Source organism: Microcaecilia unicolor, chromosome 3 (assembly GCF_901765095.1).
Source record: "Microcaecilia unicolor chromosome 3, aMicUni1.1, whole genome shotgun sequence".
NCBI classification, from domain to species: Eukaryota; Metazoa; Chordata; class Amphibia; order Gymnophiona; family Siphonopidae; genus Microcaecilia; species Microcaecilia unicolor.
The window spans coordinates 459,862,962-460,127,337 of NC_044033.1; the positions used below are offsets into that span (position 1 = coordinate 459,862,962).

A 264,376-nucleotide genomic window follows, 5' to 3' on the forward strand; every position below is an offset into this window, starting at 1 on the left:
AGGACACCAACCGGGCACCCTAGGGGGCACTGCAGTGGATTTCAGAAATTGGTCCCAGGTGCATAGCTCCCTTACCTTGGGTACTGAGCCCCCCAAATCCCCCCAAAACCCACTACCCACAACTGTACACCACACTACCATAGCCCTAAGGGATGAAGGGGGGCATCTACATGTGGGTACAGTGGGTTTTGGGGGGTTTGGAGGGCTCAACATTTACCACCACAAGTGTAACAAGTAGGAGGGGATGGGCCTGGGTCCGCCTGCCTGAAGTGAACTGCACCCACTAAAAACTGCTCCAGGGACCTGCATACTGCTGTGATGGAGCTGGGTATTACATTTGAGGCTGGCAAAAAAATGTGTTTAAAATTTTTTTTTTTGGGTGGGAGGGGATTGGTGACCACTGAGGGAGTAAGGGGAGGTCATCCCCAATTCCCTCCGGTGGTCATCTGGTCAGTTCGGGCACCTTTTTGAGGCTTGGTCGTGAACAAAAAGGGATCAAGTAAAGTCGGCCAAATGCTCGTCAGGGCCGGCCTTCTTTTTTCCAATATCGGCCGAGGCCGGCCATCTGTTAACCACGCCCCCGCCCTGCCTTCGATACACTGCCGACACGCCCCCTTGAACTTTGGCTGGCCCTGTGACGGAAAGCAGTTGAAGCCGGCCAAAATTGGCTTTTGATTATACCGATTTGGCCAGCTTTAGGAGAAGGCCGGCTATCTCCCGATTTGTGTCGGAAGATGGCCGGCCTTTTCCTTCAAAATAAGCAGGTTAGTGCCTAGTTAAGTGCCACTGAATAATGATGGTTGGCCCACTGATTATATTTTAAGAGGGCAGGAGTTGCTCCTGTCCACTGAAATCACTTTGAATATTGACCAGGTAGACTGTAAAAGAAAGAAGATGCCTATATTCCTTTATAGAATACTAGTGTAACTGGCTATATATGTATGTATGCTGTTAATTGTGAACACTTAGAGCAGCCATGAATCTGACGTAAGGGCTTATACCTAAATGCCTGACATACATGTGTAATTTATAGTGTTCTACAAGTTATAGATGTAAAAGCTCTACCCAGGCCTCACCCATGTGTACATGCTATGTAAGATATGCATTTAGGTGGAATTTTACGTGCCTATGGGCACACGTATATGCACAGATTATTCTAATCATATGTGCCTACTTTATAGAGTTATCCCCATATTGCATAAACATTGGTGCAATATTTTCCTAGACTCTTCTTTTATGTGTGCATATGCTGGATTAATTTTATAAGCACCTACTGTGTGAAATGCTGTTCTAATGCTCAAGTTACTTATAAAATTACTTCCAAAATACTGTGTTTTGATCTTCACAGTAAAACAGTTCCTTGATTAATGTAAAACTGTTCATACCCTTTGTATCCTGGACTTTGAACGTGCATGTTTATGATCTTTTAAACTTTTGTCCCTGTGGGATATTCGAAATTGGAATATTTCTAGATACAGCTGATTAGTGAATCTGGTCTGATTTTCTTGCTAATGGAAGAGTGAAATGGCATAGTGGAAAAAATAAAACTATGTTCTGTATCTGAAATGTTTTTGTGATCATCAAAAGTACACATTGTAGTTGGTTCTTTATGTTGTATCTGGTTAATGGTTAACCATGCAAGCTTTCAAAACAGCTAGTAAAATCCTACTGTGAATGCTTTATTTCATTCTCTCAGCCCTGGCTAAACAGATTTCACTAAATAAGTTACAGAATCACACCAATGAACAGGACCTAGGGATTGCTAAACTCCTGTCCCTGTACTCGGAATTTAGCTGAAACACAGAGAATGATGTTTAAAGACCAGCAGCAACTAGTTCTTTTCTATCTTGTCCTTACTGAGATTTTTCTGGCCAAACATTCATTTGCTGAATGGAATCTGACCCTGAATTTCTATTCTGCTGGGGAACAAATTGGTGTCAGAACCAAGAGAGCTGTGGGAGAAGGAAATTACTGCAGGGTAAGAGGCTGCTGTCCTAACAGAGACGATGATTGCAGCTTTCCTTACCTTGAGAAAAATGCAACCTGTTATTGTGATTTTTTCTGTGACAATGAACGATTTGGCAGTGTGGACTGCTGCCCTGACTTCTGGACTGTGTGCAACAGAGGAGACTCACCAAACCCCTATCCTGATGTAACAAAGCATCCCTTCCCTACAATGGTTACTTCTGTTTGGGATCCAGCAAGTAAGTAATGGGAATGTTATTTTATTCATGCACTGCCATGTTGTGGGAATAAGTGTCATAAAGATATTACCAGCTAAACTACAATATATACAATACCATTCCTTAATCCAAAATTCATTGCAGATTACAGCATAAAGAGGCCACTCAATCATTGGGAAATTACATTCATAACAGTGTACACTACAAAAAGAAGCATATTACTCAAAATTCCGATGGGCTTCCTTTCATTTGCCGCATGGGAATCACTAGTGCGGCTTAATAGAAGAAGTCCTTAGTTTTCCCAGACTTTGAAACATTGGAAAGCTTTCATTTTCTTGTGAAAAGCCATATACCCCCTAATTCTATGTGGAGGGGCATTTTCGATATAACGTCTAAATTCAACTTTGGATATTTTCTAGAAAATCGAACGAGACCATTTTCAAAACTGAAAAATGTATTTTTTCTTTAAAAATGGCCGTTTCTTAGACATTTTCTAGGTATTTTAGGGGAGATTCTTTATATGGCACCTGAAAAATCCACACAGAATAAAATTACATTTAGGCGCATTCACAACATTTTATAGAATGCGCCTAAATTTTATAGAATAGGCTTAAATTTCCACGCAGTATATAGAATACGCTGAGTGCCTCTCCACATGACCAAATTTAGTCATGGCTGTTTATGCCAAGTAAAACATGGTAAAAATGCCAGCGCCTAAATTATATGCAGAGCAGATATATTCTATAACCATCCACATAGTTTTTTTTGGAATGCCCATAACATGCCCATTTCCCCATGCATAGCCATGCCCCTTATTGGATGTGTGCATTAGAATTTAGGTGCAGTGAGTTACAAAATACGCTTACCGAGCTATGCACATAAATTCAAATTATTGCTAATTAGTGCTCATGATTGCTTGTTTAGCACTGTTATCAACGCTGATTGGCTTATTAAGCCAATTAGGTGACACACATTCTTATAGAATATGCTTGGATTTTGATGCAGAACGCTGGGCGCGCTATATAGAATCCAGAGGGTTTGTGCTTAATGTGTCCATCTTTTTTTGACAATTTCTGAAAAAAGAAAATCCAAGTGAAAAATGCACAAAATCAAGCCACACAGACATCCCAGCAGAGTAGAGGAACCCTAGGGTGTACTGCAGTGGACTTCACATAAAAGGACCTAGGTACACATCTCAATGTTAACCCCTTATATTGTAGGATGAGCCCTCCAAAACCCACCAATAACTTACTGTACTCAACTATACATCACTACAGTAACCCTTATGGCTGCAGGTGTCACCTATATGTGGGTACAGTAGGTTTTTGGTGGGCTGACACTTTCCACCACAATTGTAACAGTTAGACTGGATTATGGGCCTGGGTCCCCTTCGCCACAAAGCTCTGCACTGACCACTAGGCTACTCCAGGGGCCTGCTTACTCAGGGCCATGCCAACACGGTAAGCGAGGTAAGCACGGCAGGAGGGCGCCGTCCTCTGGGGGGCGCCCCGCCGCGCCATGCTTACCTCACCCTCCCACGTCCCAACTGCCCGCCCTCTTCTCCCCCCCCAAGATCCCCTTTAAATTTACCTCCGTCCGGCAGTGAAGGCGCGCCACAGCATCAGTGAAGGATGCGGTGCTCCCGACGTCTCTACTAGTCTTCCCCCTTCGCTCAGAGTTCCGCCTTCTTCTGATGTCAAGGAAATGACGTCAGAAGAAGGCGGGACATTGAGCGAAGGGGGAAGACTAGTAGAGAGGTCGAGAGCGCCGCCTCCTTCACTGACGCTGTGGCGCGCCTTCGCTGCCGGATGGAGGTAAATTTAAAAGGGATCTTGGGGGGGGGAGAAGAGGGTGGGCAGTTGGGACATGGGAGCGGGAGGGCAGCGATCATTTTCACGGAGGGGAGGGGGGCGCCAACTGTTCATCTGCGGGGGGGGGGGGGGGGGGGGGGGGGGGCGGGGGGCGCCAACTGATCTCCTGCAGGGGGGCGCCACAGACCCTTGGCACGGCCCTGTGCTTACTGCTCTAATAGGACTGGCCATAACATCTGAAGCTGTCATAGAGGCTGGTATGTACTGTTTCTTTCATATCTTAGGGGGGTGGGAGGGGGTCAGTGAGCACTGGGGGAGTAAGAGGGTCATTCCTTTATTCCTCCATTTGCCATCTGGTCATTTAGGGCACTATTTTGTGGCTTAGTTGGTATTAAAATAGGTGTAGACTAAAACATCCAACTTTTAGCCTTGGATGTTTTTGTTTTTTTCCATTATAGCAGAAAAACATTCAAGTTTTAGGAATGCTCAAATCCCACCCTTAACACCCCCACAAGTGCCCCCCTTGTAATTTGGATGCACTGCAGATGAACAGAATAGAAAAACGTCTAAAAAATGGGTTTTGAAAATAGTGATTTCGACGTTTTTCTATTTGAAAATGAGTCCCTTGGAGGGGCATTTTCGAAAGAAACGTCTAAGTTGGAATTTGGATGTCTTTGTAAAACATCCAAATTCGGAGGTGGAGAAAAGGTCATTTTTGAAAAAAGATGGACGTCCATCTTTCGTTTTGAAAATACCAAGGACGCCGTTAGATTTGGACGTCTTTGAATTTTGGCGATTTTCAAAACCAAAGATGTCCAAGTCTAAATCGTCCAAATGCAAGCCACTTGGACATGGGGGGAGCCACTGGTCTCCCTCACATGCCAGGACAGCAATCAGGCACCCTAGGGGGCTCTGCAGTGGACTTCATAAAATGCTCCCAGGTATATAGCTCCCTTACCTTGTGTGCTGAGCCCCCCAAACCTCCCAAAACCCACTACCCCCAACTGTACACCACTACCATAGCCCTTAGGGTACCCCACTGCTCTGCTGGGATGCCTGTGTGGCCAGTCTACTAAGAGAGCTGGCTCCTTCTACGTCCCAACGGCTTGAATTTGTGCATTTTGTACTTGGACATGTTTTTTTTAACGGTTATACTAATGGACATACTAAGGACAACAAAAAACAGAACAGCGAAGATGTCTCGTCTCTTTTATGTATTTATATTTTTAAATACATTTTTATATATTTTATTTTTATCATTTTTTAATTTTTTGATTTTGATTTTTTGTTTTTGTTTTTTGTTTGTCATCTTCGCTGTTCTGTTTTCTGTTTGATTTCTTGCGAAGACTGGTTTCTTCTGTTTTGATGCATACTAAGGATAACAACATCTAGGAAATGGTCATTTTCAAAGAAAAAGATAGACGTTTTTCTGGTTTGAAAATGGTCCTTTTCACTACTTGATTTTTGGACGTTTTCAGCAAAACATCCAAAGTCGGATTTAGACATATTGAAAATGCCTCTCCATCCTGCTTATAATCGAAAGAGAAAAACGCCTATATTGTGACCCAAATCGGGAGATAGACGTTTATCTCCCAAAAACGAATAAAGCAGTATAATCAAAAGCCGAATTTGGAAGTTTTCAACTGCACTCCGTCGCGGATGTGGACAACATTGATGGGGGCGTGTCGAAGGCGTGGTGAAGGCGGGACTGGGGCGTGGTTATCTGCCGATCAGAGATGGGCGCCTTTCGCCGATAATGGAAAAAAAATATGCGTTTTTAGCGAGAATTTAGGGCACTTTTCCTGGACCCTGTTTTCCACGAATAAGGCCCCAAAAAGTGCCCTAAATGACCAGATGACCACTGGAGGGAATCGGGGATGACCTCCCCTGACTCCCCCAGTGGTCACGAACCCCCTCCCACCACAAAATATGCCGTTTCACAACTTTTTATTTTCACCCTCAAATGTCATACCCACCTCCCTGGCAGCAGTATGCAGGTCACTGGAGCAGTGGACTTCAGGCAGGTGGACCCAGGCTCATCCCCCCCCCCACCTGTTACACTTGTGCTGGTAAATGGGAGCCCTCCAAACCGCCCCCCAAACCCACTGTACCCACGTGTAGGTGCCCCCCTTCACCCCTTAGGGCTATAGTAATGGTGTAGACTTGTGGGCAGTGGGTTTTGAGGGGGATTTTGGGGGCTCAACACCCAAGGGAAGGGTGCTATGCACCTGGGAGCTGTTTTACCTTTTTTGTTTTTTTGTAAAAGTGCCCCCTAGGGTGCCCGGTTGGTGTCCTGGCATGTGAGGTGGACCGGTGCAGTACGAATCCTGGCCCCTCCCACGAATAAATGTCTTGGAGTTATTCGTTTTTGAGCTGGGCGTTTTCGGTTTCCATTATCGCTGAAAAACAAAAACGCCCAGCTCAAAAAAAGATAAACGTCCATGTTTTTTCAAAAATACGATTCGGTCCGCCCCTTCACGGACCCGTTCTCGGAGATAAACGCCCATGGAGATAGGCGTTTCTGTTCGATTATGCCCCTCCATGTGTCCTTATAAAATGCTAGAACAAATCCTGCAGAGATCATAGGTAAAATAAAGCCACATACTTTTAACACCAGTTCAAGAGTAGACACATAAATGAACATGCATACAATACAAGTGATTTTACATATTTTAAAATGCACATGCAAATCATGACAGCAAAAGAAGAAAATAGATCACCAGGATTGAAGGTTAAAATATTTTAAATTTTCAATCCTGGTGATCTACTTTCTTCTTTTTGTATGTAAATCATGATTCTATCTCCATCTGTTCTCTATCCACTAGTATTATCCCTTTTCTTTTCCAAACTCAGGCCAAAAACACTAAGGGGTCCTTTTCCAAAGCAACACTTCTAATTAGCGTGCGCTGAATGCGAAGAACACCATTCAATTCCCATAGGCTTCTTCACATTTAGCGCATGGTAATTGGTAGTGCGGTTTGTAAAAGCCTAAGGGCCCTGTTTACTAAGCCATGCTAGAGATGCATTAGCGTTTTAGTATGCATTAAGCATTAGCGTGTGCTAAATGTGTACATGCCTATAATATTCCTATGGGCATCTACACGGTTAGCACATGCTAATTTTTAGCATGCGCTAAAAAAACTAGTGCACCTAAGTAAACAGGGCCCTAAATTTTCATACATATACACATGTTCATGTCATTGTGCATACTTGGCATGGATTAATTTATAAGAGGTGTTTTACAAATATTGGCATACATGCGCAAAATGCCTTTATAAAGTTACCAGCTGTATGTCTATTTTTGTTATTTATTTATTTTATTTATTGTATTTGTACCCCACATTATCCCACCTTTTTGCAGGCTCAATGTGGCTTACAGGGTGTTAATTTGGTATGATCATTACATAGTATTATCTACAGTCGGTAATAAATTGGAAGTAAGAGAGGAATTAATTAGAAGGTAATGGGTAAGGTCGTGTCGAAGTGTTTTAGAGCGTTTGGGTGATGAACTGAGTAGTGTGATTCATCAAGGATTGTTTTTGTATGCTATGATGGAGAGAAATGTCTTCAAAGCTTTGTGGTATGATTCATCGAGGATTATTTTTGTAGGCTTTGTTGAAGAGAAATGTCTTCAAAGATTTGCGAAAGTTGGTTAAGTTGTCCGTGGTTTTCAGGGTCTTGGGTAGTGCGTTCCATAGCTTTGTGCTTTTGTACGCAAAGGTAGTAGCGTATGCCTGTTTGTATTTGGTTCCTTTACAGCTGGGGAAGTTCAAGTTGAGGAACTTACGGGCTGATCTTCTGGCATTTCTGGGTGGTAAGTCTATTAGGTTCAGCATGTAGATAGGGGCCTCTGCGTGAATGATTTTGTATACGGTCGTGCAGATCTTGAACTCAATTCGTTCCTTGAGCGGGAGCCAGTGTAGCTTCTCTCTTAGGTGTTTTGCGCTTTCGTATTTGGGTTTTCCAAAAATAAGACGGGCTGCGGTGTTCTGGGCTGTTTGGATTTTTTTAATGGTTTGTTCTTTACAACCTACATACAGAGCATTGCAGTAGTCCAGGTGACTTATCACTAGTGATTGTACCAGGGTGCGGAAGACGTATCTAGGGAAGTGCTTTGTTTTGTAGTAAAATTAAAAAATACAGTGTTTGTTTTCATTCTAAAATGAAGTTGAAAACAAACAACAAAATTCATTTTTCCCTATTTCATTTTACCTCATTTTTAGTCTACATTATTTTCAAATGACAAGGGGGTCCTTTTAGTAAGCTGTGGTAAAAATAAGCCTATGGGTGCCCTTGCACATTTTTTTGTGATACTTTTTGGGCTTCTTTTACATAAGTACATAAGTATTGCCATACTGGGACAGATCGAAGGTCCATCAAGCCCAGCAACCTGTTTCCAACAGTGGCCAATCCAGGCCACAAGTACCTAGCAAGATCCCAAAACAGTACAATACATTTTATGCTGCTTATTCTAGAAATCAGCAAATAACTCCATAGGGCTTATGAGGACATTCACATACTTTCTTAAAATTTTTTCTACTGGATTTTGTATTATATATTCTAGAAATAAGCACTGGATTTTCTCCAAGTCCACTTTAATAATGGTCTATGGACTTTTTCTTTAGGAAGCCAGCAAACCTTTTTTAAACCCTGCTAAGCTAACTGCTTTTATTACATTCTCGGGCAACAAATTCCAGAGTTTAATTACATGTTGAGTAAAGAAATGACCTTACAGCTCTTGTGGTCCAATGGTGAACTGGGTCAGGAGTGACCCTCCTATGCTCCTGCCCATGCGATTCCATAATGAAAATGGCTGCCGCTGAAACTTGCAGCACCCATTTTCAGCACGGAGATTGTATGGGCAGGAGCATAGGAGGGTTGCTCCTGCCCCAGCTCACCACTGGACCACCAGATTTGGGTGTCCAGGTTTGTACCGCATACCAGCATATCATTTCTAGCTGGGAGGTAAGTAGAAGTTTTTCTCTATTATATTATGACACTTTTCCTTCTCAGGTACACTAATACACACACTTCTCTCTGCTTTTGGATTTATAGCACATATGAGCAAGCAATGCTTTGTTTTCATTTTGGTAGTCATTCTACCGTGGTCTTCCTTTACAATTGAGTCTTATGAATTATTTATGTGAACGAATGTCACTTGTTTTGGTGCCTTTTTATTTTAAAATGCTGGTCTGTATCCATGTCGGTCTCTTTATTTTCTGTCGTGGAAGGTGCTCATTGTTGCTGATTCAGCAATGGAAGTATTCCCATTCATTTTTATCATACACCATGAGGTATTTTAAATTGTCTTCACTGAATATTTTCACTTTATGTAGCACTTTTTTCACTTGGTCTCAGACGCAGTTTAAGCAGCACTGTTTGCGGACATACAGTATTTTGTTGGCACACTCTATAGTAGTTCCTTTCCAACTTGCTTGTGATGTTTCTTCAATATTTTCCACTCTTACTTGAATATATTTACACATAGACTGTTTTGTGTCACTGCAAGTATGGTTTCTATGCTCAGTTTGGTTTTGGTCACTCCATGCCTTCCCCGCATTTTCATATTTTTTCTTTCCTGTGCATCCCATTCTTTCTAGTCCTTTGACATCCTATTCCCTTTTCCATTTTCACCTCTGTTTCCTGTACCCATTTTTTCTCGTTCTTTTTTTCTCCATTTCTATTTTTCTATTCCCTTTTTCTTCACTCCGTCATTCTTTTTTCCCTTTGCCCTTTCTCTTCCTCCTCCCCTTTCCCTTCTCCCTCTTTTTTTTTCACCTTCCTTTCCATTCTTCTTTTTTTGCTTTTGTAGTTCCTTTTGGTTTTTATGGGCTTTTTTATTTTTACGTTTGAATTGTATCCATACTGATTTTTTAAACTGATGGACATCAGATCCCACAGAGGACTGAGGATTTTTGACCAGTGCTCACTCTTGCAAGCAACTTGCAGTAATTCTATTGTGAGTGTTCTGCCCCCATAATCATGGAGGCAGGGTATGTTGTGATGTATATTTAATAGGAGTATTATTTGTATTTAATTGCATTGTTTGTGTAATAAATAGCACTGCGTACTGCCCCTCCCCCTTCTATAGTTTGTAGCTCCCGTGATTGGCTCCTTGTGAGCTTTCCCTATTGGCTGTCAGCTCTGACTTAGGACCAGCCCTCTTTCTTTGCCCCATAGGCTGGGTATGAGAGGCTCAGTCTGTGCCTTGCATGACATGTGCTAGCAGCTTTTGTGAGAGCTGACCTTTCTTAGTTCCACTGTGGTTCCATCCAGGTTTTTTACTTTCTCTTTCTCTCCCTCTCTCTCTCTCCTTTAGGCACTTTCCTTAGAGCAAGTCCCTTCCCAAGGACAAGATGCACTAAAAAATCATTAAAGCCCTTTCCTTACCGATTCCCTTAGTGAATCAGTAAGGAACGGGCATGCATCAAGGAATAGGAATGCAAATGAGCTGCTCATTGTAGCTCACTTGCATTCTCTATTCCATCGTTAAACAGTCGGCTTGTCGAGCATGCGCAGAGCAGCCAAGCATTATGCTGGCTGCTCTGCGCATGCCAAGGACATCCTTTATGGACGTCCTTCACTATATATAAAAGATGAGCTGTGCTTATGGACGTCCTTCGCCCCCCCCCCCCCCGCATTGAAATGACAGCTTCCCGCAGCCACGGCCTCCCCGTCATCCTCCGCACCCTCGTGGCCCTGCCCCCGCTGCCCCCCCTGAGGTCGTCGCCGCCACCGCTCCCCTTCCACCCACCCACCTCCATCTGCCACCGGGCCAGGCCCTCACAGCGCCTCTCACCTCCGTGTGAAGGCGCTACAGCAAGCAACAGCTTATTGCTTCCCTTCGGACTTCCCTCCTTTCCTCCCTGGCCCGCCCTCGTCTGACGTAAGTTACTTACGTAAGTTACTTAAGTCAGATGAGGGCGGGCCAGTTCATTTAGCATTTTGCATATTCATGAGGTTTATGTGTTTTTGGTATTTATCTATTGAATTATTTATTGATTTTTAAGCATGTGGCATGATCATGCATTTTGTATCTCTGGTGTTTCTCATGAAATGTATTATTTTATACTGTTTTTGTAAGTAATTATTTATTTATTCTTTTTAATGCTTTTTTGCTGTCATAGAATTCACATGACCCCTGATGCAGGCACTTTCTGTGCTGAAATACAGCTGTGTTGGGTCTTCTTGCAGATATTATTTATTAAAAATATTCTCTGGTTCCACTATTGGATTGTGTGCTCCACTTTTGCTTTATCCTTCTTGATTCCATTCATGGAATGATTTTCCTTCTTTGATTTCTCACCTTCTTTACTTATTCTATACTTCATGAGGGTCTACCTGTGACTGTGTGTGAAAAAGGCCGAGTATTCTGTTAGCATCAAGTGTCTGTGTAGGACTGTTCTGTAGTAAACCATTTTCAGTTTGTTTTGTATTAATGTTGTTCTGCCCACTGTAATGTTCAGGTTGTGTTTTTTTTTTTTTTTTTTTTCCTAGGAAGGACCTTGTGTGACCCCCTGGAACATAGCTTGTAAATATACTAAATTCTGTGGTCCAACTTGTAGTGAAAATGTAGTTTTAAGAGATGTACTTTATTACTTTTACGTATTTTATTTGTATAAGACTTTTTACTTTTACTTAACTACTTTTGAAGCCAGTACTTTTACTTTTTACTTAAGTACTTTAAAAAAGTAACAACCCATCTCTGTTAAGAAACAAGTTATTTTGTTAAAAATCAATTAAAGACATCTGTCAGTCCCTGATTATTTTTCTGTACAGCCTGTGCCTTATCTTCCAAAACAGAAAGGAGAGCTGAATATCACAGGCATAGATGAATAAAGAAAACCTAAAGGATACAAATCAACAGAGATAAACAGGGCCCCAAGGAACCTCTTAGGGTAACATAAAAAGTTAAGTTAAAACCTTATTAATGTTTGGGACTCTGTCAGGCGCTTGTGACCTAGACTGACCATTATTGGAAATAGGATTACAGGCAAGAAAAAATGGCATGGAGGAGTAACCTAATAGTGCAGTGGGCTAATAACCTGGGGAGCTGGGTTCAATTCTTACTGTGGCTCTATTGCCCCAGGTGCAAAAAAACTTAATATGAGCCCACATAGGGACAGAGACACTACCTGTGTGTAATAATAAATTGTAAACCACTTTGGTTGTATCATAGAAAGGCAGTACATCAAATCCATGACCCTTTACTACTTGGTCTGACCCATTAGACAATTCTTATGTTTGTTTTTTTTATTTGAGATTTATCAATAAAAATGTTTCATAACAAAACAAGTAATTTTGTTCCTGTAGAAAAAGCAATTAACAATTCAAAGAATCAAATACAAGAAAATAATAAAGGTACTAGAAACATTCCAGGCCACATCAAGGGAGACTGCAGAAGTTATAGAAGAAAAAATCAATAAGAAAAAGAAACTCAAATGTTCTATGGAAGTCACTATTATGAAAGACCTTAGTCACTGAAGAACCTTCCTTTTGTATCCTACTGTCTCACAGCATTTCAACAAAAAACTCAAATCTACAGAATCAAAAGGTAAAGATAAAACTAGTAAAATGAAAAAAGACCTAATGTCCTGCGTCCACAAGACCTCATCCTACACAACAATCAAAATAGTTTCTGTGCAATATCCAGCTTATTATTATCTTCAACAAACTTAGTGGCCCTTTTACTGAGCAGCGTAGGCTCCTACACATGCCCAATGCACGTCAATTTTGAGTTACCGCCCGGTTACCATATGGCACTTGCAGTAATTTAATTTTTGACGCGCATCCGCTAAGTGCGCCAGAAAATATTTTCATTTTGTGTTGCGCTGGCGATAATCGGGCGGTAATTGGCATTTTACGCACGTGGACCATTACCGCCCGGTTACTGCGTGAGATCTTACCACTAGGTCAATGGCTGGCAGTAAGGTCTCAGACCCAAAATGGACGTGTGGCAATTTTCATTTTGCCGCACATCTATATTCAGCAAAAATTTTAAAAAGGCATTTTTTACAGGTGCGTTGAAAAATGATTCTGCGCGCTCCCAAAACACACGTCTACACTACTGCACGCCATTTTTCAGCACGCCTTTGTAAAAGAGCCCCTTATTTCACTGAAGAAATACCAAACATTCTGTAAAATAAACAAAAACATAATTTAAAACAAGTTTGACAAGACACATAACAGATTAAAGAAACACAGTTGAGCAACTGGGCTGACCAAGAACACAGTCAAACTGATTCCTGAAATAAAAGATGAAAAACTTCAGAAATCCACTTTCAGATTCACTGTTATTGTTTACCTGAGCTATAGGCAAACCTACCAACATCTAGTAAGCACATTTAAGGCAAGACCATTATTTAATGGTAGACTTTCAATGAGATTGAGCCATTCAAATACAGAACAACTGCTTAGTGCTTATAGAGAATGGCAGAACTTCAAATCAATAAATGGAATGGAATGAATAGAATAAAGTGAAAATTTCATCCAAGTGGATAAATATAGCCACCTAATTCCATTCATTTTGTGGACCTGCCAGAGGGAAGCAAGGTCACAGAAGCAAACTGAAATACCTATTTACTAAAAAAAAAAAAAAACACTCACATTTTCATGCTATTTTATAACAGAAAGATCACAATGTGAATCCCACAGCAATTTGCTTGGAGATGTAATGACCATGAATATTGCACATTCACAGCTGCAAATGGGTGTCAACTCAGCCCACTATAATTTAAAGGTGCGTAAGGTGCCAGTTCCTGAGGGTGGGGAGCGCTATGGTCTCCCCCTTTTCTGTACTCCCACCTAGACCGAAAATATGATGTTAAATATTTTCCTTAATGCATATAAGTGTGAAAACAGAGTCAAGAATTTGTAAGCATATATATCACTTTACTGGAGGAAAACGCTTCTAGAAGCACCTCACCATATTCATCTCCAGGTGAGGGCTAGGGCTTCATCATCATCGGCAGTTAAAAACCTCCTTATTTTTTAATGCTTTTAAATATTTTCAGTTTTAAAGCTGTCATGTAATCCTAGAAAATTACTTAGCTTAGAAAGATGCTCAGCCCACTTTATTCAAGACCGTGATCACCCTTGATGAGCAGTTCCAGAATATGCTCTGAGAGGAGCTGATGTAGTTGCTGCAGGGAGCTTCTGTTTTGACATTGAGGGTGCTTAAGCACTCAGTGGAACAGCCCCAGACCCTCTCTGAGGCTCCATTGATGCTGGTGCACAGAACATCAACACCAGTACCTCTCAGGGCATTGGAGCTGAGGTCTGAGCAGGCAGTACCCCTTCTGAGATCAGGGGAGGAAGCTTCCCCAGAGTCTGAGAGAAGGACTGCACCTCAATGCTCCTTGGAGCGTGGACGTCGTTCTACTAGATTGAGGCTGGTGCAAACTCAGTCCCCTGAGTCTCAAGAGGAAGAGGAGTTTGACTGGAACCACTCATGGATTTCAGATGAGGATCCATATTACTTCTTGGATGAGGAGGAGTTATATGCTATCCCATATGATGTCTCATCTCCTTAAGAGAGATGAAACTCTCCTCCAGAGCTACTCTCTTTTACTGGTTTTGTCATGGAGATGGAGGAGGAGCCCAGGGCAGAGATGCTATCTGTCTTGGGCTATACGTCTCCTCTTAAGGAAGGCATCACTGTGCCATTGCACCCTGTCCTTAAGGATGTACTGATGAGGAACTGGGAATCTCCCCTCTCAGTGTAGGTAGCACCCAAGAAGGTGGATACACAATATTGTATCCAGAAGGCTCCCGGATTTGAGCGGTCCCAGTTGCCTCACCACTCTTTGCTAGTTGAATCCACTCTCAAGCAAGGTAAGCACTCTTGGTCTTGTTTTTTGTAAAAGGGCCCCTGTGTTTATATCTGCCTATTTGATTTTACCCTCATTCTCCCTTTCTCTCACCTACTAGTCCTTAGTCTCCTTTTCACTCATCTACCTACCAGCTTTTCACATCTTCCTCTATCCTCTCTCCAGCACTTTCGTTGCCCTCTGTCTCTCTCCTTCCCCATCTTCTCTCACCCCTCCTTATCTTTAATTCACTCCCTATTCCCTCAATTCCATTTTTTGTCCTCACCTTCTCAGCTCTCATGTATCCCTCCACTGCCTCTCATCTTCTCACCAGTCCCAGCTCCATTCCTGTCTCTCATTCCTTCCCTTGCCTCCAGGCCATTCTTCTACCTCTTACCCTCTATCCCATTTCCAATTGCCTCTTTTTCACTGTCATTTTAACCCCATTTCCACTCACTCAACCCTTTGGATACCCATCTTCTTCCTCTCATACACTCTGTTCCCATTTCCCACCCTCTAGTCCAATCCATCTTGTGCTTTTTTCCCCTTCCCCCCACCCCTAGTTCCAACCATCTTGTGCTCTGTTCTCCCCCTGGAGTCCTCTCCATCTTCTGCGTTGTTTCCTTCTTTCCTGAGTGCCTTCCATCTTAAACTCTGTTCTGTTCCCCTTTGAGTGACATCCGTCTTCTGTTCTTCCCAGAGTCTTCTGTCCAGTTGATATTTTTCTCTCTCCATGTCCACCATCATTCCCTCTACGTCCTTATCTTTCCTGTCCTGTATCTGTCCTCAGTGTCCCTGTCCCTGTCTCCCTCCCCATTTTCCACAATTAGGAAAAAAAAATCCCACACTAGATTAAAGTACAAATGTAAACCCCAAATAAACCTGGCAGTGCTAGGCCACAATATAGTAGCAAAAGTTAGAATACTACAGTAAGAGTTAGCAGGATAAAGGAAAAGAAACAGTTTGAAAAGCCTATCCACTCTACTATCAGAGCTAGGCAAAAAGGGAGAGAAAGGTTTGTTTTGGGGGTTTTTTTTGGTCTTCTTTTGGAATCTGGGTTAGACAAAGAAGTGCGCCACAATACAGATTCACAGGACAAATTAATTAAGCAATAAGTAATAAAGTCTAGATAATAGATCTAAACCTGTAGCCAGAAAGTTGAGAAATTATGAATAAAATAATATAAAACACTTAGCAGTATTATACAGTAGTTCAGGTCCAGGTCTCTATGCAATAACTTATAGGAGGACATGCATAGGAGCAGGTAGGGCCTGAACAGTGCTTGACAGGACCCATTGTCTAGGGTTAACAGTGATTAGATATTAGAAGTAGAGCTAATGTTACGTGACACTCACTAAATTACACTATGCATTATCTACCTCAGACTCATGTTAACTTAATGACATGGAAACAAAAAAGCAACACTGGGCCTTCAGGATTGAGATGATCAAACTTAATGACATGCACATTTTCAGATTGTTCAGGTAAGTGCAAACAGGGGTCCTTAGAAATGAAGTAAATAAAGGAGATGACCCTGTATGCACGTGATAAAGAAATAAGAGTGAAAAAAGCTTAATTAAGCTTTTAAACTAGAACATGAGGGCAAGGTGACAGTCAACTAGGAATGCATGGTTTGGAGTAAAGCAGCTTTAAAAGATGCTGAGGTTAGAATATCCTAAAAGAAAGGTTGTAGTATCAGCTGAAGTAGTTCAGGTGCATTTATACACACAACATAAGAACATAAGAATAACCATACTGGGTCAGATCAATGGTTCATCTAGCCCAGTATTCTGCTTCCAGTAGTGGCCAGTACCTGGCAGAAACCCAATCAGTAGCAACATTTCATGCTACCAGTCCTGGGGCAAGCAGTGGCTTCCTCCATGTCCATCTCAATAACAAACTGTGACCTTTTCCTCCAGGAACTTGTCCAAACGTTTTTTAAACCCAGATGCATTAACCACTGTTACCACATCCTCCGGCAACAAGTTCCAGAGCTTAACTATTCTTTGAGTGAAATTATATTTCCTCCTATTTGTTTTCAAAGTATTTCCATATAATTTCATTGAATGTCCACAGGTCTTTGTACTTTTTGAAAGAGTGAAAAGTCAATTCACTTTTACCCATTCTACACCACACAGGATTTTGTAGACCTCAATCATATCCCCCCCCAGTCATCTTATTTCCTAGCAGAAGAGCACTAACCTCTTTAGCCTTTCCTAATGTGGGAGGAGTTCCATCCCTGTTATTATTTTTGTTACTCTTCTTTGAACATTTTCTAATTCTACTATATCTTTTTTGAGATACGGCGACCAGAATTGAATGTATTACTCAAGGTGAGGTTGCACCATGGAGTGATACAGAGGCATTATAATATTCTTGGTCTTATTTTGCATCCCTTTCACAATAATTCCTAGCATTCTGTTTGCTTTTTGGCCTCCACTGCACACTGGGCAGCAGATTTCTGCATATTGTCTACAATGACACCTAGACCTTTTTCTTAAGTACTGACTCCTAAGGTGGACCCTAGCATCAGGTAACTATGATTTGGACTATTCTTCCCAATGTGCATCACTTTGCATTTATCCACAGAAAGGATTGACATAAATGATTTCAACTTAACCCCATCAACAACTACACAGGTTGTGAATACAAATAAAAAACATACTTGAAATTTCCTGTATGCAAATGCTAAAAGTTTAAAAAATAATACTAGAGAGTTAGTGTGTTTGATACTAAATAAAGATGCTGATACCATAGGCATCTTAGAGACCCAGTAGAAGAAGGATAACCATGGGGCACTGTGATACCAGGTCAAAAATTGTCTCTAGGTTTAATTCAAGTCCCTGTGGTGTCCAGCATTTCCCCCCTCACCTTCCTTCTGTGGCTGACACATTGGAAAAAGAACCAGAGTCCCTCATTCAGCAGCATTCCTGAATCACCAGTCCATGGTGGTATGGTAACTCTCCCAGCTGCACTGGCAATACCATGGTCAGCTGGAGCAGATGCCTTGAACATTTGTGCATACTCAAGGCCTGCTGGATCTTATCTCTTAACTTCCTGTTTTGAAGGGGGCAGCAGTCAACAAGCCTTGAGCATGCACACATGCTCAAGGACTCTGCACAGGCCGACTGTAATGCTGTCACCCTCAGCTTGGAGAGTTACCACCCTGGACATGGTGATGCAGGGATGCCTCTAAAGGATAAACTCTGCTCCTCCTTTCCACAGCATCAGCTGCAAGAGGAAGGTAAGGGGGGAAATGCTTGACACGATGGGGAAGGGGGGAAAAAAGAGAAACATTTGAATATAACCCCCCTCCCCCATTTATATTAGAATTAAATTTTCCCCCTTTTTTGGAAGGAAATCTGTTATTTCAGTTTATGATTGGACAGATTTATATTCAGTATTTGATTTGATATATGGTATATCAAAATGAAAGTGTGATGCAAATAAGTGGAAGGGTGACGTAATGTATGGCATAGAGTCAAACAGGATGAAGCTCCTCCAGGAAGCAAAATGTAATGTGGGAATTTCTCATATGGTGAGGATATTCTACTGTCCATCTAGAAATAATGGGCAGACAGTTAAATGCTAATTAAGAAGATTAACAATCTAGATTTCAATTACACAAGACTGATTTAGGAAATGTCATGCAAGGGAGACAGTCCTGCTTATAATCGAACGAGAAAAACGCCCAAGTTCCGACCTAAATCGGGAGATGGACGTTTATCTCACAAAAACGAATAACGCGGTATAATCGAAAGCCGAACTTGGACGTTTTCAACTGCACTCCATCGTGGAAGCATACAAAGTTCACGGGGGCATGTCGTAGGCGTGGTGAAAGCGGGACTGGGGCATGGTTATCACCCGAACAGAGATGGGCGCCTTTCGCCGATAATGGAAAAAAAGTATGCGTTTTTAGCTAGAATTTAGGGCAATTTTCCTGGACCCTGTTTTTTCATGAATAAGGCCCCAAAAAGTGCCCTAAATGACCAGATTACCACCAGAGGGAATCGGGAACGACCTCCCCTGAATCCCCCAGTGGTCACTAACTGCCTCCCACCACAAAAAATGATGTTTCACAACTTTTTATTTTCACCCTCAAATGTCATACCCACCTCCCTGGCAGCAGTATGCAAGTACCTGGAGCAGTTGTTAGGGGGTGCAGTGGACTTCAGGCAGGTGGACCCAGGCCCATCCCCCCCTACCTGTTACAGTTGTGCTGCTTAATGCTTAGTCATCCAACCCCCCCAATCCCACTGTACCCACATGTAGGTGCCCCCCTTCACCCCTTAGCGCTATAGTAATGGTGTAGACTTGTGGGCAGTGGGTTTTGAGGGGGATTTGGGGGGCTCAACACACAAGGGAAGGGTGCTATGCACCTGGGAGCTCTTTAACCTTTTTTTTTGTTTTTGTAAAAGTGCCCCCTAGGGTGCCCGGTTGGTGTCCTGGCATGTGAGGGGGACCAGTGCACTACGAATCCTGGCCCCTCCCATGAACAAATGCCTTGGATTTATTCGTTTTTGAGCTGGGCGCTTTCATTTTCCATTATTGCTGAAAAACAAAAACGCCCAGCTCACAAATTGTCGAATAAAACATGGATGTCTATTTTTTTCGAAAATACGGTTCGGTCTGCCCCTTCACGGACCTGTTCTCGGAGATAAACGCCCATGGAGATAGACGTTTTCATTCGATTATGCCCCTCAGTGTCTCCATGAATCAAAAAGGGTCTGGTCCTTACTGGAATGTATACCTGGTACAATGGGTAATGGTCATGGGACCATTTATCAATAATGATTATAATGCAATCGAATTTATCATAACAACTGTAAGGACAAAATGTAAAACTAGTGCAGTAGAACTTTTAAAAAGTGGCACTATGATTAAATGATTTATTAGAAAAAAATATTAAAAGCAACATTTGCAAATTTTAAAAGCTTAATCTTGTTTTGGATGCTGTTTAAAAATAGTATCTTGAAAGCTCAGATTAGTTGTATTTCATGCATTAGTAAAGATCAAAGAAAGACTTAAATGAATACTGTCATGCTTAAAGAGTAAAGTGAAAGGGGCTATTAGAGCTTGAAAGGATGATGTTCTAAAAAGGAAAAGCCAAATCAATTGATGAAATAGAAAGTATAATTTGCCAAATTTGATGTAAAGTGATAATAAAGCAGGCCAAAAGAGAATATCAAAGAAAAAGGCATATAAAGAGATCAAGATGGTGTGTTGAGGTGGGCTCTTGGAGTCACCAATTTTTCAGTTTTCTCTGTGTACTCTGATCTTATCTGTTCTGGGTAGGAGTAAAGCAAAAACAAGAGGGGTAACCCGAAGCCAACAGTAAAGCTAGTAAGATAGACACCGATATTGCAGTTTGCTCAATGCTCGACATCTTCACTAACTGATTTTATTGCTGCAACAGTGGGTGGAAGAGTAATCCTGCTGCTTGAGTTTGACATAAAACTTTCCACACTTGTGGGCATGACACCCCTACTGCTGGCTTTGGCCTTTCTAAGTGGTAGCTCGATTCAGAAGTGAAAAAGTCAAGGAAGGAAAACACCACTCCACAGGTGAAAATAATATCGATAAAACAAAAATGGAGTACACAAAATACTGATGGAACTGAAAAAGCTTTATTATTAGCATCAAATAAGAAAAGACCTGACACAGCTATGTTTCAGCACACTATGTGCCCGCTTCAGGGGTCACAACAAATCTATAAAATCAAAATAGACAATAAAACTGATAAATAAGTAATGCACATAAGTAATGCCACACTGGGAAAAGACCAAGGGTCCATCGAGCCCAGCATCCTATCCACGACAGCGGTCAATCCAGGCCAAGGGCACCTGGCAAGCTTCCCAAACGTATAAACATTTTATACATGTTATTCCTGGAATTGTGGATTTTTCCCAAGTCCATTTAGTAGCGGTTTATGGACTTGTCCTTTAGGAAACCGTCTAACCCCTTTTTAAACTCTGCCGAGCTAACCACCTTCACCACGTTTTCCGGCAATATATGGGGATTATTGAGAGTGTGAGTCCTTGTTCAGAGTCATTGGAAGAAGTGACTGGGAAGTCCCTGAGTGAGAGGAGGACCCAGCCCATGGGGAGTAGTTTTGAAATAGAATGCAGATAGATACTGTCCTGGTGCTGAAGAATGATAGCGAGAGGAGTTGTGTGGATATAAAACTACAGTTGCCTGAACATATACTGCCATTGACCGGGAGAATAAGGCCTAGCCCGGGAGCAGGGGACTGGAGCCAGGGAGAAGTCAGCCCAGAATCAGGGTGGACCAAATGTGGGGTCACTGTTGGAGGAGGGTCAGATCAAGGGGGGTCTGAGCCCGCAAAAGTGAATCAGTGTTAAGAAGAGGAGTACAGCCTTTCGGGACAATATCTCTCTACAGGAGGGCATGGACAGGAGAAACTATAATTATGTAAATAGCCCTGAATGAAAATTCCCCTGTTCAGTGGGCACTGTAAGTTACACAAAGACACTCAACACTTCATTCATTGCTGCCAAACATGGCATCGCTATGCACTTTTCCAATTGTTTTATTTTCTGTTCACATCAATTTCTTTTATATTTCTGGTCATTGTTTATAGTCTGTCTTAATTTCCCCCCCCCCCCCCCCTCATTTTCATCCTTCTTCTCCTTCCTCCTTTCATTACTCTCATCTCCCTCTCTTTTCTTTTTCCCTCTTTTCTTTTGGTTTCTCTCCTTTTTTTCTTTCCTCCACCCTTTCCCTTCTTCCTTGTTTCTTACTCTTTTTGCTTTACTAAGAGGTCTGCATTATTTGACTCTTGGAATATTACATATACTTTAGCAACCTCTGGGCTCTCTTTACTAAGGTGTGCTAGTAGATTTTGCATGCGCTAAACGCTCAGATGCCCATTATATTCCTACGGGCATTTTAGTGTTTGGCGCACACTAAATCCACTAGCACAACTTAGTAAAAGGGCCCTTCTGTCTTTTCATATTGAAAATGGTACCTAAGGGTCGTATTAATGCAGACTATATGTGCTTTGTTGTGGTTTTGTACATGTTTTTCAGAATTTTTTTCTCTCAGTGTTTATGTTTTATGGGTGTTTTTTGGTATGCAGCAGATGAATTACTAGTGACCATTGAGGTTGGTTCTATATGGCCCATTCAATATGCACCTGAGTTAGATAATAATATAGGGGGTTTATTAGTGGTAGTAACTCCTGATGAGATATATATTAATATATGGCTCTCCCTCTCACTTACTCCTTGTTAGCAATGTATTATAGGCAGCCACACAAACCTTTTTGTGTACCCTTCAAGGTAATATGGTTCTGTAGGGATAAAAGCCGATGCCACAAGATAATGAGTGTACTATAGAGATTGACTGGACTATACCTGTGGTCCAACTGCTACAGATCACCAACTCTGAGTGCTCTGTGTTCCAATGCAAAGATATTTGCTATGATTCAAAACCTGCTGAGTCATGTTTACTCTAAAGAAAAACCTGTGATACTGGTTGATGCAAGGCAAAGGAAAGTGGGCAATGTGAAATTCTTGTTGACCCCAGTCTCCCAGAAGCCAGAATTCCTGGAAGAGCATTCTTAATGATGTCAAAAGACATTCATGTGATTTTTCAGGCATAACATAAAAGTCACAGCCAATTGCCTTCTGCGATGCTATCAGATCATTGGAGATATTGCTGGTATAAAAATGATATAAAAGAGCACCCATGGTGGCAAGAGAGGATCTACCTCTAGCTTATATATCATAACTTTCATCCTATCTCATTTTATCTGATCAGCTCATCATCATTAGAACACTCTAGAGCAAGCACTGTCTGTGACGTCCACCTGTTCTAGTCATTCCAGGAGTGAAAAAGACTTGTATAAGTCAAGCTCTGTAATTACTATCCTCTAGGATAGTGGTGCTCAACCCAGTCCTCGGGGCACACCCATCAAGTCAGGCTTTCAGGATATCCATAATGAATATGCATGAGATAAATTTGCATACTAAGGAAACAGTGCACACATATCTATCTGAAACATATTCATTGTGGATATCCTGAAAAATTGACTGGTTGGTTGTGCCCCAGGGAGTGCTACCACAAATTTAACCCGCCCCCCCCCCCCCCTTTTTACAAAGCTGCACGGCAATGCCAATAGTTGAATGCGCTGTTTTTGCTTTATAAGTGCTTTTCTTTTGAACTTTTATCCTAAGTTTATTCTGTTTATGTTATTCTGCTCAGGCTGGACTGTTCATTCTTGTTTATATTTCATTTCTGTAAATAAATATGTCATTGTGTTTTGGAGCTTATCCTTATATATTTAGGGGATTAAGGGTCAGCTGAATAGGAGACATGGGTTTTTATCATTATTCCAGAGTGTGTAACAGCTATTCATACATGTCTCTATCCTACCACACCTGGTGATGAATTACTGGTGCCACTTCTACAGTATTTTGAATTATATATATCTTAAAATATAACAATAACTGCCAAGTGTGGGAAATCATATTTTATACTGCTTATTGTTTCTCTTTTTTCTTTGTTTTTTAAAAATATATACACATATTAACATTGATGTTCATGTCCCTTGTTTTCCCCCGTTCATGATATGGACATTTCAGTTTGCATAATGGATGCTTATGCTGGACATCAGCAGCACAAGGATGTCCATTTCTCATTTAGTTTATAACAGGCTGTATGTCAGCAGATCCTGTTCTAAAATGCATGAGAAATGGACCTCCATATGTGATGTAATTCATATGTGATGTAAGCCACATTGAGCCTGCAAAGAGGTGGGAAAATGTGGAATACAAATGCAACAAATAAATAAATAAATGTACATACTTGAATATCCATATTCTCAGTTGGACATCCTTTCTAACATCTTCCTCCACCTGCCTATTACCCTTGTGGAGGGTTGCTGAATAAAAGGACGCCTATTAAAGATGCTGCTTATGGCACCTATCAGTAATGTAGCTACGAGTGGGACTGGGTGGGCACAGGCCCACCCATTCGTGGCTCATGCCCACCCAGTGGCAGCACCACACTGCTCTCTTCCCTCTTTCCTCCACAGCATCCCGGTATCTGCGCTTCTGTCTCTGAACCCCATACTTCCCCGTTGCACTATACAGGCATCTTCGGCACCTGCATCAATTCATTCTCGCTGCTTGCGCCAGATCCGCAGGCTTTCATCTGCTCCATCTCGTCAGACAGGAAACAGGCAATGACATCAATGAGGGCAGGACACAGGCACACGGCAGATGGAAGCCTGCAGGGCCGGTGTAAAAGCAGTGAGAATGAATCATTGCAGGTGCCAAGAATGCCTGTATGGTACACCGGGGAAGGGCGGGGTTCAGAGACAGAAACACAGATGCCGAGATGCTGCGGAAAAGAGGAGGGGAGAAGCAGGGTAGGTGAAAAAAATCTGTATTTAAAAAATATCTCTGGGAAGATATTGTGAGGGGGGTGGGAGGGTCCATCCAAAATGCTGAATCTGGCTACGCCTCTGGCACCTATGTCAATGTCACTCTATAAAGAAAAGTAAGCAACTATTTTTCTTTGTAGAATACTAGTTCAAGTGACCGAAAACATGCTTACTTTTAAGGCACAAGTACTTACACCAGCCCTAATGTTAGTGTAAATGCCCATATCTACTTGTGAGCTAGAATGCTCACAAATTATAGTATTCTTTAATTTATGTGCATGTCTGTGCACCCTGCCCACACTACCCTTAAACTCTGCCCATATGCACACCCATCACCAAATTAAGCACTATTGAATCATGGAGTGTACTATTCCTTTGGTCGGTATTCTATAATACGTAATTTATCCACAAATGGCCACTTACGTTTCATTGTAGATTACCACCAACTAGGAGGGCTCTTTATAGAATTACCCAGTGTTCCATGAATCATAGTCAAGAAATCAATGGTATTGAACATGTCAGCACTGTTGAGAAAACTATTTCACTTCTGCATGTATTGTATTGGCAGGTTGTTTCAGAGATGGCGAATTTTATAAAGAAGACTCAATCATTAAAGACAACTGCAATTACTGGTAATGGCCTTAAAAATGGCACTCTTATATCCTTAAGTGTTTTTCATTCTGAACTTGAACAGTTTCATTTGATAGAGCTTCTATAGACATTATTATTCTCACTCCTTTTTTTTTTGTCCTGAGCTTTACGTTTAGTATCTTTTTTCCTGAATGCAAGGCATGTTTGCACCCAATGGCATGCGCAGAGATTTAAAACTGTGTGTTAGTTCATTGTGGCTTTCAATTCTCCTTCTACCTCTGGGGGTAGCAATTTTTTAAAGCAATTAAGCAGGTAGAAATCAAATGCTTGAAAACTTCTTCCCTTTAATACAGCTAGAAGCCTGTGCGTTGTTCTATAACATATGTACTTTTGAGAAATTATGTTCTAAAAGGCCTGCCTAGGTTGGGGGAAGGGGGGCATGAATTTAGAATGAGCTTTCCAATCTTTACTTTACTTTTTCAGTAAAAATCTACCTGCAAAAGAGGCAAGTGTTGGTGACTACTCACATTGTACGTTCATCGAGTTTCAAAGCAAAAGAGTACACATATTTCACTTTGAAAATTGGTGCAAAGCCTGAAGGTCACCTTTGAATACAGGGATATATCACTGCAATACATAGCTGTGAATTCTTAACAGTGGCTGGCTTCATTATGAGATGGTGGAGTAGTAGGGAAAGAGTGAGTGGCGTGGGTTGAACATTTTCCTCCCTTTCCCATCCTCCCCTATTTGGTTCCCACTGCATGGTTATTAGGTGTGTGTGTGTGGGGTTATGGGCGTATTTTTTGGGGATGGGGATGGTCGGGGAGGTCGCAGCTTTGGTTATGGTAGAAGGAAGAGGTTTGAGACTGGATGTGGCCTGGGAAAAAGGGGAAATTTGAAAAAGTAAGAAGAATGTGATGATAATACTTGTGTGTGACACCACTACAGGTGGAGGCATGGCCCTACGTCACACATTGGCGTAGCCATGGGTGGGCCACGGCCCACCCTATTTGGACTCTGGCCCACCCAAAATTGTGCACTCTTGCTATGGCTTGCAGAGGTCCTCAAACCCCATCAGCTGAAGATTTCCTCCTTCTCAGGCAGCCAGTGCTCTTTCAAAGGGCAGCTGGCAGCACTTGCCTCAAGCTGAAACCAACACCAGCCCCTCTTCACATGCTTAGTTTTCATGCATGCACAGCCAGCTGGCCTTGGCATCAGCTCAAGGAAAGTGCTGCTGGCTTGTTTAGAAGAGTGATGACTGTCTGAGCAGGGGGAAATCTTCAACTGGCAGGGTTTGTAGATCCCCTCCTGCTCAGGTATTTAATATTGTGGGCTTGCAGGTGGAGGGAGGGATGAAAAGCAGAGCAGAGGGGGGCTAGGGACGGGGAGAGGGCATGAATTCCATGCCTACCCACCTTGGACTCAGGCCCACCCAAAATTGGCTGTCTGGCTACGCCCCTGCATCACCATGGTCTCTGCTGGGGTTGATGTTTCCATGTTTTGATTGTACTATGGTTGGAGAAGACTTACCAGCTTATTTTCGAAGGAGAAGGGCGGCCATCTTCCGACACAAATCGGGAGATGGGCGGCCTTCTCCTAAGGGTGGCCAAATCGGCATAATCGAAAGCCGATTTTGGCTGGCTTCAACTGTTTTCCATCGCAGGGATGGCCAAAGTTCAAGGGGGCGTGCTGGCAGTGTACTGAAGGCAGGACGGGGGCATGGTTAAGAGATGGCCGTCCTCGACCGATAATGGAAAAAAGAAGGGCGGCCCTGACAAGCATTTGGCCGACTTTACTTGGTCCCTTTTTGTTCATGACCAAGCCTTGAAAAGGTGTCTGAACTGACCAGATGAACACCCGAGGGAATCGGGGATCACCTCCCCTTACTCCCCCAGTGGTCACAAACACCCTCCCACCCAAAACATTTTTAAAAACATTTTTTTGCCAGCCTCTATGCCAGCCTTAAATGTCATACCCAGCTCCATCACAGCACTATGCAGGTCCCTGGAGAAGTTTTTAGTGGGTACTGCAGTGTACTTCAGGCAGGCGGACCCATGCCCACCCCCCCTTCCTGTTACACTTGTGGTGGTAAATGGGAGCCCTCCAAAACCCACCTGAAACCCAATGTACCCACATCTAGGTGCCCCCCGTTACCCTTTAAGGGCTATGGTAGTGTTGTACAGTTGTGGGGAGTGGGTTGGGGGGGTTGGGGGCTCAGCACACAAGGTAAGGGAGCTGTGCAGCTGGGAGCAATTTGTGAAGTCCACAGCAGTGCCCCCTAGGATGCCCGGTTGGTGTCCTGGCATGTCAGGGGGACCAGTGCACTACAAATGCTGGCTCCTCCCATGACCAAATGGCTTGGATTTGGCTGCTTTTGAAATGGCTGCCCTTAGTTTCCATTATAGGAGAAAACCAATGTCAGCCATCTCTAAGGGCGGCCATCTCTAAGGGCGGCCCAAATGTTGAGATTTGGCCGTCCCTGTCCGTATTATCGAAACAAAAGATGGCCACCCATCTTGTTTGGATAATACGGTCGGGTACGCTTCTTTACGGGGTTGTCCCTAGAGATGGCTGCTCTTATAGATGGGCGCCCCCATTCGATTATGCCCCTCTTAGCTATTTTTGCACTGATTTGCTATATAAGTAGGAAAAAAAGAGGTGGGGTTTTTGGAAAGTGTTAAGTACTAGATTCAATAAATAGAGCCTAAATGTAGGCACCAGGATGATCCATGCTAAGCTAGTATTCTGTAAAGGGTGCTTTGTGTGGAACATCCTTTATAGAATACTAGCTTAATGCACATTTCACGCCTAACTTTGGGCGTCACCATTTACACCTCCCAAAGGCTGGTATAAATGCTGGTGCCCAACTGATAGTTAGGCGCACAGATACAGGTGTTCTATAATATCACGCCTAATTCTGGGAATGCCCCTCCCATGGCCATGCCTCCTTTGAAGTTGTGCATGTTATAAAACAGGATGTAGGGCTTATCGGTGTGTTACTCCTAATTACTGCCAATTAAGTGCTTGTTAACTACCATAATTGTTAGTGTCTAATTGACTAATTAGTTTAAGCACAGATCTGAGATTCGCTTACAAATGTTTGGGCAACCTATACAGAATCCAGGGGTAAGTGTTTAAGAAATGGTGAGTTTTGGATTTGGATTCGTTATCAGTAAAGCTGTAGCCAAAATTGTTTTCTGCCACATTTCTGCAAGTGTTTTTTTATTTTGATGTGCATGAGTACTGTTGATTTGGTGCAAATGCTGATGTTAGGGTCAACAAACAATTTATTAGAATAAATTCATATACTGTATATGTGATAAATGTTCAAGAGTTATGTTTCTTCATCAAGTCAGGATAAGTCTTAAAAACTTATCCTGCATTAGTCTAATAAAATGGTATCAACTACAGTTAATCTTTTGATTCTTATTTCCACATATCCCAGAGAGGGCCTGTGAGGAGGTTTACTGTTCCCTGGGAGGTAGCTTTCACCCCACGAACAGAACCACACCCAGGTGGCATCCAGAGGGGACGGGGAGGGGATGGGGGAGAGAGAAGATGAGGTAAAGCTGTGAGGGATGTATTAATCATATTGTGGTGGTGTGTGCTGAGCAGAGGTGGGTGTGATAGTGTGTTCTTGGGAAGGGGATATGTGTGCTGGTGGGATGAGAGAATATGTGCTTTACTAAAAAATTTCTCTGAGTTTTTGTCTGACATGGACCCCCAGTTGATTTGGTCCCTGGTGAGCTCTGTGGGCAGGGAGGGGATTATCGTCCTCGTGATCTGGGTGGTGCTGCTGCTATGTGTACTCTGGCAGGAGCTGCCTTCTTCAGAGTGCTAAGTTGTGCAGCACGCAGCAGGCCATGAAGATCTTGGCAACCTTTTTTGGGCTGTAGAGGAGCTCCCTTCCGGAATGGTACAGACATCTAAATCTATTTTTGAGCTGGCCAAAAGTCTGTTCAGTGATGTTCTTATGGCTTTTATTGTATTCCTTCTCCACTTCATTTTAGGGGTGGACAAAGGGAGTCATGAGCCAGGTTCACTGGGGTAGCCTGTCACCTGTGGAGGGAGCATGACATCACAGACATGGGTGTTTATTGGCTGGTATGGGGACTTTTTGGAGGGCAGGTCATGGGTGTGGGTTCTGGGGGCATCTTGAGGAAGAGAGGGTGGTGATATAAAGGGGGAGTGGGTATGGGCATTAGAAATCTCTGTATAGGTATGGGCATTAGAAATCTCTGTACTGCTTACCTAGGAGCCAGCTTCCAGTGATTTCTCCGCAGTCAAACCTGCAGAAGATTCCTGAATGCTGGAGTATATAGACATCATGGGTGGACCCCAGGTAGCAAGCACATACATCCACAATCTCCCCCTGGGCATCACACATGACCTGCATGTTCATGGAGTGAAATGAATTTCTCTTCTTATAGGGGTCTTCATGTGCCCAGGGGCGGGAGCGGGGGGAAGGAGAGGGAGGTCTGAGTGTGATGTGTGTGCAGTTAATGATGTCTATGATGGAGGGGAAGTGGTCTATAGTGTAGAACTGAGCCCTGTTGTTCTGTAGGGCCTGGGTGGTAGTGTGGAAGGTAATGTACTGTGAGGTGTTGGAAATGGCGGGCTAGGTGACGCCTGCATTGACTGCTGGAACTGCTGAAAAATGTCAGTGGCAAGAAAGGCCAGGGAGACTGTGACCTTAAGGTGGACTGGCACTGGATTATTGTTTTGTGTCCTGGCCTGGAGGAGGGGTTTTAGATGGAAACCCTATCAAAAGCATTTCTGGTCAGTAAGGTCTAGGCAGTGGGTGCGGGGCTTTGGGACTCTCTGATAGGCATATCTCCTCTGGGACCTCCCCTCCAAACTCTCATCCACCTCCAGTAAGGCGTAAGCCACTCCAGCATTCATCACATCCATGATTGATGTGCAAGTGTCCCACCATCACAGCTGCAACCCACTAACCCCAGTAATACCATTGTGCACACCTCTACTTACTGCACCAAATGAGAGCACTAGCAAACAATTCTCACATAAACAGTAAGCAAACCAGAGGGAAACAGAAATACAAGGAATTGTGAGGCAATGAAAATAAAGAGGGCCATAGATGAAGCAACAAGCAAAGTAAACTTCAGAGGAAGAAGATTTATTACGGGGACCCAACACAACCTCAGCTATTGCCCACATCAGAGGTCATAAATGTGTCAGCTGATAAAAATTCTTGTGTCAATCCCACAGTCGCAATGGTGAATAATCCAAACATAAAATGATCCTTGGCCACTCGCACCAGCCTCTTTTTATTCCATTAAGGAATGGGAGCAAGGGTGCCTTAATTTTGCAAGAAGAGCTTTTTACATTCAGGTGACCTCAATGCAGACAGTTGCCAAATCTTGACCAAGCCCGGTCTTTCTTCAATAAATCTATTTACAACCATGGGTTGTTCCTGCTTCCTTGGACCACCTTTGCTCTTGGTGGTTTACTCTACTGCGTGCATGGACTTGTAGTTTTGATTGCCTCTTTAAGTTTCTCAAGAAAATTAAAACTACAAATTCATGACTCCACTAGGGAAAAAACAGGACTGAATTAGCCAGATACTTATGAAGTGGAATTAAGTGGCAATCTTAAATGGTTTCCCTTTGAAATATTTGGCTGAGGAAGTCAAAATAACTGTGTGTTTGCTAAATAGAGACTGCAAGAGAGGGAATCCAAAGCATACCTAAAAGAGCAGAAAACCACAAAAAGTACAAGGAGCCTTCAAGAGCTGGGGCATCAACTCAATGTTTTATTGATCAGACCCAACACAGTCCGTGTTTTGGTGAAACCGCCTGTGTCAGGGGTCTTGTAGTGGTCACAAACTTCTAATATATCAGTCAAGCAACGTAAAAATATAATCTTGCTGAATCTCAAAACATAAAAGAAATGCCAACTAATGGTGCGGGAACACATATAGGGGTCCTTTTACTAAGGTGCACTGAAAAATGGCCTGCACTGGGGTAGACGCATGTATCAGATGCGCGCAGGTCCATTTTTCAGTGTGCCTGCAAAAAAGGCTTTTTTGTGAGTGAGGGGGGGGGGGGGGGGCTTTTTGAAGGTACCCAACTACTGTCAATCCCAGCACTCCCTAAAATTTATTTTGCTGAATTTTGGGTCTGCGCCTTTTTAGTAGCTGATCCTGAGAAGTGGAAAAAGCTGCCTATTTCTTTGATGCTACGATCAGATACTGCATTTAAAATAAATAACTGAAAACTTGTTTATTTGAGAAATGTTTATCTTAGAAGTAATGTAACCCTATGAGTTAAGAACATAAGAATAGCTATACTGGGTCAGACCAAAGATCCATCTAGCCCAGTATCACCTGGCAGTGATACTGCCAGTACCTGACAGAAACCCAAATAGTGGCAACATTACATGCTACCAATCCCAGGGCAAGCACTAGCTTCCCCATGTCTCTCTCAATAGAAAACTATGGACTTTTCCTCCAGGAACTTGTCCAAACCTTTTTTAAACCCAGATATACAAACCACTGTTACTGCATTTTCCAACAAAGAGTTCCAGAGCTTAACTATTCGTTGAGTAAAAAAATATTTCCTCCTATTTGTTTTCAAAGTATTTCTGTGTAACTTCCTTGAGTGTCCCCTAGTACTTGTATTTTTGGAAAGAGTAAAAAATCAATTCACTTCTTGTTCTATACCACTCAGGATTTTATAGACCTCAATGATATCTCCCCTCATCCGTCTCTTTTCCAAGCTGAAGAGCCCTAGCCTCTTTAGCCTGTCCTCATATGAGAGGAGTTCCAGCCCCTTTATCATTTTGATTGCTTTTCTTTGAACGTTTTCTAATTCTGCTATATCTTTTTTGAGATACGGTGACCAGGACTGAATGCAATACTCAAGGCAGTATGGGGTGTTTGGCTTTGTAAACAGGGAGCTGCAGGCATGGCTGTGCAGGTGGGGTCTGTGTCTGAGGCAGGAATGAGGTAGCTCTCAATATAGCTCATGCTGACATGAGAAGAAGTACAGGACTGAAAGAAGGTGTCAGGGAAGCACTGGAGGGCACCAAGATTGGGTCAAGGTCTGCTGCTATGCTGGGTTGATGGCTGGATGCTTGGACTCTGTTAGAAGTGTTTGCTGGTGGTGTCTAGCATCACTGCACTGATGCAGTAGTGACATCATTGCAGCTGCACTTGAATGGGGATGCTGGGCCTGAAGCCTTACTGAGAGCTCTGGAGTTTTGGGCAGAAGACCCAATGGGCTGATGGAGGAGCCAGGAACCAGGAAAAGGGAGTTTTGAGAATTCAGGGAAAATGCGGATCAGGATTTTTGTGTGCGCATGCGCACTAGACAGGAGCCAGTGACAGGAGATGGCGTGAGGAGGGTCTATGCTTGGAAGCTGGCTCATGGCAAAGCCAATTTAGAAGTCACATGCTGATTGTAAAAATGAGAAAATACTTTAATTTCAGGGGAAAGAGGCATATGGATGCAATGAATGAAAATATATCTTATTTAATTCAAAAGTGAAAATTTTGTGGTGAATCAAGGCTGTGTTTAGGTGGTGTATTTGGCTGCTGGGGTCTCATGGCTAGGCTTAAGACGGGGAGGTTTTAATGAAAGTTCTAAATGATCAGTAAGTTTGGTTGGGTGGGTATACTTGAGTGAAACAGATGTGTGATTGGGCATTGTGTAAAGGGTTCTGAATTTTGAATTAATCTTAAGAGATTATGGTGACTGTGTTTGGATTGTGGTTGGGTTAGTTAATTTGAAGCCCGCGGTGTTCTTTTGGCTTCAGGGCTGAGAGAGATTGTTAATGTGATAGAGAGTGGATTTGAAAATCCTTCTGCTTAAACTTTATACTTTGACATTGACATTTACCTGATACTTTTAAGAAAATTAAATGTCTGTTACTAATATTTGGGCAGCTAAGTGACAATATCTGTTTCCAAGGAAACAAGTGCTGCTGTTAAGAAAAAAAAGCTGAAAGAAGGAAAATGTTTAAGTCTGAAAAGTGGCAGAGTTAATATACTGAAGCTGCTTGATTTTAAAATAAATATAGTTTCTTTGAGTAATGAAACAAAACTTACTACTACTACTATTTGACATTTATAAAGCGCTACTAGGGTTACGCAGCGCTGTACAATTTAACATAGAAGGACAGTCCCTGCTCAAAGAGCTTACAATCTAAAGGACAAATGTACAGTCAGTCAAGTAGGGGTAGTCAAATTGGGGCAGTCTAGATTTTGTGAAAGGTATAAAGGTTAGGTGCCGAAAGCAACATTGAAGAGGTGGGCTTTGAGTAAGGATTTGAAGATGGGTAGCGAGGGGGCTTGGCGTAAGGGCTCAGGAAGTTTATTCCAAGCATAGGGAGAGGCGAGGCAGAATGGGCGGAGCCTGGAGTTAAGAGAAAGCAGCTGTAATGGGTTAAGACCTTAGCCACACCTGGGTTGGGAGCCTGGGAAGAAGGAAAAGTTCCTTCAGGTTAAGGGATTCTGGTTATTGTTGAAAAGGAATTCTTATATGAGCAAGTTCTGTTCATTTCTCCTGACAGAGCAGACAAATTATTTTAATATTAGATTGTCACTGTGTTTGAAACAAGGAGACTGAAGAGTGAGTGCTCTATGGTTGAGGGGAAGTTTTTGTGGCAGGGCCAGAATTATCTTTTATTTTTTCCCTATGTTAGTAATAGAGGCTTAAAAAATACCTACCTGAAGCAAGTATTTAGTTTAGTCAGGATTTTGCCTACATTGAGTTGATTGTAGTCAGGCAATAGGTACCATGCAGAGGATTCCAGAGAGCTATATGAACTCCAACATTAAAGAAAGGAGAAGATAGAGGAAAAACAAGAAACAGCAGTCAGCAGGAAAAAACTGACAGATACAGCAACACTAATACAAAGGAAAAGAAAAAGAGACAAATAGACATTGACCCTCATATTCTATATAGCACGCCTAGAGATCTGTGCCAAAATCCAAGCTAATGAGCACTGATAACAGCACATAACAAGCAATAATGAGCACTAATTGGCACTCATTACAATTTGCATGCACAACTCACCAAGCATATTCTGTAACAAAGTGTGCCAAACCTCTAACGCACACAGGCAAAAAGCGGCATGGTTATGAGTGGGGAAATGAGTGTTTTGTGGGCATTTTGAAATTTACCCACATAGTTTTAGGCACTGCGATATCAACTAAGCGTATTTTATAATTGGCGCCTAAATCTAGGTACCAATTATAGAATACGTTTAGTTCAGTGCCAGTTTTTTAGGGGCCATATATAGAATCTCCCCCTAAATGGTTTACTTACATGGATTGATGCTTTGTGTCAACCTTTCTTCTAGAGGAAAGATTAACACAAAGCATCAATCCATTACTGAGACTTGTTGCTGATTTTTCTTGTACTGTCAATTAGCTTGTACACTGGATCCAGTTTAGTGCTTTAGAGAAAAAGATAAAAAGACATTTTACTTATATTCTTATGTTTCTGAGTGTCATTCAAGTATCTATTCTTTTGTATTTTATTTATTTATTTGTAACATTTGTATCCCGCATTTTCCTACATATTAGCAGGCTCAATGTGGCTTACAAAATACCGTAATGGTGGACGCCAAGTACGGTAGGTTTTAAACAAATACAATTAGAAAAAGGGTCAGGTAAGGTGGGGGTAAATGGATACAATAAGGGACAAGGAAATAAGAAATAAAATATTCATTGTAATGTATGTATAGATGCATTGTAGAGTTGAGGCATTTAAGTAGAATCAATAGGGTAGGCCTTGCAAAACAGATAGGTCTTTAAAGTTCGCTTGAAGTTTTGATGGTCGTGCGCCGTTTTCACACTTGTTGGTAATGCATTTTAGTTGTTTCTCTTATCTGTTCCTGTTTTTTCCCCTTTATCCCTTCCTTCTGTAAGATCCAGTTTACCTGAGAGAGAGAGTTGTACCCGAGGTATCAGTCATTGACTTCATTGCAAGAGTAACAGTAGTGTGTGACTGGTTCTCAGAGGGGGGCTTACAATAAAGTGAAGTATTCTTCAAGTTTAGAAAGCAATGAACAGGATTTTAAGGCATCAGCCATGTGTTGTAAGGTCATAACAGTATATAATAATGAAATCTTGTGAAAGCTAGGCTACAATAGTATAATTAAGAGGAGTTATTATTTGTCTCTATGAGGCTGGCTTATTCTTTTGTGAAGTGAAAATTACCAATCATTTCTATAGCACTACTAGGTGTATGCAGTGATGTACGTGTTATATGCAGGTACTTTCTCTGTCCCTAGAGGGCTCACAATCTAAGGTTGTGTACCTGGGGCAATGGAGGGTTAAGTGACTTGCCCAAAGTCACAAGGAGCAGCAGTAGGACTTGAACCCAGGTCACCCGAATCAAGGCCTGCTGCACTAACCTGTAGGGAAGTGATCAAACGATGGCATTGAATCAAATGTCTTATTCATCTATTACATTTTTTGGCCAAGGAATAAAAGACTCAACTCGGCCGTGTTTCGGCAACAATGCCTGTGTTAAAAATCACAAAATTATATAAATAATAAAAATAAATAAAAGTGCATAAATTGCAAAAAAACTTGTATAAATACATAAATTGTAAATACTATCAAATAGAGGGCCCTGTTTACTAAGTCGCGCTATAGGCATGCTAACTTTATAGCGCACGCTAATTTTTAGCATGCGCTAATGGTAGAGACACCCATTATATTCCTATGGGTGTCTCTAGCATTAGCGCATGCTAATTTTTAGCGCACATTAAAAAGTTTGTGCGCCTACAGTATGCTTTAGTAAACAGGGCCCAGAATCAATTACAAACAATTTCATACAATCAAAAATAATTTCATACAATTATGTAAAAAATACATCAATAAATAAATAAATTATACACACACACACACACACACATATATATATATATATATATATATATATATATATATATATATAAACAGTAGTACATCAAATAAAACATGAACAATTTAATAACTAAAATTATAAATACTATAAAACATAACCAAAACTTTAAAGCACATATAGATAGAGAATGATGAATTCAAAATATAGAGAGGAGTGGTACTAAAACTGTGGTCTCTGCTCAGTCTTATACTACAAATGGATACAATTGTTTATAAATCTCCTAGCCGCTACTTATTGCCCTCCTTCTCCCCTGTTCCTCTTTACCGCTGTAATTCCCTTGCCCGTCTGTTTTACCTAGATTGTAAGCTCTTTGAGCAGGCGCTGCATCTGGTAGCGCTATATAAATGCTATTAATAGTAGTAAAACATAAAGTATATTTCAGACAACTGTGTATTCAGTTTGGCTCAGAGAATAAACTCTGGGGCCCTTTTACAAAGGCGCGTTTGGCACTACGCATGTGCAGCGTGTACCTAAATTAGAGTACCACCAGGCTACCGTGCCCCCTGGTGGTAATTTGAGATTTGGTGTGCACGAATAATGCCTGGATTATTTATTTATTTATTTCCTCCCACGCACGTTGTTTCCGATGGTAATTGGCAGTTGGCGCACACTAAGTGTTCACTGCATGTGTAGTGTGTGTGTGATCCCTTACTGCTTGATCAATGAGTGGTGTTAAGGGCTCAGGTTGGTTTGGATGTGCGCTGTTTTCAGTTTTACTGTATGCCCTTTTTCCGTCCAATTAAAAAAAGCTCTTTTTTGCAGATGCGGTAAAAACTGGCCAGGTGCGCACCCAATATATGTGCCTACACTACCACAGGGCATTTGTTACCGTGCCTTAGTAAAAGTACTCCTAACATAGTAACATAGTAGATGACAGCAGAAAAAGACCTGCAAGGTCCATCCAGTCTGCCCAACAAGACAAACTTATATGTGCTACTTTTTGTGTATACCTTATCCTGACTTGTATCTGCCATTTTCAGGGCATAGACCATAGAAGTCTTGTCCAGCACTAGCCCCGCCTCCCAACCACCATCCCCGCCTCCCCCCATCGACTCTGTCACCCAATCTCGGCTAAGCCTCTGAGGATCCATTTCTTCCAAACAGGATTCCTTTATGTTTATCCCACGCATGTTTCATCTCCTGTGAGATATATCATTGGCCTTGATGCAGGAGCATATTATAAATTAATATGTGTGTGGGAAGGGGGGCTAAAAGGGGAATTAATTTTGACTGGGTTTAATTAAAGTGGGAAGTCGGAAGTCGTTGATGTATTTTGGGGAATTATGATTATATATGTTTGGAATTAGTAGTGGTGTTCAATGTATAAATGAATTTGATGAGATATTGTTAAATGGGTGGAATTAAATTAAGACTAACAATTAATAAATAATTTATATGACTACAAAGGAAGTTAAAAACTTAATTTATATGAACAGAGATGGATTGTTGCTGGGTATAATTTCATTGGTGGTTTAGTTCAGGTTGGGAGGGGGTGAGGAGCAATTTTAACATTTGAAGTTTTGGCGGGATTATTTGTGAGATAGAACGGGAGGAAATGGTGGATTTAGGCACGAAGGAGGACAATTTTAAAGAGTTAATTTAATTTATGAGTTACCTCCTTTTGTCTTCCTGAATTTGGAGTTTTATATTATTGCGGTTCCGTTTGGGTCTTTGTCGCACTGTATTTTTAATTTCCTGCACTATGGCTAATTCAGGTGTCTGTGGAGGTGCTGGTTTAAATTTAATTGTCAGCTTGGTAGTTTTATAGAGAAGCTTGACAGCTGTTAGCAATTTAGACACGTTAAATACATTTTAGATGGCTCCTAGAAAATGGAGCTCTGGGGCTGTTTGAAGAGTCAGGCTCGGGATGAGCACATTCGGGAGAAAGGGAGGAAGGTGGCTGTGAAGGAGAATGTGGCACAGAAGAAAACAAAGTCTAGGCAAATAAGTGGAGAGAGGAAAGTTCAAAATAAAGGTACTAGACAAGTGGGTGAAATGAGCGGGCAGTCTCAAGAGAATCGGGAGCTGAGAACAACTTGTCAAAGAAGGGCTGTGGTTAGTGAACAGACTGAAGTTGATGATAATTTGCCTAGATCTTCTACTTTGTCTGGAAGAAGTGGTGAGTTATCAAGGGAATTTGCAAGTAGTACTTTGAACAGGGAGGAGGATTTGTTGGATCAACATAGAAAAGGGTCAAAGGCTGGAAAAGAAAAAGGGAAAAATTAAAAAAAAAGTGTTTAAAGGACAAAAAAAACCATGCACCAATTAGAACATGTGGCAAGCCATTTAGATATTGAGAAGAAAATGAGGAGACAAGGTTTGGTAGACCGATGGTGGTCTGGGAGCCTTCTGACTCTTGGGATTCATTGGTGTCATCTTCAGATTCATCTTCTGATGCTGAAATGGTTCCAGCTAGAATTTCTTGTAGGTGGTTGTGGTAATGTTGCTCAGGTTTCCCGTAGGGGACATACTTTAAATGCAATTGCCCCATTAGACTGTCAGATTTCAGTGAAGATATGTCAAAAGATATTGAGGGGTAAATATATTGACTTATTTTCTTAGAGAGAGAAGGTGATTTTGGGGACAGAAAGAAAAGTGATGAGTCAAAAAAGGAGAATATAAAGAAAAAAAAAGTTTTCCAGGACTATTTTCAATTGCTTCTGGGTTTTAATATTTAATCCAGTGTACTTGGTGAGGCAAAACCTTCTTTATTCCCTGGTTTATTGAAATATTCTATTATGATATTAAGGGCTTATAGGACATATGGGGCGTGGGGGTGGACTAATTATGATGACATTTTTTATATAGCTTAGCTAAAGATAGATTGTTGGAGTTGGTGTGATGATCTGTGGCTGGCTAAAATGACAGAGTCTGGTTCATCATTTTTTTCAGACAGGAGCCTCCTCAGGGGTTAATTTTTCCTTGGGAGGGGGCGAAGCATTGGTCACCAAAACATTGGAAAATTTAGTCAACAACAGGCAAGATTTGGGGGTTCAATTGGAGTTTCCAGTGTGTCTAGAAGCAGAGTGTAAGCTAGCCCTTGTTTCTAATTTAACACAGGACATTGTGAGAATATGGGTGCAAGTGTAGTCACCAATGCCGCGAGTGTAATGAGTCACATCCATCAATCCGTTGTTTTGTATCACGGGGAATGGGACAATCATGACGCTTTGCAGGGTCTTAGTCCTTTGGTATGCAGAACCAAGACACCCTCTCCCATTAAAGCTGAGGCTATGAGTTTTCATAGTGTGGCTGCTGATTTTGGGATTCCGTTAGCAATGAAAGACCTTCAGTCAATTTGGTGTTTTGGGGAATAGAACTGGACTTGTTGAGGATGGAGTTAAGATTGCCAGTAGTGAAGGTTCCAGGAATAGAGTAAACAATTATTTGGTTACGAAGAAGTTGTCTTTGATAGAGATTCTGTCTTTAGTTGGTAGATTTAATTTTGCTTCACAATTTATTCCAATGGGAAGAATTTTTTCTCAGTGTTTAGCAATGTTAACAAAAGGTTTGAAGAGAAAACATCATAAAGTTTGTTTGCCAAGAGGTATCCAAGAAGATTTGCAGTTGTGGAAGTTATTTTTATCACAATTCAATGGTCTTTGTGTTTGGCCTCAGCCTCCTGTGTCAGATAATAATTTACAGTTATTCACAGATGCTGCTGGTTAGTCAAGGATTATGGTATATACTTTCAAGGTTCATGGTGCGCTCAAGGATGGCCTGGATGGTGGAGAGAGTTGGGGTTATATGAAAATGTGGTTTTTCTTGGCGATTTTTCCTGTGTGTGTGGCTTTTATGCTATGGGGTGAACATTTATTTGATCGCAGAGTGATACAGAATTCTGGTCATATAGCTGTGGTGCAGGCTTTGAATAAGCAGAATGCTCACTGTCCTTATTTAGTTGCATTGTTGTGATTAGTACTTTGAGATATTTGCAGCTAAATTTAACTTTCGAGCTAGACATATGCCAGGTATTTATAATGAGATAACTGATGCTCTCTCTCGTTTTCAGTGGGCTCGTTTTCGAGCGTTGGCTCCCGGGGTGTACAGAATGCCTACCGAAATGCCAGAAGAGCTGTGGCAAAGTTTTCAGGAATCTTCACTCACCTCTTGGAGAAATCATTAACATCTGCTACTTGAAAGCTTATACAGCTGGTTGAAGGAGATTTCAGAATTTTATGGTGGACTTGAAGTACACACTTTCTTTCTCTATACCAGATCAGTGGGTGGTAGAGTTTACTCTGTATTGGAGAAGTAAACATTAGTCTGCTGCCTTGATGAGTCAGTCTTTAGCTGGGTTGGCCTTATTCTCAGAACTTTGGGGTTATGGAGACCATTCTACTTAATTTTTTGTTTATACATTGTTAGTTATGCTAAGGAAGTAGCCATGGTGACAATGAAGGTACATCTTCCTATTATGCATAACAATCTAATAGATATATTGAATGCTTTATCTTCTATTTGTTAGAAGATAAAGCATTCAATATATCTATTAGATTGTTCGTCTCCTTTTGAGGTTCTTCTTTTTCAATTGGCTTTTGTAGTTGCATTTTTTGGAGCATTAAGAGTCAGTGAGTTGATTGCTCTTTTAAAATATGCACAAGGAGATACAGGTTTGTTATTGAGGGATGTGATACTAAAAGAAGATAAGTTAATGTTATTTATTAGACGTTCAAAAACTGATCAAAATGGACATGGTGTTTGGTTATCTCTGCATAAATCAGTTATGTTGATTTCTTGTCCTGTTCAGTTGGCGAGATATTGCATGCATGGACATTTAAGTTTAGTTTGTTTTGGTTAATTTACAAAGATGGTAGTCCTTTGACACAATTTCAATTTGCTGTAGTTTTAAGTCAACTTTGAAGTTTGTAGGTTTGACTCCCTCCTTTTTTGGGACTCATTCATTTAGAATTTGGGCAGCTGTTCAAGGGAGATCACCATAGTTGATATGTTGGATTGGGAGGTGGGCTTCTAAGAGATATTTGGGTTATGTGAGAGACGGAAATAGTAATTGAGGTATTTGTTTTTCTATTTTCTTTTTCTTTATATTATTTTAGAGAATGTCTGTGTATGATTTTCTGGTCATTTTAATATATTTTGGGCTACTAAGGAGGCTGCAGAGTCATGTTGGGGAAAGAATCTTGGTTTGTCAGCTTATGGAATTAATATCCAGTGGTTGAATCTACACGGGATGTGATGGGACCAGCTGCTTCCTACTTTATTTGATGTGCAATGTTATTCTTATCCTAATTTGTTATTGATACATTTGGGGGGGGGGGGGTGGTCTATGTTATGTGAAGGGTATAGATTTGATTAGTTTGGCATGCCAGTTTCTTGATTGGTATAGTGTCATATAATTCCTCATTTGTTTTGGAGAGATGCTAAGTGGGTAAAAGGCACTGAGCATCTGTGTAAGCGTGTTAATGGGGAAATTTGGTTCAGAATGGTGGTGCTCACTGCTAGCAGTTGCCTTGTTGTCAGTCTGCCATATAAGGCCTCATCACTGCCCATATCCCTCTTGTATCTCAGTCCTTCCTGCACTAAAGAACTACCATGGGATTTTCATGGCTGGTTTAGTGTGTGGTACCCATTAGCACATGCCCACGATAATGGCTATCACCCATTAACTGTTTAGCAACGTTTAATAAACAGACTCATGGTTTAACAACACAATTATTTTTAGTCACATTTGGGGGTGGGGGCATTTCCAGGGTGGGGACTGGAAAAAACCCACAAATTTGTTTTTCCAAAAGTATGAGCATATTTTTAAGTCCAAGAAAGTACCCACACAACAAGGAACATACATATTTTCAGTTTGAAAATTAGTACAAAGCATGCCAGAAAACCTAGTTGCTTAATTTAATTTATAATAATTTATAGTCTGTCTTTTTCAACAAAATCATAATAAAGAGAATTGTAAACAAACAAACAAAAAACAATTAGAGGACAGGAACAAAAATAGGGAAAAAATTCTTACTGTACAGAGCTTACAAAAATATAAAACTATGATTCTCTATAATAAACCGCTGACTGTACACTCATGGGCCCTTTCAATAAAGCGCTGTAAATTTATGCATTTACTTTACCTTAACTGCAAAAGTTAATGTACAATAAGTGCAAATCCTGGGGTTTTTTTTTTTACAAAGGTGTACTTGCAGTTTTAAGGGTATATTTACTAAGGCACGTTAGCGTTTTTTAACGTGCCTTTAAACTTAAAGGTACGTTAAACGCTAACGCGGCAATACATTCTTATAGTGCATTACCATTTGATGTATGTTAGCCTTTAACATGCATTAAAAATGCTAACACGCTTATAGCACACCTTTGTAAACACAGGCATTGGTGCGCGCTAAACGCTAGAAATATATTGGCATCTCTTACATCTAGCATGTGCTTATTTTTAGTGCACACTAAAAATGCTAGCGTGCCTTTGTAAAAGGACCCCCTGTGTGGTAAGTGCTGAGGGCATCCCAGGTCATCAGGTAGATAGGAGTAGTCCCTCTCCTTTCTTGTCCTGGGTCTGCTGTGGTTCAAAATGGCAGAACTCAACCCTAGCAGTTGCCTTGCAGAGCTACTGCTGGGGTCAATCTGCCAAATAAGGAGTTATTTTACTTTTAAAGCCACCGTGACTAGAAACTATAAGCATGCACCGGGTGAACAGAATAATAAATGCGTTTTTGATAGATACATTTCTCCAATGGATTGCTGAATTTATTCTTTTATTTGTCTAGTGTCTGCATTGAAAAACAATGGAAATGCACAGAACATGTATGTCTTGTTAGGTCAGAATTAATTCAACATATCAACAGCAGAGATTACGGGTGAGTAAAATATATTCATTTGTAACACAGTGCCATCACTATTCTTTTTAAATGACTCACTTCTTTTAAAATATGCATTATTTAATTTGTGTTTTTAAATTAGGATTTACTGTATATATACCGTTTCTCTAATCTATTGGAAACAGCATGCAAAAACTGACAAGTTCAGATAATGGAGGTTATTTTCGAAGCATCTCCAGGTGTAATAACGGCATTCACATGTGTAGATTGCAAACACATGCAAGCAGTAATTTCACAATGCCACTATTTTATATGTGGAGATCCACACCATGCAGAGATCACAAGAGATCATAATAGGGGCATTGTTTCGGCATGGCTTTGGAGATCAAAAATTACACCTCCAGTCTCTACTGTACAATGGGTAGAGAGGTGTGGTAGCCGTGTTAGTCCACTTTTAAAGGTAACAATAGAAATAAAACAAAATAAAACATGGAAAAGAAAATAAGATGATACCTTTTTTATTGGACATAAATTAATACATTTCTTGATTAGCTTTCGAAGATTGCCCTTCTTCGTCAGATCAGAAATAAGCAAATGTTGGTAGATGACTTTAGTTTGTACTTTGTTCCCTCTCTTTTGTTATATTCGGTAGATGACAGTATACCATCTACCGATCTGACGAAGATGGGCAGCCTTCGAAAGCTAATCTAGAAATGTATTAATTTATGTCCAATAAAAAAGGTATCATCTTATTTTCTTTTTCATGTTTTATTTTCTTTTATTTCTATTGATTACTTTACAATGGGAATACACATCCATGGGAACAAAAATTACCCAACGGGTTTTGCACGATCTTAGAGGTATGCTCAGGTTTTTTTTAAGTGTTCATTTTGGCCAGAGGGTTATATAAAGGATTATGGGAATAATTTTCTTTAGCCCTTCTTTTTATTTTCACCTCCAAAATAAAATAATAATAATTGTAATTGTAATTATGGCTTTATTACTTAACCCTTTAGTGTCCAATATTCCCAACAATCTGTTCCCATATGGCTTATTACGGGAACATTGGACACTAAAGGGTTAATTGATGAGACTAGGAAACCTTTTTTACAAAAGGGCAGTAGCAGTAGAAGTAGTGCCAGCATGGCACACGGTGATTTGGCCCTACTACCCGGTGGTAATTCCAATTCCCATCGCATGCCAATTCCAGTGCTAGAAAATATTTTTTAATTTTGTGGCACTAAATAGGAGACAGTAAGGGCTCCCCCAGGAAACGGCCATGCAGCAAGTGTTTAACTTACTGCATATCCATTTTCTTATTTAAAAAAAAAAAGGCCTTTTACTGGCGATAGTAAAAAGGGGTCTCGGTGCACGGCAAACCCATGCACAGATGCCACTGCAGATGCAGGGCCCCTTTTTACCACCATTTGGTAAAAAGGGCCCTAGATTTGTAAAATGTGATGGTTACAAGTGTAAGTGTTTTTTTCCCATGTGTATATTTGTTAAATGGCTATCCTGCTTATTTTCGAACAAGAAGGCCGGCCATCTTCTGACACAAATCGGGAGATGGCCAGCCATCTCCTGAAGCCGGCGAAATCGGTATAATCGAAAGCCGATTTTCGCCGGCTTCAACTGCTTTCCGTTGCAGGGCCAGCCAAAGTTCAAGGGGGCATTTCGGCAGGGTATGGAAGGTGGGATGGGGGCATGATTATGAGATGGCTGGTTTCGGCTCTGATGAGCACTTCACTGGCTTCACTTGGTCCATTTATTTTTAGGACCAAGCCTCAAAAAAGTGCCCCAACTGAGCAGATGACCACCGGAGGGAATTGGGGATCACCTCCCCTTACTCCCCCAGTGGTCACCAACCCCGTCCCACCCAAACAAAAACCAAAAAATCTTTTTTTTGCCAGCCTCTATGCCAGACTCAAAAGTCATACTCAGCTCCATGACAGCAGTATGCAGGTCCCTGGAGCAGTTTTTAGTGGGTGCAGAGCACTTCAGGCAGGTGGACCCAGGCCCATCCCCCCTACCTGTTACACTTGTGGTGGTAAATGTGAGCCCTCCAACCCCCCCCCCCCAAACCCACTGTACCCACATGTAGGTGCCCCCCTTCACCCCTTAGGGCTATGGTAGTGTTGTACAGTTGTGGGTAGTGGATTGGGGGGGGGGATTTGAGGGGCTCAGCACACAAGGTAAGGGAGGTATGTACCTGGGAGCAATTTGTGAAGTCCACTGCAGTGCCCCCTAGGGTGCCCAGTTGGTGTCCTGGCATGTGAGGTGGACCAGTGCACTACAAATGCTGGCTCCTCCCACGACCAAATGCTTTGGATTTGGCCGGGTTTGAGATAGCCGCCATTAGTTTCCATTATCGGCAAAAACCAATGGCGGCGATCTCTAACGCCGGCCATCTCTAACTCCGGCCCAAATGTTGAGATTTGGCCGTCCCCGACCATATTATCGAAACGAAAGATGACCGGCCATCTTGTTTTGATTATATGGTCGGGTATGCCGCTTTCCGGGGCCGGCCTTAGAGATGGCCACCCATATAGATGGCCGGCCCCGTTCGATTATAGCCTTCTATGTATGCTGGCAAATACATATGCACTTCTGCATGTTCTTATACATATTTTACAAAATGCTTCACATTCTGCAGATCCTTTTGTACAATACTTTGGAACTGAGCACATACCAAATTGGATGGCTCAATTCTGACCTCAACGTTCTATGTAAAATGGACCTTCACATCATTCAAAATGATGGGATAATAAACATATTTGTAAGGAAAATAGAAATGATAAAATATTATAGAATTCTGCATAGAGCACTGCAATAATAAGAGAGTTTGTTTTATAGAATTTGTAAAAAGAAAAGCACTGATATCTCATGAACTCTTTAAACGTTTGTGTTCCTGTGGTAGTTGGGAAGCTGATAACTACAGTCAGTTCTGGGGAATGACATTAGATGATGGCATTAAGTATCGCCTTGGCACATTACCTCCATCTCCTGCACTTCTCGGCATGAATGAAATGGCAGTAGGTATTCTGCATCATTGTCAATAACTTCTTTTCAAAACAATATAAGGGCCCTTTTACTAAGGCGTGTAGGCACCTATGTGCGCCCAATGTGCGTCAATTTTGAGTTACTACCTGGCTACCGTGTGGCTCTTGTGGTAATTTCATTTTCAGCGTGTGTCCGCTACGTGCATCCGAAAAATATTTTTTATTTTCTGGTGCACGTCAGCTACACGTGCCAAGTGTCATTTGATGCGCATAGGTCATTACCGCCTGTTTACTGCATGAGACTTTTCCACTAGGTCAATGGCAGGCAGTAAGGTCTGAGACCCAAAATGGACGCACGGCAATTTTCATTTTGCCGCACGTCCATTTTTGGCAAAAATAAAAAAAAGGCATTTTTTGCAGGTGTGCTGAAAAATGTTTTAGCGTGCGCCCAAAACACGTGTCTACACTACCACAGGCCATTTTTCAGTGCACCTTAGTAAAAGGACCCCTAAGTATCAGAACTAGTAGCATAGCAGTGAAATAGAATTACTACAAACTAATATGTCATATTATACACCTGCTAATATATTTTAGATTGACAATACAGAATGTAAATTGAAAAAGATGTTTATAAAAAAAAATATTTGGAGCAGACAAATCTTTCTAAAGGACCATTCAACAGCAGAAAGAACTGTCAATTCATTTAACCATACTGACTCAATATTCAACAAAAACTGCTCAAGGACAACTTCTACTAGTGGAAATACCCTCTAAGTTCTTGAAGGTCACCAGTGCCTGGAATTTGTTATACATAATTAGACAAGTTAAGCCATGTAGAAAGTGAAAAATAGGGGAAAGTATAATGGAAAAATATAATTTTCTGCAGCTTGAATGATAACTTTTCAGTAGTAGACCAAGTTTTTTTCAGGTGGTATGCGCCAGTACAGAGTAAAGGTACCTTTTTTACCGCCTGTCAAAAATACCTCACAGTCCCCTGTAACATAGTAGATGACAGCAGATAATGACCTGTACCGTTCAACCAGTCTGCCCAACAAGATAAGCCGATGTGTATACTTGATCTTGATTTGTCCTTGCTATTTTCAGAGCACAGACTGTAGAAGTCTGCCTGGAACTGGCCTTGTTCTGTAACTTCTGAAGTTATCATCAAAGCTTAGCTCCAGCCCATCCAAATTTGTTCAACCACGTTCGGGGCACAGATCATAGAAGTCTGCCCAGCACTGGCTTTGCTTCTCAATTACTGGTGCTGCCATCTAATCACTGCTAAGCGTGTTTGGTTCCATGCCTTTGACATGGCACGCTGCACACTATGGGGCTCTTTTACAAAGCAGCATTAAGCCCAATGTAGACTTACCGCTCACTAATCCAGAACTAATTCATGTAGCTCTGGCTGGAGCAGTTTAGTAAAAGGACCCTTAAATGCTACTGTCAGCTCTAGGCCTGTGGTGTCCCACCATAACAGGAAATTTGTGCCACAGGGGGTAGGATGTAGTGGGCCTTAAGCACTGACACATATTCAAAGATCCCACACCATACACACTGCATGTCAGTCCAAGCAGAAGTATGGTGACATGGTATGGGGAAGTAGGCCTGAGCATAAAAGAAGGGAACAGGCCCAGCAAGGAGAGGGAAGGGGAGATGCTGAACACAGGGATAGGGGTCATAAGTGGGAGGGAGGGGTTAGAAAGGGAAGGAGAAATGCTGATCACCTGGAAGGGGTAGAGAAGGGAAGATACAGGACATCTTCCCCCTAATTCTATATATGGCACTCAAAATATGCATACAAATTTGGGCATGCAACAATTAGCATATGCAATTTGATTGACAAATGAGTCAATTAGCGCTGATAATTGAGTGCTAATAATCAGTTATCTGCACTAATTGGCATTAATTTAAATTTACATGCTCATCTTTAGGTGCCAGGATCCATATGTAAATTTTACGTACAGATCTGAAAAGGGGACATGGCCATTGGAGGGGCTTGGGTGGATCAGGGACATTCCTTGAATTTGCGCACAGAGTTACAGAATAAAGGAGATTCACACCTAATGTAGGTACGAGAATTTACACCAAGTTTTGGTTGGTGTAAATCTTCTTGCCCAAAATTGGGTGCGGATCTTTGCACCAAATGTTATTCTGTAAACAGTGCCCAACTCTGCGTGCTGTTTATAGCATAATGCTTAGCACTAACTTTTATCAGCTCCATTTATAGAATTGAGTCATTGGATGGGATGGGGGTGAAATAGGGAGACCTAGATGCAATATATCTCAAAGGTTACGGGAAGGGAAGGAGAAATGCTGGACACCTGAAGGGGTGGGGAAGGGAAAGAGTTGTGCAGGACAGCTGAAAGGGGAATGTTAGGGAAGGGGAGGAGAGATACTGGACAACTGGAAAAGTAGGGAAGGGAAGAGAAGTGAAGAGAAGAGAAGATACTGGACACCTGGAAGAGTAAGGCAAGGGAAGTAGAGATACTGGAAACCTGGGTCAGAGGGGGGTAGGGAAGGGAAAGGAAGGGAAGGCAAAAGAAAATTCTAACTGCACAACCTGGAAAAGAAACATATTTTTAATGCTGACAAAATTGATTGTTCCTGATTTCTTTTTTACAAATCAGTGTGAAACTGTGATTATTCAACAGGGCAACAAATCATGCTCAGTCAAATCACAGAATAATCATGACTATAATGCTTCATCATAATTTTACTCTAGTTAACATTCATGTTTTTTTTCTGGGGATCATACTGTATGTCCCCAGATATTGGTTTAAGATGAATTTTTTTACATCCTTGCCATAATTTGCATATAGACAAGGGGTGCTCAATGTTGGTCCTCGAGGGTTTTCAGGATTTCTACAATGAATATGTATAGTAACATACTAACTTGTTAATGTGGAGGGGCATTTTCGAAAGGGACGTTCAAGTTGCAATTTGGACGTCTTTGCAAAACGGCAAAATCCAGGGGCCCCGTATTTCAAAATAAGATAGATGTCTATCTCTCGTTTCGAAAATACCATCAGAGACGTCCAAATCCTTAAATTTGGACGTCCCTAGATTTGGTCATCTTTAGACATGGACGTTTCTGAGTTTTGGCGATTTTCGAAACCAAAGACATCCATGTCAAAAACGGTCAAATGCAAGCCATTTGGTCTTGTGAGGAGTCAGCATTTGTAGTGTACTGGTCCCCCTGACATACCAGGACACCAACCGGGCACCCTAGGGGGCACTGCAGTGGGCTTCATAAATTGCTCCCAGGTACATAGCTCCCTTACCTTGTGTGCTGAGCCCCCCAAAACCCACTACCCACAAATGTACACCACTACCATAGCCCTTACAGGTGAAGGAGGGCACCTATATATGGGTACAGTGGGTTTGTGGTGGGTTTTGGAGAGCTCGCTGTTCCTTCCACAAATGTAACAGGTAGGGGGGGTATGAGCCTGGGTCAGACTGTCTGAAGTGCACTGCAGTACCCACTAAAACTGCTCCAGGGACCTGCATGCGCTGTCATGGACCTGAGTATGACATCTGAGGCTGGCATAGAGCCCGGCACAACATATTTTGAAAGATTTTTTTGAGGGTGGGAGGGGGTTAGTGACCACTGGGGGAGTAATGGGAGGTCATTTCCAATTCTCTCCGGTGGTCATCTGGTCATTTTGGGCACCTTTTTGTGCCTTAGTCGTAAGAAAAACAGGTCTGGGTGAAAATGTCCAAGTGTTCGTCAGGGATATCCTTGTTTTTTTCGATTATGGGTCAAGGACGTCCAAGTGTTAGGCATGCCCAAGTTCCACCTTCGCTACACCTCCAACAGGCCCCCTTGAACTTTAGCCATCCTTGCGACGGAGTGCAGTTGGAGACGTCCTAAATCGGGTTTCGATTATACCGATGTGGACGTCCCTGGGACAAGGACATCCATCTTCGAGATACTATCGGAGAACATCATCTCCCAAACGCTCAAAAGATTTGCCAAATCTCACTGCAAACTAGATATATGCCAAAACAGCCTAATGACATCTGCCCCTCAACAATTCATAAACGACATAACGAAACACCTGAATTACATGCTACAAAATGGACTCTTCCCAAAGGAAAAAGGAAACATTTTACTCACCCATACCCAAAGATGCAAAGAAAAGTGCTAGTGAACTAACTAACTACAGACCACTAGCATCCATTCCCTTAACAACCAAATTAATGGAAGGGTTGGTGACCAAGCAACTTACAAACTATCTAGATAAATTTTCAATACTTCACGATTCCCAGTCAGGGTTTCGGTCTAACCACAGTACCGAAACAGTATTAGTAACTCTCATGACTAAATTCAAACAAACGATTGCATCTGGTAAGAACATACAATTTGACATGTTAAGTGCTTTCGACATGGTTGACCACGGAATTTTACTACATATCCTTGAATACTTCGGAATCGGAGGCAATGTCCTCAATTGGTTCAAGGGATTCCTAACCACAAGATCATACCAAGTAACATCTAACTCGACTATATCAGCCGCATGGGTACCTGAATGCGGAGTACCACAAGGATCACCCCTCTCGCCGACTCTATTCAACTTAATGATGATACCCTTGGCAAAATTACTATCAAATCAAAACCTTAATCCATACATTTATGCAGATGACGTAACGATCTATATCCCATTCAAACAAGATCTAAAAGAAATTTCCAATGACATCAACCAAAGTCTAAATATCATGCATTCCTGGGCGGACGCATTTCGGCTGAAGCTCAATGCAGAAAAGACCCAGTGCCTAATACTCACCTCCCAACACAACAAGAAAGAATACACCGCCATTAACACACCAACTCTAAACCTTCCTATTTCAGAAACACTAAAAATTCTTGGAGTCACCATTGATCGACACCTAACACTAGAGAACCACGTGAAAAACACAACCAAGAAGATGTTCCACTCATTGTGGAAATTAAAAAGAATAAGACCTTTCTTCCCAAGGAATGTTTTCCGTCACCTGGTACAATCAATGGTGCTCAGTCATCTAGACTATTGCAACACATTATATGCCGGCTGCAAAGAACAAATAATCAAGAAACTCCAGACAGCCCAGAACACTACAGCTAGATTCATATTTGGCAAACCAAAATTTGAAAGTGTCAAGCCCTTACGAGAAAAATTACATGGCTCCCACTTAAGGAACGCATCACGTTCAAAATATGTTCACTAGTTCATAAAATTATCCATGGAGACGCATCAGCTTATATGCCTGACCTGATAGACCTACCACCTAGGAATGCCAAAAGATCATCCTGCACATTCCTTGATCTGCACTTTCCCAGCTGCAAAGGAATGAAATACAAACTAAGGCATGCGTCAAACTTTACCTACCTGAGCACACAGTTGTGGAACGCACTGCCGCACAGCTTGAAATCGATCTACGAAAGAATGAACTTCCGAATGTTACTGAAGACCCATCTCTTTAATAAAGCATACCACAAAGATCAACCAATGTGAATATGCACAACTTCCCATCTGTATTCAGAACTGTTTCACAATATCTGCTTGTATTCTATTACTTTGTTTTATTATCATCATGCTGACCAAGATCCTGCAATACTAACTGTTTATTTACTAACATTCTTCCACTACTCATGATGTATTGTAAGCCACTTTGAGCCTGCAAAGAGGTGGGATAAGGTGGGGTACAAATGCAACAAATAAATAAAAAATAAATAAATCTTCTGATTTATGTTGAAAGATGGACGTCCTTCTCTTTCGAAAATGAGCCCAATAGTAAATGATGGCAGTTAAAGACCTGAATGGTCCATCCAATCTGCCCAACATTCACACTCTTATCATCAGGATTAAACCAAAAATGGATGTGATATAAAATACTTGATCATTGTCTCTCTTTGGCATTTCTAGGACATGAACCATTGAAGTTTGCCCAGCCCTGCCCTTAGTTTCCAGAGATCTATTTGCATACAATGGAGGCTGTGCATACCAATAGATCTCTGGGGATAGCCTGAAAACCTGACTGTTTTGCGGATCTTGAGGACAGACATTGAGCACACTTAATCCAGAATATTGTAAAAAGGTTGGGAATCTGGTGGGCAGAGGGCAGATTGGGGCATGAAGACCCTGTGATTTTTAGGTACATTTTACTCAAACTGTGGTACCTGTTGAAGAGAGTCTCTCCACCTCTGTCTGTTTGTTTTCCATCCATCCATATGCATAAGTTTGCTCATGTGCAAACAAACTTGTATGTAGAGATAAAGGCAGGAAGCAGAAGGTTTTGGAAGCAGAAAGTAGCAGGATAGGGTAGTAGCAGACCCCGTCACCCAAAGATGGACAGGGGCAGAGACAAGAATTATCAGTGATGTGGATTTCCTAATCTCCACAGTAAAAAAAAAAAAGACGTGAAAACATTTACAGCAACACTGTACAATATGGTAAAGCGAATTTTAATTGTTTTGTTTTTTAATAAGGAACAAGAACCTTCAGAAGACGAGTTTCCTTTATTTTTCCAAGCATCATATAAGTGGCCTGACTGGATCCATGGTCCTCTAGATCAAAAAAACTGTGCTGCATCCTGGGCTTTTTCTACTGCAAGTAATGTTATATATTCAGTGTTATGCTTCTTGCTCATAATTAATCGTATCCCAAGAAATTGACAGGATGGTAATTTAAGAAAGGTTTTCTGTAGCAGAGGCAGTATTGTGGAATGCTCTGCCAGAATTCTTGATAGGTATGACTAATTTTTTACAGTTTTGGAAATCACTGAAGGCCTTTATGGTTACTCAGGCTTTTAATTGAAAATTAATGAACTAGATTGGCCACCACATTTGATGTCTGTTTTATTCTTTTATGTTTGTGATGATATGGGTATGATTTTAAAGGTTTTTTTAGCATTATATATGTTATGCTTGTACACCACCTAGTATGAAGGATAGAGCTGTTTATACATTATAAAATAAATAAAAGAAAAATATAATAATAATAAGCAAAGTACAAAGTGAAAGATGACAATATAAAAAGTGAAACACCAAAAAAAAAAAAAAAACAATTTTCAAAAGAACCCATCCCTTTCCTCCTCCCATTCTAATACCTCCACCAACCCAAACCCTCTCCCCCCATTCACCATCCCATCTCATGTTCCCCCTAAATCCCTTTGGAAAAAATGTAACATCACCCCAGTAGAGACACCGTGGCTCTTCAGTGCCTCTAGAAACAATCCCCCCACCTCCCCACTCCCAAAGAATCAGCTCTGTACTTCTTTAACCAAGTCCCAAAGGTGAGACCATTCTTCAGCAGCAGGATCATAATGCCCCTGTCATTTATCAGTAAGTATTTCCATCTCTCCAAGAACACTAAACTTCATCAGCCAGTCAGTAATGGTAGGCCCATCAACTTGTTTCCAGTGGACTGCAACAACACTTTTACTGCAGCAAGATACATATGCTTGAGTCGGCACTGCCATTTCAGGCCTCTGCAATTAACCAAACCCAATAAACATAGCTTAGGGTCCCTGGGAAAAATACAACCAGAGAATCAGAGATCCGCCTTGAGATAACTGTCCAAAACTCTTGAATCTTAGTACAAGTCCATCAAATATGGAAAAATGTTCCTCTGTCTGATTCACATCTCTGTCAAATATCAGAGGTTGAAGGAAAAATTAATTTCAATTTATCAGGGCTATAATACCATCATGTAAGAATCTTGTATGTATGTTCTTTCAATAAGACACATAAAGAAGCTTTCTTAACTTCATGAAGCACATTTTTCTACTCATTCTCATTCAATTCAACTCCTAAGTCCTGCTCCCAATGGCCCATAAAAGCATACTTATGAAGAACTTTATCCCAAATAAAGCAATAGAGAATGGAAATCTGGCAAGTAAGCTTTCCCAAAGCAACCCAAAGATTTTCAAAGTGCTATGAATTTTCAGGATCCCCCCCTCAACTAGCCACGCTGAGACACGTAGGGCTAGATTCTATATATCACATAAAAAAAATTGTCGCCAAAAAAAAATGCCTAGGTGTATTCTATAAACTACGCTTAAATCTAGGCATGGATTATAGAATACACCTAGTACCTGTCTGTGTGACTACATTTAAAACTTGGTGTAAATGCCTACACCTAAATTAGGTGTAGACAGGGTGTATTCTGTAACAACGGGTATAGTTTTTAGAAATGCCCATGATTCATAAGTACATAAGTACATAAGTAGTGCCATACTGGGAAAGACCAAAGGTCCATCTAGCCCAGCATCCTGTCACCGACAGTGGCCAATCCAGGTCAAGGGCACCTGGCACGCTCCCCAAACGTAAAAACATTCCAGACAAGTTATACCTAAAAATGCGGAATTTTTCCAAGTCCATTTAATAGCGGTCTATGGACTTGTCCTTTAGGAATCTATCTAACCCCTTTTTAAACTCCGTCAAGCTAACCGCCCGTACCACGTTCTCCGGCAACGAATTCCAGAGTCTAATTACACGTTGGGTGAAGAAAAATTTTCTCCGATTTGTTTTAAATTTACCACACCGTAGCTTCAACTCATGCCCTCTAGTCCTAGTATTTTTGGATAGCGTGAACAGTCGCTTCACATCCACCCGATCCATTCCACTCATTATTTTATACACTTCTATCATATCTCCCCTCAGCCGTCTCTTCTCCAAGCTGAAAAGCCCTAGCCTTCTCAGCCTCTCTTCATAGGAAAGTCGTCCCATCCCCACTATCATTTTCGTCGCCCTTCGCTGTACCTTTTCCAATTCTACTATATCTTTTTTGAGATACGGAGACCAGTACTGAACACAATACTCCAGGTGCGGTCGCACCATGGAGCGATACAACGGCATTATAACATCCGCACACCTGGACTCCATACCCTTCCTAATAACACCCAACATTCTATTCGCTTTCCTAGCCGCAGCAGCACACTGAGCAGAAGGTTTCAGCGTATCATCGACGACGACACCCAGATCCCTTTCTTGATCCGTAACTCCTAACGCGGAACCTTGCAAGACGTAGCTATAATTCGGGTTCCTCTTACCCACATGCATCACTTTGCACTTGTCAACATTGAACTTCATCTGCCACTTGCACGCCCATTCTCCCAGTCTCGCAAGGTCCTCCTGTAATCGTTCACATTCCTCCTGCGACTTGACGACCCTGAATAATTTTGTGTCATCGGCGAATTTAATTACCTCACTAGTTGTTCCCATCTCTAGGTCATTTATAAATACATTAAAAAGCAACGGACCCAGCACAGACCCCTGCGGGACCCCACTAACTACCCTCCTCCACTGAGAATACTGGCCACGCAATCCTACTCTCTGCTTCCTATCTTTCAACCAGTTCTTAATCCATAATAATACCCTACCTCCGATTCCATGACTCTGCAATTTCTTCAGGAGTCTTTCGTGCGGCACTTTGTCAAACGCCTTCTGAAAATCCAGATATACAATATCAACCGGCTCCCCATTGTCCACATGTTTGCTTACCCCCTCAAAAAAATGCATTAGATTGGTGAGGCAAGACTTCCCTTCACTAAATCCGTGCTGACTTTGTCTCATCAGTCCATGTTTTTGTATATGCTCTGCAATTTTATTCTTAATAATAGCCTCCACCATCTTGCCCGGCACCGACGTCAGACTCACCGGTCTATAATTTCCCGGATCTCCTCTGTGCATGTAAATTCTAATTAATGCCAATTAGTGTCAATAGTTGCTTGTTAATTAGCTGTTATCGGTGTAGATTAGATCATTAATCAATTACGTTGTGCGCAAATCTAGAATACAACCGGATTTGCATGTGAAACTTTAGTTGCACTATATAGAATCCTGGGGATAATGCTTAACTGGCAGATAAGTAAAAAAAATCCCTACCAGGGATCTCATATTGCTCCTGCAACTCCCCAAAAGTAAGCAAATCCCCCGTATCTAATAAATTCTGAAACCTTAACGATGCCTTCCTCCACCCATTATAGGTTCATAACATAAATAAGCTAAGGAAGGTACTCACTTAATACCACTGAGCCTATCCTTGAGAGAACTTCAAAGGGTAAGCAAATGTTGTACCATGGGATTATTAGATAGAGATCTATAATCATCTGGGGAGAGAGATGGCCAAAGAACCACCGCCAATTGGGTGCCTCAGGCAGCAGACTCCTCTATAAGAGTCACCACCGACCCTGGCCTCGCCTCCCAAATCGAGATAGCTTTAACAGGGATGCCCAGTAATACCAGAAGAGGTTAGGAACTCCCCAACCTCCAAGTTCCACTGCTTGTCACATCAAAGTTTTAGATAAACAGGGTGGTCTGCCCCCCAAATAAAAACCAATATGTCTGATTGCAGCACAATATGTCAGACCTTGGAACTAATCAAGGTAAATTTGAAATAAGGATAATAAATGTAGGAGGAGATTAGTCTTAACCACTGTTATATGACCCCTCCAGGAGAGCGAGACACCATTGATGCAAATCCCATCTACGCTCTGCAAAAAAAGTACATAATTCAGAGAGAACAACTGTGATGAACTTCTCATAACATGTAGCCCTAGATACTTAAAACTATGAGTAGCTCATTTAAAAGGAAATCCCTGTTGTAAAAAAGCATTCTCTCCTGGTGAGGTGGTAGCCCCTATCAAATCCGATTTATCCAAATTAACCCAAAACCCAGAGACCTTCCCATACACCCCCAATTCTTGTAACACAAATGGTAAAGTGAGTTGTGGAGCCCACACAAAAAAGAATGTTATCAGCAAAAAGAACCAATTTATGTTCAATACCAGCCACAGAAACCCCCTTAATATCCAATAGCATCCAAATCTTCTGCACCAACGGTTCTATAGACAACGCAAAAAGCAGTGGGGAGAGGGGATACCCCTGTTGAGTCCTACACTTAGAAAAGGGATGCATGAATCCTCCGTTAACCTTAATATGAGCCATCAGACCATCATAAAGGTGATGGACCCATTCTAGAAAACCCTGGCCAAAGCACATGGTATGAAAAACTTGCCACAAAAATCCCCACGTCTCCCTGTCAAAGGCCTTCTCCCAGAAGTGTAGCGAGGGCAGCTGACACCCGGGGCGGTTCGCCGCTCCGCTCCCCCCCCCCCCCCGGGTGCAGCATGGCGCACCCCCCCCCCCCCCGGAGCGCGAACGCACCCCCCTGGAGCACGAACGCACCCCCCTGGAGCGCACAACCCCCCCCCCCCCCGGAGTGCAGTCTTACCAAGGGGGCGGGCGTGAGGACCGCTCCGCCTCGAGTGCATTCGCTGGGAGCTGCGTCGGCTCCATTGGTTCCCCTGCTCTCTCTGCCCCGGAACAGGAAGTAACCTGTTCCGGGGCAGAGAGAGCAGTGAACAAGCGGAGATGACAGCCCCCCAGCGGTGTGCACCTGGGGCGGACCGCCCCACCGCACCCCCTTCCTACGCCACTGCCTTCTCCATATCAGTTCATAAAAAGGCAACCTTCACTGTTCTGCCTCCATATTCCATGTTTTGGAGGCTGCTATACCTATTGTTTGCAGTGTTCTGTTACTGACTCAAGAATGAAACAAAGGGAAAAAAAAGGATAGGGAGGGTGGGAAATGACTGGGGGGAGGGGGAGTCCTGGGTGGGAATTGTCTCCCTTAGGTGGAAATTGTCCCGGGGGGAATTGGTGGGTGGGAACTGTCTGGGTGGCTACTCGCCGGATGACAATTGGAACTGCACAGGGTGGGAATTGTCCCTGGGGGAATTGGGTGGGAATTGTCCAGTGGGAACTGTCCAGGTGTCTATTCACTGGATACCAATCTCTGGCCCTGCCTCCAAAACCTCTAGTTGCTGATGCTCTGTTGGGAAAAATATTGATGGAGCCGCAGCACAATGGTAGAATATTTGGTTAGTTTCCCTGCAAACTAACCAATTCTGTGAGTCCACAGTTTTTCACAAATCAAAATTTGTCCTATACATTTTCAATATAGGGATAAAAACCACAGTCACACTACTTCCATTCTGGGAGGGGGAGAAGGGTTGGGAGGAGGACATGCCAGAAGCAGAAGGCACTTCAGCTCATCATGTTAGAACTCTGCCACAAGCAGCCAAGGTCACCTATCCTTGCTTGTCTTATTAAAATCTTGTGGATGATCATGTCACAGCTGAACTGAAGAGACACAGATAAAATCAGCAGAGAAAACCATTTTGTCAGACTATTAGAGAGGAAGGGTCAGGTAGTGGCTCAAAATAGAATGGGAAGCAGTGAAAACAAATGCCAGGAAAGAAAAATTCTGTCACAGTCTACAGCTCAAGCACAGTGAGAAGCACAGAGTGTCTACATAGTGCCAAGCAAAAAAACAAAAAGGCACCCAACTGCTTTCAAAACAGTAGATATAAAACAACAAAGCAGAGTGGAATTAATGCATTTATTGGAACAATACCCGACGTGGCCACGTTTCGCCCTCAGGCTGCGTCAGGGGTACAAACTATGAAAACAAAATAAGAATATAAGAAACATATATAGCCATATATAATATCTATGTCATAACATGATCCAACAAATATAAAAACAATTATTAAAAAAATATTATTAAAAAATGCTCAAACATATATAGCCATACATGATGTCATTTTTTAAAATTTTTGTTACATTTGTACGCTGCGCTTTCCCACTCATGGCAGACTCAATGTGGCAATGGAGGGTTAAGTGACTTACCCAGAGTCACAAGGAGCTGCCTGTGTCTGAAGTGAGAATTGAACTCAATTCCTCAGGACCAAAGTCTACCACCCTAACCACTAGGCCACTCCTCTACAACCCAAATGATAATAATCATCATTGATATCACAACATATCACATACAAAATTTCCACATATAAAATTTAAAGTTACCACATATAAAATTTATAAACACATATTTATCTTTTAATAATGGAAAAATACAGTGTTAAAAACAAAACCATTAAAATATAAAAATCAAACAATACAATGAAGAGGGGAAGAGATTCTTTTATACATACCTATCAGAAGTGTATATAAATATGTCATACACACTTGTAGTGAGATAAAAACAATTGTTCCAGAAATCTAGTTCTATACAGATAAAAACAAAAAAATAAAAGATGCCATCAGGTGAAATACATAATTCTCTGTATTGAATATGTGTACTCTGTGTTAGTGACTGGGGATTTTGTATTGATCAAGCCTATCTAGCAGTTTGATGAGTTTGCTTTATGCTTTATATGTGGAAATTTTGTATGTGATGTTTTGTGATATCAATGATGATTATTAATATTTGGTTTGTAGATGACATCATGTATGGCTATATATGTTTGAACATTTTTTAATAATAATTTTTTAATAATTGTTTTTATATTTGTTGGATCATGTTATGACATAGATATTATGTATGGCTATATATGTTTCTTATATTCTTGTTTTGTTTTCATAGTTTGTACCCCTGACGCAGCCTGAGGGCGAAACGTGGCCACGTTGGGTATTGTTCCAATAAATGCATTGATTCCAATCTGCTTTGTTGTTTTATATCTACATAGCACCAAGCACATCTGAGAGAAAATTGTGCTGTCTGTGTTTTCAGGCTTGAGGTTATACTTGTTGACTACCAACGCCTAGTCTAGGAGAGAAAGAGTGCAGGCCCATTTGAATCGATTCGTTTCTTTTAAAAATCAATTTTTTAATAACTCACTATTAACCACTTCCTCTGCCACCAACCACCTTCCCGCCTTCCTCTGCATCTTCCGTCTTCTTCGCGCAGGATGCATGTCCCACCCCCTCCATGCTACCACGTTCCCACCTTCCCCTGCGGCGCCCCTCCTAAGAACCGGTGGCTTTCCATTCCCTGAGCCTAAAAGACACAATCTGCTGAAGGGAAGCAGGGAAGACTGCAGTTCCATCTTCTTCACGCAGGATGCGTGTCCCGCACCCCTCCATGCTGCCATGTTCCCACCTTCCCCTGCGGCGCCCCTCCTAAGAACCGGTGGCTCTCCATTCCCTGAGCCTAAAAGACACAATCTTCTGAAGGGAAGCAGGGAAGACTGCAGTTCCATCTTCTTCACGCAGGATGCGTGTCCCGCACCCCTCCATGCTGCCATGTTCCCACCTTCCCCTGCGGCGCCCCTCCTAAGAACCGGTGGCTCTCCATTCCCTGAGCCTAAAAGACACAATCTTCTGAAGGGAAGCAGGGAAGACTGCAGTTCCATCTTCTTCACGCAGGATGCGTGTCCCGCACCCCTCCATGCTGCCATGTTCCCACCTTCCCCTGCGGCGCCCCTCCTAAGAACCGGTGGCTCTCCATTCCCTGAGCCTAAAAGACACAATCTTCTGAAGGGAAGCAGGGAAGACTGCAGTTCCATCTTCTTCACGCAGGATGCGTGTCCCGCACCCCTCCATGCTGCCATGTTCCCACCTTCCCCTGCGGCGCCCCTCCTAAGAACCGGTGGCTCTCCATTCCCTGAGCCTAAAAGACACAATCTTCTGAAGGGAAGCAGGGAAGACTGCAGTTCCATCTTCTTCACGCAGGATGCGTGTCCCGCACCCCTCCATGCTGCCATGTTCCCACCTTCCCCTGCGGCGCCCCTCCTAAGAACCGGTGGCTCTCCATTCCCTGAGCCTAAAAGACACAATCTTCTGAAGGGAAGCAGGGAAGACTGCAGTTCCATCTTCTTCACGCAGGATGCGTGTCCCGCACCCCTCCATGCTGCCATGTTCCCACCTTCCCCTGCGGCGCCCCTCCTAAGAACCGGTGGCTCTCCATTCCCTGAGCCTAAAAGACACAATCTTCTGAAGGGAAGCAGGGAAGACTGCAGTTCCATCTTCTTCACGCAGGATGCGTGTCCCACACCCCTCCATGCTGCCATGTTCCCACCTTCCCCTGCGGCGCCCCTCCTAAGAACCGGTGGCTCTCCATTCCCTGAGCCTAAAAGACACAATCTTCTGAAGGGAAGCAGGGAAGACTGCAGTTCCATCTTCTTCACGCAGGATGCGTGTCCCGCACCCCTCCATGCTGCCATGTTCCCACCTTCCCCTGCGGCGCCCCTCCTAAGAACCGGTGGCTCTCCATTCCCTGAGCCTAAAAGACACAATCTTCTGAAGGGAAGCAGGGAAGACTGCAGTTCCATCTTCTTCACGCAGGATGCGTGTCCCGCACCCCTCCATGCTGCCATGTTCCCACCTTCCCCTGCGGCGCCCCTCCTAAGAACCGGTGGCTCTCCATTCCCTGAGCCTAAAAGACACAATCTTCTGAAGGGAAGCAGGGAAGACTGCAGTTCCATCTTCTTCACGCAGGATGCGTGTCCCGCACCCCTCCATGCTGCCATGTTCCCACCTTCCCCTGCGGCGCCCCTCCTAAGAACCGGTGGCTCTCCATTCCCTGAGCCTAAAAGACACAATCTTCTGAAGGGAAGCAGGGAAGACTGCAGTTCCATCTTCTTCACGCAGGATGCGTGTCCCGCACCCCTCCATGCTGCCATGTTCCCACCTTCCCCTGCGGCGCCCCTCCTAAGAACCGGTGGCTCTCCATTCCCTGAGCCTAAAAGACACAATCTTCTGAAGGGAAGCAGGGAAGACTGCAGTTCCATCTTCTTCACGCAGGATGCGTGTCCCGCACCCCTCCATGCTGCCATGTTCCCACCTTCCCCTGCGGCGCCCCTCCTAAGAACCGGTGGCTCTCCATTCCCTGAGCCTAAAAGACACAATCTTCTGAAGGGAAGCAGGGAAGACTGCAGTTCCATCTTCTTCACGCAGGATGCGTGTCCCGCACCCCTCCATGCTGCCATGTTCCCACCTTCCCCTGCGGCGCCCCTCCTAAGAACCGGTGGCTCTCCATTCCCTGAGCCTAAAAGACACAATCTTCTGAAGGGAAGCAGGGAAGACTGCAGTTCCATCTTCTTCACGCAGGATGCGTGTCCCGCACCCCTCCATGCTGCCATGTTCCCACCTTCCCCTGCGGCGCCCCTCCTAAGAACCGGTGGCTCTCCATTCCCTGAGCCTAAAAGACACAATCTTCTGAAGGGAAGCAGGGAAGACTGCAGTTCCATCTTCTTCACGCAGGATGCGTGTCCCGCACCCCTCCATGCTGCCATGTTCCCACCTTCCCCTGCGGCGCCCCTCCTAAGAACCGGTGGCTCTCCATTCCCTGAGCCTAAAAGACACAATCTTCTGAAGGGAAGCAGGGAAGACTGCAGTTCCATCTTCTTCACGCAGGATGCGTGTCCCGCACCCCTCCATGCTGCCATGTTCCCACCTTCCCCTGCGGCGCCCCTCCTAAGAACCGGTGGCTCTCCATTCCCTGAGCCTAAAAGACACAATCTTCTGAAGGGAAGCAGGGAAGACTGCAGTTCCATCTTCTTCACGCAGGATGCGTGTCCCGCACCCCTCCATGCTGCCATGTTCCCACCTTCCCCTGCGGCGCCCCTCCTAAGAACCGGTGGCTCTCCATTCCCTGAGCCTAAAAGACACAATCTTCTGAAGGGAAGCAGGGAAGACTGCAGTTCCATCTTCTTCACGCAGGATGCGTGTCCCGCACCCCTCCATGCTGCCATGTTCCCACCTTCCCCTGCGGCGCCCCTCCTAAGAACCGGTGGCTCTCCATTCCCTGAGCCTAAAAGACACAATCTTCTGAAGGGAAGCAGGGAAGACTGCAGTTCCATCTTCTTCACGCAGGATGCGTGTCCCGCACCCCTCCATGCTGCCATGTTCCCACCTTCCCCTGCGGCGCCCCTCCTAAGAACCGGTGGCTCTCCATTCCCTGAGCCTAAAAGACACAATCTTCTGAAGGGAAGCAGGGAAGACTGCAGTTCCATCTTCTTCACGCAGGATGCGTGTCCCGCACCCCTCCATGCTGCCATGTTCCCACCTTCCCCTGCGGCGCCCCTCCTAAGAACCGGTGGCTCTCCATTCCCTGAGCCTAAAAGACACAATCTTCTGAAGGGAAGCAGGGAAGACTGCAGTTCCATCTTCTTCACGCAGGATGCGTGTCCCGCACCCCTCCATGCTGCCATGTTCCCACCTTCCCCTGCGGCGCCCCTCCTAAGAACCGGTGGCTCTCCATTCCCTGAGCCTAAAAGACACAATCTTCTGAAGGGAAGCAGGGAAGACTGCAGTTCCATCTTCTTCACGCAGGATGCGTGTCCCGCACCCCTCCATGCTGCCATGTTCCCACCTTCCCCTGCGGCGCCCCTCCTAAGAACCGGTGGCTCTCCATTCCCTGAGCCTAAAAGACACAATCTTCTGAAGGGAAGCAGGGAAGACTGCAGTTCCATCTTCTTCACGCAGGATGCGTGTCCCGCACCCCTCCATGCTGCCATGTTCCCACCTTCCCCTGCGGCGCCCCTCCTAAGAACCGGTGGCTCTCCATTCCCTGAGCCTAAAAGACACAATCTTCTGAAGGGAAGCAGGGAAGACTGCAGTTCCATCTTCTTCACGCAGGATGCGTGTCCCGCACCCCTCCATGCTGCCATGTTCCCACCTTCCCCTGCGGCGCCCCTCCTAAGAACCGGTGGCTCTCCATTCCCTGAGCCTAAAAGACACAATCTTCTGAAGGGAAGCAGGGAAGACTGCAGTTCCATCTTCTTCACGCAGGATGCGTGTCCCACCCCCTCCATGCTGCCATGTTCCCACCTTCCCCTGCGGCGCCCCTCCTAAGAACCGGTGGCTCTCCATTCCCTGAGCCTAAAAGACACAATCTTCTGAAGGGAAGCAGGGAAGACTGCAGTTCCATCTTCTTCACGCAGGATGCGTGTCCCACCCCCTCCATGCTGCCATGTTCCCACCTTCCCCTGCGGCGCCCCTCCTAAGAACCGGTGGCTCTCCATTCCCTGAGCCTAAAAGACACAATCTTCTGAAGGGAAGCAGGGAAGACTGCAGTTCCATCTTCTTCACGCAGGATGCGTGTCCCGCACCCCTCCATGCTGCCATGTTCCCACCTTCCCCTGCGGCGCCCCTCCTAAGAACCGGTGGCTCTCCATTCCCTGAGCCTAAAAGACACAATCTTCTGAAGGGAAGCAGGGAAGACTGCAGTTCCATCTTCTTCACGCAGGATGCGTGTCCCGCACCCCTCCATGCTGCCATGTTCCCACCTTCCCCTGCGGCGCCCCTCCTAAGAACCGGTGGCTCTCCATTCCCTGAGCCTAAAAGACACAATCTTCTGAAGGGAAGCAGGGAAGACTGCAGTTCCATCTTCTTCACGCAGGATGCGTGTCCCACCCCCTCCATGCTGCCATGTTCCCACCTTCCCCTGCGGCGCCCCTCCTAAGAACCGGTGGCTCTCCATTCCCTGAGCCTAAAAGACACAATCTTCTGAAGGGAAGCAGGGAAGACTGCAGTTCCATCTTCTTCACGCAGGATGCGTGTCCCACCCCCTCCATGCTGCCATGTTCCCACCTTCCCCTGCGGCGCCCCTCCTAAGAACCGGTGGCTCTCCATTCCCTGAGCCTAAAAGACACAATCTTCTGAAGGGAAGCAGGGAAGACTGCAGTTCCATCTTCTTCACGCAGGATGCGTGTCCCGCACCCCTCCATGCTGCCATGTTCCCACCTTGCACCACAGTGCCCCTCCTTCATAGTCACTTCTTCAAAAAGCCTGCAAATCAATGAGGTTTTTTTTGCCAGATTATAGTCCCATTCCCCTAGCCTAAAAGACACACACCGCACTCAGCTCTCAGTGTGTGGCCAAGAGCAGCAGATTGAACTGCAAATCTTGAATACAGCTTCATCAGAAAGTCAGTTTAGCAGACAATGGATTTGACGGAGAAAGAGAAAAAAATCAAGCTCAGCATGCCCTGTTGGCCAGTGGCCACTAATATGGTATGTATTTGCACAGTTGGATGATGAAACCATACAGAGTGGAGAATTTGTGAAATGCATGCTTTGCAAAGTTAAAGTTAAACATAGCGGTGGCACCAGTAATTTTTACCAGCATGTTGAATGACATCATAAAGCAAAATTTGTTCATCTGCAAGTTGAAGACACTTCTAAGAAATCTGTTAAGTCTGACACTTTTGTGGTCACAAAGCCTAAAGCATGAGCAGTCTCTTCTCAAGCCCGGGTTTTATGCTTTTTCCATAAGTTACTTCCACCGGCATATAAGGAAAAAAAAAACCTGACAATGCCCTCATGTATTTTATTATTAAGGATAAGCAACCATTTAGTGTTGTTACAGATGAAGGTTTTTTGGCCTATTCTCAGTCGCTCAATGGATGTTATGCCATGCCATCACGTTAAACGTTTGGTAGAATGGTTGAAACTAAATATGATGATATATTCATCTACATTTTCAGTCAGCTTCAAAGTCTGAGATATGCAAGCATTACCACAGATCTTTGGACCAGCAGCACCATGGTGGCTTATATTACAATTACTGCACACGGCATAGAGGATGACTTTCATGCAATGAATATTATGCTGGATACACAGTACATGCCAGAGAGAGACATACAGGTGACAATACAGCAAATGCCATGGAAAGTGCAGGGAAGACATGGCAGCTAGAAGGCAAAGTTTTTGCAATTATTACCGATAATGCTGCATCAATGAAAAAAGTAGTAAGGAAATTTATTCAAAAAGGAATCTGTACCGTTCACTGTTGCTGCTTCGGACACACTCTGCAGTTATTTGTGGAAGATGGGCTGCAGTCTCATCCAGCAATCTCTGATTCTGTGATATCATCAGCACTTTCCATCACAATACTATACTTACAGAAAGCTTGAAAACTGCTCATGAAATGCTGGGAATGCCAGTGAAGAAATTGATTGGTGATGTGAAAACAATTGGAACAGTACTTGCATTATGTTGTGAAGTGCAGTTGAATTGAAGCAACCCATTGGTTTAGCTTTGAGCAGCAGCAATAAAATCACGAAGAAAGGTGCACCTGCCGAACGTGACTATGATCTTGCCAAAAACTCGATGTTTTGCAGGCTTTTGAGGAAGCCACAACAATTGCATCTGGAGAACAGTATGTTACTGTGTCTGTTGTTCATTCGCTGGTTGAACGCCTGATTAATTCAGGAGAGGCAGGAGAGGAAGTTGATATCGATGATGAAGATACAGAATCAGCAAACCTGAAAGAAAAGCTGAAGAAAAGTTTGCAGGTTTCAAGATATATTATTTGATCATTTATATCGATTAAGCAGCTTCCTGGATCCGAGATTCAAGTCAACCTATGGTGAGGTACCAGATGTCATTGCAGTTGCAGCTCAAGAGATCGTAAAAATGCAAACCACTGATGTACCATTGCCAGTCAGCAGCAGCAGCACAGCCAAGGAGATCACTCAGACATTACTAGCTATTCCAGAGTTTGGAACACATGATGTGGATATGCCTCGACAGAAACGCAGTTTCTGGGGAAACAGTGGAATATACACATATTTCAGGTAAGAAAGCCAGACTTCCATCACAATCAGACTATGACAGTGATATTCAAATCAGATGTGGTGCAGAACACGCTTGCTATAAACACAAAGATCCTTTGGAAACTGGCGGTGATGTTTCTGGCAGCAAAGTCAAATGAAATTGCCACTACGGAACTGGCTTGCACAGAAGTTTCTGTGTATGCCAGCCACCTCTGTGCCCTCAGAAAGAATTTTTTCTGCTGCTGGACAAATTATAGTTGCAAGATACAGTTGTCTGAAGCCAGCCAAAGTGGACAAAATGGGTTTTTTTTTGTAATAAAAACTGGAAGATGTAGGACCAAACTTCACTTTTCACATGATGTAACACTTCATGGCGTGCTCACACTAAAGTCTGCCTTTGTTCAATTGCTGTTGCCTGTTTTTTTTTGTACCCTGTGTGTTATACATATGGGCCTCACTATTTCAATCAAGTCAAATCAAATCAAATTGAAAATTTGTTGACTGAATCGGACAGCACTACTAGGCAGAGGCAGGGATTCAGAAAGGACAGGGGGCTAAGCCAGAGAAAGCTGTACTTACAGCTTGCTTATACTTGCTGCCACTGTTCCCTCTAAGTTAAACAGGAGTCTTCCAACTGTGGTGCTGCTGGTGAGGGGTGGTGTTTCAATATTGCTCTTTCAGTGGCTAGTGACAAGCAGGTTTCTTGAAGTCCTACAGAGCTTGCCTGTCCCTCTCTATTGAAAATGCAATAGTGAAACAGCACCACCCACTGACAGGATTGTAGATGGAGAACTCCCGCTCCGCTTTGAGGGAACAGTGTTTGCTGCTAGTGCACTGCTTAGTTTTCTGAGTTTGTCAGATTTGCTGGTGCAGGCAGTGGCGTAGCAAGGGTGGGGCGGTGGGGGCAGTCCGCCCTGGGTGCACACTGCTGGAGGGTGCAGAGAGCAGCCGCGTGCCTGTCGGCTCCGCTGGTTCCCTGCTCCCTCTGCCCCAGAACAGGTTACTTCCTGTTCCGGGGCAGAGGGAACAGGGAGCCAGTGGAGCCGACAGGTGCGCGGCTGCTCTCTGCACCTGCCAGCAGCCAAGAATGCACCCGGGGGGGGGGGGGCTTGATGCTCTGGGGGGGGGGTGTCATGCTGTACCCTGGGGGGACGGACGCTGCTGCACCCGGGGGAAGGGGGTGTCATTGCGCCGGGGGGGGGGCCTTGATGCGCCAGGGGAGGGGGTGTCATTGCGCCGGGGGGGTGTGTCGTGCTGCACCCTGGGAGGACAGACACCACTGCACCCGGGGAGGGTGCGCAGCGGTGATCCGCCCCAGGTGGCAGCCGACCTAGGATCGCCACTGGGGGCAGGCACTAAGGCCCTGATGTTCAAAAGTAAACATGGATGCTAGAGGCCATTAGTGTCTGACTAGCATCCATATTTACCTGCACAGAATGTTCAGAGGCCTGGAGCATGGGGACAAACGAGTATGCAGACAAACAGTGCATGTAGCACGCCTATGTAGTCAAGCTAATGAAAATGAGATCATTTTGTATTTCTCCCCAATGCTCAGAAAAGAACACTCAAAACAAAACTACCTTACCGCTGCAAAAAATAATGCCAGATGAGAGCAGGCATTAGGGTGTAGTAAGAGAAGATTTCTCATGATTGTTTTCCTTCAAAATTTGCCGGTTTTGATTGCTTTTGAAAGCCTTTAAGCCCTGGTTGTGAGAAACGAATATGCGCAAGTCACAGCAGACCCAAAAGTGAAAGTACATATTGGCATCTGTTCCCTGCGTTTAAATAAAAATGTCCAAGCTAAAAATAAAAGTTAAAATGCTTACATTTAGGCCACAGAAAACAGTCGCCATTGTGTGCTTCACGTTCAGGTTTTGCCAGGGGCATGCGCACGGGAGCTGATCTTACAGCGGAACTCCCTAATACTCCCACCGAACTCCCTAATACTCAACACTATGAGCATGTCCATATTTGCATCTCATTAGCGTTGAGCATTAGGGAATTGCTTTTCTGCGCTGTTCTGCTGGTATTTTTATGGCACTGTTTGGAACAGCGCCAGAGTTTTGAGCATCTGGGCCTCAGGATCTAGAGCATGATACGTGGGGGGCTGGGTGCACACAAAGGATTATATCACCATCCCTTTAATTCCATTGACTTGCATGATGTCTTTAAAAAGAGATAAAATCCGGTAACCGCTGTAAAACAGGATTTGCTGTTTTACAGCGTTTACCCGATCTTATCCCTTTCATTTGCACTTAGCATCTTTTTAAAGACAGTAAGTGCTCGATACTTTCAAGTCTACATATATTCTTTATCAAGGCCCCTGAGGCAGGCACTTTGCCGAAAGTGCCGTGTCGGGCATTATAAGAGTAAAGTTGTCATTACCACAGTTCTGTCTTTCTGTTGTCATTGAAAGTGCCCTGCTGGTCGCACTACTTATCTGTTTGGACTTTTTTTACGTAGTGGACCAAAGTCATCCCACTTCTGCGGTTTCCCCTTTCATATATTTGTAGAACAGGTTGTATGTCAGCAGATCCTTTTTAAAAAGGAAATAGACATCTATATCCGAGGTATAGACTTGGATGTTCATACTATGAGTTGGACATGTTTTCTAAAATGCCCTTCCACATGTAATTAGCTTGTGATTTTTGTTGAACATATTACTTGAACCAACTAGATATGCTATCTTAAAGGAAAGCATTGGAAAGAGGATATGATTGGGTTATATTCAATTTAGAAATAAAAACAACAGCAACACTGCTTGAATTTCTAACATTGGTTTTAATTATAGCATGCTTCTTGATGAACTCTACCATTTTGTAGTACTTCTCACCCCATAGTCTAGAAAAAAAACTTTCAGGACAGATTACACTGCTGTATTTTTTTTAACCATTTTCCAGAAGCACTGCACGCTGCCAAGATGAATTCACCTCAACAGGGACAAACACTGTTGTTTTGTAGCAGAGCTAATAACTTTCAACATTTGTTTAAAAAGTGATTTAACCAAAATGAATATGTATCAGAGAAATTTACATATATTGGGAACTGTATATATAGATGTATCTCATGCATATTCATTGTGGTTATTCTAGAAACCAAAGTGACTGTGTTGAGAACCACTGAAATAAAATATTCAGCACAAATGTTTAGTGACATGAATGCAGCATTGATACTGATTAATGCTGTTGTGTTTCCCTCCACCCTCTATAGCATCACAGACTAAAATATTTGCTCCAAAACACTCACAGCAAAATTAACACTATAGGCCCTGAAGCCTGAGCATCTTTGAACAGTTTAACAAGACACAAAGCTTGAAGATATATTCTTCAAATGCTTTTCCTCAGATAAAGGTACAGCACACTCTTCTATTTTCATTTCTTCCTACTGTGGGATCATCTCGCCTTCTGGCATTTCTGTTCCTATCTCCTCCTCTTCTCTCCCTCTTGCAGCTTTATTGTTGCTTCTCTCTGAAATAACTCAGCTCCAGCTGCTATGTGGCTGCTGAATTTACTCCTCTAATGCATTGTTCCTCAAGCAAGTCCTGGAGTATCCCTTAGCCAGTCTGGTTTTTAGGATATCCATAGTAAATATGCAGAAGATAGATTTGCATATAGTGGAGGAAATGTGTGCAAATCTGTCCTATGTATAGTCATTATCCTGAAAACTGGACTGGCTAGGGATACTCCAGGACTAGCTTCAGAAACAGTGCTGTAATGCATCTGGAGAGTGCAGGGCTCCATTGACCCCTACAGATCATTTGGAAAACCTCCCCTTCCTTCTGACAATAATTTTTTGCCTGTTCTTGCTCTGTGGGTACTCTTGGGGAAACGTAGTGTTTGCTATGCTGCTTCTACCATTTGCCTTCCTCTCTGGCTCCTTGTCTTGCACAACTACACCTAATTCTATAAACTTGGGTGGCCAACTTTATGCTTACCCTCGATTCTATATATGGCACCCAAATTTGGACACGCTGCCAAGATGCATGCACAACGTAATTGTGTAATGAGCTATTGACTATCATGTACCCCTGTGCCCCCTACACTTGTATTTATGTAGTATTTGGAATTTGCTCACACCTCTTTCAGTAGTAACTCAAAGTGAGTTATATTCCTGTACTCCAGGTATTTCCCTATCCCTGGATGGCTCACAGCTAATTTTGTACCAGAAGCACTGGAGGTTTAAGTGACTTGCCAAAGTCCACACAGAGCAGCAGTGAGATTTGAACTTGGCTTTCCTAGACAGCAAGCTGGGCTAACCACTAGGCTACTCCTCCACATATATATTTCTCTCTTTCATAGACATGCATATCCCCACAAACAACTTAACACATCCCCTTTACTCCATATAACCATACCTCACAGATTCCCACACATTTTCTCACCACATGCCACCCCCTGCCCCCAGACAGATCATTATTTCTAGAAGGATTTGAGTGTCATTTTGAACTGGGTTCTGGTGAGACAGGATCTTTTGCCTCCTCTCTAGCTACCTCAGAGACTCTCAGTAGGTGCCACAGGGATCAGAGGTAAGGTTTTGAGGAAGAGGCAACTGAGCATATGGGGCAGTCTGATCAGGGGTTTAGGAGGGTGGGAAGGTTTACAAACTACATCATCCCCTTTACCAGACTTCCTGAGAGCATGAAGCCTTATGTTAATGGGTCAGTGTTCTTGGGGAGGAAAGTTAATGCTATCTCAAAGCTCATATTATCTTTCTTTTTTTTTTTTAAATTGAAAATTTAAACATATTAATAGGAATTACTCCTTACAGAAATCACTTGGAAAGAACGGAAAAATACAAATAAAAATACATCAAACAATAAATAATCACTTACAACAATCTCAAGTCCACCATTTTGAGATTCCAAGAGCTCAATCTCAGAAATATGGTATTACCGAAAAGGTTATACCAAAAATAACAGGTAAATCCTAAAGAGAGGATACTCTTACTATATTCTTTTTTTTTATTTCTTTATTTCTACATTTCATATATACAGTGCCAAGAACACCTCTTGTACAACTTAGGAGAACTGTAAGTACATCTTTACACAGGAAACCACTACCCCCAACATACACTCCCGCCTCCCATATTAGTCCACAACAGAAGCTAATGACCAAGCCACTATTCTGTGAAAAAAATTTAAACTATAATACATTCCAACACAAAAGAGACTCTGAAGGGAGATGTGGAAGACAATTATAACTGAGGTGTAGGTGCAATCTCTGCTCCAGGTGACAGAGAAGGAGCCCCCCCCCCCCCCGCCCCCCAGGAGTCCAGGAACGCTTTCAGCTGCAAAGGTTCAAAAAACACATACTTTACAGCATTCAACTTCACCACACATTTACAGGGATAATTTAGCCAAAAAGGGCCCCCCCAACTGAAACACAGTGGGGCGCAGCTTAAGAAAAGCTTGTCGCCTCCTCTGCGTTACCTTGGTCACATCAGGATACATCCGTACTTGTACATTCAAAAATTTTTCTTTCCGAAATTTAAAAAATAACTTCAGAATCCTATCTCTATCTAACTGTGAAACAAATGTCACTATAAGAGTAACTCGCTCCCGCCGCTCCTCTTCGCCCTCCAACTCCCGAATAAAGTCCAAGGTGTCAAACCGCACAGCAGACTCCACAATATCAGCCTGCTCGCCTTGAGCCACTCACTTAAAAGGTTGCAAATAATAAATCTGCGAGATAGGCGGGCATGCCGGTTCAGACACCTTTAACACTTCAAAGAGATATTTTTTAAAAGTCAGAATCGGTGCAGTCAGCTGTTGTTTAGGAAAATTTATCACTCGCAGTGTTTGCCCTCTGCCGATTTTCAAGAGCCTCAATCTTCCTATGCAACCATTTATTTTCTTTAATCATGGTTGTTTGTACCGATTGAACTGACTTAATGGCCAAATCATGTGCCTCAGATCTTTCTCCCTCTTTTTTTAATTGCTGTCCCAATTGTGAAACAGTCTCCGTTGGAAGCTGTGAGGCCTGCGACAGTAATAACATTTTCTTGGACAATGAAGTTTCCAAAGTAAGCAAAGCATCCCATATAGTTTCCAAGGTAAAATTCGGAGGTTTAGGCAAAAGTGAAGACTTACTCAAAACTTCTGCACTCCTCTCAGACCCCAGGGAGAAACCGGTCCCCTCCTCCAGGTGTCGTCCCCCTGTAGCGCCGCCACCCTGCACGCTGGTAAACCCCCCTTCTGGGGTATGCTGCGCTCTCCTGTCCAAGTCAGGTCCTGTCACAGGGCCGTCCGCCCCCTCCTCGGAGGCCAGGAAGCCCTGTCCGCTCACATCTCGCACCGACGCAGGCATGGGAGGCGGTTCCCTCACCTCCGGGCTGAGTGCCGTCTCAGGCAGCAGGGACGCTTCACCTCTCTCCGCCCCTCCCGTCAGCAAGACTCCCGAACTCTGCTGGCTTCCTCCCACCACGACAAAGCGATCCATCGTGCCCAAAGCGGGTCCCGTGAGTGCCACAGGACCAGGCACCCGCTTGCCCTTCCGCTTCGGCATTCCTCAGGTAAACGGGACTCAGGAAAAACAAGCACCTCCGAGCAACCTCGCCGCCCTCCCTTCAGGCCACCATCTTGGCCACCCTCTTACTATATTCTTTATGTCAGACAGACCCTGACTGTGGCTCCCTCACTCTCATTATACAGGGTCTGAATGAGGAAAAGTTCCCATCTCAATCACTTTATTACTCAAAAATATCACTAACTGAGAAGGATCAAAAAAATATAGGTATTGTTGCCGTATTTGATCATAAACTTACAAGGAAATTTAAGCAGAAAGAATGTCCTTATATCTAAAACTCTAGGACATAACAGCAAAAACTGCTTACACTGTTGTTGAGTAACCTTCGCTACATCAGGAAACATTCTTACATTCAAAGAAAGAAAAGGAGAATTTCTATGTCTAAAATTGTCTCATTAGCCAGTCTCTGTCAGGATCCAGCGACAGGGTCACAATCAAAGTAATAGGTTTAACAAGCTCTTCTTTAGATGATTCCAGAAAAGCAGTTAAATCCAAACTGTCCTGAGAGATCAGAAACAAGACGATTAAGACCATCTACCCCTGCTTTCTTTTTAAAGGAGAGGAGATAGAAAAATTTTGTTACATGAGAGGAATTGCAAATGCTCAAGCATATATCTCTTAAACATTTCTTGAGGAGAAATGCCTGGTTTCTTAAGAAAGTTAATCGGACGGAGAATCTCCGTCTGACTGAATTTTCCAAATTCTCAAACTTAATAAGTTGGAATTATCCTTAGCACTACTACTAATACTAATCATTTCTATAGAGCTACTAGACATACACATTATATGCAAGTACTTTCTCTGTCCCTAGAGTTAAGTGACTTGCCCAAGGCCACAAGGAGCTGCAGTGGGAATTGAACCCAGGTTGCTAGGATCAAAGCCTGCTGCACCAACCATTAGTATAATGAAAAAATCCCAACAGGAGAGACAAAATAATGTTAAAGTTCAAAAATAGTCAATCCTATATAACAAAACAAAAATCAGATGTGTTGGAACTAACCATTAGGCCACTGTTATACAAAGAGTAGCAGCCTTAGAAAGCCCCGCTTCCAATTTCTGAACACAAGATTCCAAACCAGCTAAGCGTGACTCCTGAATATCAGTTCTTCCCTCCATCTGTGATATATGTGTCCCACTCAACGCCAGCTGCTTAGAGAGATTCTGGCCCTATGGCACAAACCACTGGTTTTACAGGATTAAATACCAAACTTTGATACAAAGCATCAACCTTCTTGTTTATTTTCCTTATTTCCTTAATAATTCCATATGCACCCTCTAGGATACTAAGATCTTTGCAAAATCACAGATTGGCTCTTGATAAGTGTGATATGAGCAAACAGTCAACTCGCGCAAAGACTTTTTTTTGTTTGTTTAAAGCTATCTAAATGGAACATTCTTCCAAAAGAAATATGTGCAGAGGGCACTGTTTAAACCATTTAACTGGCCAGGAACAGCTCCTTAACTGGCTATCAAACAATATTCAGCAGGAGATAGCAGGTTATCTCCCACTGAATAGTGTTCATTAGCACTTAGCAGATAGTCGGGAGGCTCTGAGTATGACATGTGTGCAATGGATGATGCCTATGTCCAAGGGGAAGAGGTCTATGGCATAGAACTGAGCCATGATTTTCTAAAATGCCCGTGTGGTGGTGGAGAAGGTAATAGAGGTGTGGGAGAGGAAGGCATCGAGGAACTGGGTAAGGCAGTTGGAGATGGTGGGCTTGGTGAAGCCTGCAATGACTGCTAGCACTGACTGGAAGCTGCTGGTGGCCAGAAAGACAAGGGAGGCAGTGAACTTCAGGTGGAATGGCACAGGATTATCCCTGTGTGTCCTGGGCTGGAGGAAGGGTTGTATCTGGTCACAGATATGTTGTATGGCAGTTCTTTCAAAGAGGAACCTAGTCAAGCATTCCTGTTCATTGAGGTCCAAGAAGTGGGTGCAGGGCCTGAAGACTCTCTGAAAGGGATATCTCCTCCGGGGCCTCCCTTCCAAACTCTCATCTACTTCTCATAAGGTGTGAGGCACCAAAGCATTGAGTGCATCCATGATTGGAATACAGGAGTCCCACTACCACAGGTGCAACCCACTGACCCCAGAAACACCACTGTGCACAACTCCACCTACTGCACCTTTTGAGACACAGCACCTGCCCCCATACCAGCTGCCCAAAATACTCTTTCTCCCAACAACAAACAATCCAGACATATATAGCTGCAGCACTAAGCACTCATTCTCCCAGCACCAGCAAACAGTCGTCACACACACAGCAGCAGCACAAAGCACTCACTCTCTCGGGAATGGCACACAGCCTTCAAACAAAAAGCAGCAGCACAGAGCACAGTAACAAACTGGAACTGGGCAAACAGAGGAACAATGAGAGATCTAATCTGGTTCTTATATACCGACTATTGTTCCAGTATGGATTCACAACAGTTTACATTGTAGTCTAACTTTGGGGAAGGAGGTTACAATGGTTATGAGGAGAAGGGTTAGATTGGTTGGGAGAGTGGTAGATGGCAGTAAATCCAAACATTGAGTCTGAGTGTGGATTAGCCATTGTATAAGTGGAGGAAGGGATGGGTGTGGCTGGGGAGCTAGCAGGTGTGGGAAAGGAGTTGAGGAGGTGAGACACAGTGGAAGCAAGGCAGGAAATATAAAGGTCAAAAGGTTCAGAATGGAGTAAACAGACAAAGGTAACAAAGCACTCGCCTCTATTTCTCATAAACGACCACTTCCACCTTTTCACTTTCCAACTCAACAAAATCACAAATGGGTCTAAAGACAGGTTTGGCCTTACCCTAGACGCTTTTAAAGCAGGTCTAATTTTGGATGTTTTTCTTCCCACACCTAGGAAGCTATTTTTTATCCGTTATGGGCAATAAATGTTCATCACATAACACCAGCCATGTCACATCCAATGCACCCTCTGTGAATATCTTCTTTTCGGCGGCTAGAAGACTTGGGTGTTTTTTGGGTTGGTTTATGTGCTCTAGACATTTTTCTCTGAGAAAAATATATATCTGCCTGCTATGCCATTTTTTGGATGTTCTTCTGTTTTGAAAATGAGCCCCTTTGTGTTCAAGGAGGCTGATTGCTGAGGTCTCATTTCCTCCTTTTTCTACTTTGTGTGAAGTGGTGTGGTAGCCATTTTAGTTCACTTTTAAAGGTAATAAATAGAAATAAAACAAAACAAAAAAAGAACAGAAAAGAAGATGATACCTTTTTATATTAACTAACAATACATTTTTTTGATTAGCTTTCTAAGTTAGGCCTTTTTCTACAGATCAGAAATGAGCAAATGTTTACAAATATCAGAATATATAAGTGAAACATAAATGCATTCCAATGATAGTCTCACAGGAAGAGAGTGGGGTGGGTTAGGTGAGAAACTGAGAAGCTAGGTGGGTGAGAGACAGGGAGAGATGGGTGATAAAAGGGTGACAAAGCAATATAGTTGTATGGTTTATAGTGGGATAAGAAATCAAGATCTTTGTTGAGTCCTGTCTGGTGGGTGTCAACATATTTCATCATTTTGACTTCAAAGGTCTTACGTTCCTGGATTGTCTAAACATTTCCTTTTAACTGACTTTTCCAGGGTCACTTAGTAGATACTGTTTTGAGTAACATTTATGATTTCAGATCTGTTTACATTGCTTTGTATTCAACCATTTTACCCAAAACAGACATTAACAGCATTAGCATGTGGTAACGTGATAGCCTTTAGTTTGTAAATCTGCCTCTGGCAATTATTAAGCAGAAACTCTTTAAGGTTTTAATTTGCTACTCATTTTCAAGACATTTATTTCAGCTCAATAGGAATTTAAACGATAAGTTAATTTTAAAAACAGCCCTGAACCTTAATGAAATTGGATACTGTAAAACAAGCTCAAGAGAATGATACTTGAAAATGTTAAGTACCAGATTTATTAAACGGTAGATAATATTTGCTTTTCATAAACCAATTTCTACTTTTGTTTTGATTCAGCTGTTGCAGCAGACCGCATAGCTATTCAATCCCAGGGTCACTTCAGAGCAAATCTATCCCCACAGAACCTGATCTCTTGTGCAATCAAAGACCAGCATGGGTGTGATGGAGGGAGCATCGATAGGGCTTGGTGGTACTTGAGAAAACGTGGGTAAATAACATGTCCTGCATCTTTGTTTCCTTCCTCCTCCCACCCCCCCCCCCTTCTTCATTAACTGAGAACAAATCCAGTTGTGGATATTAAATGGCATTTTATTTTGAAATCTACTTTTAGAATGATGGACATTCTAGAAATGAAATGTATTTCTAGTGATAATATTAAAATATTTATATTAGGTAATGAATTGTACACTCTTTTGGCTCAACCATTTTGTTCAGAAGATTATTCAAATGTTCTTTTGAGTGCTTCTGCTTTAGGGCCTTATCAAACCACAGTAGTAGTAGTTCCCGTGTGGCAATACTGATGGAGCCAAAGTGAATGGGTTTTGTCGGCATTACCACACTGGGAGCTGCTAGCATGGCTTGATAAAAGAGGCCCTTAGGGCCCTGTTTACAAAGGCATGCTAGCAATTTTATTCCTTTTGGGCATCTACACGGTTAGTACACACTAATTTTTAGCATGCACTAAAAACGCTAGCGTGCCTTTGTAACTAGGGCCCTAAGTTTGTAAATGAAAAGTACATATGATCTGTTTGTTAATTATATTTTACTGTCTTGTAATGAGCATATTTAAAAAGTACTTATATTAGGATAGTTTAAGTCCTGTGCTTTGCAGAATACTGACAAATATTTCCTAGATGATTATAATATGTAATAACTTCAGAATGAATTTTATTAAAACACCAGGCCAGTTCAACAATTGGCTATACTACATCAATAAAGATTCTCCCAGCTAACAGACACTCAGGGCCCGTTTACTAAAGTGCAGTACGTTTTTGCATCTACTTTACTTTAACAGCAAATCCTATATAATAAAACGCACCTCCAACATTCTGAAGCTGACTGCATGGCTGAGGCATTCCTGCTCTCTGTATCCATCTCCTGAATTGACATCACGTACTTCCAGGTCCGTCACAAGCAGAAGTGACCAACCACATGAGGTTTCTTGGCTTCAGAATGTTGGAGGTCCATTCTATTAAATAGGATTGGTCAGTTCCTTGAAGCACAGCCAGAGCTCAGCGTCCTGTACAGTAACGCTCAGACACCAGAGAGAGAGAGGGGGGGCCTGACACCAAAGGGGGGGGGGGGGAGGTATCTCTGTCACACACACACTCTCTCTCTCACACATTCTCTCTCTCTCACTCTCACACACTGTCTCTCACACACTTTATGTCTAACACTGTATCACATTCACTCTCTATGTGTCACACAGTCACTCACACACTTTCTTGGTCTCATATACTCAGTCTCACAGAGAGTCTGTGTCTCACACACACTCTCTCTCGCACACACTGTATCTGTGTGAAACACTCTCTCTCTCTCTCTCTCTCTCTCACACTGTGTCTCACATACGCACTTGCACACACTCTCATTCTCACACACACACACACACTCTCTCACAGGCACACTCGCAACCAGACTCACTCTCTCTCTCACACACACACACACTCGCACATTCACTCTCTCTCACACACACAGTCACTCTCACATACACTCTCTCAAACATACACACTCCGAGGAAAACCTTGCTAGTGACCGTTTGATTTGTGTCAGAAACGGGCCTTTTTTACTAGTATTAACATAAGTGTTGCCATACTGGGACAGACTGAAGGTCCATCAAGCCCAATATCCTGTTTCTAACAGTAGCCAATCCAGATCACAAGTACCTGGCAAGATCCCAGAACAGAACAGTTTTAGGCTGCTTATCCTAAAAATAAGCAGTGGATTTCCCAGTTACTGTTGGGGGCATTCCAAGCATTTCTTCTGCAATTATCACATTCTTTACCACACATTAAGACACATTAAGTACCTGTAATTAGTATATGTAAAGCTGCTTTGGTTGCACCAACAGAAAGGTGGTATACCCAGTGGCGTACCAAGGGCGGGGCGGTGGGAGCGGTGCACCTCGGGTGTCAGCAGGTGGGGGGTGCTCCGCTCCCGCTGCTCTCACCCTTTAAAAAAAACCTGTGAAGCGGCGTGGCAGGCAACGCCTCGCGTCTGCCCTGCTTGTAAAATAAGTAAATCTCCTCATCGTTGTTGGGCTTTCACTCACTGTGTCCCACCCTCCTCTGAGGTAACTTTCTATTTCCGCAAGGGCGGGACACAGTGAGTGAAGGCCCAACGACGACGAGGAGATTTATTTCTTTTACAAGCAGGGCAGATGCGAGGTGCAGCCTGCCACGCCGCTTCACAGGTTTTTTTTTAAAAGGCAGGGTGGTGGCAGGAGAAGAGGGCTGTCGTCTGTTGACGAAGCTGGTAGTCGGGTCGGGTCAGGGGGGTCTCAGATGGGAGAAGGGGACTGGGGGGGGGTTCAGGTGGGGATGGGGTTCTCAGATGGGAGAAGGGGAGGTGGGGTGGGGTTCTCTCTCAGATGGGAGAAAGGGGCTGGGGAGGGGGGTTCTCAGATGGGAGAAGGGGACTGGGGTGGGAGAAGGGGGCTGGAACTGGGGTCTGAGAAGGGGCCATGAGGGAAAATAGGGGCCATGAGGGAAAATGGGGGCCATGCCTGGGGCTAGTGAGAAAATGGGGCATGCCTGGGTCAGGTGGGAGAATGGGTCTGGGGCTGAAAAGGGGGGCCCTTATGCAAGCATGTAGATGAAGGGGGCTGGAACAGGGGGCTGAAAAGGAGGGTAGGTGGGATAAGGGGGCTAGGACTGGGGGCTGAAAAGGGGCAGAGGCTGAAACTGTGGGGACTGGGGGCTGAAAAGGGGACAGGGAGAAGTGGCTGGGGCTGAAGCTCAGGACTGGCGAGAGAAAAGGGCTGGGGTTGAAACTGGGGGCTGAAAAGGAGACAGGGAGAAGTGGCTGGGGCTGAAGCTCGGGACTGGTGAGAGAAAAAGGATGGGGTTGAAACTGGGGACTGGTGGGATAGTGGGGCTGAAACTGGGGGCAGGTGGGAGATGTGGACTGGGGCTAGAACTAGGGGCAGGTGGGATAAGGGGGCTGGAACTGGGGACTGAAAAAAAGGGGCAGAGAGAGGGGACAGATCCTGGATGGAAGGGGAGCGAGAGGGAGGGCAGACCCTGGATGGATGGGAGAGGGAGGGCAAATGGTGGATTGAAGGGGCAGAGAGAAAGGACAGACAGTGGATAGAAGGAATAGAAAGGGCAAACAGTAAATGGAAGGGGGGGGGGGATAGAGAGAGGGCAGACGGGCAGATGGTGGATGGAAGGGGCAGAGATAGAGGGCATGGGCAGGGAGAGAGGGCAGACATTGGATGGAGGGGACAGCAGAGAGGGCAGACACTGGATGGCAGAGAGGGTCCCGAAGACAGATGCTGGATGGAAGGAAGACAGTGAAAAGAAGATGAGGAAAGCAGAAACCAGAGACAACAAACTGTAAATAAAATATATATTTTTATTTTTTTGCTTTAGGATAAAGTAGTATTGTAGCTGTGTTAATAAATGTTTATAATAGAACATGTAAACAAGGTAATCTTTTTATTGGACTAATTTTAATACATTTTGACTAACGTTCGGCGAACAAAACCCCCTTCCTCAGGTCAGGATAGGATACTGTAACAGCACTATACTGTATTGACCTGAGGACGGAGGTTTTGGCCTCTGAAAGCTAAATGTATTAGTCCAATAAAATGGTATTATTTTATTTTCTATATTTGTTTTATTTCTATTTGTTAATTTGTAAAGTGGTGATTGGTACTCGTTAGCTTTTTCAAATTTACATCTGCTGTCTTTATATTTTGCACAGTACTAGGGGACATTTTCTGTTTCTGTGGTGTTGCATTGTATGCAGATTCTGGCATCTTGGGGGTTCAGTTTAATTTTTGTCTAAATAGAAAGTTTATTATTACTTATTCTATAGTGGATTAGGGTGTATCTGTGTTTGTGAAAAAGACATGGCTTTCAGTTGGCGTTGACTGTGCAGGATCGACGATCTGTATTATTCTCTCTGGTTTCGTTTTACAATAGGTGAATTGATGTTCTAGTGCTCACTGTAGTGTTTAAGATGCTTTCCTATATTTCCAATATCTAGCAGCCGATAATAACCGTGATGTTCAAATGTTACATGTCTTTTCTTCTAATAATAAAGATATTTTCAAAAAAAAAAAAAAAAAAAAGATGCTTTCCTTTTCCTTGTGTGACTCGTAGAAATGACTGCTTATGGTATGGTAGAATTGCTCTATAGGTCCTGAGTGTTTTGTATTCTCTGCATGCCTAGTACTGGATTTTGGAGGGGGGTGTTAAAAAATGACCAGCCCCAGGTGTCAACTACCCTAGGTACGCCACTGCACCCAAGCAAATATTCTTTAGGCTTTTCCCCCATCCAGTAAGAGAATACCTCTCTGTACCATATCTTTCTGAATAGATAGCTTATCCAGTCATCTTTAAATAGATATTTCACCAATAAAAACTGTTCACTGCATTGTGATGTCTTTGAAGTACTACAGTTAGCAAATAAATGAAAAGAAAAATGTAGCAACATATTATTATCAGGCAAAGTTTAGGTAAATGCGGTTATGCTGAGTGATTAAAAAACTTGGTAAGAGAAATCATAGCTTGCATGCTGATGTTGGTATTAGCAGATAGTCATTAAGATAATGTGATACAAAGTGTACAAGCATTAAAAAGAGTCTGCGATGTAGAAAATAGAGGACTTTCAGTGGATGGGCATTCTGCATGTTTAAATCTCTTATGCTAATCAGCCCAAAGTGAAAAGTTAAGTTCACAGAGGATCTACTCTCCCATTTCAATGAGAAAACAGAATGGCCCACACCAAACAATTCCCCACACCCCACCAAAAATTCAAAATGGCTACTACCTCATCAGTCTTTTTTCCCACTTCCTATAGGTAGCATTATCTTCTACTGTGAAGCATTTTTAGACTGTGCCATTTTGAACTGGCAGTAGCATTGGCAGGATATATCTGGATTCATCCTTCTGTAAAATATTGGGGACCAACCAATAGTGTTAATATGTATTTTGAGGTGTGGTAGGATGGGTGGTACCTGGAAGCCATTTCTATCTATCTATCTATCTATCTATCTATCTATCTATCTATCTATCTATCCATCATATAGATAAAGATACATAATTTAGCTTATGCCTTACAATTTAAGTTTATGCCCAAGGCAACGGAAAGTTAAGTGATTTGTGTAAGGTCACGAGGATCATCAGTAGGATTTGAAACCTTATTTTACTGATGTTCAGTCCATTGCACTAATCAGTAGGCTGTGCTTCCACTTTGTATTATTGTGAGAGTCGGGAGAAGGGAGCTGAATGGATGGAGACCCTGCATAAATTTTTTCTTGGGGGGAGAGAGGGGGTGAAAAAAAGGAGAGATGAATGGGTTCTGAGTGCCATTTTGATTAATTAGACATCTTTCCCTGTGGTAAACATTTATGTGCTAATATTTAATACCTACCCCTAAGCAAATGCTTAATTTTCAAGGACCTGAAGCCACAGTTAATTTAGCATGAGATTATAGGATGATAATCATTATTCCCTTAATTTCAGCTTTAATATTAGTTCATTTTATATTAGTTGATACATATCAGCTAATATAAAATCAACTAATTTATTGTCATGATTTTGTGTTTTATGTTGTTTTTGAAGGTTTTGGGGATTTTTTTTTTTTTCATGTATCGAACAGATTTAAACAGAAAAAGAGTGCACACACATAACCAATTGAGCAAATTTTTAAACTCGTGTTTACTAAGCTGCGCTATAGGCACGTTAGCATTTTTAATTAGCGTGTGCTAACACTAGAGGCAGCTGTAGGAATATATGGGTGTCTCTAGCGTACAGTAAAAATGCTAGTGCATCTTACTAAACAAGGCCCTAAGGAGATAATTCTATGAAGTGATAACTAACATTTACATACTGTTCTGTAAATGCATGCATATTTTACATAGTATATATTTGACAGATGGGTATACACTTAGATGAAGTCTGGCAGAATCACATACAATAGAAGCTGACTGAATTTCAATTTTGGTTTCTGTTTCACAGCTGAAACCAGCCCAAATCCACATTCAGCTTTGTATTGGTTTTGGCCAAAATGCTGGCGCATTTTCAGCCAAAACCAAAACTTTTTGTGCTATATCCCATGGCTCTCCTTCTTCCCCCACCATTCCCTCCATGAATCAAAGGACCTCCCAAAGTGGATTGCTCCTACCTTTGTGGGCTCCAATCTCAAATGGCTGCCATGATCTTCTGTGGCAATCTCATGAGATTGCCACTGGAATCACAGCAGCCGTTTTGTCTATAAATACAGCATGGGAAGGAACAAGTGGGGATTGTTCCTGCCCCAAGTATCCACTAGACCACTAGGGGATGTATGGTAGGCTTGGAGGGAGGAGGGGGACCTACAGATGGGTTTGGGAGGGGGCTCGTTCGGTTTGGGAAGAAGAAGGGAGGAAGTAGGTGCTCCTTCAGATTGAGGGAGGGAGGGAGTGGTGCTGTCCCCATTCATGGCACTGGGCCAGCTTTGACTTTGGCTGAAACTGAATGGTGAATTTTGGCTGCAGATTTGGTTTTGGCCGAAACACAAAAAAAGGTTTTCAGTTGCACTCTAATACATGAATAACTAAGGGGCCATTTTAATATGCTGTGGTAAAAGAATGCCTGTGTTAGTGTCAGCGCATGTTTTTGATGCGTGTTGAGGCCTCCTTTTACTGCAGCAGGTAAAAGGCTGTCTTTTTTTCCCCCCAAAAGAAATGGTCATGCGGTAAGTGAACTGCTTATCATGCGGCCATTTCAGGTGGAAAACTTACTGCCACCCATTGAGGTGGCAGTAAGGGCTCCTATGCTAACCTGGTGGTAAAAGGGCAGCAATTACCGCCAGGTAAGCACCGGCACTACAAAAATAGAAAATATTTTTGTAGCACCAGAAATGGTGCGCACTGGAGGAGGGAATTACCACCTGGCTCCTGTGGTAGCCCAGCGGTAATTCCAGAATGGTGAGTGGCAAGCCCATAATGGGCTTACCAACGCTTAGTAAAAGGACCCCCTATAGAATAATTTATGGGGCAAGGATCACACATGCATAACTTGTAGAATGCTATAAGTTAGAAGTCTATCTCCTGCATTTAAGTGTAAGCACCTACCCTAGCTGTATGGCTGACTTAAGTGCTTGTGCCCAACAGCATACTATGTTCCTTCCTAAATACAGACACATTGCAATAGAATTGTCTTAGAAGTGTCATTTTAGATAAGATTAGATTAGAAACAAATTAATGATATGGCTCAAGAAGGAGGTGCCATGGTACAGATATGGGCCTGGTGCAAGTGCATAAGTGTCCATTTCGCCATGTATATTAGCACAGGCTCTATGTTGGCAGATCCTGTTGTAAAATGTGAGACTTGAGACATCCCAGCCTGTACATATCAATTCTGATTTGTACATGCTTTCTAAATGGCCTCTTTAAGCAATACAAACAAATAGACATACAACCACTAAAATTAATTAAAAGCAGAAGTAAACAAAATAACCCTCAAGGCCTTTACAAAATGACACTAACGCTCCTGTTTACTAAGCCGCGTTAGCGGCTGTCCGGTGCTAATGCCAACAGAGCCCACTGAGCTCTGCTGGCATTAGCACCAGGACAGCTACTAGCGCGGCTTAGTAAACAGACCCCTAAGGGCCCCATTTACTAAGCCGCACTAGAGGCACGTTAGTGCTTTTAGCGCACACTAACCATCAGTGCACGCTAACTGTGTAGGCACCCACAATATTCCTATGGGCGCCTACACAGCGAGTGCTAATTTTGTGCATGTGCTAAAAACACTATTTCACCTTAATAAACAGGGCCCTAAATCCTGCTCGAGATGCAATGGTGTTGTTAAGATATTCCACAACAGCAACTGCTAGTATTTATCATCAGTCCCTTCAAGCTTGATTGAAGTAAACAAGAGGAATTAAGTTACATTAACAGAATATATGGGACTCTTTTACTAAAGGGCAGTAGGGGTACTGCATGGGCAGTGGGTAGAAAAACAGCAGTACCTCCAGGCATGCCCGGGTGTCCAGCGGTAATTTTGTTTTCAGCACACGCCGTTTCCCACACTCAGAAAATAAATTTTTATCTTCTAGCATGGGGGGGGGGGGGGGGGGGAGTGTGCCCAGCAGTAATGGGCAGTGCATGGCCATTACTGCACACTGCCTGATTACCGCATAAGTAACGTGTGATCCCTTATTTCCTACTAAAAAGGAGGTAGTAAGGACTCAGGCAGTAAAAGGCTGTATGTCAATTTTTTTAATTAGTGCACGACCATTTACTGCCTCCATTGAAAAAAGGGGGTTTTGTGGCTGAGCTAAAAAGTGGCCTCAGCACATGGGAAATCCATGTGCCCACACTACTGCTGGCCACTTTTTTCCGCAGCTTAGTAAAAGTCAACTTTAAAAAATCACAAAATGCACATTTAAAATGATACTGATCTTTGACAGGTAACTAATGTAAACTTAAAAGAATGGGAATTATGTCATATTTCCACACATCACTTATTAACTTTGTTGCTCATTTCGAGCTAATTGTAATGGTTTAATAGTTGAGTTGGGCAAATCAACTCACAATATGTTAAAGTTATTTAGCAATGGTAGAACCAAGGATTATACAACAAACCTTAAGCCCAACAATGAGTCTAAAAAGGCATGAAATGAAGCTTGCAAAACCCTGAACAGCTCTAACCACTTGTGGCCTAAAAGAAAGTCATAAGTGCAGAGTAACACCTAAGTATGAACCTACTCTTGAATTGGGATTGAGATACTATTGAACACTAAGTGGTCTGTTTACTAAGCTGTGCTAGCGACTTCCTTGTGGCATTGCCAACACAGCCCATTCAAAATGAATGGGCTGTGTCAGCACTAGCACACAGCCAGCCATGCTAGTGGTTTAGTAAACCTCAGCATCAGAAAGAATATAACTTGGGTCAATATTAACTATCATTTTCTTTCTTTTATTACAATTAATAATCAGGAAACTAAGATTCAATCTTATAAGATCATTTCAATGAAAAAAGATCAACTTGAATTGAAAAGGAGTTTAGGGGGTTAATAGTCAGCTGGCAGTCTTTTTTTAAATGCTGACTGTTACTGCAATAATTATGCCTGGATATTCACTGCTGGGCTACGTCCAGGTATCGGCATTAAATATCTAGCTATGAGTGGATGGCCAACACTAAATCTAGAGGTCTCAGCAGCTATTTTAAATGTCCTGAGATTCAAAGTGGGACTAAATGGATATTATTCCTGTCCTAGAAGACACCAGGGATTCCCAGTAAGCCCAGAGAGTGGGTCAGGGGTGGGGTGGGGGTTTGGCCTGGAGGGAGGCTACCACATGCTTGGTTGTTGCTGACATATGAGGCCTTCATCAGGTGGGGGGTGTAGTTCAAATGGGTGTGTGTCTGGGGGGGGGGGGGCAGTCTTCATTCCAGGGGGTTGTTTGTTCTGAGGGAGGCTGGATGGGGGGGGGGATGCCATTGGGGGTCTTGTTTGGGGCATACCAATTCTGGGATCAGGGCCCTCAACAGAAGGGGCAGGGTGTAAAAAGCTGTTCTCATGTCTGTGTGTGTGCTGTGTTTAAGGGGAGGGGGGCTCTACATAGGTTTTTCCCATGTGCAGCTTTCTACAATTCCTGCTCCTTCTTAATGTGGAGGGACTTTCATGTGCAGTCATGCACCTATATTACAAGTGGTTCCACATTTGGCAGAGCCTCTTGTAAAATAATTTGGGATTTCCCTATAACTGGACTTGGATATTTGAGTTCCTGACTCCACATTCTCTCTAACATCTGCCTGGTAGTGTATTTTGCCAATGTTATTGTTACTTATACTGTAATCATGATATAAGTCATGAAAAATAAGGTAAAAATAGTAAGAAATTAATTGCATTAAATGAGTAACAACATAATTATATATATATATGGTAACCCTTCAACTCACTTTTATTTTCATTAGGTTAGTTTCTTTTGCCTGCTACCCACTCCTTGTGGACCAATACAACGGTGATAGCAATTGTCAAATGTCAAGTGTTCCGGATGGTCGTGGAAAAAGACATGCAACTAGACCCTGTCCAAACAGTGTAGAAAAGTCTAATTACATTTATCAGTGTACACCTCCCTATAGAATATCTTCTAAAGTAAGTTCAATATGTTTAACACATCTAAAAAAAAGAAAATAATGTATGCAAATGACAGTAGGAGTGTGGACAGAATAAATATAGATTGTTTTATGAATTTCTATAAAATGTCATTAGTTTCTTTAAAAATATATAGATATTGTAAATGGAATTTACTGATATACATTTTTAAGTATGGACATGGGTTATGTGCCAGTCGGCATCTGCTCCCTAGTTCAAGAAATTGCTAAAAGACTGGCTATTTTCTAGGGCATTTGGCTGATGGGAGTTCTGCTTTTTTAGGGTTTGTGATTTGTAAGAATGTGTGTTGTTGTGTTTATTTAAAAGAATGTTTTATTGTACCTCACTTAGATGTTTTGATAGGTGGGTTATAAATGTAATAAATAAATAAACAATGTCAACAGAATATTATACTACAAAGACAATATTGGCAGGTTCTCTCTTTGTATATGTTTTTTTAATATGACTATTAGATTTACCTTCACTAGAAGATGCAAATTTTAGGATTATGATTCTGTATTCAGAAGAATATTATTCCATGACACAGACACATACTACTGTTTGTTTACAAACATGTATGTGCTACCTATTCAGTATGTCCAAATACTTTGGGTAAAAAGTGTTTCAACATACGTTTAGTAGTCAAACTTTCTTTTAAGTTCATGACTAATTGTCTTTCTTCATATGTAATGTAGAGGCAGACCAAATTTCAGTTCTGGTTTTGGCTTTGGTGCTAGTGTATCTTTAGCTGAAACCAAAACTTCTCTCAATCACAATCGGTGACCACTCTCTGCCCCAATCAAATGCACCACCAACTCACTGTCCATAGCCTCTCAACAGGCCTATCTTAGAAGCCCTGGTGGTTTAGTGGCCTAGTCAGGGCAGAAGTGATCCCCTGTTGCTGCTTCCCATGCCAGCTCCATATTCAAGATGGCTGCTATATCTTCTCGTGGTAGAATCGAAAGATTGCCACTGGAGACGTATGTGTTAGGCGGGGAGAGTCTGATAAGTACGGACAGGGAGAGGGATCTTGGGGTTATGGTATCTGAGCATTTGAAGGCGACGAAACAGTGTGACAAGGCGGTGGCCGTAGCTAGAAGGTTGTTAGGCTGTATAGAGAGAGGTGTGACCAGCAGAAGAAAGAGGGTGTTGATGCCCCTGTATAAATTGTTGGTGAGGCCCCACCTAGAGTATTGTGTTCAGTTTTGGAGGCCGTATCTTGCTAAGAATGTAAAAAGAATTGAAGCGGTGCAAAGAAAAGCTACGAGAATGGTATGGGATTTGCATTACAAGACGTATGAGGAGAGACTTGCTGACCTGAACATGTATACATGTATATGTTTAGTTGTTCTTATTCTGTTGAACATATTTCTTGCACCCTTGGCAATCTGTTTTTAGAATCTATGTCCAGTATTTAAGTAGGAAATAAAGACCTTCCCCCATTGCCCATGTTTGCTTCTGGGGCAGTGGAGATGGAGACTGTAGAAGACTGTGGGTCCTTGCTCCTCTTGCATGGCCCCCTCACATTCCCACAGAATGCTGGGAAGAGGACTCCCTTACCTGACTCAAAAACTACTTTGAAAACTACACCTGATAAGTGAGTAATGCCTGCTCTGAGCTGCCATTGGTTTGAGTGCAGCAGAGGTGCCCTTCGTCAGGGTGCTGTTTTCTGTGCACTGGGGGAGGGGTGTGTGAAACAACCTCATTTTAATCCTTTTGCCTACATTTACATCTTATTAGTGCTGATCACTGGTGAGCTCTGGTTTGCCACGGTAAGGGCCCTCTAAACATTATGCACTGGCAAACATGGGCACTAGTCTGGCACCAATGGCCTCTAGTGTCTGTGTTTGCTTCTGAGCATCGGGGGCATAAGTGCTACGTAAGATATATATTCCATTACTGAACAGCACTTAGGCAGCCTGCTGGCACTTTCATGGGTAAGTGTAAAGTTCTGCACAAAAGAGCTAGTATTCTACACTTTTACCCATGCAAGGGGTACATAAATGTGGGCATCTGAATTATAACATTGCCCTTCACCTCTTGCCACAATTTTGATATCATGAGAGGAAATGTGAATTTTGAGAAACAAATAATGAGAACATAAAAAGGGTTTCTGCAAACATTTTGAGATACATAAAGGGCCCTGTTTATGCGTGTGCACAAAATTAGCATGCGTTAACTGTGTAGGCGCCCATAGGAATATCGGGGTCCTTTTTCTAAGCCGTGTAAGCATCTACACGCATCCAATGCATGCCAAAATGGAGTTACCGCCCGACTACTGCGTGGCTCTTGTGGTAATTTCATTTTTGGCCTGCGAACGATACGCGCGTCTGAAAAATATTCTTTATGTTCAGGCACGCGTAACAGACACTCGCCAAGTAGCATTTGATGCGTGTAGGTCATTACCGCTCTGTTACCACGTGAATCTTTACCACTAGGTCAATGGCTGGCGGTAAGGTCTCAGACCCAAAATGGACATGCAGCAATTTTCAGCAAAAATTTTAAAAAGGCCTTTTTTACAGGTGCGCTAAAAAATGGATCTGTGCTTAAAAAAACCCGTGCCTACACTACCACAAGCCTTTTTTCAGCGCGCCTTTGTAAAAGGACCCCATTGTGGGTGCCTACACAATTAGCGCACACTAAACGCACTAAAAGCACTAACGCGCCTCTAGCGTGACTTAGTAAACGGGGCCCAAAGTTTCTGAGTCATGGGTTTCTAACATGTCTTTATTTTAATTGTGTGGTTACTCCATCAATGGTTAACATGGTTGTATTTATCTTTTAACTGATGAGCTTGGATGAATTGAGTTTTGTGTATATCTCTCAGGGATTACATTGCTGATCTAAAGCTGTTTTCTTTCTTTTAAGGAAAAAGAAATAATGAAGGAGATCATGGAAAATGGACCAGTGCAAGGTAAGCTTCTAAAACAAAACCTTTTATGATAACTGCAGAGACCTTATTATAATTACTGTTGCTCACCTTTTTAATACTGTATGTTATTGCAGAGCTTGGTTTAAGTTGATGGGTGTAACGGTGTTTACATCCCTTATCAGGACATCGCTAAATGTAGGTGAATGATTCCATATACAAAATAAAGGCCCTTAGAGTGGAAAAGGAAAACCACGGGGCCTTTCACTAAAGTGTGCTAAGATTTTGCAGTTACTATGAATTAAAAGGAAAAAGTAAAGCACAGTAAATGCAAAACCTGTGTGTTAAATGCAACGACCATGCTCAACATCTGCAGAGCCATCCAGTACCACAATACATGCAAGAGTGAATTCTATATATGGTGTAAAAAAAATCTGCGTTTTCAAGGCAGCATCAAATACAGTCGTCGGGCACCACGGACCCTGAGGCAGACATCGAAACTTGGGCCAAAGTCGGGCCGTGGATGGTGAAACGCGACTGCGTGGCTGGAGAGATAAGTGAACCTTAGAACCTTTAAGATTGATAGAGTATGGTTCAAGGTCTATACATTGAACATCAAGGAGGTTTTTGAGCCTATGATGAATGAAAGGGAGCTCCCTAAGGCTGTAAGATAAATCAACAACGGAGTATCCCCTTGGCATTTGAGGTTTTTCCTCTTTCCAACATATAGCACAGCACATTTATGTATATTGTTTGGATATCTTTCAATAGTTTATCCTAGACTGATATTCAGTGATATTTCAAGAGTTCTGATTTGTTATGTAGATTGACACAAGGAAAACACACAGGGTCAATGATGTGGTTCTTTATTGTATTTTTCTTCTTTGATTGTATGTTGTATGAATGCTTAGAAAAACCTATCTTTTTGATGGAGTTGTTTTCACTTTTTAATTTTATTGTATATTGCTTTGATTTACTTAGTAAAAAATAGCACTTTAATATGTGAAAATAAGCATAAACATAAACACAGTATTTGGAAGTCAGAACAGTTTCTTGTACAGTTATTGTTTACGCTGGCTGTTTAAAAAAATGTGTAGCCAGAATTATCTATAATCCAAGGTGGGTAAAAGCAAAACATATATAAATTCTGTACTCATATAAAACAATCAGAGGAACAAAACAGGACAAAAGACAGCTGCATACCACAGAAAAATATATGTGGTGCCATCATGAACGACCAGTGTTTAGAAGTCAGAATAGCTTTTTATAAAGTTATTGGCTATATCTAGCTGGAATTTGTATGGTGGTTCTACCAAGGAAGGACAACTGCTCTAATAGCAGATAAAGGTGCGTTCCCTGCAGAGTGGAATCAGTGATGAAAGCTAAGGCTGTGGAGTATTAAGACCCTTGATAAGTGGATTTTATGTGACAATGCGATTGGAACTGTCTATTACTTATCCAATTACTTGGATAGGATACATCAAAGGAACAGTGAGGCAACACAAAGATATGCTGGTGACTCATTACAAATTATTGATAACAGTCAAAGTGTCTCCTGTAAGTGTCATCTTTCAAATGAAATAAGATCTTTTCGACTCTGCAAATATTGCAGTTTCCATGGTACCTTATGAAAGTATAAAGATGATTATCTCTATCATTGTATAACTTGTAACACAGATTGGGTAATGCTGCAGTAAAAAGTGTCTTTTGTTTGTAATATGTATCATTTGTTAAATTCTATACAGGCAAACCAGACAACCAAGAAAAATAACCCTTCTGTGACTGGATTACAGACAACTGAGGTTGGAAATCCTAAAAGTGGTGCAAATAGACACACCTAAGTTAGGTGCAGATCCCCATTATTCCATAACAATGCATGTAAATTTTAGGAATGCCCCTGTTATGCCCATGACCTGTCCATTTCTGCATCCCTTTTTTCAGATCACACATAAATTTTAGGTGCAGATTCCATGCCTAAATTTACACATGTACACCCTAATTAAATATAATTAGTGCCGGTAATTGCTTGTTAAAAGCCAGTTATTGGTGCTAATTAAGGTATTATTCAATTGCAATTAAAATGCAATTAAATTGCATGCACAAATTGGGCACATGCCCAAAGTTGCACACACAATTTTTGGAAAATTTTAAAGAATTAGGGGGATAATGGAGAATATAGGAATACAATCTATCTCATGCATATTCATTGTGGATATCCTTAAAAAAACATACTGGCTGGTGATCCCCTAGGATAGATTTGAGAATAACCAAACTGGAGGGACTAGCTATAGGGCTGAATAATGAGGAAATAGGAATAACTCTTGCATTATGAAAATCAAAATGCTTGGGAATGTGGTAGGGTAACTTTTGACTATGGTGAGTCCATTAAGCTACTCAGAGCCTCCATCAGAACTGCTTTATTGCTCCTGGTAACGAATATATTTCCCAAGCCATGTTAAAACCTGCTGTTCTTAATACACTAAAACCTTTAGCTCAAAAACCTGACGTTCTAAAAGTGTAAACATTAACATCTTCATTTAGGGTCTGTTCTATGAAGCTTACACATAACGGGGAACAAAGCTTTAGTAAATCAAGACCTTAAACTTTTACAATAGGAGGGAATTCATCAAGTATCATTAGGGCCTTAAGGGAATTACTGCACACTAACCCCAAGATTCTATATAGCGTGCCTAGAGATCCACTCCGAAATCCAAGTGGATTCTATAACAACAGGTAAAACTTAACAAGCTTAACAAGCTAATGAGCACTTAACAAGCAATAATGAGCACTAATTGGCACTAATCAAAATTTACGTGCACAACTCACTAAGTGTATTCTGTAACAAAGTATGCAAACCTTCTAACATGTGCAGGCAAAAAGGGGCATGGTTATGGGCAGGGAAATGGGCGTTCTGAAATTTACATGTGTAGTAATAGAATATGGCCCTGTGCACCTAAATCTACACGCTGGGATTTACGCCACATTTTCATTGGTGTAAATGGATGTACATAGTTTTAGGCACTGGTATATCAACTAAGCATATTCTATATACCATGCCTAAATCTAGGCACTGCTTACAGCATTTAGTCAGCACTGATTTCCGTGTCAACTTTTTCAGCACCATATATGGAATCTCCCCCTAAATGCTAAAGTCTATTTTATACCTATGGGCTTTTAGCATTTAATGCCCCTTAAGTACCAATTTTAACACAGTACATAGGTTCCTATAGTTAGTAATTGTAAATAGATAAAATAATTTTATTTTAGAGTTGCATTTTCATATTGTTTCAAATAGATATGTAAGTTATCTGTTTAAAGTCATATGCTTATGTCAAATCCACATGTATCTGCTATTGAACATTCAGACTTGAACACATAAGCTATCCTTTCAGCTGCTGAATGCCTCTAACTCGCCTCTAGTAAAAGACTTAACTTCGAGCCATTTGGGGACCAGCTGTGCACCTTCATTTAGATATCCCAAGGCCACACAGTAGAAACCTAACCTATAATTGCGCCTGAGCACCCAGATTCCCTTATAGAATACTAGTGTAATCTGGTATTGGCATCCCTAACATTGACTGACAATGGCCAGCATTTTGTTAGGCTGTGTCAGGGTCAGTCAGTCAAAAATTTAAACTCCATGCAGTGATGACATCGGTCACAGTCTGGTATCTGGTTTAGCCGGAAGAAAAATACCATGCAGCTAAGTATTTAAAGCTGATATTTTTGCTAAACTTTGCTAAATTTACGATTTAATTAAATCTACAAGCCTGTAACAAGGATTGATTTGTATGAAAGACCTTTGCAGTTTGGAAAATGGAATGTGAGGTATTCTTATGTGCATAAGTGTTATTATAGATCATAAAAACATAGAACCATGACAGCAGATACGGGCCAAATAGCCTATCCAGTTTGCCCATCCTCGGTAACCACTAACTCCTCCTTTTCCTAAGAGATACCACATGCCTGTCCCATGCTTTCTTAAATTCTGACACAGTCCTTGTCTCCAAAGCCTTCACCAGGAGGCCATTCCATGCACCCATCACCCTTTCCGAGAAATAGTATTTTCTTATATTACTCCTAAGCCTATTTCCTCTTAGCTTCATCCTATGCTCTTTCATTTGAAAAAGGCTCACCTCCTGTACATTAATGCCACTGAAGTATTTAAATGTCTCTATCATATCCCCTCTCTCCTGCCTCTCTTCCAGTGTACACATGTTGAGATTCATAACCCTGTCCTTATATGTTTTATGGCAAAGACCACTGACCAATTTTGTAGTCACCCTCTGGACTGACTCCATCCTGTTTATATCTTTTTAAAGGTGCGGTCTCCAGAACTGCACGTGAAATGGGGCCTCACCAGAGACTTATACAAAGCACTATCACCTCTTTTTTTCTGCTGGTTATCCCTCTCCTTTTTCACCCAAGCATCCTTCTGGCTTTGGCTGTCACCTTTTTTTAACTGTTTGACCACCTAAAGACCATCAGACACAATCACCCCCAAGCCACGCTCTTCTTTTGTACACAGAAGCATTTCACTCCCCACACTGTACCATTCCCCTAGATCCCTGCAACCCAAGTGCATTACCCTGCATCTTTTAGCATTAAATCTTAGCTGCCAATTATTGGACCATTCCTCAAGTTTTGCTAGATCCTTCCTCATGCCATCCAGTCCCTCTGGGGTGTCCATCCTACTACAGAGTCTGGTATCATCCGCAAAGAGACAAACCTTACCAGACTGTCCTTCCGCAAGGTGGCCAAACAGGTAGAAAAGGCAACTTTAAAAGCTAGAAGGATGCTTGGGTGCATTGGTAAAGCAATGGCCAAAAGGGAAAAGGAGGTGATGATGCCCCATATAAGACTCAGGTGAGACCACATTTAGAATAATTGGAGTCCGCACCTTCAAAAAGATACAATCAGGCTGGAGTCATTCCAGAAGGCAGCTATTAAAATGTTCAGTGGTCTTTGTCATAAGCATATAGGGACAAACTTGATCTCAATAGGTATAATTTGAGACGAAGGGAAGGAGAGGGGAGATATGATAGAGACATTTAAATACCTTTGTAGCATAAACGCACAGGAGGTGAATCTTTCAATTGAAAGAAAGCTCTGGAACGAGGGGGTATAGGAAGAAAGTGAAAGGGGATGGACTCAGAAGTAAGCTGAGAAAATTCTTCTTCACAGAAAGGGTGTGAATTCAGGGAACAGCCTCCCGCTGGAAGTGGTGGAGATAAAAACAGTATCAGAATTCAAGGGAGCTTGGTATTAGTACAAAGAATATTTAAGGGAGTGATAGGAAGAGCAGATGGCATGGATGGGCAGACTGGATATATGGTCTTTATCTGTTTCTATATATCAGAAAAATGGTGCCACTCTGGAGCTTCCCTTTTATATCCCAAGTACATAATACATGTATACTCTACAGGTGTAGACATCGACATTCAGCATCTATACGTGTAGCCTCTACGTTTGGTCTGGATTATTCTCAACATTTATGCACACAAGAGGCACAAATATGGATTCCAAGATAACAGAAGTGCCCTTCATGTGACTTAAAAGTTATCCATTCCCTTAATTGTACTTTAGAAAAAGCCAATAATATATTCACCACCTGTTGCTGACTATGGGGTCCATTTACTAAGCTGTGGTAAAAAGTGGCCTTAGCCCTTAAGCAGGTCTTTCCCACACATTAAGTTCATTTTTGCTGCAGCTGTAAAATCGCCAATTTTCTATTTTTTTTTTTAGTAATGGCCATCTGCTAATGTTCTACTACAATCTGAAGAAATAAATATTCTTGCAACTTACAACTCCCATATATAGGAGGTCAAAACATAATTCTACTAAAAAAAAAAAAAGGGGATGAACGTAGGTACTAAGGTTCCTGTTTACCAGAATGCACTGTAGGCTCGCTAACTTTTTAGTGAGCGCTAATGCTAGAGACACGCATACATTCCTATGGGTGTCTCTAGCATTAGTGTGTGCTAATTTTTAGCATGCGCTAGAAAGTTAGCGCATGTACCGCCTGGCTTAGTAAACAGGACCCTAAGATTTTCTACTTGCTGCCATGGTCTGGACATTTGAGGTCTTTTTCCTCCTTTTTTTAAAATTTTTAGTAGAATAATGTTTTGACCGCCTGTATATGTGAGTTGTAAGTTGCAAGAACATATATTTCTTCAGCTTGTTGTAGAGCTTGTGAGTGAGATAATTTGCTGAAGTTTGCTGTGTGGATTTATCATATGCTTCCATTAGCATGTGTCCATTTTTAAAAATTACCACGTGAGCACTTACCGTCACTCATTTTGTAGGCAGAAAGGGTTCATACTGTAATCCTGCGCTAACCAGTTAGCATGCTCTAATGTAGATGTGATGTTTAGCACAGGAATGCCCACTCTCTAGCCCCTAAAAATATTTGTTTTAATGCACAGTTAGGGCCCTGTTTACTAAGCCATGCTGTAGGCACACTAGCATTTTTAGTGTGCGCTAAAGATTAGCACACGCTAATGCTAGAAACACACATATATTCCTATGGGTGTCTCTAGCATTAGCATGTGCTAAAAACGCTAGCACACCTTAGTAAACAGGGCCCTTAGTGAGTGCATATTTGGAAGATATTGCAAGACATCTGAATGCATCTCGTGGTATGCCATTTTAAGCTGTGTTAGACCCCTATATGTCCAGTGAAGATCCACCTGGGTGGAAGAATGTCAAAATCCCATGAAAGATACACTGCAGCAGAAAGGCAGTGGGAGGTGGGCCAAGAGACCAGGACAATGGTTTTGAGTGTCTTACTGATAATCTTTTTTTCAAGACCCAAGACTGTCGTCCTGGTCTCTTGAGTCTGTGGCCCATCTCCCACTGACCCCTATATGTGACATTGAATATTGACCTATTAATTTTTTGTTCTTTTTATTGAGTAACAAAATGTAAATAATCCCTTCAACACTTGCTGATTATACGGACTGCTTTTTTGAATCTTAGCCATAATGCAAGTGCATGAAGACTTCTTCCTTTACAAAACTGGAATCTATAAACATACCAATGCTGCAAAAGACAAACCAGAACAGTATAGAAGGAAAGGGACACATTCTGTTAAAATTACTGGGTAAGTGAATGCTTGTTTTTTCATTTTTTTTAAATAATTTATTTGGGGCCCAGTTCACTCAGATATGCAAATCTGCACATAGCTGTTTTTAATGTAGCAGAATTGAGCTGGTGTAAAATATTTGCTTTTATGGGTGAATCCTTAAAACTATGTACAACTTAGCAAGAAAAACATGCATATTAAAAAGAAAAAGAACAACCAAAACCCAAACTGTCTTTCTAAAATTAAGTCATCATACTGCCTCATTTTAATATGCTCAAAATACATATATGGTCCCAAATTTATTGGAAACAAGGATCAGTAATTGTAAGAAATCTTTCACTCATTATACATATCAGCACATTTTTATGAGTAGTTCCATCACCTAACCTGGAGTAACACTCTAGGCTGGGTTAGATACTCAACATTTTGGAGGCGGTATCACTGTTCCTATACTAGTATCATGCCCTAGGCATAAGCAAAATAAAGAAACATGCTAACACTGGAGGCCATTTTATAACAGAGTGGCTGGTTTAGGGGGGAAAGTAGGTACCTACTTAGGCACTATTTTATAAAGACATACAGACAGCAGTTGTGCCTATCTTGTGGACACATACAATGGCTCTTGATCAGGTGTAAATATCTGCACATGGATTATTTTTGCACGCAAGCAGATTAACATATTTTATAATCTATACACATACGTGCAAAGTCTGCCCACAGTGCCCAAATTCTGACCCTGTGCATACTGTGTGTACTTTTATGCTTGTTGGTATTTTATATTTTATATAAATTAGCTTTTTTAATTTCTTTTTAAATTTTTGAACGCACTCTCGGATCCCTGACAGATAATACACTTGTCTTACCACACCTGTCAAAAGCTCATTGGGAATCTGGTTTTTCTTTAGCTTTCTTCTACCTTGCTCCTGTCCTTTGGAACTCGCTTCCAAAAGAGTTGCGCCTTGAAAATCATACCCAGTTTTTTGCAAGTCCCTAAAAATTGTTGTGTTTTTTTTAAATTACCTTTTGACTACTGATGGTTTACTGGTTTGGCTTCTGTGATGGGGGTTTGGGAGGTAGAGGGTTTTCTTTTTTTAGTTTAAATTAAGTGGTTCATTGAACCATTCTTTTTAAGTCGTACCCTTTGGTGTGTTTTGTGGCTTCCCTATATCTTGGGATGCTTGGTTAGTTTGCATGTCTTGTTCTAAATGAATGATTACTTTCCTATTTTTATTGGCGTTCCTTTCCTTTCTAATACACTTTATTTATATGTAAACCATTTCGGTTTGTTCCAATGAGAAATGGTATATCAAGTTCAATAAATGATAAACGATTTTAACTTTTTACAACAAGAGTATCTTGCATCAGAAGTATAATGACACTCATTTGCAAGGGGGGAAAAACAGAAAATAAAATAAATACTTAACTTCAAAGAAAATAATCCTGAGCAAGTATCATAAACAAAGCCCACAATTCTTTTTTTAGATTTTTGCTCACACCTTTTCCAGTAGTAGCTTGAGGTGAGTTACATTCAAGTACACTGGGTATTTCTCTGTCCAGGAGGGCTCACAATCTGTTTGTACCTGAGGCAATGGAGGGTTTTAAGTGACTTGCCCAAGATCACAAGGAGCAGCAGTGGGATTTGAACTGACCACCTCTGGATTGCAAGACCAGTGCTATAACCACTAGGCTACTCCTCCACTCCACAATATTTAAAAGGGGGAGGCCAAATGGAAAAGAAGGAGATGATATTCACTTTCACATATAGGACCGAATTCTATAACTAGCACCGCTATGTGCTAAAAAAAAGCCCACAATAAACGCTTATCTATAAGAGGTGTTAAAAGTTAGGCACCATTTATAGAATAGCACTTAACACCAGGATTGGTGCCTAACTTTAAATGTAGGATTGGCTCCAAGTAAGGCCCTTATTCTATAACAGTGTGCATAAATTATAGGAATGCCCCCGATCTGCCCATGAATATCCCATGGCCATGCCCCTTTTTGGAGCTGTGTATAAAATTTACATACAGATCCCCGTGACTCAAAAGGCATGCATAAATTTTAAATAATACCAAATAACAACATTTCCTGTACACACCTGGGAAAAAAAGGGGATTTTTTTAATGTGCCAGAAACTGGACATGCAGCAAAATGAAAAATAGCACACATCCATTTTCGGCCTGAGACCTTAATGCCACCCATTGACTTAGCAGTAAGATCTCACACGTTAATTGGGCGGTAAGCGTGCAGCATGCACCAGCTGCTGATTACTGCTGGGTAAGGGCCCCACAGTAGAAAATAGAAAATATTTTCTATCCCATGTTTTGCTGAGCACCAAGAATGGAATTACTGCCTGGGGCATGCAGTAGCTGGGCAGTAGTACCAATTTGATGCATGTTGGACATGCATACATGCCTATGCGCCTTTGTAGAAGGGTTCCTTAATCATATAGGTCCTCTTTTATAAAGCTGCAGCAAAAGGGGGCCTATGCTGGTGTTGGCATGTGCTTTTGATGTGTGTCGAGGCCCACTTTGCCCGATTACACACCGGTGCTACAAAAAAAAAAAATTTGTAGCACTGGATATGATGCATGCTGGGGGTGGGGGTGGGAACGACCGCCAGGCTGCTGCGGTAGCCCAGTGGTACTTCCCTTTTAGTGAGCGGTAAGCCCACTGCTTTGTAAAAGGGTCCCATACCTAACAGGAACACACAAAAAGAACTAACCCCCCCCCCCCCATTCACAGGGACTGCACTTCTTGATGTAAAACAAGGGAACTTCTTTTTTCTTGTGTCTGCTTAGAGGTATCTGGAAATAATCAAACATGATGACCCACAAACTGAACAGGCTGTTTACGGAAATAGAATTGAGGAATCGAGTGCCCATCAGATTCAAAAACAGAAGAGACCAGAAGAGTAGCTTTCTCTTGAATACAGTCTAATAAGTGATGTAGTAAGGGAGGGCAGTGCCAGGGTGAAGGGGAAGGACAGTGCCCCCACCCCCTTAATATACCACTCTTTGCCTCCACTCTCCCTTCACCCTGAACTGGTGGGGTCCCCAGCGGAATTCCTCTTGCCTGTACAATGCACTGTCCACTAGCATCTCCACACAATGCTGGGTTTTTGTATAACCGAGCATGCACGAGGGAGGTCCACCCCCATGCATACATGAAACTGCACATGCGCAGGGGTGCAGGTCTCCCTTGTGCATGCTCACTTGTATAAAAACCCAGCATTGTATGGGGGGGGGGGGAGCAGATAGCGTGCGGGCTGGAGTACTTCAGCTGAAGAAGCTTGGAGACACTGGCCAGCCAGACTCTTCAATTTTGGGGGGACGGCTGGGGCACCCGCCATGCCCCTACCAAGATGGCACCCAGAGCAGTCTAATCAAGTTTCAAAAAAAGGTGTTAAATTCAGGCTTTCGGGAGATATTTTAGCCACTCCTTCAGGTCCTTGTTCATCTTTCTTCTTTTTTAATGGAAGATAAAAAATATCTTCAGAAAGGGAGGGAAGGCTTCCTCCATGCTCAGGGATTTTTTAAGGAACTTCTTTAAAAATTCTCTTAGTGACAATAATGGGGCACAGGGAACATTAAGTGCCTGTCTTATTTTCCAACATTTGAAATCTATTATGCTGTGTACCATCAAATCCTTAACAAATACTATTTTCACTGATTCCATAGATGTTAACATTTCTGAAATTTCTCTTATTTGAGTTCCCTTGGTTGGCACAATACATTGACCCAGAGAACATATAGACAGGGTTTTAAGAAATTTAAAACTGATTTGAAGAGAAGTAATTTGGTACTGACATAACAGATCTCAATTTTCTTAGTTGACAAAGAAATTAAAGAAAAGAAACGAGAAAGATATTGGTAAATTTTAATAAAAAAAAATCAATACATATCTCTGTGTTTCAGAGTTAGGCTCTGGATAAAAGCAGTTGACTGAAATTTTGATAATAATTTCTTTTAACACAGAAGTTCAGTTTTAAAAGAAGAGTAATTTTCCTCAATATGCTGAGTAATTGCTTGTGTGAGAGAGCCTGTTTGAATTCAAGCAGAGCTGCAGCTGAAGAGCATCCTGAAGAGAAAAAAAGAGAGGATAGAGAATTCAAATAAATTAGTATAGAAAGGATTTTAGTTACAGGAAATATTTATTTCTATTGAGTTTTTTTATTTAGGTAAAAAAACGTGCTGAAGCAACAAATAGAATCCCAACCGAATCTTCTCTCATATAATATGCAAAATGACTATCCTGCTTATAATCGAACGAGAAAAACGCCCAAGTTCCGACCTAAATCGGGAGATGGACGTTTATCTCACAAAAACGAATAAAGCGGTATAATCGAAAGCCGATTTTTGGACGTTTTCAACTGCACTCCGTCATGGATGCGGACAAAGTTGATGGGGGCGTGTCAGAGGTGTGGCGAAGGCGGAACTGGGGCGTGGTTATCTGCCGAACAGAGATGGGCGCATTTCACCGATAATGGGAAAAGAGTATGCGTTTTTAGCTAGAATTTAGGACACTTTTCCTGGACCCTGTTTTTTCATGAATAAGGCCCCAAAAAGTGCCCTAAATGACCAGATGACCACTGGAGGGAATCGGGGATGACCTCCCCTGACTCCCCCAGTGGTCACTAACCCCCTCCCACCACAAAAAATGAAGTTTCACAACTTTTTATTTTCACCCTCAAATGTCATACCCAGCTCCCTGACAGCAGTATGCAGGTCACTGGAGGAGTTGTTAGGGGGTGCAGTGGACTTCAGGCAGGTGGACCCAGGCCCATCCCCCCTACCTGTTACAATTGTGCTGCTTAATGCTTATTAGTCGTCCAACCCCCCCAAACCCACTGTACCCACATGTAGGTGCCCCCTTCACCCCTTAGGGCTATAGTAATGGTGTAGACTTGTGGGCAGTGGGTTTTGAGGGGGATTTGGGGGGCTCAACATACAAGGGAAGGGTGCTTTGCACCTGGGAGCTCTTTTACCTTTTTTTTTGGTTTTGTAAAAATGCCCCCTAGGGTGCCCGATTGATGTCCTGGCATGTGAGGGGGACCAGTGCACTACGAATCCTGGCCCCTCCCACGAACAAATGCCTTGGATTTATTCGTTTTTGAGCTGGGCGCTTTCATTTTCCATTATCGCTGAAAAACAAAAACGCCCAGCTCACACATTGTTGAATAAAACATGGGCGTCTATTTTTTCCCAAAATACGGTTCGGTCCACCCCTTCACGAACCCGTTCTTGGAGATAAACGCCCATGGAGATAGGCGTTTTCGTTCAATTATGCCCCTCTTTATATACTATATTCATCCTTATGGAGTACAAAACATATGAAAGGGATTTTTAAAAGGCATTTGACAAAGAACCTCATGAAAGACTCCTGAGGAAATTAGAAAGTTGTGGGATAGGAGGTACTGTCCTATTGTGGATTAAAAACTGGTTAAAAGATAGAAAACAGAGAGTAGAGTTAAATGGTCATATTCTCAATGGAGAAAGATAGATAATGGGGTTCCCCAGGGGTCTGTGCTAGGACCGCTGCTTTTTAACATATTTATAAATGATCCAGAGATGGGAATAACTAGTGAGGTAATTAAATTTCCTGATGATGCAAAGTTATTCAAAGTTGTTAAATCACAAGAGGATTGTGAAAAATTGCAGGAGGAACATTACGAGACTGGGAGACTGGGCATTCAAATAGCAGATGACTTTTAATGTGATCAAGTGCAAAGTGATGCATGTGGGAAAGAGGAACCCAAATCACAGTTATGTGATGCAAGGTTGCACATTAGGAGTCACTGACCAGGAAAGGGATCTAGGTGTCATCATTGATGATACATTGAAATCCTCTGCTCAATGTGCAGCAGCAGCTAAGAAAGCGAATAGAATGTTAGGAGTTATTAGGAAAGGAATGGAAAACAAAACTGAGAATGTTATAATGCCTTTGTATTGCTCCATGGTGCGACCACACCTCGAATACTGTATGCAGTTCTGGTCACCACATCTCAAAGTGGAATTAGAAAAGGTACAGAGAAGGGTGCTGAAAATGATAAAAAGGATGGGACGACTTCCCTATAAAGAAAGGCTAAAGCGGCTAGGGCTCTTCAGCTTGGAGAAGAGATGGTTGAGGGGAGTGGAACAGGTAGATGTGAATCACTTGTTTACTCTTTCCAAGAGTATTAGGACTAGAGGGCATGCAAAAAAGCTACTAAGTAGTAAATTTAAAATTAATCGGAGAAAATATTTCTTCACTCAATGAGTAATTAAACTCTGGAATGTGTTGCCAGAGAATGTGGTAAAAGCTGTTAGCTTAGCAGGGTTTAAAAAGGTTTGGATAATTTCCTAAAAGAAAAGTCCATAAGCCATTATTAAGATGGACTTGAGAAAATCCACTGCATATTCTAGGATAAGCAGCATAAAATTTGTTCTGCTGTTCTGGGATCTTGCCAAGTACTTGTGACCTGGATTGGCCACTTGGATACAGGATACTGGGCTTGATGGAGCTTTTGTCTATCCTAGTATGGCAGTGCTTATATTTTTATTTTCAGTTAATTTGATTTCCCTTTGGAATGACAACTTGATTTGTAAAGTGGACAGTAATTCTCAGGTTCCACCAGCCTATTTGTGTTTTTCCAGCTATAAGCTGACATGGCTATTCGTCTAAAAGTTTTCAACAAAACAAAGCCATATCCAACACACCGTTCCACCCATAGGCGTAGACTGGGGGGGGCGAGGGGGGGCAGTGCCCCCCCAAATGACGCGAGGCGCTGCCGCGCCATTAGTTAAAAAAAAAAAAAAGTTACAAAAAAAAAAAAACACATGCAGGCACGCGCTCCTCTCCGTCCGATTGGCTTCCCTGCCCTCTCTATCTGCGTCCCGCCTTCCTCTGACGTCATTTCCTTTCGGGCGGGACGCAGACAGAGAGGGCAGGGAAGCCAAGCGGACGGAGAGGAGCGTCTCCGTCTACTCCTCTCTCTTCCTCCCTCCCTCCGGCGCAGGCAGCAGTCTTTTCCAGCGTTCCTGGCAGCGGTAGCGTTGTACACGCTGCCTTTGGCTCTGCCCCGAAGCCTTCTCTTCAAGTTCCTGTTCCCGCATAGGTGGGAACAGGAACTTGAAGAGAAGGCTTCCGGGGCAGACCGAAGACAGCGTGTATATCGCTACAGCTGCCAGGAACGCTGGAAAAGACTGCTGCCTGCGCCGGAGGGAGGGAGGAAGAGAGGGGGTAAACGGAGTCACCATCTTGGACCTCGCGCGGGGGGGAGGGGTGGGGAGCAGAGGGAAGATGGATAGTACTGGGAGGGGTGGGGAGCAGAGGGAAGGAGCAGGAGATGGATGGGACTGGGAGGGTGGGAAGCAGTGGGAAGGAGCAGGAGATGGATGGGACTGGGAGGGTGGGAAGGAGCAGGAGATGGATGGGACTGGGAGGGTGGGAAGCAGTGGGAAGGAGCAGGAGATGGATGGGACTGGGAGGGTGGGAAGCAGTGGGAAGGAGCAGGAGATGGATGGGACTGGGAGGGGTGGGGAGCAGCGGGAAGGAGCAAGAGATGGTTGGGACTGGGAGGGGGGGGGAGCAGAGGGAAGGAGCAGGAGATGGATGGGACTGGGAGGGTGGGAAGCAGTGGGAAGGAGCAGGAGATGGATGGGACTGGGAGGGTGGGAAGCAGTGGGAAGGAGCAGGAGATGGATGGGACTGGGAGGGGTGGGGAGCAGCGGGAAGGAGCAAGAGATGGTTGGGACTGGGAGGGGTGGGGAGCAGAGGGAAGGAGCAAGAGATGGATGGGACTGCGAGGGGTGGGGAGCAGAGGGATGGACCAGGAGATGGATGGGATTTGGAGAGGTCAGGCACAGCAGAGGGAAGGAGCAAGAGATGGATGGGACGGAGGGATGGTGAGCAGAGGGAAGGAACAGAAGATGGATGGGACTGGGAGGGGTGGGGAGCAGAGGGAAGGAGCAAGAGATGGATGGGACTGGGAGGGTGGGGAGCAGAGGGAAGCCTACTGGAAAGAAGACACTGCATAAAACAGAAGACACTGGGATCAAAGCGAATAGAAAAACTACATGATCAGACAACAAAGGTAAATAAAAGTTTATTTTATTCATAATTTATTAATTGAAATGTCAGCTTTTTGAAATGTGCATCTGTGATATTTTGCCTGTAAATTTCATTTCCTTCCTCCATATTAGCATATTCATTTGCATATGTATATATGCAAATGTATGCTAATATGCTCCGCCCATTTTTTGCCCCCCCAAATGAAACAGTCAAACTACGCCTATGGTTCCACCCATGCTAACAGTTAAACAATGAAACAACAGGAACTGCAGTCACTAGAACTCCAGTTCATTTATAGCTACAGCATTTTAAAACATATACTAAAGTACTTCCAGATACACATCAGCGAGTCATAAAGCACTTTACCTAGTGGCATCTGATTGTCCTAGTTGGAATGTTTCAATTATCTTTTTAATCAGCAATTAACTTAATTTTGAATGTCCCCAGTGCTTCTCTCCTTGATAGTTCATCTGCAGTGTGATCTGTCTGTTGTTTAGGAAATTACTAATCTGTAGCAGAGGAACGGTTGGAATCAATAGCAAAAGAGAAGATAACTATAGTATCTTACAGATGGAAAAACAGCAGGAGCTCTGCAAAAATTCAATACAGATCAATCCTGTCTAACAAACTTTTTTTCCTTTCTTTTTGAAGAAAGTTTCAAAGAGTTTAGACAATAGGAAAATATTACCTTTTACTTTATACATCTTCATTTTGCACCCTGGAAGTGTATTGAAAAAGTTAGAAAGGGAATATATGATAAAATGTGCATGTCAAATAGCAGAAAAGCACACAGGAAATCTCTGAGAAATTTTCAAAAAGGAACTTACCTGATTGATATTCAGCCTTAGAAGTTAGCATTTTTTTTTTAAACACTGGCTTCGGCAGCTGAAATAAATCCAAATATTCAGTGCTAGTATCCAATAGCTTCGGTAGCCATGTGCTCCCTCCTCCATGCCTGCCCTTCATTAATCATACCAAACACTGTCCTAGTGTAACCCATGGTTTGTTTAAGAACATGATAGAGTGGGCCCCCGAGTGGCAGATCACTAGGGGGTGGCTGGAGGACCTGGGAGGAGCTCAGAGGATATATAAGGGAAGACCTGGGGAAAGGATCCTGTCTCTGGTTCTGCCTCTCGATAAATAACCAGCTCTGGATGTGGAAGTTGACTCACTGCAAGAGAAGAGGAAGTCCTGTAGCATTGTAACCAGTGGATAGATTACCTGGACAGTAAGCTGTTATATTGCTTCAACCAGTTGAGGAGTCTGAACTCGGTGGATTTGGGAGTCCGGCCGTAAATGGGGCTTGAGTGGAATTGCAGTCTACCCTGGTTGATAGTGAGACCTTCGGGGTGGCAGCTCGAAGGGAGTATGCAGTTACTGGAAGCCTGGCTCGGATGGTATTGGAGTACATCGGGAGTGTGTGAAATCCGCTCTGGGTTCTGACTGAGCTGCAGGACAGGCACGAGGGTTAGGCATGAGTATTAGCCCAGAAATGTATTATTGCTTATGATCTCCTGGCGAGCAATATGAATTACAATTGACTGTAAGAAGACCAATGCAGTGGAAACCATCTGTTAAGAGTTAATAAATGTTCCAGTTCTTTTAATCTGAGTGTCATGTGGTTCCTGAGTGGATGAGCTGATGGGACCAGAGTGAGTAAGTGACAATAACATGTAGTGCCCCTTGAGCTCTTTCTAATCCGGGATAGTAGGACTGGGTTACATCCTAATTTTTGGTGCCCAATGTGGGGCTTATGAGAGGCTGAAGAAAGAGGAACTGTAGAGAAGGTGACCCAGGCCCACAATCCACTCTATTACACTTGTGGTGGAAAGTGTCAGCCTCCCAAGACTCCCCCCGCCAGACCCTACTGTACCCAAATATAGGTGACACCTGCAGCCATAAGAGCTATTGCAGTAGTTTTTTGTGAGTTTTGAAGGGCTCACCTTTCATGGCTGACCTCTCCTCCCTTCCAAGATGTGTACCTGTGACATTTTAGGTGAAGTCCACTGCAGTGCCTATTAGGGTGCCCCACTGCTCTGCTGTGATGCCTGTGTAGCCAAAGCTGGCTCCTCCTACATCCCAATAGCTTGATTTTGTGCATTTTTCACTTGGACATTTTTCTTTTGAAAATAGTCCAAAAAGATAGATGCACTAAGCATAACGGCATCTAGGAAATGGCCATTTTCAAAGAAAATAGACACTTTTCTGGTCATTTTCACGAATCGGTTTTTGGACATTTTCAGCAAAACATCCAAAGTCAGACTTAGATGTCATATCAAAAATGTCCCTCTGTGTCTCTTAATCACTTAGACCCCTCGTATAGAAGGGTGAAAGGAAGGGGAGAACATAGCAGCTCCCTTAGATGCTAGTTGTTGACCGACTTTGCAAGCCATTTGGTCGTGGGAAGAGCCAGCATTTCTAGTGCACTGGTCCCCCTGACATGCCAGGACACCAACCGGGCACCCTAGGGGGCACTGCAGTGGACTTCATAAATTGCTCCCAGGTACATAGCTCCCTTACCTTGTGTGCTGAGCCCCCCAACACCCCCCCAAATCCCACTACCCACAACTGTACACCACTACCATAGCCCTTATGGGTGAAGGGGGGCACCTAGATGTGGGTACAGTGGGTTTGTGGTGGGTTTTGGAGTGCTCACTGTTTCCTCCACAAACGTAACAGGTGGTGATGGGGGGTGGGCCTGGGTCCACCTGCCTGAAGTGCACTGCACCCACTAAAATTGCTCCAGGGACCTGCATGCGCTGTCATGGACCTGAGTATGACATTTGAGGCTTGCATAGAGGCTGGCAATCAATATTTTGAAAGATATTTTTTGAGGGTAGTCGTATTGGATGTGTGCCAAGTGGCATTTGACACGCATAGGGCATTACTGGCTGGTTGCTGCATGAGACTTTACTGCTAGGTCAATGGCTGGTGGTAAGGTCTCAGACCCAAAATGGCAGTGCAACAATTTTCATTTGGCCGCATGTCCATTTTAGGCCCCCCAAAAAAGTCATTTTTTGCAGGTGCATTAAAAAATGATTCTGCGCATGCCCAAAACTCTTGCCTACACTACTACAGGCCATTTTTCAGTGCACCTTAGTAAAATGACCCCTAAGTCTGCTAGTCTATGCTTAGAAAAGCCAATTTGCAGAAGAATTGTGAATGTTAAACAATACGAAATATACGGCATGTTCCATAGTAGAAATGAGAAAGAACAGACATATGAAAGTAACAGTTAAATATCTTAATGGTATAAATAATGCCCAAGAAGAAAAACCTTACTAGTGGGCAGGTTATTCTAGATCAAGAGGTCACAATATGAATCTCTGAGAGAGTCAATTCAAGAGTAACATCAGCAAGTATTAATTCATGGTAGAGTGCAGGAGGCACGGAGTAACCTTCTTGAGGAACAGGCGGAGATAATAACAACAGTAGAATTTACAAAGGCATGGGATAAGCATAGAAGGTTCTTAGACTAGATAGAATCTATGCTCCTTTCTGTTTTATATTCTGTTGGTATCTTCTACTATATACTAATACGAGCTGAAGAGGATATCTTTATAACATACAATTTCAATGGTCCTCTTCTCAAATTATTAGGTTATACCAGTTGACGTCAGATGATATCTTTCATATCTAGCAATCCATCATCAGATGGAAAAAGGAAAAATGGAGGAAATTGGAGGAACAAGCCTCAAAAGAGCCCCCTCTTATTGTGGCACAGCCTACTTAATCTGGGAGCATTTACTCTCATCATCGGCAAACAACCTCCAGCCTCCTCATAATTTTTCTATATTTTCAATATACAATATACAATTGTTCTTTTTTTCTTTTTTTAAGTTGAACTTATCTGTTCATGATGCCCAGTGCTGTCCAAACGCCACGGTCGACTATGGCCAAAGTTTCGAACCTTCCTCAGGGTCTGTGATGGGTCTCGTTCTCTGTTCTGGTGTACGGTGTACCTTGCGGTAATTTCATTTTTGGTGTGCATCCGATATGCACGTACGTTTATTTTTGGATGCACGTATTGGGTGTGCGCCAAGTGGCATTTGACGCACATAGGTCATTACTGCCCGGTTACCACGTGAGACTTTACTGCTAGGTCAATGGTTGATGGTAAGGTCTCAGACCCAAAATGGATGAATGACCATTTTAATTTTGCTGCATGTCCATTTTCAGCAAAAATTTAAAAAAGGAATTTTTTACAGGTGTACTGAAAAATGATTCTGTATGCGCCCAAAACACGCGTCTACACAACCGCAGGCCATTTTTCAGCGCGCCTTTGTAAAAGGGCCCCTTAGGGTCCATAAACCAGGATCAAGTCCTGGTTTGTGGCACCAGTTAAGGACCAGTAGAAAGTGTAGAGAGGACCAAAGACAAAAAAGATAGTAAGATGGTAAGGAATGTAATGCAAGAGAAAACATCTCTGACTTGTTGTGAATTTCACCTGAAAGCACAAAGAAGCAGGAGGACACAGCAAGGTAAAAAAAAAATAATAATAATAATTATTATTGTTATTATTGCAGATGGGGTGAAGGTAAAGGTCACAATGGAAAGAAACAGAAATTCTGGGTAAGTATAAATGCATGCCTAAATCAGTTTGTCTTCTAAACCATTAAATAGCAGGGTGAGTCAGCAACATATGAAAAAAATGTACTCTATGGCTTTAGTCTTCTCTAGCAAAAGCATGCCCATTAGTTTTGAATTTTTGAAAGCCAGCATATGAAAACATCTTTGCATACTAGGTTTAGCAAAGTTGGTCTGGAAGCAAAATCTCTCATGCAAGTTTGCTGCCAAGCTCATATACATGCATGTAGAACAAACTTTCATTAGAGGAAGACCACTAACCTATGGGAAATCCCATGTCTTGGGCAGGGGCGTATCTGCGTGGAGCCACAGGGGCCTGGGCCTCCACAGATTTCGCCCTGGACCCCCCTACCGCCGTCAACCCTCCCCCGCCGTCACCTACCCCGCCGAGGTCTGCTTCCTCCTGCCTGTCGGTGCCTTTTACTTCAGCTGGTGGGGGACCCCAACCCCCGCCAGCCCAGCCGAGGTCTTGTTTAAGTTTTCTTCCTCGTGCTGTGCTGTGCTGTTAAAAGCTGCATCCCTTCCCTTCCAGTTTCGGATGGAGTCTGACGTCGCAGCATGTTGACGTCCTGCACGTACAACGTGCTGCGACGTCAGACTCCGTCCGAAACTGGAAGGGAAGGGATGCAGCTTTTAACAGCACAGCACAGCATGAGGAAGAAAACTTAAACAAGACCTCGGCTGGGCTGGTGGGGGTTGGGTCCCCCGCCAGCTGAAGTAAAAGGCACCGGCAGGCAGGAGGAAGCGGACCTCGGTGGGGGTAGGTGAAGGCGGGGGAGGGTTGACGGCGGGGGGGGGGGGGGGGGGTTGACTGCGGGGGGGGGGGGGGTCGTCGTCGGTGGCCAGGGGGGCTTTAATGTGTCCCCTCACTCTAGCCCCTGCCCCCCCCCCTACCGCTGAACCTCAGATACGCCCCTGGTTTTGGGTTATCACATCACTAACATATGAATAAAAAGATTATATAATGAATGGCTTGAATGTTATAACACACAGACATTTTGAATCTCTAATGTCAAGAATAATTAAATACTATGTGAGATAAACACTTGTTACAAACTAGAAATAGTACAACAGGGACCATAGATTACCGTACCAATTAATAGATCTCTGGGAATACTTAATCTGCAAAAAAATGATATTCAGACAGACTCATGGAGATATTCATCTTTATATCACAAACCTTTTATTCCTGTGCATATTTGAGTATTGTGTTCAGTTTCGGGTCATTCATGACACATTAGGAAATATTCGAATGACTGAGCCAAAACTCAGCTCATTCATATGTCTGAAGTACTGTTTCAATACCAAATTATGATCAGCCTCCAACACAAAAGTGACCACAAGAGTTGACTTCCCAGAAATAAGTTCTATAGATGTCTCCAGGAACTCGGTTAAATTCATATCTATTTAAGGAGAGTCAGCCTGTCTATTATTTCCCCCAGATCTCTGTCCTATACCGGGTCAGACTAATGGTCCATCTAGCCCAGTATCCTGTTTTCCAAACAGTGGCCAAGCCAGGTTACAAGTACCTGGCAGAAACCCAAATTGTGGCAACACTCCATACTACAAATCCCAGGGCAAGCAGTTGCTTCCCATGTCTTTATAAAATAGCGCTGGACACCATTTACAGAATATAAATATAAGTACTAGTATTCTATAACTTATGCACGCAATTGGCATCCAACTTTAGGCACTAGGGCCCTGATGCTCAAAAGTAAATGTTGGCGTAGGCCATTAGCGCCATACAAGTGCCCACATTTACCTGTGCAGAATGTTCAGATGGTTTTAGAACAGGAAACAATGAGTGTGCCAGGCATGAGTGCAGATAGCATGCAAATGTAGTCAAATTCATGTAAATGATGTTATTATGTATTCTTCCCCAATGCTCAAAAAAGAGCACATGTAACAAAAACTCCTTACCACTGTAAAAAAATAATGCCAAGTCGGAGCAGGCATTAGGGTGCTGGAAGAGCGGATTTCCCATGATTCTCATGCTTTTCTCAAGATTCTTTCTGAAAAATCTGCTGGCTTTGAATGATTTTGGAAGCATAAGGAAGCCCTTAGGCACTGCTGTCTGTTTCCTGCATCTTAAGTACATAAGTACATAAGTAGTGCCATACTGGGAAAGACCAAAGGTCCATCTAGCCCAGCATCCTGTCACCGACAGTGGCCAATCCAGGTCAAGGGCACCTGGCACGCTCCCCAAACGTAAAAACATTCCAGACAAGTTATACCTAAAAATGAGAAATTTTTCCAGTCCATTTAATAGCGGTCTATGGACTTGTCCTTTAGGAATCTATCTAACCCCTTTTTAAACTCCGTCAAGCTAACCGCCCGTACCACGTTCTCCGGCAATGAATTCCAGAGTCTAATTACACGTTGGGTGAAGAAAAATTTTCTCCGATTCGTTTTAAATTTACCACACTGTAGCTTCAACTCATGCCCTCTAGTCCTAGTATTTTTGGATAGCGTGAACAGTCGCTTCACATCCACCCGATCCATTCCACTCATTATTTTATACACTTCTATCATATCTCCCCTCAGCCGTCTCTTCTCCAAGCTGAAAAGCCCTAGCCTTCTCAGCCTCTCTTCATAGGAAAGTCGTCCCATCCCATCCCATCTAAATTTAAAGTGTCCATGCTAAAAAAATTAAAAATGCCCAGTGGAAGCACACATTAGCGTCTGTTTCCTGCATCTAAATATAAGCATCCAAGATTTTAAAAGTAAAACACATATTTAGGCGCAGAAAACAGACACCAACGTGTGCTTCACGTTCGGGTTTCACTAGGTGCATGCATACAGGAACTGAGCTTACCACAGAACTCTTCTGCACATGCATTAGCACAATTCTCCTGTGCCAAAGCACAATTCTCCCACCGAACTGCCTAATGCTCAACGCAATGAGTGCGCCTATATTTGTATCTCATTCGCGTTGAGCAATAGGGCGCTATTCTTCTGCACTGTTTAAGTGTTATTTTTATGGCACTATTCAGAACAGCGCTGGAGTTTTGAGCATCGGTGTAACCAGGTGATAGAATGAGGGGGATAATCCACACTATTTGCAAACAAGGCGCCTCTTTTGGAGAGATTGCACATTCCTTCCTGATAGTGCATATACGCCTCTGCATGCATGATGGTTGGCATACGTGAGCAGTATCAGGAAAGAGTACAATCTATTTCCAAAGAGTATGCACTATTCTCGGCAAATGAAAAAAAACCCCACACAAAATGTCATTTTTTTCTGCTCTTTTCATTTGTTAACTATACACAAATCCATGGGACATGTTATTGACATTGCCTGTGTTGCAAATGACAGCCTGTGCCAATTGTCAATATATGTTGCTCAAAGTAAGTGCATTTATAAAGGGTTTATAGATTATATGGATGGGAAGATTAGATAGATCATATGGGGCCCAATATTCAGTCCACTGCAGGCAGCCCGCATAAGTGCCACGATCAGCGCTGACCTCGGATATTCAATGCCAGTCACCATTTCTGCTGACTGGCATTGAATATCCTTTTTTTTTTGACCGACTCAAGCTTAACCAGTTAAAGGCCCATTTAATAAGACACGTAGGCACCTACACACATCTAACGTGTGCCAATTTGGAACTACCGCCCAGCAACCACATGGACTGGGCAGTAATTCCATTTTCTACGCGCATCTGATACGCATGCCAGAAAATAATTTTTATTGTCCAACATGTGGTGCTAACCGGGCGGTATTCAGCAGTGTATGCGTTCTGATGATTACCACCTGGTTAACATGTGAGACCTTACTGTTAAGTCAATGGGTGGCGGTAAGGTCTCAGACACAAAATGGACATGCACCGATTTTTACTTTGCCGCATGTCCATTTTCGGCCAATAAAAAGGCCTTTTTTACAGGCATGCTGAAAAATGGATCTGCACATGTGCAATACACACACCTACACTAGTGCATGTCATTTTTCAGCACACCTTAGTAAAAGGACCCCTAAGTGAATATTCAGCACTGTCCAATTGAGTTTATAGTGGCTAGTTAAATAGCGCTGAACATTGGGTGGATGGTCTATCTGTCTTTATTTTTCTCTATTTCTGCATTAAGGGATGTGCTGTTTTAAACTGTAATGGTCATTCTAGACTGAATAAAGTCAGTTATTTCTGTTTTATAAAATGATATGGCTCAGCAATATGACATTATATAATAACTTAGGGTCTTTAGGTGAAAATTCATGGTACACCATTGTATATTATTGTTGAGATGACCAAATATATATAACTAATCATTCTTTCTTATCTTTGCAGATTGCAGCAAATTCCTGGGGGAAGTCATGGGGTGAAAATGGTTATTTCAGAATTGTACGCGGAGAAAATGAATGTGATATTGAGAAGATGATTATAGCTGCTTGGGGTCATCTTACAAATGTAGACTGAGCCACATTTTGATGAAAATAAATATTTGCACTTGGCTTAAGCACATATAAACATTCCCTTTTGTATATGTATAATGCTTCCTGTTGAACAAAACAAAAAGGATAGCAAAATTCAAACACTAAATATGAAAAAAGAATTATTTGCTAAAAAATGTATTTAAATGTTAGAACCCAGCAAAAAACCAAGGGATCCTTTTACTAAGGCAGATAGGCGTCTACGTGTCCAATGTGTGTCAAATTGGCACTACCACTTGGCTACTGCATGCCCCGGGTGGTAATTCCATTTTTGGCATGTGCCCAAAACATGCAGTAGAAAATATTTTCTATTTTTTACCGTGGGGCGCTTACCCAGCGGTAATCGGCAGTTGGTGTGTGCTGGACACTTAAAGGTAAGGTCTCATGTGCTAACTGGGCACTAAGTCAATGAGTGGCATTATGGTCTCAGGCCAAAAATGGACACATGCTGGATTTCATTTTGCCGCATATCCGTTTCCAGAACAATAAAAAAATCCCTTTTTTACAGGCGCATTCAGGAAATGGACCAGTGCGCATCCAAAACACGCACCTACACCAGCGCAGGCCACATTTGGGCCCCCTAAAAGCATTAAGGGGTCCTTTAACTAAGGTGTGCTGAAAAATGGACTGCGGAAGTGTAGGCACGTATTTTGGTCGCGCGCAGAATTATTTTTCAGCACACTTACAAAAAAATGCCTTTTTTTGCTGAAAATGGACGTGCGGCAAAATGAAACTTTCTGCGCATCCATTTTGGGTCTGAGACCTTACTGCCAGCCATTAACCTAGAAGTAAAGAATCCGGGCGGTAATGACCTGGCAGTAAGGTCTCAGACCCAAAATGGATGCGCAGAAAGTTTCATTTTGCCGCACGTGCTCAATACACTTATCTTCACAGTTGTAGGACAAATGGAAGCATCTAAAATCACCACGGGGCTATTCCATATTCAATCATCAATCAGCTCGACTACAAAGCACAATGGATGCAAATCCTTGACAGGGAGACCCCGTTTTGTATTCTTCTTCAGGAGGTAGGGTTGAGCATTTTCACAACTTTGCTTCCTAATGTAATAACCCCCATTTGTGATTCTATTATCTACCCCTCATGTTTTTGTATTTATGTCTATTCTTATTTTCTACATCTATCTGTAATCAATAGAGACTGAAAAGAAAATCAGTTTTTTCAGTGCCCACAATTTATCTGCTTCTCATGGTGATCTCTATACCTGCTTTCTTCATCTATAAGAGGAGTGTGGTAGCCGTGTTAGTCCACTCTTAAGGTTATCAATAGAAATCAAACAAATGGATCTGACGAAGAAGGGCAACCTTCGAAAGCTAATCAAGAAATGTATTAAGTTATGTCCAATAAAAAAGGTATCATCTTATTTTCTTTTCCATGTTTTATTTTGTTTGATTTCTATTGATAACATTCATCTATAAGAAAAATACAACACTACATCCTAAAAAAACTGCACATGTCAAACGAGGCACAAGTGATCTGTGCTCAAAAGAAATCCCTTCTTTATGGTTCATTCCTGTGACTCTGGGCAAGTCACTTAAACCTCCATTGCCCCAGGTACAAATAAGTACCTGTATATACTATGCAAACCACTTTGAATGTAGTTGCAAAAGCCACAGAAAGGCGGAATACCAAGTATGTCCCTTTCCTCCCTTACCCTTAATACATATTGCAAGCAAAACTAAACTCTCACTGTCTTTGGGGATTTCAAGTTTATTAATAATTTAATATATCGCTTGTAAGAAAACTATCAAAGCGATTTACAATATCACAAAATGTAGAGAAGAAAAAAAGAGAATTGCATTAATGTAAAATACAAGAAGGTCATAAAGGAAAAGAAAAAGATATAGCCAGAGACCGACACTGCGCACATCAGAAACCCATGTCCCAAGCAGGCGGTGAGAGGCACCCAAAACCCAAATGCCTGACAAAACAAAATACGTCTTGAGCTTGGCTTTAAAATTGGAGCGAGCTGGTACTAAACGCAAATCCAATGGGATGGAATTCACAGGGTAATGCTTTATACAGACCTGTTGGTTTATGTTTTATTATTATCATTTACTATAAACTTCTTTGACTCCAAGGTTTCCTTGCTTCACTTTTTTGTTGGTCCTCCCCTACTTCTATTTCCCTTTCTAATTTTTTATAGGGGACTTTTTCTCCTTTTTTGGTGTAAGCAAGACTAAACAAGAAGTGGAATTACAGCCAACAGCATTCATACAATTCTTTTCAATGGGATTGGGTCTGTCATGTTTGTTTCTTACGCATTATTTCTCTAATATTAGACAAGGATCATTACAGTGCAGCTGAAGCTTCTTGGAAGAATTAATGTTAGCACTTTTGTCATCTAGTAGTCCTGAAGAAAAGAATATATAGCCGGAAAGAAAAGAAGATATGAAACTAGGCTACAGTTATTACGCTTTTAAGCTTATAAAACAAATGGCTTAGTTGTGATTTACATGGCTGCTGCCTACCAGAATGTCACATCTCAATGAAAGCTCAGAACAAATAGTTCTTTCATTATAAACAAATTTCCAGCTCCTTTCATACTTTTTTTTAAAACTGTGCAAATGGTTCCTTTAACCAATAGATGTACAAGCGATATTGCAAACAAGTTCAGACCACTTTTGCTCTTCTTTTTTGTACAATGGCAGTATCTTGCTAATGGATAATAAAAAGGAATGCCTTCCTTAAGAAAGCAGGAAATAAACTAATAGTGAAAAATTGTAAAAGTGATATTGATTGAAAGCAAAATGTTCCAAGAAACCCAATACACGCCATACTCTAAAGCTATATTTCATCACAAATTAATTGTATTAGAGGATAGAAATAAGGTTCTTGTTCTGTCTTACAAATACATGTCAATGGCCGACAACTACTGTAGAACACTTAAAAATATGTAGCAAACATACATGCATATGAAGCCCAAGAAAGAATACTTACTAACACCATATATATGCAGCATTCCAAATAAAAGCGACAAAGCAGGAAGTTCAATATTCTCTGCATACTTTAATGGTTTAGGCATTCCTGTTTTTAAAATACCAAGAAGAGAGTACAGAGGTAGACAGTTATTAAGAAAAGTCCATATTCATCTAGGAGGGTAGACCATATAATAAACATCCAGCATTGCTCTGACTGAAGTAGGTCAGTATTCAAATTACTGACTTCTGTAACACACAAAATCCCAATTAAAGGTGTAGATGTTTGGTCCTAATATTAATATACTGTTCAATGATCTCCTACACTAGCAAAGCCCATTTTTCAGCACACCTTAGTAAATGGACCCCATAATTTGTAATCCAACTTTATAGCAGATACATACTATAAATCCAGAGCCAAACAGGGATATGGTGCATCTTCTCAAGTGCAATTTATATTCCTACAGTATAAAATCATATTTAGGAGCATCGCTTCTAACTATATGATGCCATTAGACCACTAGGGACTTTCCAGGTAGGCCAGGGGATATGTGGGGGGAGGGGAGGTGCTCAAGCCCTGATGTGGGGGGAAGGAGGGGATCAGTACTAGGGGGTATCATAGGGACAGAGGCATCTGCATATACTTATGCAGGTCCTGGCCGATATTCAGCTCAGGCCGGCATAAGTGTCTATGTGGGTTCTGGCTGATTGGTCAGGACCTGCATAAGTTCCAGCAACCAATGCAGTTGCAATTAACCTTGGATATTCAGTGTCAGTCCCCACTGAATATCTGGAGCTCTAATGAATATGCTTGCCCAGTTATTATAAGTTTTTCCTCCTTTTGCATCATTTCATTCCACATTCCTTAACTTTCATTAAAATCAAAATTCAAATAAAATAATAAAACATAGCATGGAAAACACTAATTAACCACATTCTCAAGAAAACATTTCAGAATGAAAACATTACCATCAAAAAAGAACATATAAATCCAATTTATATTCTATACACAATTGGATGGTAAATATTATTTCTAACTTCAAACAATGAATTAAACTATCTCTAAGGTGCTGATATACACTTTTTTAATTTGAAAGAAAGGGGCTCAAAACAAACCTCTTCATGACTTTTTCATAAATAAATTATGAATGAGGTTATTTTTCATCACTGCCTTTTTCTTTTTTTATGCGATACAACCAAAAATACTTTCACAAAAAAAAGTGTTTTATTTATCTAAAATTAGCAAGTCCCTTCCATGTCAAAAGAGACAAAAGTTCTATGTTCAATTAGCAGAATATGAGTCCTTTCAATTCCACTGTAAATAATGTCCAAATAATGTCTGACTGCCGAGTTTGCCCAATTATAATTTCAGGCTTCTTTAGGGAATGGTGATGGTTAGGTAATGTGACATCATTTTGGAAGAAACCTTTTCGGGAGTTTATTCCACAATGACTGACACTTCTTCGGAAAGAAAGGATCAAATTTTGTCTTATAGCAATTACTTATCTCTGTTTATGTTGTTAATTTTCTTATACCCTATTCTGAGTACATTTTTAGTAATGTTGACAATAGGAATGCTTAAATAAGTAAATAAAATATCCAACAGCATAGGTAAATCAAAGAATAAACCATATAACCATATGGAAATGGGTTATTAAAAATAAAGCAAGCAATACATCAAAGGTATGCGCATCAAGAATGTTCCCCACAGAAACAAAATGAGGCACACAGGACCTTTCTTCCTGTTTAATGATTTTGCTCTTAAAAAGCCCATCTGTTTTCATAAAATATTCAAAAAAAGCTTCTACATTAAATCCAAGATTGATGAAAAAGGTTCCGATATAAGAGTGTTGTCTAAAAATGCAATTAAATTAAAAATGCAAACAATTTTACAGGTTGCTACCTGGAGTTTTTAGATTTTCTCACTAAAATGTATGGTGTATACTACACAGGTTTATTGCATCATACAGGCAAGATTTAACCCTAACTCAAAAGTCCCTTTACTAAGTGCTCAGAGGCTTTCAAACTACTTTAGTTCAAAAGATCCAATAACTGCTGAGCAGAACTGATGTTGCTCTTGCATTCCAACTGACTGAAAAATAACAAATGTCTTAGAAGTTCAATGCTTTTAATTTAGGTCAGAAATGGGGGTGTGGTCCAAAGTGGGCCATTAAAAATTTGTAGCATGTTTTACACAAGGATCTTTCTCCCCATTACACTTTTGCCTCCTGACTTCCATCCTCATTTTGAGGGGGGTTTGTCATAAAGGACTCAATATTTGGGGTTGAAATATTGTAGATTCAATATTTGGGGCTGAAAAAAATCAGCACTGATGGAAAACACATATATGTATATTCTATAAACCAAGCCCAAAGTTAGGCACAGTTTACAGAATACGCTTAAGCCCGCCCATGCTTCTAGAATTTAGATACAGGCAATTACGCCAGTGAAAACCTGGTATAAATGCCCATAACTAACTTTACCAAATGAAAATGTCCTAAACAGTGTTTAAATACACCAATGTTAGTCCCACAATAACACAGATACTGAAAACCTTTTTCTTTAGATCCTGAAAAACATAGTAAACATAGTAGATGATGGCAGAAAAAGACCTGTATAGTCCATCCAGTCTGCCCAAGAAGATAAATTCATATGTGCTACTTTTTTATTTGTACTGTCCTCTTCAGTGCACAGACCGTATAAGTCTGGCCAGCCCTATCCCCGCCTCCCAACCACCAACCCCGCCTCCCAACCACCAGCTCTGGCACAGACCCTATAAGTCTACCCAGCACTATCCCCGCCTCCCAACTACCAGTCCCGCCTCCCACCACCAGCTCTGGCACAGACAGTATAAGTCTGCCCAGCACTATCCCTGCCTCCCACCACCGGCTCTGGCAGAGACCGTATAAGTCAGCCCAGCACTATCCCCGCCGCACAACCACCAGCCCCGGCACAGACCGTATAAGTCTGCCCAGCACTAGCCCCGCCTCCCAACCACCAGCTCTGCCACCCATTCTAGGCTAAGCTCCTGAGGGTCCCTTCCTTCTACACAGGATTCCTTTAAGTTTATCCCACGCATGTTTGAATTCCGTTACCGTTTTCATCTCCACCACCACCCGCGGGAGGGCATTCCAAGCATCCACCACCCTCTCCGTGAAAAAATACTTCCTGACATTCTTCTTGAGTCTGCCCCCTTCAATCTCATTTCATGCCCTCTCATTCTACCGCCTTCCCATCTCCGGAAAAGGTTTGTTTGCGGATTAATACCTTTCAAATATTTGAATGTCTGTATCATTTCACCCCTGTTTCTTCTTTCCTCCAGGGTATACATGTTCAGGTCCGCAAGTCTCTCCTCAGACATCTTGCAACGCAAATCCCATACCATCCTTGTAGCTTTTCTTTGCACCGCTTCAATTCTTTTTACATCCTTAGCAAGATACTGCCTCCAAAACTTAACACAATACTCCAGGTGGGGCCTCACCAACGACTTGTACAGGGGCATCAACACCTCTTTTCTTCTGCTGGTCACACCTCTCTCTATACAGCCTGCTAATCTTCTAGCTACGGCCATCACCTTGTCACACTGTTTCATCGCCTTCAAATCCTCAGATACTATCACCCCAAGATCCCTATCCCCATCCATACCTAGCAGATTCTCGCCACCTAACACATACGCCTCTCTTGGATTTCTACTCCCTAAGTGCATCACTTGATCCTGAAAAACGAATGAAAAAGGCCTCACAGAGCTCATAGACCAAATAGATCTACTAGAGTTAACAAGATGACAATGATCTTCTCTTCATCATTGGCCAAAAAATTACTTCATTATACATACAATTTTTTAAGTAATTTTTACTGCTGTAGTATTTTCTTTATCACTAATTATGTGTTCAAAAAAGAACAAAACGGAACTACATTGATGCGCCAAGGTAGTATTGGCAGTAGTGTGCAGATACTTATCTCTCTTGTCGGCACTCTCTGTTGTCGGCACTGAGACAGGATTCTTTAATGAGTTTTTATAGAAAGGACAGCATGGAGAAGATGTCCTGAGACTGATCCTGGCCACCTCAAGAAAACTGGATTGTGGATCAAGCTAACTGATTCCTACATTAGAGACGTGGAGGGGCATAATCGAATGGAAATGCCTATCTCCATGGGCGTTTATCTCCAAGAACGAGTCCGTGAAGGGGCGGGCCGAACCATATTTTCGAAAAAATGGACGTTTTTGAGCTGGGCGCTTGTTTTTTTTAGCGATAATGGAAGCTAAAAATGCCCAGCTCAAAAACGTCCTAATCTGAGCCATTTGGTCGTGGGAGGGGCCAGGATTTGTAGTACACTGGCCCCCCTGATATGCCAGGACACCAACTGGGCACCCTAGGTCAGTGCGGTGGACTTCAGAAAAAGCTCCCACATGCATAGCTCCCTTACCACGGGTGCTGAGCACCCAACCCCCTCCCCCAAAACCCACTACCCACAAATGTATAACCCTACCATAGCTCTTAGGGGTGAAGGGGGCACCTACATGTGGGTACAGTGGGTTTTGGAGGTCTCCCATTTACCAGTACAAGTGTTACAGGTAGGGGGGGTTTGGGCCTGGGTCCACCTGGCTGAAGTGCACTGCGGTACCCACTAAAAGTGCTCCAGGGACCTGCATACACGCAGGCCTCTAGGACTTGTTGCTGCTATATAACATTGGCACACCAGTTGACACCTGAAGACTAATCTCTCCGAAAACGTCCTTTATTGGAATAAGCACGCGTACTCACAGTTAACTGCAGATCAGAGGTTGTGTCCCACTGGCAACGAGTCTCCCTGGTACCAGGGGCGTATCTGAACTGCGGCGGTAGGGGGGGCCAGGGCCAGAGTGAGGGGGCACATTATAGCCCCCCCCCCCGCTGCCGCCGCCATTGCTGATCCCCCTCCCCCCAGCCGCTGCCATTGCCAATCTCCCCCCGCCGTTGCTGTCGCCTACCTTCGCTGGCGGGGGACCCCAACCCCCGCCAGCCGAGGTCCGCATCCTCCTGCCGCTGCCGGCTGCCTGTAAAAGAATTCCGTCAGCTGGCGGGGGACCCCCAACCCCCGTCAGCCAAGCCGAGGTCCTTTCATTTCTTCTTCCACTAAAGCTGGCGCCGAAAGTTTCTTCTGAGTCTGACGTCGCTGCACGTTGTACGTGCAGGACGTCAGACTCAGAAACAGAATGAGCTTCATTCTGTTTCTGAGTCTGATGTCCTGCACGTACAACGTGCAGCGACGTCAGACTCAGAAGAAACTTTCGGCGCCAGCTTTAGTGGAAGAAATGAAAGGACCTCGGCTTGGCTGGCGGGGGTTGGGGGTCCCCCGCCAGCTGACGGAATTCTTTTAACGGCAGCCGGCAGCGGCAGGAGGACGCAGACCTCGGCTGGCGGGGGTTGGGGTCCCCCACCAGCGAAGGTAGGCGACAGCAACGGAGGGGGAGGGTTGGCAGTGGTAGGGGGGTCCAGGGCGAAATCTGCGGAGGCCCAGGCCCCTGAGGCCCCACGCAGATACGCCCCTGCCTGGTACTGAGATGAGCAGTAGGTCAGAGCTGGCAGAATGCTGTACAATGCCCTCTTTCAGCCACATTCAAGGGAAGAACTAAGTTGTCTAACGTGGCTAACACAGGAAAGGGAACTAAAACTGGCTTACAAAAATGGCCACTACCGCATGGACTACAACAGGAAACACAACAGGGCACACTCTGACCCAGTAGGCAGGGGGAAAAGCACTATGGGAGAAGAGCCTACCAACTACCAACATCGTGAGACTGTAACACAAGCTAATGAAATCACGGAACCCCAATACCCTACACCCACCACAATGCAATGCTGATGTGACCCTGTACTGCACCCGAGAGCCACATCTGACCCAGGGAAACGCTGTGAGAGGATCAAACACATTCTGTCATGGAGGTGGGTACGGCATTTGAGGCTGGCATACAGGCTGGAAAAAAAGTTTTTAAAGTGGGTTTTTTTTGGTGAGAGGGAGTTAGTGACCACTGGGGGAGTCCGGGGAGGTCATCCCCGATTCCCTCCAGTGGTCATCTGGGCAGTTGGAGCACTTTTTTGGGACTTGTTCGTGAAAAAAAAGGGTCCAAAAAAAGTGACCCAAAATCGCGGTAAAAACGCCTTTTTTTCGATTATCAGCTAAAGACGCCATCTCTCCTCGGCTGATAACCACGCCCCATTTCTGCCTCCACCACGCCTCCGACACGCCCCCGTCAACTTTATTCATTTCCGCGATGGAGTACAGTTGGAAACGCCGAAAATCGGCTTTCGATTATACCGATTTGGGCGCCTTTGCGAGACAAACGTCTATCTCCCGATTTAGGTCGCACTATAGGCGTTTTTCTCTTTTGAAAATAAGCTGGATAGTAACATACTACTACTACTACTACTTAGCATTTGTATAGCGCTGCCAGGGTTACGCAGCGCTGTACAAGTTTAAACATGGGGAAGGACAGTCCCTGCTCAAGAGAGCTTACAATCAAGTAGATGACGGCAGAAAAAGACCTGCACAGTCCATCCAGTCTGCCCAAGAAATGTGCCACTTTTTTATGTATACCTTACCTTGATTTGTACCTGTCTTTTTCAGGGCACAGACCGTACAAGTCTGCCCAGCACTATCCCCGCCTCCCACCATCGGCTCTGGCACAGACCATGTAAGTCTGCCCAGCACTATCCCCGCCTCCCAACCACCAGCCCCACCTCCCACTATGCCACTTTTTTGTGTATACCTTACCTTGATTTGTACCTGTCTTTTTCAGGGCACAGACCGTACAAGTCTGCCCAGCACTATCCCGCCTCCCACCATCGGCTCTGGCACAGACCGTATAAGTCTGCCCAGCACTATCCCCGCCTCCCAACCACTGAGATATAGAGAGAAACAAAAGGAAGAAAGATAGGGGGAAAAATTAAACTTACCTGATTCTGAACTTGTTCTTGCGGGTGGTCCTAATAAATAAAATTGTAACACAAAGAATCCTTGTGAGTAGAAAAAAGTTAATTTTTTGTAGTAATCTGTTAAATATAAGAAAGAGGTACTTATCTAATATTTTGGTAATATCCGAGCATGATATGTTGTTGATATGGTATAAGAACTCTGTAGAAGAGAAAGATGGGTGAATACTGCTGTTAACTTGTTTAATTGCTTGCAAATAAAACTTATATTTATTGTTAAACTCCCTGGTTGGCGTAGAGTTCATTTGGGAAACACCGTGACAGTTTTATTAACATCATTGCAATATCTTGCTCAGCCACCAAGGAGTGGAACACCAAAGAAAGCTAAAGGATACCGGAGAATGGGCTAAAAAAGTTCAGAGAAGTGCTGTCAAAATATCAAGAAAGTCTATGGGCCCTGTTTATTAAGCAACATTATAGGCATGTTAGTATCTTTAACACATGTTAACCATGTACTCGTGTTAACCATGTGCACACTTACAATATTCCTATAGGCGCCTACATGGTTAGTGTGCATGCTAATTGTAGGCACATTAAAAATGCTAAGGCGCCTTAGTAAACAGGGCCCTATGACCAGCAAGCATGTGGACAAATTCTGGAGCCTGGTGTATGGGTGCTGGCAAGGAGATGGGGTTTTCTGGGAAGACACAAAATTCAAAATGTTTGGGAGGAAGAACCATATGAGGTGGTGGAAAGTTTGGGAACCCATAATAATATATATAGAGAGAATCTGTGATATAACAGGAAAAATGAAAGTGTTGCACCGGAATCAGTTGAAAAGAGTTGATTGGGACCAGTGGTGTGCTGGAGCAGGCTCTCACAGGCTCGCAAGAGCTGGTTGTTAAGTTTTTAAGAATTTTGGGAGCCGGTTGTTAAAGTAGGACCCTCCATGGCTACTTTAACAACTGGCTCCTTAAATGTGGGCTTGGGCCCCCTGCTGAATTCTCTTTTACTTTGCTGGTGGGGATGCTGAGCCCTGCCAGCCAAGTAAATAGACTGCTGCTGCTCCCCGCTCCTTGTTTCCAGCTCTGAGCAGCAGGCTGGGACTTCTCCAGCATATGTGAGAAGTTTTTTTTTGTTTGTTACATTTGTACCCTGCACTTTCCCACTCATGGCAGGCTCAATGCTGCTCAGAGCAAGATGTTGGGAGTGGCAGTCCATTTATTGGCTGCCAGCAAAGGTATGCCTAGCGCGCCCGCATGAAGGGAGGGAGGAGAGAGAGGCAAGTGTTGCTCCCCCCCCCCCCACCCCAGTCACCCCTAGCCCTTCCAACGGCAGAGCTGGCTACATCCGGAGAAAGAGCCTGTTGTTAAAAATTTACCAGCACATCCCTGATTGGGACATTAGTGATGATGAGCCCCACAAGGATATAATATGTAATACAGATGAGCAGTTATCTAATTTAAGGTCTGAAGATAAACAGGAATTGCCTGAGACATTCTGGCTAATTTGCCAGAATGTCCCCTGTTGAAGCTGAAAATGAACCTTGTACATTACTTGAAGGAGAGAAAGATTTTAGGTAGTAATGTACAAGCTTCTAGTAGAGAAACAAAGGGAAAAATTCCCAGTTTTCTACAAAAACATTTCATTTTTAAGTAAATTTGGAAAATATTTGTTTAAATATTATACCATGGAAAGGGAATATAACATTGTAGAAAAAGTGAATGGTTTTTCTTTTTTCCTAAAAATAAATGTTTATTTTATGCCCCATTTTTTTTTGACCAGCCCGAGTATAACCCTAGGGGTTAAAGTTTTATCTACCTGAAGAGGCTGGGACAGTTGAAGAGAGATGGTTTGTGTTTAAAATATTTTTATTACACAAACTTTTAAATTTACTTAACTGTGGAAAAGTTTTGATTGTGCAGTAGAGCTGTGCTGGGACAAGCATGCATGTGCTGCTGTTGTTGTACCTGGTAGTTGGGAGGGAGAAAACTGGAAGGAACAGACCTGTGTGTGTAAGTGCCCATCTGTAGGAGCTTTAAAGTAGGAATTTTTGTGCTGAGAAGGAGTGTGTATGAAGCTCTGAGTGAGATAAGATAAATACTGAGCCTTGTGGTAAATTTAAGGCTCTAGGTTGTCTGAGGTGGGAGGAAACATTAATGGTCAGTGTAGGTATGTGTGAGTTGGTTTGTTGTGAGAGGGGCAACTATGTAATTTATGACACTATCAGGCTCATTTTTGAAAGAGAAGGACGTCCATCTTTCGACACAAATCGGATGATGGGCGTCCTTCTCCCAGGGTCGTCCAAATCAGTATAATCGAAAGCCGATTTTGGACGTCCCCAACTGCTTTCCGTCGCAGGGATGGCCAAAGTTCAAGGGGGTGTATCGGAGGCATAGCGAAGGTAGGACTTGGGCATGCCTAACACATGGACATCCTCGACCCATAATGGAAAAAAAAGAGCGTCCCTGACGAGCACTTGGACAAATTTACCTGGTCATGTTTTTCTTACGACCCAGCCACAAAAAGGTGGCCAAAATGACCAGATGACCACTGGAGAGTATTGGGGATGACCTCCCCTTACTCCCCCAGTGGTCAATAACCCCCTCCCACCCTCAAAAATATCTTTCAAAATATTTTTTGCCAGCCACTATGCCAGCCTCAGATGTCATACTCAGGTCCATCACAGCAGTATGCAGGTCCCTGAAGCAGTTTTAGTGGGTGCAGTGCACTTCAGGCAGACGGACCCAGGCCCAACCCCCCTACTGTTACGTTTGTGGAGGAAACAGTGAGCCCTCCAAAATCCACCACAAACCCACTGTACCCACATCTATGTGCCCCCCTTCACCCATAAGGGCTATGGTAGTGGTATACAGTTGTGGGTAGTGGGTTTTAGGGGGGTTTGGGTGGCTCAGCAGACTATGTAAGGGAGCATTTTATGAAGTCCACTGCAGTGCCCCCTAGGGTGCCCGGTTGGTGTCCTGGCATGTCAGGGGGACCAGTGCACTACAAATGCTGGCTCCTCCCACGACCAAAGGGCTTGCATTTGGTCGTTTCTGAGATGGCCATCCTTGGTTTCCATTATCGCCCAAAATCAGAAACGACCAAGTCTAGGGAGAACTATCTCTAAGGATGACCAAAATTTCTAGATTTGGGCGTCCCCAACCGTATTATCAAAACAAATGTTGGACGTCCATCTTGTTTTGATAATATGGGTTTCTTCGCCCCCCCCCCCCCAATCGGGACATTTTGCAAGGATGTCCTCAACAAAAACTTGGGTGTCCCTTTCGATTATGCCCCTCTATGTAAGGGAAAATGGTGAGTGAAAATGTGTGAGAGCTGATGTGTGAGCAGAACTTTTAGACTTCAAGAAGCTCTCAGGTGTGTGAGATAAGCAGTAAAAGGGAAATGTTTCCCTTAAATTGTGGTACAGCAATGGTGTTTTTGTGGAGAGGAAGCTCAAGCTGGTTTAAAGTTTTGACACTGGAATTGAAAGAGTGAATGCGATGTATTATTTTGTCTGAAAGGTGGCCAATAAATGAAACTTTTGAAGGCTAGTCTAGTTAGGAATAAAAAATGATTACCTGACTAATTTTGGGTAAATTAAAATACAATAGCACTGGAGTAGAAGAAAAAAAAACATTTAAAAGGGATTGTTTGTGGGTTTAGGAAGAGAGGATATTCTTTCCTTTCATTTGTTTAAAGCTAGAGTAATAGGTTTACTTGGTGACACTTAGAGAATTGTTGCTGGAGTTTGTCCTTGGAAGGAAAGACACCCACCGTACAAAAGAGCTGGAAGAAAGTTAAGTGAACACAACAAAAAGACTGAAACAAAATTTTGGTTGGTTGTCCTTGAGGGTGCACCTGGAAAACAAGATGTTAACACAAAGCATCACTTCTAGGGGAAGACGATAACTTTAAAAGTTCAGTTATTGTTCTAACCTGTTAGACATAAGGATAAAGAGATACTTATCTGTCAGTGCTGCTTATAATGTTTCTAGGTCCATGCTTGTTATTTTGTTGTCATCAATGAGCACTGTAAAAAGAACAGTGGGTAAATATTATTGTTTTCTGCATTTAAATGCTTAAAAAAATAAACTTATTTTTATTGAAAAAACTCAGTTTGGCATGGAGTATTTTGTGGAAACTGACAATTTTGTTAACATCATTGTAATACCTTGATCCGCCAGCAGGTGGCTTACAATAAAATACATTTCTGGCACCTTGTACCTACATTTCATTTACAGAAAGGTCCTTCAGAAAATAAATTGGACTATATAAAACTTTAGACAATATAAATTTCTATAAAACAGATTTGTTCTCTACTTTATTGGCATAGCTCCCAGAGGAAAAATGAACTATTGACTGCATCTGTGCCAAAAGTCCTTTGAAAGTGGGCTCTCCAAAGCCAAATCTGATCTAAATGGATATGTTATTGCTTTTTGTCACTCTTTGCTAATGGATTATCCTAATTGCCCTTTTGTTTTATTTAGTGTGGGAAAGGATACAAGAGAAATTCAAGTTCTATTCAATTTCATCACATTTCTTTACCTGCTCATTGCCAACACTTTGAGGGGCATTTTCGAAAGAAACGTCTAAGTTGGGATTTGGACGTCTTTGTAAAACGTCCAAATCCGGAGGCGGGGAAAAGCGTATTTTTGAAAAAATGTGGATGTCCATCTTTCGTTTTGAAAATACCAAGGACATCCTTGGATTTGGAGACCCTAGATATGGACGTCTTTGACTTTCGGCGATTTTCGAAACCAAAGATGTTCATGTCTAAAATGTCCAATTGCAAGCCATGTGGCTGGAGGAGCCAGCATTTCTAGTGCACTGGTCCCCCTGACATGCCAGGACACCAACCAGGCAACCTAGGGGGCACTGCAGTGGACTTCATAAAATCCAGGTACACAGCTCCCTTACCTTGTGTGCTGAGCCCCCCAACCCCCTCCAAACCCACTATGCCCAACTGTACACCACTACCATAGCCCTTATGAGTGAAGGGGGCACCTATAAATGGGTACAGAGGGTTTGTGGTGGGTTTTGGAGGGTTCACTGTCTCCTCCACAAATGTAATAGGTAGGGGGAGTATGGACCTGGGTCCACCTATCTGAAGTGCACTGCACCCACTAAAACTGCTCCAGGGACCTGCATGCACTGTCATGGACCTGAGTATGACATCTGAGGCTGGCACGTAATATTTTTAATGATGTTTTTTGAAGGTGGGAGGGGGTTAGTGACCACTGGGGGAGTAACGGGAGGTCATCCTCGATACCCTTTGGTGGTCATCTGGTCATTTCGGGCACCTTTTTGTGCCTTATTCGAAAGAAAAACACGTCCGGGTGAAAACATCCAAGTATTAGTCAAGGATGTCTCTGCTTTTTTCCATTATGGCTCAAAGACGTCCAAGTCTTAGGAACACCCAAGTCCCGCCTTCACCAAACCTCTGATACGCCCCTTTGAGATTTGAACGTCCTTGCGATGGACTTTCGCTAGAGACGTCCAAAATCAAGTTTTGATGATACCGATTTGGACGTTTCTGAGAGATGGAAGCCCAAGTGCCAATTTATGTCAAAAGAGGGATGTCCATCTCTTTCGAAAATGTGTCTATTTGTTTTGAAAGGAGATACAGAAACAGATCAAAACTAGTGCATATGAAGAGGAGAGCAGTGAAAAGAAAAAAGAAAAAATATATCTTTAAAATCAAATGAGGGATTAATCCTTAGTGGCATACTATATAAAGGAGCCCAGATTCTCATAAAGCCCTAAGAAAATTATTTTCTTAGAGTTACCCAAATATTTCTTCAATTGTATAGAATCAATGAATACATATGTTGTGGTACTTTGAAAAACAAATATCACACATTGGTAAGGAAATTTTTGAAAAAAGTTGCTCCCAATGACAAGAAAAATTATATAAGCTTTTTCAGATAATCATACACCCCACATCAACATTTCTATAGTAAAAAACAGTTCCAGATGGATACCCCCAGGCCCAATGGATCCACTTTGTTCAAAGAAAAATTGCCCTTTTGGAGAAAAAGCATAAACAACAATTTTATAATTTGTCCAGAGAAGAAGAAGCAGCAGCAGCAGCAGCAGAACAATCACTTGCCACCAATCGCTACTTTGTTATCAAGCCAGCAAATAAAGGTGGTGGGATTGTGGTACAAGGCAGGAAGTAACTTGTGAATCTTTGATAAAGTATGTATGGTGGGAATGACAGGGTGCTTAACCAGGAGAAAGTCCTTCTCTTTGGCTGTAAGAAAACCTCTGTGGGATGAAATTTGAATTGCCTCTTCAACATTTTTTTGGATAGATTCAGTGGGATCCGAGTCCAGAGCTGTATAATATTGCTGACCATTAAGTTGTCTCTCAATTTCTTTAACATAATCCTTCCTGCCTTGTACCACAATCTGACTGAAAGGAATTGTACTTAGTAGTGGAAACAAAAGAGAGGCCTTTCTGTAAAACTTATGTTTGGGTGTCAGAGAGAGGTATATCTGATAAGTTGAAGATTGGAGTCTCTACTTCCAGCTGTCTCGTCTTTGATACTGCCGATAACTGTTGTGGGAAACCTGCAATGTGCAGATCTGGAATTGGCTGTCCTTCTCCTCCTGCCTCTGAATGAAAAATATTGAGGATACAGCTGGTATGAGGGAAGTTGTTCTCTCCTTTGATATATCTCTGTTCGTTGCTTGTTCCAGATTTTCTCTAAAAAAGATTGTGATAATACAGGAAAGTGTGGAGGTGGTGATGTGACAGGAATGGCGTACGGTGAGGTGTTTGATTTACCTGAATCATTTCTTGCATGTTTCCTCCCTCTATCTGGGGATAAAACTGTGTTTGGAGCTGAAGGAGCAATAACGATACTAGATTGAGCAACTTTCTCCATTTTGTCTCACTCAGCACCTGCTTTTCTACATGTCATGTAAGACATGGCATTGCCTTAGAACCTCACTAATTTTTGACAGAACTGCCCTCCGGTAAGTAAACAAATCTTAGTAGTATAAGTTTATAGCTTTCATCAAATTTGACAAGTGCCACGTCCACTTCTGGTTTTCAGTCAATCAGAGGACATGCCCAAGCCACACCCACTCCCACCCTTTTTGATTACCTCACTACCCAAACCACACCCAATACATGCCCACTCCCTGCCTCTAGGGATGATGTCACCAGATACAATGTTTAGAGCTGCCCAAACCCCACCCATTTTGCATAATCACATCCCTTGTCCTGCCTTATTTGCATAGCCCCATCCCAAACCCTGCCCCTTTTACAGCCCCGTTCCAAACCCTGCCCCTTCTAGTAATGTCATAGAAAGTGACATCATAATCTTGGATTGGGTCACATAATAGGAAGTGATGTCAAAAAAATTATTTATTTGTTGCATTTGTGCCCCACATTTTCCCACCTTTTTGCAGGCTCAATGTGACTTACAGTATGCCGTAGTGGCGATCGCCATTTCCGGAATGAGAAATACAAAGTGGTATTGCATTAAGTACATAGATGGTAAATTATTGATTAAATTAGATAATCAGTTCATTTCAGCGTGAGAAATAAGGTGGTAGTGTGTTAACGTTTGTTAGTGATAGAGTTACTGAAGCAGTCAGGTATAGATAGTTCGGTTTTGTCCAATTCTGGAAGAGTTTTGTTGTCTGGTATTTGGGATGGATCATTGTGGTATGCCTTTTGAACAGGTTGGTTCCCAACACTGCCTCCTACAACCTTGGCGGCATTTAGTAGGGCATGCGCACCTTAATCTTTTTTTCTCACAGAAAAGAAAATAGATATTTTTTGTTTTCTTTTTATCATTTTTTTTTTAATTTCAAAAATGCTTGTGCTTACTTTTAAAACTGTTTTTACTGAATGACAGCCATTTTAGGTTTTAAAACAAAAAGAACAGACTGACCGTACTCCTCCTCTTTGCTTTTAGCTTACATAAGAATGCAAGAGCTGGCCCCCTTCCTGTTTTCAAGAGAGATCATACCCTAAAAGGCTGAAAAAAATGCAAGGTTTCTGCTTTTGTAAGAGCTGAACTGGTTTTATTTTATTTATTTATTTATTACATTTGTATCCCACATTTTCCCACCTATTTGCAGGTTCAATGTGGCTTACAACGTACCGGAGAGGTGTTTGCAGACTCCGGTGTTAACAAATACAAAGTGATGTTGTGGTAAGATAAAGTTCATGTGGCACAGTCGCATTAGGGAATCGTACAGCCATAGGTGCCCAGTATAAGAGGCATGGGGAGCCTCCCCAGCTGAAAGCCAACCCAAAATCCTCCGCTCGCTGCCTTCCCACGGTATCCGGAGCAGCATCAGCACAACAACAGAAAGAAGAGCGGCAACTTCCTACGGGACCTGACCTTCTGTTCTGCCCATTCGTGAGCGCGGTGAAAGACACCCCGCCCCCGACTCAAGCTACTGCCAGTAGTAGTCTCCACTAGTGATTACAGCAGGCCTGTCGACTCTGCCTTCACCAATGATGCGCTCTCCCTCCGTTTCCTGCTTCTGCGAAGGCGGGACATGTCACAGCCAGGGAAAAGTCCAAGTTCACAAGGCAGGGCTGCTGTAGTCTCTACAGTGCAGCACTGCACGCCACAGAAGAAAGACTAAGGCAAGTGTCCGATTACTTCTGAGGGGGAGGGGTACTAAGGGAGAGACTAGAACCAGGAGGGAGAGAAGGAAGGAGTGGGACTTAGAGGGAGGGACTGGAGAGAGCTTGCTTGCTGAATCTTTGTGGGGGGGAGGGGGGAGAGAGATGAGGCCTTCAGCTCTCTCACAAAGGTTCAGCTTGAACCTTTGGGAGAGAAAGAGAGCTGAAAGTGCTGCAGCAATGTGTTCTTTGATTGGGAGCCAGTGTAGTTTTTCACGGAGGGGTTTTCTGCTTTCGAATCACGTTTTTCCAAATATAAGCCTAGCTGCCGTGTTTTGAGCGGGCTGGAGTTTCTTTAAGGTTTGTTCTTTGCATCCCACATAAATTCTATTGCAGTAGTCTATGTGACTTATTACCATTGATTGTATCAAGTTACAAAATGTTTCCCTCGGGAAGAATTGTTTCACGCGTTTGAGTTTCCACATTGAGTAGAACATTTTCTTTGTTGTGGATGTCACTTGGCTCTCCAGTGTTAAGTTGCGGTCCAATGTAACGCCGAGGAAGGGTATGATCTGGGGTGTCGATACTTGTGGGGTTGTCCATGCTGTGTTGTGATCTGGGGTGTCGATACTTGTGGGGTTGTCCATGCTGTGTTGGGATGAGAGGATGAGACAGTGCGTTTTTTCTTTATTGAGTTTTAGTTGAAATGCATTTGCCCATGAGTCCATGATGTTCAAGCTCAGCTTGATTTTGTTGGTCATTTCTGTCAGTTTAGTTTTGTAAGGAATGTATATTGTGACATCGTCTGCGTAGATGAAAGGGTTAATGCCTTGGTTGGATAAGGACTTGGCTAGTGGGGTCATCATTAGGTTGAAGAGGATCGGTGATAGTGGTGATCCTTGTGGTACTCCACAGTCTGCTTTCCACGGTGATGATATGTTTGAGTTTGATTTTACTTGATATGTTCTTGTGGTTAGGAAGCCCTTGATCCAGCTAAGTATGTTTCCGCCAATCCTGAACTTATCTAGTAATCTTATTAGTATTTTATGGTTTACCATGTCGAATGCGCTGGACATGTCGAATTGGAGAAGAAGGATGTTTTTGCCTATTGCTATTTCCTGCTTGAATATGGCTAGGAGAGTGAGTAGAACTGTTTTGGTGCTGTGGAGGGGGCAAAATCCTGACTGTGATTTGTGTAATATTGAGAATTTGCTTATATAATCTGTAAATTGTTTGGTTACCATGCTTTCCATCAGTTTGACTGCCAACGGGATAGATGCTACTGGATGGTAGTTAGTGATTTCATTTGTTGTTTTCTTGGTATCTTTTGGTATGGAGGTGAGTAGCATATTGCCAATTTCCTTAGGGAATTTTCTCTGCAGACCCTTCAAAAGGCAGAACACCAGCTCAGGCTTAAGAAGAATGAACCTAAAAAGTTACAGACAAGCCAATGTGGAATGGCAGAATAAATGCTTTTTCTGTTTTGTCTCCCTTCCTCAGCAGTACAAAAGGAAAAAAAATCTGGTGTTTCCTTTTTTTCACACTGACTCTGTGAGATCAATTTACAGCCTAATCACAGCTCTGCCCTGAGCTAAAACAGAGAAAATCCCAGCCCTGTTTTAAAAAGGACAGCCCCCTCCTTCTCACTAGCCATCCTCTCTATCCACACAATGCACACACATACACCCTCCCTCTCTCTAGCCATCCACCCAAAGCATTGGGTTTCTTTCAAAAGGATATACTCTGAATGCTTTATTTTCCTTTTAGCACTCCCCCACCTTTTTCTCTATTAGCAAACCCTTTTATCACACAGTCACATGTATAAAAATGTAAAAACACATGGCAAAGTTAGGCATGGTCAAGTAAAAATATAATCAATACCCATAAGGCAATGTGTTAAAATTTTGAATCACAGATTGTAATCCAGACCTAGCTCCTTTAGACTGCAAAAATTTATTTTCTCGCTTTTTTCGCTGAGTGTGATATCTTTTACCTTCAGATGGGTCTCGTCGCTGGATAGCTTGTACCCATATGTTTTAGGACTGGCAGATACAAACTCTGTGATATGCTCACCTTTAGGGATCTCGCTCGTTAATTTGCCTAAATAGTCACACAAAGGAGGATCCCACTCAGCCTCCTTACCTACAAAAATCACAGAATCTGTATTGTGATAAAGGCACTGCTCTTCTAAAGTGTCAGGAACCCTGTAAAGCTGTAGCTGGGCACACACAGTTGTAAAAGAGGCTATGAAAATGTTAGTGTTACCCAGTGGTGCACAAAGTTCCATTGTGTGCTTTCAGGTGATGCATGCCGCATCATTATCTATAAGATCCCAAGATGACATGGAGGGGCATAATTGAACAAAAATGTCTATCTCCATGGGCGTTTATCTCCGAGAACGGGTCCGTGAAGGGGCGGACCGAACCGTATTTTCGAAAAAAAATAGACGTCCATGTTTTATTCGACAATTTGTGAGCTGGGTGTTTTTGTTTTTCAGTGATAATGGAAAATGAAAGCACCCAGCTCAAAAATGAATAAATCCAAGGCATTTGTTCATGGGAGGGGCCAGGAGTCGTAGTGCACTGGTCCCCCTCACATGCCAGGACACCAACCGGGCACCCTAGGGGGCACTTTTACAAAAACAAAAAAAAGGTAAAAGAGCTCCCAGGTGCACAGCACCCTTCCCTTGGGTGTTGAGCCCCCCAAATCCCCCTCAAAACCCACCGCCCACAAGTCTACACCATTACTATAGCCCTAAGGGGTGAAGGGGGGCACCTACATGTGGGTACAGTGGGTTTGGGGGCGGTTTGGAGGGCTCCCATTTACCAGCACAAGTGTAACAGGTGGGGGGGGGATGGGCCTGGGTCCACCTGCCTGAAGTCCACTGCACCCCCTAATAACTGCTCCAGTGACCTGCATACTGCTGCCAGGGAGGTGGGTATGACATTTGAGGGTGAAAATAAAAAGTTGTTAAACGGCATATTTTGTGGTGGGAGGGGGTTTGTGGCCACTGGGGGAGTCAGGGGAGGTCATCCCCGATTCCCTCCAGTGGTCATCTGGTCATTTAGGGCACTTTTTGGGGCCTTATTTGTGGAAAAACAGGGTCCAGGAAAAGTACCCTAAATTCTCGCTAAAAACGCATATTTTTCTTCCATTATCGGGGAAAGGCGCCCATCTCTGATCGCCCGATAACCACACCCCAGTTCCGCCTTCACCACGCCTTCAACACGCCCCCATCAACTTTGTCCGCATCCGCGACAGAGTGCAGTTGAAAACGTCCAAATTCGGCTTTTGATTATACCGCTTTATTCGTTCTTGTGAGATAAACGTCTATCTCCCGATTTGGGTCGCAATATAGGCATTTTTCTTTTTCAATTATAAGCTGGATGATGTATTTGGGGGAAAACAGGTAGGTATACAGCTCAACGGGGTCTCGTACGATGCTAACAGCAGGTAGATTTCTTCTTTGACCAAACTTCCCCCACAAAGAGTTTAAGAACAGTTTTGCAATTTGTCGTTTTGCAGGGTTCATAGTTATCTGATCAGCCTGTAAAAGCACACCAACTTTCTAGTAAAAATCATCTATGTACCTGTTTTATTGTTCAGCATTGGTACACCACTGAGGAAACCCCGATGCTTCCTGCTTTTGTCGTAGACGCATGTTTATATATTCTGTAAAGAGTTATGTAGATGTCTGTTCAAAATGCCAGACTTCGCAGATTTCCCCCACTCTGTACCCTTTAGAGATAGTCATTTCCAATTCTACGGTATAACACATCCCCACCAGGGCCATAGGCGCCGACTCCGTGGGTGCTGTGGGTGCTGGAGCACCCCCAATGTTTTCACCCGCCAAGGCAGGGGCGGGGGGCGCCGCTTACCCCTCCGACGTCGCAGCACCGTACCACCTACGCAGCGTCAGTGAAAGCGCTGCCCGCTAGTCTTCCCTTTGCTTCGCTCGTTCCCTGTCAGTGTCCCGCCCTCGCGGAAATGATGTCAGAAGAAGGCGGGACACTGACAGGGAACGAACGAACCAGCGAAGCGAAGGGAAGGCTAGGGGGCAGCACTTTCACTGACGCTGTGCAGGCTCAGCTGCTGCGACGGAGGTAAATTTAAAATATTTAGAGAAGAGGGGCGGGTAGGGTAGATGGACATGGGAGCAGGAGGGCAGGGGAGAGCGAAGCATTGATGGATGGATCTGGATGGGAGGAGAGGGCAGGGCCCAGGGAGAGCGGAGAAATTGCTGTACAGGGAGGGAAGGGAGGAGAATTGCTTGAGATGGATGGATGGAGGTGGGCAGGGGACAGAGGAGCACGGATGGACATGGATTGGAGGACAGGGCCCAGGGAGAGAGGAGAAATTGCTTGATATGGCTGGATGGAGGTGGGCAGGGGACAGAGGATCATGGATGGGAGGACAGGGCCCAGGGAGAGAGTAGAAATTGCTTGATATGGCTGGATGGAGGTGGGCAATGGACAGAGGAGCATGGATGGACATGGCTTGGAGGAGAGGGCCCAGGGAGAGAGGAGAAATTGCTTGATATGGCTGGATGGAGGTGGGCAGGGGACAGAGGAGCATGGATGGGAGGACAGGGCCCAGGGAGAGAGTAGAAATTGCTTGATATGGCTGGATGGAGGTGGGCAGGGGACAGAGGAGCACGGATGGACATGGATGGGAGGACAGGGCCCAGGGAGAGAGGAGAAATTGCTTGATGTGGAGAGGAGGGCAGGGGAGAGAGGAGAATTGCTGGATATGGATGGATGGAGGAGGACAAGGGAGAGAGGAGGACCCAGCTTTTACTTATGGATATAGAGCAAGAAATGAAGAAGAAAGGAGGAAAGTAAAGAAATAAAAGGAAATGAAGCCATGGAAACGGAGTTAAGAGGACAGATAGCAGCAGAATCAGATACTGGGCCAGCATAATCAGAAAAACAAAGTCACCAGACAAAGGTAGAAAAAATAATTTTATTTTCATTTTAGTGTTTGTAATATGTCCACTTTGAGAATTTACATCTGCTACATCTGCTGTCTTATTTTGCAATGTATAGCAATGTGTTTCTTTCTGTTTGTCTGGTATTGTGCTGCATGCAGGGTCTAACTTCTTAGGATTTCAGGTTAATTTTTGAAGAATTTGAAGAGGGGATAGCTCTGTTCTACATGTGTGACTGCAAGGCCAAGTGTCTGAATAGGGATCTGTTTGTTAGATTCTGAGATTTTGCTAACACATTGTTTTTCAGAGTTGGCAAGACTGTTCTCGTATGCTAATTTGGTTTGTGTCATTTAGAGTATAATGGAGCTGTAACAGCTTACAGAAACTGTTTATAATGAAAACAAAAAAGAAACAAGTTATTTTTCTTCTTTACTGGTGTAATATTTTCAATGACGCCATGGCTGGTAAAAGGGGTGTGACTACTGTGATCCCACCCCTGGATGGGTAGGGGCACTGACTAATAGGCTGCAAGAGGGTGCCAAAAATCCTAGGACCAGCTCTGCACCCGCCGGAAGTCGGAAGTTCCCTTCCCAGCCAGCCCACCTGCCCGGTGCCCGCCCTCTTCTCCTTCAGTTCTCTGCTGGTCCGTCCTCGCCCTGCTGCATGCCGCCCAGAATTTTAAAACTCATCTTACCTCGGGGTCCCAGCGGCAGCAGTGAAAGGCGAGCAGGCTCGGCGCTTCAGCCTTCCCTTCTCTCTCAGCTCTGGTCCCGCTCTCATTTTCTGTTTCCGCAAGGGCGTGACCAGAGCTGAGAGAGAAGGGAAGGCTGAAGCACCGAGCCTGCTCGCCTTTCACTGCTGCCGCGGGGACCCCAAGGTAAGATGAGTTTTAAAATTCTGGGTGGCATGCAGGAAGGCGAGGATGGACTGGCGGAGGACTGTTGTGGGAGAAAAGATTAGGCTGGGGTTGGGACTGGCATTCGGAGGAGGGGGGCCTGGAACTTGGGGGAGGGGGGCAGCGAGGGGGAGGGAGGGGCGGGGGAATGCGCCACCTGTTAAAAAAAATTCAGCACCCCCAATCATTTTGAAAAGTTGGCTCCTATGACCAGGGCTCTTTCGCCATCATCGTGGGCACATTTCTTCTGCTGACTCATTACGGCGCAGGTGCGACACAACGGGAAAATGATTTACTGCATACCCTAAAGGGCAGTATGGGGAAAAAGAATCCATGCAGGGGGAACACCTTGACTTTCACAAGCCCAAAATAATTGGAGAGGGAGCCGAAATTATCATAGATGATTTTGGGGTGTCTGATCGGATATTCTTTAGTTTATTCTTTAGTGTATTTTCTCATCCTGTTTAACCTGATAGTACAGACACACGGCATTTGTTCTGCCTCCAAAAAGGTTCGGGTAACGTGGCTCTGCTCAGAAAGGACTCACATTCCCTATCCGTTTTAACCAAACCGTCAATCTCATGATCCAAATACTGATGACCTTAAACCCTTTCTCTTTTAGGTAATCTGCCTTGCACTGTGTTATGTAGTTAGAGATAAGAACATAAGCGTTGCCATACTGGGAGAGATCGAAAGTCCATCAAGCCCAGTATCCTGTTTTCATCAGTGGCCAATCCAGGTCACAATTACCTGGCAAGTTTTTATGCTGCTTATTGTATAAATAAGCAATGGATTTTCCCAAGTCTGTCTTAATAATGGCTTATGGACTTTTGTTTAACAAAATTATTCAAACCTTTTTTAAACCCTGCTAAGCTAACTGTTTTTTACCACGTTCTCTGGCAATGAATTCTAGAGTGTAATTACACACTGAGTGTAAATAAACTCTGATTTGTTTTAAATTTACTACTTAGTAGCTTGTTTTTGTGTCTCCAATCCTAATATTTTTGGAAAGAGTAAACAAGCGATTCAGATCTACCCATTCCACTCCACTCATAATTTTATAGATCTCTATCATTTCTCCCCTCAGTCATCTTTTCTCGAAGAGCCCTTGCCACTTTAGCCTTTCCTTATAGGGAAGTCGTCCCATCCCCTTTATCATTTTTGCTGTCCTTCTCTGTGATTTTGTTTGAAAAAAATGTTTAAAGTGGTGAACACCAGAAGGTTACGTTTTGGGGTATTTTGACGGTCTGGTATATCCATTTTTAATACATTCAATGGAATGTGTTCATGAAAGTGTGCTTCAATTGTCTATAAAGTTTTAGGGAAAATTGGGATTTTAAATTGAATTTAAATGAGAAAAATTAAATTACGCTGTTTAAATATAGGAAATTTAAAATCTAAAAACATAGCCTTGGGGGGAAGGATGTGCTTGGAGCACATGAAAAATTTGGTTTTATTTGGTTAAGTTTTATTGGTAAAAAATTGGAAGAATCTAATTTTTACGTTATTTTCTATGGGATGCCTGTTAAACAAAATGAAGATTAGAATCTTGTTCAGAAGTTCTTTAATTGACAGGTGAGATGAACATAAGTTTTTAAAACCGTTTGGTTGCCGCAGACCAGGTGATCAAGCTGAGTGGGGGTTTCCTTGGTAACGCTTACTGTAACAGTTGCTCAGAGGAGCCCTGGCAGCTGAGAAGCGTGGATGTCTGAAAGGTGTGCTGTGAGATCAGAGATTTAGAGAGGCCTTGTGTATGGTTTTGATTGAGAGTCTAGATAATTAAATGAAATAAATGATTGAGTGTGAATAATTGCAGTGTTGGAAAGTAAATGTGTTAATATATGTGTTTTGAGTAAGTTGAGGGAAGTGTTTTGTTTTTTTTTATCCTGCGCTTTCCCACTCATGGCAGACTCAATGTGGCTTAGGTCCTTATTTGTACCTAGGGCAATGGAGGGTTAAGTGACTTGCCCAGAGTCACAAGGAGCTGCCTGTGCCTGCAGTGGGAATCGAACCCAGTTCCCCAGGACCAAAGTCCACTACTCTAACTACTAGGCCACTCCTAGTGTTTGCACAATAGTCACTGGTGAGCTTTGTTGAGAACTGGTGAATGAATACAGGATATATGTTTGGTGCAATAAAGAAAAGAGTGTGAAAGGCCTGAAAAGTGGAACTGATGACAGCCACAAAAAGAAGAGATAACAAGAAGTCCTCCCTAGTGTTAGGGAAAGTGAAACAGTGAAGGTTTTAAAAGGATAGGGTTTTATATTTAGTCCCCCCCCACCAGTTAGTGTGGCCACAGTAATTTTAAGAGCAAATAACTCCCCTTCAGGTATCCAGACATAAGGGAAGACAGGGTTTTTTTTCCCCATTATTTTTTATTAAGGTTAAGTGAGGAAAGTATGTTCTACAGAAGAAGACATTCAATCTACCCTGTCACATCACAGTCCATGGGCCCCAACGATCAAGAAAGACCAAAGTGCCATCAAAGAGAGTCCAGCTAAGTACACAGCACATCACATGAAACCATAGTAATAATCCTACATTAATTAAATGAGATTTAACCATAAATACTTACCGGTCCATACTACTACTACTACTACTACTACTACTACTACTATTTAGCATTTCTATAGCGCTACAAGGCGTATGCAGCACTGCACAAACATAGAAGAAAGACAGTCCCTGCTCAAAGAGCTTACAATCTAATAGACAAAAAATAAAGTAAGCAAATCAAATCAATTAATGTGTACAGGAAGGAGGAGAGGAGGGTAGGTGGAGACGAGTGGTTACAAGTGGTTATGAGTCAAAAGCAATCACTTGTAACCACTCGCCCCCACCTACCCTCCTCTCCTTCTTCCTGTACACATTAATTGAACTGAGAATCTCAGGTACCTGAGCAAAAAGAGTACACAAAAAGAATCAACTCTTATTTAGAAAGTGGGAATAAAATAAATAAAAAGTTAAATACAAAGAGAGTTTTGAAAAGTTTAAAGGGTAATACTTATCTGATGTAAAGCATATGCAGTGGTGTGCTGGTAAATTTTTAACAACAGGCTCTCTCCCCGGTCCACCTTGGCACCCCCCCCCCATCCACCTCTGTGCCCCCCGTCCACCTCTGCGCCCCCCCCAAAATTGCAGAGCTGGCTATAGCCGGGGGGGGGGGGGGGGGGGCAATGCATTACTCTCTCCAGGAAAAAAAAATTAAATGATCCCAGGTTCCAATCTAATTCATGTTTAATGTGGGATAAAATGCCATAAATAAGTAAATAAATATAAACTTTTAATGTTGAGCACCTGATTTTCAAAGTGAACATATTCCAAACACTATAATGAAAATAAAATGATTTTTTTTCTACCTTTGATGTCTGGTGACTGTTTTTCTGATCATGCTGGCCCAGTATCCGATTCTGCTGCTATCCTCTTAACTCCGCTTCCAGGGCTTCCTTTCCATTTCTTTCTTTCTTCCTTTCTTCTTCATTTCTGGTCCTCAGCTTCTGCCTATTTTCTTCATCCATGTGCAGTTTTTCTCCTCTCTTCCTTTTCCCTCATCTCATCTCCTTCCTCACTCTTCTCTCCCCTCCATCCATGTCCAGCATTTCTTCTCTATCCCCTCCTCTCCCCTGCCCTCCATTCACCCATGTCCAGTGACCCTCCTGTCCCCTGCCCTCCATCCACCCATGTCCAGTGACCCTCCTGTCCCCTGCCCTGCCCTCCATCCACCCATGTCCAGCAGTGACCCTCCTCTCCCCTGCCCTCCATCCACCCATGTCCAGTGATCCTCCTGTCCCCTGCCCTGCATGCACCTATACCCAGCGATCCTCCTGTCCCCTGCCCTGCATGCACCCATGTCCAGCAGTGACCCTCCTTTCCCCTGTCCTCCATCCACTCATGTCCAGCAGTAAGTCCTCTGTAAGTCTCGGTGGCCATCTACCCATGTCCAGCAACCCTCCTCTCCCCTGCCCTCTCCTCTCCCCTTCATCCACCATGTGCAGCAACCCTCCTCTCCCCTGCCCTCCATCCACCCATGTCCAGTGACCCTCCTGTCCCCTGCCCTGCCCTCCATCCACCCATGTCCAGTGATCCTCCTGTCCCCTGCCCTGCATGCACCTATACCCAGCGATCCTCCTGTCCCCTGCCCTGCATGCACCCATGTCCAGCAGTGACCCTCCTCTCCCCTGCCCTCCATCCACCTACGTCCAGCAGTGACCCTCCTCTCCCCTTCCCTGCCCTGCATGCACCTATAGCGACCCTTATCTCCCCTCCCCTCCATTCACAAATGCCCAGCGACTCCCTTCTCACCCCTGCCACCCCCTCCTGAGTTCAGCGAATTCAACTCCCTCCCTCCTCCCTCCCTCCGGATCCGGTCCCTTACGTCAGCGACTTCACGAATTCTTCGGGGTCGCTGCAAGCGCTGACTCTCCCACACTGGCGCTGCAGGTTCGCATTTTAAAAATGGCCGCCGAGACTTCCAGAGGCGGCCTCCAAGACTTCGGCAAAGTTAACAACCGGCTCTTGCGAGCCGGTGCGAGCCGGCTCCAGCACACGGCAGGATTTTCTTGAGGTAAGGCCACATAAACCTCATCTGTGGTCTTACATGTGGTAGCAGTGATGGGATCCTGAGCTTGTCCTGTTTGAGGAAGCTAGATCTGTGACTTTCGGAGCTCTGTGCCTATTGATGAGGCAATGCAAAATGAGTTAGCCCTGTCCTAGTAAGGGGGAGGGGATGTATAATAAGTGCCCGACAGGAGGGTTTTTATTTTTGGTTTTCTGGTGTAGTGTGCAGTCTGGGCCAATAACAATGAAACATGGAAAGGCTACTTAAAGCCTTGGTGGAGGGCCAGCAGCAACAGCAACAACAGCAGCAGCAGCAGTTTATGCAGGCACATCTTGAGTAGTGGCAATAGCTACAGTGTAGCATGATATGAGTTATTGATACAGCTTTAAAGACTTATAGAGACAGAAGCAGATCAACTGGTCTGGCTTTTCACCTCCCCCTTTCCCCCTTTAACAAAAGACCATCCAGACACAAACAAGAAAACTGCTTCAAAGAGATTTTGAGTTCCTCTTCTCCTTCCACCTGAATAAATGATCAAAAGCCTGGCTGAGTGTGAATATCAATATAATAAAGCTTGAAGATGGAACAGCAGATATAGAGACTGGAGATGTGTGAAACTCCACCTATTAAAGACAGAAGACTCAGAATGAAACATAAACAGGAAGCTTCTTGCTACAATAAACCATTTGTCAGCAGAAGTCCAGACCTAGGACCATGATCCTTTGCAAGTTACCCAGGATTCAGTGCCCCCAGGACCATGATCCTTTACAAATCACTCAGGAGTCAGTGCTCCTAGAGACATTATAAAAAGCCTGGGAACAGCCCAGCTTGGGATCTGCTGCTCTTGGGACCTGCTTCTCTCTGCTGAACTACACACACACACACACACACACACACACACACCCCGGCAAGAATTCTCCAGGCAACAACCACAGCTTTGCAAGAAAAGACATCCTCAGCAGAGAGAATTCCTTCTTCACTCTCTAACAGACACGTCAACAATTCTGCAACAAAGATTTTGTAAGTTAACTTATGATTTATGATTCAAACCTGTTATCTTGTTTAAGCAAATTTCTCCTGTACCAAGATCCTTCTAAAAGATACCTCTCGCTTGTAACATGATTACACTACCTGTATTGTAAATAAACCCTTTTGAAGCTAAATATATGGTCTTTTCTGTTCTGAGCACATGCTTTTAAGCCTTGCAGTGCAGGTTAATGTAATTCAACAAATATAATATTTAATTCCCCCTTATTCTTGCAATTGTAAATCTTATTACCTTATAGGTAATTGGTGGAGAACAGAACAGTAGAATCAAAAATATAATTTTCCCATATTTATTAAATACAGCACATGCTGCGACCACATGCTCTGAGTAATTCCCCCTATTCTTAAAAATCATATTAGAACTGTAACATTAATTGTAACAACAGTAGCAGCAACAACAACAGATGCAGCAGCAAGTGCTGCAGAAGCTTGTACAGCTAGAACAGAGCTCACAGGTCCAATCAGGGATAGCTACCCAGGCACCCAGCCTGTCAGTGACCTTCAGGTTTCCATATTAAAGAAAATGGTGCCAAAAGCTGACCCAAGCTATTTCATGACCAACTTTGAGAGAACTGCCCAGTTTGCTGGTTGGCCAGAGGCATCATGGACAGCATATCTGGGGAATTTACTGACTGGTAGCAGCCAGACTGCATTCCAAGATGTAAATTCTGCTGTGATGGCCACCCATATGGATGTGAAAGCAGCCATCTTGGAGAGGGCAGGCTGCACCCCAGAGGCCTATCGGCAGCGGTTTTGGAAGGGTTCCCTGCAAGATAAAGAAAACCTTAGGAGTTTCTTCTACTGACTCAAGGAGGTCACCTAGAGGTGGCTGCAACCAGAAGGAAAGACAGGCCAGGAGATCACAAGAGTTGTCCTTCTGGAGCAGTTCCTGGAAGGTTTACTATTGCATATGAAGCAGTGGGTGTGGCAGCACCGTAAATTGTCACAGAAAATGCATTAGAAGCAGCCAAAGCTTTCTACCAGGCACAGTCAGTCAGAATCCTATAAAGAGAAGAAGCAGCCTGGAAGTCCTGGGAGGATAACAGAGAAAACTGGACCGGACACCCCGAGGGAGCAGAGACCACCTTCCAGTTTGGGTTCTCCAAGGAATGGGTAAGAACAATATAAGCCCTCATCTCCAAGAATGTACTACAACCCCTTTTCCCGGGCACAGGAAGTGTACTCCCCCACCTGTCTTGTAAAACACCTGAGGGGTCAGCTCATCTGGAGGTAGCAGTTTTGCCTTGGCTACCTTACCCAGTAGTCTTGGGCCAGGATTTCCCCAATTTCCGTTATATATGGGCCCAACTAATTGACAGCCCAAAGAAGGAGGAAGAGTCTTTTCCTGAGATCTTCCCACTGAAGGACCCCGATTTATATATCGAAACCCCAAAATTGCCAAAACCCTGCTGCCAGCAACAGTTAGAGAAACTGCAGTGCTCTCTGAATTTAGGAGCAACCAGATCCAGAGCAGAAGGAAGATAACAGGTCAGACAATGGAGTAGTGAGGGTGCTACGGGGAATTTCAAAAGGGCATAATCATAGGATGAGTCCCTTAGGCAGCCTGATCTAGGGTTGTTACAATGGATGAGAATCCCGTGGGCAACCAAGACTCCTCTAAGGTATCACTCCCCTATTTTGTGATAATGACTTGCTGTATAGGGTGGCCAAGGGAACTCTGGAGGGAGAAGAGGTAGAGCAGTTATTAGTACCAGTGCCCTACCATAGGCAAGTCATGCAGCTAGCTCATAGTCACTTGCTAGGTGGTCATCTAGGAGACCTGGGAATGGATTCTAGCCCGGTATTTCTGGCCAGGTATATTTATGTAAACAGAGTTCTTCTGCCAGTCTTGCCCAATCTGCCAGTTTAGTCCTGCGAAGGACCCAGCTGTCCCTCTTGTGCCCATGCCCCTTGTTGATACCCCATTTGAAAGGATAGCAATGGACTTCGTTGGACCCATGGAACGTACTACCTGTGGCCATAATTATATTCTGCACTCGATAAACACATATTACTTTCAAATCATCTGTTTTTTAAGTTACACATGTTTATCGAGTGCAGTAGAGACATAAATCATGAGCAGCCTATTAGTATGATACTCCACTCAGTTTATATGGTGTACATATATATTTATATATACAGATAATTCTAATTGAGTGTTGGTTCGGGTACACATTATAAAGTGAGCTAGATATATTTAAACACAGTTTGTTCATTATCCTTAGACAGTAGAATGACCTCCAATTTATATCCCCTTTTTCTAGTCCTAATATAGTCTTAGTGAATCGCATGATTTCAACACCGTGATAGGTTTAGAAACCTCGGGTCACTCCATAAAACTTTACGAAGAATCCACTCATCATTCCTCTTTTTGTGCATTATCTGAAAAATAGAGTATTCTTGTATATTCATACTGTTCATTTTTCATTCCTAGACCAACCTGAATTGGGAACATTTTTTTCACATCACTCAAGGTTTGTCAATTTATCGATTAACTTTAACTCATTACAACACATACTGTGAGACACATGATGTTGGTTGTAAATTTCTTTATTTTACTATATATATATTTTATTTTTAGTATTTTTCATTTGTTTATTTTATTTTGTGCATTTTTCATTTTTTATTTTATTTTGATTTATTTACATTTTTTTGCATTGACGATACACATATTATATGTCATTTTATATTACAATACAGCCATACAATTTTAGCAATTACATTACTTTCTCTACATCATAATGGTGTATGGAATTTTCTGTAAGATATACCTCTGCACATACCATATTTGCATGATAACATACACAAGACATGAGAGTTTAGTCTAAATCCATTATGAATGTATAAGAACTTTTGTAATTCATGAAATGTACTCATTCGATTTTATAGTCCCAATATATATAATATTTCACATGAGGATCAGGGAAACATAATGGTTTATACTAGCCCAGGCATTTTTACTTTTCATTTTATTATATATATATATATATATACATATACAGTGGGGGAAATAAGTATTTGATCCCTTGCTGATTTTGTAAGTTTGCCCACTGACAAAGACATGAGCAGCCCATAATTGAAGGGTAGGTTATTGGTAACAGTGAGAGATAGCACATCACAAATTAAATCCGGAAATCACATTGTGGAAAGTATATGAATTTATTTGCATTCTGCAGAGGGAAATAAGTATTTGATCCCCCACCAACCAGTAAGAGATCTGGCCCCTACAGACCAGGTAGATGCTCCAAATCAACTCGTTACCTGCATGACAGACAGCTGTCGGCAATGGTCACCTGTATGAAAGACACCTGTCCACAGACTCAGTGAATCAGTCAGACTCTAACCTCTACAAAATGGCCAAGAGCAAGGAGCTGTCTAAGGATGTCAGGGACAAGATCATACACCTGCACAAGGCTGGAATGGGCTACAAAACCATCAGTAAGACGCTGGGCGAGAAGGAGACAACTGTTGGTGCCATAGTAAGAAAATGGAAGAAGTACAAAATGACTGTCAATCGACAAAGATCTGGGGCTCCACGCAAAATCTCACCTCGTGGGGTATCCTTGATCATGAGGAAGGTTAGAAATCAGCCTACAACTACAAGGGGGGAACTTGTCAATGATCTCAAGGCAGCTGGGACCACTGTCACCACGAAAACCATTGGTAACACATTACGACATAACGGATTGCAATCCTGCAGTGCCCGCAAGGTCCCCCTGCTCCGGAAGGCACATGTGACGGCCCGTCTGAAGTTTGCCAGTGAACACCTGGATGATGCCGAGAGTGATTGGGAGAAGGTGCTGTGGTCAGATGAGACAAAAATTGAGCTCTTTGGCATGAACTCAACTCGCCGTGTTTGGAGGAAGAGAAATGCTGCCTATGACCCAAAGAACACCGTCCCCACTGTCAAGCATGGAGGCGGAAATGTTATGTTTTCGGGGTGTTTCTCTGCTAAGGGCACAGGACTACTTCACCGCATCAATGGGAGAATGGATGGGGCCATGTACCGTACAATTCTGAGTGACAACCTCCTTCCCTCCGCCAGGGCCTTAAAAATGGGTCGTGGCTGGGTCTTCCAGCACGACAATGACCCAAAACATACAGCCAAGGCAACAAAGGAGTGGCTCAGGAAGAAGCACATTAGGGTCATGGAGTGGCCTAGCCAGTCACCAGACCTTAATCCCATTGAAAACTTATGGAGGGAGCTGAAGCTGCGAGTTGCCAAGCGACAGCCCAGAACTCTTAATGATTTAGAGATGATCTGCAAAGAGGAGTGGACCAAAATTCCTCCTGACATGTGTGCAAACCTCATCATCAACTACAGAAGACGTCTGACCGCTGTGCTTGCCAACAAGGGTTTTGCCACCAAGTATTAGGTCTTGTTTGCCAGAGGGATCAAATACTTATTTCCCTCTGCAGAATGCAAATAAATTCATATACTTTCCACAATGTGATTTTCCGGATTTAATTTGTGATGTGCTATCTCTCACTGTTACCAATAACCTACCCTTCAATTATGGGCTGCTCATGTCTTTGTCAGTGGGCAAACTTACAAAATCAGCAAGGGATCAAATACTTATTTCCCCCACTGTATATATATTTTTTTTTTTTTTTTTTTTTTTAAATTTTATTTATAACCATTTAAATTTTTACAAGCGATAAAACAACTTGCTGGAAATACAGAGAAAGTAATATATAGGAATTATTTCAGTCAGGTAATTCTATTCTCTTCCTTAGACCACTAAATAGGGAGAGTGAAACAAGACAAGGAGATCAATTAAACAGTAAACAGAAAAAAAACATGGTATTAACCTGATTATCCCCAGATATTACTCGTCTAATTCATTATTCCACATTGATCATCTGGTTGGCATCTTCAAGCCCAATATGGTGTATAGTCAAATCATTTCATTGAAAACATACTTATTGTCCAATGTTAGTTAGAAATAATACATCTGATTACATTCTTTCTCTTTTAAAAACCAGAAGTTATTTAACAATACATATACTTTGGTCCCTAATTCAAATCCTACTGATTAAAGTAATCCCAGTTTTCACAGGCTTCACTCCTTTTAAAGTAATAATTGAGGAAATATTTCTGAGGAAAACTTTAGGAGTCATACCCGGAACTCTGGGAAAAACAATAGTCTCGATATTAATCATCTACTATAATAAAACGCACCCTGAACGTTCTGAGGACAAAGGTAATGAAGTTACAGCAGAACGATAAGGGTTCGTAAGTTCGTGGTGGTGAAGCCATCCCACTGAGAATGCCTCCAGCTCCGCTTCACACACTGCTTTTCTTTTCAAAGGAAAACCTACAGGAGCCATAAAAGGCCAAAAAAAAACGATCGCAAAAATAACCTCCCTTCCGCCCACGTAAACAAACACTGCTGCCTCAGCACAACACCAAAGAAGCTTAAAAAAAAAGAGAAACATCTATCCAGCACTCTGCAAACACTGACCCCCCTACAAACACCCTTACATTTCACCAAAACAAAGATCTATCTACACTAACCCCACAGACAAAGCACAGCACATCCCCCAACCCCCTCCCCAAAAACAAAAGTAAAAAAAAAAACCCCACCAACAACCTGCACACACACACAAACTAACTCTGTCACACATGCTCTGTTACACATGCACAGAAATGCACCACAAACACATACATTAACTAACAGAAACACCCCCCCCCCCAAAAAAAAACCACAGAATGTAAACAAAAATACATGCATACTCAATTGCTATCTGAATCACTCTATATCATCTCTGCAGCCATAAACACCCTCAAAGCCACACTCTGCTCCATGACACTTTGCAAGCCGGGGGAGGGGGAAATCCCTGCAACTGACATAAAGACCAGGGAACTGGGAGGGAGGGAGGGAGGGGGGACCCTGCCACATACTCTCATTCTCACACATGCTGGCAACCAGTCTCTGTCTCTCTGTGTGACACACAGACAAACGCACATTCACTCTCTCTCACACAGACCATCTCAACACACACTCTCCAAAGGTTGTTTGAAACTATGTGACTGGTAAGGATTTTTACCTAAACCCGACAAACATGTTTTTATAGCAGGGGCGTATCTGGAATCCGGCGGTAGGGGGGGCCAGAGCCAGAGAGGGGGGGCACATTTTTGCCTCCCTCCCTCCCCCCCCCCCCCGCCGCCGCCGCCGCCTCTCTCCACCCCCTCCCCGCCGTCAACCCTCCCCCGCTGCTTACTTTTGCTGGCGCCGAGGTCCGACCCGCAATCGCCGTTTTTCGTCTTCCTCCGTGGCCATGCTTCCAGGAAGTAACGCTGCAGTGCTGATTCGTTGAATCCAGTTCGGCGTCTGACGGCTACTATTTAGCATTTCTATAGCGTTACAAGGTGTACGCAGCGCTGCACAAACATAGAAGAAATACAGTCCCTGCTCAAAGAGCTTACAACCTAGTAGACAAAAAATAAAGTAATCAAATCAATTAATGTGTACAGGAAGGAGGAGAGGAGAGTAGGTGGAGGCGAGTGGTTACAAGTGGTTACAAGTCAAAAGCAATGTTAAAGAGGTGGGCTTTCAGACATGATTTAAAGGTGGCCAAGGATGGGGCAAGACATGGGGTCTCAGGAAGTTTATTCCAGGCGTAGGGTGCAGCGAGACAGAAGGCGCGAAGTCTGGAGTTGGCAGTAGTGGAGAAGGGAACAGATAAGAAGGATTTGTCCATGGAGCGGAGTGCACGGGAAGGGGTGTAGGGAAGGACAAGTGTAAAGAGATACTGGGGAGCAGCAGAGTGAGTACATTTATAGGTTAGTAGAAGAAGTTTGAACAGGATGTGAAAACAGATAGGGAGCCAGTGAAGCGACTTGAGGAGAGGAGTAGTATGAGAAAAGCGACCTTGGCGGAAGACAAAACGGGCAGCAGAATTTTGAACCGATTGGAGAGGGGAGAGGTGACTAAGTGGGAGGCCAGCAAGAAGCAGATTGCAGTAGTCTAAATGAGAGGTGACAAGGGTGTGGATGAGGGTTTTGGTATTGTGCTCGGAAAGAAAGGGGCGGATTTTACGGATGTTGTAAAGAAAGAAACAACAGGTCTTGGTGATCTGCTGGATATGAGCAGAGAAGGAGAGAGAAGAGTCAAAGATGACCCCAAGGTTTCGAGCTGAGGAGACAGGGAGAATGAGAGAGCCATCAACAGAAATAGAAAACGGGGGGAGTGGGGAGGTGGGTTTGGGGGGAAAAATGAGAAGCTCGGTTTTGGTCATGTTTAATTTCAGGTGGCGTTGAGACATCCAGACAGCAATGTCAGACAAGCACGCTGAAACTTTGGTTTGGATGCAAGGTGAATTCTTCAGACTCTTGAGCCAGGCCTGTGGCCAAAATACAGTACTGTGTCGAGTCTACAATAAAGTTTGCTCCTTTATATACGACCACAGTCTCAGCGTCCTGGAGTCATTGGTCTACTTCCCACTATTTTTTTATCTGTATCCTTTACCTCGTGGGATTTTGTGTTCATCCACTTAGGTGGATAGCCTACTCCGATATTTTGTTCCCTGAGTCTTACTTTGGAGCCTTACTAAAGACTGTTCATCTACTACTCCCATCGAGAGTTGTGAGTTACCCTTTACTTCGTGTTGCCCCTACCCCCTAGCCCTGGGCCATAATGCAACATTCAGTATTCACCCATTGTACACTGCAAGTCACATTATGGTATTTACATAGTAATGAGATACAAAACATGCAAATATATGTTTTGCATCTCATTACCATGCAATCAGTGGTGACTTAAATATTACCGTGATAAATTAAGTCTAGTTAAGGGACAAATAACAACTTCTCCCTTTTGTGCTGAATATCAGTACTTAACTTAATACGTGCTGACTTCACCCCCAGACCACCTACAAAATCACTGGCTACAGCTTTAGTGGTTAGAGCTGATAATCACTTGCACTAACCAGTTAACTGTCACTGAATCTCAGTGAATAGTATCCCATAGGCGATTCAACTGGGTAGGATTCTCTCCTGCCTGGTTAATGGCTTTGAATATTAACCTCTGTATTTTTAAAATTTTAAATTCACTCTCACACACTTAATTAACCCTCTGCTTTCAAATATTTATTTTATCATTCACATACAGACACACAGACAATTTCTTTTGCTTTCTTCCTCAATTCCTCAATCTCCAGTTCCCAGGTGCCAGAGCCTCGCCTTCGTGCTGGCGGTGTTATCAAAGGCAACCACTAGCATGAGCTCAGCCTCTGTCAGCGGTGTCATTCGTGCCAAAACAGCAGTTCTTTCCAGCAGTATTCTGCAGCTTTGTTCCACTGGAGATGCATAATGAAATGAATTGATTTTTAAAAAGTAGGTCAAGATGAGACTCTTTGTCCAAGCTTTTCCAGATTTTTTGGATTGGGGTCAAACTAGTGCAGGAGCATCAATAGTGGGCCACATGATTAGACATAGTTATAGTTTATAGTTGTAGTTTATTAGAATTTGCTTTACCGCTAAGACTGACTAGCAGTATACAGCGGTTTACAATACAATATTATATAACAATTTAGAAAAGAAAAGGAAAAGGAACTACAACATTGACAGGAAAGCAAAGAAGCAGACCATACAGGGAAAATAAAAGATGATAAAGTTAAACCAAACAGGGAGCGAGGGGAGTGGAGAGTGAATCAACAAATCAAAGTAGCTGAAGATAGCAAAGATTCAGCTCAAGGAGAAAGCATTTGTGAATAACTATCCACCTTATAATTGAAAGAGAAAAACGCCTAGATTTCGACCCAAATTGGGAGATAGACGTTTATCTCACAAAAACGAATAAATCGGTATAATGGAAAGCCGATTTTGGACGTTTTCAACTGCACTCCATCGCGGAAGCGTACAAAGTTGACGGAGGCGTGTCAGAGGTGTGGCGAAGGTGGAACTGGGGCGTGGTTATCGGCTGAGGAGAGATGGGCGCCTTTCGCCGATAATGGAAAAAAAGTATGCGTTTGTAGCTAGAATTTAGGGCACTTTTCCTGGACCCTGTTTTTTCACGAATAAGGCCCCAAAAAGTGCCCTAAATGACCAGATTACCCCCAGAGGGAATCAGGGATGACCTCCCCTGACTTCCCCAGTGGTCACTAACCCCCTCCCACCACAAAAAATGATGTTTCACAACTTTTTATTTTTACCCTCAAATGTCATACCCACCTCCCTGGCAGCAGTATGCAGGTCCCTGGAGCAGTTGTTAGGGGGTGCAGTGGACTTCAGGCAGGTGGACCCAGGCCCATCCCCCCCTACCTGTTACAATTGTGCTGCTTAATGCTTAGTCGTGCAACCCCCCCAAACCCACTGTACCCACATGTAGGTGCCCCCCTTCACCCCTTAGGGCTATAGTAATGGTGTAGACTTGTGGGCAGTGGGTTTTGAGGGGAATTTGGGGGGCTCAACACACAAGGGAAGGGTGCTATGCACCTGGGAGCTCATTTACCTTTTTTTTTGATTTTGTAAAAGTGCCCCCTAGGGTGCCCAGTTGGTGTCCTGGCATGTGAGGGGGACCAGTGCACTACGACTCCTGGCCCCTCCCATGAACAAATGCCTTGGATTTATTCGTTTTTGAGCTGGGCGCTTTCATTTTCCATTATCACTGAAAAACAAAAATGCCCAGCTCACAAATTGTCGAATAAAACATGGACGTCTATTTTTTTCGAAAATACGGTTTGGTCCGCCCCTTCACGGACCCGTTCTCGGAGATAAACGCCCATGGAGATAGACGTTTTCATTCAATTATGCCCCTCTATGTCTTTAGTTTTCATTTGAAGGTTTTTTTTTAAATGAAGATTCAGCGTGGAGATCAAGTGGAAGAGAGTTCCAGTTAAATGGTGCAGCAAAAAAGAAGGCAGAGTGACGGGTGGAGTCTAAATGTTCAAGTTTAGGACCTGGTAGCACTAAACGGTGATTGTTTATAGAATGGAGCAGGCGGACTGGAGAATATTGGATAATATGGGATAATAAATCTGTATGTGATGTGCCATATGAAATTTTTTTATTGTAAACAAGAGTGAACTATAGCCTGCTAACAGTTTTAAAAAATTGATTTTTTAGCAGTAATGTAATCAGCCCAAAAGAAATCAACACACTCAGTCTTGTGTTAGTCACAGATCAATTTTCATCATGAAAATTAAAATTTTAACAGACATGCATGCAAACGTTCAAGTCATTGATCAAAATTCATCAGATTAGTGAGAATACTGGTATGTAACATACTTAGGAGTCCTTTTAAAATGCGGCGGTAAGCCCTAACACATGCTTCCCGTGTGCCAAAATGCACTACCATGGGGCACGCTCAGGCATCCTACAGTAGTTCTGGCATCTGCGCATGCTGGGGGCAAGTTTGAGGGGCAGAAGGTAGGTGTGCCCAGTGACAATTGGTTAGCACAGCTGCATTGCCGCACGGCAACCAATTAATGCATAGATAGTGAATGAACCCTTTCCACCTACTAAATAGGTGTCAGTAAGAGCTCACGTGCCAGTGGCCGCACTCTAATTGGGGAAATTAGCACCTGGCTATTAATAGGAAAAATAGAAATGCGGCCATTTTATAGCCATGCTAAAAGTGGCCTCTGCGTGCTAGTCATAGCACAGGTCACCTTTTAGCACAGCTTAATAAAAGGGCCTCTTGGCTAATTATCATGTATTAACCTTTGGTGTGGGGCAATTATCAAGCAACATCAGTGCCTTTTCCTCAATCTTTTGATCAGATGGAACAAATGACCGGTGAAACCATTCATCAAACAAGGTGCAGGTCATCCATGCATTTTTGCTGCTTTTGTAAATTACAGCCAGTTTTGATTTATTTAGATGACTGAAGCAATATGGATTTTCAAATTGGCAAACCAGCAGTGGAAGTAGCTTGTGACTGCCAGCTTTATTTGTGCAGAAAGGTAGAGTGACACAATCTTTAATTTTCTTATAGCCAGCTGTTTTATTGGGCTCATGTTTAAATTCCAAAGTTTTATCTGGTAACAGTTTTGTAAGCAAGGCTGTTTCGTCACAGTTATATACTTGCCCTTCAGTATAGCCTCCATTTTCAAGGGCACGCTAAAAAGTTAGCAAGCCTACAGCGCGGCTTAGTAAACAGGGCCCCAAAACAATAAAACAGATTTTATGCTACTTATCCTAGATATAAGCAGTAGATTTTCCTAAGCCCATCTTAACAATGGCTTAAGGACTTTTCTTTTATGAAGTTATCCAAACCTTTTTAAACCCCACTAAGCTAACTGCTTTTACCACATTCTCTGGTAACAAATACCAGAGTTTAATTAAACATCGAGTGAAGAAAATTTTCTTTATTTCTTTTCTTTCATATTAAATTTACTACTTAGTAGCTTCATTGCATGCCCCCTAGATCTAGTATTTTGGAAAGAGTACACAAGTGATTTGCTTCTGCCCGTTTCACTCCACTCATTATTTTATAGACCTCTATCATATCTCCTCTAGCTACTTTAGTCTTTCCTCATAGAGAAAGCATCCCATACACGTTTTTATAGTTAGAAATTTTTCCAATAGGGTGGTAGTTTTTTTCACTTTGGGGTTGATGGGCCAAAATTACAAATATTTTTTATTTTTTTGTTACATTTGTACCCTGCGCTTTTCCCACTCATGGCAGGCTCAATGCGGCTTACATGGGGCAATGGAGGGTTAAGTGACTTGTCCAGAGTCACAAGGAGCTGCCTGTGCCTGAAGTGGGAATTGAACTCAGTTCCCCAGGACCAAAGTCCACCACCCTAGCACACACTAACAATAGAAACATCCATTATATTCCTATGGGTGTCTCTAGCATTAGCACATGCTAATTTTTAGCGCATGCTAAAAGGTTTGCGTGCCTATAGCATGGCTTAGTAAACAGGGCCTTTGGGATTTTGCCAGATACTTGTGACCTGGATTTACCACTGTTGGAAACAGGATACTGGGCTTGAGGGACCTTCGGTCTGTCTCAGTATAGCAACATTAAAAAAAAAGTCTTAAATGATTGAGCTTACAGAAAATGTATCTAATATCAGGTCATTTAATAAAACATTTGCATGGGGAATGCAATAAATGTTTTGTGCCAAAAGAGAAACTTAGAGGCCTTTTTACTAAGTTGTGCTAACAGGTAGCCTGGGCTATTGCTAACATGTGGGTTTCGTGTACGCTAAGGCCACCTTTTAATGTAGGGGTAAAATGACCAATTTTTGTAGATTAGCAATAATGGCCATGCACTAATTTTTCCATTAATGCTTGGCCATTAGCGCATGAGTTCTTTACTATACCTGTTTTCTAGGCAAGAGGGGCTCACATGCTAATCAAACGTTAATGGGTTAGAGTGCGGCAATGCCCATGCGCTAACCCACTAATGCTGAACACGCCCACTGTGCCCCCAAACATGCCTCCAGTGCTAAAAAAATTTAAATGATTTTTTAGCCATGGGAAGTGCGCATAGATGCCAAAACAACCGTGGGATATCTCAGCGCACCTTGTGGTAGGTGTTTTTAACCTGCACTAAGCACACATAAGTGCTTACCACAGCATAGTAAAAGGACCCCAAAGGTATCAAGGAGCCTTTGGATGGGGGTGGTGAGTTTCGGAAGCTGTCTATTGTGGTTGGTAGCACTGTGAAAGAAAGAGATCAACTAGGTGAAGCAACTGGATTAAATACTTCTTTGAATAGTTTGCTGAATCAGGTGAATTAACTATGCTTTCCATAGGGTCTCTGAAAGACAGAGATACAAGCTTGGCTCAGCATTGCTGGCTGCAAGTGGAGAGTTCTTCCATAGTGAATTTAGAAGCTCCAGAATCCACAGCTTCTTGCACTAGGTTTGGCCAATGAAAATGAAACATGCCTTCCATTTTAAGACATAAACATAAAGAAATGCTAATACAGTTTGTTTACATCCTCTTGGTGGCAGCATAATGTAAAAATACAAGACGTTCTATGAATATAGGACATTCACACTTCTCTTCTCACTGCTAGATCTACCCACATATTCACCTCTCACATACATTCAGTACCCAAGAACATGCATAGTTTAATACTTCCTTCTACTCTCTATTCTCTCCCCATCCATTTCTTCTCACTCTACCTTCACAAAATAGAAAGACAGAAACAAGGAACCATTCTTTCACTCCTTCACTGTCATACTCATAGACTTGTCATAAAGGACAATGAAAAATTATTACACAAAAGGAATACAAGGCAAGCCATTCATATTTTTACTCACTTTGATCTCTTCTTTCTCGTTTCTACCTCTTTGTCTATGGCTCAGTTCCACTTAACACCCACAGTGAAAACTGATAACCAGTCCTCTATGTAAGGCTTCTTTTTATACTATGGGGTAGATATTCAGCCAGTGTTGTCGTTATTCTTGGATATTCAGCGCCAGGCCATGTCCACGAACTGGCATTCAATATCTGGGTTTATGCGGCCAGCGCTCTTTTATGTGGTTAAGTGCAATATTCAGCACTTAACCGCCTAAACAACACCACATAAAGATAGGACTGACATTTATGTGGTCCAATATGGTTGCTTAACTTAAGGAAGTTCAAAAAGTAGGATAAGCTGGCTCTTCCAAAAAAGACCAAGTGTCTTCTAAATCTACATTGTCAGAGCAGTGTATTTTGGCGGCATCGATCCAGGAGGACCAGGGTTTGCCCAGGAAAATGTCCGGACTGGGTACTTTGCAAAGAAACTAGAAAAGAGGGTGGAAAAAGCAGGGAGGTTATGAGGCTTAACAGGGAAGAATCCTGACACAGGTGCTTTGGGCGCCGAAACACAACAGTCGTGTCGAGTCGTTTGATGATTTTCAATAAAGACCTTATATTTTTGAACAAGCATCTTCCTTGGTCTTTTTTGGAAGAGCCAGCTTACCCTACTCTTTGAACTTCCTTTGACAATGCTCGTAGGGATTGAGTGTTCCTCCACTTTTGAATGCTTAACTTAAGGACCCTTTCACCAAGCTGTGGTGAAAAGGTCCTGCACTAGCAGTGGGGGCTGTTTTTGCCATGCGCTGAGGCCCTTTTTACCACAGCTGGTAAAAAGACTGAAAAGAGACATGGTCATGCAGTAAGATTGCTCTTACTGTGTGGCCATGTGTGTGTGTGTGTGGGGGGGGGGGGGGGAATAGCACTTACCTCCACTCATTGAGGTGATGGTAAGGACTCCTGCGCTAACCCAGTGGTAACCAGGTAGCACGTGGATTACAACTGGGTAACCCCCTGGAGGAAATGCCATGTGGTGGGGGTGGAACTACTGTTGGCATCTGCATTGGATAATGCTAGCTTCAGATTGGCAAATGGTAAGCCTGCAGTGGGCTTACTGCCGCTTAGTAAAAGGGCCCCCTGGGTGGTTAAATGCTGAAATACTGGCACTTAACTGCATAAGTGCCAACTGCCCACAAAATAGCTGACTTTCACTTTAGTGGTCTATTGTGGTATTCGGTGGCACTAACCAATCAAGTGCCGCTGAATATCAGAGGATAGCCCCACACAAGCAATTTAACCAGCAAGGAGCTGTTTCTGGCTGATTAAATTGTGTTGAATATTGACCCCCTATATTTTTAAGGGGGGGAGGCAGAGAATTTTCTAAGCCTAGAAGTTGTTCTGGCAACGTCAAGCTTAAGAAGTCAATTTTTTCAGTATTTGAAAACTTGCTGCTGAAAATATCATGTAATTGACTGTTTAACACAAACCAGTGTAAGGCAGAAAGACTAGTTTGCAGCATCCTATCCATTGATATTGTAACAATGCATTGTCTTCAGCATGTAATAGACTCTATAATTAGAACCATGAAAATTAAATTTATGGATGCAGATTCTGCTGCTTGTCCAATTGGAGTGATGATTAATTTAAACAAACAATATATTCAAGGACATTGAAAATGTTAGACATTCAAATAGATGTAGTAAATTTGAGACCAAATATTGTCCAACATAGCCTAGATAAAAGGAACATATTGATTAATGGTCTTGTCACCTTCATATATAAGTTCTATCTTGGAATATTTGTGTTCTGTGTTGAGAGTTAACTGAAGCATTAAGTTTACCAAAAGGGACGCACACTGTTAATTTGTAGATTATTTTGGCACAGTAATACCACTATTAGCAAACAATTAGCTTAGTTCAGAAAAAGAAAGCAAAAGTGACTTAGTAGAAATCAGCACACATGCATGGAATTTAGAAAATATCCCCGGGATTCTATTATCGCGCCTTGATTTACAAACAGAACGTAACTTCATTGTTTAACTAATCAACGCTGTTAATTGGATGTTAACAAGCAATTATCAGCACTAATTGGCATTGAGATTTACATGTACAATGTGCTAAGGGGTCCTTTTACGAGGGTGTGCTACTATTTTTAGTGCATGCTTCATTGATAATTAACCAAGGCGTTTGTTGAAGAGACATCAGATTAAACTACTTGCCTCTGAAGTGGCTATTTATGAGCCAAGCAATTTGAGCAAAGAGGTAGTAACGCAATTCTCATATGTCCCATATTTTTACAATTTTTACATTTTTTCGTTAGATTGTCATATTCATAGCTACTTATCTTATTTCTATTAAACTTTTTAGTTCCGTCTTTAAATAGTAATATAGTACTTAGCTTTTCAGCAGTCAACACTAATATGTGGTGGAGACCCAATGTCACCTACATAGATCCATGTTTCGCATATTGCTGTTTCAAGGTAGTCTCCTAAGTTTTAAATAGCAGTTTCAACATGGCCCCATGGATCTATATTGGTGACATTGGGTCTCCACCACATATTAGTGTTGACTGCTGAAAAGCTAAGTACTATATTACTATTTAAAGACGGAACTAAAAAGTTTAATAGAAATAAGATAAGTAGCTATGAATATGACAATCTAACGAAAAAATGTAAAAATTGTAAAAATATGGGACATATGAGGATTGCGTTACTACCTCTTTGCTCAAATTGCTTGGCTCATAAATAGCCACTTCAGAGGCAAGTAGTTTAATCTGATGTCTCTTCAACAAACGCCTTGGTTGATCACATATTCCTATGGGCATCTCTAGTGTGCACTCATTACCACATGCTAAAAACGCTAATGCACCTTTGTAAAAGACCCCCAAAGTGTATTCTGTAATGTGGTGTGCATAAATTCTAAGTCATACAGTTGAAAAGGGAGTGTGACCATGGGCGGAGCATAAGCATTTCTAAAATCTATGCACATTATTGTAGAATACACACGCTCTGTGTCTAATTTAGGCATCAGAATTTACGCCAAGTAAAACATGGCCTAAATGGATGCGACCAATTTTGGTCTCATGGAGAGGCTTTTGGCATATTCTATATACCGCATGGAAATTGAAGCTGATTCTATAAAATTTAGGTGTAATTTAGAGAATACTTTTCGGCATATTTTTTTCTGTGTGGATTTTTCAGGTGCCATGTTTAGAATCTAGCCCTATATGCATAAGTACCAATTCCATCCTAGCTTTGCTTATTCTCCCTTGGGAATGTGTGTGCATATACACCCAGATTCAATAAACAGTGACTAAAGTTCCATGCGCAAATCAGCATGTGATTACTTAGCTGCTCAGGCCAGTAATTGTTCCATCGTTCACACTATGTACAATTCCATATATGGTGCACTCCCTTTGCGGATCTGTGCTAGTGCGTGGATATTTGGGCATAGATTTTTAGGCGCCACTTAAAGAATTAAGGCCAATGTGTATAAACAACTTACACCAATTAATTCTATAATAGGGTGCCTACTAAAGACACTAATTACTTAGGACCCTGTTTAATAAGCCATGCTGTAGGCACGCTAACACTAGAGACACCCCTAGGAATATATGGGTGTCTCTAGCATTAGCGTACACTAAAAACACTTTCATGCCTTAGTAAACAGGGCCCTTAGGCTTATGAATTACTAAAATACCACTATTTATCTGTCTTCTTGCGGTCTAAAACTGTGTTGTTTCTTAAGGAACTACCCCCAAATTGTCTAATGAAATAAGAGCTTTTATCAACTTTTAAATTTCATCAGTTCTAAATCTATCTATAGATTTCTTTGCAAGTGTTGCAGAAATGTAATGGAATATATTTTAGAAGCCTTGTGTGTCATTTGCAGGGAGAGAAAGAGAGAGAGAGAGAGAGCGAGAGAGAGAGAGAGAGAGAGAGAGAGAGAGAGGACTTATATTTGTAAATTGGTATATATGTATAAGTGACAATTTCAGGAAAGGCACTGCATCTAAATTTACAGGTCAGCATTCAGTAATTTAAAGGAGGTGTGGTCTGAGCAAACCTTCCAAATATACATCTATTTTTTTTTTTTTTACTTTAGAATAGCAAAGCACATTTACCTTAGACATTTTATCCATCAGCACTTACACCTTTGGGTCAAGCAAATCCCTTGAAATTAGCTCTTTTAAAGCACACAAGTTTATCAAATCTGTCGCTAAATATGTTAGTGATTCCACCTATAGATTTGTTACAAAATTAACCCTTATACATGTATGTTGCCCTCGAGTGATTCCAGTCTTATTTGTTGAATGTGTTCATTTAGAAAATGGCTTTTCTTCTGTGTAGTGCCAAATATATTTCTTTCAGCAGTGCTCAGTATTCTCTATAAAAGGCTCAATGCTCACTGAGCTTTGTATAAAATACTTGCATAGTTTTAAATAGGTAGATTAGATGTTAGCTTTCCACCTATTCCTATCCTCACTACTATGTGCCATTACTTTCTTTCCACTTCCTTCTCCTTGATCCAGTAGCCATTTTATATAGATTTTAAGAGGGCTCATTTTTTTGCAACTTCACCGAGGGGCCCTTTCAGCAAACAGTGGTAAAAGTGTCCTTAGTATGCCCTTAAACAAGTTATTCCTGCACACTAAGGCCATTTTTACTGCTGGGGTCAAATGGCTGATTTTCAGAAATTTTCAATAATGGCCATGCACTAATGTTCACATTAGTGTGTGGCTATTAGCACAAGAGCCCCTACTGCCATCTATTTTGTAAGCGGTAGGGACTCATGCACTAAACCTGTGCTAATCATTTAGCATACAGCAATATCATTACCAGGGGCGTAACTACGTGGGGCCATGGGGGCCTGGGCCCTCGTAGATTTGGCCCTGGACCCCTCTGCCAGGACCCCAACCCCCGCCAGCTGAGGTCCTCTTCTTCCGGCGCAAGGCTTCGTTCTGTTTCTGTGAGTCTGACGTTGCTGGCTGATCTGCAAGGCTTTGTTCTGTTTCTGTGAGTCTGATGTCAGACTCACAGAAACAGAACGAAGCCTTGCACCGGGACCCCAACCCCCACCAGCCAAGGTCCTCTTCTTCCGGTATGTTGTAGGATCCAATTGGGGTGAGCATGTTTGGTTTCATGGCTTTTCATGGAGCTTTTTACAACCCACTCTTCATATTTTGTGACAGTTCCTAGTTTGCTGACATCGGATAGATGGTTTAGAGGTCATGTAAGGAATAAGAAGGCTAATGATTGCCAAAGTGAGGCTGATAATATATTGCAGGGGTGGAAAAAGCTTCTGAAAATATGTTCATTTTCAAACCTACACACAAAACGAACACTCCTTTGCCTGAGGCAATTCACTTGAATCAAAGCTTCAGTGTGAAAATGACTGTACTCTCTTGCATATGTTACATGATTCATTGACAGATCATACAAGTATTACAGTAATAAAGGCACATTTTCAAAATCTGCACTGTACCATCTACTATATTACAGAGAAAGAGTTGTAATCTGATTGGATTTCCTAGGTAGGTAAATTAAGGAAAGCACAACTCATTCTAGCACACAAAAAAAACAAACCGAATATTAACTGGGCAAATTTAAAGTCTGTTGTAAAAATAAAATTATAATGAATAAATAAACAGGAGGAAACTTCCATGTGGTTTGACTACCTTACTAAGGGGGTTATTTACTAAAGCTTAGCACGAGTTATATGCAGCAGGGCCCATTTTATTTCTATGGGTCCTGCTTCAGATAACTCGAGCTAAGCTTTAGTAAACAACCTCCTAAGAATAGGAAGAAATACAATTCTACCTAAAAATATAGATGCATTTATTTATTTATTTAAAATATTTATACAAAGTACACAAACGAAGCAACACTGGGCCTTCAAGACTGAGACAACAGGAGTATTTTATTGGTAAATGACCCGACACGAGCCGTGTTTCGGCGTTAAATAACGCCTGCCTCAGGGGTCGAAGTTCAATTGTAAATATTGTTAGAATTGTGTCTGTCCAAAGCCAAGATCCAGTTGTAAAAGAGTATTGGACTTATGTCTATCCAGTGTCTCCAAAGGAGGGGATAGAAAAAATCTTTAGAGCCAGGTGAGGCTGTCCGAACCAACAGCCATTATGTAGGAAAAACTCCTATATTAGGCTCGTCTTGATATGAAACCAATTTTGACACCGTTCTGCTTTGCCTCACCCCATGCTTGGAATAAACTCCCTGAGCCCATTCGCCAGGCCCCCTCCCTGCCCATCTTCAAATCCTTGCTCAAAGCACACCTCTTCAATGTTGCCTTCAGCACCTAACCACCATACCTCTATTCAGGAAATCTAGACTGCCCCAACTTGACATTTCGTCCTTTAGATTGTAAGCTCCTTTGAGCAGGGACTGTCCTTCTTTGTTAAACTGTACAGCACTGCATAACCCTAGTAGCGCTCTAGAAATGTTAAGTAGTAGTAGTAGTAAACCACATTGAACCTGACCTTGATTAGGATAATGTGGGGTATAGGTGCTATAAATACATAAATAAATTGATCTGATCATTATGGCTATTCTTAGTCTTATATTCTAAATCCTATCTCCTTTCCCCTTTCAAGTGGCTTGGGGTGGGAGCAGTCCCCCTCCAATCCTGTCCCATCTATCTCCAGGTTGAAAGAGGTTATCACTGCAATTTTTGAACCTGTAGATAGACAGGGCAGGAGCAGAGAGTGACCGCTACTACCCCAGGCCTCTAGATACCAGGGATCACCCCAGGGTAAGTCCCAAGGGTGGCAGGGGGTCCAGGGGGATTAGATATTGGGAATCAGAATAGGGATATTGGAAATCGAATTGAGGTGGATCAGAGAGGGGATGGGGGATCAGAAAGGAATGATCAGGGGGGGAGATTGGATCACAGAGCTGGGGGGGGGGAAAGGGGAAGGGAGGAGGTGAGTGAGGGTATTAAAAAAGGGTATATGAGGGAGATCACATCTTATAGTTGGGGATTAGTGTCAGGAGATTGGATTGGTGATTCAGCAATGATGACCAGGAAGTTATTTGGATATTGGCCTATATTTAACGCCAACACCCACATAACTAAGTGGTCGAAGGTAGAACAGTCTTTTGTGAGGCCCTATCTGGTGATTTAGCTATGCAGGCAACCAATAGTGAATATGGTCAAAGTGTTGGTTTCTTTCTGACTCCACCCCCAGAATACCCTGGCACTGCCTGGTTTTGTGCCTTGGTAATCAGAGCTGATATCTGGTTTAATGCCACTGAATATCAGCAGCTGGTCTGCTCGGCATGGTTTAAACAGACAGGAGTCTCCCTTGCATTCTTAAAGGACACTGAAAATCTACCCCTTAACTGTGATTAGGTACATTTTTGCTGTATTAGTATAGCTTAGTATATAGGTCTCTTACTAAGAACTAAATCATGCTGAAAGGGCTTGAAACATAGTATCTGGAGATAGAGAGGAGTGTTGTCAGTGATGTTTCATGGTCATTTCACAAAGGTAACTCTTTAATGGTAAAATATAGCAGAGGATGTGTTTCAACTCTATGAATTTTACTATACCTCAGTGGCCTCTTTATTTTGATCTGCAGCTGAAATCTGCCCAGTGTGCAGCATGGCCAAAAAAGCAAACAGGATGCTAGGAATTATTAGGAAAGGGATGGTAAATAAGACTGAGAATACTATAATGCCTCTGTATCACTCCATGGTGCGACTGCACCTAGAGTATTGCATTCAGTTCTGGTCACCATATTTAAAAAAAGATATAGCATAATTAGAAAAGGTTCAAAGAAGAGCGACCAAAATTATGAAAAAAGATGGAACTCCTCTCATTATGAGGAAAGGCTAAAGAGGTTAGGGCTTTTCAGCTTGGAAAACAGATGACTGAGGGGAGATATAATTGAGAGCTACAATTCTGAGTGGTATAGAATGAGTAGAAGTGAATCGATTTTTTTTACTCTTTCAAAAAGTTAAAAGACCAGGGGACAATAAAAAAAAATTGTGAAGAAATATTTTTTCACTCAATAAATATTTTTATTGTTATTAGAAATATAACTAAGAAATGAACAGTACATCAGAACACTGATAACAGGAATTGAATAGCCTTATAAGTCATATAAACAAGTCAAGCAATAAGGCTGCAATATAAAAGTAAACAGTGTCATATTTAGAGGAACCCTTTCAAAGTTATCCTGAAATTCCACCTATTAAATATGAAAACCTTCAAACAACAATAAAGTGGAATAAATATACAGTGCCAAACACCTTCTTTATAAGGAAAAAGACCTCAAATAAACCCCTTGCTTTGGTGACATTGATGAAGATATTTTAAATTAAGAAAATGTTCATAATGAAAAAAATATGAAAAAATTGGAGGTTTTTGACCTATGATGACAAATGATCCAGTGGCTGCTATATATCAGACAAGTTCCATATAGGGTTTATTTGAGGTCTTTTCCTCTATTGTAAGGAAGGTGTTTGGCACTATATATTTATTTCACTGTATTGTTGTTTGAAAGTTTTCATATTTAAAGGGAACCAACAATGAGAATATCAAGAAAAGATGAACCAGAGACAAAAAGATACAAATCCCAGACAGAGTTTTCAGTAGACCAGGGAAGGAACTGTTATCTCAATCCATTACTTTCCCAGTGTTCAAGCTGTTTATATATATCATATAGGGAAAGAGTGTGCCTAATAAATGTTGTAAGTATTAAATCATCCAAACAAATTAAATCAAGAAGGTGGAGAAGACTGAAAAGGGGGTGACCAAAAGTGAGTATATCTCCAAGGCTGACACTTTTGTTGCTAATCTAGCTTTTCCATTCCAGCTACCTGCCAAACTTTATTCAGCTGAAAGTTTTGGGATGGTAAGATAGAGCTTTTCCATTTTTGTGCAACACAGACCTTAGCGACTAGCAGTAATTGCCTATTCAAATCTAAATGAACAAAAAATACTAAATGCTGAGGAGGCATGCCAAGAAGAATAAAGGCTGGATCTAATGGAATTGCTACCTGGACTAAATTGGAGATTTTCCAAAAAGATTGAATGTGTGGACATATCCACCATATGTGTGTCATATTTCCTGGAGTAAGACAGCATTTCCAATATAACGGAGAGAACTGCTCCTGTCATTTATGCTGTCGTTGTGGCATAAGGTAGGTGGAGTATGGCTATTCTTATGTTCTTATGTCGCACTGCCATTGTAACCACACAGCACACTACAAAACCACAGGAACCATGTATAAATGCTCGTAGCCTTAAAAAGAGCTAACATGATCAACTTGCATTAGCCCTAAGCCGGTCATCCTTTTAATCCAGTAGCTTAAACCTGTCTTTTAAAGAATGTTTTGCTATATTGTAAGTTCCAGTTGTCTAAGCTTTGTTTTAAGCATGCTTGTGAGTGTAGTAAGCGTCAACTACTTTTGAGCATACCTTGGTGGACAGAGAGAGAGAGAGAGAGATAGACAGCAAGAACCTCCAGGAAGTAGGTAGCTCAGGCACTGACACTGAAAGAAGAGATACTACAGTGGTAGTGTTAGCAACTAAAAGTGAGAGTGGTGGGAGGTCAGGCTCTACCACATGAGAAAGAAAACTGACAGGATAGTAGTAATGGCAGCAGCATGATAGAAACAATAAGCAGTGGCCAAGGCAGTGCTATAGGAAAAGTAAAACAAGAAGAACCTGTAGTCTTCACATAGCAGATAGCAGTCCAAAACAGCAGAATACATATCTTGTTGCTGAAAACTCTTTATTTCCAATCATAGCAATCAACAAATGGCCTGACGTGAATCACATTTCACCCTAACAAAGTGCTGCATCAGGGACAACTAAAAGCACAATAAACAAGAACACTATAAATAATAATTACAAATAAACAAGAAAACTAAAATTGAAAAAAATGTTACTTTCAGGAATCCAAACATTAAAATGAGAAAATTGTTTGAAATCAATTGCCAGGATCTAGAAATCCAGTCACTAAAATGAAAAATAAATACTTAAAAAAGGGGGCCACAATGAATGAATCCACTAAAGACAGTGGATATAATTTCTAAAAATACACATACCATTGTCATACAACAAAATAAACTAAAAGCATAAACCCAGGGCTGCATACAAATAAATAAATTAATTAATTAAACATCAATAACAGCAAACATTTAGTTGGCAGTACCAGCTTATTTTAATTATAGCAGCATTTATATCCCACGATTTTCCAATATGAATTGGTTTAATATGGTTTAACAGGACTTCAACAGCTCATTTAACCCTACTACAATAGGATATTCAAATTAATTGTATATCGCATGGATTAACCCACACTTGAGCGCATTCCACAATGCACCATTTTAAGCTTTGTTGGGCATGTGTTGGTGCAGTTACGTGTATTACTATAAATTGGTACCAATTACCAAATTAACTCAATTACCACAGAGTACTAGGTGTTAGTGACCTTAGCGTCTAAAATTTACCTATCTACCTGTGCACCTAACTACCGGCATTCTAAAACCTATACATGCAATTTTGTGTACTAAGCATTAAAATGTGCGTGCGAGATTATAGAATTAGTGTGTGCTCTTCTTAAAGAGAGCACACTTTCCCCTGAATTCTATGTATCATGCTTAGGTTTCCGCACAGAAATCCAAGTGTATTCCATAAGTGTGCATAATTTAATTGGTTAACATGCCAATAAATGCTGTTAACTGAATGTTAACAAGAAATTAGCAGCACACATTGGCATTAATTAGAACTTATGCGCAGAAGTCGCTAAGTGCATTCTTTAATGTGGCCTGCATAAATTCTACTGTATGTTGTTAAAAAGGGGGCATGGCCATGGTCACACATAATTGGGCTTGATTAGAAGTTATATGCAGATTGTATTCTATAACGATCCGTGTGTAAATACTAATGTGTGTAAATTTTGGTGGGCATGGTTGGGGCATTCCGGGAGCATTCCAAAATTTTACACACGTAAATATTGAATTTGGCCAACCCATGCCTAATTTAGGTGTCAGCATTTACACCTGCTTTTAGCAGGCATAATTGCTGGCGCCTAAAGTTAGGTGTGGTTTATGCCCTAAGTGTTGTTCTTTAAAGGACATGTACCCTTTATAGAATAACTAGCCGTTCAGCCCGTAAAAACGGGCTAATATAGGAAGGGGGGGTTGAAAGGCCCCCCACCCTGCCGCCGAGTTCGCCGCTGCCGCTCCCCCTCCGGGTTCGCCCCCCCCCAAGCCGTCGCCACCCACCTTCCACCCGGTTGGGCCCTCGCTCCGCTATTGAAACAGCAAGGGCACACAGCACACAGCTCTGCTGCAGTGCTGAGCTGCTGTGGCCTTCCTTCTTCTTCTCTGCCTGTGTCCCGCCCTCGTGTGACGTAACGTCGTCGAGGGCGGGACACAGGCAGAGAAGAAGGAAGGCCGACGACAGCTCAGCAGAACTGTGTGCTGTGTGCCCTCACTGTTTCAATAGCGGAGCGAGGGCCCGACCGGGTGGAAGGTGGGTGGCGACGGCTCGGGGGGGGGCGAACCCGGAGGGGGAGCGGCAGCGGCGAACTCGGCGGCAGGGTGGGGGGCCTTTCAACCCCCCCCTTCCTATACTAGCCCGCTTTTACGGGCTGAACGGCTAGTTGGATACGATAAGAACCTGGTATGGTCCAGATACTGCGGCAACTCCGGGTGGGGGGAGCGTTAGCGACGGCGGTGTCCCTCGCAAATACGCAGTAGAGACCCTCTCTGTTCCGCCCCCGTCATCACGTATTGACGCGGGGCGGGGCAGAGAGGGTCTCTACTGCGCATTTGCGAGTGAGTACGACACTCGCCATTTATATATATTGATATCTGATTGTTATATTATTTTCATGTTTTATCATTATCATGTTGCCCAATATCCTTCTGTAACACTAAATGCCTATTTTTTAGCATATTCCCACTACACATGATGTATTGTAAGCCACATTGAGCCTGCAAAGAGGTGGGAAAATGTGGGATACAAATGCAATAAATAAATAATGCTCAGCATGTAAACCTTTTGGCACTGCTTATAGAAATCACCCCTTGGTGCATTATTGGTGTGTGTATTTAAGCACTAGTTTATAAAATGAGGGGGAAAGTGTTCAGTGCTTTTCTGCTAATATATGTCACTTAATGATCTTATATTACAAAGAATTGCGTGCAATTATTACTTCCTCTGTGGGGTGTTGAATATACTCAGACTCTTCATCCAGACTGATCCGACAATAACCATCTTTTTCAGATGAACTATAAACAGCTCTTTGCCTGCAAGATTATTGTGAACCTCCTTCAGTGTTGGGAAAGAGAAAAAATGATGTCCTTTAACAGTTCTATTTATGTGTTTAGGGACCAAACACAGTCTAAGAGATTTATTTTTCTCTTTCTTTCTTTCTTTCTTTCTTTCTTTCTTTCTTTCTTTCTTTCTTTCTTTCTTTCTTTCTTTCTTTCTTTCTTTCTTTCTTTCTTTCTTTCTTTCTTTCTAATTGCAACATTATTTCCCAAGCTGTAGGTTTTGTGAATATGCTAATCACACCCATTCGTTCCAGCAGGCTCAGTTTCTCTTTTGGTGTTGCCAAAATAGCATAAGAAATTTTTCTGCATAGAAAAAATGACTGCATCATTTTTAGCAGTATATGTAAATTCTCTCAGTTCTTCAAACTCAGGTTTACATTGCTTTCATTTGGTATTGGATTTTAAGGTCTTAAACGTTTTAAGTTAAATCTAAATCACCCTGACACTGGTGACCCAATTGTGGTGCACAGAATGCATTTTTGACAGAGAGCTAGAGTCTAGCTTCCCAGTTTTGTATGTAAACCACTAACTGTTTGTGCCTCTCCATGTGACAATAGCATATTATTAGATGGCTTTATCTTTATCAGGTTTTGTTTTAGATTGAATACCAGTGTCTAGCTTGGACTAAACAGCTTGTACAGTTATCATCCCTCCATATGACTCGTGTGCCTGATCAATTATTTGCAGTTCATTAGTGCACCTTAAAAATATTTAGTGAAAGGAATATGCATTTAAGGGGGATTCTATATGTGGCGCCCAAAAAATCCACATGGAAAACATTTTCACCTAAGTGTATTCTGTAAGTGGTGCCTAGATTTAGGCACAGTACAGAGAATATGCTTATACCAATGAAAACATGGCATAAATCCTGGTGCGTAGATTTAGGCGGAGGGCCATATTCTATAACTATGCCCATGAAATGCCCATTTCCCCACCCATAACCATGCCCCTTTTTGTCTGTGTGCAGTAGAAGTTAAGTGCAGTGCATTAAAGAATACACTTAGAGAGTTGTGTGTGTAAATTCTAATTATTGACAATTAGTGCTCATTATTGCTTGTTAAGTGCTGTTATCAATACCAATTAGCTTGTTAAGCTAATTAAGTTATGCGCATTGTTATAGAATCTGCTTGGATTTCGGCACGGATCTCTAGGCGCTGTATATAAAATCCAGGGGTTAATGTGCATAACCTATGAAATAATGCAGCTAAAATCAATTGGCACACCATAAAAGTTCTAAAGCAAGTTAACTTTTTTTCTTAAATCTTGTGTGAAATAAACCAGAAAAACACTTGAAAATCAAGAATATGTCTGAAAATTCAAAAAATTAATTTTACCTGTACACATCTCCACTGCTACTCATAGAGGATTCACAGATAGGGGACAATTCAGTATAATGTGCCAAAAGGCACATGAAATGCTGTTACTAAGTGCTATTCTATGATCCCCATATACCATTATAGAATAGAACACAGATTTTCAAACTTTTTCGTCTCATGACACAGTTACATAGTGCTAAAATTGTCAAGGCACACCTCCACACGCGGTCCAGCATTTTACCTATCCCTTCACCTCCCCACATGATCCAGCATGTTACCTTCTTTCCCTCCTCAACTCCCACCCCTATCCCCACCCCGGTCCAGAATTTTACCTTCTTCCACCCTCCCAACATGGTGCTACATTTTACCTTCTCTCCCCCTCCCTACAAATAGTACAGCATTTACCTTCTGTTCCTCCCCCCTACCATTACAAATGGCTCAGTATTTACCTTCTCTTCCCCCACCCTCACAAATAGTCCAGCATTTGCCTTCTTTTCCCTCCACCCTCTCACAAATAGTCTAGTGTTTCTTCCACCACCCCCACAAATAGTCCAACATCTCTCCCTCCTGTCCTGGCCAGTGAACAGGCATCTCCCCTTGTCTCTGTTGACTCCCCCCCCCCCCTCGGGTATCCTTCAAAAGTTTTCTTGTCTCTAGCATCAACATCCTAAAGTAAAACCTGGATGTTTTCACCCCGACGTGTTTTTTTTTTCACGAATAAGGCACAAAAAGGTGCCCGAAATGACCAGACAACCACTGGAGGGAATCGGGGATAACCTCCCATTATTCCCCCAGTGGTCACTAATTCCCTCCCACCCTCAAAAAACATCATTAAAATATTACGTGCCAGCCTCTATGCCAGCCTCAGATGTCATACTCAGGTCCATGCAGGTCCCTGGAGTAGTTTTGTAGTAGGTGCAGTGCACTTCAGACAGGCGGACCCAGGCCCATACCCCCCTACCTGTTACATTTGTGGAGAAAACAGTGAGCCCTCCAAAATCCACCAGAAACCCTCTGTACCCACATATAGGTGCCCCCTTCACCCGTAAGGGCTATGGTAGTGGTGTATAGTTGGGGGTAGAGGGTTTGGGGAGGGTTTGGGGGCTCAGCACACAAGGTAAGGGAGCTATGTAGCATTTTATGAAGTCCACTGCATTGTGCCCTAGGGTGTCCGATTGCTGTCTTGGCATGCCAGGAGGACCAGTGTACTACAAATGCTGGCTCTTCCTGTAAACCCCCTGGTGGCAGAGCAAGGTATTACAATGATGGTACCAAATATGTCACAGTGTTTCCCCAAAATGACTCAACACCAACCAGGGAGTTTAACAATAAAAAAGAAAATATTTTTTTATTATTTGAATTATATTTAAATGTTAATGAAATTTTACCAACTTGCAAATTTAACATATGTATTTCAATTACAGGTTTGCAACACAAATCAGTTTAGAAACATTGGGAGCATTTTCAGATAAGTATAAATATTAGGTACATAAATCATTTAAGCACATTCAATTTTATAAAACACTAGATTCTTTAAACTTTCTTTTCTCCTGTTTTTCAGATTTCCAGAGACCTTCAAGGATCTCAACATATAAGTTTTCCTCTACTCTTTTTTTCTTCTTCTTTTAGTTATCTCTCACTTATTGTTCAGGTTTCCTTTACTATTTTCTCTTATGTGCACTTTTTTAAAATAGTTTCAGTCACTTAGCTGTTCTCTTTGTTTTCTCTCTGGCTCTCTTGAACGGTGGGCGCCTTTCTTTCAGGTGATGATCTCCAGCATCAACTTTCTTCCAGTCTTTTCCTAGTATCATGTTCTCACCAATACAGCTCCTTCTCAACTGCCAGCCTGAGCTGTTTGTCACTCTCCTGAGAGTTCCATCAGCATGCGCAACACTCAGCGCATGCACACAGACTACTCAGTTTCACTGCACTGCTCACTATCTCTACACCAGATCTAGAAGGAGCCAGGTAATCTTTTAAAATTTAACCCATAGGGTTACACTCCCATGTCCAAATGGCTTGCATTTGGACGTTTTAGACTTGGACATCTTTGGTTTCGAATATTGCCGAAAATCAAAGACGTCCAAATCCAAGGGCGTCCATAGTATTTTCGAAAACAAAGATGGATGTCCATCTTTTTTCGAAAATGACCTTCTCCCCGCCTCTGAATCTGGACATTTTACAAAGACGTCCAAATTCCAACTTAGATGTTTCTTTCGAAAATGCCCCTCACTGTCTCCTAGAGGATGATGCAAACAGGAACACATAACTTTTTATAGCTAGCACTCTAGAAACCACACTTATGGTTCCTGATTTAAAGATCCAAGTCCACAGTCCCAGTTATACTGACAAGTAACAGACACAATGCTTAAGTATTATAAAAATAAAATAACTTGTTTATATAGCTGCAAATAATGTAACAGGAATGTGAGAAAAATGCACAGATGCTAGATTATTTATGGAAAATGCACACCTAGTACCCTAGGCCCTCAACTGTTGGATCAACTATTTATCTATAGCACAACAAGAATTGAAACAGTTACAACCTAGCCAGTGAAATGAGTCTTGGATACTGAAGTAGGAGAGCTGGCAGAAGACACTGGTAGGGTAGCTGAGCAGTGTGGCTTTCTCACAGGACCTGGATGTGCAATAGGTGCAGGCTGGCTGGCATGCTATGTGTGAGATCCATCTCTGGGGAGATGCAGTGTAGTGCAGGGATGCCCTGCAGGGTGATGAGAGGTTTTCAAGCTGATGAACTCTGAGGCACTGGCAGCTTAGATCCAATTATCACCAGATAACCTCTCACTTCCCAAGAGGCTCCTTATATTCAGTTCATGGAAGAAACTGTGACCCCATAGGTTATCAAAACTGTTTTCTTTGTTCCAGACATTTTGGCTCCCAAGAACGTCCTCTTTTATAGAATACATTTAGCACCTGTCTCAATGACTTAAATTTTCACCACAACCATTTACACAAACTAAAACCTGGTGTAAATGCCCTTGCCTAATTTAGGTGTGGATGAGGCATATTCTATAACACTGGAACTAATTTTTAGGTATGCCCATTACCTGTCCATGCCCCTCTCTTGGCCACACTCCTTGTGTGATTCACACATTTGAATGTACATGCACCATTTTACAGAATATGCTTAAAACATTGCACGTATAAATTATAATTAGTGCTGATAATTGCTTGTTAGTGGCCAATTATTAGTGCTGATTTCCACGTGTAACTTAGGCTGCTATTTATAGAATCAAGAGGAAAGTGGGGTACTATCCTTGACTTGAGTACACACAGTTTCTTAAGGCAATAAAGCCTGAGAGTTGTATCACTCAAGAAGGCTATAAGCATCTCCCTGGCTGCTCATTGGCCTTGGCAATTACATAGTAACATATAGTAGATGACGGCAGAAAAAGACCTGCACGGTCCATCCAGTCTGCCCAACAAGATAACTCATATTTGCTGCTTTTTGTGTATACCCTACTTTGATTTGTACCTGTGCTCTTCAGGGCACAGACCGTATAAGTCTGCCCAGCACTATCCCCGCCTCCCAACCCCAGCCCCTCCTCCCAACCACCGGCTCTGGCACAGACCGTATACAGTAAGTCTGCCCAGCACTATCCTCACCTCCCAACCACCAGCCCTGCCTCCCAACCACCGGCTCTGGCACAGACCGTATAAGTCTGCCCAGCACTATCCCCGCCTCCCAACCACCAGCCCCGCCTCCCGATCTTGACTAAGCTCCTGAGGATCCATTCCTTCGGCACAGGATTCCTTTATTCTTATCTCACGCATGTTTGAATTCCGTTACCGTTTTCATTTCCACCACCTCCTGCGGGAGGGCATTCCAAGCATCCACTACTCTCTCCGTGAAAAAAATACTTCCTGACATTTTTCTTGAGTCTGCCCCCTTCAATCTCATTTCATGTCCTCTCGTTCTACCACCTTCCCATCTCCGGAAAAGGTTCGCTTGTGGATTAATACCTTTCAAATATTTGAACGTCTGTATCATATCACCCCTGTTTCTCCTTTCCTCCAGAGTATACATGTTTAGTTCAGCAAGTCTCTCCTCATACGTCTTGTAACGCAAATCCCATACCATTCTCGTAGCTTTTCTTTGCACCGCTTCAATTCTTTTTACATCCTTAACAAGATACGGCCTCCAAAACTGAACACAATACTCCAGGTGGGGCCTCACCAACGACTTATATAGGGGCATCAACACCCCCTATGCTGCACTGAAACAATGGCTACAATATGTAGTATCATAGGCTGTTGCAAGAGAGTTTTACCTTGCTAGGCTCTGTATTGTAGTGCTATATATTGTAGTTCTATGTAAGGGTTTTACCCCTACAGTTCAGTGCCCCCCTTCCTCCCCACCCAACACAATACTCTTTATTTTACCAAAGTTTCCAAATGTTTTAGTTTTGTCTGAATTTGTGTTTCCTATACCATTATTTCCATATGGAATTTTTAAGAAGTATTTATCAACTTATGCTATTGTAATTTGCTTTGGTCTATTTTGTTTTCTGAAAGAGCAAACAAGTCAAATTTTAACAAATATAAATAGCAGTATGAAATCTAACGCAAGTGATAACATGAAGTATGTGAGTATGGGAACAAGCTGAAAAGAAAGCTTTTTTTTTTGAGCTGAAAAAACCTTTAACCATGAAAAGAAGAGAAGTGGGAGGCAGATAATTTGAAAAAAAAAACCCCCCATTAATCGTGAACTGGACTTATTAGGATATTTCAATATGCCATTCCTTTTTTTTTCTAATTTTTAAGTGAGGTTTTCTCATGTTTATTTGCCCTTTAGACATATATTTTCAATGTACCAATTTTTAATGTAACTCTGCACCCTTTGCAATATTTTGTCTCCACTGTCTGTGACTACCTGCATTCTATTACAGCTTAATTTCCATGATATAACCAGCACTGAAAAGTTATTGACAGCAATGGAAACATGTTTTGATTTGTAAACTGGTCAAGAGAGAAACAGTGAAAACATAAAATGCCACACAGAAGTAAAATGAACCTGCAAGGAAGGGGAATGCATTCTGATTTTCTCTGCTTCCACTTCTATGATATTTCATTTTTAATCTTTTATTTTGGTTTGAATATGATCTATGTTTTGGTTCTTCACACTCCACACCCCCTCCTCTGGTCTTATATGGGTTGGTGATCACTTAGGGTTGTTTTAAATATAGGTTTTATTAGGAGTGTTGACTTTGTAAATTTATCTCAAAATATCTAAAACTAAATTATATTACATGAAAAGTGAACATGCACCCTGGAATTCAGTAAAGGCTGCCCAAAGTTTGCACATGGTTATCAGATACATGTATAATCTAATTAGCTGAATTTTTGCTATCAATAATTAGCTATATCAAGTGCTACTTGTCAATCAGTAGTGATGTGTACCTTACCCACACCCCTATTCTATAATCAGCATGCCCAATTTGTATTGCATGCAACTCCAAAAGGGACATGGCCAAGAGAGAGGCATGAGCAGGTCAGAGTCAGGTCAGAAAATTATGTGCATGGGTTGTAGTCAGAATAGTATCATTGGCATGCATAACTGCCTACATTTAAGCACATGCATTATGCCAGCCAATGAGCTGGAATAAGTGCTTGCACCTAAAGTTAACAGCATATAATATCCCCAGACTATATGAAAACTTAGAAACAAACTTATATGGTCACTCCATGGAAGATTCAAATTAAACTCTTAAATCATCACTTTGTATTTTATGGACCAGTCAGAAGTGGCATAAATATATGGTTTCTTTACAAACAGGAACCACAGTTAGCTATAATTTGTCATTGGTCCATTTTTTATAGTATTCTTGTAAGTAAAATATTACATGCTTAATTCACACTGTGAAATTTTAAAGAAGATTCCTTGAAGAGAAGATTCCTTTTTTGAATTTTTTTTAATTATCTGAAACACTCTAGAGAACCAATGGCTGACATAGCTATGTTTCAAACCCTGTCTCAGGACAAGTGGTTTCCTAAAATAAAACAAACAAAAACTTCATCAGTAAAAATCTTCAGAAACATCAGCTGAACAAATCTTCAAAACAGAGTGACAAATATATGCACAAGCAAAACTTGACATACCTGTATATCAGGCTCACATTTCTCCACAGCAAAGCCAAATTAAAATGGCAGCTGCATCTACCTACCTAAAAAGGTTATGCTCAGTCATCTGACATTTTGGACCAATAGGAACACGAGGATGGAAATTCAAATCACTGTCATCAATTCAATTTCTACATTCAATCCACATGGGTTGACAGCGTTAAAATAAAACATGCAAAGTTCTCTATAGTTGAGTAGAGATTCTGGATCACTACCCTCCCTCCCCAGAATTTTACTGATGAAGTTGTTGTTAATTTTATTTTAGGAGGCAGGTTGCCTGAGGCAAAGTTCAAAACATAGCTATGTCGGCAATTGGTTTTCCAGAGCATTCAGATAAGTTAAAAAAATTAATAATCTTCTCTTTAAAAATTTCACAGTGTGATTTGAGCAAGTAATATTCCACATTCATGAATACTATGAAAATACTATGAAAAAACGGACCATTGATTAATTATAGCTGGCTGTGGATCTTGTTCGTAGAGGAACCAAATATTTATGCTGCTTCTGACTGGTCCATAAAATATGAAAGTGATGATTTAAGAGTTTAATTTGAATCCTATGCAGAGTAACCATATAAGTTTGTAAGTTTTTCATAAAGTGTAAGGATTTTATATGCTGTTGTCATACCCTCCACTTCATTAATTTTTGACCTTTAAAATTAGCTGGTGCCTAAAGTTAGGCACATAAATGCAGACTTACATTAGTATTCTATAAGAGTGGTTGCACTCACAACTGCCATTATAGCATTTGTGCTTAGAGAACATCATACCGTCTCCTAACTTTGGGCAACTTTTACTGAATTTGCCCCTTAAAGTGTGGCACAATGGTATATTTCCTTTTCTACATTTTGTAGAAAGGCATATGCCTTCTGCGAGTCTCACTAAGGGGAGGCAATAATACGGTGTGTCTCAAAATGCTGGTAGTAACTGTGTAGGTGGGTGGCTAGATGAGACTCTTTGAGAAGGGGTGGTGTCTGATGATGTGTTCATGTGATAAGTATTGTATTTCTGGCTCTAGGCATTCTTTCTCCCTCCCTCTGTGAATTTTCCCTTCCCCCATTTATTCACTTCCTCAGCCTCTCTGTCCATTCCCACCCTCTTTCCTCTTGCAATGTCTTTTCCTTGGCACACCCTTCTTTCCACTCTGTCTTTCCATCTCTCCTTTCCCACACTCATCTATCTCTCCTTGCACTCTCATCTTCTTTCCACTCCTCCTTCCATCCCTCCCACCGTACACTCACTCCTTCCTTGCACCCACCTTTCCATTCCACCCTTCCCTTCCCCTTTCTGCTCTCTCACTCTGTTTGGTCTCAATCTTCCATGAATTCCTACCTCATTCAATCTCTACTTGCATTCTGTCTTCATTGGTTTCACCCTTTAATCCCTAACCCTCCACTTGCGATCTTTTCATCACCCTCTCCCCTTTCCCCTATTATTACAACCTAATTCAGTGGCTGCAGCTCCTTTTCCAGTCATTGTAGCCACTTCATGGCAGTGGATTCTCATTCATTTTCTTCTGCTGATGATTGGCTCCCTGGTGGCACATTTGCACTATAATTGAGCCATCACATTTTTTAAACTGTATTGATTGAGGTCCCTGAAGCAGCATCTTTCTTAGCTTTCCACCTTCCCATATCCGAACATATAAACAGACAGATGGGCCCTACCCAAAAGGCACTAAGGGGTAACAGTTTGCTGAAATTTAGATGCTGGAATATTGCACGCTAAGCACAAATTCTATAATGGCAGTTGTGCATTCAACAGCTGTTATAGAATACTAGTATAAGTCTGCATTTATGTGCCTAACTTTAGGTGCAAACACTGCTGCTATTCAATGGCAGTACTGGAGGGTTAGGTGCGTAAATGATAACAGTTCATAGCCCACGTGCATAACTGCATGACACACCTCTGATCCTCTCATGCCCCTCCCAGGTCCATATCCCTTGAAGTTATGCATTCTGGAAGCTGAGCGCACAACTTATAGACTAGCGACTAAGGGCAGTTATGAGTGCAACTGCTAATTTATGTCAATTAGCACCAATTAAGGCCAATTATATCAAATAATTGGCTATTAACTTCAATTAACAGCCAATTATTGAATTAGGTTGCGTATGTAACTGACCTTATTCTACTAATTGTGCATGCAAATATGTGCACTAATCAGAAATTTGAGCATATATGTTTGTAGAATTAAAAGGTATTTACCTAAAAAGGCCAAACTGTTAGATTTTTCAATGAGATATTATTGAAACCGAATATTGTGCAAACATAAAAAAAATATTGTTTTAACACATTCATGGGAGGTCATTTACTAGCAGCTATCATACACTAAACTTTAGTGACAAACGCTAACCTTTGGGGTACATAGTGAATGATTAATATTACTCCAATTATTCTTCTCTGCATATTGAACAAATATTGCTTGTTTTTTTTTCCTTCTCATATGTGCCTTAAGATTGCTTTACATTTCAGTCTAGATCAAAAGCTACAGATCCTGTTTACCATATATATTCTGATAACATGGCTGCCTCAAAGTCACAGTATTAGAACTCCCATTACTTTCCAATCATTCAAAATTCAAGAAGGTTCTTGACAACAGGAATTCCTTATGAGTGAGCTTCATTTATTGATTCCGATGAAAGCACATTATTTTAAATAAATTGATAGCCATTAAACATGTGTAATTCTGAAGAATATATATTTTTATTGTATGGTGCTGTGTGCAGCAGTACAGAAAATAGCTTGTTAAGAATTGTAATGGGATAATTCATGTATTTAAAGTTGCTCTTTTACAGATTCTTGCACATTACCATGAATTCTGCAAAAGTAGACCCTGAAAGCAGTAATTACCTCAACTGGGTGATTTTATTTCTACATTAATATTGATAGTCATTTAAATATCCTGATCTACAATAAAGCTGAGATTATCTGTCTTTTTAATAAGAATTGAAGATTTATTTCTTTTTATCTAATTTTGGGGCACTTTTACTAAGATGCACCAAGAAATGGGTTTAACGTGTTTTAACAAGGGACTTTCCCACTCATTAAGCCCATTTCTTAATGTCTGTAAAATAGGGCTTTTTTTTTTTTTCTTTTTGCGGGTCCCGTACTAATTTCTCCATTAGTGTGTGAGACCTGCAAAAATATTTGTGGGAGTACTTACCACCTCCTCCTGTGTTAAGTCAGTGTTATACAGTTACCCTCAGATTCTATATAGCATGCCTAGAGAGCCACACCAAAATCTATTCATATTCTATAACAATACACATAACTTAATTGGCTTAACAAGCTAATAAGCATTGATAATAGCTCTTAACAAGCAATAATGAGCACTAATTGGCAATTATAGACTATTATACATATAGCGGATTATAAATAAAGTTTTATTATTATTATTAATAACTAGAATTACGCGCACAATTTGCTAAGCGTATTCTGTGATGAACTGGATCTGAATTATAATGCATGCAGTTGAAAAGGGGCATGGCTATGGGTGGGGAAATGGGTGTTTTGTGGGTGTTCCCATATTTATATGCATAGTTATAGAATATGGCCCAGTGCACGTAAATCTATGTGCAGCGATTTATGTCATATTTTCATTGGCCTAAATGGATGCATGTTATTTTAGAGGCTAGGATTTCCACCTAAGCGTATTCTATATACCACACCTAAATCTAGGCACTGCTTATAGAATATGCTTAGGTGAAAATGTTTTCCCTATGGATATTTTAGGTGCCAAATATAGAATCCCCCCTTAATGCATGATAGTGCAAATGCACTAGCTGGATAATGCTTCTACACCTATTCCCGCCTATGACACAACCCTTCTCTGATAGGAAAGTTACTACCCATGACACTATCACCTCCCAAAACTTAAAAAAAAAACTAGAACGTGATTATCACACACCGACAGGTAAATTACATTTTGCAGTAAGCCTTTTTTTTCTGCATTAAGCATGTATTAGCACTTAACACAGTTCAGTAAAAAGGACCTTTAATAAATAAGCTTTTTTTATACATATACTGTATGTATATACATTTAGGTCTAACCATGTATATATGAACATATAACTAAGCTTCTGTTTTACTTATACATACATGCATGCATGCAAAAGTTCAGCTGTCTCTATATATGTGTGTGAATGTTTGTGTGTATATATGTATATAGACAGATAGATGTATGTATGTATGTATAAATAAGTAAAACAAAATGTAGTTATTAAAATTTATTGGGGCAATTCTATAAATTAGCACCTCAATTTAGGCGACTCAATGCTGTATGCTTAGCACCAATTCTAGAATGGCAACTTGGCACCAAGTTCACATTTTAGAATACTGGCATATGTCAGAATTGGCACACCTATGTTTAGGCATGCCCTCTTATGCCATGTCAATGAGAGTCATAAGCTGCTGTGTCTAAGTATGCCAAGTGATGTACACAATTTATAGAATTCTATAAACTACTTGCATGACTGGGAGACATGACCATGGCCTACCCATATTTCACCCATACGTATGCCCCCCTTGCAGTTTGATACTATGATTCTTATTTTAGAAGCTCTATTTATGTTTTGGGCATCCAAAAACTGGCATTTAGTCAATCATATTGCATGGGCATCTGATTTTATAAAGCTAGGACATGGATGTCTAAAATTGCAGTACAACCATATGGCAAGGTGGCATAGTCTGGGCATGTTTTTTGGTGGGACGGATGTTGTTATTTAGACTTGGCCCTTGGCACATCCAGATTCCAAAAAGGTGCTCTGATTGAGCAGTTCTCAATTGAAGGGAGTAAGGAAAATCACAGTAGTATATAAAGAACTGTATGGGATTCAAATCTGCATCCTCTGGGTCTCTGCCCTGGTTCTCAGCAGGCTGCTCCAACCATTACGCTACTCCTCCACATGGATGCTATGTGTGCTATTTTATAATATGAATGTTCTTATGCTACCACATTGATGTCCAAGCCCCTTGTTTTGCCCTGTTCATAGTTTGGATGTTTCAGTTTGTAAAGTGGATGTTCATGATGGACATAGCCATCACTTGGTTGTCCATTTCTCGTGTATTTTAGAGCAGACGGTATGTTGGCAAACCCTGTTCTAAAATACATGAGAAATGAACATCTGTATGCAATGTACTGACATGGACATCCTTATTCTGAGTTGGATGTCCTTTTAAAAATCTGTCTGTTTGGTACCTAGGTGATTATCTATCTACAAAACAACTTATGCATCTAACTTCTCCTACATAAGCGCACAACTATGGAACACACTCCCAAAAACTGTGAAAACAATCCACGACCACCTAAACTTCAGGAAATCACTAAAAGCCAACCTCTTCAAAAAGGCTTATCCCACCGATCCAGCGTAAACCCCTACACCAGGCAACACAGCAATACCAATGATCGTACTGGACAACATATAATCTCCATTCCCCTCGACCCACATGATATCTGATACACATCTTCCTCATTCGATCACAGCATAACCTTGTATTTGTTTCTCAACCGGACTTGGCGAACGCCTTTACGGTACTATGTAAGCCACATTGAGCCTGCAAATAGGTGGGAAAATGTGGGGTACAAATGTAACAAATAAATAAATCTATCTATAGATATAGATATAAATATATATCTACATCTATATCTAGATAGCTAGCTAGATGGATAAATGTATAGAGGAGGGGTACAGAGAGAGTGAGAGAGAAAGGGGTCTCTATCTATCTATCTATCTATCTATCTATCTATCTATCTATATGATTCAATATGTATATATTGCCCTGCATTTGTGATCACTATTATAACTATTTATTTGTAGTTTGCTTTATATACTGACATCTATTTTATTCCTAATGTTATGATTTTTATTTAATTTTATGATTTTTTTGTTTTAGATTTATAACATTGGAATTGTTTAAATTAATTTTGCTCCACTTGACAGGAAATACAGAGAGAAATTTCAGTTATAAAGAAAGTTACTTTCAGTTAATAATGATTACTCTTCTTTACACCATTATTTGTGTGTGTGTGTGGGGGGGGGGGGGGGGGGGGGAGTCTCTAAGTAACTGTTATAAAAAAAGAATACTTTAAATATAGGGAAAATTCATAATACGCTATTCTATCCTAAAACAATATAACATAATAATCATCTTTAAGAGGCGACAGTCAACTGATTTTCTTTATATTTATAAAAGTTTTAACTGCTCAGGTTGAAAAAAATATATATTTTAAACCCACATGTTTGATTACACACTTACAGTGGTAATTTAAATAAAAAGAAGCCCCCAAAGCTAGCGTTTCTGTTTTCATTGAGAGAAATAATTTCCTCCTTTCTTGAGTCTGTTTAGTAATATCAGGGTACATCCAAACCTTTTTCCCCTGAAACAGAAGATGCATTTTTTAAAAAGTACATACGTTTCACAGCTTCAAGATCTTGCTGAAATATAAATGAGACTATGAGCGTCATTCTTTCTGAGTCCTCATTTTAAAGTTGCTTCTAGTATTTCAGAAATATTCAGTTCTTCTTCTTCTCTTCTTTTTCTTGGGGCATAGCTTCCAAAGAGGTTTCCCTGGGTTTTTTATTCTGTATATATTAGATCTTATTTAAAGGAGGAATAGTTTCAGGAGTGAAGTTTAACACTTCCTGTAGGTATAATTTAAAAGCTTCAAGGGGATTGATCCCCATAGCCTTAGGAAAATTCAGGAAGCGTAGGTTTAAACTTCTATTGTAATTTTCCAACTGCTCAATTTTATGTTGTGTAAAAAGTTTGTCTTTTATAACCGCTGTAGAAATTGTTTGCAGTTGGGTAACGGCTTGTTTAAGAGTAGATATTTGCTCATTCATCTCTTGCTTAGTTGTATTGAATAGTGTAGAAAGGTTATCAACCGTACTCACTAGTTCGGAGATTTCTTTTGATGATTTGGCGACTGTCGCGTCGACTCTCTGGAGAGCATACCAGATGTTACCAGGGTTACCGTCTCTGATTTCTGTTGTTGAGCAGTCCACTCAGCCTGGGGTTTAGATTGATCCAGGCCTCCTTCGGGACTTGTCTCGCTGGTTCCTCGAGCCAAAGTCACACCTTCACCGACTTCCGAATCGGACGGGGCTCGCCTAGAGAGACAGCCTTCTGGGAGAGGCGGCGGATGATTGTCTGGAGGGGAGAGTGATATTTCAAGCCCCAAGTCTACGAGGGCTTCTTCACCCGTCGAGACAGCAGGGTCCCTCTCGGTAGGTAAGATAGAAGGTGTTGTGGTGAACCTCTCTATTGTTTGCTGATTCAGAGAGGACATCCTAGCTGTCGAAGAAACAGCTCTAAGTACCCCTTTTCGCTTTGTATGAGGCATATTAGAAATAGAGGCAGAGAAAAAGTAGTTATTTCAGCAAGTCTTAGAGAAGGCTCAGCCGATGAGACTCAGCGGAGTACTTGTAAATGATATAAAATGAATAAAGAATAAATAAAATAATTACTTTTGCTGTTGTTGTTGTTCTTATTGTTTTTATCATGTTCTACACAATTCTCAGCATTTGAATGAAAAGTATGCTTTACAAGTTTAAATAAATGCATGTTTCTCTTACAAAAACAATGACTTGGAAAATTTTCATTAAGGAAGCTGTGAAAGAAATAAATTATTTTCCATTGGTAGTTTCTTTCAACTGTATCCAAAGTGCGCACTGGATTGAAATGAACCAGTTAAGATGTGTCTTTAGTTCTTTAGATTGCATTCTGTTGAAATTAGTCACCAACATGTATAGTCAACCATATAGTAAGCATTATTCTCCATTTGAAAAAAATAGATAGATAGATAGATAGATAGATAGATAGATAGATAGATAGATAGATAGATAGATAGAGAGATACGGATATATATATCTCCAAGGACAAGCAGGCTGTTTGTTCTCACATGTGGGTCGACGTCCGCATCAGCCCAGGAATCGGAGCAAATTTTTGAACCAAAATAAAACGTTTTGCCCAAAGTCTTCTGGCGCATGGATCACACGCACCATGCATGTGCGGACAACTTCCCACCCATTGAGTGAGCGTGCCCCTTAGTTCTTTTTCGTCCACAACGAGGTAGCAGGCTTTTTTCTGATCTTGTTTTTTGGGCCCAGGAACTAGAGTCTGATGACTTTTTTGTCATTTTCTTAAAAAAAAAAAAATTATTACCTATAGTTTCTTTTAGTTTTTGACCTGTTTTTAAGTTTCCTTTCTTTTTTGACATGGCTGGCCTTCAGGCCGTGCGGTCGGATTTCTCCCTTTTTGTGCCCTTCGCTTTTTTGGCACAATTGTGTCGTTTGATTTTGCCGAAGCTGTTTTTCCATCCATGTCATCAAGGACACCCAGTGGCTTCAAATGTTGTACTCGGTGCAACCGGACCATCTCAGGAACCGATACCCATGGCTGCAGCGACGTCTGGCCCTTCCCCTGCGGAGAGGTCCCCAGCCTCGGTGCCGCCTGCGGCATCGACGTCACCTGCCACCCGGGTTGACTCCCTTTCGACTTCGGTGGAGGAAGCTTCACCGCAGTCTAGGCGGGCGTCAACTTCTCAACATCGCCATCGAGGGCATTGTTCCTCGGCGTCGAGACAGTCTCTGAGTGCCCTGAGGGAGGTCTTATCTGATACTGAAGAGGAGCTTTTGTGGGAATCAGAGGAAGACCCCAGGTACTTTTCTTCTGACAAGTCCTTTGGGATTCCCTCTGACTCTTCCCCTCCACCAGAAAGGAGACTATCTCCACCGGAGAGTCTGTCCTTTACATCTTTTGTCCGGAAAATGACTACGGCTATTCCTTTCCCTATGGAGGTTGAGGATGAGCCTAGGGCTGAGATGCTCAAGGTCCTGGATTATCCTTCTCCACCTAGAGAGGCTGTGATGGCTCCTCTACATAAGGTACTGAAGGAAGTCCTTATGCGGAACTGGTCATTCCCTCTGTCTGGCCCCGTGATCCCGAACAAAACTGAATCCCAGTATCGGATCCACGTTGAACCTGGATTGATGAGGTCTCAGTTACCCCACAATTCCATGGTGGTGGACTCTGCCCTCAAGAGAGCCAAGAGTACTAGGGACTATGCCTCGGCGCCCCCAGGCCGAGAAGCTAGGACTCTTGATTCTTTTGGGTGGAAAACGTATCAGGCCACTATGCTCGCCGCCAAAATTCAACCTTACCAGCTTTTCACGAGCATCCATTTGCGGAACTCAGTGAGGCAACTGTCCAGCTTGGTTGATGCACTTCCTCCAGAGCAGGCTGAGCCTTTTCGCCAGGTGGTCAGGCAGCAGAAGGTGCGTTGAAAGTTCCTGGCCAGGGGTACATTCGACACTTTTGATGTAGCATCCAGGATCGCTGCCCAAGGTATAGTGATGCGCAGTCTCTCATGGCTGCGTTTCTCTGACCTGGTTCATTCGGTCCAGCAGCGGATGGCGGATGTTCCTTGCCTGTGGGATATCCTTTTTGGTGAGAAAGTAGAAGATCTAGTTGACCAGATCAAGAAGCACAATGATGCTATGGATTCTCTCTCCCGCCGGGCGTCTTCTGCTACTACCTCCTCATCTAGGAGGTTTTTTGGAGGGAAGATGAGTGCTCCCTATTCCTATGCTAGGCATAGGTACAATCCTGCTTCTCGGCAGCCTGCCCAGGCTCAGTCCCAGCGTGCACGTTCTCGTCAACAGCGTGCGCCTAAGGCCACTGCGGCTCCTCAGCAAAAGCAAGGGACGGGCTTTGACTGGCTCCAGTTAAGCACAGCCTCCGTAAACATGTCCGTACCGGATGGTCTTGCCAGTTGGGGGGAGGTTAATGTTTTTTTCAACAAAGGTGGCCTCTTATAACCTCCGACCGGTGGGTTCTTCAAATTGTACGGTTAGGATACACCCTCAATCTGGAAACCAAGCCTCCAAATGCCTTCTGGGAGCTCAGTCCTATAGCTCCCAACACAAGCAGGTACTTGCAGAGGAACTCTCCGCCTTCTACAGGCCCAAGCGGTCGAAACCCGTTCCACCAGGGGAAAAAGGGCTGGGATTCTATTCCAGGTACTTCCTCGTGCAAAAGAAAATAGGGGGGATGCATCCCATCCTAGACCTAAGGGCCCTGAACAAATTTCTTATCCGAGAAAAGTTCAGGATGGTTTCCCTGGGCACCCTTCTTCCCATGATTCAGGAAAATGATTGGCTATGCTCTCTGGACTTAAAGGATGCTTACACACACATCTTGATACTTCCAGCTCACAGGAAGAATCTTCGATTTCGGCTGGGAACACAGCATTTTCAGTACTGTGTACTGCCTTTTGACCTGGCGCCTGCGCCCAGAGTGTTTACAAAATGCCTAGCTGTAGTCACAGCATCGCTACGCAGACTGGGAGTGCATGTGTTTCTTTATCTCGACGATTGGCTGGTAAAGAGCACCTTGAACGAAGGTGCTCTGGAGTCCATGTGAATGACTATTCAGGTGCTGGAGCTACTGGAGTTCATCATAGATTATTCCAAGTCCCATCTCACCCCAGTCCAAAAATTGGAATTCATTGGAGCTCTGCTGAACACTCAGACAGCTCGAACTTATCTCCCTGAGGCAAGGGCGGACAACCTTCTGTCCCTGGTGTCCATGGTTCGAGAGTCTCAGCAGATCACGGCTCGGCAGATGTTGAGACTTCTGGGGCACATGGCCTCCACAGTTCATGTAATGCCCATGGCATATTTACATATGAGATCAGCTCAAGGGACCCTAGCTTCCCAGTGGTTTCAAGCTGCGGAGGATCTAAAGGATGTAATCCAACTGTCCACTGACTTTCGGAATTCTCTTCAGTGGTGGACGATTCGATCCAATTTGACCATGGGGCGACCATTCCAAGTTCCTTAGCCACAAAACGTGCTGACAACAGATGCATCTCTCCTGGGGTGGGGAGCTCATATAAATGGGCTCCACACTCAGGGAGCCTGGTCCTTTCAGGAAAAAGGTCTGCAGATCAACGTCCTGGAATTAAGAGCGATCTGGAATGCTCTGAAGGCTTTCAGAGATGGGCTGTCCAACCAGGTAATCTTAATTCAGACAGTCAGGTTGCCATGTTTTACACTAACAAGTGGGGGGGGGGGGGGACCGGATCTCGCCCTCTGTGCCAGGAAGCCGTCCAGATATGGCTTTGGGCTCGCCATCACGCATGTTTCTCCAAGCCACTTATTTGGCAGGCATAAACAACAGTCTGGCTGACAGGTTGAGCAGGATAATGCAACCTCACGAGTGGTCACTGAACATGGGCATAGTCTGCAAGATCTTCCGAGCGTGGGGCACTCCCTCGGATCTTTTTGCCACTCAGATCAATCACAAGGTCTCTCAGTTCTGTTCCAGGCTTCAGGCTCACAACAGACTAGCGTCAGATGCCTTTCTCCTACATTGGGGGACAGGCCTTCTGTATGCATATCCTCCCATACGTCTAGTAGGGAAGACTTTGCTGAAACTCAAGCAAGACTGCAGAACCATGATCCTGATTGCACCCTTCTGGCCGCGTCAGATTTGGTTCCCTCTTCTTCTGGAGTTGTCCTCCGACGAACTTTGGAGATTGGAGTGTTTTCCAACGCTCATCACTCAGAACGAGGGGTCACTTCTACATCCCAACCTTCAGTCTCTGGCTCTCATGGCCTGGATGTTGAGAGCTTAGAATTTGCCTCCCTTGGGTCTTTCAGAGGGTGTCGCTCGAGTCTTGGTTGCTTCCTTCCAGAAAAGATTCCATGAAGAGGTGTTACTCTTTCAAATGGAGGAGGTTTGCCACCTGGTTTGACAGCAAGGCCCTAGATCCTCTTCTTGTCCTACATATACTCTGCTTGAATACCTTCTACACTTGTCACAGTCTGGTCTCAAGACCAACTCCATAAGAGTTCACATTAATGTGATTAGTGCTTTTCATCGCCGTGTAGAGGGTAAGCCTATCTCTGGACAGCCTTTAGTTGTTCACTTCATGAGAGGTTTGCTTATGTCAAAGCCCCCTTTCAAACCTCCACCAGTGTCATGGGATCTCAGCGTCGTTCTCACTCAGCTGATGAAAGCTCCTTTTGAGTCACTGAATTCCTGCCATCTGAAGTACTTGACCTGGAAGGTCATTTTCTTGGTGGCTGTTACTTCAGCTCATAGGGTCAGTGAGCTTCAGGCCTTGGTAGTACATGCACCTTATATCAAGTTTCATCACAACAAAGTAGTCCTCCGCACTGTAAGGAAGTTGGAGGGTCTAAGCAGGTCAGGAGGAGGTATGGGGCCAGACTACATTCCCCACAAGGCCCTGAGAGAAGGGATCGGGGGGGTAGGTCCCAAAACCCGGTATGGCCCCCACGTGGAAGGGAGGGGGAAAAGGACTGGAAAGAGCAGCTGCTATGGCAGGACGAGGGCCAGAAGGGGGAGCAGGGATGACAAAGCATCAATTCCCTTGGGTTAGAAATCAGGTACAAGATTCCTTCCACCTGGGAGGGGGAGGAGGTCTCCAACCAACAGCCTAGCAGAGAAGCAGAGTTAATGGAGTGCTTGGAGGAAGGAGAGTCTGGAGAGACCAGCACACCAGGTTTGGAGGAGCCAGTTGACAATGGACTGTAATTGTACTTTGGGGCAGAGTTGCAGGGACTGAAGGCGGTGGGTGGTCACAGGAGTCAATTAGCTGTGTTGTGGGCATGTACTGACATTCTGCAACCACCCAAGCAGAAAGATTTTTTAAAACTGAAACCCAGGCTGTTGAACTGGGGAGAACTTGGATTTAAAGGGAAGTTTTTTTCTTATTGCTTTGTTTTGGAAACTGAAGGGATTTTAACCCCCTTGAACTGAGATTTGTGGAGGAAGGGAAATAAACTGTTTGGAACTAAAAGCTGTGTTGTCTGGAAGGACTTTGTTTGTGGACTGCTGAAGGGAGCCTACCACCCCCTGAAGGTTTGCTACCGGGATTACAGATATTACAGCACGCACCCTAAGTTCCTGCCAAAGGTGGTGTCAGAATTCCATCTGAACCAGTCAATTGTCTTGCCAACATTTTTTCCCCGTCCTTATATCCGCCCTGGCGAAAGCAGTTCGCATACCTTAGACTGCAAGAGAGCATTGGCCTTTTACGTGGAGAGGACAAAGCCCTTCAGACAGTCCACCTATTTGTTTGTTTCTTTCGACCCCAACGGGAGGGGAGTCGCCATCAGAAAACGCACAATCTCCAATTGGCTAGCAGATTGCATTTCCTTCACTTACGACCAAGCTGGGCTGACTCTGAAGGGTTATGCCATGGCTCATAATGTTAGAGCCATGGCCACGTCAGTGGCTCACTTAGTCAGCCTCCATTGAAGAGATTTGCAAGGCTGCAACGTGGTCATCAGTCCACACATTCACATCTCACTACTGCCTTCATCAGGATACCCAACACGACAGTTGGTTTGGGCAGTCAGTGCTGCAGAATCTGTTCGGGGTTTAGAATCTAACTCCACCCCCCTAGACCCATTTTTGTTCTGTTCCAGGCTACACTCCCAGTTAGTTGTTTATGGTTTCAGGTCAATCTATCTTATGTCCTCACCGTTGTGAGGCCCAATTTACCAATGTTCATTGTTTTCAGTGAGCCTGGGTGCTAGGGATACCCCACATGTGAGAACAAGCAGCCTGCTTGTCCTCGGAGAAAGCGAAGATACTTACCTGTAGCAGGTATTCTCCGAGGACAGCAGGCTGTTTTCTTACAAACCCGCCCACCTCCCCTTTGGAGTTGTTACTAGTTTGTTGTATGCTTTTTGATTTACTAAGGGGCACGGTCACGCGATGGGCGGGAAGTCATCCACGCATGCACGGTGCACATGATTCACGTGCCAGAAGTCTCTGGGCAAAACTTATTTTTGCTTCAAAAAGTTGCTCCATTTCCTGGGCCGATGTGGACGTCAACCCACATGTGAGAACAATCAGCCTGCTGTCCTCGGAGAATACCTGCTACAGGTAAGTATCTTCGCTATATATATATATATATATATATATATATATATATATATATATATTTGAATGGAGAATAATGCTTACTATATGGTTGACTATAAATGTCGGTAATTTCAACAGATTGCAATCTAAAGAACTAAAGACACATCTTAACTGGTTGATTTTAAACCAGTGCAGAGTTTGCTGCCTGGTAGGTATTATAAGTCCAACTGATTTCATTTAGTCAAGTTTCAAGCCCCTATTTACTAATGCTTAGACCTTGATAACACCGTTTATATTATATCTATAATTCATTCAAATGGAGAATAATGCTTACTCTCTCTCTCTCTGCTGCTGCTCATAATAAAACTGAGATTTGGGATAGCCTCACTTTCTTTGAGGTCTGACTGGTTGATCAAAAGTGGATTTTCAATAGAAAGTCATGTCTTTTCAGTTCTTTCTTTTTGCTTTTTAGTGAAACTTGAGAAGGGCAAGTCCAAAATTACCCATACATGCCTTAGGGCTAGTGAGGTAACAAGAAAACCTGCTAAACCTGACTGCTTTCGCATTCACCTAGAAATCCCCGGCTTTAATTTGCTTGCTGCATTATTAGCGTTGCTAGAGAACCTTAAAAACAAAAGTGAATTCTCTAGAAATATATCTATTGTAGCAAAAATCAATTATATGGCAACTCTGTACAGTATTCTGTACGTGCAACATTACAGAATAGTAGCATGTTCACGTGTAAGTAAACACTTATGCACATAAGTGCTAGTAAGATGCCTAATCATTATTCTGGAAGGGTGTGCTTAAGTGGCTTAGCATGTATATGCAAGGGAACGCTGGTTGGAGTGCCCTATCACAGAGTTAATTAGGTTACTCTGCAGTACATAGTAATGAGATTCAAAACATGAAAATACAGGTAAAGCAGCTCATTACTATGTAAATAATATAATGTGGCTTCTGGTACCCATGTTATAGCCAAAAGATGGGGTTATTTTACTGCCTGGGAGCATTACATTACAGCCCAATGCTCTTGGGTGTATCTTAAAGAGGCCATCAACTTTAATAAATAGGTGAGACTAGAGCCTCCCCGCACCAAGCACAAATCCCTTCTAGCTGCCCACAGCCCAATTTAAACCACCTAGAAGTGTCCTCAACTAGGACCCCCCCAACTTGAAAGGCCCCCTATTGTTGAGCCCCCCCCTGAAGTTGAATACCTCCCCCTCCATCATTCTAAAGGTAACTATCCCACTAGGTCTACCCTGCTCTATAACAATCTGTCCAGAAGTGATCGCCAGTCTCTCCTTCCCATGCTGGTGCTGTCTTCCAAAATGGCATCAGTGACTCTAGCCATATTTGCATGGTTCTATCACTTGAGGTAATGTTCCATATAAGGGCTCCTCTTGAAGTAGGGAGATCCTGGATTATCTACAGGGAAAACTGTTAAAGCAGTTGGTGATAGATGCCATGTGAGATGGGGGCTTAGTGTATCTAGTGCTTACAAATAGGGAGGATGATTCTAATATTATAGCAGGTGATCATCTGTTACTCAGTGATCATTGGATGGTGTTTTTCAATATAAAGATGCATGTAGTGCAAAAATGAAAGTTCCTTTTCAATACTTCTCTAGAATCAAGAGTGGTCCAGGAGGCCTGCAGAAGGGAAAATGCGGTCCTTCTCCACAATGTGGAAGTAAGGAAGAAGTTGGGAACTACAGAACAATTAGTCTGACCTCTGTGCTGAGTAAATTAGTGGAAACACTTCTAAACAGAGATTTGTGAGGTTTCTGTAACCTAATAGATTGTAGGACTTGAGACAGCATGGTTTTACTAGAGATAGACCTTGTCAGAAAAATATGATTAATTTCTTTAACTAGGTGACTAGATAGTTGGAGGAGGGAGCACTAGATGTGGTATACTTAGATTCAAGCAAAGCCTTTGACATGGTTCCAAATAGGGGAATTATACTGTAAATAAACTTATTGCCCTCAGTATGGGTCCTAAAGTGATTAAGTTTGAAACTAGTTGAGTCAAAGGCAACACAGTGAAGTGGCAAATGGAGTTCATTCTGAGGAAAAGGATGTTACAAGTGGTGTGCCGTATGGATTAGTCCTTGGTATGGTGCTTTTTTACATTCTTGTAGTGATATTGTAGAAGGGTCGTCTGGTAAGATTTGCCTCTTTGTGGATGATACCAAAATCTGCAATAGGGTAGACACCCCTGATGATGTGGATAACATAAGGAGGGATCTAGCAACGTTGAAGAATGGTCTAGAATTTGTAAAACTAAGATTAATGCTAAAAAAATGCATGTGTTTGGGCTGCAGAAACCTGAGGGAGCAGTACAGTTTAAGGGATGAAGTATTTGTGTACACAAAAGAAGTATAGAATTTGAGGGTGAACATATCTGATGATCTTAAGGTGGCCAAGTAGGTAGAAAAAGCAATGGTACAAGCCAGAAGGATGCTTGAATACATAAGGAGAGGAATGGCCAACAGGAAAAGGAGGTGATAATGCCTCTGTATAATTTTTTGATGAGACTGTAACATGGTGTCAGAATTATGAGCAGTATGTCAATTGATTGTGCTGAATCAGATACAAATATATAACAATATAAAAATACAATTTTAAAAGACTTATTGAAACTGCAACAGGGAAACTAATCTGAACCTCAAGCCTCTCATTCCCCTCCCTTTTTCCTGGGAACTTCTGATAGCAGGGCTAGTCAATTACAAAACACTTAACAGAGACAAAAGGTACTGGCTTCACAGAGATAAAACTTTCTTCTCCTCCCACCTGAAAACAAAGCATGACTAGGGGATACTGAAGGCTCATCAAGACTTCTGCAGAACTGCAGACAGAGGGTCCGGAGAAGCCTCTGAAGACAAAGGACTCAGAGGAAAGCATAACAAAACATTTGCCTGTCATCAGATGTATACCTGCCCCCTCCCATCAGCTATCAGACAAGAAGACGCCAGGACATCTGCAGATAGGAAAGACTTATAATGTGATCATGTGAATAGACTACATTAACCATAATGCCTTGCAAATTATCCAGTGCAAACCAGGAAGCAAATGCACCAGGACATGCACTTATATTTCCCTGCAAACAGACTGTATAAAAAGCCTGGAAAAGCCCAGCTCTCTCGACTCTTGGGAATCTGCTCTTGGAAATCTGCTGCTCTGGGGACATGCAGCCCACCTGCCTGCTGTGAGGACCTGCCTCATGCCTCATGCTCTACAACAAAGACTGCTCTGTAAGTTATAACTTCTGATTTAAAAACCTGCTACCTACTTTAAGCACAGATTCTCTGTAAGATCTCTTAAAAGAACTATATCTCGCTTGTAACCTTATACGATTGCAATTAATCATATTGTAACTCAATAAATCCTTTTGAAGCTAAATATATATATTCTGTTCTTTACACATGCTCTTAGACCTGGTAATGCAGGTTAATGTAATCCAATAAATATACTTAATTCCTTTATTAATTGCAATTGTGAATCTTGTTGCTTTAATTGGCAACTGGTGGAGAATTAAAACTTATAATATAGTGAGTGCTCTAGCTATCCCCAAGTATAAATCATTTCTTGTAGCAAGACAATTCTGGAAAGCATATCTTCAAAAAGATATAAACAAAATGATGTTGGTCCAGAGCACTGTTACCTCTAAGCTGAGCTGGAGTCTTCCACATACAGTCCTACATTAGTAGGGGTGTTGTTTCATTATGACATTTTCAATGGTGAGGGGCAGGCAAGCTCTGCAGGACTCCAGGGAACTTGCCTTTCCCTAATGGCTGAAACACAATATTGAAGCATCAATCTCCCCCCCCCCCCCCCACCAGCAGCAATGCAGTTGGAAGATGCCCACTCAGCTTAGAAGGAACAATGGTCCAGAGGCCAACTACTAAAATGGTCAGTTGTCTTTGTCCTAAAGCAATTGAGATTTAAAGAACTCAGTATGTATACTTTGGAAGAAAGGCGGACCAAGGGAGATACAACAGAGATGTTTAAATATTTCTGTGGCAGACATGCTCAGGAGGCAAGTCTCTTTCAGTTGAAAGGAAGTACTGGAATAAGGGGGCATAGGATGAAGGTGAAAGGAGAATACTCAGGAGTATTCTAAGGAAGTACTTCTTTAGGGCAAGGATGGTAGATATGTGGAATGACCTTCCAGTAGAGGTGGTGAAGTCAAGGCCATATCTAAATTCAAAAAGCATAAGATACACATACAGGATCTGTAATGGAGAGGAAGGGATAGTATAGAGGGGCAGATTGGATAGACCATATGGTCTATATCTGCTGCTATTTTCTCTGTTTCTATTTAAGTGCCTGGAGAGATTGGCCACCTTTTCAGTGAGGGTGGTTGATTCATTGCTTAATGTTCATATTTGGGGGAGTGGGTCAATGGGGTCAGGGTCGGGTTGGGTGATCTTCTTATGGTGGAAAGAATCTTCTAGGTTTGGGGTTTTGATCAAGAAGGGTTGGGATGGTTTGACACAAATCAAGGGTTGTTTGTTTTGGGCAGCAGCCACAGCCACCTCTTTATTAACATTACCCTGAAACAAAAATTTATAAAAACAAAATGAAATAAAATTAAAAATAAATGAAAATGACACAGGAAACAAACACAAATGTTTTGCCAGTGCACCCTCTTAGCAATACATTAAAATCATCTGCACATTGTGTGGCAACAATTAAGTGCTAGAATCCACAGTACTTATTGAGCGCATCTGCTGAGTTGAAATCTGCACTGAAGAGTTTTGGTGTCCTACATCCCCTGAAGAAGCCCCATGGTGAAACGGGTCCGTCGGGTCTGGATGTGTTCCTGGGACAGTTGCACACAGTCAAGCTCAGCCAGTTAAGTTAAACCTTAAAACGAAAACTACAGCATTGCGGTGGGGAGCGTTTGGTGATTGGATGCATTTCCCTTCCTTTTGGTTTTTTTTTTTTGTTTGTTTGTTTTCTTTTTTGCTTTTTTCACAAATGCAATAAGAAAATTTAAAAGAAAAATCAAAAAGATCAGTACAAAACCTGCATAACCATATTTTGGGTCAGTTAGGGGTTTTTTTGACCGATGATTACAGAGAAGAACTGTGACTAGTTGGATTCAGCCACTTTAATCTGGGAGCTGACGGTCACTATTTTCTGAGGTCTTTCCCCCCGTTTTTCATTTTTACTTTTGTGTTGTCAATCCATACTAAAACACAAGCTCACTTTTTGCCATATTGTCAATGTTGACTTTAAATGAGATTTCAATTAAAAATGCAAATAGAATGTTGAAAATGATTGGAAAAGCAATGGGAATAGAGAATACCATCATGTATCTTTATAACTGATTATTGTGTGCTATTCTGGTTGCTGTATCACAAAAAACATAGAGAGAGGAATTATAAAAGGTACTAAGAAGGATGATCAAAATGATAAAGATGATGGAATGACTACCCTATGAAAAAAAGGCTAAAGAGGTTAGGGCTCTTCAGTTTGAAGAAGGGACACCTGACGGGAGATATGATAAAGGTTTATAAAATCCTCAGTAGAGTGGAACATGTAAATGCATATCTGTCATTTACTGTTTCAAAGTGCTTAATTAAGCTCTGGAATTTGTGGCCAGAGGATATGGCAAAAGCCATTAGTTTAGTTGGGTCTAAAAAAAAAAAAGGTTTGGAGAAGTTCCCAGGGGAAAAGTCGGTAAGCCATTATTAAGATAGACTTGGAAAAATCCACTGCTTATCTCCAGGGGTAGACATTATGAAATCTAGCTACCTTTTGGGATCGTACCAGGTAGTTTTGACCTGGATTGGTCACTGTTGAAACAGGATATGTTAATATCCAGTTCCATCTCAGTTCTAACACAAAAGAAACAAATACAATCAAACATTTCACTTCTCCCTCCAAAGATTGCGTTAAGTACTGAGAGATTAGAGCATTCAAGGTTAGATTATCTTCCTGTAAACCTGTTAAAGATGTGCATTGATTTTTTGGTTGAATAGTAAAATGCTTTGTACACCTTCTGGTACCACTGCAATACAGCCTATGGGGCAAGACACCGCAGAACAATTTTATGGGGAGAAGAAGGCAGAATCATATGTCATTTCATTCATCACATTGAAACATTTTGCCAGGCAGCAAAACAAGCTTATCCCCTGCCTCACTTCTCCCAAATCTCATGGCTGGTGATCTCAGCAACTCAGCGGGAAAATGAAAAAAAAATAATATTAATTCATCCCTATTTTCTCTTGTATATTCAGTGGGACAGACAAGACCAGAGAGAAAAGTGCTAGCTTAAGAAATTACTTTATATATTTTTACAAGTTTTTGAATTTAGCAGAGAAAGCATCCTATGAGCATAGTCAGGACTCTGGGATAGAGGGATTCAGTAGGATCACTGGTTATCTCTCAGTGTCACAGAAAAGTGATTTAAAAAATAATCTTTCAGGTGTTTTATAGTGGTTCTGGAACCAAACAAAGCATAGTGAGAAACAACATAGGACTGGACAAAGAAGCACTGGCAGGCAGTTACTATTTCTCTCTCAGTGTCCTTTTACTAAGGTGCACTGAAAAATGTCCTGCGGTAGTGTAGACGCATGTTTTGGGTGCGTGCGAATTATTTTTTCGTGCATCTACAAAAAATGCTATTTTTTGCTGAAAACAGACGTGCGACAAAATGAAAATTGCCACGCATCCATTTTGGGTCTGAGACCTACTGCAAGCCATTGACCTAGTGGTAAGGTAGTCATGCGGTAACTGGGAGGTAATGGTCTACATGCGTCAAATGCACTTGACGCGCATAGGTGCTGTGTGCCAGAAAATAAACTTTTTCAGATGTGTGCCAAAATTGAAAGTACTGCAAGGGCCATGCGGGTAACCAGCGTTAACTCTAATTTGGCACGTGTTGGGTGTGTTTAGGCGCCTACCCGGCTTAGTAAAAGGGCCCCCGAGTTTACAAACTGTCTTATGGATTTTAGTTCCAGACATCACGAGCCCCATTTTAGTAAGGCCATCTAGCAACCAAAAGAATGTACATTTAGAGATGTATGTGCTTGCAGCAGTATTTCCATATGCGGGATAGGAACATCCAAATCTGGTCCAAAATCACGCAATAGTCATACCCTGAGAAAGGCAAAAATGGACATTTGACAAAAGGACTTTCCCCACTTTAAAATAGAGCAATAGCCGCCCTTGAGAAATGCAAAAAATGGACATTTGACAAATGGGCATCGCTAACCAGAAAAATAAGGGACAAAAGTCCATGCATAAAAGTGACTGGAGGGAGCCTTGAAATAGTTGAAAAACAACTTGCAAATCTTTTTTAAGTAGGTATTTTTAGCTAATGCACAGGGCAACAGATTCCATACAGCAGGCTAGTAAATAAGGAAATAGGAAGTATGGAGGAGGGACTTAAAAAAATGCTTGGAAAACAAAGAGAAAAAAAGTAAATGTGTGCCATAAGAAGTAGAGAATCGGAGCATATATGCTGTATGTGGATTGCAGAGAACATAATTTGTATAAGGAGAAAAGATGTGTGGGGAACATGAGGTAGAATGAGGTGGATTGCGGAGCGCATGGTTTGGAATAATATCAGGTGGCATATGGAGCATGTAAATATGGAACTGATGACTGAGAGGAGAGACGGGGGGCATGAAAATAAAGCAAAATAAAAATATAGGATAATGAATAAAAGGGTGAATGGAGGTGTTGCATAAAGTAGTGGAAAAAAATGGATGATAATAGAAAAGGGGAAAGCGGGGTGCATCGTTTGAGCAGGGAGAAAAAATATGGGGTAATGTAAGGTGTCATATGGAGTATATAAATATTAAAACGATGACTGAGAGAAGAGACAGAGGATGTGAAAATAATGCAATGGAAATAAAGATGTAGTATATTGAATAAAAAGAATAGATGGAAGTGTTGCATCATGTAGTGGAAAAATGGGTAATTATACAGATGGATAAAAAGAGAAACAAAAAGATGCAAGAAAACAATAAGAATATCATATTAAAAAGGAGGATAAACATGTACAGGAGATATGGCAGATGTGGATACCTGGCATGAAGATGAATATAAAAAATTCATATAGAAATATATAAAAATATATGCAGGAAAGCGTGATGATACTTTGGACCATAATAAAGTGGAGAGTCAGAGGAACAAGGGAACTATGTCTCTGTTTGGGATTATATAGTGTTACCTGAGTGGGTCGATGAGAGGGTATTTACAGAGGATTACAGTAATGAATGAATGTAAAACTAAAGGGGTGTCTGAATAAACATAATTGCTAAAAAAAAACTATAGGGGTGTCCTGATTAGAAACAGTGTGCTAGCTAAATACATTGTAGCTATACAGCAAAGATTGGGTATGGCTAAATACATTGTGACTATCCTGCTTATTTTCGAGGGAGAGGCTGGCCATCTTCCGACACAAATAGAGAAATGGCCGGCCTTCTCCTAATGCCGGCCAAATCGGTATAATCGAAAGCCGATTTTAGCCGGCTTCAACTGCTTTCCGTCGCAGGCTGGCCAAAGTTAAAGGGGGCATTTCAGCAGGGTACGGAAGGCGGGATGGGGGCGTGGTTACAAGATGGCCGGCTTCGGCCGATAATGAAAAAAAGAAGGCCGGCGCTGACGAGTACTTGGCCGGCTTCACTTGGTCCATTTATTTTTAGGACCAAGACTCATAAAAGTGCCCCAACTGATCAGATGACCACCGGAGGGAATCGGGGATCACCTCCCCTTACTCCCCCAGTGGTCACCAACCCCCTTCTACCCCCCAAAAAAACTTTTTAAACATTTTTGTACCAGCTTCTATGCCAGCTTCAAATATCATACCCAGCACCATCACAGCACTATGCAGGTCCCTGGAGAGGTTTTTAGTGGGTACTGCAGTGGAGTTCAGGCAGGTGGACCCAGGCCCATCCTCCCCACCTGCTACACTTGTGGTGATAAATGTAAGCCCTCCAAAACCCACCCGAAACCCACTGTACCCACATGTAGGTGCCCCCCTTCACCCATAAGGGCTATGGTAGTGTTGTACAATTATGGGGAGTGGGTTTGGGGGGGCTCAGCACACAATGTAAGAGAGCTATGCACCTGGGAGCAATTTGTGAACTCCACTGCAGTGCCCCCTAGGGTGCCAGGTTGGTGTCCTGGCATGTGAGGGGGACCAGTGCACTATAAATGCTGGCTCCTCCCATGACCAAATGGCTTGGATTTGGCCGGGTTTGAGATGGCCGCCATTAGTTTCCATTATCGGCGGAAATCAATGGCGGCGATCTCTAACGCCGACCCAAATGTTGAGATTTGGCTGGCCCTGACTGTATTATCGAAATGAAAGATGGCTGGCCATCTTGTTTCGATCATACGGTCGCGTATGCCGCTTTACGGGGAAGGCCTTAGAGATGGCCGGCCATATAGATGACCAGCCCCCTTCGATTATGCCTCTCTCTATAGTAAAGATTAGCTAAGACATGAAGCTAGATAAAGCTAAATCCATTATAACTGTGCAGCGAAACACATAGATACTTTAAAAACAATAGGAAAAGAACCAAAAGGTAACAAAGTACATAATATTACATGGAGGGGCATTTTCGAACGGGGACGCCCATCTCTGAAGACGTCCCTGCCAAGGGACGGAACATCCTTGTATTATCGAAACAAGATGGGTATCTATCTTTCGTTTCGATAATACGGTCGGAGATGCCCAAATCTCAACATTTAGGTCGACCTAAGAGATGGTCGACCTAAATGTTGAGATGGTCGACCTTAGAGATGGACGACCTCAGTTTTTCGCCGATAATGGAAACTGAGGACGCCCATCTCAGAAATGACCAAATGCAAGCCCTTTGGTCATGGGAGGAGCCAGCATTCATAGTGCACTGGTCCCCCTCACATGCCAGGACACCCTAGGGAGCACTGCAGTGGACTTCATAAATTACTCCCAGGTGCATAGCTCCCTTACTTGGGTGCTGAGCCCCCCAACCCCCCCAATCCCACTCCCCACTACTGTACACCACTACCATAGCCCTAAGCGGTGAAGGGGGGCACCTACATGTGGGTACAGTGAGTTTTGGGTGGGTTTTGGAGGGCTCCCATTTACCACCACAAGTGTAACAGGTAGGAGGGGATGGGCCTGGGTCTGCCTGCCTGAAGTGCACTGCACCCACTAAAAACTGCTCCAGGGACCTGCATACTGCTGTGATGGAGCTGGGTATGACATTTAAGGCTGGCATAGAGGCTGGCAAAAAAAAAACATTAGGGTGGGAGGGGGTTGGTGACCACTGGGGGAGTAAGGGGAGGTCATCCCCAATACCCTCCGGTAGTCATCTGGTCAGTTCAGGCACCTTTTTGATGCTTGGTCATGAAACAAATTGGACCAAGTCGGCCAAATTCTCGTCAGGGACACCCTTCTTTTTTTCCATTATCAGCCAAGGACACCCATTTCTTAACCACGCCCCCGTCCCACCTTCGCTACGCTTCTGACATGCCACCATGAACTTTGGTCGTCCTCGCAACGGAAAGCTGTTGAGGACGCACAAAATTGGCTCTCGATTATGCCGATTTGGGCGACCCTGAGAAAAGGACTCCCATCTCCCGATTTGTGTCGGAAGATGGGCATCCTTCTCTTTCGATTATGCCATTGTTAGTGTATTCTGAAGATAATCAGGTAAACTGAGTTGTTTACCTAAGGGAGGGGACATCAACTGAAGAATTGTGGGACTCAATTTAAAGAAAGGGTCAAAGGTCTAATTCTGCATTGAGACCAAATGGATGGACTGTGTTAAATTTGAAAATGAGCTTTTGTTTCTCTTTAAGGAGCATTTCTTCCAGGTTGCCTCTTCTCCAACTGGATAGAAAGGTTTTACACACCAGAAATTTAAGGTAATCTGTTGTATGGTTAGCTGTGTTTCAATGTGTGACTATGGGAGCACTCTCAATCCTTCTTTTGATGCAGCTGTGGTGTTCGGAGATGTGGGTCTTGATCATCATGTTGGTTTGGCTGGGGTTCCTCCAGGATCAGGTTTGGGAACCAGTGCCCTAGACAAAGTCAACTGTCCCATAAAGTACACAGCTGTCCAAATAAGGGATTGTATATTCTCAAGTTCCATTCTCACTTATGTTTTCCAGATGATTTGGCTATTGGTATGACACTGAAGTGCTGAAAAGATGCTTCCAGAATATATGCAGGTTGATGCCATGGCTCATCTGCAAATACAATGGCACCTCGATGAGAAATGTTGGTGAGAAATGTTGGTATCATGTAGTACAATCCTCACTGATCCCCAGCTCAGAATGCAGCTGATGCTCTTTCTAAACGTTTGTCAATTATTAGGCTCTTTGTAAGACCACATATCAATGTCCCATTCAAACCCTTATATAGCATGTGATGCTAACACACTCAGTACCCAGGATGAAATTCACATACTGTGATCTATAATGTGACTTCCTAGTGCTACAGGATGCACACCTACGACCACTACATCCACAATCCTTATTGCAATGTTTCAAACCAACAGCTCCATACAGCGTTACCCCATACATATATGTGAGACCATAACCTAACACCATTAGTCAGGTGTGTCCCTGTAACACAGTGACACAACACAAAACCTACCATCACTTCACATTGGTGTTAGGGGTGAAGTTTTGAAGCACATCATATTCTACATATGGCCAACTCTTCTCTCCCATACAATGAACCTCACAACAGTCATTGCAGCATCATTATAAATAATCTTTAGGTATGGGGGTGAGTAGAATGTTTCCTCTCTCCTTCAGGAAGAGTCCATTTTGTAACATGTAATTCAAGTGTTTCATAATGTCTATTATAAATTGTTGAGGAGCAGATGTCATAAGGTTGTTTGGGCATACAGTATGTCTAGTTTGCAATGAGATTTGGCATATTTTTTGAGCGTTTGGGATATGATATCCTCTGACAGTGTCTCGAAGTTGGTCCAGGTTCTGTATGCTAGGTAAATGCCAGGGACTGGGTCTAGACAGTCAAGGAGTTCATCATATTTGATGGTACTGACAGGTATCTTACGTCGCAGTTGTACGATTTCTCGTTGAAGCATCTCGCGAGATTGTCTGCTCCCGGTGCATCTTTGCTGTTGGTTGTGACTGGTGTAGTATCTAGTAGTTTATTTACGAGTTTGGTCCAATTACAGTTTTGTAATATAATCTTTTAGTCTGTCTTATGGTATATTTGTATTTTCTTTGGAGTTGTTTCCAGGCGTTAAGTGTGGGGTCATCTTTCTTTTTATTCCATGCGCGTTCTAACCTTCTAACTTGTGTTTTGAGTTTTTTCAGCTCTTCATTGAACCCTGGTATTGAATTCTTTCTATGTGAGGTTCTAGTTTGGATTGGAGCAATGTTGTCTAATATGGATCTGCATCTGTTGTCCCATTTTAAGAGGAATTAGATTGTATCTGCTTTTGTTGTCCATTCGTTATAATAGACCTGTTGCCAGAATATTACCGGGTCTATTTTTCCTCTCGTGGTATAGGTTTTTCGTTCTTGTTTATTCAGTGAGTCTTTCGTTCGCCATTGGAGGGAGATGTTTGCTTTATAGTGGTCGGACCATGGTGCGGGTGTCCATTTTGTGTCTGTTAGTATAAGGTTTGTGTCGGGATCAAATTTTTGTGTAACAATGTCTTGTGTGTGTCCTTTGATATGAGTTGGCTGCATGTTTGTCCTATGAAGATCCCATAGTTGTAGGAATTCTTCGCATTCTTGGGTGCTTGTTGAGTTAAGATCTTCAAGGTGTAGGATGATATCTCCTATTATGATAAGATTTGAGGTGGAGACACAGGTGTTCGAGATAAAGTCCATGAAGTGTGTCTGGGAGTCTTGCCAGTTGCCTGGTGGTCTGTAGAGCAAGACTGCATTAAGGTGTTCCTGCAAGTTAGGGTGATTAATTCTTACCGAGGCAATTTCAAGTTGTGGTAGAATGGATTCAGCTATGGCTGTAATGGTGAACTAGGATTTGTATATTATGGTTATTCCTCCTCTTCTTTTTCCATTTCTTGTCCAGTGGGTAATTTTGTATCCTGGTGGACATAGATCTAAGATTATGGGGTCTTTGAGGTCATGAATCCAGGTTTCAGTGATGAATGGGAGGTCAAGATTGTCTGTGGTGATCCAATCTGTTATAATCTCTGTTTATTTACTACTGATCTAGCGTTTACATATCCCATTTGGATTGGTCGGTAAGGTTCAGTTTGGGACATGGTAGTGTTAATTTTTATTATTTGCCTGTTTCTTGGTATCTGGTTCTGTTGTGTCCTTTCTTCCCTTTCTGTTGGTTTATTCTGAATGTGTTTGTTTTTCCTTTTAGTTGGTTGTTATTCTTTTGGACTGGTGAGCTGTAATTGGGTTGTCGGTAGGGTTTATGTGCTGTGTGTAGATTGTTGTTTGAGCTGTATAATAATATAAATAATAAAGAAAATATACATAAATAATCATGAAGAAGGTACTTAGGAGAATACTTTGCCTGTCGAAACATTACCTCATCTGGTAACACATAAAAATGTGACTGCCCATTGCTCATAATCGTGCCATATCCCATTATCTCATCTGGTGACGTATGAAATTTGATAGCCCATTGCTCTTAACCTTGCCATAATGTAATAGCAGTGTAAAATTAACTCACCATTACAATAACAAGAGTGGCACTTTATTCCATATCAATCAATGTGTCCCCAGCCATGAATACAATAGAATTACTGGAGTCACACACATTACAGGTTTAATTTTATTTAATATATCTCAAAAATGACAGGTATCTAAGTGGTTTACAATATAAATTAAAAGAATAGACTAAAAAAAGCAAGGGTGTTCTGCCCCCATATTCATGGGGGCAGGGTATATTGTGATGTGTGTTTAATTGCATTGTTTGCATAATAGATAGCACTTTGTATTAGGACTGCTTTTCCTATAGCCTGCAGTTCCTGTGATTGACTTCCTGTGAGCTTTCCCTATTGGTAGCTCTGAGCTAGGGCCAGCTCTCCCTCTCTGCCCATGCAGGCTGTGTGAGAGACCCCATGGTACTGAAAGAACTCAAACATGAAATTGCTGATATGCTGCTAGTGATCTGTAATCTGTCGTTAAAGTTTTCTGTAGTACCTGAGGAATGGAGGGTGGCCAATGTGATGCAGATTTTTGAAAAGGGTTCCAGGGGTGATCCGAGCAATTACAGACCGGTAAGCTGTAGGGGTATTTTCCTGCTATCTTATCTTTGCTGGTCTGGGGCCTATACAAGCCTGAACCATTCTTTTATAACCAATATGGACTCTACAGCCTAAGGCCTAAATACATCTGAAACCCTCAGAAACCAGCTTTTCTACAAAGGAAAATTACTGCTGGGCATACCATGATGACTTCATCCAAGGACATGTTGTTCACTGTGTACTAGCCTCAAATTATCTCCTGGGAAGAGCGGAGGAGTTTACCTCACAGAGACCATGGCTCCAAATTTTTAATGAGAATTAAGAGGGAGGTTTGCTACCATCTGTCTCGTCTGATAAGAGTTTCTTTGCTAACAGCAAGGCATCTCTTCATGACCATGAATTCTGCTGTACAGAATTACACCATTTGTGACTGGTCCATAGGTATCATCTGACCCAGAAAAATGCCAATGTTGGACTGAAGAGGAAGAAGAGAAAGGAGAAGAAGTGAAGTCCTGTTGGTGGATAGATGGCTCTGAGAGAGAGAGAGAGAGAGAGAGAGAGAGAGACTGATTCCTAAAAACTAGTGAACTGAATTCCTTGTAATAAGCTAACAAGATCAGTTCCGCAGCAACACTGAGGCCTTACCCAAAATACAGAGTCAAGACCTTGGACTTTATTCCTGGACTGAGATAAGACTCACAGGGAAATTCTGATAGAATCTCAATGTTGGAATCCAATTCTTTACCACTGGAAATCTGCAATAAGGACTACAGGGTTTACTACCTATGGTTCAGGGTTTAGTTAGTCTAGGCTTTTATCTGTAAAAGACTGTTTCATCTCTGGATTTGTGGTCTGTAGTGAATAACTAGCTGCTAACTGTCTATTTTTCACAATACATATTTGTTGTAATCTCTCATACAGAGTTATTTAGCTGATCAGATTTCTTTGTATATCTAGCTTGGTGATAATCTATATCTTTTGTAGTACAAGTTTATTTTTGTAACTTGCTTTGCAATTTGTCACATATAATATTTTATATTTATAATAAATAAATAAATAAATAATAACAATAATAATAATATATTCCATCTGTGGCATTGTTCCTTTTATTGGTACAGCTAGCTAGTCAGAGCCTGAGGGCCGATTAGGTACTGTCATATCCCTGAGCAAACGAGTCCAGAGTAATTGATTTTGTGTGATTATCTGATATAGAAGTACCTACAAAACCTGACTTCAGTGCCAGGCAAATTACTGGAAACAGTTATAAAGAATACAATTAAAGAACACATAGAAAAATATGGTTTAATGGGACAGAGTCAGCATGGATTCAGCCATGGGAGGTCTTGCCTCACCAATTTGCTTCATCTCTTTGAAGGAGTGATTAAACGTGGATAAAGGTGACCCAGTTGATGTAGTATATCTAGATTTTCAGAAAGCTTTTGACAAAGTTCCTCATGAGAGACTCCTGATAAATTAAAGAGTCATGGCAATGTTCTGTTGTGGATTAGGAATCGGTTATTGGACAGAAAGCAGAGGGTAAGATTAAACTGCCATTTTTCTCAATGGAGGACGGTGAATAGTGGAGTGCCATAGGGATCTGTACTGGGACCGGTGCTATTTAACATATGTATAAATGATATGGAAATTGGAATGATGAGTGAGGTGATGAAATTTCCGAATGACATGAAACTATTTAAAGTTGTCAAAATGCATGCAGATTGTGAAGATTTTCAGGCAGACCTTACAATTTGGAAGACTGGGCATCCAAATGGCAGATGAAATTTAATGTAAAGAAATGCAAAGTGATGCACATTGGGAAGAATAATCTGAATCATAGTTATCTAATGCTAGGGTCCACTTTAGGAGTCAGCACTCAAGAAAAAGACCTAGGTGTCATTGTAGACAATATGTTGAAATCTTCTGTCCAATGTGCGGGGGAGGCCAAAAAACCAAACAGGATGCTGGGTATTATTAGGAAAGGGATGGTAAATAAGACCCAAAATACTATAATACCTATGTATCACTCCATGGTGTGACCTCAACTTGAGTATTGTGTTCAGTTCTGGTTGCCGTAGCTCAAAAAAGATACAGCAAAATTAGAAAATGTTCAAAGAAGAGTGACCAAATTGGTAAAGTGGATGGAACTCTTCTCATATCAGAAAATGCTAAAGAGGTTAGGGCTCTTCAGCTTGGAAAAGAGACGGATGAGGGGAGATATGATTGAGGTCTACAAATCCTGAGTAGTGGAGAACGAGTTGAAGTGAATCGATTTTTTACGCATTCTAAAAGGTGACACTCAATGATGTTACATAGAAATACTTTTAAAACAAATAGGAGGAAATATTTTTTCACTTTAGTCCTGGAGTGCTTTAGTTTTAGTTTTCTTTCCAGCATGTGCCCGGTGCACAGCTCTGTCATGAGCCAGCATCTATCTCACACTGTCAACTGTCTCTCCTTCCTAGAGGCACCCCTGCAGCGCGTGCCAGCTGACCGCATGCCCACCTGCAGCCCACTTGCTTTCCAGGCCACCGCCCCAGCAGCCTGAGGTAATTTTATTTTAACCCCTAGGGGTTACATTTGGAATATTTTTCCTTAAAATATTTTACGATTATATTTTTCTTTCCATATTTTACTAATGTTGATGTGCAAAAGAAGGATGAAGTCCCCATATAGACAACAGTAAGGTGGAAAAGTGAGGCAAATGATTAGATGAAAACAATCCAAATCAATAACAAAAAGGCTTTAATAAGCACTGTATTCATCAACTAGGGACAGTGGCACAAAATTAAAAGGACTCGACACGGCCATATTTTGGCAAAAATGCTTGCATCAGGAATCATAGCGTTCTATGAACAAAAACATATAAATAAATAAAATGTTATGAATGCATAAAACAATAGATATTAACAAATCAAAGTAAAATCAAATAAAGTATACACATGAAGTTATATAAATATGTATGCAAAGAATATGTGGATAGTCATTTTTCATATGACATCTAAATCCGATTTTGAACATTCTAAGCAAAATGTCCAAAATCAAGTGGCGAACATAGCAATTTTTGAACCAGAAAAATGCCTATCTTTTTGTTTCAAAAATGGCCATTTTGTAGATGTTGTTGTGCTCTGTGCATTTGAGTATTTCTTTGTGTCAATAATGTACTGATTGAATTTTGTATTGTAAATGTCATTTCTTTCTATTAAAAGTGATTTTTAGTGTAATCCGCTTTGTAGCTGTGGTTAAAGGTGGGATATAAATGATGTAAATAGAATAGAATAAATAGAATTTATACAATCATTCTGTACAGGGCATTGAACAGTCTGCACACTTTATAAAATACATGCATAAAAATCAGCACCTAAGTGCGGTGTCTCTGGATTTCCTCGTCTCTACACTTTCAGCAGTATTGTTTAACATTTTTTCTGCTAACATTGTGTAAATTGTTAAGAAGCTTAGATGTTTCTTTTAGAATTTATGCTGCCAAAATCCAATTCTTACTCCGAATAGAGAATCTTGTTAGTAGGACATTTGAAAACATGTGTTTATGTCTGACCATTATAAATCAGTGGTTAAAGGTAACCATTTGAAGCTTAAAATGAAAAACAAAAACTCAGATCCTATTGTTGTCCAGTAACTTTAGTACAGATATTCCTCTTTTTTAATAATTGATGAAATGAGAAGCAAGATAGTTCATAATCTAGGGGTCATCCTGGACACTGAATTATCAATGAGATATCAAGTAGCTAAACTGATTAACCTGGCTATTTTTTTTTTTCAAAAAATTGAGACTTACAAAGTAACATATAGAGGGGCATAATCGAACGTGAATGCCCATCTCCATGGGCATCTATGTCCGCGAACGGGTACGTGAAGGGGCGGGACATCTTTTTTCGATAATACGGTTTGTGCCCGGCAAAGGCATTGGATTTGTGCGGATTTGAGCCAGGCAGTTTCGTTTTTCAGCGATATTGGAAATCAAAGGCGCCCAGCTCAAAAACGAACAAATCCAAGGCATTGGGTCATGGGAGGGGCCAGGATTCATAGTGCACTGGTCCCCCTCACATGCCAGGACACCAACCGGGCACCCTAGGGGGCACTTGTAACAATTAGAAAAAAGATTAAATACCTCCCAAGTCCATAGCTCCCATCCCTTGGGTGCTGAGCCCCTCAAATCCCCCCAAAACCCACTGCCCACAACTCTACACCATTACCATAGCACTTATGGCTGAAGGGGGGCACCTACATGTGGGTACAGTGGGTTTTGGGGGCGGTTTGGAGGGCTCCCATTTACCACCACAAGTGTAACAGGTGGGGGGGGCTGGGTCCACCTGGGTGAAGTCCACTGCACCCACTAACAACTGCTCCAGCGACCTGCATACTGCTGTGATGGAGCTGGGTATGACATTTGAGGCTGGCATACAGGCTAGAAAAAAAAGTTGTTAAAGTTGTTTTTTTTTAAGCTGGGAGGGGGTTAGTGACCACTGGAGGAGTCATGGGTGATCATCCCCGATTCCCTTTGGTGGTCATGTGGTCATTTAGGGCACTTTTTTGGGACTTGTTCGTGAAAAAAAAAGGGTCCAATAAAAATGACCCAAATTCGTGCTAAAAATGCCTTTCTTTTTTCCATTATCGGCCGAAAGCGCCCATCTCTCCTCGGCCGATAGACACGCCCCAGTCCCACCTTCATCACGCCTCTGACACGCCCCTGTCAACTTTGCCCGTTTCCGCGACAAATTGCAGTTGAAGACGCCCAAAATCGGCTTTCGATTATACCAATTTGGGCGCCTCTGCGAGGTGGGCTCCTATCTCCCGATTTGGGTCGAAATCTGGGCGCCCATCACTTTCAAAAATAAGGCTGATAGTAACATAGTAGGTGACGGCAGAGAAAGACCTGTATGGTCTATCCAGTCTGCCCAACAAGGTAAACTCATATGTGCTACTTTATGTGTATACCTGACTTTGATTTGTATTTGCCATTTTCAGGGCACAGACTGTAGAAGACTGCCCAGCACTAGCCCCATCTCCCAACCACTAGCCCCGCCTCCCACCACCGGCTCTGCAACCCAATCTCCGCTAAGCTTCTGAGGATCCATTCCTTCTGAACAGGATTCCTTTATCCCACGCATTTTTGAATTCCGTTACCATTTCATCTCCATCACGTCCGCGGGAGGGCATTCCAAGTATCCACCACTCTCTCTTGTGAGATGATTAAGAGATCTCTTAAACTCTTTTAATTTCAGAATGGTAGTGCAGACTTGATTTTTCCCCTGTTTCATCTATTGTAATGGTGTTTTGCTGGGTCTTACAAAAAATTGTTTGAAAGCTTTGCAATCGGCACAGAATTCTACAGCTAGAATTTTAGCAGATGTACCTAGGTATATCCACATTACTTCATTTTCCACACCCATACTTTTCTGCTGATACTTCTGTGCTTAAGTAAATATGCAAGCAAACATGAGCATATTGTGCTGATGATGTCACGTGTACAGGGACACTGCGCAAATGGTGATTGTTAACCAGGCAGCGAATTTTACCATGGAGGATACCCTGATCCTGGCTCAGCTCATCATCCAACAGCCCATCAAACTTTTCAGAGTGGAAATGAATCACCACCCCTATCTGGGCTTCAGGAGGGCATGGCACAGCCTGCAGCAGAGATAAAATGAAAGAGACTCCTTCCCAAGGGAATAAAGGACTTGAGCTCTGAATGAGAGGTTGATGATTATTATTTATGTTTCATTTATACCCCACAGTTTCCCACAATTGCAGGCACAATGTGGCTTACATGAATTACAAAAGTAGATGAATATTATGATGAATATGTTAGATATTTTCTTTATCATACATGCAACAGACCACAGATAAGGGACATTAACAATAAAAACAAGCCCACATCAACGGTGAAACCCAAATAATAATAAAAAAATACTAGCAAACTAAATGGATTAATATACATGGAGGGGGATGGGATTTGATATAATACCTTTCTGTTGTTGCAATAATAGTGGTTTACAGATTATATATAGGCACCTTTTCTTTGCTTTTTGGGCTCATAATCTGAACTATTATTATTATTATTATTATTAGCATTTGTATAGCGCTACCAGATGCACGCAGGTCTGAACACCTGATGCAAAGAGACAGTCCCTGCTCAAAAGAGCTTACAATCTAAATAATACAGACAGACAAGACAGTTACGGGTGAGGGAAGTAATGGGTGAGAAGGAAGGAAGGGACAAGGGGAGGGCAATTGAGTAGTGGCTAGGAGCTAAAAAGCAGCAGTGAAAAGGTGGGTTTTCAGCATAGATTTGAAAACAGGTAGAGATGCAGCTAGACGTATAGGTCCAGGAAGTCTATTCCAGGCATAAGGTGCCGCGAGAGAAACGGAGTGAAGCCTGGAGTTAGCAGTGGAGGAGAAGGGGGGATGACAAGAGAGATTTGTCCAGTGAGCGGAGTACACGGGGAGGAATGTAGGGAGCGATGAGAGTGGAGAGGTAATGGGGGGGCTGCAGAATAGATGCATTTAAAGGTCAGTACAAGAAGTTTAAACTGAATGCGGAAGCAGACAGGGAGCCAGTGAAGTGACTTGAGGAGTGGGCTAGTGTGGGTATAACGATTCTGGCGGAAAATAAGTCGTGCTGCAGAATTTTGGACAGATTGGAGAGGAGAGAGATGGCTGAGCGGAAGACCAGTGAGAAGTAAATTGCAATAGTTCAAGTGAGAGGTGACAAGGGTGTGGATAAGGGTTCTGGCAGCGTATTCAGAAAGGAAGGGGCAAATTTTGCTAATATTGTAGATAAAGAAATGACAGGTTTTGGCGAACTGTTGAATATGTACAGAGAAGGAGAGAGAGGAATCTAAGATGACTCCAAGGATACGAGCCGAGGAAACAGGGAGGATGTGAGAGCCATTAACAGAGATAGAGAAAGGGGGAAGAGGGGAGGTGGGTTTAGGGGGGAAAATGAGAAGTTCAGTTTTGGTCATGTTGAGCTTTAGATGGCGTTGAGACATCTAAGCAGCAATGTCGGACAAGCAGGCTGAGATTTTGTCCTGGATCGAGGTTGAGATTTCAGGGGTGGAGATGTAGATCTGAGAGTCATCAGCGTAAAGATGGTATTGAAAGCCATGGGATGAAACCAGGGTATCAAGGGAAGAGGTATAAATGGAGAAAAGGAGGGGTCCAAGGACAGAACCCTGAGGCACACAACAGAGAGTGGGATGGAAGTTGAGAGGATCCACTAGAGTGAACACTGAAAGAACGAAGTGAGAGGTAAGAGGAGAACCAGTAAAGAACAGGGCCCTGGAATCCAAGCAAGGACAGCGTATCCAGAAGTATAGTGTGGTCAACAGTGTCAAAAGCAGCAGATAGGTCAAGAAGGATAAGGATAGAATAGAGACCTCTGGATTTAGCCAGTAGCAGGTCATTAGAGACTACTACTACTACTATTACTACTATTTAGCATTTCTATAGCGCTACAAAGCATACGCAGCGCTGCACAAACATAGAAGAAATACAGTCCCTGCTCAAAGAGCTTGCAATCTAATAGACAAAAATAAGCAAGCAAATCAATTAATGTGTAGAGGAAAGAGGAGAAGAGGGTAGGTGGGGGCGAGTGGTTACAAGAGACTTTGGTAAGTGCAGTTTCAGTAGAGTGAAGAGGGCGAAAACCAGATTGGAGTGGGTCAAGAATAGGTTGTGAAGAAAGAAAGTCAGGACAACGGTGGTGAACGACACGTTCAAGTAATTTGGAGAGGAAAGGGAGGAGGGAGATGGGGCGATAGTTGGAGGGACAGGTAGGGTCAAGTGAGGGTTTTTAAGGAGTGGAGTGACAACAGCTTATTTGAGGCCATAGGAACAGTTGAAGTGGAGAGTGAAAGATTAATGATATGACAGATGACTGGGATGATAGTAGAAGAGATAGTGTTAAGTAGATAGTGGGGAAGTTACTACACTACTTAACATTTAAAAAGTGCTACCAGGGTTACGCAGCGCTGTACAATTTAACACAGAGGACAGTCCCTGCTCGAAGGAGCTTACAATCTAAAGGACAAGAAAGTGCAGTCAATCAAATTGGGGCAGTCTAGATTTCCTGAATAGATGAATAATGGTTTGTTTTGGAACAGTCTTCTCTGAACTGCTTCAAATCTTTTTACATCCATAGCAAGATACGGCCTCCAAAACTGAACATAATTCTCCAAGTGAGGCCTTACCAGTGACCTGTACTACAGGAACATTAACACCTCCTTTCTTTTGCTGGTTATACCTCTCTCTATGCTAGTATTGAATGGATGATTTAGTGAGGTCCTTGCATTGGCCCCACTGGGGTTGGTGATGGCCCTGGTAGAATGATGATGGCAATCAAACTTGACTGTCTAGAGGAAGTAAAAGTCATACTAGGTTTCAAAGGTGAACTTGTAGAAAGATCAGTACCAGACCCACTGGGCTGCTGGAGACGCATAGTGCATGCCACCCCACTCGGCTACGTGCGGCTGGAGGGCCGGGTACAGACAAGTACAGTGGATTTCTGAAATTGCCATTTATATATGTATTTATTTTTGTTACATTTGTACCCCCGCGCTTTCCCACTCATGGCAGGCTCAATGCGGCTTACATGGGGCAATGGAGGGTTAAGTGACTTGCCCAGAGTCACAAGGAGCTGCCTGTGCTGGGAATCAAACTCAGTTCCCCAGGCCCAAAGTCCACCACCCCTAACCACTAGGCCACTAGTTGCAAGCTACACATGCAACTGCTGCTATTTACATGCGGAGATAGTTCTAAAATAATCTTCTTTGATTCTCCATTGAAATGCTAAACTTGTTACTCATTGCGTTGTTTGATAATACATTGAACTTGAATGGATCCTTCACTGGTTCATTTTATTCTGTCTGAGAGGAAAGCAGGGTATGTGTGAGAGAGAAAGAGAGAGAAATTTGTTTGATTAGGTTATTTTTTTTTCTTATAATCTTTTTGTTGCTTTTTCAATAAATTATATTTGGATTTGGATTACTCACTTATTCAAATGCAGGCCCCTAGGTCAAGTAGATAGTCCCATGTTCCAAAACTTTTACACTCTAATGCTGTACTTCAGACAATGGAGTGTTAAGAGACGTGACCAAAGTCACAAGTAGCTGCTGAAGTATGATTTGACCCCTGGCTGCTCTCTTTTTCAACCTTTTGTTCTAACTACTCTGCTACTCCTTCACTCCCTTATATTGTTATTCTACATCAATATTAATCTTTATAATTATCTCAACAGAGCTCATGTTCCTGCTGTAACAGAAAAGAATAATAGTGATATTCAGGAGACAATGTTTAAATAACCCACATAGTTGAAGACTATATGGGTGCTTTGATGTGTATATTTCATGCAGATTTTCAAAGAGAAACTACCCAAGCTATTTCACTTTGAAAATTATCAAGCACAAAATATGTGCATTAAAATATCCATTTACATTGCTCCTAAAATAGATAGTTTATTAATGAGGGAGTAAAATGGCATATTTATGTTTGGTAATTAAGAGGTCCTTTTATGAAGCTGTGGCAAAAGGGGGCCTGTGCTGGCATCGGCGTTTGTTTTTGACGCATGCTGAGGCCCCCTTTTACCGCAGTGGGTAAAAGAGGGTGTTTTTTTCAAGAAATGGATGTGCAGCAAGTGCTTCATTTGCCGCACGCCCATTTCGGGTGGGAGCACTTACTGCCACCCATTGAGGTGGCGATAACGGCTCCTGTGTTACCCCAACAGTAACCGGGCAGTGAGTATTGCCAGGCACACACCATTTGTAGCACCGGAAGTGGCACGCACTAGGGAAAGGAACTACTGCCGTGTTGCTGCGGTAGCCTGGTGGTACTTCCCTTTTAGTGAGCAGTAAGTTCACGTTGGCTTACTGCCGCTTTGTAAAGGCACTATTTACCAAGCTGTGTTAGCTTTTTAAAAACATGAATTAAATGCACATCCGCATTTACACCCTGATTCTATAAAGTTGTGTGCCCCAAATTTCCAACTAGCATGCATATTTGGGCATGCAAGTTATAGAATAGTGCAAGTTGTGCTCCTGACTCAATTGTTAAATTAGGTGCCGATTGGCTTTAAATACAGTAATGACCCTTAATTGGTGCTGATTGGCACTAATTTGTAGTTGCATAACTCATTTGCTTAAAAAACCTGTAGAACAAAGGATTGTTTATAAAGTTGCATTACTCATCTTTAAATATTTCCGGTCTGCGATCCGTGATTACTTGTCTAGCCGCACTATATCTACTGTCCAAAACAGAGTCTTACGGTCTCTTAATGACCACTTTGTTGTAGTGCCAAATCCAAAAGCAGCCCATTACAACTTCACCCGACGCATGGCTTTTTATTTTCTGGCTCCTTTTACTTGGAACAACTTACCCCTTTCTCTTCATGCTAACTCGCCATTCAAAGGTTTTAAGGCTGACCTTAAAATCTGGTTATTCGAAGAAGCATTGGTATTCTGAACTGACTTCTAGGACTGTCTGACACTATCCCATTAGACCATTCCTTCTGTCCTCTCTCTTTGCCATCTTTTGTACCTTACCCTGAATTATTATCCATTGGTAGTGCTTTTGTTGCTTTCCTATAATTTATGGAGTTCCTTTTTTGCTGTACATTATTTATTATTGGGATTTATTAATCGCCTTTATGAAGAGATTCACTCATGGTAGGTACAACAGCTACAATTTAACATAAAATTTACAAACTTCTTAACAGCATAACAATAGTAAATAAAAAGAATAAACATAAATACAATGAGGGGTCCTTTTACTAACTACGTTGGGTTTACCACTGCTTTGTAAAAGACCCCCTAAATAAGGTAAATTTAAAAACAGTAAATGTAAACCTAATAAGAGAACTACCGTGAAACAGTATAAAAAATATACACATTTCTAAACCGCTTTGCTCTGATTTCAGTTTGAGTGGTATAGTAAATTTTAATAAACCATAACTGCACTTAGGCGCTCATGTATAAACTTAGGACTAGACTTAGCAAATGTCGCCCAAAGATAGGTACCGGAAACATGCTGCACTAAGTGGTATTCTATAAAGCAGGGCTCCTGGCTGAGCATCCATTATAGAATAGCACTTAATGTATGTTCCCACACCTGTCTTTGAGTGTGAGGCATTATGCCTGCTGAAACATGGTGTAAATCCTGGCATGCAAGTTGGGTTGCATAACCTCGGCATTCTATAACACTGGGAATGCTCCTGACCTACCTATGCCCCTTCCATGGCCATGCCCCCTTTTCCATTGCATGCAAAACAATGTAAGCATGCAGTGTTATAGAACAGCATACAGGCAGATCTGATACAGATCCTAATTAGTGCCAATTAACATCAATAATTGATTGCTTACAGCCCATAAGCTAATTAGTTTGGGGCACAGGGAGGGGGGTTGTCAGTGTCTGAATTCTATAGCACACAACTACAAAGTAGGCATGCACATAGGTGGTTCAGGGCGTGTCTTGCAGTTTCACGTATAAGTTATAGGATATTTTCACTTAAGCTAAATTTTATATAATGATGCCTGAAAAATTGACAACGAAAAACCACACGCTTAGTGCTATTCTATAAACTATGCCTAAAGTTAGGTGCACTTAATAGAATATGTGCATGTGCTGTTCTTGCACCTAAAATTTAGGCGTACCCACTTAGGGCACCTAAAACCAGGCCTAAACACATGCGCCTAATTTAGGCATAGATCGGGTGTATTCCATAACAGCGTGCATAGTTTGTTTGGAATGCCCACAACCCACCCATTCCATGCCCACAGCCATACCCCCTTTTAGGCTTGTGCTTTAGAATTTATGTGCCCCGCATTATAGAATATGCCTAGAAAGTTGCGTGCATAAATACTAATTAAAGCCAATTAGTACTGCTAATTGATTAGTACCAATTATCAGCATTGATTGGCTTGTTAATCAATTAAGTTGTGTGCATAATTTGGCCACATATAAGAGAGATTTACCTGATGAACGGAGTTCCCGCGGACGAGTGTAGGGAAAGATGAGTGTGGAGAGGTACTGAGAGCTGCAGAGTGAATGCTCTTGTAAGACACAGATAGGGAGCCAATGAAGTAACTTGAGGAGAGGGCTAATATGAGCATAGAAACACTGGTGGAATGTAAGTCGTGCAGCAGAATTTTGAGCAGATCAAAGGGGAGAGATATGGATTAGTGGGAGACCTGTGAGAAGCAAGTTGCAGTAGTATAAGCGAGAGGTGATGAGAGTGTGGATAAGGTGTGCTCAGAAAGGAAGGGATAAATTTTGGTGATATTATAGAGAAATAAATGACAGGTTTTAGTGGCCTGTTGGATATGTACAGAGAAAGAGAGAGATAAGTCAAAAATGACCCCATGGTTACGAGCTGATGAGACAGGGAGGATGAGAGATAGAGAATGGGAGAAGAGGAGAGGAGAGGTGGGTTTAGGGGGAAATATAAGAAGCTCAGTCTTGGTCATGTTTAGTTTCAGATGGTGGTGTGACATCCAGGCAGCAATGTCAGATAGGCAGGCTGACACTTTGACCTGGATTACTGCTGAAATTTCTGGTTTGGAGAGATAGATCTGGGAGTCACCAGCATAAAGGTGATACTGAAAACCATGGGTTGAGATCAGGGCCGTGCCAAGGGTCTCTGGTGCCCCCCTGCAGACTATCAGTTGGCGCCCCCCCCCTCCCCCCCCGTGTGGCACAAGATGCAAAGGAAATAAGAGCTGAAAGATGGAGTGCATCTTTGTGGGATTGCTGAACAAATAAAGGGTTTACAACCACTTAGCTTTTCATGCTTTCATGTTCACGAAATTAGTAATTAAATCTTTGATATCTAACTGGGCACATATCATTCTCAATAGCAATCATGGCAAGGCTTACAAGCCTTTCTTGCGAAATAATTTGACTGCGTTTGTTTTGTAGCTAATTTTAAAGCAGGGACAGATTTTAAAAAATACACAAGAGAACTGAAGTCTTTTCTGATCTCTATATTGTTAATTACATTATTTTAATAACATCCAAAACTTTAGCAGGCAGGAGAGCTAATTTTGGTAAACTCAACTACCGGTTGCTACTCCATTTTTCTATGAAGGCCCACTGTTCCTAGAACAATTCACAGAAATTTTCTATGAATTGTTCTAGGAACAGTGGGCCTTCAGAAATCATTTTGATAACATCCAAAAACTTTAGCAGCAGGAGAAAATAATTTGACTGAAAATAAGCAAGATGTTTTTAGAAATAAGATGTATGAGGAAAGAGAAAAGGAAACTAGATCATCTATTTGCCGACAAGCAGGCCTGGCCACCTCCAAACCTTCAAGCAGAGGAGATTAGTTTCTTTCTGAAATGTGTGTGGAAGCCCCGGCACTTTCCTCTCAATAGCTTCAAAAATGGTGTGACTCACCCACTCCGTCGCAGACAGCTGACCTCCCCTCCCCAGAGGATCCAAGCAACGACTCTCTCAGTGCTCTCAGCACTCCAAAGCGGTCCACAGTCGGGTCCACGGACGGAACGGCAAAACCGGGCGGCGGTCCAAATAAATCGGACGGACGTGTCATGTACACAGGGCGCGAGTGCGTGGGAAGAGCTGGGTGTGCCAAAGAGCGAGCGCTGTGTGCGGGAAGGCTGCAGCAGCGCATAGGCGCCGACGCAGTACATTTTTTTAATACAATTGGTCCGGACAATGCGGCGTGGCGCCCTTGAAGGTAGGCGCCCCCCTGCCATGCTTACCCCGCTTACCGGGTTTGCACGGCCCTGGATGAGATCAGAGCACCAAGGGATGAAGTATAGATGGAGAAAAGGAGAGGTCCCAAGACAGAGCCCTGAGGTACACCAACTGATAGTGAGATAGAAGTGGAGGAGGATCTAGCACAGCATACACTAAAAGTGCAATGGGAGAGATAAGAAGAAAATCAGGAAAGAACAGAGCCGTGAAATCCAAGTGAGGACAGCATATTTTATTTATTTATTTATTTATTTCATTTGTATCCCACATTTTCCCATTGTTAAAAGCAGCAGATAGATAATGAAGGATGAGGATGCAATAGATACCTTTAGATCTGGCCAGGAACAGGTCATTGGAAACTTTATTGAGGTGTTTTGCCCCAATATTCATGGAGACAGGCTATATTGTGATGTATATTCAATATGCATATTTTTTGTATTTAATTGCATTGTTTGTGTAATAGACAGCACTGTGTATTAGGACTGCTTTTCCTATAGTTTGCAGTTCCTGTGATTGACTCCTTGTGAGCTTTCCCTATTGGCTGTCAGCTCTGAGCTAGGGCCAGCCCTCCCTCTCTGCCTCTGTGGTCTGTGAAAGAACCCAGACACTGCCTCTGTGGGCTGTGTGAGAGATCCCAGTTTTCCTAGTATGCCTTGGTGATCAGCAGCTGTTCTAGTGGCTAATCCCTCCTTAATCTCCTGCAATTCCATCAAGATTTTTACCTTTTCCCAAGTCATTTCCCAACACAGTTCCCAAGTCTTTCCCCGTTTGAGTTCTTCCCCATATTTTCCTTGAGTATTACAGCTTTTCCTCTCAGCTGGGCTGAGGGTATGGCCATCTCCTTGCCTCTGAGGTGGCTAGATACAGACTCTATGGGCAGAAGGACACAATTCTTTTATAAGCAACTGAACTGTAAGTTGGATTTTCTTTGTTTATTCTGAGTACTACAATAAAGAAGATTTGCTTAAGAATTGAGAGTCTACTGGAGAAGCTTCTGCTTAGGGATGATTTATGCTGGCTGTTTAAACTGCACTATACTTTGCCTACAACAGTATACTTGCCTAGAACATTACACAAGGACTGTGTCAGTTGAAGAGGACGAAAGCCAGATTGAAGCAGATCAAGAATAGCTTGATTTGAAAAAAAGTCAGGACAACAGTGGTGAACAGCACATTCAAGTATCTTTGATACGAAAGGGAAGAGGTAGATAGGGCGATGAGTACAAGGACAGGTAGGGTCCAATGAAGGTTTTTTGAGGAGTGGAGTAACTACGGCATGCTTGAAGGCATTAGGACAGTTGCAGTGGAAAATGAAAAATTCATGATATGACAGATAGAATGGATGACAGTAGGAGAGATAGTGCTGAGTAGATGGGTGGAATAGGATCAGAGGAACACCTAGTCAGTTTGGAGGCGGAAAGAAAGTGTGCAGATTCCTCTTCAGTGATTTCAGAAAAGGAAGAAAAGGAGGCAAGGGTTAAAGGAGGGTTGATAGAATGGACTGGGGGAAGGAGAGTTGAAGGTGACTTTGTTGAGAACTCAAAGTTATCTTGTGAACCTTATCATGAAAGTAGTCAGCCAGAGTCTGGGGAGAAAGTGAAGGGGGGAGGGTTGGAGGCAAAGGCAAATTGAGGAGAGGTTTCATTGTGGCAATGAGATGTTGAGGGTTTGAGGCAAGAGAGTTTGTCAAGTGGATGTAGTATCCTGTGTGGCAAATGAAAGAGCAGACTGAAAAGAGGTCAGCAAGAATCTGAAATGTATGAAGTCAGCATGGGCATGAGATTTCAGCCAAATACATTCAGTAGAATGGGCACAGGAACATAGGCAGCAAATTCTAGAGGTCTGCCAGGGATGGGGTTTTGTATGCCTTACAGAACAGGGAATGGGAGGAGAGAGAGAGTATCCAGAGCAGAGGAGAGAATAGTATTATAGGAAGAGATGCCTCATTGACAGACTTAGATAACATAGTGGTTGAGAAGAAGGTTGAAACACTGGTGGAGAGAGTGCAAGAGTCAATAGCCTGAAGATTCCTAAATGTATTGGTGGAGATTTGACGTGAATGGGGGGAGGAGGTTAAGTGTGAAAGTTATCAGATGATGGTCAGAGAGATGAAGAATTGAGGTGCAGAAACTGGAGATCGAGTGGTTGGAAAAGAGGACAAGATCAAGACAGTGGCCATTTTGGTGAGTAGGGATAGTGGAGCACAGTTGAAGATTGAAAGAGGATGTTAAAGTGAGAAAGTGAGAAGCATAATAGATAAATCATTAGCTTGAATGTTAAAATTCCCAAGAATGAGGGAAAGAGATGAAGGTTCAAGAAAGAAGGAAAGCCAGGAGTTAAAGTCAGTAAGAAAGGAAGAAAGGGACATATCAGGGGGTTGATAAATGACTGCTACTCGGAGAGGCAGAGGAGTGGATAGATGGAGTGGACTTCAAAGGAAGAAAAGCAATGAGACTGAGGTGGAAGAAGAGATTGAAATCTACAAGAGAGTGAGAGTAGTAGCCCGACACCACCTCCAAGGCCAACCAGGCAAAGAGTATGGGAGAAAAGGTAACCTCCATGACACAGGGTGGCAGCTGAAGCAGAGACTTCAGGGCAAAGCCAAGTCTTAGTTAGGGCAAGCAGATGGAGAGTACCAGAGATAAAGAGGTTGTGGATGTCGGAAAGTCTGTTGGAGATACAGTGGGCATTCCACAGAGCACATGAGAAAGGTAGAGAAGAAGGGGGGGGAGAGAGGAACAGAAATTAGATTGGCGACATTGCGGTATGACCTGCACAAATAGATTGAGAGCTGATGTGGAGAACCAGGATTGGGATTAATATCTCCAGCAGAGAGCAGAAGAAGGAGCAAGGCAGTGGGGAGAAGAGTAGGAAAGGCATAATTACAGTGATGAAGATAAGATGCATTCAGACAGAATGGAGATGGTTGAATGAAAGGAAGGAAATGTTGAAGTTTGAGAGCTGAGAAGAAGGGAGAAGACAAAAAGGATGGTGAGATGATGAGAGCAGAAGGTGGGCAATGTGGTCCTGAGGTATGCAGTGGTTTCTAATAGAGAAATAGATTAGGAACGGACAGTATCAAGAAGAGAAATTGTACTGGAGTTGCTGGGAATAGCAGAAAGAAAATACAAATTGTAGAGAGAAAATATTTCAGCGCGTGGCACCTGGAGCAGAAGCCCCGGATAGACCAGGGTGGACCTGGGAGTCACCCTGAAGAAGGCTGTGAGTTTATGCAGATGGGCCGCAAGTCATCCACAGCACCTGGAAGGCAGCTGGTTGGAGCACAGGGCACCTGGAGCGGAAGCCCTGGAAGGGTCGGGGTGGACCTGGGAGTCACCCTGGAGAATGTTGTGAAGATATGCAGATAGGCTGCAAGGCCTCCACAGCTTTATATGTTTTGTGCAGTAATTAAACTGAAGCAGTTGGCTACCTTATCCCAAATGTTTGGGCTGGTGCCACTGCATGATATTAGCACAGTATAATAATTTTTGTAAACATTTTTGAACTTTTGTGTATAATTTTACACTGGAGTGTTTTCTTATGTGGTTCTAATGGACAGTTAGGCCCAGGACACTGGAGAAGGATGTGACCCAATGTGTAGCTATTTCCTTCCTGTCCTTGCTGTGTGATTGTGGCTATGGTCGAGTGGGCAAGTGGCCAAGCAGGTATGTAGGGGAGGTAGTAAAACATCTATGATAGCTGTCATTTCTGCTTGCACAGAATTCTGCAAATGCAAGTGCAGAGTTCTCTGTATGTGATTTTTTCATAAATTCTACATTGCACAGATGCACAGAATTCCTCTAGGAATTCCTCTAGGAATAGTTGAAATGTTCCAGCAGCTCTACTCCTTAGACTACTCCTTAGACACCCCCCCCCCTGAGAATGCCTCTTATTAATGATGCAAAAAGTATGCATGCCATAGAAGTTGAACATACTTTTAACCATAGTTGAGGAAAATAATTTCTAATCAGGCCATTTTATACAATTAAATACCCATTTCTTCATATGCATGCCATTGAAAAATGCTCTTCAAAACATAGGACAGGATAGAGAGTCTTCAGCAGCAAAGAAAAGTGAATAGAAAGACATTGATCACTCATTCTACACGTAACAAAAAGTAAATTGGTCAGACATGATGTATCTCACAGTTATTAACTCCCATCATGTTGTTTTACAAATGTTCTTCAGAGGACTTACAAAAGCTTGATGATTCATTTGTGTTACATGCAATACTACAGATGTCGGTAGGATAACTGGAAGTCTCATACACCGGTTGGTTATTTCCGTCTTAATACTTCTTAAGGGAAGGGTAGTCCTCATAAAACGATCTGGAATTTTACAAGTTCAGGCAAAGGCATAATAACATGAAGGATGGTGCAATTCAAAGGAGTGTTGCTCTTTTACAGATTGATATAGATTTCAATAGAATTTCAAATGGGTTTTTTTCTGTTTCAAATCAATTCAGATGTAAATCCTTAAGAGATGTAGAATTGACTGGGTAGTTCAGATTATAAAAATAAAATGATATGCAGGGAGTATTTTTGTTACATATTTTCCATGGCACTATGATGATTTCCTTAGTGATACATTTCTAGGTATATTGTAAAAATAGAATAAAGTGCATGGTTATTACAGTTAGAAATAGAGTTTGTGCACCATCATGCAGAACAGCTGACTATAATCCTGGGTCAGGTCTTTTGCTCTCCATACTAGCCAGGGCTAGGAAACCTATGGGTGCATTATTCAGAGATTCTAAGGAAAAGTGTCTCAGACATCACACAACATCAATATCTGATGGCTAGATTACAGAAGGAAGTTTGGTTTGTAGGCTTTCATTGTAGTGACAGGGCAAAGTGTGAAAGGGGGATATAAAGTAGGGAAAACCTTTGAGCAGTTGTGAATGAAAGTGTATGGCACTATTATTCAACAAAAACATATTCCAATCGATCTAGAAACCCCCAAGAACAAGAAAACTAAACAATTCACTTTATCTGTGCCTAGAGGTTTACGCACCACACCCAGTGCTCTGCGTCTTCAACTGAAAATTTTTAATCATTATATAATGTAATCATGCAGTTGTTAATCATTACCATTTTGTTAACTGAAACCTATTATAGCAATCATCCTATATTTTCACATTATGCTCATTCTGTCCTTAATCTACTATATTTTGCTATTAGTCTTACCTTCATGTTTCCTTCTTTCATCAACCATGTCGTTTAATACCACCCTTTGAATTCCGTAATTAACACAGAGGAGAGGCTGATATATCAATGTTCTGTTATAGATTAATGTTCTCCTTTTACTTCCTCTCCTGGCATGCACTACTGTAGTAGCTCTCCTATTTCATCGTTAGCAACAGCAAAGAACTCTCACCAGCCAGTCTTAATTGTATACCCTCTGTAATCATAAGTATTGCCATACTGAGAGAGACCAAAGGTCCATCAAGCCTATCATCCTGTTTCCAATAGTGGCCAATCCAAGTCACAAATACCTGGCAAGATCCCAAAAAGTACAAAACAGTTTATGCTGCTTATCCCAGAAATAAGCAGTGGAGTTTCCCCAAGTCCATTTTAATAATGGTCTGTGGACTTTTCCTTTAGGAAGCCATCCAAACCTTTTTTAAACCCCGCTAAGCTATCCACCTTTACCACATTTTCTGGCAACGAATTCCAATGTTTAATTACACATTGAGTGAAGAAAAGTTTTCTCTGATTCATTTTAAATGTACTACTTTGTAGCTTCATCAAATGCTCCCTAGTCCTAGTATCAATCAGGAAAAGCCAAGAACTTATTTGGTTGAACAGATCACACCATTTTCCTTTCTGCCAGTAAGTAATTAGTTACTGTATTTGGGTTCCTTTGCATGCATGTAACCAATGGAAACATCCCAGCCCTGTCAGTAAAAATCCGCCTGGGAGGAGGAACATTGAAATCAGACACAAATGCAGAACCAAACAGTGGGAAGTAGAACTTGTACTCCAGAGATGGAACAGACAACTAAAGAAGTATAACTTAAGTTTGTTGATGGAAGACTCAACACAGTACTGTGTTTCAGCCAATCCTGCCTCAGGAATCTAAGTAAACATAAGTAATACCTATATAAAAATAAGTAAGACATAACTAGGAAAATATTAACATATACAATAAAAATTGTTCAATACATATAAATATAAATAATTTTAAAATACATTACAAATATAAGAATGAATATCACAATTTAAAATATACCAAACAAATAATAATTTAAACAGATGAAAAAAGAAGGTGGAGAAAACAAATGCATCTAAACACCAAGTGTCAATGATGGGACATCCAAGGAAATGTTTTGGAAGCTAAAATTATGACATCAAAACCTTTAATGTAAAACCACAAATATATACAAATTGGAATAAAATGTGATTACAATTATACGAAGAAAAGAGTGGTGTGTAGCAGAGTAACCTTAATTTAATCTTGTATACAAAAGTTTCTACTTCAAACAGATATTGCGAACGTCAGGTTGGTCTACAAGGATATACATCAAGGTAAATTACCTGAATACAATCAACATATTGGTTTGGCAGGTAAAAGAATGTGAAAACCGAAGTTGTGACATCAAGATCCAAAGTGCAAAACTATTGAATACAAATTGGAGTAAAATATAATTACAATTATACAAAGAAAAGAATAGAGTGTAGCAAATTAACCATAATTTAATCCTGTATGCAAAGGTTTTTACTTAAGACAAATATTGCAAATATCAGGTTGGTCTACAAAGATATACATCAAGGTAAATGTCAAAATTGAAACATCTATATAAACGTGCTTGAATATAGTATGCATGTGAGTTTGGCTGATGAAAGGAAATTTTTTTGTATATAAGAACAACTTACAATGAACACACACACACACACTAGGAACAGCACTTGACCAACTCTGGAACTATAAGTAAAATCTTAACTCACCACAGTGTGGCCTGCTGTCATCAATGAATCCACTTTAGGCAAACGCAGCTTTTGTAACTCAGGCATGGATATGGGGTAAAGATGTGACATAGCCGCTGCCCCTCGAAGGCAATGTCTGGGGTGACCTACTGAGCAGAAATGACTTCCTGCATCACCCTCATTCACTGGGAAAAAGACTGAAACAGTATTCTAGTGCTTGCCACTTTAAGGTTAGTAGATTCAGGTGTAGCAGGATCAGAAGAAGAAATATTAAGAACCTGGAGAGCCTTAGGTATAAAGGAAGACAACTCTTCCCTTATGAAACACCTGCACCACGGTGGGGTCTGCAATTTAGCTCCCCCTCCTCCAATTCCTTCTGCATCTGTGCAGAAAGGGACTGTCCTGAAATGACTCCCTCAGAATTAGGAGACAGGGGAGCAATAGACCCTATTTCTGAGCTGGAGTGCAAACATCTCCTCTTCAGGGCAAGGTCCATAAGTGGAAACTGAGGCAGGGACCAAGCCAGAAATCTCCAAAGGCTGAGCTAAAAAGGAACTGTCAGTTCCCCTACCAGACTTCTGCAACTTATTGGCATTATGGAGCAGCAGAATGAACTTGGAGGGTGGGGAAGGCCAGAAGACCCCAGCCCTGGAGAAACCACCAGAGCAGCTGATGTGTGTAAGAACCTCTGAAACAGTGCCTGGTAAAGGAGCCACCGGCAGCGCTGTTCCTGAATCGCGCTACTGTATAAAAGGCTGCCGGATCTCTTTCATCCCCATGAGGATAATGAGCCTGCATCTCTCCCATACAGAAAACTAATGAGGCATTCCCAAACATGGTCCCTTCTGCCAGAGGAGAGCCTGCACAGCCACCCGGATACTGCTCAAATGCTGCTCCCCGCTTCCCACAGTGGGACCAGCTTTTAACAACTTCTGCAGCCATTGCAAAGAAAACAAATGTACAACCGCAACTGACCCAAAGGTGAAAGAAAATGTAAAGATACACTCACACTCACTCTCACTCTGGGAGAGGCAGCCATCGGGACTCCCGCCTGTGCTGCTGGAAGCATACTCACATCTTCTCCAATACTAAGCCCTTTATAGTGGCCCAAACCAGTATTTCTCCTGCAGCCAAGGCTGTGGGCTTTAAAAAATTATGTCCCATTTTTTTTTCAGTGAGGAAGGAGAATTAAGGAAGGGCTGGAGCTTAGGAGCCAACTTTTCAAAATTATTGGGGGTGCTAAGCCCAATGGAAATGATCCCTCCCTTGTCACATACAAGGAATTTTCTCAATATTGGGGGTGCTCAAGCACCCACAGCACCCACAGAGTCGGCTCCAATGGGCTGGAGAAGGGTGGGGGAGGGGGGGTGGGGGAAGGACCTGGTTTCTCCAGGTGTACCCCCTAAAGCCAGCACCACTCGCCTGCATACTCAAAAGCTGTACTGAACTGAGAGACCCCCCCCCCCCCCCAAAAAAAAAGAACAGAAACCACCATCAGATGAGACCAGGAGCTTATACGAGAACATCCAGCTGCCTGTTGGAGATAGAGAATACTGACTGACCAAGGAGCATCCCATCCTGTAATGCAGTTCAGCACTCTCTATCTCCACCTGCTGGTAGATGGTCACAACCCACAAGTCTCTGGATTCATCTGCTGCTGACGCTAAGGAACTGTGTTTCTACAGGAACCGCCTGCTTCAAGAGTCACAGAATATAGATGGGATCTAGTTTTAAATTCTATGCAGGTAAAGGACTCATCTGTAAAACTGTATGTGCAGTTGGTGGAGGAGCAGGTAGATAAACACCATGCAGCAATATGTATGTGACTCCTGAAGCAGATGGTTCAGACTGGTGAAGCAGGTGGTTCAGACTGGGATGAGACAATTTAAAATTATTTTTATATGGATAAACATGTTTACCTACATTTAAAAAAGCTTTGGAAAATTACCCCAACCCCCCCCCCCCAAAAAAAAAAGACAGAAATACATTCATTATTTAATAAGGTATATACCTCAACCCAAGGGAAAAAGGGAGTGGCATCAGGTTGGGGGATGGGAGTTTCCAGAACTAAGCTGAATGCAGAAGAATACAAAACATTTATACAGCTGTTCTACATAATGAGTGAGATGCCTGAAACATAAAATAGCCTGCCATATATTGGACAAGTTAATGGCTTAGCTATTTATCTATTCTTATGAACAAATCAATACCGTTCTCAATCTTCTAATGAATATGGCGCTTGGCAAGGGATAAGAACAGAGATGAGTATTGCTTTCACAGTAACATCAAGGAATTGGCTACAGAAAAGTACTAAAAGCAGCTCTCAAATATGTATTTTATCGTAATTTCCAAAGGCTTATATAACTTTTGTGTTTGGTGTCCTAGTCATATTATAATTTCAATGCATAGCAGGGAGTACATGAGAATTCTGAAGGGTTATTTTCTCCTGAATGAATGCATATGAATAGAGAATGAAACCCATGCATGTATATTCTAGGAACTAGACATCCTAGAATACAAAAATACCAGCGCTGCAACATTATCTCCACCCTATGATGTTTGCAATAATGCATTTCAGCAGATCAGTGGTTATTTTTATATTTATATCTGATATGCCTTAAATTGGGTTGTTTCAATTGATGAATAAAAGTTCATAGGAATTTTTACATGAAGAGTTGATTTGGGCACAGGTGTGAAGAGAGACGAGTGATAGGAACTTGTATTCTTAAGCATGGGTCTGAAATAGCTGGGGCTATAAGAGACCCTATGCCATGAGACAAAATTATTTGATGTTCTCGTTTCACCTGGATTGTTATTTTTTTGGGTGGCTATTGTTCCTTACATTTCGCATGCCTAAATGTAAGAATGACAATTTGGGTTTACACTAATATTCTACAACAGTGTCTTGACACTCAGTGAGTGGCATTGGCACACAGAATTGAGGGTGCCAAGTTATAGAATTGCCCCTTAGGTTTTAAATGTTATTTTCTTTTGTCTATTTTCATTATTGGACTTTTTAAGAGCTCATCTTCTGCAGCTATGAACTAATATCTCTTTGAAAAGATAGACCACAAAGAATAAAATATGTAATATCTCCAAATACACCTACAAACAACGTAACACGTCCATTGTTTTACAATGTCTCTATTACACCAGTATATTCTATTCCTAATGCCTGATAATGTCTTCTGTAACACTATTATCTCGTATTCCTAATGTCTGTCAATGTCTTCTGTAATGCCACTATCTTGTACTTCATGACCATGTAATCTAAAATCCTTCTGTAAAACCAAATGTATATCTTTTGCTATTTCCATTATCCATGATATATTGTAAGCCACATTGAGCCTGCAAAGAGGTGGGAAAATGTGGGATACAAATACAATAAATAAAATAAATAAATATGTTTGGCTTGCTATTTGTGTATATAGTTCAGAGCTGAAATCTGGACATGTTAAGCTTAAACAACCAAGGCTCATTCATCCTAATTTTCATGAAGATTTTTTTTTTGCTTGTATTAGTACATTTATGGATCTTGTCTCAGATTGTAGCAACATTTTATATTCAGGAATATCCCAAAAATGATTGAAGAAGCTACAACTTTTTGGAAACCATGGCAGTGAGATTATAGGTTAAAGAAGTTTGAGAGCACTGTTCCACCACTGATTCACCTTCATTGGTTACCTATTAAAACTTGGATTATTTTTAAATTGACTTATATCCCCCCTCCACCCCCATTTACAAAGCCACACTGGCAGCTGCAACGTGGCAATGCTGACGCAGCCCATTCAAAGTGAATGGGCTGTATCAGCATTAGCGCACCGGCAGCCGCTAGCACAGTTTTGTAAACGGGGGTGGAGGGGTGGGGGATAGTTGTTATACTATTTCATGGATTAGATTCTGAAATTATTATTTTTCTAATAGTGGTACTAGCTTCATATTGCACCTCTTGTCTTTCTGGTAGCTATCTCTTGAAATTTCTGTAAGTCAAGGGCTTTAAAGGTATACTAGATGCCTCCTCCTCTTCCTATCAGGTAGCTTATTTTTGGAATAGCCTACCTTAAAATATTAAACACAAATTTTCTTAAGTTTCTTTTTTAAAAACCAGTAAAAAATATCTTTTAATTAATATTCGAGGCAGAAAAATATGTAAATTTGTTATTATATTTTGATAAATTTTGTTTACTGTAATTTCCCAGTGGAATGGAGGAATAACTTAACGGTTAGTACAGTGGATTGAGAACCTGGGAAACTGGGTTCAGTTTCCACTGCAGCGTCTTGTAGCTCTGAGTAGGTCACTTAACCTTCCATTGCCCCAGGTACAAAAACTTAGGGTGCATTTTACTAAAGATTAATGTAAGTTATCTGCCACAGGACCTGTTTTATTCCTATAGACCCTGCTATATATAACTTGTGCTAATATTTAGTAAAAGTCCCCCTTACACTGAGAGCTCACTAAGGACAGAGAAAGTACCTGCATATAATATATGTAAGCCACATGGGTTGTACCACAGAAAGGCAATATATCAAATCCAGACCCTTTTACTGGTTCTCTTTTTATAACCCACTTTGAACTTCATTGGGGATAAGAAGAGTAAAAGAAGACCAATGATAATACATAGAAAACAGAGAAAAATGTAGGAAGATAAAGACTACACGGCCTATCCAGTCTGCCCATCCATGCCATCTTCTCTTCCTATCACTCCCTTAGATGTCCTATGTACTTGTTCAAAGCTCTCTTGAATTCAGACACTGTTTTCATCTCCACCACTTCCACCATGAATTTCACCATCCCTTCTGTGAAGAAATATTTCCTCAGGTTACTTCTGAGTCTATCCTCTTTCATCTTCATCTTATGCCCCCTCATTCCTTTCAATTGAAAGAGACTCGCCTCCTGCGCATTTATGCCACATAGGTATTTAAATGTCTCATATCTCCCCTTTCCCATCTTTTTTCCAAAGAATACATATTGAGATCTTTAATTCTGTCCCCAAACTCTTTATGATGGAAACTGAGTTTATAGATAAACCAATTCTTATGACTGAAGAGAATTTGCTCTAGGAGGGAAGATTTTGAGGATCAAGCCCATAAAATGTTTCAAAGATTCTCTGAATGAGGCTATCTGAGTAAAGTAATTAGAAGAGCATATTTGCGAGCCAAGTATTCACAACATGAGTTACTACTACAATATAAACAACACACTGATGAAAATAAGTTGGTTGTGGCTCTGCTTTTTTCATCTTTGAGTTCTTGGATTAATACATCTATCCATTCACACTGGAGAATATTACAAGTGCATGATTGTTTTGAGGCTCACCCTAAATGTGCATACCGTCATGGCAAAACAATAGGGGAACTTTTGTCCTACAAATGTCTGGATTATATAACTGCAACTTTGGAGATTCTAGGGCACTATAAGTGTGAAAACTGTCAATGGTGCTCTTTGACAATCAAAGGAACGGATTGGCTGCACCCTGTTTCTCAACAGAGCATCACAGCACGTACTCAAACTAATTGCCTATCTATTTAATCATATGCCCCTGTAAATTAATTTACATTGGGCGCTCTACTTGAGTGATTAAAACACGTTTAAACAAACACAAATCTTTAACATTTAGTACATGCTTCGGCCCCTTTAACATAACATTGGTTGGAACATCATCATCAGTTGAGTGACATTAAATGGAGAATTCTTGACAGTGTCCAGTTGGGGTGGGAGGCTGGGAATCTGGAACACTATCTTAATTACAAAGAACAAAGATGGATATTTGCTTTAAATATATTATACCCCACGGGGCTGAACTCGGAGTTAGATTGGTGGATGGTGATATGATTGAATTAAGACATAGACTATTTCGCCTATCAGAAGTCGCGGTTCACTATTCAGCTGACGTATATTTAAGGGTGGGCGTGCAAGTGAGACGCTGTGGCCATTTTTGTCATCAAGAAGATCAAAGCTGGAGAGAAATATGTAAGCTGTGAAGGATTGTATAAAAATATAGATAATTGTTATTGGAGATTTGCACAGCTTGAATTGTATATAATCCACTTATGATTATTTTCAGAGAACCTCCGCCCTGATGGAGTTGCGAAACCTGGCCAAGTTGGTTGAGGTTCCTGAATCCTATTAGACTGCTGTCAGTTAAGTGAATGAACTTATTTAGTATAGTATTGTTGAAGCCAAGAAACAGGCTGTTGTTGAAAAGAAGTTGTTGATAAAATGTTACTTTTTTGAGAAAACAGCACTAAAAAATGATTAATACAAAAAATATATACTTCACAGGACAATTTGTGCTTGACTGTCTGAAAACTGTCTATTAAGCAATCTTGTTGCACTAATTCTGAAGATCCTTCACAATACAAAGTCATACCTAGTAGTGCTACATAAGCAGATGAGTGCTTGGGAAGGTTCACAAAGTATGAGCATAGAAATATATGGGCATCGCTAACATTTAGTACATGCTTATTTTTAGTGCATGGAAAAAAATGTCAGTGTGCCTTTGTAAAAGGACTCCCTAATAAGGACATTGTATTAAGAAAACTATGTGTATGTATTGTAAATTATAACTAAAGTAGTCAAATCATAGTAACATAGTAGATGACGGCAGAGAAAGACCTGCACGGTCCATCCAGTCTGCCAACAAGATAACTCATATGTGCTACTTTTTGGGTATACCTGACCTTGATTAGTATCTGCCATTTTCACGGCACAGACCGTAGAAGTCTGCCCAGAACTAGCCCCGCCTCCCAACCACCAGCCCCCCCCCCCCCCCCCCCCCCCCACCGGCTCTGCCACCCAATCTCCACTAAACTTCTGAGATAGTAAATAGTAAATCATAATCTAATGAAATTAACCATTCAACAGTTCTTTATAAAAACATGTTGGGGAATAGACATGTTATGAACTGATAGTGTCTCTTAAGTGGCATAAATCACCATTTGAATGTTATTCTCACCAAAGCATCCATATTGGAATTTTCAAAATCAAATTTCCAGATGTTTTTCTATGCAGTTCATCTGCAGTATGTTCAAATCTCAAGAGAGCGTGTTGGGGGCATGTTAAGGGCGAGATTTGGGTGTTCTTAAGACCTTGACGTTTTTCAACCACAATGGAACAAAATGAAAATGACTAAAAAAACTATATAGCAGGTTATAGGTGGAATAACTAACTAAACAAACAATTTTATTATCTAAACAGTAAAATGTCCAGGACTAAAACTAAGACGCTTTAAGCTAGACCTATTTTAATAACGACTAAGCCACAAAAAAGTATCCTAAATAACCAGATGACTGGAGGAATAAAGGAATGAGCCCCCCTCCCTTACTCCCCCAGTGCTCACTGACACCCCTCCCCACCCCCCACCCCACCCCACCCCCAAAGATGTAAAAGAAACAGTACATGCCAACCTCTATGACAGCTTCAGATGTTATGGCCAGTCTTATTAGAGCAGCAAGCAGGTCCCTGGAGTAGACTAGTAGTCGATCCAGTGCACTATATAGAAGGGGACCCAGGCCCATAACCCACTCTAACTGTTAGAGTAGGTTATGGGCCTGTTATATTCGTGGTGGAAAGTGTGAGCACTCTAAAACCCACCAAACACCTACTGTACCCACATATAAGTAACACCTGCACCCATAAGGACTATTGTAGTTGTGTGCTGTTGGATACAGTAGGTTTTGGTGAGTTTTGGAGTGCTCACTATACTATAAAAGAGAGCAATGGTGACATGCACCTGGCAGCTTTTAGGTGAAGTCTACTGCAGTGCCCCTTAGGGTGCCCCACTGCTCTGCTGGGATGTCTCTGTGGCTAGTCTACTAAGAATGCTGGCTCCTTCTACATCCCAGTGGCTTGATTTTGTGCAATTTTGTTTTACCGATGCCAATCAGATTTCAGTAACTCCCAAAATATTAAAAGCAAAAGTTGTTATAAGATCATGTATAGCCAAAGTGTTAATTGTAACTGATATCATATTAATGAAGGCAATATTGAACCAACCAATTTGATTATTTTAAGGAATCCATTATGAATTAATTGATCTCGTTATGGTATAGAACTATTGGGGCTTGATCATGTTAAACCACTGCCTCTAACCTAACCTATCATATCTCCTTTGACAAATAAATACTTCTATGCAGGGGCATAGCCAGACTTGACATTTTGGGGGTCCCCAAGTTAACATGGGGGGGGGGCACTAGGCATATAGGTGTGAATACTGCTTGGTATACTCCCAAATAATGTCTTAGCATGAACTTTATGGTGGATTTCTAAGTAAACAGTCTGTTCTGCATCAACACAAACCACATTCACACTTATGGAAACTTTGAAAACACTGACATTTTTAAATATCTTACTTCAGTCACTCAAATAACGCAGACAAACCCTCACTAATTACAGAGTAAAGGACCAAAAATTAGAAAAGGAAAGAGAAATCACATTCTCTATAAGCAGTACAGCACAGGAGAAATAAAAATGCATTCTCTACTGTAGGAAGCAAAATGCAAGCTTACTTTCTACACCAAAATAAAACCCACAAAGTAATTATCTAGATAACCATGAGTACAGAGATGTGGTAGCCGTGTTAGTCCACTTTTAAAGGTAAACAATAGAAATATGTTTTATTTTATTCTATATCTATTGATTATTCGGATACCCATGAAATATTAAAAATTTGTGAGATACAGAGAGGGGCATAATCGAACGTCGCTGGCGAAATAGTTCACCGGCAATCTATTTTGGCGGCAGCGCTACAGCTGACCGGAACCCTATTATCGAAACAGATGGCCGGCCATCTTTTCTTTCGATAATACAGTTTAGCCCGGCCAAATGCCAGAGTTCGCCGGGTTTGAGATCACCGTTTTTTTTCAGCGATAATGGAAAAAAAATGCCGGTCATCTCAAACCCGGCGAAATCCAAGGCATTTGGTTATGGGAGGAGCCAGCATTTGTAGTGCACTGGTCCCCCTGACATGCCAGGACATCAACCGGGCACCCTAGGGGGCACTTCTAAAATTTTTTAAAAAGACAAAAAAACCTCCCAAGATCATAGCTCCCTTCCCTTGGGTGCTGAGCCCCCCAAATCCCCCCCAAATCCACTCCCCACAACTCTACACCATTACCATAGCCCTTATGGGTGAAGGGGGGCACCTACATGTGGGTACAGTGGGTTTTGGGAGGGTTTGGAGGGCTCAACACTTAGCACCACAAGTGTAACAGGTAGGGGGGATGGGCCTGGGTCTGCCTGCCTGAAGTGCACTGAACCCATTAAAAACTGCTCCAGGGACTTGCAAACTGGGTGGAGGAGTGGCCTAGTGGTTAGGGTGGTGGACTTTGGTCCTGGAGAACTGAGGAACTGCATTCGATTCCCACTTCAGGCACAGGCAGCTCCTTGTGACTCTGGGCAAGTCACTTAACCCTTCATTGCCCCATGTAAGCCGCATTGAGCCTGCCATGAGTGGGAAAGCGTGGGGCACAAATGTAACAAAATACTGCTGTCAGGGAGCTGGGTATGACATTTGAGGCTGGCAAAAAAGATTTTTATTTTTATTTTTTTAGTGTGGGAAGGGGTTGGTGACCACTGGGGGACTATGGGGAGGTCATCCCCCATTCCCTCCAGTGGTCATCTGGTCAGTTGGGGCACCTTTTTGAGGCTTGGTCGTGAAAATAAAAGGACTAAGTAAACCCGCCTAAATACTGATTAACGCCACTTTTTTTTCCATTATCTGCGAAAGCCGGCCATCTGGTAGCCACGCCCATGCCTGCCCATGTCCCGCCTTCGCTAAGCTGCTGACATGCCCCCTTGAACTTTCGCTGGTGAGGCAACGGGAAATCGGCGATGCTGTCAAAAATGCCGCTTTTGATTATTCCGATTTTGCCGCTTTTGAGAGATCGCCGGCCATCTCCCGATTTATGTCGGGAAATGGCCGGCGATCACTTTCGAAAATAAGCCTGAGAGTCTCCAGCCACAGTGTTTAAATATATTTTGCAAAGAAGCACCATGTTCATTAGGTGGGTATTTACCAAATAGCAGTTAGACAGCATACTAGCATATACATACAGTGGTGGAAATAAGTATTTGATCCCTTGCTGATTTTGTAAGTTTGCCCACTGACAAAGACATGAGCAGCCCATAATTGAAGGGTAGGTTATTGGTAACAGTGAGAGATAGCACATCACAAATTAAATCCGGAAAATCACATTGTGGAAAGTATATGAATTTATTTGCATTCTGCAGAGGGAAATAAGTATTTGATCCCCCACCAACCAGTAAGAGATCTGGCCCCTACAGACCAGGTAGATGCTCCAAATCAACTCGTTACCTGCATGACAGACAGCTGTCGGCAATGGTCACCTGTATGAAAGACACCTGTCCACAGACTCAGTGAATCAGTCAGACTCTAACCTCTACAAAATGGCCAAGAGCAAGGAGCTGTCTAAGGATGTCAGGGACAAGATCATACACCTGCACAAGGCTGGAATGGGCTACAAAACCATCAGTAAGACGCTGGGCGAGAAGGAGACAACTGTTGGTGCCATAGTAAGAAAATGGAAGAAGTACAAAATGACTGTCAATCGACAAAGATCTGGGGCTCCACGCAAAATCTCACCTCGTGGGGTATCCTTGATCATGAGGAAGGTTAGAAATCAGCCTACAACTACAAGGGGGGAACTTGTCAATGATCTCAAGGCAGCTGGGACCACTGTCACCACGAAAACCATTGGTAACACATTACGACATAACGGATTGCAATCCTGCAGTGCCCGCAAGGTCCCCCTGCTCCGGAAGGCACATGTGACGGCCCGTCTGAAGTTTGCCAGTGAACACCTGGATGATGCCGAGAGTGATTGGGAGAAGGTGCTGTGGTCAGATGAGACAAAAATTAAGCTCTTTGGCATGAACTCAACTCGCCGTGTTTGGAGGAAGAGAAATGCTGCCTATGACCCAAAGAACACCGTCCCCACTGTCAAGCATGGAGGTGGAAATGTTATGTTTTGGGGGTGTTTCTCTGCTAAGGGCACAGGACTACTTCACCGCATCAATGGGAGAATGGATGGGGCCATGTACCGTACAATTCTGAGTGACAACCTCCTTCCCTCCGCCAGGGCCTTAAAAATGGGTCGTGGCTGGGTCTTCCAGCACGACAATGACCCAAAACATACAGCCAAGGCAACAAAGAAGTGGCTCAGGAAGAAGCACATTAGGGTCATGGAGTGGCCTAGCCAGTCACCAGACCTTAATCCCATTGAAAACTTATGGAGGGAGCTGAAGCTGCGAGTTGCCAAGCGACAGCCCAGAACTCTTAATGATTTAGAGATGATCTGCAAAGAGGAGTGGACCAAAATTCCTCCTGACATGTGTGCAAACCTCATCATCAACTACAGAAGACGTCTGACCGCTGTGCTTGCCAACAAGGGTTTTGCCACCAAGTATTAGGTCTTGTTTGCCAGAGGGATTAAATACTTATTTCCCTCTGCAGAATGCAAATAAATTCATATACTTTCCACAATGTGATTTTCCGGATTTAATTTGTGATGTGCTATCTCTCACTGTTACCAATAACCTACCCTTCAATTATGGGCTGCTCATGTCTTTGTCAGTGGGCAAACTTACAAAATCAGCAAGGGATCAAATACTTATTTCCACCACTGTACCTGTATATAAGTGGACACAGAGAGGGGCATTTTCGATGTCACGTCTAAGTCCGACTTTGGATGTTTTGCTCTAAACATTCAAAATCTGAATATAAAAGAAGGTCATTTTCAAAAAAGAAAAACATCTTGTTTTTTTTTCAAAAATACTGTTTTGAACAAGGTTTTGTGATTTGAACGTTTTGTTTTTTGGCCTATTATTAAAAAAAAAATGTCCAAGTGCAAAACACACAAAATCTAGCCATTGGGATGTAGGAGGAGCCAGCAGTTTTAGTAGACAGGTCCCCCAGATATCCCAGGAGATAAATGGGGCACCATAGGGGGCACTGCAGTGGACTTCAAAAACATGCTCCCAGATACGCATCTCACCGTTGCTCCCTTATTTTGTTTGCTGAGCCCCCCAAAACCCATTACCCCCAACTGTACACCACTACAAAATCCCTTATGTGTGAAGGGGACACCTATATGTGGGTACAGTGGGTTTCTGGTGAGTTTTGGATGGCTCACAGTTTCCACCACAAATTTAACAGGTAGAAGGAGATAGGGGCCTGAGTCCCCCAAGCCTTGGTGCACTGCACTGACCACTACACTACTCCAGGGACCGGCATGCTGCTCTAATAGACCTGGCTCTAACATCTGAGGCTATCATAGAGGCTGGGAAGTCATATTTTTATTCACATTTTTGGAGAGTGAGAGGGGGGTCAGTGACCACTGGGGGGGGGGGTATTGGGGTCACCCCTGATTCCCTCCAGTGGCTATCATTTAGGGCAACCTTTTGTGCCTTATTCGGTTTTCTTTTGTTCCATTGTGGCTGCAAAATGTCCAGGTCTAAGGAACGCCCAAATCCTGACATGCCCCCTTGTGTTCCTGACAAACTTCATAGAAAAACGTCTTGATTTGGACGTTTTGTGAGAAAAATGTCTAAATGCTGCTTTATGTCACTTTTTAGACATTTTTCTCTTTTGAAAATGAGATCCATACTCATCTATATGTTAATATTCCAAACATTTACAGCTGATACAAAAATAAAGCACCTCTTGCCCAACCAGGTCCATCAATCTGAATGCAAGTAAATCAGGGGAAGGATGGGGGAACACAACAGATCCGATCAAGATTACTCCCCCCCCCCCCTTAGCACTAACACCAATAAAACATGCATATAGGGAAATAAATAAAATCTGGATACCCCAGATCCAGTCTTAAATCATGCTTTAATAAAGAATCAGGCTTTTAACCAGTCAGCCAAATCCTTGGATCTCTATAGTAGTAATTAGTTCTAAAACATACTCATTTTGTCATTTGGAGGGGCTGGTTATAGGGGTTCCCTGTATTCATGCAGAGATGTTTTCACCTAGTAAAAAGCCACCAAACAGACATTATGTTATGAGAAACAGGTGCTCAACCCTCAGACATTATTTATAGGTACAATTTAAAATAGATGTCAAATGCTCCCATGTTTCAATTTATGTTAAAAACATAAGTTGAAACATGGGAGCATTTGACATCTATTTTTCTGTGTGTACATCAAAAGAAAAAGATTGTATATGGGAGCTTGCTCCTTTTGTTTTGTGGAATACAGTGGTATATATTAAAAATGCACTTTTTTATTACTACTATTTTACAGAGAGGTATTGAATAATGAGGGAAGGGCTTCCTACATGCAGAACTGCTGCCCAGAGTCAGTCTAAATGTGCCAACATTGTCCAGTTCAGCACAATATAGCTGTCAAGTTCATACAAAGTTAATTATGTTCAGTGGACAATAAATCTGATGGCTCAGGCTACTTGCTATATGAATATTCCATCACTGTTTCATTATTGCTACAAAGTATTACATATTATGGGCATTTTGCTTTAAACTTTGATTGGTTTAATTCATTTATCCAGACCTTGCATTGCTTTTTAAATCAAAAGGCGAACCCTAAGGGTGGTTAAACAATTAGGTATATCTGACTTTGTTTTGGACTGCTTTGGGTCCTACTGATCTATACATCTGTTGTCTAGAATTTTGGAAGATGGAAATGAGAAAATAAAAATTAAATTTTGGATGTACTTGTCAGGATGGCTGCATGTCAGGATTGATGAAACCAGCTTCTGACTTCTGAGAACTCCTCCCCCCCCCCCTCCCTCAGGAATCACTACAGATGGCAAATGGGCCAAATGTTGCCTAGCTGTCCTCTCTGGGCATCTGGGAGCAGGGCTCTTGGTGAGAACAAAGAAAGCCAGATAGATAGGCTCCAGAACTGGGGACTTCAAAGAGTAAAATCTGTGAAAATGGTCACCTTCCTTGCCTCAGGAAGGTACACTGGAGTTTGTAAAGGAAAGAGCTGACAAACAAAGGCTGGGAAGAAAAGAAGTTGTTTGATTTTCTCTCTGTTCCTGTTAGATATATATATGGAGAGCAGAGCACAGGGCTGGGGGCTGGCAGTTCTTCTTTCTTTCTTTCTTTCTTTCTTTCTTTCTTTCTTTCTTTCTTTCTTTCTTTCTTTCTTTCTTTCTTTCTTTTTCTACACACATACCTCTTCAGCTACCAGAGCCCCCCCTGGCTCTGGCTCCCCTTTCATTTTCAGCCCTACCCCAAAGCTTTTTCTCTCAGAGCACATGGTTCTGCTTTCTTTCTTTCTTTCTTTCTTTCTTTCTTTCTTTCTTTCTTTCTTTCTTTCTTTCTTTCTTTCTTTCTTTCTTTCTTTCTTTCTTTCTTTCTTTCTTTCTTTCTCTGCTCCCCCCTTCTTCTCCAGCTGTACCCCAACATGTCTCTCTCTTCCTCTGAACACCACTATCCTTTCTTTCTCTCATTGATTCCCATCTAAACCTCCCCACACACAGATATGTGTACTAAGTGCTGTGAGCCTATATATGTACATACAATATACTTTCTATATATATCCAAACCCGTGTGGATTGTGTATTCTTTGGGAACCCCCTGCCTCTGTGAACTGGACCCGGGACCATCCCTAGACAACGAATGCTGACAGTACTCTGTAGAAGTTGTTGTTTACTTTTGCAATGTGTGTATAGATGCCTGTTCTTGTGTGTGTATGTGATAATATTTGAATAACTGTCTATACATATAGCTATGATTTCTAAACATGCAGCATCATTAAAGGACATACTTTTAAATGCCCAGTTGGGTATATATGCTAATCTCAACTTTGTTACATGTTTCAGATATATCCATCTACTTTCTCCTATGATGTTACTGAATTCTATCATTCTGTCTCACTGTATTCAAATGTAACCCACATGGAACCCAAGTTTGCTTGGGATAATGTGAGATATAAATGTCAAAAAATAAATCCTTTAATCTCCACCTTTTAAGGCACTGTGATGTCACAAAGAAAGCAAGTTTGGTCCAGTGAAGACTAACTCAAAATAAACTGTTCCTGAGCTGGACTCTAGTATTACCATATTTAAAATGTGACCATACTATGCCTTTGTGGTTATGTTCACTAATAAGTTAAATGATTAACTGGCTTTCTTGAAAGGATTATATAACCTTTGGATGCATAACTAAGAACACAAACATATAATTATTTATTCAATATTACAATTCCTCATGTACAGCCACAAAACAACCTTTTAGGGTGGATAGTGTTCACAATGAACTCCTTTTATTATTGACCATTTAGAAGAGATAAGAGTCTTCAGTTTTGGCACAGTATAAGTCAGCACAAGAACAAAATATTAGAAAACCAACAGACTGCATTAAGGGCTTATAGCCCATTTAGTTATGTTTAAATAAAAGAGAGATCTGTATGAAACAAAATATTTATTTTTATTTTGACTTATAAAACCACTTATCCCTGAAATATGCTGAAAACTGAATAATCCATTTGTGTATTTAAAATATAAATTTCTTCAAAACAGGTGAAGTGAAGATGTGATTCCATGTATCCCAATTAAAGGAGAGTTTAATTTTACTTCAATTTAATTTCAATATATTCCATCTTTATAACACCAGACTTCCCGAGGCAGATTACAACAGTTAAGATGAACCCATCAGGAAACAGGATATCCTCACTGAAATTTGGCCATCTGTCTTCTATTGAACAGTGTAGAAAAGTGAGCACAGAATATAGAAGTTATAACTGCTGTTTCCACCAGCTACAATAATTTTTAAGCTGTTGATATTCAATTTTTATTTCATGATATTTATATCTATGATATTTATATCTATATATGGGAAACTTTCAAATAAATAAATAAATAAAAAGCTGTCAAATAAGTAAAAAAAAAATATTTTGTCCTCCACCATTTAAGGCACTGTCTATCCAACTGGAACAGCTTTTGACTTTTTACAGATGGACCACACATAGGCAGTCCTTTATTTCTAGTAATCTTTTGCTATTGTTTTGAGTAGCTTCAGAAATAATGGGCTAGATAGGCTCATATCGTCTCCTGTCCTCAATCTCTCTCCCTCCCACGTCCCCAGCCCAACCCAGCAGAGTAATACTTCTTTACTGGATCCAGCACCCTTCCCTTTCCCTCCCCGCAGTCTTTCTACCTTGCCTTCATAGCGGCACCACAGCGATTGAAGCAGGGCTGCCTCAGAGTCTCGGCCTTCCCTGGAGCATAGCCACACCCCACTCTGCTCTGATGTAACTTCCTGTTTCCGCGAGGGCGGGCAGAAATGAAGTTACATCAGAGGAGGGTTTGGTGTGTGGGAAAAACAGCCCCCACTGCTACCGCAGAGCCCTTTTTTTCTGCAGCTTAATAAAAGGACCCCTGAATTCCAACTGCAAATCCTTATGAACCTCAATTGATCCATGTACAAAAACATTAAGATTGAGTGCCCAGTTGGGACAGAGAAAGTACCTGCATATAATATGTAAACTGCTTTGATTGTACCACAGATAGGCAGTATATCAAATGCATGACCCATACCCAAACACTTTCCTATAGGAGAATAACTACAGTAAGTGGGTTATTTTAGAAGCATCTAAATGTACAAGTGGCAATATTTACACATATTTGTGTGTGTGCATGTGTGTGTGTGTGTGTGTGTGTGTGTTTATGACCCACCTGATGCTGAGATTAAAAGGAGGTGTGACAGCAGAATAACAGAGAATGTTTAGGCATTCCAAAAACTAGACATGGTCTTCCCATTGTACAATGGGAAGTTGCATCTAGGTTTAAAAAATATGCATTTTTGCTTTTTTATTGCCCTGATGGACACACAAGTGTCAGCTTGAAGGAGCAGGTTGAAAAGCTGAGAAAATGTCCCCCTTTCCCTAACAGAAATACAAGCTCTCTACCCCTCCAGTGCTCTCCAGAAATTACCAAATCCTCCTCTCTTTATTAAAGGCCAGCTAGCCCTGATGACCCCTAACACAAACACAGGACCCTTATTCCCCAATGGACCCTCTGTCACAACTAAAGACCCACTCCACTCCAATACCTCTGACACAAATACAGGCTCCCCAACCTCTAATGTGCTAGGTATAATCAAAGTCCCCTACCATTCTGATACCCCAAGACACACAAAAAGATCTCCTAGTGCCTCTTGGAGCTTACTGGAGGTTTCCCTAGTGGTCCAATGGGAAGCAGCAGCAAGGCCTAGTTGTTTCTGCTCCATTGACCACCCAGTTTCAAAATGATTCTTATGATCTCTAGCAGTAGTCCTGCTGGGGGTCAAGCTGCCAAATAAAGAACACATGCTTTTTATTTATTTATTTATTTATTTATTTATTTATTTTCTTTTCAGCTACAAAGCATACCGCGTGCAGCGCCGGGAAGAAGGCCTGATAAGATGAACAAAATGGGAAAGAAGCAGAATGGCAAGAGTAAAAAGATGGAAGAGGCCTATCTGGAAAGAGAAGAATCCCCACAAGGAGAGAGACACCCCCCCCCCCCCTGCACTGAGTGCCCAGACTCCAAAGGAACTTTTTTTTAGAGTGTTTGCCAGCGTGAGAGTCTGCCTCAGGAGGATCGCTGAAAGACTACAGCTATTTATAACCATAGGGGTCAAGGTGCCAAATAAAGAGTGTGTGCTCCTTATTTGGCAGCTTGACCCCTAGTATTAGAACTGAGAGATTACTGCTTGGGGTCATAGGTGCCATATTGAACCCAGGGCACTCAATAGAGGAGTATCTGAAGATCACTCCTGCTCTCCACTAGAGCACCAGGAAAATCTCTGGTAAGATCTGAAGGAATTGGAGGTATGTCTTTGGTTGTGGAATTGGAGGTATGTCTTTGGTTGTGTCCAAAGAAGTAGGGTGTGCTTTTGTGTTTGCGGCATGGAGATGAGGGGCAGGAGAAGTATCTATGGGAGATTTGTTGTCAAGGGGTTTGAACATATTTTGGGGAATCTAAGACACAAAATGGTGAGTTTTATGAAATTTGATCATCAAACATTTCCTAAAGGATAGCAGTTCAAAAGATAGAGCCTTTCTGGGAAAGATCCTGTTAAACTTTTGCAATTATGGAATGCTATGATTTCTCAATAAGTGGTCAACTGCATTCTAAATATACACCTTGATTTTCTGAAAGCTTGAACAGTCAGAAGAATTTACAATGTGAGATACTTTAGAGGAAGAGATAGTCTTTAGAATGTAAGCAGACATATGTGGAGGCTTTATGTAATTAAAGTTTCTATGTGATAAGACAAAAAAAGTCTATTACACCATTCAAATCAGTTTTATCGAGACCAGCAGAGCTTTTCAGAATGGTGTGAGGTTTATTGAAAGATCCAAATAGAGATAAAAATATTAATATCCTTTCAGCTATGGAATTTGCTTATTATTTTAGCATGAAGCAGAACAGTTCTAATACTTTAGTTTTAAATGATTGTTGTGTTTAATTGAATACACCTGAGGAAAGTGTTGAGTTGAGGTTATTGTTTCTGATCAGATCAATAGAATATTGCAAAAAAAAATATGGACATCTATATCAGCCTTGATATTAATTCAACTTCTTCAGTGAAAATGGCTTGTGATCTTGGTGCTCATTTTATTTATGTTCTCTTTAAATAACAACAATAGTGGAGATGGTGAGCCACTTGTGGAACCAAAAGGAATTTTTATTACCAGCGTCAATGGCATGTACACAACGACCTGACATGGCCATGTTTCGGCATAAACCACAAAACAGATCAGCTTCACTGAAATCTACTCTAGGCAATACTCCAAACAAAACCAGTGAAGATATGATGTTGCAAGGAGGAAAAAAGATCTCATACAACTGCGGCAATCAAAAAACACTTTTATTTGCGATTCTTCTGCCCACAGTGCAAAAAGTAATCATGGATCAAAAAACCCCTTCAAAGATCGTAGTAAGAGGCTTTTGCAAACAGAACAGCATTGGATTTTCCGTTTAAAATCATTGGAACCTCATAGATTGAATTCTACCATGCATTGGACATCATTTTTGTAGCTTGCTTGCTTTGTTTGTTATCATCCTTGATGTCTTGGAACACTGAATTCCCCAGATGTTCTCCTAAATCTGGTGGAGACATGTTTTGAAGAAGATTTAGCTGGGGTCTAGTTCTTTCCAGCTGTAAACCTCCTTCATGTGCAGATGGTTCTGACAAGGCTTAAACAAAGTGGTGTTATAATTTTCCAAGATGCACATTTTGTAGACATCTACACTTGGTCTCCTCAGTCTGTTAAGGCAGACATCACCTACCATCACCCATCCCAGGGTGAGTCAGTAGGTATACAGGGTGTCAGATGGACCTGCATGTGACTCATGAACCCTGATCAATGTTGGTGCATCTCTTCCCAACAAGAAGACTTTTATATTTGGATCCAATGGCTGCAGATAACAATGGTGTTGTGTGACCTTTGGTTTGGACATTCTATTGAGAAAGGAAGAGACACTTTCAGGCTTATTTTCGAAAGAGAAGGGCACTCATCTTCCGACACAAATCAGGAGATGGGCGTCCTTCTTTCAGGGTCGCCCAAATCGACATAATCGAAAGCTGATTTTGAGCGTCCTCAACTGCTTTCCTTCGCAGGGACGACCAACGTTCACGGGAACGTGTCAGCACCGTAGCGAAGGTGGGACTGGGACGTGATTAAGAGATGGGCGTCCTCAGCCGATAACGGAAAAAAGAAGGGCGTCCCTGACGAGCATTTGACCGACTTTACTTGGTCCGTTTTTTCTTGCGACCAAGCCTCAAAAAGCTGCCTGAATTGATAAGATGACCACTGGAGGGAATCGGGGATTACCTCCCCTTACTCCCCCAGTGGTCACCAACCCCCTCCCACCCTAAAAAAAAACTATTTTTTTTTTTTGCCAGCCTCTATGCCAGCCTCAAATGTCATACCCAGTTCCATCACAGCAGTATGCAGGTCCCTGGAGCAATTGTAGTGGGTGCAGTGCACTTCAGCCAGGCAGACCCAGGCCCATCCCCCCCACATCTGTTACAGTTGTGGTGGTAAATGTGAGCCCTCCAAAACCCACTCGAAACCCACTGTACCCACATGTAGGTGCCCCCCTTCACCCCTTATGGTGTACAGTTGTGGGAAGTGGGTTTTTTTTGGGGGGGGGTTGGAGGGCTCAGCACCTAAGCTAAGGGAGCTATGCACCTGGGAGCAATTTATGATGTCCACTACAGTGTCCTCTAGGGTGCCTGGTTGGTGTCCTGGCATGTCAGGGGGACCAGTGCACTATTAATTCTGGCTCCTCCCATGACCAAAGGGCTTGGATTTGGTCATTTTTGAGATGGGCGTCCTCAGTTTCCATTATGGTCAAAAACCGGGGACAACCATCTCTAAGGTCGACCATCTCAACATTTAGGTCGACGATCTCTAAGGTTGACCTAAATGTTGAGATTTGGGCGTCCCTGACCGTATTATTGAAACAAAAGATGGATGCCCATCTTGTTTTGATAATACGGGTTTCCCCGCCATTTCAAGGGGCCATCTTGCAAGGACGCCCTCATGAAAACTTGGGTACCCTGTTCGATTATGCCCCTCCACGTGTGTGAGAATCCTGCGGCTAGCTAATGGGCTGTTTTCTTTGCTGCTTTTGGTTTGGACTTTCTACTAGTTATTAAGTGTTTGTGCCCTTTGAGACCCTAATAGTTTTTAACCCCGATGCAACCTCTAGAGAGGCGAAATATGGCCATTGGTCGTGGGAGAGGTCAGCATTTGTAGTGCACTGGTCCCCCTGACATGCCAGGACACCAACCGGGCACCCTAGGGGGCACTGCAGTGGACTTCAAAAATTGCTCCCAGGTGCATACCTCCCTTACCTTGTGTGCTGAGCCCCCCAAATCCCATCCAAAACCCACTCCCCACAACTCTACACCATTACCATAGCCCTTATGGGTGAAGGGGGGCACCTACATGTGGATACAGTGGGTTTTGGGGGGGTTTGGAGGGCTCCCATTTACCACCACAAGTGTAACATGTAGGGGGGGATAGGCCTGGGTCCACCTGCCTGAAGTGCACTGCACGCACAAAAATCTGCTCCAGGGACCTGCATACTGCTGTCAGGGAGCTGGGTATGATATTTCAGGCTGGCATAGAGGCTAGCAAAAACATGTTTTTTAATTTTTCTTTTGGGTGGGAGGAGGTTGGTGACCACTGGGGGAGTAAGGGGAGGTGATCCCCAATTCCCTCCGGTGGTCATCTGGTCAATTGGGACACTTTTTTGAGGCTTGGTCCTAAAAATAAATGGACCAAGTGAAGCCAGCCAAATGCTTGTCAGAGCCAGCCATCTTTTTTCCATTATCGCCCGAAGCCGGCCATCTCATAACCACACCCCCATCTTGCCTTCCATACCCCTCCGAAATGCCCCCTTTAACTTTGGTCGGCTCTGCGACGGAAAGCAGTTGGAGCCGGCCAAAATTGGCTTTCCATTATACCGATTTCAATAGATGTCTCTACATCAAGTGCTCAACAGATCTACATGAAAAAAATTTTTTTTTTGAAACTGAAAGAGAACTTTCAGCATATCATGCTATCGGCACTTGCAAATTCGTCTGCTGGAGCTAGTTCCTTCTCCCCTCAAGCCTTGAAGACATTGTAGCAATTAAAGATATTGCAGCAATTAGTGATACAATATCAATATTAAAGGTTTTTTTGACCAATGATGAACAGAGGATCATACAAGATCCATTTAAGCTCTAGTAGGTTGTGATAATCTAGGAGCTCTGTGAGGCCTTTTTTACTTCGATATACAGATATAGTAGTACATAAATAGATCATTCAGGTACATTTTCACCACATGGGAATTAATTGACGTAGAACATAAGAATAGCCATACTGGAACTGATCAATAGTCCATCTAGCCCAGTATCCGGCTTCCAACAGTTGCCAATCCAGGATACAAGTACCTGGCAAAACCCAATTAGTAGCAACATCCCATGCTACCAATCCCAGGGCAAGCAGTGGCTTCCCTATATCCATCTCAATAACATACTATGGACATTTACTCCAGAAACTTGTCAAAACCTTTTTTAAACCCAGATATGCTAACCACTGTTACTACATCCTCCAGCAATGAGTTGCAGAGCTTAATTTATTAATTAATTAATTTATTACATTTGAAATCCCGCGCCTTCCCACCAAAGCAGGTTCAACGCGGCTTACATAGTAATTGGGATTACAATTAATAAGTTAATAATTAATAAGAAATACGTTGAGTATTATCGGAGTAATAAAAGAAATAAGAATGAAGAAATGCAGGGATGAGGGGAGTAGGAGAAGTATGAGCAAGGGTAAGTGAGCAATTGGAGGGGTAGATGAGGTGGAGGGGGATAGGCAAGAGTGAAGGGAGTAGGAGAGGTGTGAGTAAGGGTAGGTGAGCATTCGGGGAGGGCTCGATGAGGCAATAGGGGATAGAACAAGGGATAAGCAGGGGACAATGTGGCGGGAGATGTAGTCTAGGTCGTTAACTATTCTTTGAGTGAAAATTAAATTTCCTCCAATTTGTTTTAAAAGTTTTTTTTCAAGTAATTTTATTGAGTGCCCCCTGGTCTTTGTACTTTCTGAAAGAGTGGAAATCAATTCACTTTTATCCGTTCTACACCACTCAGGATTTTGTAGACCTCAATCATATCTCTGCTCAGCTATCTCTTTTCCAAGCTGAAGAGCCCTAACCTCTTTAGCCTTTCCTCATATGAGAGAAGTTCCATCCGCTTTATCATTTTGGTCACTCATCTAATTCTGCTTTATCTTTTTTGAGATACTGAACCAGAATTGAATGCAATACACAAGGTGAGGTTGCACCATGGAGCGATACAGAGGCATTATAATATTCTTGGTCCTATTTTGCATCCTTTCCTAATAATTCCTAGCATCCCATCCTGTTTGCTTTTGCTTTTTTGGCTGCTGTCACACACTAGGCATAAAAATTCACCGTATTGTCCAGAAAGACACCTAATTATTTTTTCCTAAGGTGGACCCTAGCATCAGGTAACTACGAGTTGGATTATTCTTCCCAGTGTGCATCACTCTGCATTTGCCCACATTAAATTTCATCTGCCATTTGGATGCCTGGTCCTCCAATTTCTTAAGGTCTTCCTGCAATTTTTCACAATCCGCATGTGTTATAGCAACCTTGAATAGTTTTGTGTCATTTGCAAATTTAATCATTTGTCATTCTGATTTCCAGATCATTTATAAATATGTTAAATAGCACTGATCCCAGTACAGATTCCTGCAGCACTCCACTATTCACCCTCCTCCATTGAGAGAAATGACCAGTTAACCCTACCCTCTGTTTTCTGTCCAATAACCAATTCCTAATCCACAACAGAACATTGCCTCCTATCCCATGACTCTAATTTTCTCAGGGGTCTCTGATAAGGAACTTTGTCAAAATCTTTCTAAAAATCTATTTACATTACATCAACCATCTCACCTTTATCCACATGTTTATTCGTACCTTCAAAGAAATGAAGCAAATTAATTAGGCAAGACTTCCATTGGCTGAACCCATGCTGACTCTGTCCCATTAAACCATGTTTGTCTATGTGTTCCATAATTTTGCTGTGTTGCCCGGCACTGAAGTCAGGCTTACTGGTCTGTAATTTCCCAGATCATCCCGGACTCTTTTTAAAAAATTGATGTTATATTGGTCAACCTCCAGTCTTCAGGTACTACAGATGATTTTAACAACAGGTTACAGATCACTAACAGCAGATCAGCAATTTCATCTTTGAGTTCTATCAGTACCCTGTGGTGTATACATTCGGTCCTGGTGATTTATCAGTCTTTAATTTGTCAGTACATCTTCCAGGTTCACCTATATTTCTTTCAGTTCCTCCACATCATGACCCTGGAAAACCATTTCCGGTACAGGAAGATCTCTTACATCTTCTTCCGTAAAGACCGAAGCAAAAAATTCATTCAATCTCTCTGCTATAGCATTGTCCTCCCTGAGATCCCCGTTTGCTCCTTCATGATCTAACAGTCCCATGGATTCCCTTCTGCTTCTGATGTACCTGACAAAGGTGTTACTATGACATTTTCTCTCCACAGCAAGCTTTTCTTGTTTGCTATAGTATTTTATGGCATATTTGTGAGCATTCATACTTCCCATGCATTCACCACTCTCAAGCTTGAGCCTTTACACCGTATGATCAAGCAAAGATTCACTTTGGACTTGAGTGAGATGGAATGACATCCCTCCTCCTCCACAATTAGAGATATGGCCCACTAGGGAGGGGGAGTGACTAATTTCTTGTATCACTTTAGTGAGGGCTTCCAGGAATTTTTTTATATCTTTAGTACAGTATTACTCATCTAAGGAGAAATCTAGGCATGAGATCGTAATGCAAACTCACTCTGCCTGGTGCATCCAGAGTTCTACTAGACACCAGGAAGTATTTTTTTAAGAGCTGGGGGTGGGGCATAGGTGGGGGAAGAGATGGAGCCCACTAAACCACTGGAGACTTTTTTATTTTTAAAATTCAGTCAGGTAGATGGAGCGGGTTGGGTCAGGAGGGATGGGTGCCACTAGACCACACAGGGCAATATTTTTAAGTCAAAAGGGAGGGGGCAGGTCATGTTGGTGGGATGCCACTGGGAAATTTTTTTGATATCATTGGGTTGGGTCATTTCTGGGGATGAGGGATGCTGGAGGGGCATTATCTAGTATGGCAGAGAAGAAACAGATAGGGACAATGCCAGCCATGGGTGCTCTGTGCTAGCCATCCTTAAGGTAGGTTTCTGGCATTGAGTCCCATGGTAGACATCAGCGCATGTCCCTACATTGCTGCAGGGTAGCTGATCGGCTCTTTAGTATCTATTTTAATTTGCTGTACCTTGATGGCTACTGCGGGAGTAAACCTCAGCACAGAAACTCTTTTAAGATTCAGTGGCCATTAACGAGCAGGAAAACTGCCTGTTAAGGGTGAACTGTGGCCTGCCATAGCTGTCTGTATGAGTTCCAATACGACAAGCTACTGCATTAACTGTTAATGAGTGTGCACTAACAGACCACACCAATTTCTGCATTAACTGGAGTGACAATTGATAACTTAAACATGAAGAAACACATAAATGGAGTCATCAGGAAATCATTTGCTAACCTAAAATTATTGCACAGGATAAAACCATGTTTGGATTCATGTCAATTATAAATAGTTTTGCAGGCCAGCGTCCTGACGCAATTGGATTATTGCAACATATTGCTTGGCCTTCCAGATTGCCAGCTTCGTAAACTCCAGATTATACAGAATGCAGCAGCTAAATTGATTTTTGGAAGTAAACCTCATGCTATTTCACTCTTTAAAAAGGTGCACTGGCGCCTATAAAAGCTAGAATCAAGATTTTATCATTCATTCATAAAATTCTATATGGTTTAGTTCCGGATTACCTCTGTTCATCTATTTCTCAATTTTATCCCTATGTTCATCTCAGGAAATTCACTTAAAAATTCCCTCTATAATATTGTGTCAGAAAACAACTACTAGACTGAGATTTATAGTAGCTAAAGGACTGGAACTATGGAATAAACTTCCATGAACTCTTAGAGAAATAGATAATCATTCTATTTTCAGATAATACTTGAAAACTTATTGAGGTTAAGTGGAATATAAATGTTCAGATTAGATTAGATTAAAGCTTTTTAGTAAAAGAGGCCCTTAGTGAATAAGCATTTTGCCAGTTAATTATCATATTACTGGCTGAATTTAAAAATTATTCCTTCATGGGAGGGTAGATCTGCATTAAAAGGTTTACAAAAACTGTGGATAAAAAGTTATGGCAAAGCTAGGCATCATTTGCCATTTTGGGGTTTAGACATCATTTGCCATTTTATGGGCCTATTTACTCCAGTGGTTGAAATTTTGGAATCACCTACAATGTATACTTGTCTATAACTGATCTTGTGTATAAGTCAAGGGCAGTTTTAGGACTAAAAATGGCCAAAAATGCTGTGGCCTCTCTCTCTCTCTCTAGCTGTAGCTGTCTCCAGACCAACTGATATTTGTCAAGCACCTTACCTTCCGGCATGCTCTCCTCTCAGTATACATGTTCAGAATAAACTTTCATCTAGCCAAAACATTTACAGAATTTTCTATCACTTCCCGTCCCCAGTCTCACTTGCACATCTCCCTCAATACTTCTCTTTAAGATGAACGCTGTTCATCTCACCCTAAATTAAGAGTTCTCTTTTCACCAGGGACATAAATAGCACTGTCTGTATCTTCTTAAACAGCTTTAGTACAACCAAAATCATAAAAACATAAGCATTGTCATACCAGGACAGACTGAAAGCCCAGTATCCTGTTTCTAACATTGACTAATCCAGGTCACAAGTACCTGGCAAGATCCCAAAAGAATAAAGTAAATTTTATGCTGTTTATCCTAGAAAACCTTGAGATTACTACTACTATTTAGCATTTCTATAGCGCTACAAGGCGTACGCAGTGCTGCACAAACATAGAAGAAAGACAGTCCCTGCTCAAAGAGCTTACAATCTAATAGACAAAAAATAAAGTAAGCAAATCAAATCAATTAATGTGTACAGGAAGGAGGAGAGGAGGTTACAAGTGGTTACAAGTCAAAAGCAATGTTAAAGAGGTGGGCTTTCAGTCTAGATTTAAAGGTGGCCAAGGATGGGACAAGACATAGGAGCTCAGAAAGTTTATTCCAGGCGTAGGGTGCAACGAGACAGAAGGCGCGAAGTCTGGAGTTGGCAGTAGTGGAGAAGGGAACAGATAAGAAGGATTTATCCATGGAGCAGAGTGCACGGGAAGGGGTGTAGGGAAGGACGAGTGTGGAGAAATACTGGGGAGCAGCAGAGTGAGTACATTTATAGGTTAGTAGAAGAAGTTTGAACAGGATGCGAGATCTATCCATAACCATCTTAACTTCAGAAAACTACTGAAAACCAACTTGTTTAAGAAGGCCTACCCCCTTGATTAACTTCCTACTTCCTGCAGCACAGCAAAATATGGACCGTACTAGACTTCTATCACTACCCCTCTTTATTTCCTTGTTGTTTTATACTGATGTTTGTTACATGCTTACTACTGTACTATGTATTTGTATTATTGTACCGGAGCCTACCTCTATGGTATTGTGTAAGCCACATTGAGCCTGCAACTAAGTGGGACATAAATGTGATAAATAAATAAATAAATAAGCAGTGGATTTTCTCAAGTCCATCTTAATAGTGGTTTATGGATTTTGTTTTAGGAAATTCTCCAAATATGTTTTAAAACCCTGCTAAGCTAACTGGGCCCGATAATCAGCCTGCATCCATATGAAAACATACTAAGCTAAAAAGCAGATGGTGGAGACATATGATAAACACATAAAAGATGTGTATATTAATGCATTTGTACATACGCTAAGCTGTATGTAATCTCACTATAACACACATATACTAAACTAAAAATTGTATACTCAAGACTGCTGTTGCAGTTCTTTCTTTTACGCTGCTGTTTGTTTTTTTCTAGTTTCAGGCACTTTAAACTTACTTGCTGCTATTCCCCGCCTTTGCAGATTCTCCTTCTGCACAAGGTGACATCACTTCCTCCATGATATTTTAGACAGACACTTTCAAGATGTTTCTGCTACAGGTGTTTGTACAAGGAACAGATCCTGCTCCATGGGTGCTCTTTAGGTCGCCTCCTTGGGCGCAACTGGGCAATGCCCTTTCCATGTATGTCTTCTCTAGTATCTCTCTTGTTTCTTCTTGTTCTCTTGTACCTCCCACCTCTTTTTTCACTGTTTTCTGTTAATCCCAGTATGTTGCCAATTCCAGTACTGTGGGGGTCATCGTCTTTTCCCTCCATTTTGGCAGTTGCCCCTTTTTCACACCCTTCTTCTGTCCCGATTGGATCCACTGACTTATTCTCTTCTACATCCCCTGCCTCTGCTTTAATTGTTGGTCTTCTTAACACCCATTCCCTTAGGTGTAAGGGTGCTCTTATTGCTGACCTTATCCATTTGCACTACCTTGATGTTTTATATCTCACCCGAGACCTGGCTTAGAACCAGTGATACTGCTATTCTTCTTGAAGTCTCTCCTCCAGTTTTCTCCTTCTCTCACTTTTCCTGTCAAGCCAGAAGAGGTGGAAGCATGGCCATCATTCACTCCAGCACTATTCGCCGTTAACCTTGTTTCTTTTCACCCCTTTTCTACTTTGATATTGGTATTGTTCAAATTTCCACATCTGATTTCTCATTTTATATTGCTGTTGTCTACCATCCACCCCCTCCCACTTCAGCCTCCTTAGATGAACTTTCAGCATTTTTCTCTGAAGTCAGCATCCTATTTCATCCTCTTCTGCTTTTAGGGGATTTTAAGCTTCCACCTATGGATTCCTTTGCCTTCTTTCCTTAAGCTGCTTGGACTTTCTTAGCACACTACTTTCCCTTCTCATACCGGTGGTAACACCTTGGACTTGTTTTTCTCTTTCTTTCTCTTTGCTTTCTCCGGACTCTGTTTCTCTGCAGTGGTTCCCCTAGTCTGATCATGTACATAAGTGTTGCCATACTGGGATAGACCAAGGGTCCATCAAGCCCAATATCCTGTTTCCAACAGTGACCAATCCAGGTCACAAGTACCTGGCAAGATCCCAAAACAGTATATTTTATGCTGCTTATCCCAAAAATAAGCAGTAATGGCTTATGGACTTTTCTTTTAGGAAGCTATCCAAACCTTTTTTTAAACTCCGTTAAGATAACTGCTTTTACTACATTCTCTGGCAATGAATTCCAGAGTTTAATTACACACTGAGTGAAGAAATATTTTCTCCAATTCATTTTAAATTTACTACATTGTAGCTTCATCGCATGCCCCCTAGGCCTAGTATTTTTGGAAAGAATAAACAAGCGATTCACATCTACCTGTTCCACTCCACTCAATATTTTATATACCTCTATCATAGATCCCCTCAGCCATCTTTTATCTAAGCTGAAGAGTTCAAGTCACTTCAGCTTTTCCTTATAGGGAAGTCGTCCCATCCCCTTTATCATTTTTATCGCCATTCTCTATACCTTTTCTAATTTCACTATATCTTTTTTGAGATGCAGTGACCAGAATTGCACACAGTATTCAAGGCATTATGACATTCTCATTTTAACCTTCCATTCCTTTCCTAATAATACCTAACATTCTAATTGCTTTCTTTGTTGCTGCTGCACACTGAGCATTGGGTTTCAACGTATCATCAATGATGACTCCTAGATCCCTTTCCTGGTCGGTGACTCCTAACGTGGAACCTTGCATCTCATAGCTATAGTTCGGGTTCCTCTTTCCCACATGCATTACTTTGCACTTGCTCACATTAAACATCATCTGCCATTTGGATGCCAAGTCTCATAAGGTCGTCTTGCAATTTTTCACAATCCTCTTGCAATTTAACAACTTTGAATATCTTTGTGTGGTCGGCAAATTTAATTACCTCACTAGTTACTCCCATCTCTAGATCAATTATAAATATGTTTAAAAGCAGCAGTCCTAACATAGATCCCTGCAGAACCACACTATCTACCCTTCTGCATTGAAAATACTGTCAATTTAACCCTACTCTCTGCTTTCTATCTTTTGACCAGTTTTTAATCCACAATAAAACAATACCTGCTATCCCATGACTCTATAATTTCCTCTGGAGTCTTCCATGAGATACTTTGTCAAATGCCTTTTGAAAATCCAGATACACAATATCGACCGACTCACCTTTATCCACATGTTAATTCACCTCTTCAAAGAAATGTAGCAGATTGGTGAGGCAAGATTTTCCTTCACTAAATCCTGTTGGCATTGTTTCATTAATCCATGCTTTTGAATATGTTCTGTAATTTTGTTCTTTATAAAAGTCTCTACCATTTTGCCCAGCACCGATGTCAGGCTGACCAGTCTGTAATTTCCTGCATCACCTTTGGAATCTTTTTAAAAATCAGCGTTACATTGGCCACCCTCCAATCTTCTGGTACCATGCCTGATTTTAAAGATAAATTACATATTACTAACAATAGTTTGTAATATGTAATTTATCTTTAAAATCAGGCATGGTACCAAAAGTTCTGCATGTTCATTTTTCAATTCTATCAATACTCTGGGATGTATACCATCTGGTATCTGTTGAGCAGGGACTGTCTTTTCATGTTAATTTGTACAGCGCTGCGTAAGTCTAGTAGCGCTATAGAAATGTTTAATAGTAGTAGTAGTAGTAGTCCTGGTGATTTGTAACTCTTCAATTTGTCAAATTGCCCCATTACATCTTCTAGGTTTACAGAGATTTGATTCGGTTTCTCTGACTCAACAGCATTGAATACCATTTCTGGCACCAGTATCTCTCCCACATTCTATTCTTGATCCCATTTTGTTTAACATTTTTCTTGCTCCTCTTCTCATTCTAAACCGATGTAACCATTGTCTCCCGTTATGCTATATGGACAATACTCAAATACTGATTTAACTAATCTCAACCTTTGTCTCCAGAAAGTTTCTAGTTGCACAACAGCCACTTATTCCATAATTCCACCAAGTGCAAGGCCATCCTTTTTCCCAACCCTTATACTCTTGTCCCTTCTAACCCTCTCATTAACCAGCATTCCTTGGACTATAAAGACTCTGTAAAGATCCTCGGTGTTGATTTTGGTAGTCACTTAACCTTCAAACCTGAAATCAACGCAGTTCTCATTCTTTGCTCTTCATAGCTTCCATGCTGTTCGGCCTTTTTTCTCATCCTCCTCTCTCCATGCTCATCTTCTCTCATTAGTCATCATGCTTCTTGATTATTGCAACTCTCTTTATTCTGGTCTTCCATTCCACTCCTTGAAACATCTTTAATTGGTACAATCTACTGCAGTTCATCTTTTACATCGCTCTGTTCCTTTTGATCACATTACCCCACTTCTCTGTCATAAGCACTGGTTGCCCCTTTCTTCTCGCATACAGTTCAAGCTCCTAACACTTGTGTTTAGATTTCTCCTTCCATTAGCCCCTGATTACCTATTCCGCCTCATCATCCCTTATACCCCTTCCTGCTCACTACGTTCAACCTCCGCTGGTCTCCTCTAACTCCCTCCTTTTTACGTAATCCATCTAGACTTCACTCATGCCTCTGCCATTGGCTACATTGGCCCAAAACTATGGAACAGTCTGCCACCACCCCCCACCCCATTTGAACCCTCCTTTGTCAAATTCAAAGCAGCCTTGAAACTCCATCTTTTCAACCTTGCCTACCCTGCTCATCTTTAGCGCTCCTCTCCACTTTCTACAGCAATTATGTAAACTGCTTTGAAGCCAGTTCCTGGAAAATGTGGTATATCAAGTATCTGTAAATAAAATAAATAAATTGGCAAATACTGAGCCAAAAAAAATAACAATAGATGGTATATAGAATTTTTGATTCAACATATGGCATATAATAAAAGATGCTGTTAATGTAAGGCATTCATTAATAAAAAATAAAATGTACTTACAATAATAACAACAGACAACAGAGACCACAGCCTAATATGTGCAGCCTAATAAATGATATTTGCCTACAGCTTTATTTATTAAATATAACATTTATTACAATTCTAAATGACTGACAATCAAAACAGGGCATAAAGGCATACCAGTAACTCCAGTCAAGGTCAAAGAAAGCTGCTATTGTTGCAAACCAAGCAAAAAAGCTAACAAGAGCCTTCATGGTAAATATAACAAAATGCAAAGAGTGCTTTGTCAAAGTCTGCTATAAAAACATGGTCAGAGTCCAAAATGAGTGAACAATGTCATTTAAACCATCGGCACTTAAGTGCTAAAATGAAGAAATAATTAATTATGGATGCCAGGCCATAAGTACAGGCAAAGACCACATAAAACTTAAATTCTTTAACACAAGAACAAAGAGAATATAAGTACAAGGATAGATATCAAATAAGCACCCTATGAGGAAAGGGAGGAGTATGTATTTTTTTTTCTCAGTGCCAATTTTTTGGCACCATTTATAGAATTCAGTGATATTTAAATATGAGTTAGTCACTCATGGAAGCTGAATGTATTTGTAACTGATATGGAAACTATTGAACCAATTGTGAGATTTTCTGTGAAGTTTTATATCCTAGAAGGAGTTACTGGAATATATACGTATATGTGCCTGGATGGCAGCTATGTAGCACCTACTCTATAAAGGAAAGTATATGTCTACTCTTTCTTTTATGGAAGGCTAGATTAACTGATGAAATACACACCTATAATTAGATGTAAGCACTTATACCATAGTCACATAGTAGATGACGGCAGATAAAGACCTGAACGGACTATCCAGTCTGCCCAACAAGATAAACTCATTACATAAGGTATTATGTGATACTACCAGCCACAGAGATGGTGCAAGTACTCATGCCTAAATGCCGGAAATATGTGTGTAACTTATAGTATTGTTTAAGCTATATTTCAGATTTTATACAGGTTGCCCAGGTTAGGGCACAGATCTCAGATCTGCACATAAACTAATACATACCTGCCAAGTCTCCCACATTCAGCAGGAGACTCCCACTTTGGCGGGTCATCTCCCGCACTCCCTCCAAAGCAGGAAAGTCTCCCTCTGAATTCTGCCGCTGCAGCTGCGGCTGCTTCTCTCTTGAGCAGAAGCAGCAAAAAAAACAAGCGCCATGCCGAGCCGCTGCTTCTCTATACAGCTGGCAAAAACAAACACAGGGCCACAGCAGCCTTCAGGCATGTGCTGTCGACTGCCAGTCTTCTGTCCCGGGAACAGGAAATTGACATCAACGGGGGCAGAGGACTACAGAGCTGACAGCACATGTGTGAATGCTGCTGCGGCCACACCCTTGTTTTTGTTCTTGTGTCGGGGCTGCTGCTGCTCCAAACAGGGCCAGAGGGAGCGAGGAAACATGGCTGGAAAGGGTAGAGGAAGGGGGGAAGGGTATCCAGAGGGAGGTGTACAGAGAGAACAGAGGGGAGAAAAAGAAAGAAGAGTGAGGATGCTGGATGGTACAGAGAGAGAGAGAGATGGGGAGAGAGGAAACATGGAAAAGAGCAGGGGATCGACAGGCTGCTGGGGAGAAGGAAATGGAACAAGGGGGAGACCCTGTCTGGCTGGAGAGAGAAAGAGGAGAAATGCTGGATGAAAGAAGGGTGAAAGAGGAAAAATGCTAGATGGAGGGGCAGAAAGAGGGAAGACGCTGGATGGAAGAGGGATACAGAGAGATAAAAGAGAGCGAGAGAGATGAGTAGAAAGATGGGGAGAGAAATAGGGGACATTGAAAAGGGCAGGAGAGAGAGAGAAGCTGCTGGGAGAAACTGGGGGAGACCCTAGCTGGTCAGATGGAGCAATGCTGGATGAAAGGAGGGAGAAAGAGGGAAAATGCTGGAAGAAGAGGGCATAAAGAGGGAAGACGCTGGATGGAATGGTAGGAAGAGAAAGAGGAAAGACACTGGAAGGATGCGGAGAGAGAGAGGAAATGCTGAATGGAAAAAGGTAGAGAGAGAGAACTGTCTAGAAGGAAGGGGAGATAGAAGGAGACAATGGATGGAAGGAGAGGGAGACAATGGATGGAAGGATTGGGAGATGGTAATGGATGGGTGGAAGGATGGAGAGAGAAAGAGGGATGACACTGGATGGAATGGTAGGAGAGAAAGAGGGAAGGTGCTGGATGGAAAGTTAGGGAGAGATAGAGGAGATGCTGGATGGAAGGATGCAGAGAGAGAGGGGGGAGACATTGGAAGGATGGGGAGAGAAAGAGGGGAGATGCTGGATGGAAAGGGGAGAGGATAGAGTTAATGAAAGACTAGAGAATAAGTGGAAGGGGCATGGGGAGAACAAAAGTGAGGAAAAGATGAAAAGCTATAGGTAGATGAAGTAAAAAGAGGGAAATTAAAGAATGGATAGTAAGAATGAATTAAATCTGGACAGAGAGCGAGGCAGAAAAAATAAATTGAAGAAAACAAAGAAAAAGGAAAGAAAAATGACAAATGGACAGGAAATCCTGGCAAGAGAGTTAAGAGAAGACAACGGAATGCAGAATCAAGAGACTGGGACCAACACAGTTAGAAAAAGTAAATGGCTAGACAGCAAAGGTACAGAAAATAATTTTATTTTTAATTTAGGATAAAGCAATGTGGTAGCTGTGTTAATGAAGGTTAATAAATGCAAATAAAACACAAAATAGAAAATAAAGTGATACCTTCACTGATTTTTAAAACACTTTTGATTAGCCTTTAGAGACCAGTGCTTCCTTCTTCAAGTCAGGAGAGGATACCATGACAGCATTATACTGTCCTGACCTGAGGCAGGAGGTTTTGGCCTCTGAAAGTTAATTGAAAAGGGTATTAGGCTATTAAATAAAATATTTTCTGAAATGGCTGTAGGATTGAGGTGCGTCAGGGGGTGTAGCCATGTAGAGTGGATGGAGCCAAGGCAGAGTGAGTGGGGTTGGGGGCGTGTACTAAAATCTCCTTCTCAAAAATTGGGACCCCTTTGCAGCTCTGCTAATATTAATTAAGGCAGTGTGAGGGGGTTTATAGAACTCTACCCCTCACCCTTAAGAACAGTCCCTTAGACAGCCTGAATAACGTAGAGTACTAGTCCCACTCAGGAGGAAGTGAACCAGGAGGAGGGGTGGAGCCTACACCAGAAAGTATATAGACAGGGCCTGATTGAGGTTGTGAAGGCCCAGAGAGAAGAAGGAATCGAAGCCCTAGTGTATGCCACCACCTATGATTAAGGATTGTGACCTGGCTGAGGTAAGCTGCTTCTTATATGAGACTGACAAGCCTTGCTCCAAGGTCTGGCTGGAGTAGACCCTAATACTCAGAGAAGAACCAAGAATGACTCCCAGGCTGTGTTTGGGTCTTGGTAGCCTGAGGTCAGTTTAAGACTGCTTATTGAACTACAGAGGCATTCTGTCTTTTGTGCCTGGTCCTGTAACATAACAGGTCTCAGGATTAAATTAAACACTTGTTTTCACTTATATCCCTTGTCCCGCTGTGCTATTCCACAAGCCCACCCTTGCTCAACACTGAGGGTGTCACATGTTGTGGCAGTGGAGGGATTCTGAGCTTATCCTGATGAGGAAGCCGGATCTGTGACCCCTGAGGCTCTTGGTCTATTAACAACCCTACACTGGGACATTGGGCAAAAGGGGTTAGCCCTACCTGAGTTAGGGGGGATGGAACATATAGCTAGTGCCAGCCTGAGGCCTGCTTAAGACTGATCATTGAACTACAGAAGCATTCTATCTTTTGTTTATGGCCCTGTGACATAACAGCCCTCATGATTCAATTAAATAAACACTAATTTTCATTTATATCCCTTTTTCCAACTGTGTTATTTCACAGGTCCACCCTCAACCCTCGCTTGGGGCATCACAGACATGGATCTATCTGTGCCCAATTCTATGCCAGGACAACTACATTTTATAGTGTACAACTCAAAAAGGGCCATGGCCATGGGAGGGGCATGGGTGGGGCAGAGGTGTTCTCAGGATAGTCACAATATTATAGAATAGTGTCACTTCCATGTTCAACTGTCATTAGTTGCACACCAAGATTTACACCAGGATTCAGCAAGGGTAAGTGAGGTACCCAAAGTTAGGCAAGAATTCTGTGCTAAGACTGTGTTCAGTAAAGGTTGCTGTCACTGAGTGCCTTTTGCTGAATATTGTCTTAGTTCAAATCATTCTAGTGCTTAACTTTCGGCGTTGTTTACTGAATCCCCCCCCCCCCCACACCTTTGTGCACATGCTGTACTCAGATTCCACCTACATCGATGCCTACCTGTACAACAGCACTATATAAGATATGTGCATATTTACAGAATAGATCAACGGCAGAATTTGACATTTAGGACATGTATGTGTACATATAAGAGTGTGTATAAGCCATTATTCATATTATTTGCACATGTAATCTGTACCAAAACGTTAGTGCCTACTTTATAGAATTACCCCAAATATTATTATGATTGCATGTTTTGTTTGTCTCTTGGGTTTAGTGTTTATGGTTTATTAAAAACTTTGATATACCGCCTTTGAACACACATTAACCTTGTTCCTCTTTTGTTCAGCTAAATCTGTATGCATAGCAGTACTGTGCTAAGACATTTTAGCTATACACTGAGAGAGGCATTTTCAATATGACGTCTAAGGCCTTTGTCGAAAAAAACCCAAAAAATGTACAAGTGAAAAATGTAGAAAATCAAGCCATTGGGATGTAGGAAGGGCCAGAATTTTTACCAGGCTGGTCCCCTCGACATCCCAGGAGAGCAATGGGGCACTGCTGTAGACTTCAAATGAGTGCTCCCAGGTACACATGTCACCGTTGCTCCTTTATCTTGTCTGCTGAGCCCTCCAAAACTCACACCAAAGCCAATACCCCCAACTGTACACCACTACAATAGCCCTTATGAGTAAATGGGGCATCTATAGGTGGGTACAGTGAGTTTCTGGTGAATTTTGGAGGGCTCACATTTTCCACCACAAGTGTAACAGATAAGGGGAGATATAGGCCTGGGTCTATCTGTCTACAGTGCACTGCACCCACCACTACACTATTCCAGGGACCTGAATGCTGCTCTAATGGACCTGGCTATTACATCTGAGGCTGTCATAGAGGCTGGTGTGTATTTTTTTTATTCACATGTTTTGGGGGTGGGAGGGAGTCAGTGACTACTGAGGGAGTAAGGGGGATCATCCCTGATTCCCTATAGTGGTCATCTGGTCATTTAGAGTACTCTTTTGTGCCTTATTTCTTACTAGTAAAAAAGGCCCATTTCTGGCTGAAATGAAACGGGCGCTAGTAAGGTTTTGCGCGGAGTGTGTATGTTTGAGAGAGTGTCTGTGAGAGTGACTGTGTGAGAGTGAGAATGTGCAAGTGTGTGTGTGTGACAGAGAGTGGGTGTGAGTGTGTCTGTGAGAGAGCGTGTGTGTATGTGAGAATGAGTGTGTGCGAGTGTGTATGTGAGACAGTGAGTGTCCTTCCCTGGCCCCCCTGTCAGGTGTCAGGACTGGGGGGACTGTGGACAGTCATGAAGGCAGCCCCTACCAAAATAATGAAAGCATGACCATTTGTATAATAATCACTGCATTCCAGAGAACAAAATGGAGCAAGTTCCCACATGCTATCTTTTGCTTTCTGTATTCAGTAGCTGACAGGCTTGCTAGACTTACCTAAGTGGCTACAGCTGCAATACACTGAAAAGAAAGCAAGGAAACCTATGAGACGTAGATACGGCTGTCCCCTTGGCCTCTGATGCTCCTCCCTTCTTCTATTTGACTTCCCTCTGATAGGTCCGTCATTCGGTGTGACGCTCCTCCCTTTTCCTGTTTCAGTTCCCTTTGATAGGTCAGAGCGGTGCAGCTGTGACACTCCTCCCTTCTCTGATAGGTCAGGGCGGGGCAGAGATGTAGTGTGCTTAAAAATGGTTACAGAGCTTTGAACATACGAACTGTTGAAGCCTCAGAGTGTGCTTTAGAATGTTGAGGGTGCTTTTTATGTGCAGATGGGGCGTGGCCTATGGCCCAGATGGGCGTGGCTGAGACTGAGGGTGAGTAGTCCGAATAGCCTAGCCTACCAGGAGGACAGGAGTTCAGGACAGATGGAGTGAGCTTCAGAACTTCTGAGGGGGGGGGGGGGGGGTTATTTATATAGATAAAAACATGTCTGTAACAAAACATTGAAGTTTTCACCCTAGATGTTTTTATTTTGTTCCATTTTGGCTATAAAACATCCAGATGTTAGGCACACCCTAAACCCACCCTGTTCCTGCCTTTGAAACATCCCTGACATACCCCCTTTTGATTTGGACACATTGCAGACAAAACGCATAGATAAACGTCTGCAAAACAGGCTTCGAAAATACCGATTCGGATGTTTGAGAAGAAATCCGTCCAAATGGTGCTTTATGACACTTTTTGGGTGTTTTTCTCTTTTGTAAATGAGCCTCTGAGTGTGTGTGTGAAGGAGGGAGGTGGAGTTGGGAGAGGAGGATTTTCAACCAGGTAGATTTAAATGCTTAAAAGTCCATGTAGGGCTAAATTCTATATATGGTGCCCAAAAAAATTGGTGTCCAAAAAAAGCAGTATTCTATAAGATATGCATAAAATTAGGCACAGTTCATAGAATAGCACTTATGCCCAGAAATCGTGCCTAACTTTAGGTGCGGCCATTTGCACCAACTGAAACGTGGTGCAAATACAGGCACCTACATTAGGCACATATCTCCGTAATTCTGTAACAATGCATGTTAATTTTAGGAATGCCCCCATTCTACCCATGACCCTTCCAATTCTGCGCCCTCTTTTTCAGATCTCACGTAAAATTTAGGCATGGATCCTGCGCCTAACTTTACGTGCATTCCCCCAGATTCTATATAGCGCACCTAGAGATCCACATTGAAATCCAAGCCGATTCTATAACAATGCATGTAACTTAACAAGCTTAACAAGTGTACAGCGCTGCTTATGTCTAGTAGCGCTTTAGAAATGATAAGTAGTAGTAGTAGTTAAGCTAATGAGCGCTGGTAACAGCACTTAGGAAGCAATAAAAAGAGGCTTGATTATGGGCAGGGAAATGAGTGTTTCGTGGGTGTTCCAAAATTTACGCACATAGCTAAAGATTATGGCCCAGTGCAAGTAAATCTATGTGTTGGGTTTTACTCCACGTTTTCATTGGTGTAAATGGATGCACAAGCATATTCTATAATCGGTGCCTAAATCTTGGTGCCAATTATAGAATACGCATAGTCGACACTGATTTCAGCGTCGATTTTTAGGTGCCATATATGGAATCTCACCCATAAAGTGTAATTTAATTTCATCAGTGCCAATAATTGCTTGTTAAAAAAGCCAATTATTGGTGCTAATTAGCTTGTTATTTAATTAATTGTGCACACAAATTGGGTGAGAGCCCAATTTTGATGACTTTTACAGAATTAGCGGGATAAGGGGGGATGCCATCAATGTGGACTATTGTTAAGATGTGTTATTTTATTGTTAACCCTAGCTAAAACTGGTAAAATAACACATTATTTTAACAGTAGCCCACATTGATAACTATGCCCTTGAATCATCTGGATATTGACCTCATCATCACCAAGGAAATTTCAAATCAGGCACTGGTACTAACCCCTCAGGCTCTTCTTTACACAAAAGTTTCCCTCAAGCAAGACAGGTTATTTTACCACAACTGGGTGCATTTTAGCACAGGTCTCATTTTATGCAG

General features: G+C 42.1%; 1 protein-coding gene and 1 long non-coding RNA gene across 3 annotated transcripts; one reads left to right on the top strand and one right to left on the bottom strand.

The window, feature by feature from the left end:
- Positions 1-1,703: 1,703 nt before the first annotated feature.
- TINAG (tubulointerstitial nephritis antigen) lies at positions 1,704-113,721 on the top strand. Of its 2 annotated transcripts, none has more exons than XM_030198976.1 (11): positions 1,704-2,204; positions 24,780-24,843; positions 42,435-42,524; positions 45,403-45,517; positions 51,954-52,077; positions 76,322-76,469; positions 86,392-86,572; positions 89,441-89,486; positions 96,420-96,543; positions 109,103-109,148; positions 113,450-113,721. In XM_030198976.1, exons 1-11 carry the CDS (start codon positions 1,808-1,810, stop codon positions 113,576-113,578), a joined length of 1,464 nt encoding a protein of 487 aa, XP_030054836.1. In that variant the 5' UTR covers positions 1,704-1,807; the 3' UTR covers positions 113,579-113,721. The 2 variants fall into 2 exon arrangements, with proteins under 2 accessions (XP_030054836.1, XP_030054835.1); XM_030198975.1 differs by having other exon boundaries at positions 76,319-76,469; positions 113,450-113,720.
- A 10,877-nt stretch (positions 113,722-124,598) lies between these two features.
- On the bottom strand, positions 124,599-135,902 carry LOC115465212. Its single transcript, XR_003941361.1, has 3 exons — positions 135,825-135,902; positions 126,442-126,448; positions 124,599-124,610 (listed from the first exon to the last, which is right to left on the bottom strand). It is a non-coding gene; the product is annotated as an uncharacterized LOC115465212 (long non-coding RNA).
- Positions 135,903-264,376: the final 128,474 nt, after the last annotated feature.

Bases quoted from the DNA above. Each gene is read 5' to 3' on its own strand.
- TINAG (XM_030198975.1), top strand. From the start codon at position 1,808: ATGATGTTTAAAGACCAGCAGCAACTAGTTCTTTTCTATCTTGTCCTT. The intron at 52,078-76,318 runs GTAATGTTATAT...GTTTTGATTCAG, and splicing joins CTGGGCTTTTTCTACTGCAA to CTGTTGCAGCAGACCGCATA. The intron at 109,149-113,449 runs GTAAGTATAAAT...TTATCTTTGCAG, and splicing joins GAAAGAAACAGAAATTCTGG to ATTGCAGCAAATTCCTGGGG.